Source organism: Semicossyphus pulcher, unplaced genomic scaffold (assembly GCF_022749685.1).
Source record: "Semicossyphus pulcher isolate SPU_LCO1_2020_fin unplaced genomic scaffold, fSemPul1.0.p SCAF_15, whole genome shotgun sequence".
In the NCBI taxonomy this organism is placed as follows: domain Eukaryota; kingdom Metazoa; phylum Chordata; class Actinopteri; order Labriformes; family Labridae; genus Semicossyphus; species Semicossyphus pulcher.
In genome coordinates, this window is record NW_027211659.1 from 6,824,520 (window position 1) to 7,112,877 (window position 288,358).

General features: G+C 41.6%; 6 protein-coding genes across 15 annotated transcripts in view; 4 read left to right on the forward strand and 2 right to left on the reverse strand.

Moving 5' to 3' along the window:
- The window catches only part of LOC138592872 (G-protein coupled receptor 183), a 5,233-nt gene extending 3,295 nt beyond the window's left edge, over positions 1-1,938 (forward strand). Inside the window, 2 exon segments of the mRNA XM_069663764.1 lie at positions 1,181-1,695; positions 1,774-1,938. Of these exon segments, the coding sequence (XP_069519865.1) occupies positions 1,181-1,695; positions 1,774-1,938 (680 nt within the window).
- Positions 1,939-9,501: 7,563 nt separating this feature from the next.
- On the forward strand, positions 9,502-14,116 carry gpr183a (G protein-coupled receptor 183a). The gene is made up of 2 exons (XM_069662561.1): positions 9,502-9,618; positions 11,252-14,116. Exon 2 carries the CDS (start codon positions 11,274-11,276, stop codon positions 12,405-12,407), a length of 1,134 nt encoding a protein of 377 aa, XP_069518662.1. The 5' UTR covers positions 9,502-9,618; positions 11,252-11,273; the 3' UTR covers positions 12,408-14,116.
- A 6,504-nt stretch (positions 14,117-20,620) lies between these two features.
- Positions 20,621-23,170, forward strand: gpr18 (G protein-coupled receptor 18). Its single transcript, XM_069663633.1, has 3 exons — positions 20,621-20,695; positions 21,408-21,453; positions 21,721-23,170. Exon 3 carries the CDS (start codon positions 21,734-21,736, stop codon positions 22,742-22,744), a length of 1,011 nt encoding a protein of 336 aa, XP_069519734.1. The 5' UTR covers positions 20,621-20,695; positions 21,408-21,453; positions 21,721-21,733; the 3' UTR covers positions 22,745-23,170.
- A 16,554-nt stretch (positions 23,171-39,724) lies between these two features.
- On the reverse strand, positions 39,725-155,923 carry dachd (dachshund d). Of its 8 annotated transcripts, none has more exons than XM_069663005.1 (12): positions 155,147-155,923; positions 97,959-98,074; positions 94,917-94,997; positions 88,029-88,181; positions 72,593-72,766; positions 72,343-72,486; positions 72,056-72,187; positions 53,507-53,652; positions 48,964-49,111; positions 48,172-48,315; positions 45,103-45,171; positions 39,725-41,248 (listed from the first exon to the last, which is right to left on the reverse strand). In XM_069663005.1, the coding sequence occupies exons 1-12, from the start codon at positions 155,695-155,697 to the stop codon at positions 41,211-41,213; spliced, it is 1,896 nt and encodes a 631-aa protein (XP_069519106.1). In that variant the 5' UTR covers positions 155,698-155,923; the 3' UTR covers positions 39,725-41,210. The 8 variants fall into 8 exon arrangements, with proteins under 8 accessions (XP_069519106.1, XP_069519104.1, XP_069519103.1 ...); XM_069663003.1 differs by having other exon boundaries at positions 48,157-48,315; XM_069663002.1 differs by having other exon boundaries at positions 72,307-72,486.
- A 42,296-nt stretch (positions 155,924-198,219) lies between these two features.
- On the forward strand, positions 198,220-204,951 carry klf5b (Kruppel like factor 5b). 2 transcript variants are annotated; one of them, XM_069663269.1, is made up of 4 exons: positions 198,220-198,444; positions 201,238-202,144; positions 202,246-202,305; positions 202,641-204,951. In XM_069663269.1, exons 2-4 carry the CDS (start codon positions 201,250-201,252, stop codon positions 202,817-202,819), a joined length of 1,134 nt encoding a protein of 377 aa, XP_069519370.1. In that variant the 5' UTR covers positions 198,220-198,444; positions 201,238-201,249; the 3' UTR covers positions 202,820-204,951. The 2 variants fall into 2 exon arrangements, with proteins under 2 accessions (XP_069519370.1, XP_069519369.1); XM_069663268.1 differs by lacking the exon at positions 198,220-198,444 and adding an exon at positions 199,388-199,552.
- A 2,835-nt stretch (positions 204,952-207,786) lies between these two features.
- On the reverse strand, positions 207,787-263,824 carry klf12b (Kruppel like factor 12b). 2 transcript variants are annotated; one of them, XM_069662752.1, is made up of 7 exons: positions 263,569-263,824; positions 242,494-242,576; positions 230,270-230,813; positions 226,196-226,258; positions 224,733-224,868; positions 213,079-213,236; positions 207,787-212,753 (listed from the first exon to the last, which is right to left on the reverse strand). In XM_069662752.1, the coding sequence occupies exons 2-7, from the start codon at positions 242,557-242,559 to the stop codon at positions 212,572-212,574; spliced, it is 1,149 nt and encodes a 382-aa protein (XP_069518853.1). In that variant the 5' UTR covers positions 242,560-242,576; positions 263,569-263,824; the 3' UTR covers positions 207,787-212,571. The 2 variants fall into 2 exon arrangements, with proteins under 2 accessions (XP_069518853.1, XP_069518854.1); XM_069662753.1 differs by lacking the exon at positions 226,196-226,258.
- Between the last annotated feature and the right edge of the window lie 24,534 nt (positions 263,825-288,358).

Genomic DNA, 288,358 nt, shown 5'->3' on the forward strand with positions numbered 1-288,358 from the left:
GTATAAACTGGATTGCACATCGCAACATGCTCTTACTCCCAACTCATCAAATACGGCAGTTTGGTCTGCAGCCCCAAGCCTCAAAATATGCCGATCTAGTTACCACTTCAGTGTCAGTTTGGCACGTTAGGGTCAGAGGTCAAGTTGCTTATAATAACTATGTTATGTCCGGTAAGACTTTCAAAATAAAGCAGGTCAAGTTAGCAATAATAAATAAGCAACAGTGGGTTACATTTTCAAAATACAGACTGCAAACAAATGTAAAGTAGCAAAATGGGTGCTTAGTGCTTAATTCCGATTTATTGCTCAGATCCGATTTTTTTCTTTGGCTTTTCACATTATTTTTAAAATGTGGCTAATATCAGATTGCAGTGCGAACTGCACAAGGTCCTGCACTGACCCGCATGTGCAAAAGAACAATAACAAAGACTACGCGCAGCACGCTGTCGTACCTATACAAACATGAGTGCCATAGAAGTCCTGGAAGCATTGCATGTATAAATTGATGTGTCGTGGAAGCCAGCGAACTCGACAGCAGATGATAACGAGGACGAGGATGCAGCGAAAGAGAGGCAACTTTTTAATTACGGGTTTTTGTGGAGCACAGAACGGTCCTTACAGTTTGACTCCAGCTGGCGCAGGATGGTGACGAATGTCGATCGAGAGTGACGTAAAAGTCGCATGAATTCCGATATGATAGTTCAGGCTCAGGTCGCGTTGCAAAAAATCAGACCTGTTTCTGACTTTGGACCACATGTGAAAGTAGCCCAAATCAGATTTGAAAAGATCAGAAGCCATATGATTTGTGCGGTTCACACTGTCATGAAAAAAAACCAGACCTGAGTCACATATGATTTGGGCCACATTTGCCTGCAGTCTGAACGTAGTCTAAGGCGCCGAATTGATGTATTTAACGAACGTATTTTAACATGTTTTTACATGACTAGTGTGCTAAACCTAATTCGTCTATATTAAAGTCCCATGTTTGTGCTTTGTGTGTTGGTCAGGGCAATGGAGGGTCTTTATACATTGTGACATGGCTTCTACACCACATAAAAACATTTAGCTAGAGGACAAAATGCTAGAGGGTGATCTATAGCGTCATGTTTTGAGGCGCCTGACAAATCTGCTGTGTCTGGCGAGTCAGAATAGGCTGTAATATTCTTTATATTTCCACCAGGTATTGGCTTCATGACCTGTATCAGTCTGGACCGCTACCTCGCCATGGTGCATCCACACCGGCTGCAGTGTTTGAGGAGCATCAAAGTGGTCCGCAGGGTCTGCTGCCTGGTCTGGGCTCTGGTCTTCCTGCAGATAGCTCCTCTGATGTTCCGCAGCATGCTGCACGAGCATCAGGGAAAACAAACCTGCATGGAGTACTTCAACTTCGACGGCTCCCGCTTCACCCCTTATCTCCTCCTCCTGGCCTGTACCATCTCCTTCTGCTGCCCGCTCGCCGTCATCATGGGCTGCTACGCCAAGATCAACCTGAAGCTGAGAACCACAGCCAAGCAGAACTCTGTGACGGGTCGATCAAGGAGGAATCACAGGGCCAACACCATTATTCTCCTCATCCTCCTCACCTTTATCATATGCTTCAGCCCTTACCACCTCAACGTTATGCAGTTTATGACCAGAAAGATACACCACCAGCCAACCTGCGAGGAACTGAGGGCCTTCAAGGTGTCTTTACAGGTAGGAACTGTGCTTGTTCTCTGAATTTCAAACATTCCCCATCAAATTTCCTCTCCATAATCCACCTCCTCCCTGCAGATTACAGTCTCACTTATGAACTTCAACTGCTGCTTGGACCCAGTCATCTACTTCTTTGCCATCAAGACCTACAAGAAAAGGGTGTTGAGTTTGTTCAAGGACTATCTTTATACTTCCGGTGCCTCTTCCAAAGTGACAGCTGAGAACAGCAGCAGCAACACCTGAGAGAAACCGCAGCTGAGCTTACAGCAACTTCCAAGCAGCGTCACAGAGAAGATACAGTTTACTCTGGGTAAACTCAAAGAGGCCTGTTTCAGTCTCTCATGTTGATGGTCTGTTTGAAAATTAAGTCTGTCCTTTAAATAATGAGCTGTGCATGTACATATATTTGTTATGTTATGTTATACAGGACAGATCAGATTTGCTCACTTCCAGCACAATGGCATTTTAAAAATACAGTATAAAATATATTCCTCCATGTCTATTTTCTTCTCATATGATGGTGTATCTTATTGCCTTTGTTTATACTCATTTCCTTTATTTCAACATATGTCTCTTAGGAAAGAGTAGTGCCATACAGTCGTGTCAAAAGTCGTAGGCTGTCATTTGATTGACTTTGCATGTGTGTAGGGTGAACAAAATGTCATAACCTATAAAAGCTCGGTAAAAGTTTCTGTAAAAAACAATGTGGTTATTACTGCAGTAGCTTTCACTTCCTTTGTGGAGAGAAACACGTGTACACCTGAAAAATGGGGCATCATTTTGAAGCAAGTATAAATGTTGTAAATTAGTCTGCAATGTGTGCTCTCCTATGTCCAAAAACAATACTGTTACTGTCTTAGGAATAAAATGTTCTATAACATATATGACCAAAAAAAGAGAACATGTCACCGCACCTCTTTCACACCCACATCTGAGTTGTGTGTGTAAAACATAGATAAACACGATCACCACTTCCTCACCCACCTTTCCTGCTCTCCCCCTCACGGGCCTCATTCCTGCTGGGTCCCACATCTTGTGCTGTGTGTGGGTGTCTTACATATGAAAGCAGGTGCACGATGCCGGTTTATAGTGCAGAGTGCCATATCTAAATTTAACCTTAGACACCTCCCGGGTTTTAGGTAGAGCTGCTCTATGTTTTTTTTATAATGAAAGTAATGTGTACAAATTGATTTCGTTGTCAAGACACAGAAAAGACAAACGACCAAATGTCGACAAATGTGCCCTGCATAACCAGTAGGGGTGGGAAACCCTGGGTAACTCACAATACAATACAGTACGTGATAGGATACGTGATACGTGGCCCCAGTAACAATAATATCAGGATACAGCAATTCTGCTAATTGATATCTTGCAAGACAATCATATAATGATACATCACAATATCTGATTAACTTCTTCAGCCAATATTTTCCATTCATGTGACCCTCATTCATGTCATAAGCGCCACAGAGAGGAGTCAGGAAGTGGTGACACGGTGAGACAAAATCACAGGGAAATCAGTCTAGAGCGATTAAGAACGATATTTAACACCAGTCTATTTCACGAGTCAGGACCACAATATATTTTCCCTTATCGATACTTCTAATAATTCTAATAACTCGTATGTGAAAAATATCCGTATCCTCTGATATGAACGTGAATCACACAAAGGATTCATCGGGTGCATCCTTCAAAGGCCAACGTATCCCGAGATTCATTGCGCGCCAATTCAAACAAGATGGCGGACTCTTAAGTGGCCAAGGAAAACACTTTTTAATGTAAACGTTTTTGGTTTCAACTATATCGAAGACCCAAACAGTAAAATCCTCCGTAGACCAGACCGTCTCATTTCAGTTCGGATTTAGTGGTCTACGCAGGCTATGAATGGCGCATCATCCGTAGACGGCCTCCTTCGAAGACTACAGCCCCTGGATTCAGACGGAGCTAATGAGTATCTGCTTGAAATAAGATCTGGTAGAGATATAGATCAAGGGGTACCAGAAAAGAGTTGATTCTTTATTTTTAATTGCAGGACACTGCAACAAACAGGTGTAGATTATACCAATACATGAATCATGGCTTTAGAATCTGGCAGTGCTTCAAATGGGCACTTAAAAATATGTGTCTTTTCCGTTCTACTTGAACCAAACTTGATTACATGCTTGCAGAAAGTACGTGCTTTTGAACAAGAAAAACAGGATTATCTGGAGGGACAGAGATGTAAGTCATGGAATCGTCTGCATAAAGATGTAGAATGAATGGTCATGAAAGCAAAGTGGAAACATTTAATAGAAAACAAACATTTGAAGGGAGAAAAACAACAATGGAAGTACCCCCAGATAGAAACATAGTGACAGTTAGATTAGTTTTCAACAATACCATCTCAGTTTTCTTTCTTGTAAATGTTTGCCACCTGAAACGCTCCAAACTGTTTGTTTTGGGCATTTCCCTCTCCAACTTCAAAGAGTATTAACACAAGATTTGACTAAACAGGGAAGTTTGGATAGAGAGGTTTGATAAGGACATCTGTGAAGGCAAAGGGCATGTAAGCAGAGGAGAGTGAGCCGTTCTGAGGCACTGAAAGGAACAAAAACAAGATAAGGGACCTAATCAGTAAAATAACTGTAAGATTTGAGTCAAAACAATAACTTGACTAGCTGAAAACGTTAAAAGTCAACTTCCAATCTGGGGCATTCGTCATTTATGGTAATTCATTACCCTTTTCATGTGGTATAAAATGAGCTCTTGGTTGACCTTCATACTAGTTTAAATAGAATTTTTTGGCAATATGTCTTGAACACTGGCTTATAATCATTTTGCAAAGTTGACGGTTAACATTCACCTTCATTTCTGGCTCTTTAATTTTCCAATATGTTCATCAGCTAACTGAATGGGTCCGCTGTTTGGTATCGCAGGTAGCATACAGCAACGTCTTAGATTTTTTTCCATCAGGCTATTCCAGTATCTACCTGTTTTCTGCTGCCTGTCAATCGAATAATCCGTGAGTCTTTCTGCGTACTTCTTGTGGCTGGTATTACTGTCACTAGTAGTGTTATAAGAGCACAATGTATTTTGTTTCAAACCCCTGTGTAATCCGGCCTTGCCTTTTGGTATCAGTCAATTTTGTTGTTGATAATCACTTAAAGTTGCATGCTGGATTACAACATTTGCACTTCCTCACTCTGGAAGGTGACAGTTTGTTGCCTCTCACTATGTAATGCACGACCAACTCCTTTTTCTTTCTCACATTCTGCTGCTTTCTGGTCTTTTTATTGCCCCCCCTCTTACAATTCTGTGCTCCCCACATGACCTCCAATTAGAAGTTGTCATAGAACGCTTAAGGCAGAAATAAAGTGAAATAAAATATACCTGATATTTTCTTTAAATGTATGAACACAGAAATGTGAAGAGGTTTGTTGCATTTCATTGTTGTCCAGCAGAGGGAAGCGTAGTCCTGCCAAAACCCTTCCTGTGGGCCAGCTGGGTGCACAGACACCACTCATGTTGTAAGCAGAGTCATTTTATGTTTTAACATAAAGTAGGTCTGCTATTACTAAGCAAAACAGTACTGATCTTTGTGTTTTGGGGTTAGGGTTAGGGATGGATTCAGGCTTACCTCATCCCAGGCTGGGAATTGGGTGCACTGGCCTGGGGCTGTGCTGAGGGTTGGTCCCCTCCAATTGGATGTAACTAGAACTAGAGTTAGGGGTAGATCAGGGTTAGGTCTGGCGTTTGAGCAGATAAGGGTTAGAGGGGAGTTAGGGTGTAGCTTTAGGACTAGAGTTACGGCTAAAGTTAGAGTAAGGTTGGGGTGAGGGAGGTTTTAATATTAGACGTATATTCTAATGCATGACTTGGATTCTATATTTTCTGATTCAGTTAGTTGTAGTTAGAGCCTGATAAGAGTAACAGAACCCCTTCCAGCTTGTAGCTTTTGTCTACAACTCTGTTTTTTCTAAATAAGTCTCACGCATCAGGACATTGCCGCCATCCTGTGACTCATTAAAGTTACAACACAAGCCATAGTGCAGTGGAAACAGGTGCAATACCGCTTATGTTGAACCTCAACAGTTGCAGGGCTCCTGACAATAGAGAGTTGTTTGTTGTAAGAAGAAGTTCCTGATTTTAAACGAAAGTGACGTAAAATGTTATGTACATCTTTCGCTATGTGGTATTCTTCCTGGTAAAAAATGTTCAGGGTTTTTTTTGTTTTTTTTTAAATGATCAGTGATTTGACAACCCACCAGTTTTAAATGTTTTGGGGCTGTATAAAAAGGACTACCTAGCTGTATTTTACACAATTAATCAGTTAATTGGTGAGAATTATTGTCCATATCTGCAGCTTAAAAGACTGAAAGTAAAAAGGAAGTCAAATAAAGTGAGAAAAAGTAAATGGAAAGTATTTTGTTTCCATGAATGTTTAGTTGGTGATTCATTGTCACTTAATTTCATATTCAAATACAATCAATAATCATCATCAGTTAGCAGTCTGAGGTAAATTTTGTTACCCAACCAGTGTTTCGTTTTTCTGATGAAGTAAGAACAGGCGGTTTCCTGTTAAAACTGTTGCAATCTTATCTCAACCATGTGTTGAGTGACAGCAGAGAGGCCTGTTGTCTACACTTTTTTTCATCACCATATAGTTATTTTTTTCAACGGTACACAGAACCAATTTTTTTTTTATAATGCACCATATCACGAAAGCTCTGCTGAGATTTATTTTCTGTATCATACAGTGGTCAAACTGGTAGTAATTGTAACTGCTATTAAAACTATAGCTATAAAAGCAAACTACGGGATTAGGGATGTACTAAAAGCAGTCAGACACTTCTGAAGCGGTCCTTATTTCAGGTCAACAAACCGCCTGTATAACCTTATGGCAAGCAACACGTAAACAAGAGCATCAGTTAAAGTCTGCGGTAGACTCACAAAGTTCATCCCAGGCAGATAACATCATGGTTCAACAGATGCAACTCAAGAGGATGTCCTTCAGAAGTTTCTAACTCTTTACTTCCTTTATTTTGGGCAGGATGCACAGAAACCTGATAAGCACTGAAAGATACCCATTTCTCAATTTCTGCAGAACTTTTTTTTAAAATTTTCTCTCCATGACATAATAATCGGCTCATATCTCCTTTAAAAATTGTGCTAAAAGTAAAAAAAATTGTAAAGATTTTGTAGTGACTATTCTTTGGCGCCCAGCCCCTTGTCTATGAATAGCCGTGGTAGAGTACCATGCCTGCTGTCTGTCAGCGCTGGGTGTGATCTGGCTGTCTGAGGCCGGGTGAGTCAGACCCACAAGGCCAGGCTACGAGGAAGTTAAACTGCTTCCTCTGCCGCGCTGCCGGACTTGTTTTGAACAAAGGAGGGTAGTGGTCAATAAAAAGCAGAATGTCATTTTTACACATATTTTATTTGTACTCAACAGCTTCACTGAAAAGTTTCTTGAGTTGTTGTTTTATCTCGATGGCAGCTGAAATCAAATGAGCACTTACATTTTCTCTGTTTAGTGTAGTAAGAAGAAGAGAATAGAAAACAGAATTTGTGGGAAACAATATCTGCAGTTAAATCTTATTCCATCACCTGTGTGGCACAAAGGTGCATACACCCTAGCTGAAAGTGCAGCGGAGCAAGACGTACCCAAAAGAGCGGGAGTGATTCAGAGGTGTGAAAACCACAGGGTATCTTAGGTGAAGCTGAGCAACAACTGATTATGTAATTATGCAAAACCGGTTTAACACATACTTACACTTACTTTCAAACTTTTCTATATATTTTTTATATTTATATCTTTAATGTCTTTATTTACAGAGAGGACAGTGAATAGTGTTGGAAACAGGGGGTGAGAGAGTGGGGGATGACACGCTACAAAGGGCCAGGGGTGGGAATCATGCCCATGCAGGACCACCGCATCGAGTACCATCACCCCCGCACATGGGCTGCCGAGTTAACTGATGTGTTAAGCCACCGCCCTTGTTGTCTATTTCTTTTATGCTAATTAGTTCTATTACTTTAATTTAACTTGTATAAAACAAATAAGATGTAAGAAAGAAAGTTTAACGGCCTAGTATTTTGACGAAAACATTTCTCTGGAATAAAACTTAAAAAAATTGCAATAAAGTTTTTGATAAAACATGAAACATTTGTCGGAATAATTTGGAAAAAGCAGATCTGTTTCTAAATCATGTTTTTGTGTAGGACTGCACAGTGGTACAGTGGTTAGTGCTGTTGACTCACAGCTAGAAGATTCCTAGTTCGGACATGGGGGCCTTTCTGTGTGGAGTTTGCATTTTCTGCCCGTGCATGCGTGGGTTCCCTCCGGGTACTCCAGCTTCCTCCCACAGTCCAAAGACATGCTGGTTAGGCTCATTGGTGACACTAAAACCGCTTTCCCACTGGTCAAAAAACCCGCTAACACTGCTTTTTTGCTTAATGGGAAAGGCTACAATTGGCATTCAGACTCGGGTCAAATGACTCTGCAGTAGACCTGGGTAATTTTCACTGTTTACTAACGCATTTGTGACATCAGATGGTGACGCAGCAGAAAAGAGACCGAAAGCCCAATGACAGCTGGGATAGGCTCTCGCCCATTGACAGCTGGGATAGGCTCTCGCCCGATGACAGCTGGGATAGGCTCTCGCCCAATGACAGCTGGGATAGGTTCTCGCCCATTGACAGCTGGGATAGGCTCTCGCCCAATGACAGCTGGGATAGGCTCTCACCCCCCGTGACCCTGAACAGGATAAGCGTTATAGATCATGGATGGATGTTAGGATGACCTGGGAATAACAAAACTGGTTTTACTTTAATCATTTAAAGAATTTTGTTTTTCTAAATGAAAACAATCTCCTCATTTTCAAAACGCATCTGGTCACTTTCATGGTCACTTCCTTGTGACACTTCTCTGTGTAATATAAAGGCTCTACCACATCTTACACATGAAATGGTCTCTGATCTCTCCCTGAAAACATGTCTCTATAAGCATGCTGCTTAAACCGTTGCCCACAGTGTGTTTGTGTGCAAAGGCTTTTTGACTCTGTGGCATCAGTGCCCTCTCACCGCAGAAAGTCATTGTGGATTCTGAGCATTAAAAGTCTACAATGAAACATTGCTGACACATCTATGAAACTAAGTGCTTGAAAGCAGAAGGTCATTTATTGTATATCACTCTATAGAAATCATTATTATGTATCAAAATGAGTCAGAGGTGTCACTCTACTTCTCTGAAAGTCATTCTGAGCATCTAAACAGAAAGGTCCTTACGGGGCAATGGGGAACTTCCTTATTACTTATTTGTATAATCTAAAGGGAACTTGATCACAGACTAACAAGGTCTCTGAATAAGGAATGATAGACAATTGTGATGTCATTTTTGTGCAAAAAAAGGGACAACTAACACAAAGCCAGGTTTCAGAAGAACAACTCTGGATGGTGTCATGTGTGCAGCTGAAGCCACATCCTCCCTAGAGAACTCACATGGCATCTACCGTGCCGTACGAAACCTCAGAGTGTCTTTCCCAAAATATGTCACAGATGGCTAAAACCCACACAGCTCACAAAAGGGCAGTGAAATATTACAGACGTCAGTTTGGTGTCACAAGACTTTGTTTTGGCGTAATCGGCCTTTCAGAAGTGTGTTATACAAGATAGAAGAGATACAGGTTAAGCAAAAGTAAGAGAGAGAGAGAGAGAGAGAGACACGCGCACACACCGGCAGAGAAAGAGAGAGAGAGCTACAACAGGATATTTTGTCACTATGGTTACCAGCAGCCGATACGGATCTTGATTTCTGAGTGTCATGCTGTTCTCAGTCAGGGCAGTGTGGTTGTGCCGCCAAGACTGAACTTACAACTGAGATCAGCTTTGTACAAGAAGTCTGATGTCTTCTCTTTGAACCTCAAGAAAACATCTTCCATACGTGCGGTAAGTCTCCTTTCCAAACTTTATTTCTTCATGGGTTATGTATATGTGACTGTTAAAGTTTGCGGCATAGTTAGAGTTATGTTGTGGAAAATGTGTTAAAATCTGTCATATATCTGCTACATGTAAACGCCTGAAACTCTATCTTGTCAATTCAAATTTGATCTAAACTTTTAGGCATTTTAAAATGAGCAAATATCACACCTTTACAAACTTTATCCTCAATAGTTTGCGTAATGCATCTTGGATTTATAAAGCTTTGGTCTTCTATTAGGGAATTTCAGAGTCAAAATACACATTTTTTTCAAAGTTATAGCACTCAAAATGAGAAATAAAAGGAACAAAGTAGAGTTTTTAGTTTCTTAATTTCGAGAAATTTGCATTAAAACTTCATTCTGATAAAAAAAAAACAAAAAAAACAAAGTGTGTGTTACATGTTTGCCCTAAATTCCCCGTCATTTGTGTTAATAGGCCAGGAAACTAAATTCTCTTCTGTGCTGGAGGAGATGGCCATCATAGTTGCAGGGTGGTGTAATTTGGGCTCAACAATGCAACTTTCCAACGGTCAACCATGGCAGAGCCCCCCTAGGGGACTAACTTCCTCATACACAAGCTCGTCTCTTAACACAAATTTTTTTTTTGCAGTGCAAGTGTGAGTGTGCTGCAGCTGCGTTCAGAATCACAGTTAAGCTGCGTTATTGTTCACAGACTTCCTTCATGTCACTTTTAGCAGTAAACAGCATGAAAAAAACACGGCAGCTATGTCCTGTGAGTCATAGTGTGAGATATTAGTGGCTGAATGGGCTCCGCAGGATCTCTCCAACTCCTTTGTGTTATTTTTACATGTAAGCTTGTTGTAAATGCACTCAGATTTACCGAAATTATGTTTGTTGTTGTTAAGTTAAAATAATAACTATATCTTTATATGTCAAACTACACAAGCAAAAGTTAACAATGTATTAGCCCAGTGATAAGCGAAAGCAGTAGAAAGGTTTTAAAGCCTCAAAGCATATCACATGGGACTGTTTGTGTCTTGAACTTTACTTTCACCTCTTGTTGTTTAAGAAAAGGGAAAGTGATCGGGCAAAGCCTTGGACAGTGTGTAACTGAGGCAAAAGTCAGGGTGGAGTTTGGCCTTTTGCTGGAGTTTGCTTGAAAAGTACCACAAGATGGCACCACACACCGACCAAACGACTGCTATATTATTTCAGAGGACAGACTGCCTCTGATCATGAGGCAATTTAGACTCCGTATACGCACATTTGAAGGGTCAAACAGGTCAAATTGAAGTCATAGATTTATTCTTGTCCAAGTCTTGTTCATCTTTTTCCAACTCTGGATTATTGCTATCTCTGAATATTGTTGTTTTCTGTAATGAAACTTCCACCACGACCTATGGCAAACACTGTGACTGCTCTTACTTCCCTTTCTAAGCAATGCCTCATGTTTGTAAACCCTGCATGTGCTCTCCCACGTGCCAGGTTGTACTTTCAAGAGTTTCATTTCAGCATAGACATGGACTCGACACATTTGATTTTGCTTCCCCTTTACATATGAATCATTGGAGAAAGAAATAAAGAAAAGAAAATCCCCATGGCTAACCAACATTTTAACACGTTATCCTTTGTTTTTGCAGTTTTTGCCTCCTAAATATCAAGATGAGTTCTACCACTTTACCTACGGTCTCCATCCTAACGTCCACCAAGAATACCTCTGAAAACCCGTCCTGTGACACCCTGTACGACCACCGGAACTATGCCAAGATATTATTGCCTCTTTTCTACTGCCTTGTTTTTGTCATTGGACTTCTCGGCAACTCCCTCGCCCTCCACGTCATCCGTCCCAATCTGAAGAAGATGAACTCTACCACCTTATACTCTCTCAACCTGGTCATCTCGGACATCCTCTTCACCTTCTCTCTGCCATTGAGGATTGTGTACTACGCTCTGGGTTTCCACTGGCCTCTGGGCGAGGCGTTCTGCAAGATCTCTGGACTCATCTTCTACATCAACACCTATGCGGGGGTCAATTTCATGACCTGCCTCAGCGTGGACCGTTTCATAGCTGTGGTTCTTCCTCTGCGTTACGCCCGATTCAGGAAAGTCAGTAACGTTCGCTACATTTGCGTCGCTGTGTGGCTGCTGGTGCTGGGGCAGACTCTTCCTCTTCTGAGCAGCCCTATGACCAACGAGGAACCTGATGGCTACATCACCTGTATGGAATACCCCAACTTTGAGAAGGTTGACAACATCGCCCCCATTCTGATCGGTGCCGTCTTTCTCGGTTTTATAATCCCTGTGGTGACCATCCTTGTGTGTTACTCCGTCTTGTGCTCCAAACTCCGCCTCACAGCCAAGAACAACCATTTGACAGAAAAGTCTGGCCGGAGCCGCAAAGCCATTGGAGTGATCTGCTGCGTATCTCTGGTGTTTGTCATCTGCTACAGCCCCTATCACATTGACATCCTGCAGTACATGATCCGCAAGCTGGTGTATGAAACTGACTGCGCCGAACTCACTGCCTTTCAGGTGTCGCTGCACATCACCGTGTGTCTGATGAACCTCAACTCCTGTTTAGACCCTTTCATCTACTTCTTTGCCTGTAAAGGTTACAAGAGAAAACTTCTGAGGCTTCTGAGGCTTCAGGTCAGCATGTCTTTCTCCAGCGTTGCGAGGACGTCACCCGAAGGCTCGTCCAAGGACTTTATTGATGGCAACAAGATCCAACTCAACAGTTCCACTGTAGGTACAACTGAGAGACTCATGGATAGGAGATCAAGGCTGCAGGAGTGAATAAGAGGACTGAGGCAGCAAGAGGACAGAATCTTTTGAGCATGGCTATTTAGATCAAGACCAGATAACTGATGTGACTCACTCTTGGCATCAGGGACTTCATGCAGCTACTCCGCATCTGAATCTGCAGAAATTCCACTGTTTTGGATCAGATTAGCGGACACAAGGGAGGGATTTTAAAAAAGCATCAACAGAATGACTTCCTGTGCTTACATATTTTCTTGTGGATATTGGGGAATTCCTCAGGAAAGCAGAGATTAATGCAGCTTAGGGGGAAAAAAGGTGGAAACTTTTGATCAAACGATCAAATGCCTGCTTCCAATAGACGGAGTGCCGCTGAGGTAGAGCATGCTGGAAGACAGTTGAATGAAACATCAATCAAATTAAAAGCTTAATATCGGCATCTAAGCCTCAGAATGACCTCGTATCTGATCCCATCCTAACAATGCTTAATTTGTGAACTGAGATGTTCAAGTACATGAGTGTGATTTCAAAATGGAATCAAAGTCACAATCTTACCTCAAGTTTCAGTTCAGCACACAGATGTAATATCTCAGGAAAACTGGACAAACTGTATTTTTATTATTTCAACTGCCTTCAAGATTAATGAACGTAGATTAGTTAGAAAAGCAATACATGATTGTCTGCTGTAACATACGATGACAAAAGTCATTTTAACTGTCATAGTTATTTACAATAATGCCATGAGTGTGTCCTTGGGATATAGAGATCCTGTTGCGTGCATTTCATTCCTCATGAAACACTTGAAGAGCCGAACTTTAAGTATTTTTTAAATCTAGCATTTTGTACATTACCAGCTTGCATTCTTCTTCTTTTTGTCTTTTGCAGCACAAAATGTCGTCTTATCGCCACCTTTTGAGCAGTCCTATAGTATGACACCACTGGTAGGATTATGTATTGCAAAACTCCACTATGGAAATTTCATAACTTTCCAAGTGCTACCAAAACATTTACTTTTGGTTTCAATCAAGACAACTTCATGCATATGAAAGTCAGTCCAGATTCCAAATGTGCTTGATTTGTAACTGTGTTCTATGTGGACATATGTCTTAATGTTGGAGATTTGTTATTCTGATTCCATGTGTGTGATATGCATACAGAAATGAAAATATGTACAGAATGTTAAAATGTTAAGAGGCTCACTTTTTTAATAAAAAATGTAGAGAAAGATATAAAAGGAGTTACGCGTCGTCCACTGCATTAAAACCGTATACAGTATTGATATAACAAGCAGCAGTGTTGTTGACTGTGATTCAATCCTCTTCTCTTCACCTCAAAACCCTCTAAGCTCATAACAAACTCTTGTCGAATGTCGAATAATTTCAGTTTATAACCACAGACTCACACTTTCTGTTTCTATTATGACATTTACCAGTATATTTGTTATATAAACTCCCCTTGGAACTCCCCTGCAAAAATTTCTACAATTCCCAGAATTGACTGAGGAGGCCTTGTAATGAGGTTAGAAGGGCCAGTACTGACTTGATGACAAAAGGAGTTCCTCAGGGATCCATTGAGGGGCCTGTGGTGTTCATCTCACGTCAATTGATTCTACTGTCATCAATGAAGGAGCCACCAAGAATTTAATTGATGTTTATTGTAACATGGCAACATGCTCTAGTTAGAAAATAATATAGCTTACATTTACAACTTTTAAAATACTTATAACTGGTCAAATGTTTATATAAATGGTGAAAAATGCAACAAAAGTAAAGACTAAGTTGATTGACAAACCCTTGCTTATTGATGTCTGTTAATCTATTAATTGTATGTGTAAGTAAAGTTATTTCTAAAATATTACAAGCAACTACAATACGCCATGTTCAGGATTACATGCAGGTTATGGCAAATAACTGTGGTTTTATTTTTGTTACGGTTAGGCAAATAAAAGAATTGGCTTGGGGTTGGTGAAAGCATGTGGTTGTGGTTATGGTGTTGTAAAATAAGTTTAGAGAGGGCCATTGCTTCTGCTCTAATCATTTTAACTTTAAAAGTAATTGGACAGTGTCCATTAGTTGAGGTAGGGATGCCAAAGTGTTAAATCCCACTTGGTTGGGGTGAATGATATTTGGTAATTCCCAATGCAGGCATATGGCTAAGATTTTGTTCAGAATTTTACTATCAAGATATGGCGAGCTAATTGGTCTAAGGTTAGAGGGGTCTGCTGCATCTCTATAAGCTTCATTAAAAGTTGGGGCCATATATCCGATATTAAACATAAACCTTTTGCAATATTGGGGCAAGAATATATGAACCTGATTATACTCCTCTTAGAGTCAGTAATAATTCGGGGATTTTTCATTTTTCATTGATGAAAACTTCCGTTCCTTTCTTTAGCTTCTGTTGTAGGTGACTCCAGCGCTGTGAGGACCACTGTTGGTACAAGTGGGAGCCTCACAGATAGGAGATCACACCTGCATGAGTAAATAAGAGATTAAGACTTGTACAAGATAAGGGAACCTTTTACACATGGCTACTTAAATAAAGACCAGATAAATATTGTGACTCCCTCTTGGCATCAGGGACTTCTTGCTGCTACTCAGCATATGAACCTGGAGAAATTCAGCTGTTTTGGAACAGATTAGTGGACACGAGGGGGGGATTTAAAAAGGGCATCAACAGAATGTCTTCCTGTGCTTACATATTTTTTTATGGATATTGGGGAATTACTCAGGAAAGCAGAGATTAATGCGCCCAAGGAAAGATTATCCTTTTCATAAAGCATGCTTATCTCCAAAAGAACGAGCACAGATAGGTTAGACTGTGTTGGAAATGGATGGTCAACAGACAGAGAACTGAGAGCAACGACCTGATCAATCACCTCACATTGGATCGAATCCACACAGTGCTACTTGTTGACAACGACAATGACAAACTCAACACTTAATCAGAACACTGAATGGAATAGGTACTGTTTACTAAAAAAAACAAAATACATTCTGGGCCTGTTGGAAGAAGATTGAGAGGTCAGATGTTTTTCTACTGTCTCACCCAGGACTGAAACAGCAGTTACCATCACCGTGGCAACCTTTGATTGCAGTCGGGATCAGACAGGTGTTTGAGGCAAGCTAATCAGTGCAGTTTGAAACACAAACACACATACAGGACAGCTATTCTCACCATTTTTAGAGCATTTTTCAAGGCCTATTTACCCACACATTAATACAGCTATGTAGCTAAGCTTCCAGTTTAGACTACCTTCTGCATATTTAGTCCATTTCCTTTAATAATACTCCTTCAACTGCTTCTTCAAAGATAAAACACACCAATTCACATTAGCATCAGCTATTCAACAAACCTTGAAATATTCCAAATCTTTCACACATTTCTGATATTATTCATTTTTTTAGGCAGCAGTACAGCATTAGCAGGTTAGTGTTTCAGCATGCAGCATTCACATCACTTTAGATATTTTAGAACTTAGAAGTTCACTATATGTTTCAGATGCAGAAAAGTACAGATAACACTGTTAAATATAAGATGCTCTTTTTATAGTTTCATAGTTTTCATAAATGGAGCGACGCCTGCAAGCTGGTTCAGCTCAACTCGAGCTGCACTGATTTCATGCTCGACATGCGTGATTTTTCACAGTCACATGACAAACACTTCCTCCAAAATATGGTGGTCTATTCAAGCTGCAACATTTCCGGTCTCTGCCTCTTCTCTGTCATTGCCACCGCTGGCCTGCACCAGCACTGCGCTCACACTTTCAGCCCCACCACCACCACCACCCCAGCATCAACCTGCAGGCTCGGCTGTATCAACTTTATTGAAGGGGGTTATTAGGACAACATTTTTGCCTTACGAGGAATTAAACATTAAGAAGTTACTTTTTCATGAACACCTGTGCACTTAATGATATTGATGCTATTGATGATGACATCGAGGATGCAGCTTGGATTTTCATGATAATGATGACTACACTAATCTTTTTGATGTTGCTGATGATGATTATTATTATTAAAAAAAACAAAAAAAAAATGCCCTATACACTGCCTGTTGGCACCAGTGTCCGCTCGCACTTGAAGCTGTTTTTTGGCACTTACATTGTTCCCTCCTGTGTTGATCGTTGCTTGTGTTGTAGTAACTCTCAGATGTACGTCACCTTGGACAAAAGCGTCTGCTAAATGAAATTGTAACATTGTAAAGGCAGTTTGTGTAAGTTGTAAGACGACTGTTGAAACATGTTTTCCCTCAGATCTGAATTTTGAGGAAGTGGTTCATAGACATCACAGCCGCCTCCCATATGCTCTTACATTAGGTTCCTACTTTGCCTAAAGGTCATTACAACAATCATACTCCAACCAGCATTCATTATAATAAGGTTTTTTAGTTTGTCTGAGGGACAAAATAGCAGCGGACAATCAGTTATTTTTCATCAACCACTGAGTGAAAGAATAACAAGCAAAACAGAAACATTTATCTCAACCATGAATCATGTAGCGCCACACCCAGAACACCTCAACCTCACCTCGACGCCTCATCAACAGATGGTACAAGGCACAGGTGAAGATGCAGCCGAGCAAGACAAATCACACAAGAAAAGTTCGAGCAAAGTTCATTCCACCCTGTTGACGGTAAAGCTAATCAACCAACAATGCCACTGCCAAGGTTTGAGCAAAACCACAGAGAAAAACATGTTGCAAAGAATCAGTGCTTCCTGCTTACAGTGAAACGTAACACCAGAAGCTAATAATTTCTTCCTGATGCTTTTTTACATTTATATCTTATGACTGGAGAGTTATTGAACAAAAAAGTAGATAAAGTATAAAGTATTGCATGAACTGTTGATGCTGCATTTAGGGAACCAATGCAGCAAAAGTAGTCTATTAATCTGCATTTGTATTGATAATTGATTAAAGCTACAGTGAGGAGTTTTTCACTGGTTATGAAACAGATATCAACAGATATCTCTGCATGGCCTACAAAATCAAACCAGACCATCAGCGACAAGATTGATTATTTCGATATAGTTATTTTTAATGCCTGAAACTGCTGTCGGAGGGTAGGTGACAGACGAAGCGGTTGACTGCACGCTGCCTTTGTTTACATTTTCCAGACAAGACATTAAAAGTGAGTGATACATGTGACTGTTACAGAGAGCAGGATGAGGTTTTCTGTTTAAAACCACCACTGAAGCACGTACAGGACAAAATCAGCTAGAGATTACATGTACGGCTTTGTCCGCAGGGGGCGCCAAAATCAATACAAATCGCACGGGAGCTTTAATCATTTGGACAAAACAAGATTTTAAAGACTTCCCTTGGCTTATATGGTGAGAAACATTCGACATTTTGGTGACCAAATGATTAACTGATAAAACAACAAATAATCAGCAGATGAATCAATTTCTCTGACTGCTTCACAAACAGATACCAACACCACCATATCATCGCTAAAGTAGCGCGTAACTATAGTGTGTGAAATCATCGGAAATATTTCCACAAACACACTCTTAAACCTTTGATCTCTTTCTGTTTCTTGCAACATTAACGCAATAAACACACTTACTTTTCATGGTAATTAAGCAAAACACACCGCAGGGTGTCATCAGATGTTTATTTGCACCTGCACCTTGTCATATGCTTTATTTCACACTTTTACATATTTTCATTTTATGTTTCGGAATCATGTCCCTTGCCGATAGTCTCGCGACTTTTATTCCAATGAGCTGTATTTCACACATATAATTGCCATCTGCTTTATCGCTCCCTTTGTTTCCATCAGCTGATTACGTGGGGGATTAGAGGAAAGTGAAGGAAGAAACATCAGAACTTTAATGTACACGTCTGAAACATGACAGCTTCAGATGTGTTAATCAGTCTGGTGATTTATTAAGTTAATGTATCTGCTGTTATGACTTGAATAACTCTTTAAGGCAGCTTCCACCAAAAACACGTGATGTTATTGCTAACTAACTTGGGCCTTCACCATGCAGTGTGCAGTGTGCAGTGTGACACTGGAGGTGTGTATTCACACTTCTGTGTGCTTGCCTCACATCTGAGTTTAAGGTGTTTACATACTGTACCAGCTCTTGTAACATCACAAGTTCTATGGAAACCAGTTGTGGTTTACTGGGCAGCGTACCGATGATTGATATTGAAAGTAGAAGTCTCCAGTGCACCAACACTGAGAACAGGTTTTTCAGTAAACCAGCGTCCATATACGTAATGAATGATTGATCTATGATATATTTTCATAGATGCTGAAAAGATTTAATTCAGTAAATACATATTTTTTTTGTGGAAGGGCCACTTAAGAAAAGAAAATGTATATTTGTATATTCATTGAAATATGTCTCAATGGGGCGCTGGTTTAGCTCAGTGGATGGAGCAGGCTCCCCGTATACAGAGGCTACAGTCCACAGCGCAGGATCGTCTTTCGCCCTCTGCCCTTTGCTAAACTTATATAGCGCTTTTCCAGTCTTGTGACCACTCAAAGCTTCTTTTACTTTCACATTCACCCATTCACACACACACATAAAGTGCCTAACTGTCAATCAGTTATCACAGCGGCTATGCCAGGCAATTGGGGGTTCAGGGTCTTGCCCAAGGACACTTAGACATGTCGTCTGAGGGAGCTGAGGATCGAACCACTAACCTTCCGATTGAAAGACGACCGACTCTACCACTGAGCCACAGCAACCGCTCCCTTTTGCTGCGCGTAACCACTCACACTCTTCCTTCAGTATATCTCTCTTCAACTGTCCTGTCAAAACAGGCAAAAAAAATGCGCCAAATGATACATAGAAACAGAACAATGAGATCATCAGAAACTATTTTTTTTGTGTATTTTAAAAGGGTTAACCAACTTTAAAAACACTGACTGTTTTTCTTTTGAAGCTTCAGGGTTACACATAAAACACATTATATTTTGTCTATACAAGAAAGACTGTTTCTATTTGTTAAACTATTTGTAGTGACTGTTTTGAGCCACTAGAGGGCAGTGTAAAACAGGGTAAAGAGATGATGGTTACGGAAGTTAAACTGGCTTTTCACAGACAATGTCTGCCAGATCTATCTGCATTGAGTTTCACTTCATCTTATTTCTACACACACGTGTTTCTTTTACAAACTTAACAGGTATTATACATTATTGGATACAGGGATTAAAAGGAAGTACAAAAAGACAGAGCCTAATGTTGTCTTTATACCTGTAAGTATAAATCATTTTATATAGGTAAAGACCCAAGATTTATTACAGAGTAGGAGACTTGCAAAGGCAACCACATGACAAGTATGAAAGAGAGGGAAACATCACACAGACTGTTGTCATAACAACATATTGCAATGAGCACAAAGTACCATCTGGTATGAGATTTTTTTTTTTTAAGAGACATCGAGAGGACAAGCCGATAGATAATTATTTCCCGGGATTCAGAATTAGACTGAATGAGCATCTTTCATGTAAACGCTGTTATATAAAGTATTGTGATGAGCATGAAAAAAAAAGCTCAGCCTTAAAGGGGTGAGAAAGCACGAAGATGGTATAAGCCGTGGGAAAGTGTGATTTACTGTCTTTTTCATAAGGTCTATAATGGGAACGAAAAGCACCAGTTATGAGATCAGGGGAAGAAGTTTTGATTGCACAATGTTCTGTGAGCCAAACGTCCTAATTCATAGTTGTTAGCAGCTCACACGCACATTAATCACACACATTAATCTGTATTCAGTCCAGGTCCAGACTGACCTTGAGCTCTTCACCTGAGCTATGCGCTCTGCATCCATTAAGTGGACGTGGTGTAAAACCATCTCACGGCATCAGCGTGAAGTGTCTATTACCACCGTCTTATTTCCTGTTTATATGGCAACTGCCTCAACATCCTGTTTTTAATTACTTCTCTCCAGCAGCAGATGCTTCTCACAGCAACCTGCTGTGGATTACTCCCCTGAGAACTAATGTGCTGTGACAGACCCCACTTTTCCAATCAATAACTCGCCCTAAATCTGCCATCTCTCTGCCTGCCAAACACACTCCCACTTCTAATGGCACATCATTTTCTTTAAGGGGGTGTAATTGCAGACTGTGGAAAGCTGTAGCCCTTTGTGTTCCAACTACGTAGATACTGTAAAGGAATCTGAAAGTGCAGCACACAGGAAGTGATGGGGGGGCTTTACACAGTGCTCAGTCTCGCCACCGTTTCCATCACATTACCCTTTGAGAAAGCATTCACTTCCCTGTTTTGGCTGAGTGCTCAGATAAATCGCTTGCGCTGCTTCATAAAGCTGTTTGCGCGAGGTTGTCGAGATGTTTGTGTGACTTCTGTGGTAAGTGCTCTCTTTTATCGTTCAGGTAAGGATACCTGATCTGATTGACCTTTAACGTAGAGGAGAGAAAGTAGTTCTGGTGGGTGTTTTTATAAAACTGTTTGGGCGACACGTTTAGGAGAAAGTGATTTAAATAACTCAACTTATGTCTGTTTTATTCTGAAACTTTTGTTTTTAATTTTTTTTAATTGTTAAATGACCACCTGTAATCCCCATTAAACACAATATACAGGTTAGAAAGTTCAGCAGACATAAAGGAAGTCACATGATTTCGTATCAACACTCAGCTGCAGACACAAATCTCACTTCAACATTGTTTAACCTAACCACAAATGTCACAGCTCCGTCGTCTTTCTACATTGTTGTGCGTGTGTATTTCATTCTTAATAACTGTTTGCTTGTTTATGTAAATCTCTAATTATGGCTCAAAACATTTACACAGACATGTTTTGTTTCTCTTCCTCTGACTTTCACAGTGCAGCTGCACAGATTTTATAAATATCCATTTAAATTAACATGCAGCAGCTTCTGCAAATTACAGCACACAGATGCAGCAGGGACATATTTAGAAGCAGCTTCCGGCTTATGAAACTTCAATGATCGACTTTTTCTTTCTCTCAAACACACAACTTTTTGCTTCTTCATTATTATCACAGCGATATTCAACACTGTTTCATGGAGTTTAATCCTGTTTCATTCTTGTGTTCTTTAGATTTCTTGTGGATTTAAAAGGGATTTCTTTTGCATCATGATCAAAAGTAAGTCGCCTTAGTTGTCTTGCTCAGACAAAACTGCAATCAGTAATCACATACTCAACTTTTTTTTGTACTACCTTTGTAGCTGATAGTAAATTACAGGACTAGTCGTCATAGAATTGATCCATTTCATACAAATTTTTTTCCAAAGTGACAACAAATATGGCAGAAATATCCCTTTTCCTTGTTAACTTTCAATGGGCAACAAAGGATAAAAACATAATAAAAGTAGTTGTTTCTTGTAAATTAAAACTAATATCTCGCTTTAAGTTTCAGGAGGAATATGGATCTAAACAGCTCCAACATGTCTGTAGACTTAAGTTCTAAACCAGAGCAGGGCCCGGTGGAGTACCGCATAGCAGGCCTGGTCTTCTACTGCTTCGTCTTCATCATCGGAGTCATCGTCAATCTCATTGCTTTATGGGTGTTTGCCCTCACCACCAAGAAGAGGAACTCTGTCACCGTATACATGATAAACGTGGCGGTGGTGGACCTGACCTTCATCATGCTGCTTCCCTTCAGGATGGTTTACCACCACCAGGACTACTGGCCGTTCGGGGATATGTTCTGCAGGATCATGGGAGCGCTCACCATATTCTACCCCTGCATGGCTCTGTGGCTGTTCGCTCTCATCAGCGCTGACCGCTACATGGCCATCGTCCAGCCGAAGCACGGCAAAGAGCTGAGAAACGTCCCCAAGGCTGTGGTGGGGAGTTTGGGGGTGTGGCTTATGACTCTTGGCAGCACTGTGCCCCTGCTTTTCTCTCAGGAAGACCCCGATCGTGTCTCCAACTACACCACCTGCATCAAAATGCAAGACATCATCTACATGCGCCATGATAACATCGTCAACTTTGTGCGACTCATTTTCTTCTTCCTGGTTCCCATTTGTATTATGATCGGCTGCTATATTGTCATTGTGGATAATCTGATCCACGGCAGAACCTCTAAGCTTAAACCCAAAGTGAAGCAGAAGTCTATTCGAATCATAATCACGCTGATTATCCAGGTGCTGGTGTGTTTTGTGCCGTTCCACGTGTGTTTGGTGCTGCGTTTGCTGGGGGAAGGCATAGATGGCGGGTTTAGCACATGGGCGGTCTTCACCACATTCCTGATGAACCTGAGCACGGTGTTGGACATCATTCTGTACTACATCGTCTCCAAACAGTTCCAAGACAGGGTGATCAGCGTGATTCTGTACAGGAACTACCTGCGGAGCGTGAGACGGAAGAGCAGGCACACACATACGGGAAGCATCCGATCACTGAGCAACATGACCAGCGCGATGATATGAAACAACCATCAAACTTTCATACTTTGCACACTTTGTAACACTGAACGCATCACTGTGCACCGGGCTTATTATCAAAAGGATCAAAACTTGCAATTAATTTCAGAGGTGTAATTTACACTCACAGTATGGGAGTGCTGCTGTTGTGGCAAAAACATCTGTGTTCAGAGCTGATTGACTCACCCAGGAGACTTGAGATGTTTTCTGTGCATCTTTGCTCTGGCAGACAAAGCACGAGTAACTGTGGCTCAGGTGTAACACACGCAGGCGAAAATGAAGCTCATAATCATTAAAAATATAGCCCACAGTATCTCAGTGTTTGCTTTGTAATTATGTAGAAAACTCTTCTCAGAGACGTCAACCACCAACTAACAACAGACAACTCTCCGCGGGGGGGAAACCTACAGGAAACAATAGTGGGCTTTTAACAACTTTTATGCCTTCGCTTCTGCAAAACCTCAACGTTGCAGCAAGACTAACCAACAACAGTGAATGATGGTGACAATGACCTGTTTTCGACTGGTGTCACTTCACTTTCCACAGCCACTAGATACAGGACATCATTACACAGTATAAGGAGGTTCAGTGAAGCTATATTAAAAGCTCCACAAACAACCAAAGACTTCACATTGGAGCAAGTTTAACTACAGCAAAGCTAACAGGGGTTACCTGAAGCAGTTAAAACTACTTTGTAAAAAAAAGGATCAAATTTATAATGCACAAGTAATACTAGGTAAATGGAAGGAAAAATGCTAGCAAACATTATATGCCAGCATAAAATGTCACTCAACTGAGTTTAATACAAATAGTATACGATTTGTTACACAAAACCCCAAAAAAGTGAAATATCAAACTATTAATGGCAAAGCGTGACAAATGTCACCTTTGTTTCTGTGTACAATCACACACCAGCCTTCAGAAACTTTATTTCCAGTGGGGGGAGAGAGCAATGTCACTAAGCTGCTATTTCCACTGATGACACACTCAGGGTGGGAAGCTCAAATGCTGTGATAATATCATACTGTTGTGATCCAGGTTTAAATTCATGTAAAATAAAGGTAATCTCACAGATTGTTGTTTAGCCATTTTCTAGCTAACATTAAAGTAAGCTAGGAGCTAGCTGAACAACAAGCAACTGTTAAAGTTAGCTAGGAGTTAGCTGAACAACAAGCAACTGTTAAAGTCAGCTAGGAATTAGCTGAACAACAACCTAACGTTAAAGTTAGCTAGGAAATGGCTGAATGTTTCTGTGTGATAGTGTTATAAAATATGATAGGAAGGGCCATATATTAAGTTGAAAGACATAATTGCTACAATTTGACAACAGCTAATGTTAGTGTTCAAGTTCCGAGCTAATATGACCGTGCACTAGGAGATTGCTGACTGCAAACATCAGTTTGATAATACATACACAAGGAAAGACTTTAATTCTAAGCTAACAGTGAACACGGCGCGCGTGAAGCCAACGGTAAGCGATAAACGACTTCAGTCAGACTTCCTTTTACGCGTGCTGCATTGTTTATATAATAAGAAAAATTTTTTCTTATGATTTACCTTTAATTAACGGGTCTTACCTTTGCCGAAATTTCAACATCATGATGCAGATTAGTAAAAATGGAGCTCTGTGAGGTCTGTCCTCAAGAGGAGAAGAAAAAAACGTTTGAAATGGTCGTTTGTTGAATGGAGGTCTGATCGATCACATCTGATGCATTCGAGGAAGTCGGGAAATCTGAACGCTAGACGGCTTTCATGACACAGCGTCGGGGAATTTATCTCAAGTTGAATTTTAAATCTAAAACGGTTTGTTAGCTGTTGTAGCTGTTATAATGCAGATGTCTGTTTAGATTAATAGGAAGCTGAATCATGGTCAGATCGCCGCTGATAGGAGACGGGATGTCATTATGGCGCACTACGTTCTGGCGCCTGCTTTTGCTCTCCACACTGACTGTTTTTCCTGCATATGCTGCAGCCTGCTGATGGTAGTGACAGTCATAGTGGTAGTGGTAGTAGAAACGGAAACCAGAACACTTACCGTCCCGGAAATCCACATCCCTGCCTACAGATTCTACATTTCTGTCTGTTTCTACAATACAGATTTCTACTGCATGTAGAATCTGTAAATAGAGATTAGCCAGAAAGTGGTAGAATGCTAACATTTTCCGCTCTATGGTAGCTCATGAGTTATCAAATGAGCTGTTTGAACTTGAAATTTGACCTGATGCCCTCTGGATTTTCACTGTGTATTGTCTTTTCAGTTGCTAGTCAATCTCAGTGAAATGATAGCAGTTTGCCAGATTCCCTACCTTAGTATGACTGTAAACGTGGAACACAGCAGTATGGAACTAAAACCGCAATTTAGCTACAGTGTCTTTTATGTCTAGCAGGATTAATTAGCTATCCAGGTAACCTCTACAATGCAACAACCTCTTTTTAAACATTTTGTAATAAATGGCAATGATCAGTACTCATGACTAATGCATTGTTTGAGCATGTCTTGATGAAGTAAGAAGTGGCGGGGCTTGCCAAAGGGGTTCAATTACAGTATGATGGCAACTGTGAAAAAATCGGAACAAATCATTCCTGTTTTTATTGTCCAAAATAAATTGTAGTTTCAGTAGTTAACTACATAAAAAAATGGCAAACAAAGCCAGCTCCTGATTTAATGTGCTGAAACTGCTAGTGTAATTACATGTAGTTCATTACTCCCCAACACTGAACACAAGCAGCCTATAGGTGCTGTACACATATTGACCAGGTGATGGCAGCATGGCACAGCTAGATCATATCTACCTGCCAGATCAAGACCAACAGTGCTGTCTTTGCTCTTAGAGTGGATTGTGGTAGATTTTTCTAAGTTCTTCATACTTTTCTGCCTTTTCTTTTTATTATATATAAACCGGCTTTTAAAAGTGAATCTTTTTTGTTTTTGTTCTGTGTGAACCCTCCTGCACAATCACGGAAAACTTGTTAACTACATTCGTAACGGTTTCCTCGACATGAATCCGACTGAAGAGTGTTTGTGGAGCAATGTGAATCGTATTGATTGGATGTTAAATGATTCAGTCACTTAAAGTGCATTTACTGTAACATCCTCGAGAGATGTCAGCGAGGCTGTTCACTAGATTTAAAGCAACCTTAGTCCTGAAAGAGAGAACCCTTTCTGCACAAGGGATGCTTTAGTGTCAGGCCTCAAACACCACAGTGCAAAGTCTTGCAATTTATCCTCGATGTATTCCTCTAATGACAGACAAGTGAGTGTGACTATTCTGACTGTTTAATTTAAATCAAGTAAATGTCTCAGATTTAAATGTGACGGCTCTGAAAGGTGACCTGCACTTAAGCTAAGAATTGGATTGGTGTTGCGAAAATAATCGAGTTAATGTGTCAGTGGAACCAACACGGTCTTAACTGAATTAGACAATGAGTCAGTGTGGCTGAGTAACTATGTAGTGTCTCGTGCAATTAGACAGTCAGGGCACTCTGGGGTGTAACCACATGTACAGTAGAAATGCTCTCAATTGTTATATCAATTGCAAACAACTAAATAAACAGTGTGTGATGAGACTGTTGGGTTGATAATACTTTATTGTCAAACATGGCATGGCATTACAATCTCAGAACACAATATTCAAAGCACTTTAATGTACATTCAAACTGAGACTTAGCTTTATATTTAACTATAGGTTTGACTAGTGTGCAAAAGAGCGCTTCAGGCCGACCTTATTAAAACGTGGAATCCTGTTTGATGGTAGTAAATATTCACTATTCATATCCTAAGCTTGGGGTCAGGATGTGTTTCATCCGAGGCTGATTCATAGTGTTTCTATGGTTGGCCTACAATCTATGAACAGATTTTAATTTTGTAGAGCAGTTTTGACTTAAAAGACGTGAACAGGCACTTGTACCAATTGGTGTTTCAGAAGTGTAGGAAACTCAAATTCAGTGTGATCTTGCCAGGTTGGTGAGTGACTGATCATTACATGCAAAAAAAAATGTAAAAGAAGGTACCTCCTTGATTTTCGTCCTCTGTTTTTGAAGTATTAACTGATAACAAAGCACTTTAAATTAAGATTAATACACACATTTTCAGGTAATTTATTAGTTTTATAGGATAATTTCATAAGTAAACGCTCTTTGAGAAATCAGTGAATAACAGTGATAAAAAGGATAAACTGCACTCGGAGTCCATATGGTTCTTGGTTGGTTAATACGGCGACCAAAGGTCAAGAAGTTTCCAGACTGTTGGATATAGACGGGCTAGATTTACACTGTGTTTAATAAGAGGAGGCAGACTACAAGATTTCCATCTCTCATGGAATTCTGGGAACTGCAGTTCATCACATGATGATAGGTTTATTGGCCGGCAGACTACAAGTGGATTTATAACCGAGAGGTCAAAGGTCGAATGAAACATCAGAGGGTCGTCTATCTGTCCCACCTGTTAGACATCAAAGACAAACCAGCCACGCTGCTCACAGCAACTGGCATTTAAAACAATTAAGTTTCCTGTCAAGTCCCTGTGATGAATTATCCGGAAGCTTTACCCGCTGTAATTCTAAATCTTCCCAACAAGTGCCTTTGTTGTAGAGAAATTAATGAAAACAAGATTGTCTTTCATAGGAGCTGATCTAACAGCGCGACAGCCAGCTGCTCTTCTTTGGGAATAAAAACAGTCAGCATTAAACACAGCTCACACAAAATACTTTTTTTTCTCCTACCACTCGTGTGGAAAACAAATCAGGCGGCAAGCGCAGTGGCCATCTGTTTTGTTATTTGATATGTGTGAATACATGTTGTAATGACTTTGTTTGTGAATCACTCTGCGCGGCAGAACACACGAGAGCTCTCGAAGTGCTGGAGTGTTCAAAGCTAATCATATAATTGGACACAATAGTCAATGACAAATGGAGACGCTTGGAGCCAGCCAGCTGGGGAAGTGAATATGTAATCATTGTAAAATCATATCATTTTTGCATATTTGAAGACAGCTTAATGGAGTTTGCGTGTCAGCACACTATCAAATGATGATCAGAGACAGTGTTGCTGTATTTGTTTTTTCTAAGTACTGCTTTGTTGGACGGTTTCTCTTTATTGTGATTAAAAGTGTTTCTGAAGAGTTTGTCTTTTATGGTCATTGATGTTGAAAGTTAAACAAATTTGTGAAGAATCACCCCTCTGAATATAAAAAAGGATACAAGGCAAAGCAGAAAACGGCCTACAGCAGTGATTCCCAGCAACTGCGTGTACTTCAGGGGTACTTTAGCAGACGCAAAGAGGTTTGTGGAAAGATAGAGGAGAGGCTCAACGAGTAAAAAAACTATATAAATTGCTTTTAAAAAATGTATGTGTACATACTGAGTCAGCTTTAACACCTGAATGTTATGTGTTGCCAAAGCTAATGCTAACAAAAGTTAGCTAGCGAGTAGAGTCCAAACAGCTATTTATCCTTAACTTAACGGATTAAATTAATGAAATATATATTGAAACGTATTCAAAGTTCAAATTTTTTAGGCAAGGTAAAGGAATTACTTACTAATTACTAACTTAAAGTAGATATTTAAAAATAATGACTAGTTGGTAAAAATGGTTAGCTAAAAGAAACGTTAACAGATAAACGGTTGAAGTATTTAGATAGACCTGTCAATGGTTGATAGCTTAAAAGTACTGGATGAATAGTTGATAAAGATACTGTAGCATTTTCACCATTTGTTTTCACCAACTTTCAACCTGTAGTTTTAGCTAAGAGTAGTGGATAAATAGTGTTAGCTAAAAGTCAGCGATTAGTTAGCTAAAAGTCGCGGATCAACGGCTAAAATGGTTAGCTTAAAATGGATTCACGATTTAAGCTAGTAGTAATAAAATAATGGATTAAATAGTCGGCTGACAGTATGGATCAATGGTTGAACTGGTTAACTTGAAGTAATAAATCAATAAAAGAGATAACAGTATGGATTAATGGTTGAAATAATTAGCTAAATGTAACGGGATAATGGATCACAAAGTTAGCTACTTTCCAGCTAATGCCACTAAAAGTGAAGTGGTAGGAATGCAAAATTGCCCAAACAAACATTAACAGATATATTTAAAAAAGAGTGAACCAATAATCTTTAATATATTAAATAGTGTTAGATGACATTTACCAAGTAGATGGGTGGTTTCAGTGCAGGGCTGCTTGAGTTAGGGACTGTTTTGTATACCAGACTGCAAAAAAGTCACATGTTAAAAAATACTTTTATACATCAATAATTCTTTAGCCACTGTAATAATAAAATCACATAATGTAGCACAAACTGTAGGCCTGAATATATGTATAACAGCGACTCAGAAACACCGCTGAATCCATTTTTGCTGCGTTTCAAACAACAGCATAAACAAAACATGTTGCCGTTTGGTTTGGAGCACCGTTTCCTACACTTTTACTATACCATTAGCCTTCATATTGTTCCCATTAGAGAGCAGGAGGACATGAAAGAGAGCCCATAATGTTATATAGATACTGTACACACATCCAGCCTTCGCCTGGGCCTCTCGGTCTACTGTACGGCATTAGCAACAAGCAGCTGCCTGCATTTACATCATTTAGCGTTTCTCTCAGGGCACTTTAATACACTGAACCTCTCCCCTGGTAAACTTTACAATAGGATGTTGAAGGATACTTCTGGACCGCCATAGGAAATGAGAGGCACATGTGCGTGGATGTAGCGGCGCAACAGTGGGTTCCCCCCTGTGATGCTGAGCTAGAGGGCTGCACAATAAGACTAATGGATTCCTTTTGTGGACAAAACTGGGTTAAGCACACGAGCTATTGTTCTTATCTGTGTGAGATGTACAATGATATCTTATGTGTGAGGTATTTTCCTCTTCGTGCACATACAGTATTTAGCCAAGGATGGCTTCGCAGAGGTAATCTTTTCCTTGGGCAATCGCAATCTACTCCCGCATTGTCTTTCGTCTCCATTAAAAGGAGATAATCTACTGCAAGAGTTTCAAATGCTGCTAAACTGACTCCAATTGACCCTGCAGTTAGCCAAGAGAAAGGAGAAGGAGAGGAAATGTATGGCCTTGATTACAGCTGTGTGTCTATTTTAGCAGATTGTTCTGTTGCTGATTCACACACACAGACAGCCACCATTAGCACGTATAAATAATGTAAGGCCCTCATCTCTCTCTCTCTCTCTGTGCGTTTTTTTTTTTCCAACTCTCTACTCAGCTAAGTGCCTGCGTTGAAACCTTGGCCTCCTCCTTGTCGGGTCCTCCATAGATTAGGATGAGATTTATTTTAAGTCTGTAAAGCGGCATGTTCTTGACAAGTGTTCCTGCTCAATGCATGTGGGAATGTTTTTAATTGTATCATGTGAAGTGGAATAGGAGCTCCGGTGGGGACTGTGTCAGGTTGTGTTAATATTTAATCCGGGTCTCACTTCAGTTTCCTCATGATCCACGGGTATCGCAAGAGCCGAGCGAGAAAGCAACATTACAAGCCGGATAAAGAGACACGAGTAAAAGGTATTGTAGCTGCAGGATGCTGTCTCGCTCAGGATGTAGTGTTGTGAAGACACTATTATGTGTCTCTGTCTCCTTCTGCCTGGGCTATTGTGCAGTGTGCCCTGATATTATGGCAGCTCATGCTAATGCACTCATTTCAGCTGATGTGCATCTAAAGAGAGCTGACTGACAAATTTAATGTAAAAGCAGGTAGAGAGGAAGAGTTGTGTGTGTGTGTGTGGGAACGAAGGCACAGGGAGGGAAGGAGGGAGGGAGGGAGGCCTTTCACTTCCTCTGTGTGCACATCACGTCTCCTCTCCCTGAGCTCAATTACAGGATTGATACTCAGAGAGGAAACTTCATCATGTCGTACAGATGTCTTCACCGGGAGGAAGTGGGAGACGACGCATGTTGTCATTTAACGTGACATGGTCTGCGTTTATTCAAAACAAACAAAATGAGAAACAGTTGGACAAAAGATTTCATTATAAGCTAATAACAAATATAGAAAAGCAGCAAAGAGCGAGCGGGACAGACACGCTGAAGTGGAGGTCGGCCGTGCCTGTTGGAGAGTTTAACAGTTCGTCTGAGTGAATTAATCTAACACAATAACTTGTACACAATAATACTCTCTCAGTGAGCCATTCAGCTCCATCATAGTAAACATTTTTTACAACCCAGACAGCTCTATAAAGCGCTTTAGGCATCATTGGGCACAACCGTCATTAGTCAGTGCCTGTGTGTAAATGTGAATAAAAGCCACAGTGTTGGTGATGCTGCGCAGACACAAGCCCGTATCTATTTTACACTGTTTCATTTCAAACGTGACACAAGCGGAGAACACACTCCACAACAATGGCCGTGTTTTGCTTTAATTTGATTAGGTTTTGTCTCAGCGAATGCCAAGTCCTGTTTTGCCTCAAGAACATATCTCTTAATCACGTTCCATCCAGGCTGTGTCTTTCATCTAAATCTCACAGCCGTGGCTCACACCCAACTTTATTTCGCTGAAAGGTAGAGGAAGAAAAAAAAAAAAGGCAGGCACACACACACACATATTTAAACACACACACGCAGCAGCATGCGTGCACACATCCAACAAGGGGGAATAGAATGACAAAAGCCTAGCTCTCATCTCTGTCACATGAAGTGATGTTTTGTGTTTAGCTGTGTGCAACTGAGGTGTGCGTGTGAGTGTGTGTGTGTCTGCGGGGCTCAGATCCATGTTGTTTGGTTTGCTTCTCCATTAAGAGAGCTGTAAAGGAGAGGGAACAGATGGCTGCTGGCCCGCTCTGTCCTGCATCCTCTCACAACTGCCACACTTCCTGTGCGTCCATTAATCTTCCCTCACTACTCCTGCAGCACAACTTTATTAAAACAACTCAGGAGAGAGCGAACAACAAGCCCGCGCAGCTGTCAGGAGCACAAGACAGAACCATTCGTCCACAGAAGAACGGCCTCGGATTTCTAGACGCATCTGTAAAACAGCTCGAGTAGAAGCTGGCCGGCTTTGAAGGCGGCTCTGCAAAGCGCTCGCTGCAGTCGAGACACAATAAATGCTCATTAGAACGCAGCTGGAGCGGCTGTTGTTGCAGAGTTCACCGGCACAGTTTGTCAAACTTAAACATGTGAGGCCCGAGCTCACTGCCTGGGACGGACTACTGTTTCCTCCTGCTGTGAGGGCATGTGGGAAACGCTGCGTAATAATAAGACTATATAAATAAGTGGACGCAGCAATCCGTGACGTCACACAGTGGTTTGTGAACATCACTTTTGAAGCATCAAGTTCATCAGGATTTTGTTTTTTCAGAACCAGAAGTGACCATATTTGGACAAAAGGATGGATGCCCATTGTTAGGGGTAGAGTTATAGGCTGCTCCTGGTAGCCACGCCCGTGAGAATAACCGGCTTTATCGTCTGTTTTACTCTAAATGGGACCATGATTCACAAAAAGGACATCGTGCTGAAACTTGAAACTAGCAATTGAGACCCGAAACTCAATATGGAAATCTTTACTGAGATAATGATTCAATGTAAAAGTAGGGTAATTTCCCTTCTGGTGTCATACGATCAAAACTATGTTTTCCACAAGTGGTGTCGCCTCCTGCTGGCCATGAGACAGAATGCAGGTTTAAGCGACATCTGCAATGGCTCTATTTTTTAAAAACCAAGACACTAACTCCACTTCTTTTTTTTTTTTTTTAAACAATATGTTTATTTCCTTTTAACAACATAGTTATAAGACATATCCTATACATAATATATACCTTACACAAACTTTATATCAACAGCGTAAATAATAGGCATAGAAAGGACAAAACAACAAATAAGAATAATAATAACGACAAAAACATAAAAACTTGAAATGAAGATGAAGAAACAGACAAATAGACAGACAAAAAATAAATCAAATTAAATTAAAAACCAAAAAAAAATAAAATAAAATAAAATAAAAAAATAAAAATTTTGGGGCAGGGACAACAATTTCCCAGACAACGCACATAATCACACCACTAGAGGTACTTTAAAAAACGGACCACAGACGATCACTGGCAGAATGGATCTGTTCCAGTTATTCATTTTTAAATGTAAATTTATTTGCTTATTGTTCATTGTTTATCAAAAATTCAAAATCTTTGCCATATCTGGGGGAGAGCAAAGGGAATGAAAAGTCAATGATCATGTGCAGTCCCCCACAGCTGTTGGCCAGATCTCTCATGGATTCATAGTGACATCCCTTTGTAGCAGACCTGACACACTAACATTCCCCAGTAGATGGGTGAAAGGGCCCCAAATTTTTTCAAAGATTTCACCTTTCCTTTTCAGGATATAAGTTATCTTCTCCATAGCGTAACAATGACTCATTTCTCTAAGCCACTGGCCCACCTGTGGCCTTTGAGTATTCTTCCAGGATAAGGCAATTGAACGTTTTGCTTGGAGTAAACACATATTCATAAGAATTAGTTTATTTCTTGAAATGACTAGGGTGGGAGGATATAACCCTAAAATAAACATTTTAGGATCAAGGGGTAGCTTTACAGCTAACATTTTATGTATTATTTGTGAGATCTCACACCAAAAAGTTGCAATCTCTTTGCAATCCCACATGCAGTATAATATATACACGCATAAAGTGTGCCTTTAAACTGTTCGCATTTAACACAAATATCTGGAATATTATTATTGAACTGATGTAATTTGGCAGGAGTTAAGTAGTAGAGTTAGAAACCAACATATCATACAACACTGAAATACGCCCTTTGCTATGACAATTCCCAGAGATCAAACGTTCCATTTCAGAAAGAGGTGGAGGAGTTAATAACTGATTACGGGCTTCTTACCTGCAAATATTTGAAAAAGTGGTTATTCAAAAGATCATATTTAGTGCGTAGCTGTTCAAATGACATCAAATTTTCGTCTTGAAACATATCTCCTATTTTAGTAAGACCTTTTGTGGCCCAAAGACGAAAGCCATGGTCCGCTTTACCTGGTTTAAATTGGTCATTACCCCAAATTGGACTAAAATGGGATATTGAGGAGTTTTCTCCAAGGAGATCTCTAACATTGTACCAAACATTGATCATATTCAACACAAATGGGTTGGTTGTTTGTTCCCTAAGCTTTTTAATACTTGCAGAGTACATGTATGCGTTAAGTGTTAGTTTAGGTGTAAGTGAAGATGATTCGATGTCTACCCATGCTGGGGCTGACTTTGAAGAGAAGTAATACATTATAGTGCGCAACTGCGCGGAACTCCACTTCTTTTAAGTTTTTATTATTATATATATTATGGCCAGATCACAAAAATGATCTCATGATAGTTTACATATAGAGCAAGTTTAGAACGTACACTTTGTTAGCGTTTCTTACTCTGGCACCACCGCTTACTGATGCTAGGTTACGAAAGTTGTCTGGCAGCACTTCCGCTTACCTCGGTGGTGACCATTACGTCTGTTTTAAATTGCTCTGTATGCTGAATATCAAGGAAATGCTGGTTGTATGCTGGTTATTCAAGGAAATTTTACAAAGAAAACATAAAAACGATGAAAGGAATCGTGTCCTGGCATTAGCAGCCCTCCACCTGGACATCCTACCTCCTATGCTGTTTTCGTGTCTGACTTCCTGCTTGGACGCAGCCTCCGTCAGAAATAGACTCGACGCACATTTTTAGCGGAGCAGAGCGGAGAGATGCTCCTGAGACGCGTTGGAGTTGGAAAGTGGCACGTGCTGTGGAAACACGAGCATTGACTAGAGTGATCAACTCCGGAGGTCGAGGCGCACACGGAACACAGCGGACACGGATCCTTTGGGGTAGAGCAGTTAGCTTCTCCTCCGCCATTGAGAAAGTCGGTATCGGAATACCCGCCCTTTTTTGATTTCGATTGGTGGTTGAGGGAGAAGTGACATTGACAAGCGCTGCAGTGTTCCAAATGTTGAACTATCTTTAACTGAAAAAACAGCTGATGCAGAGGGTGTTTTTGCCCTCAGGACACTGAGCGCTGAAAACGCTGAACTGCACTTGTTTTGTACAGAAAGGGGTGCCAACGCAAAAAAACGCTGCTAGTGGACACAGGCCCTTAATCCACCAGTGAGTGAGAACTTGGCAAAAAAGTAAAAACTTCCTTTTAAGAGGCAGAAAGCTCGAGCAGAACCAGACTGATTGGTGGACAGACATCTGCTGAGACTGGCTTTTACATGTTTCTTACATTTGATTGTCTTTTTTCAACAATTATTAAAATGATTCCCTTGGCTTTTAAATGTGGACCAGTTGGAGGGAAAACAGAATAACTTCCATTCAAGATGGCGTAAAGTGAGAGACAAATTAAGGCCCAAATTTGTCGCTGTGCCCGATTGTGCTCACAGGAGGAAATATGCGACTATTTAGGAGCACGTGTACGTGTAGCGCGCCGTCATGACAAACATTCTGGGAACATGGCTCTATTTGGCCGTGCGCTCTGTGTCCGTAGCAGTCAGCGGGTAAATTGAAAAATCAATTCCAATTTAAATTATTGGAATAAAGAACTCCAGGAGCCGGAGATGTAAAAAAAAAAAAAGAAAAGCTCTCTTCTTCTACAGCCCCTTTAATTGGAAAGTCATTTCTTCAGGGTATTCTAATGGTTCTGAGGGAAGATTGCAAAATAAAGTTGATGAGCTGGAGGGGGGGGTTAATAGCGCGCGCTTGTGTTTGTGTGTGTTCGACTGACCCTGTGTGTTTTCTTTGCTCTGCCACGGCGGCGTTCAGCCTTCCCCTCCCTTATGACAGAGGCACCAAATGAAGACTAATCCAGCGAGCTCACACGCACTCAGACACACACTCCCTCTCACGCCTGTGGTCACTCGTCTCATCCATCTGCTATCAGGGGGAGTGTCGGAGGCTCCTGGGTCAAACTAAATTAACCATCCCTCGCTCACAATTGTAAAAATGTAATTGACTTAATGTAAGCAACCCTGGTGATTTGGAAAGTCTGGCTGTGAGTAATTTAGTGAAAGCTTGCAGACGCCACTTTAGACTGAATTGTCTTCAAAGTCTAATATTGCTTCTGGCAGACATAATTGTAATCGTAACTTTATACTTCTGAAGGTATGGATGTGAGGAACTACTTTAAGCTAATTATATTTACTCATTTAACATGAGCAATTAATCAATAACATCTGATAAGGGTAGCATGTTTTAGCTTATTATATACAGGCATCTCTTCAGCAAACAACAATTTACCAAGCCTTTATGTTAGCAACTAGCTGCTTAGCATAGCATTGAGCAGCTAAATAAAAATTTGTAAACTGCTGTACTTAAAGGGCCGGTGCGCAGGATCTTTAGTGCTGAGGTTGTAGATTACAACAGACGGTCTCCCATCACCCTCCCCTTCAAAGCGTGTTTTGTCCGTTCTAGGCTACTGTAGAACGTGGACATGCGAAATGGTAACGTCCATGAAAGAAGAGTGGCTCCTTCAGCTTATTCTAAGGCAATTAAACAAAACACTCATTATATTCAAGTGATGATTATACACTCATAAAAACAACAGATCCACCTAAACCTTGAATTGATAATCTCTAAGATTTTCATGTAAATAAATGTCTGTTAAGTCTCTGTCTATCGCCGAATGAGGTAACACAATGGTGATTGAGCCTATGGCCCACTGATGAAAGCCTTTGCATTTGCAGTATTACAGACTGGCTGTCTGTGGCGACTTTCGTGGAAAAAATCACAAGCGGCGCCCAGTTAGTGACGCGTTTTCCATCAGCCAGCAGTGGTTGGTCTGCCAGAGAGGGTAGGCGGAGCTAAGCGGCCGCTTTTCCGCTCTCTGCAAGTGTTGCGAGTAAACAGTAATCTACTATGGCTGAACAAACAAAGAAAAGATGGATGACTACAGATACAACTTCAAACATAAGTGAAAATCCAAAGAAAAAGAAACAAACTCGACGCTCAGATGAAGGCAAACAGTCTAAAAAGGAAAGCGACCGTCAGCCAGGAAAATCAAGAGTTACAACCGGAGCCAACCGTGGACGTCACACATGCAACACTGTCTGGATATCTGGGAAGTGTGCTCCCGTTTATCGCCACAGGTGCCGCCAAAGAGAACGAAACTGAAATCTTCGAGATTACAACTTTAAATAAGGGTTCTTTAAGTTTACATAGCGGTCCGAAACATGACTATAAATGGCAACTGTATGAAAATGTTATAATACTGTATGTCGTTGAAATTTGTATACAGCTGGTTTTGTAGCTGTAAGAGATTGTCCAGTGTGGCAGAGAAATCCATCTGAAAGAGAGAAAGAAGTAGGATTTTATGCTTTACCCTCAAATGGAAACAAATTGTAGTAGAATCTGAATTTGTCGGATGTTTTTAAACACAATCATTAGAGAATAAAACCACATTTCTAACGAGCATCATCAAAGACACTTATCTCCATCCTGTTAAACCCTCTCACTTCCTTAAGATCGAGTGTAAGAATTAAAGAGATCTATTTTGCTAGTATGTGTAAGAAATCCGTCTTGTATTCTACCAACAAAGAAATACTTCATCCACTCTCGTGTAAATCACTCCACCTTTCTTTGGCTCCCTCTCATGCCAACCTGTCCCGAGACCTTTCCCTGCCGCCGTGTTGACATTAAAGAAACACTGTGCCGAGACATTTCCATTCAAGAAACTTGTTGACGTAGTTATCAGACATCAAAGAGCCGCGTGTCATTCTGAAAAGGCCTTATGAGAGTAATGGAGATGTTAAAGGGCGTGTTGGCCCCAAATATCACAAAAGGATGACAGGATATGAGCAACTGAACGACTGAAAGAGGAGAACATGATAGGAAGAAAAAAAAACAGATTCTCTGGAGAGAGAAAGGGGGAAGCGCTCGGCTCCATTTCCGCCAAAGAAGCGCAGAGTTAAAAGGTGGACCCTGTACAAATGAAACTCAATTTCACGCCACATTATCCCTCCCTGTTCTCTTTCCTGGCTTTCATTTTCATTAAGACCAGAGACAATCATAAATTAATAATTACTGCCGAATGTCTAAGCGCAGGCCGCGGTCCGGGCCCTCCCCTCGCCTCTGTGCTCTTCCATGTTCACGCTTGCAAAATGTTAATTTAGGTAATGTGGCCTGGCCCTTGTCAGATAAAACTGTTTTGTAGTTTCGCTAATACATAATGGTCTATCTGATTAGGTGACATTAGTCCTATCTTTCAGACGATCAGCCTGTACCTTCCTAATGTCTCTCCGCAGACTCGGGGCACCGCTGAGACATGCAATATGACTGCGCTCGCTAAATGGCCTTCGCCATGGACGTGATGACGAGCCAGGAATTAGCTCGGCCCGGGCCAGCAGCGCGGTTGACATTACGCTGAACACAACTTCTCTCCTTCCTTGTGAAACTTTTTCTTTTATTTTTAGGATGTAAAATGTGTCAGGTTAGGCTGGTCAAGCAAAAAGACACACAACAAGAAATTGTGCAACGTGACGTTAAACAAAAAGGCGGGATGAAGCGGAATGATCCCGTCTGGATGATGTCTTCATGAGCGCGTCTCCACGTCAAGCCGAGGAAACACAACTCGCAGCTCGCACGGCTCTGAAAAATGCAATCAGCATATTCTCCCACACCACAGTGAAGCGAAATGTAACAACACAGCTTTAATGCACATTTGGTATTTAAAGTCTCCGTGCCTCTTGGTCATATTTGTACTGAATTGAATTTATTACAAAATGTGCAGTGGTATGAAACATGTAGCTGCAGGGCCTCTTCTCTCACACGCAGGAAAAAAGGCATCAGATAGAGAAATAAACAGAATATCTGAGTAATAGACGAGCGTCTCACGAGCTCATTGGAGGCTAGCCGAGTGGATCTTTCACTGCGGTGGAGACGCGAGTGGACGATTGAGTCATTAAAAGGATAAAGTGGACGTGGCGTCAGGTTTTCTCTGCCTCCGCTGCGAGTTTAAGTTCGGAGAGCCGCTGCGACAGCCTGAACTCGACGAGGAGCATGGCTGCATGATTGATCGCCCCGTTGTGTGTCATATTGTTCTTTCAAGGTTGATTGAAACTTTAACCTCATTTTTTTTAAAAAGTAGAAAAGCTTGAAATATTTTCAGGCCTTGAGTTTTTACAATGCAGCATTGAATTATGCAGCAATCAGTCAATTATTCATCCGGGTGGCTGTGTTACGGCCACGCTTTAAAAAGCATGCAGAAAGGGAGCGGGCGCGAGCGGGCCGAGCATGCTGTGTCAACACATTTCACTCAGAATTGCTTACTGGAGAGATTTGTCTCTCAATGTCGATTTCATTCCTCTCTTTAATGCGTTTTAAGAGCCGTACCTGTTACTGTTGTTCTGCAGCGATCCCTGCGGATAACTAAAACAAATAATGTCACTCAGGAACAGTCAGCATGCATTATCATTGAAATCAAACACAAAGAAACACGCATGAAGTGCCATAAAAACTGACACTTTTACAAAACAGAATAATTCCCTAACAGCCCCCCCTGGAAGCTCGAGTGTTACCTAAGTGTTTGATATTATGATGCATGACCCCGCAGCACGTACGGCTGGTTAAAGGAGCGCTGTTTATTTTATGGCGATATATTGTGAATTAGCGTCTTACACTTGAAAGTAAACAGGAAATAATTTATTTACAGTGAGCTTGGTCACACCCTCATTTACATAGTTTATCTAGGATTAGCCTGCGCATTGGAAAACACACACATGCAAGTCAGAGGGTTCACACACACTCGAGAAGAAGAGAGGAAAATGCAGGCATTACTCTCGTTTAAATGCACGTTTTTTTAAATGGTGGCTGTTTATCTTTCTACATCACAGTGTACCTGCAGTGTTTTCACGTCACAGAAAGGAGAAGGCAGAAAAAAAGCAGCTTTTGAATCCAGAAAATGTGTTCCTGTTTGTGCGTCTTTAACCTTGAGAAAACAAGCACGACAAAGAGACGCGTTCAAAACCTCACACGACACGTTTTGTTTTTTTTATCATCAACATGTTAACTTTATTTGAATTTGAAGTACAATGAAGAGATGATTCGAGAAGCTATATAAGTTATCAGTGACAACAGACCTAGACACTCCATTGAGAACAAAAAGAACAAACACATTGTGAACATGGGACACTCCTCCCTCTCCTCCTCCTCCTCCTCCTGATTGTAACACATAAGGTCTAAACTGTTTTGCAGTTAAAGGACTGACATCAGCTTATGTCTAGAGAATATACACAGGTGTTTCAGCACCGAAAGTCTTTAGGGAAAGTAAGAGAGAAATTATAACTTAGTATGAGTTTATTTTGTTTTCTTCTTCTCATCAGGATTTCATGAAACACTCGAAGGAGAACAGAAACGTTTGGGATCAAATGGCATTCCAAAAAGTTGTGTCATGACTGATTGTTCCTCAAGCCGACACGTCACCTTTATTATCAGGATATTTTTCTTCTTACAAAAGCATCGAGAGGTGCTGATTTGAGCGTGTGTGTGTGTGTGTGTGTACGTGTGTGTGTGTCATGACAAAAAATGTACAGTAAATTCCAAGAAATATTACCTCTGTTACAAAGATTACAGTACTATTGACAGCAAAAGTCTTCATTTTGAAAGTGAAATGTTTGATAGGTATGTTTTCAAAAATCCGGGCTTGAGTGAGTCAACCCTAGTATTTGTTCAGCACAATATAGGATTTATTAAATATCATAATTCCAGGACAAACATTTACATGCCTGCATGCTTTCTCACCAAAAAAATGGCAGCTATAGGAAAGAATGATGGCTCAGAAATAGAAGGAAACAGAACTGTAGGTTTATATAAATGGTGGTATTGTTTGCCTAATAGCTCTACTGCATACACAATACCTCTTAACGTTATATACACATACCTCATCGATCCGCTCGGGCTCGATAGAGGGACTTTTTCCTATCATTATCATCAGATCTCATATATACACAAATGGTAAAAAGGAAACTTGATTGTATCTTCTAATTTAGAAAACATGAAAATCAAACATCAGTCGTCTCTTTTTCAACACGAGGATCACTTCTTTTTTATTTTTATTTTTTTTTAAATCACCTCCGCGTGTCGTTTTTTTAAGCTTCTCAGAATTCAATTTGAAATACAAAAACAAAAAAAACTTCAGTCGAATTTCTTTTTCGAAGCTTTTCTCGCTGGCTGAGTTACAGTATAAAAATCTTCAGTGCTGTGAATTTATGACCAACCGTGTACCACGGGTACGTTTTTACTGTGCTCAATATGTTTATCCTTCACGTTGGCCGAACCGCTACGTCAAAGCCTGCTTCATCAAACTGTGAGAAAAACACTTCTTACTCTACATTCAGACACCTCCTCCAGCACTTCCATTGAACTCCTCCTACAAGCAGCTTGACTCCTCTCTTCTCTCTACACCAGCCTGGACGAGGGCTCTGGAGAATCTTCATGGGATTTTTTTTCTTTTCGTTCTTTTTTGTTTTTTCTTTCTGAAATTTTTATTTCCTCCAGCTCCTCGCGGCCGTATCAGTACATCACGGTGGTTTTCAGGAACAGTCTTCCATCTGCAACAGAGGACACACAGGAGCCCAGAATTAGCCACCAGCTAACATCCTGCTGACGCAAATGCACTATTCAGGATGTGATTGTTGATGAAACGTAACTTCAAAAATGTTGCCCCGCGGCGTTTTCGATTTTAGCTGCGTTGCTGTGGATTCACACACCGATTTGAGGGTGAGATTAAATTAGCAACCACGACGAATACGATTAAATATCCTGTGTGTTGTGTGACTTTATTGCAGCTTTTTTTGGTGTCAAATAGAAAGAAAACAACCTGAATATGTTTCCCTTTACATTTCAGATCATAAACAGAACATTAGTCAGAGCATACAAACATAATTACACTCTTACATGCATATTTTATTAGCAGTGAAGCCCACCCTGTAAAAGCAGCCATGATGACACCACTCCAGGCATCACAACCGCACTCCGCATGTGTTTAAGACATCTCTACTGATCCGCTTGTTTGCACACAATACCTCACCGGTGGTGTAAAACGCTCTCTAAGTGACATTTCCTGCATGGAAATAGTGTTTATTGAAAACGGCAGACATTCCTCTGCTCCGTTATCTCCAGACACCTCCAACCTAACGAGCTTTGTCCATTTCCAGCGAAACACACTCTTGTCTGAGTGTCCGCCTGAGCGAGCAGCGCCGCACCGACGCTGAGCTGGTAAAAGCATCTGTTAGGCACAGCTCAGGAGCGCGTTTGACGTTTATTACCTCCGCCGTCCCCTCCGCCGGAGAATGCTACAGTAATGCCTTTAAGAAGCGCACTTCTCTATGAAGGCGCGCTTAAATTATTCAACGTTCGAAGAGGAATGCACACAAAAGACGTTTAGCGGCGCAAGTTGTTGGACATGACACAAGGCGCGCAGGACATAAGAGGCGACGCTTGACTCCTGTTGTACAGAGGGATGCAGAATACACCTGGTTACAGCGTCTGAGAGGGCTCTTACTCCTGCTGGGGAGCACACGGGTTCTTTTTTATAATAAAGACGACACTTTTTAAACTCTCAGTGGTAAAATAAGGAAATCTGTGCTTATGATATTATGAATATTTTATCAATTAGTCCTTTTGCGCCTTTTTAGCCGGTGTTTTATGTGTTGTGGTGAAGATCAGGGACAACAAAGGCTCGTTTTTTGTGTGTCTGTGTGTGTGTGTGTGTGTGTATACAGTATGTGTATGTTGGTGGTGTGAGGGGGGGTTGGATGGTGTACAAACACACAGGCTAATTACCCAGCACTGCCGTAGGTCTCAAAGGCATTGCACTCTGGCTGCCTGTGTTCAAGCAACAACCAGCGAGTTCTGTGTAAAAGTCATTACAGCATGAACGCAGCGCTACGAAGAAACAGAAAGCACAGGAGGAGGAGGAGGAGGAGGAGAGGGAGGAGGGGGCGCTAAGAGTGTGGGCCGGGATACACAACTTCATATGAGAGGGAACATCACACGTGCGTCTACCTGTCACAGCCCGAGCGGTTTATAGGGGTGTTAATGGAAACGTCGTCGATTTGATTATTTGACGGATGATGACATTTAGCGCGGCGCCTCGTCGGAGGTTAAACATCGCAGCATTCTACTCGTAATAGTGGAAATTATCATAAAAGACAGGGCATGAATGAAAAGGAGTTAACTGATTCAATTTTGGGCGCAAATGTTGAAACATCTGCTTTACATACGCAACGAGAGGAAGCGGTGACGTCTTGACACATTGTTTTATGAACGAGCGGCTCATTAAAATATGTTAAAACTTTAGTATTTTTATATTCAAATCAAGATGAAAAGTTCATTAAAGAGAATAAATATTTCATTAGATGCTAAATAAAACAAAGGGAATTTTTGGCTTCTCTCAGCACAAAATTCCTTTGAAAGATTAATTAATACATGTAAATTATGCAAATTATGCCCATGCAAATATTTTATGAAGACAATTAAGGGATCCATTAATTACAGTCTTTTTTGCTTCAGTGACATTCATTCATTTAATTTTAATTTCACTTTAACTGTTTTGATGTTTAATCTTGCAACAAAGAACTTTATCTCTGCGCACAGGGTCGTGTAAACTTGCCGAACACATCGAGTGGGAAGCGGCGGGGAACCGGGGGAAGATACCGGGGGAAGATATTCGCACGTGCACCGTTGCCAGGCAGTAACTGGCGAGGTACAGTCCCAGTAGCTTTTCGCCTGCCTGTGAAAAGAGCCGCGCTCCCTCTTGGACCCGATTCAAAACACTGTAAAAGCAATTAATAAACACAGACTGTGTTAATATCGCAGAATTAGAGAAGTGTGACAAAAGACAAATAGAAATAATTAGTTCTCTAAAATTATGCCCTCATTATTTTTCCCCCCCCTCTCTCTCTCTCTCTCTCTCCCTCTCTCTGTCTCTCTCTGCGTTCGCTCCATTCCCTTAGTTTGGAGTCGAGAACGTACCCACACATTTCTCTCGGCTTTCATGCGAGTGATAGGCTTGTTTTTTCTCCCTTCTGCTTGTGTAATTTATCAACATCATTTTTTGCCATTTGAGGTTAATTATACAGCGAGGCTCGCGGAGTCGAGCGGAGGAGACATGGGTGGCAGACAAATGCTTCTCTAATTGAACAGAAGCACAAAATGCAGCCTGTTATTCGGCTTCCTCCTTTTCGTTCTGCTCTTCAAGGCGACGATCAGACTGATTGAGAGATGGCAAAAAAAGCTGCATCATCCTGTTTCTATCAGAGATGTAAAGATATTTAAGCGGGACAAATGGCTGCTGTAAATGTAAAGCTTGAGCACATTTAATTTCACTACAGAAGCTCCAGCTCCTCATGTGAGTGTAAAGTAGCTAAATATACTAATTTGGTATGAAATAGGGGGCTATAATTACACTGTATCAGGAGTTATCTTTGTGTTTAAATGATGACATATGGATTTCCTTTTTTGGGACATCAAACCGCCTCAGATCCCCGCAGTGACTGAATGTCATTTAATTACAGAGGAGTCATCATTCCTCTTTCTTTTCTTCACACTCCTTCACAAAAAAACATCAGCTCAAGTCGACTAATCAAACATTAAAGAGTTAAAGAGCCCCGACTCGTTCTCAAAGATGAATATTTCCACCACTTTTCACAGCAAATTACACGGAGCATTTTCCCGCGGATAAATTGGGACCTCTCCCCGCTGATAAGGGCGGGCTGCGAGCGGACGCGGGCCGAGGCGCATTAAAAAAGGAAGACGTTTCGAGTAATAATGAGGATATTCAACCTCTGCAAGGTGTCTTGTATCTGGGTAAACACAGATAGCAGACAGTCTACAGAGGTTATCGCCGGTGCGCCCTTCCCCAAACACATACTGCACCCCCTAGGCTAACAAACAAACAAACCATTAAAAATGTACAAGGCTTATTCATAAAAAGGATTGATTTGCCCCGTTTATTGCTATCAAAGGGGGGATTCCACTGCTTTTTGTGGTTTTATGACTCATTAATGCTTCCTGAGCTGTAAACAAACCACCTCTTTTATTCTAGCTTAGCTTTTTCCACTTTTTTATCTACTGAATTTCGTCCCGACAAAGATCTGTTTCCTGAACGCATCGCAGCCACTAAAAGTCAAGGAAAAGAACAATATTATTTCTACAGAAAACCAATGATCTTGACCTAGTGCTGTGGCCCAGATGGTGAGCTGTATGCCTGAACAGCAGGCACAGAAACACTAATGTTCATAAACTGAAGCCGTGTGTGTGTGTGTGCACGTGTGTGTGTGAGGGAGAGCAAAAGAGGAAGCAAAGAGGAGGGAGGCGAGGGGGGAGAGAGAGGGAGAAAGAGAGCAAGAGTGAGAGCAAGAGAAAGAGAGAGAGATTTATTGTCTCATCTGAGCCCCTGTACCTTGTATTGTCCTTTCAGCATCTGTTCTTCCACTGCTGCGGTCACTCTCCATCTCAGGGGTCAGAGAGTCTGAGAGAAGAGAGGGATCACCGCCGTTAAACATCCCTGACATCCACCTATCACAATGCCACTTTCACAGCATCGTTCATTCAAAACAAGAGAGGCTCAGCCTTCCAGCGGGATCACCGCCGCACAAAAAACTCAATGTCTGTGTTCGGATGAATCGTGCTTCTCGTGATTTAACTTTGAAATAAACAGCGATTTAAAGTGACCCTGTATTCAAACGTAGCTTAAATAACAGTACAGAGGTGCTAACATTTCACTGCTACTTAATATAACTGTAATATAGTGATTTTGTGTGTCTAATAACCCTGTGTTGTATACCTGCGTTGGCAGACCTCGCCAATGAACCCATCATCAAACAATCGCTCCAAACGCACGTTTGATTTGACAGATTTTATGCAGGAAAAAAAAGAAAAAAAGATCTGCTTTCCTCCCTCACACATTAAAATTTTCTGACACACCGGCCGGTTATAACTCTGTCAGTAAATCAGGTTTTATGAGCTCATCATGTTTTGTATGCAGATTCAGAACCCGGGCGACAGCAGTCACTCCGCTCCGATCAAAGTAAGACACAGTAAGTGTGTCGGAGTCTTGAATCTATGAGGTTAGTTAGTAAATGTGCTGTAAATATGCATCACATGCTTTAACCCTGCGTTAGATATTAAGATGTTTTAATGTGTGCACATTAGCTTTAATTAAATCTGCAACGATTCGGATTATTTAAGCCATTTTTCAAGGAGACAGATCAATAACTCTCTCGATCCAGCTGCTAATAGAGCTCCGGAAAAAACACAACCAACATGTGTTTTTGTCTGGATCTACTTTTTATAGGTTTGTTTTATTGTAAACAACATTTCTGCTACTTCTGACTCAAATATTCTCATTTATTTGCAGAAAAAGACGACTTGTTTGGATAAAAAGATGCAAAAAAGATGCTTTTCAGAGCTCGAATAATGCAAAGAAATCAAGTTCATGTCTGAACAACAGGATACTAATGTTTTAACTCCGAACTTGGTTTTTAATTACAGCTTTCATGCATCTTTGACGGTCACAAGCCAAGTCACCCAACAGCAATGTGACAGACTGACATCTTCCTCTCGATCACATTCAGGAGGTTTTCAGTGGGGTTCAGATCTGGATTGCTCTGGCCATGATGTGTGGAGAGAGATGCTGATTTAAGGAACATTTGGAGTGATTTTTTTCCAGAGCTGTGTGTCAGGATTTTGCTATTTTTGTTATGATTTTAAACAGAACATTTTTGGGGTTTGGACTGTTTGTTGGACAAAACGAGGCATGCGAACGAGCTGACTTGGACTTGGAGGATTTAGAGGAACTGTAATGACCTTTGTAATGAGATTATGAGACTTTTTAAAGACTAAATGATCAAACAAAAGCGCAATTCAAAGACTATGTGAAAAATATTAAACAAGAAAAAACCCTGTGAGACTTTCATGCAGGGCATTTCAATGTTTATGTATTTGGCATCCTGATATTAGCTAGAGGGAAAACCAGAACTAGACACTGGCTGCCTCCTGAGCCTTCACAGTTGAGGACTGGGTGGATATAGTCAATGAAAATATACTTTATGGAAAAAATTACCTTAACAAAAAGTTTTCTGAGTTATGGTTAACATGGGTCTCATACGCAGGTCAGTGACGGACACATTCTTTGAATTGACAAATCAACAGATGCTTTAGTGTTTTGGGTGCCTTACTTTTTAATTATTTAAATCACTGCTTTACTGTCTAACGATTTGGCATATGTGTGTGTGCATGTATATATAAGGACCTGTATCCGTAAGAGTGGATATATGTCATGCACATATATTTCACTTTTTCTCTTTTATTTATCTTTGCTCTTTTTTGAGCTTCAGCTTTGAAATGTAGAAAACTTATTGAACTGTCTCCCAACATGTTGTACATTTTTGTAACCACACACCCCTCTTAAGGAATCTACATAGTCATCGAGCATTTAAGATGCATATTGAAAATAAAAAAAAGAGAAAACCGGGGACATTGAGATGGAAAGAGTCTTTAGAAACAATCTATTTGCAGCAAAGCACGACTCATCGCAGACCCTTGAAGCTCTCTGTAACTGTTTCTCTGTAAAATGTTCTCAACTATTCTCTTAATGAAGAATTAAAGGTTATATAATTACAAAAATTATAACCTGTTGTAGTCTTGGTGCACAGGGTGAAACACTTGAAAAATGATAAAGGTGTTTATTCTGGGTTTGTACCAACCAGTGCAGCACTCACAGATAGGGGATCAGAGTAAGTAAAGTGCTTGATAACTCTCGCCTGGAAAAGTGTGAACAGGCCGAGTATTGGTCAGTGGCTTAAGGAAATGTCGACTTGCCTTACAATGGAAAAGATAACACGTATGATTAAGGGTAAACACTACACTTTCCAAGAGGCTTGGGGACCATTGTTGGACTTAATTGAGCGGAGTGATGTAGTTGAAAAACTAGCTAACGAGGGGAACTCTGGGTAATCTGTTATATTTGTGTACATGTGGGATAACTGATTGGCTTGTGGCACTTCTATTAGATCAGACCACCGTTAAAGGGTAATTTTGTTGTTTCATACTGATCTCTGATGTTTTGTTTCAGATTTATATATATATATTTTATTTGATTTATTTATGTATTTTTTATGTGGTTTTCTTCTTTTCTTTTTCTGTTGTTTTTTTCATGTAATTTCTAAAAAAAAAAGTAAATTCATAAAAAAAATTAAAAAGGTTTTAACAGCTAAAAAGTTGCATTTTAAATAATACACATTTTTCACATTATTCTACTATAAATGTAAACCTCATTATAAGACAGTCGTAAAAATGAGTTATTTTAGACTACAATCATCTGCGACTTCTAACTTTTCTCTCCTGAAAAATCCGGCTTTAACATTTTGAATCAACACTAACAACAACATCTAACCACAGACGTCTGAAACGTGCGACAGTGTTGGAAGTGAAATGTGAAATCAAAGCGTCTCACGGTGGAGGGTCTGACCGTTGAGTGAACGCATGCTGTCAGAGGGCGACGGCTGCTTCAGGGTCTGCTCGGCCTGCTCTCTCCTCTTGGATTCGTACTCCAGAGCTTCTTGGAGTTTCCTCTTGGCCTTCTTCTCCTTCTTCAGGCGCTTCTGAACGATTGCTGAGATGGGGGGAAGGAAGACCACAGCGGCAATAAATGAGCTACGGGGGGCGAAATTAGCCGAGCCTTATTTTAGACTCGAATCTGATAATTGTGGCGACTGCGTTCGAGCAGGACGAGATAATAACCTAATTTTTAAAAGCCATAATAGAAAAAAGAGGAATCAATTAAAGCTAAATATTTTATAATATATGAAGATCTTCCTTCATAAAAGAAAATACTGGCTGCGACTTAACAAACTGCTAGAGGGAATTAAAGCAAATTGAAAAATTTATTGGGTTATTTTTCATGAATTTCTCTCATTAAACATAAACGACACAGTTAGCATATGAAGCTAATGCATTTAACATGAGACTCAGAGTGAGTTTGTCTAAGTTAATGCGTATCACCAATTATGTTAAGCGACTAAGAGCAGATAAAACGGCGCTAAGCAGATCATTGTCTGCGCAGCCGAGGAGACACGCTCGCTAATGTCAGCGTTTCAATAGGAAACATTAAACATACATGCAGAACTGTGTACGCACACTCAGGAGCCATCACGTCGACATGAGCGCAGGCCTGTTAAGTCAGAACGGCTGCAGGAGTACACACGTTCACGCATGCCCACACACACTGACAGGGAGGCAGGTACGAGTCGACAGGCTGTACCTCTGTTCTTCTGCTCCATGGCGAGCTGCTTCTCCAGAGTCTCCCTCAGCTCCCTCTCTCTGAACAGCTCCATCTTCAGCTCCGTCTTCTCCAGCTGCACCTGCTTCTCCTGAGCCCGCGCGTTGTCGATGGCCACTTTGAGCAGGCCCTGTAAAACACACACACACACACATGAATATATACACTACAGAAAGGTAGAGCGGGGGGATGTGAGGAGAGAGTGATGTGGGCTATTTGAGGGCTTCACCATGAAGTGACAGCAAAGCAAACCACAGTGAAAGTATGTCACAGGCAGCACTTCTCTGAGCTGCCCACAGTCGTGAAGCGGAGCACGAAGCCTTAAAAGCTGACTGATGCTACATGACTGCTTTCAGGTGTATCACCACCTTTAGTGCTGCTTTTATCTGTGAAGATGTCGCTCTCTTTTAGCTGCTCCACAGCGCTGGAAAGAACCAGAAACATGGGTCGAGCAGAGGATTTTTAATAACTGTTTTCAAATAATGAATAATATAAACTGGTGTGGGAGAGCTTTGAATGTCTGACCCATGGACTGAATAAAAAGATGGATGACGTGGCAGCTCCCTAAAAGTGAAGCCACAACATGTCGAGCGCCCCCTGCTGACTGGCTGCAGTATAGGTCATAAAGCCCGCCTCCTCCCTGTTAACAGATGGGACATGAGTCAAACTATAAAATCAAAATACACGTCAAAAACATTGTTCTCAAACATGGTTTCTGTCATTATAGTTAGTTCTTATCATGCTGACAAGTTTACTTTTAATTAGTTATTTGATGCTGTAAAAAGGATGATTGACAGCTCTGTTGGCTCCTGCAGCCGATCTGTTCCTGATTAGCAGAGTAGAGAAGGAACGGCGAGAGGAGACGTAACTAAAACAATCACTACAGTCATTGAAGTTCCCATATTTGTGAACGTCTGCTTCAGACCAACACAAGAAGCTGTTTTGCTGTTAAACATGGCGGCGTGCGGGATCTTTACTGTGTTTTTCAGTGGCTCCAAATGACGTCACCATCGCAAGATGGCAGCGCCTATCACAGGGGCTGTTTTGGCTTTAATTTCATACAATGAGAGCAGATGGAGACACGTTGTCCATCTATATATACAGTCACTGGTCTGACCTCTTTTGGTTGGAGATGTGAAATACAAGTGTGAATAGACTTTACGCGGAACAAGGTTGAAGGAGAAATAACAGTAAAGTTGCTCCGATATCGATGCTAGTATCGGTATCAGCCTCTGATTATATTTTAAATGTATCGGTGAGTGTGTAATACCAAAAAAAGATTAGCTACTTAGACAATAAAAGCTAGCAGAGAGTGTGATGTTAGCTAAAGCTAGAAAAATGTCAGAAATCTGAGCTTTTCCACCATATTATGTTTATATATATATTTTATATTATCGTTTTGTCCTCTTTTATGGCTTTATTAGAGAGAGAGGACAGTGGATGGTGTCGGAAACAGGGGAAGAGAGAGTGGCAAAGGGCCGAGGGCGGGGGTCGAGCCTGGGGCACCACATCGTGGACCACAGCCTCTGTATATTGGACGAGCACCGAGCTAAACCGGTGGCCGAGTAATGTATATTTCCTAATCACACTAGTATCAGAGGCGTATTCGTTACTGGCCCTCGTGCAGAGAAGTTCTGGTGTCTTTTGTGTTTCATTGCCTTTACTGGTTTCTATCTCTCCTGTTGCTTTTACAGCTTTTATTTCTTTTTGCATTATTTCCTTTCTTTTATCTCTTTTAGGTATTTTATTTTATTTACTCTTTCTACTTCTTCCTGCTTTGTCCCCTTGGTCTTGGTTGTGTGGGTTCTCCTGCTGCCTATTGGGTTTTGTGCTTTGCTTGTGAGTTGCTGGTTTTGTGATCTGCTTGTTCTCTGCTATACTTTGTTTGCTTGGCTGTCAAAGCACTTTGTAAACTCTTGTTTTTAAAGGTGCTATATAAAATAAAGTTATTATAGAACATTTAGAACGTAAACTAACTTTACGTCTCTGCTCCACAGCTTCCGCCGCTCCCTCTCGATGTAACTCCACCACCTCTTGCCTGCTTCTGTTGCAAATCTGATTCTAACTCTGATCTGATTTTTAAAAGCTTTGTTAGGCTACTTCCAATTCTAGCGAAAGAGTCAGTCTGTATAGTTAAGATGCTGACCTTCCCTAGAGAGTCCTCTGACACATGCACATCTGTATGTTTCTTGTTCTCCTTCTCTTCCATCTCCTCCTGTTTAACTCCACGTCTGAGAGTTGTAGCTGGAACGGTTTAAAGCTACAGTATTAGTCCCTGCAGCTCATTTTAAAGCTCCATCAGCACAGCAGGAATGAATAATATGAATGACAAGTATCTCATCATGTATCAATTACATTACCGCCGTTGCAAATATACTCCTGACACTTGCGAATTGAAACATCTTAAAGCTGTACAGTACCGCGGCCGTTTTCATCACAATTATTCCCCATCCACACGCAATTATACCAAATGCACTGGGCTATATCTTACTAATTGTTGATTCTTCTGACCCCAATTTATTCTAAGTTGCTTTATCTTAATTTTCTGCTTGGTTTCATTTTGTTGATTTGTATATAAATATTCAAGGCGAGGATCATTATCAAAGATGACTTAGTGGAGTGTTGGGAGAGTGCGGCGGCTTTACTTGTGGCTTTTCTAATTACCGCGCGGAGCCAAAGGAGACGCAGGACTCTGACGCCGTCGGTACGAGTGCAATGAGAAGGGCAGCGGTGTGCACACATCATTACACTCAGACAGAAGGCAAATACATTCATCTTTCTGACTGAGGGCGTTTGAGCTGAAGTCTAAATGGCACTCGGAGTGGATGGGTATTGTTAAGGTATGCAGATTCACAAATGAGAGTATCCTAATGTCCGTGTTAAGTACAGAGGAAGGAGGATGTGGATGATGTGAGTTTCCATCACGACCATAAACATAATTCAGCATGAGAAGGCTTCAACTGAGGATAACACAACATCATCTAATGAACAAAACATTGAGATGCACTTTTTTTCTATCGTGGAGGAAGCATGTCAACTTCCTCGATTGTTGATGACAACATAGATTGTTTCAAAATGCCTTATATGGGCGTGTTCAGGTCTGCAGCTGCTTTGGTGATGATGTGGTAAGTTGAGGGAACTGGTATGACTTGGCTAAGTTTGAGTTTGTCTTGCTATTTCTGGATAGTGTTTTCCAAAGTTGCAGCTTATTGAACCTTGAGTTCAGTCATGCACTCACCCGCCATGTTATTTGGTACACCTTCCTAGTACCGGGTTGGACCCCCTTTCGCCCTCAGAACTTCCTTAATTCTGCCAAATTCTGACCCTACCGTCCGAATGCCGCAGCAGAAATCGAGACTCATCATACCAGGCAACGTTTTTCCAATCTTCTATTGTCCAACTTTGGTGAGCCCGTGCAAATTGTTGCCGTCTGAGTTTTTGCACCAACAACCATGCCACGTTGAAGGTCACTTAAACACCTATTCTTCCCCATTGTGATGCTCGGTTTGAACGTCAGCAGATCGACAATGTCTACATGCCTAAATGCTGCCATGTGATTGGCTGATTAGATATTTGCATTAACGAGCAGTTGAACAGGTGTACCTAATAAAGTGGCCAGTGAGCGTATTTATCAAAGATGCCAAGATCTTGGATAAACTTTTACGTACTTCTTGGGCGTGTTTTGGAAAGACTGCAGTGATAGTTAGAATAAAGGACAGTTCACTGTTGTGTTGTCTGTGGTCGGAGATGTACACAGGTGTCTGTTAAACAAATAGCGTGTAAGCCCAATCTGATCTGATCCAACACTTCAGAAAACAAGATATCTCTTAAAGCCATGGTTCTAAACTGGTGGGTCAGGACCCAAAAGTGGGTCGCACACCGGTTTTTATGGGTCGCAGATGAAAAGTCGAGGCTGCACTTTTATTTTGAAGGACATGGGTTTCCTATGACGTGTGTGCAGCAGTACTGTAGTTGATTCACACTCCATGTATCCACTGATTGGGTCGTCCCAGTTACATTTACATTCTTAAAACTTGATGAGCTCGACAGTAGTTGCATTTGTGTTGCACTTTTTCAGTTTATTTCTGTTAAAAAAACGGCTGCTAATTGAATGAATTGTAGAGGGAATATTTTCCTCTGATGCTCTGCCCCCTGCTGGTCATTTTGGTTGACTATTACACCCATGTGTTTTATGATGTTGACACACTGTGATGTTTTTTTCCATCTCACGTCCAAACTGCACCTTTTTTCATTAAATACATTTGAATGGTTGAAAAATTTGGGTCGCGATTTGTTGTTTGTTATGTAGCAACTTCATATAGAATCTATAATGTTCCCTATTAGCGCCACCAAGCGGTAGCTTTAACACAGACACTGTGGCTGCACGGAGGATCATCTTCTTGGTCCATAACAAACACTTGTGGCATCAGAATGGTTATAACATTTGCCCTGATTACACACAGATTTTAAACATAGCTGCTTAAAACAGCAACATTTTATGAAGTTATAATTCAGTGGACAATACCTGTATGTTGGTGAGGAGAGTCTCTATTGACGACAAGCCGTCTGGGAAGAGAAATGGTGAGGGGAAGCCAGGCGGCAGAGCCTGTCCAGCCAATGACAACCTCTCGTAGCTGTCTCTTGCTGTCGGGTTGCACATTGAGTTATCCTCTGCAAAGACAAAATAACAACAGTGAAAATATATTAATTACTCAAAGAATGCTGTTTTTAAAGTAGTTAAGTTTCTGACACAGTATTGATCCCCCCCTTCCCTCTTAGAAGCAGACTGTCTGATCCCTTTGAGCTTCCTTTGTATTTCTTCCTGAGTACAGGGTTACACAGAATCAACCAGGACATAAATCCAGCTTCCACCATTTAAAAGATGTCATGTGGATCCTAAAAATCAGAAGCAGGCCCGCAGTTCGACCCCAGCGGCTCGGGCTTCCTTTGTGTACGCACGCACGGGTGCCTGTCAAACCGAAGATGACATCATCCTCCATTCATCACCGGCGGAGGGGTAGGGCCCTGCCATCTGCTGTCCAGCCTCTCCTCCGGGCCTCAGAGGAGGAAAGAGGAGCAGAGGAGGGAGGGAGGGAAAGCAGGAGGCAGACCGGCAGACACAGATCCAGCCTGGTCAAACTAAAACAGTATGTCACACTCGGCCGTTTGTTGCCCCATCAGATCTGACACATGTTTTTGTCCGGCGAGCCAGAGATTTTAAGTGCGAGCATCTTGCAGAGAGACAGTTTATTAAAAAAACTAACAAAAAAAAGCCACCGCAGGAATTCTGCCCCATCAGCTGTTTAATTTAATGATAAAAAGTTTTATTTGTAATGTGGAACCCTGGCTGTGTCGAGCACGGCACCTCTCTGCTCTCATCCACTATTCATATCTGTTTATGTGGCAGGCTGAATCTTGTACAAACAGCGAGTGGAGCCGAAACAGCCCTGCCTCTCTCTCTCTCCCTCCCATCAATATTCACCAACGCGAGCCAAGTGCTGGGAACAGCTGGTCTTACATTAATTAGTTTAAAGTATTTATTTCACCCATCCTCAGAGCAGATTGAGCAAAAACATTGGAGATTATTTCAAGCATCTGCAAATGCCCTGGAAACATCTCGGCGCCAAAAGTCGAGTGCGCGGATTCACAGTTTAGGTTTGTAATTTGGAGGAGCTTTTTTTTTACGTCGGAGAGGGGGAAGATGGTGAAATATGCACCGCTGGTCCGTGGAGAGAGTAAACAACCTTTCTCCCTTTTCAGATGGAGTTCACTCCTGTTGATTAATTAGAATGGATGGTTGCCTAATGGATTAAAATTTGTTTATAATTTGACTTCATAAAAATAATGAATTGCCTACTTTTAAGAAGGCACTCCTGCGCTAATTTGTTTTGTTCGGCGCGGTCCTGCCTGCGTTCTGAGGTGGGCGTCTGGGTGGAGATGTAAAACGCACTCTCCTTACACAGTGGCACAACATGAAAGTCCCATTTTATCTCAATAAAATAACTAATCAAAGATCAAAAGCATTACAGTTGGCTCCAGCTCAGGTTGATATAGATGTATTGCATGTGTTATACGCCCGCATCACCCACCTCCAATAAAATCACCATAACAACTAGAGACGTTAGTAGACCTCGGGGAAAGGTCTGCTGTTGTAGCTTTGTAATTGATTTGTACTGTAGGCACTTTGTCCCTTATTTAGTGTTGGCATTAATCATAAATCATTGCTTTAACAAACTCCGGCTTCCCACTCAGCAGGCCTCCCCTCCAACACAATGTTGGATCACACGGAATATTTGATGGCTTTGTTGCAGGGGAAACAACCTGTCATGCTCTGGGAAAAGCAAACAGCGTGTTGTGTTCGACAGACTCCAACTACCGTACAGCACCCCCTGTCAGATAACATTTCCACCAGGAGCTGCGCATAAACGCCGCCATTTAAAAGGAAGAAATTGGAAGCTAATAAGTGGCTAATTCAATCAATATAATCAAAAGTGGCTTAATGAAACTCAAATGTAAATTGCAGCCGAACATGATCTAGATCTGTGCGTTCTGTGCTTCTAATGTTATCGCCCCCCTCCCTCCCTCTGATTTCTGGCTGCAAACGCTGGCATGTGTTTGCATGTTTATTTCTCACCATCGCTCCAGAATCATTGACTTCAACTTAATTACAGCGACAGGCGTTGGAGTGATGGGGGCCGGTGGAATGGAGTACTCTGTTTCCAGGTGATATTTCTCCACTAGCAAGGCTGCCAACAGCAGCTGTGACAGCCTCTTGTGCTTACCGTACGCTAAAGGTACAGTTAAGGCCCCCCCCGCCTATGAAATACTGTGTGGAAAAACACTCGCGGGTCACCCCTGTCACAAATAACATTTCATGCACAACTGTTTCGGCGGATAATAGGAGCCACAAATAAAAATGGGGCGCTGTAAATACAATGCATTCTGAATGAAATGCCATAATTTAAAACAACGCCCCCCCCCTTCTCCTCTTCCACTCTCCGTCCTCCTCCTCCACCCTGCTCTCAATAGCTGCAGAGGGAGTCCTTGACAGTGTGCTAGCAATGATGAATCACCTATCCAGTTAATTTTCTCACTCCTCATGTGTTGTGCTGCTAAAACAGGGACCCAGGAATTGACTTGACAAACTATGAATGTAAAAAATATCACTTGGAGGGATCTGGGCTTATCTCCAATTTACATGTTATTAGATTTGTGTTGCGAGCGGCACTTGGACCTAGCAAAGCTGAGGCAAAAAAAAAAAAAAGATGGGGCACATGATAACCAGAGATAAAACATGTCTAAAACCCACTTGAAAGCCCTTTGAAATATTTGATGGAAAGTCGCAGGGATGTGGAGAGAAGCTGGAGAGGAAAGTGGCCTGATTTAAAATGTGACAGACACACATTGCAATCTGCGGTAAATCTAGAAGAAACCTTGGGAAATTTAGCTGCAATCTCTGGATAAATAGCTGTAATTGACCTTGGGAGTTGAAAATGTGCCATATGTTTCTGGTTCCTGTGTTTGAAACTGGGTCCCTCAGGACATTTCAGCTGAGTCCTCACACGGAGGCGGCTCGAGCGAGGGGAGGAGAGGAAGATACGGAAAAGACGCACAAAGACGGGGAGAGAGAAAAGAGGAGAATGCCAGGAATGAGAGATAGATGGTTGAAGACAGAAGATGGATGGATGGATAGATAGGTGAGGCTGAGTCCGAGGAAGAGGAGGCTGGGGTAGAATGTGCAGAGAATGAGAGAGTGACAGAGAGGAAGAGAGATAGGAGAGAGGGAAGGGGGGGGAAGTGAGAGGCAGAGCAGAGGTACATTTGGCCGGCCAGTCAGTGTGATATATTGACAGGTGAAGCCTTTGTCCTTGCAAACCTGTGTTCCTCCCAGCAGGAGAAGTGAATGCTAAACCTGGAGGTTGTCAGCACAGGCAAACACAAAGCAAAGGAACTGCTTTTCACTGCACAATTACATTTGATCTGACCTGCCAGGGCTGCGGAGAAAGCAGCCTCCTTCAAATGGAGTAGTTATGACCTCTCGGACGGCCATTAGCAGCCGACACAGCATTATTCCACCTGCACTTAAAGCGCTGGATTTGGAAAAATCTTGTCAAGGGAAATATCTGTCTTCTGGTACACATGCGCTGCTGCAGAGCTGGGCAGAAAAAAAAGTAGCTGCATGCAATTTGAGCACTTTAAAAAAACATGAGCTTATCTTGCAAATGATGTCTGCACTCTGGAGGGTCTTTGAGGCGAAATAAATTCAGCTTTATCTGTGAGATAGTTTTAAACTGCTACTACAGGATGTCACAGGCTCACTTAATAACTGTGGATATTATTTTATGTCTCCAGATTTCTGCATGCTTGTAAATACAGGTTTGAAGTGTTTACAAAGGACATGTACACCGAAAAATTGTACACGATAGAACATAATCCAACTCCTGGAGGTTTTGACCCTCCTTTAATGCCTGTGGAAAATTGGCTTGAAATCGTATGAATGCAGGTACCATATCAAAGTTGAGAGTCTTTTAAAGCATCTGCTACAATCTGAGTGAAAACAAGCGGTTATAAATGTTAGAAAACCTTCAGAAACAGCTAATTTTCCTGCTTGGACAATTTCTCAAGAAGACCGTGTGGGCGTGGCAGATCACTTTTTGATTGACACTCAGCGTTGTGCAGCTGCATCCCAGCTAGCAGGGAACGTTCCCATAACATTGGCTAACATCACCTATAGGTTCTAATTACGTCTGAGAGAAAACGTTTTAATCAAATATTCAAAGAACGTTTTAAGGATGTTTATCATGTCAAATAAAGTTCTTGTAACGTTAAAACTTAAACTAAGACGTAACGTTTTAACTGCAACATTCTGAAGATGTTTTCAGGATGTTACTGAGGCCTGGGATGTCAGAACGCCTTTTATAAAACATATGCTCAATGTTACACAAAAACAAAGACACTTACAGCAACATTCTGAGGATCTTTTCAGGATGTTAGTACGGCCTGATCTATCAGAACGTGATTTATAAAACGTTTCTGAAATGTGATTTGTTAACAAAAGAACGTTCTCACTGCAACTTTCTGAAAATGTTTTCAGAGAACGTTTAAAGAAACATTTGGGAACCAAATAAAAACGTCCCGCTCAAAACATTACGTTTTTAGAACTAAAAATTTCCAGCTGGGTGCGCCTCTACTTGTTTTCAGAGCTCTGAAAGCCAAACTTAATGACAGCTCTGTAGCGTTACTTTAAAACACATTATCAGACGGGCGCCGGTTCAGCTCAGCGGTTAAATCGGCGGCCGTATACAGAGGCTATAGTCCTCGATGCGGCGGCGCTGGGTTCAACTCCCGCCCTCAGCCCTTTGCCGCGTGTCGTCCCCACTCTCTCTTCCCCCATTTCCGCCACTGTCCACTGTTCTCTCTCCAAAATAAAGGCATAAACTGTGACTGAACTCTGAACTCTGTACGGCGATGCTCAAGACTTGTGCTCAAAACGGTCGCCTCTAAACTCCTGCAGCCCAAAATATTCAACCGTGGTCGACACTCAAAAAGCTGAACAGCAGCCTTATTACTACTTTATGGTTTGCTGAAATAATTCATAACTTTTCTAACAAAGGTCAAAGAGAAACAGCCAACACAAACCAAATATCAGAACAAATCTCAGAAAGTTGACAATTTTTTTAGTATTTCTAGAATCTTTTAGATGCTGACTTTTATGTACGTGTAAATCACAGAGTTAAAAGGCTACCGCCAGTTTCTGTTTTCATGTGGCTTTAAAGTAAGCTAGAACCTGCAGGAAACAGTTAGATTGTGTGTGACTCTTGTTATGTTTGGTTTGTTAAGTTACTTAGACACGTCAAATTAAAACCTCATATAAGAATTAAAATGACAGTATTTCAAATTTGGATTAAAACTACTTTGCAATACTTTTAAGATGCTGACTCTTATGTACATAAGACCCTGAATTACACGATTAAGAACCTGTGTCCACTAACGTGTGCCCACGACCTCAATTTCAGAGAGCTTCTCACCGCTGCTTACTGTTGCTAGGCTACAAAAGCTGTCGCTCTGTTTGCATAATATTTTATTCAAGGACATTTTACATAGAAAACATAAAAACTAAGGAAGGGGTCGTGTCCTGACGTTAGCAGCAGCTCTACAGCTGGAAATTGCACCCTTGAAAAAAAACGAATTAGCTTCTCCACCCTTAACGTTGCTGACAAGTTGATATCTGAAGTCCCGCCCCTTCTTGATTTTGATTGGTCGGTGAGGGGAGAAGCGGCACGAGCGCGGCAACTGAGAGCGCTAAAAGCCGTTAGTGGACACAGGCCCTTAAAGGATATTGTGGCTTTGGGTTAACAGTAGCTTTAAAGTGAGCATAAGCCTGAAGGAAACACATTGTGATTGGTTCAAGGAGGTAATCATCATAATAAATGTGTGAGTGTAACCACGTCCACATCCATAACTCCTCGTTCAACGTTCAAATTGGGATTAAACTCATTTCCAATACTTTTTAGATGCTTACTCTTTTGTACATGAGACCCTAAATGATTCGAAGAGCATTGTGGGTTTGAGTTAACAGTGGCGTCAAAGTATCTAAAGACACGCAGGAAATCCACAGAGATTGTGAGTGACGATCAAAGACTTCAGAATCTCTGACATATGTTGTGCATGTGTGTGTGTGTGTGTGTAAGGTTCTGTACACTCTGTGAAGAAAGAGAAAACACACGCAGACGCACGCAAACAAAACACCCTCAGACACGTACACACTCATTACACACACGCACGTCGCACACACTAATGTGCCCTCATCACATTTAAGCTAATTTCCTTTTCATCACGGAGAGAGGAAAATGAGTGTTTGCCCCATCCCTGCTGGGGGACAAAGTCAAGAGCCCCGGTCGGTTTGGGCTAGATTAACAGGTAACATTTGGCTCCCACTCTCTTATCACAGCATGAAAATCAAACCGCGTGTTTTCCTCTATCGCTCTCTCTTTCTCCCCGCCCTAATGTTCCCTTCACTTAGAGATGAAATCGCTTGCTGCACAAACCCATTTGGAGAGAGGAGAGAAGGTGAGCGGGATAATCAGGCTGGCCACTGGGCCGTGTTTCCTAAATGCTCTCCAAAACATTACTGTGCACAGGCATAAAATTAGCGCCGGGACCTTAAAATGTTGACATTTAGCATGACTTTTTGGAGAGTGACACCCTCATATTTTCTTGTAGGATATCATTAAATTTCAACTGCCCTATGGCTGTGCCTTTCCATTAATAACCAATTCAGTGTGTCACTTCTCCCTCTCTCTGCCTCCCTCTCTTGCCACCTTTTTAAAGTAATGAGTCCATTGCTTTGCCTTAATAAATTGAATCGTATTCTCAAGGCCATATGAAGATAGAGCCACAGATGGACAGGCTGCATGGAGGAAATAACCATAAATCCTTTACTGTCAGGGAGGCGGTGTGAGGTGACAAAAGGAGACAATCGCGTTGCTCAATTGGGATCACAGCGAGATGCGGGAGACGCAGTGAAAGGTTGATTCTCTCTGTCTTTTTCCATGGCAGGAAAAAGACAGTTTTTTTAATGCTTTTGTCGTGCAGAAAACACACGCGAATGATTAAATCTAACACCGTAATCTACTGACATATTGTGCATAATATTCTGCAATGTACGTAATGTGTATTACTGCAACAACAGGGAGAATTATGAGCTACAAATGGCGCTTTTGGAGCTTAGATTGCAATCCTACGGCGACAACAATTCACATTGATTTCATCATTTGTTTAACTGTTAGCTGGAAAAAGAGGGAGAGGGAAAAAACAAGCATGAGAGAGGGAGGGGAGGAGGAATGGAAACAGAGAGAGAGAGGGAGAGAGAGCAAGAGGCAGGGGAGCAGAATCCGTGTTGACTTCCATTCAGGAGGAAGATATCTTGTCTTTTTATGCGGCCCATGTCATATTTATTGCATAAAGGTCAGAGTGTTCATTTGTTCAAAGTCAGCGTTTTCCCTCTCTCCTCTCCTCCATGTAATAAATGCAGGGGCTATGTCATTATCGGACCTCTGAGGATTACAGGCTTGGCTGACTGTGATGACTGCATAAAAGCATACAGGACTTTTGTTTCTGCCAGCGCACACCTTCAAATGAGCTCTTAAAGGGAAACAGTAGTGGAGACAAAATGGCATTTTGTAGAGAGGCGACGGCGGTTAGAGCGCTGGAAACAGAAACGGGGGGGCGAGGTGAGTAAATGTTAAGAGATTTCGCCGCTGAATCTGTGACCTTAAGTTTTTTAGTTAAACAGGAGGGCGAGGCTCGAGTTGGAGGAGCAAGAAATAAACCTGTGGCTCAGAGGAGCAAATTACAGCCAGGCAGGCTTGAATAGATTTCCGTAATTCACCGATCGACTATGAGCCCAAAGTGTCAGGGAGACAATACTGGAGGAAGGACATTATAGTGAGGCACTTTGAAGGTGTTTAGATTGTCTTTGCATATTGACCTCCGTTGACCGGGTCCATTTATTGACAGAAGAATCCCAGAGATTAAATTGGCCTAAACTATTGATCGGGTATTTTGCCTGAATCATTCCCATTTCAGAGGGGGATCATTGGTACTGTATACCCCACTAATCTCTCTGACCCGCTAATCATCAAGCCATTTATTTCTCCCTCTTTGTTTAGTCCTTCTTTGTTTAGCATTTATTAATTCATTAGAGCAACTTCTCATGCAGCTTAACTTAGACAGTGACTGGGGAGTCCTGTTTGTCCCCGATAGCAATGTGCATTCCAGTAAAATATGCCACCGGAATATGCACCCGACATCACAATACACATGCCAATTACATATTGATAATTAAGCATTCAAACAAACAAACAGAGAGGAAATCCCCCGTAATCACCAGGTTTTAATGGAACAAGTATTAGCTTGGTGTGGTTGGCCAGATAGCCTGCTGCTAGATCAGAGCTGCGCTGGGTTTGGGAGGGGGGAAGGAGGGTGTGTGTGTGTGTGTGTGTGTGTGTGTGTGTGTGTGTGCGGGGCGGGGTGGGGGGGTTAGTAGACACATTGGTGTCATTGCCTGGCATTGCAATCCTACAGGGAGAGGCGGTGCCGTTCTGTTGCTGCCGAACGAGCGTCGACGCCGCCTGGCACTAATCCAGACTGGATATACTGAGCTGCTTTTAAATGAAGATGAAAGAACAAAAGAGGAAACGGGAAATGTAAACTTTAAAAGGCCAGGCTTAGGAGCACTTGCTCTGCTGTAGGAGCTCAGAAAAAACGGATGCAAATCCATTAGCAGTCCTGGTTTCACAGTTATAAAAATACTTAAGGGGTTTTAATAGGAGCGACGTGTTAAACGTGTGGAAATCTGTTTTGATAACATTATTCATAACACTGGCTTTGCGCTGTGTGAATTAATAACACTTCATTTACAGACGGAAGAAAGCTGGCATGGTATTTCCAGTTAAAGAGATTAATTTTTAAACACCTAATTGACAGGCTGGGGTTAGGCAGGATAAGCAACAGACTATAAGGCTGCAGCTGCAAAGTCAAGGTGACTGGAATACTCAGAGAAAGGCTTTCAAAACGCAGAATAGAGCGCAGAGAGGGAGGGAGTGAAGAGAATTAGTCCTCAAGCACTTTTCCCTCCGCCCCCTATTCTTCCTCTCTTTATTAGGAATGATTTACTTTCTCAGTGAAAGGATATAAAAGCTCAAGTATAGCGGCGTAATTATCGCAGAGTGAAAATTTAAAGGTTTGACTCACAATGTCCTCAAGTCGGCGAGCAGACTGCCAGACGATAAGAGCGACTGTGTTCAACACTCGCCGCGCAATCGGCGGTGTTTTATGGGCTTTGCCAAGGCAGAGCACACAAACAGCACTCGGCTCTGCAAGTCTGTAAACATGATGGACTGTGGCAAACTACTAGGGCCTGGTGTTTACCTTGGCAGAGCCTGGCCCTGGCATGTCGGCTGCATCACTTAATTACTGTTTACATGTAAATATTAAATTATACAAACAGCCCTGCAGAATGTCTGGAAAAAGTACAGAAATACATACTCAGGGTCAACCTTATCTGTCTGCAACAGTTGCAGCAGCTGAGAATTGTTTTGAATCGCAAATTTCCTGCATTGTACATAATCTTCATAATTGTTTAATGCTGTTGTCCAAGGGCATCCGGGTAAATATGTTCCCATAATCTGCATAACAGCAGATGCTCAGATATGTAAAACGCACCTTGTGTTCTCAGAGAGGGGAAGAAAAAAACAAAACGAAGGCTATTGTTCAAAAAGAGTTTTATCAGGATAAAGACTGTGATCATTACTGTCTCCAGTCAAGTCTGATAGATGATTGCTTTGATTACAGACCTGCTTTCCTGACAGTCCACAGCAGCATATATAAGAGAGCACCGGTGCCTACTGTGCATCTCTGGTATGGCTGAGTAAAGCACTTGTTCATTTGCAGTGAAGGGTAACATGAAACAGGCCTCAGCCTTCTGATGGACAGGGAGATTTCACCTTCGCCAGTGAATGATAATGCATTATTAAATTTGCCTCTCTGCTCACTAGATACACTTAGCTGACCACAGCATATTTATCTCCCCATCCGAGGCTCACGTCTTGGCAGGAGAAAGCATTCTGTCACTTTTGAGGCATTTCAAAGATTAAAAAGAACCTCTCTCTTTTCAACGTCCCTAAAAGCATCCCCCCTTTTCAGTGAAATGTGATTAGCAGGAGATGGTGTCACGCAATGGAACATTCATGAGGGGGAGAACAAATATCCAAATGAACTCCCGTGTCCTCGAGGAATAGCCCCCTCTCTGCACCATCAGCAATCTCTCTCACCCGGGCTGGGGGGAAATTTGATTGATCCTCTATTGAATTATTTTTTTGCACTCTTTCATTTCAACAGGACGCACTGACAAGTTGTTTGATCATAAAGCATTATTGTCTGCCAAGTCACATTTCAGGGTTGTGATGGCTAATGATCTTGCCTCCTGACTTAGGGAAAGTCAGGTAGTCAGCATGTGTTTGAAGCTCGCAACGCCAAGGACATCGGGAGGACTGAACAAAACACTGTGCATTAAAGTCAGGAAGATGAAGAGAAGGAGCTTACACCGAGCATATCCAACTTTTAATGATACTGTACGGAGATACCATCAATGTCAGTGAAATATTTACACCGCAAAAAGAGCACAAAACTGAGGCGGAAAACTTTACGCCTGACCCAAAGTCCCTCGACTTCCTTTTTATCATTGCAAATGCTTATGCAAAGAAGCAGCAGAACAAAGACTACAAAGGCTGGAAATCACTTTTTTTTGTCTTTTTCATCTTTTTTTTACTCTCTACATGAGCCCATCAGCGTCCACAGGTCCTTGCCCAAAGCTGCTGCATGTAATAGAGTGTGACACTGGTACCACTTCATCATTCAGACAGTAAACTGGGGCTGCAGATTGTGCAGCCTTAAGCACATCAACTGGACATGTAGAGAGCCTCCTGACAAAGAAAAGGCGTGGCAAGTAGAGTTGCTCCGATACCGACCACCGATACTGCCTACAATGTGGTATAGTATAGCGTATAGCAAGTTTTTGAGGTGAACCATAAGAAAAAACACGCCGGCACTTGGGAGTTATTGGGATCAGCCAATATCACAGGCTAGAGTTGTTCTAACAACAATACCAGTATTGGCATTGGAACCAGTATCAGTATTGGCCTCCAACATTGCCTAAAATGCAGTATCAGATATCGCACAGTTTGCCAGTGGATCCCATACCATAACTTGGTGGCCCACCAGAAAAAATTTACCTTTTTGAGGTGAACCATCATGTGACTTTCAGAAATAACACTCGACTACTAGGGAGTACAAAGGATCAGCCAATATTATAGACTAGAGTTCTTCCAATACCAATCAGGCAATATTATACACTAGAGTTGTTCCGATACAGATACCAGTATTGGCGTTGGAACCAGTATCGCTATTGGCCTCCAATACTACCTAAAATCGGAAATCATTGAGTTTGCCAGTTGATCCCATACTTGTACCTTTTTCGAGGTGAACCATCATGTGAATTTAAGAAATAACACTCCAGTACCAGCCAATATTACAGGCCGGAGTTCTTTCAATACCGATCAGCCAATATTATAGGCTAGAGTTCTTCCATTACTGATACTGATACCAATACCGGTATCAGTCTCGGCATTGGAACCAGTATTGGTATTGGCCTCTGATACTGTCTAAAATGCTGTATCTGGTATCTGCAAGTATGGCAATCAATGAACCGATACCACACCATAACTTCGTAGCTCACCACAAAAAGGTATCTTTTTCAGGTAATTAATCATGTGACTATAACAAATCAGAATTATCTGCTGCTAGCAGAGAGTGTGATGCTAATCATAAAGTCAGCATTCACTGTTTTACATGAAATTTTGTATCGGGGGCGTACTTAGTATTGGCCAATACTCAAGTCTAGTGTTGTTGCAATACCGATATCAGTATCGATATCAGTATCGGCCTCTGATTCTGCCTACAAGGTAATATCGGGTATATATTCCATAACCTATTAGCCCCCAAAATCAACTGGTTTCTGTTGAAATTATCGTTTGACAATAACAAACAACAAAAGTGAAGTGCTAGCAGTGAGTGTAACATTTGTCAAAGCTAGCAAAATGACAGCCTCTGTGTTTTTTCCACCAATATTATGTGTTTTTCTTAAATGTACTAATATCGAATGGGTTCTTAGTATCGGCCAATACTCAAATCTAGGTATCGGATTTGGTATCGGGAAGTAAAAAAGTCTGTTGTGGTGGTCCCACTGTTGCTGGAGGTATGAAAGGATGCACCTCTACGTGACATAACACACCACAAGCATCCATTTGTGCAGGGGAGAACATTACTGTATGAGTGCATCTCCTGCTATGTCAACAAGGATACATAACATTTAACAAGTGGGAAGTGCCGATATCAGATTACCTTTGAATCACACACTTTTTAACAGAATCAGTTTACATAGTGTGTTAGAGTCTCCTGTCAGGCGTTTTAGCTCAGAATAAAAGAGTTTAACGGCAGAGGGGGGGGCTGAGGAAAAGTGGAGAAATTTGTTGTTGGCAAAATGCTGAAACCGCCACATGGTATTTACAGAAACCTCCTATACTTCCACGTACATACATATGGCTTGAGTTTCAAACACCTTTTTCCCCGAGGAAATAAAATGATGTCAATTGTTTGATGTCCAAAGTGAGTTTACAGCCAAAGGCTTCCGTACCTTTCAAACTTCCCCTTGTTTGTCAGCTACCTGCTGTTTCACGAGACAGAGGCTTGTCGGAAGCTTTCGCCACAGACTTTCTGTTTGAAGCAATTCAATTAGTCTCATGTGAGATAACACTTTGCTTTCTACTAGCCCCTTTTTTCTCACACAACATCTAATCTGCCACTTTTTTTCTTCTTGGGCGAAATTTGGACAAAAAATAATCAAGTTCAAACGAAAAAACGGAGTTGCCATCTGGTTACTGTGCACTCGGTGACACAACTTTGGAAACAGGCCTTTTTATTGACAACAAACAGCCTTTGTCCTTCATCAGCAGAGATGACATGAAAAAGATGAGACGTGTTCATAGGATATGAGTGATGTGACATTATAGTGGCTGTCTCTGAGGTGTCTGGCTATTTAAATCGCCTCCCTGAGAGCCGGGGCACTGCATCCTTCCTCTGCGCCCGCTGTGCTCTCTTCTAAGAGTGCATTGCAAGAGATTAATTTAATGCTCTGCCAGGATCATAAAGATCAAACAAGTGGAGAGATATCATTAAACCATTGGAATGTTATCTCATTTATCTAAACAAACTGATGCGATGAACAAGCCTAATTAAAAAGCTCACCATAAACAAAGCTTCGGATGGAGGGGCCTCTCCCCCCTGTAACAATGGAACGCATTTATTTTATTAATCTAATGCATCATTTATCATATCATTACAGTTCAATATATCTATCATTAATTTTATTCCCTTCACTTAAAGCTTTTATTGGAATTACTTTGGTTATTAGTTGGTTCTAATGTATTGGTTACCTCTGAATCTGGCTGCTACAATCTCTCTTATCTCGCTGCATAAACCTGTGCATGTTATTCAAATTGCCTCATTTATTATGATAGCTTCCTCATGTAAATTGTGCTGACTGCTCGCCCTTGCACAGTCCTCATTAGACTAATGAAAACCTTCAAACGAAAAAACTAAACAACCTGCCAAATAAAGGTCTGGGGTTATTATGAAAATTACAACTGTGGGAGCCGGGAGAAGCTCTCTTCATTAATTCATGCTCAGCAAATTGGTAACTAATTTAGTTGCACTCCTCTGCATTAATGGGTTATTTTATAAAAATGTTTTCCGCAGCCCGAGACCTCTGGTGCACACGCTGGAGAGCCCAGAATCCTAATCAAGTCCAGTGACATATTAGGAATTGACAATCTCAAAGATAATACGGCGTGTTTGCGCGGAGATGTGTGTGTGGGTCAACTAGCGAGAATTGGTGTGGATTGCTCGGTCATTTGCTTTCTCCTCTAATATTGCGGAGGAATTACAGTCCATTTGTGTTGATCGTGTGTGCATGGAGGAGGCACTTCAGCTGAGAAGTTAGATGTCTGCTACTGAGGAAACAGTTGATTTAGCGTGTGGATACTTGGATAAACCTCCTGCTTTGTGTGTTTGTGCTGCTCTGTTTGCACCACTCTCTTTTTGTCACACATACAAATACACCCACCCCTACCCCTCCTCCCCCTTTGCACACACATACACAGACAGTTAGACAGTTTGTGACCCATAAATTCAACTCATGATCCCGCTAATTATTACTATTCACTGCTTCACACCCTGTGAGTGAAGGTCTAACACTGATCTTCACGTCAGCCTGGCCAACAGGGAACGTACAGCCCAATGATTTCCACAGTGGTTTTAATATCATTATCAGCCTCACCCCACCCCGTCTCACCCTGTCTCACCCACTGCAGCGCGGCACGGCCCCCCCCTCTGCTCTGCTCAAAACCAACAGAGAATACTGAAATCTATTATTTGCTTCATTTTGTATTTAATCCGCCACGCTTAGTAGATTTCTATCTTTTTTTTTCTTCTCTCCGAGCTCAGCAAGATGATAATGGAATAATGTCAGCAATTAATAATAACAACATTTAGTGTGGACAATGTGACTGAGGTTTAACATTTCTCAGATTTTTCTTTAGTTAATGTCAGGAAAGAGCACACATGAGCAAACATAAAGCTCGAAGCAAAGAGCTCATTATCTCTTGAGCTGCTTATTTTATATCTTAATGGTTTTTTAATTAATTATTAAGTTGTTTGATCAAAAAAATGTCAGAAAATTAAAAAAAAACAAAAAAAAATGTTTACTAGAACTTAAATGTCTTGTTTTGTCCACAACCAAAAGATGTTTATTTTCAGCTATTTTACTCCTCTATGACAATAAACTCATCACATTCAAGAAGCTAGAAAAATTATCTCTCAAACCTACTAATCCATCAGAATAGTTGGCAATTAATTATTTTTTTTACATTTTCTTTTTCATCTAAAAAGTAGGCTGCATCCTACTGTCTAATACGGGACTACTGTCCCCTAATTTCCCCCCGGGGAGAAATAAAGTCTTTCTGATTCTGATATACCGGTGCGACCAATATACCTGTATAAAAAGCAGAGACAGGTATGTTATTGTGTTACAGTATTTTATCCAGATGATGGCGCTATCCCGGTTGTTAAGTGGTGACGTCACATCTCAGCATTAAACTGTTTCCTGGTCCCAGCTGCTACAACATCTCCTTTGTACAATATGCTGCCGTGCTGTTTTTCCACGCTGCTTTAAGCGAGGAAAACGAACTTAATTGTTGCTAATGCTTCGTCACGGACATGCACCGTCATGACTGCACTGCAGCTGCCACCCAACAATAAACGTTACCGTAGGCTGCCAGCTACTGCTAGCTACAGCACCGGTAGCTAGCAGGATTTACTTAACAATTGATTGCAGCAGACTTATAATTTCTCATATTTTTGTATAAATATCAGTGTGTGGCGCTGGTTTGGCTCAGTTGGTAGAGCAGGCGCCCCGTGTACAGAGGCTACAGTCCTCGACGCACTGATCGCAGGTTCGACTCTCGGTCTGCTGATCACTTGCACCCACTCTCTTCTCCCCACACTTCCTCTCTCTCATGAGCTGTCCTATCTAACAAAGGTAGAAGTAAAAAACTTAATCTTAAGCCTCCTGTGAGGAACTTTCCGTTCGTGTTGATTGTGGCGCCCCCTGTGGACAAAGCCGTATCTGCTATCTCTTTGCCGATTTTGTCCTGTACATGTTTAAGTGGTGGGTTTTAACAATAAATCTCATCCTGCTTTCTTTAACAGTCATATGTATCACTCACTTTACATGTCTGCCCTGGAAAATGTAAACAAAGGCAGCGTGCAGCTAATCGCTTCGTCTGACACCTACCCCCCCCGCCACCAGTTTCAGGCATTAAAAATAACTAAATAGAAATAATTAGGGATGCACGATATCGTCGGCACGTTATCGGTATCGGCCGATATTATTAACCGATAAAATAATGGGCTGCTGCACACTTGATTAAATGCCCGACCTCGGCGCAACGTCAATGCAGCATGAGAGAGTTAGAAGCCAAAATGTCCGTGGTGTGGAAGTTTTTCAAAGTGTCCGAAATAGACAGCAAAACTGCTATTTGCAATGACTGCTCAGCTTCGGTGATGCGAGGAGGAGCCAAGGCAAAGTCTTTCAACACTACAAGCTTGATTAACCATCTCAAGACCCGTCACCCCGACCATTTTAACAAATGTACTGTACGCTAATTCCAATACAGAAGAGAGTTGATGATCTCTGTAATTAGGTGTGCGGGAAAAATATATCGGTATCGGTATCGGTAATCGGCTAAATGAGTTGTAAAATATCGGCATATCCGATATCGGCAAAAAATCCAATATCGTGCATCCCTAGAAATAATCAGTCTTGTTGCTGATGGTTTGGTTTGCTTTCGTAGCTCATATAGTGTCATCAGAATGAATTTCAGTCTGTCTCTTAATCAGCAAAAAATTCCTCACAGGAGCTTTAAAGCAAAAAGCCAAATCTTTGTGATGTGCTAACATTCATTAGTCATATTTAATGTCTTTTTTAGATCACTTCAGAGAACTTTGAATTTTTTCTTTTCTTTCCAAAACATCTTTTTTCTCTTCCTGTTAACAGGAGATCTGAACCATTCCACAACTGTTTACTGTAAGTGCAATAAGGACTCTTCTATTACAGCAGCAACCTGACTGCATGGGAATGTAAAACTCAATGATAGCTGCAATCTGAGCCTTTCAAGTGGAGGTATTTTTGAAATGTAATAATGAATTGAAAGCGAGAGGAATGCAGATGGTGACTGCAAACCTGTCAAAACTTACATATTTGTATTATGAACATTCAAGGCCGGAAAGTTTATGGAAATCTTAAGTGTTTCTTTCGGTGATGGAAAGTTTTCTGCTATGTCGACGGTTTCTTCTTTTCGTCAGTGATAAAATTCCACTCGAACTGGCACGAAAAAAGGTTTTATATGGTTCTATGTTGATTACACTTTAAGGCACAGGTAGCAACAACAGTGTGAGAATTCTATTTAGCCTGTGGTAGCTTATTTAGTGACTTCTGAAGACTCAGGGGGAATCTACACAGGCAACGTATTTAAAGCGTACTTTGACACGCGTGTGCTGGGACAGAACCGCTCTAATGTTATTCAGTGCTGCAATTGCCACCAGCCACGTATGCTGCGCGGGAGGCGGGCGTGATACGCGAGTCATTTTCTGCTGCTCGGTCCGTTTTGCGTGTCACGTCTATTTTTCCCCGCCGCTGTGCGTCAGTGAAGCATAGAAAGCCATTGATGTTCTGTAAATACATGCACACAACCTGAGGAATCAATGTTAAACGATGTGATCTCTTCATTTTGACCAACTTCAGTTTCCTATTGAAGTTATTGATAGGCTAGATGAGCAGGTAAGATTGATTTGAAAGAGCAGTGAATACATACATTTCCTCATCATCTGGGTGCCAATCCTATTCATTCATTCTCATTTGATTCTACATCCAACATAAATACAGAATTTATGCACAATTAAAGAAATAAGACAGTTTCAAAGTTGTCTGCTTCTACTGTTTCCGGCAGACTGCACACTTTTTGGTGTCACTGCCACCTTTCTTTATGGCCAGGAATTGCAACTACTAGGGATGCATGATATCATCGGCAAGTTATCGGTATCTGCAGATTATGGCTTGATAATGACATTTCGGCATCAGCAGATATGTCACTTTTCTGCCGATATTTTCCGCCGATAAAACGGCGCTTTAATTCTGCCTAAATACTCGATGATTCCCTAAAAAAGCTTGACATAATGCTACGCCATTAACTCGGCGCGAGTGTGCGCATTCACTGTGTGTGCAGAGTTTTCAACAATATACAAATAAAGACTTAAAAGTCACAGAAACTCAAGCCAATGAAAAGAAGTTACTTTCACAACTCTTAGCTAGCTAACAGTTAGCTCACCTTCTCGTCATTTTACCGGACTTAACTTCAAACACGCCGCAAATACACTCACAGCAAAAGCCGACGCTAGCAGAGTGTAACATAAACATCAATGCAAAACTGACATACTTAAATATCGGCATATCGGATATTGGCAAAAACAATATTGTGCATTCCTAGCAACTACCATTGGATGACTTTGAGACTCATCTTTGCTGTAGTGGCAGCCGGTGCAAAATAAATGCTGTTGTGACGCTTGCGTGTCGCGCACATTCGCCTGACGCTACAGTGTCGGTGTAGTTACCAAATTGCTCAGCTCTCCATAAAGTGTTGAGCCATCACTTTGTTATAAGAAGGAGTCACAATTCATATTTTAGGCTCCGAGAACAGAGCCTGTCCAGTAGAGCACAAATAACACCTGTCATTTTTATACATTGTGAACAGAAGGAACTACAAGCTGCATTATACATCCTCCGCTTAAAATGTTCTATTTTCTGTAGGTGTGTTATGTAGACTACAACTTCTTGTCTCACCTTTGTCAGTGTGCATCCTCTTTGCTTCATGGCTCATGTCGTGGGCCAGGTCTCCCTCTTTAGGCCCAGGTGGGATGTTGGGGGACAGGCCGAGCAGGGCATGGTTCATGGACAGGCCATTGTGGTGTGCCGCTGGTGAGAGGATGACAAAACAACAGGAACATTACCAAGAGACATATATTTAAATTGGTGTTTTTTTTGTGTAATTTACAAATACAGTCTTCACTGCACTTTAAGCTTTGTTTCTTCACCATTTAACCGTGTTGCCAGGTTATAAGGAGACGTACGTATCCTGTCTGAGGAGCTTTCTGTGTGGGCCGGGGAGCTGGACACACTGCTGCTGCGGTGGGACGATGGGTGACTGCCTGGCCTCCTGTGATCTTCTAAGGAAGGAGCAGGGGAGGGACTGTCCGGCACACGTTCCTGCAACCCCAACAGCAACACAGACACACACCCAAAATAAATATCCAGTATGGGCGGAAACATCACAGCACAGGGTGGAGGAAGTTATGTCACACCATTCTGCTTTAAAACTCACCTTTATAACAGAGGTGACCATTCTGGAGGGCAGGCTCTGGCCCTGTGCGGCGGCGGCCATGTTTGCGATGGTGCTGAGGTGGTTCATCTGGCTCATGGCCATGGTGACAGAGGCAGGGGGCAGGCTGACTGGGATCAGGGGGTGTGGCATCATCATGAAGGGGAGTTCCAGGCCTGAGACACATGAAGAGGTCGTTGGTTACTCAATGATGCGTATTACGAGTGAGATACTCACAGGGGAAACTTCTGGAAGCTCTGGCTGAAAAACTCAAAACCTGCTGCAGTTAATTCAGCAATCAGCTTATTCCCACCACTGAGATCGCCTTTAAAATCTGCGTCCAATAACACTAAAGCTTTACGCTGCCGTCCATTAGGAGGAAAATGGAATAATTCGAATTAATCGCTTCTCGGGTATCTTTCCATGTTAACATAATACGCATAAATGTTTTACAGCACACGTTAATAATAGATACTACTGCAATAATAATAAAGAAAAGGGGCATGATAACTATATACACAGTCATTCAAAGACCAAAGTTTACACAGCTATAAAGATGCATCAATTATTCCATGATGAATAAAAAGGGCACATTATGGAAATTGTCTCAATATTTACATATAAAAAATACCTCTGTAAAAACAAAGGCAATCTTGAAAGCCATTACCCAAATGACTAGTTAAATGTGCTAATGACAAACAAGTACCATCAGACCACAGCATGGCAATGACTTTAGGCTAATTATAGCAGCCTATATTCCAGAGCAGAGAGAAGAAGAGTAAAGTCACTTTCAGCTCGCACAATAATGGGATTTTCATTCCTTCCCCTTTCATATGCACACAAATTATTCCATTACAACATCAGAGATATCTTACAAATGTTGTAAATTATTCAATTGCTGTCTGGCAATAGGAGCCTAATTGGGGAAATTGAACCATTAGTAGTCCGAAAATGTAAAGAATGTCTAATAAAGATACCATAGGGGGTTCGCAGTTAGTCAAACTGTGGCCCTGTGCTGCGCTTCTGAATGGCTTAATGAAAACAAGCCAACTTTCAAAGGACATGAGCGCAGACAGAAGGTCAAAGCTAGGTGTCTGTACCCCCCTCCTCTCTCTTCTCCCAACCACGGCCGCCCCCCTCCCGCTCTCTCCTCCCTCCACCCTCTCCTCCGTGGGGACTTTGAACTGGCAGGATCAAAAGTGACTGGGAACAGTTTGGTCTCATTCCTCCGCCACTCAGATGCTTTTCCTCAAAATGCTTTAAAGAAAACCTCATAGACACTATTGGATCTGATTGAGCCTCTCTGTTGATTTTTCGCTGCTTTTTTTTTTTTTTTTTCTCCTCTCTTTTTCTTGGCAGGCCGGTTCAAGGTAAGAAAAAAAGAAAAGAAAAAAAGCCGCGTGAAAGAAAGAGGGAGAAAAAAGATACTGCACTACAGAAAGCTGATCCACAAAACAACTCCACTCTTCTTTTCCTGACAAAACATCAGTAGCCAAAGGGCAAGGAGATCTGCATGGCGAAGCCTCTAAAGAGAAGGACACTGGTTGAAAATGAAAGGACATGAGAAGTACTCCTCTCTGTCATTCCCCTCCTTCTGAAAAAAGAAGCATGGATTTCCATAAGAAAGATGGCATGCAGTTTCTCAGTGGCGAGTATTCCCAAACAATATAAAGCAGGGGAGATTAAAGAAAAGCGGAAGCCAAGCAGCACCTTGTATCAGCGCCTCGGCTGTAGCTCAGACTGAATCAATTACCACTCAGCAGGCTAAGCTCAATTAAAAAACACCACAGAGGGCCTGATTGCGGGGGTACTTACTGTAGGACAACATGGAGAGGTTTAGGCTACCTATCAGCCTTTCAAGGCCACTCAAGGGCCACAGTGAAGAGACTTATTCTGCCTTTGAGGTGGATACATTACACCCATTCAATCAAACGCAGCTACACGCATAAAGACGCACGGACACGCCAAATCAATAAGCTGTGAAGAAAAGGTGTAGGATCACTTTAAAGAAAAAATACTTGATGTTTCTTGGACGTCGGCGATGTGCCCGTACCTGACAGACAGCGCCGTGGGGAAACACTGGCCCTCTGTTCGCCGTAAGGGGTATTAGTCTCGCTTTCAGTGCCTGTCCAGCCCCTTTCATGTCACCCCATCCTAAAGCAGTGTTTCTCCCATAAAGGCCCATTCAGACCACTGTAGGGGAATGTGCCACCGACCAACGAGGGTCCACCAAATCCCTTTATTTGCTGCTGAAAGGAGCCAGGTGAGGAGGGATATTCAAGGAATCTTTTGCCAAAAAGTTAAGTGTTTTCATCCCTTCTCCTCTGCTAGATTTATTCCGGCTAAATAAAAGAAGCGCAGATTACATTTTTCAACTTTGTAATAATAACAAACACTTATTTTCGTGCTTTCATTCTGCTAAAACAAACTCGGCAAGCATTACCGAGAGTCATTAATCACCTGGATATTGTGTGTATATTCCGTCGGGCAAAGCGTTAGAAACATATTTGTCAGTTTGTGTTTATCTCCGATACAGAAGTTCAGACCTGATGAGAGGTGAATTCCCACAAGCCCCCCCCCCTGCCTCCCCCCCTCTCCTGAAGGGCATAAACAATGCATTTGGAGTAATTTACCTGAAGTAAGCCTGAGGGACCGGCAAAGGTGAACTCCTATTTACCATCATTAAAACTACAAATCACTTAATACCAATATAAACAGCTCAGCTATTATGTCGTGCAGTGCCTGGGAGTTCACGCATGGATAAGCAAAGATCTGAATCGCGGAGGATGAATTGAACGAATTAAAACAGCCCTCGGTAACAACATGATTAAAAAGCTGTTACATCAGAATCAAAAGCGCGCGGGCTGACGATGGGTCGGATACTTAAAAGAATCACGGGGAGAAAAAAAAAAAGATTGAATGTTTTAAAATGATTAAAAAGAGAGCAGTAATTTATTTAGATGACAGAAATGATAACCTGCAGTGATTTGTGCAGCAGTTAATCTTCATCTAAACAGGACTTGAGCCTTTTTCTGGACGTCTGAGCCTACAGAGGAGCATAAGAAAAAAAGGAGCTAAGCTTTTGTCATTGAGAATGGTATAGAGGTAGCAGCCTGCGCCTTACCCTTAACTCTGTTGTGGACAGATTTCCCCTGACAAAAATTAAACTAGCTCCTACTTGGCACTTTATTATCTCTTCAACTGAATGATTTATTGTTTGTGGAGCGAAAGAACCAAAGAGAGGGGGAAGATTACATTTCCAGCCAAAGCTCAGGCCTGATCTCGTTTTTTACTCCCTCTGTCCAGGAAAAAAGCTCCCGACAAACAATAATGTCAGCTGTAATTGATCGGAGGTCGCCGGCTGGGCCTGCAGTAAAAGCGCACTATTTAAGCGACAATCGGCCCCGCGCTCTTCAGACGCTGGCTAATGAAGCTGTCTGTCTGGGCTATTTACCTTCTCTTAAATGGAAGGGGAGAGATGTACTGTAAGAGACAGGGCTGGAGAGGATCTGCCTCTCGTTCCCGTGAAATAGGACCTGCACATGCCTCAGGAATGTATAATTGGTTGGCGCGGCCAAAGCTGGGGATCCGGTGCTAATTAAATGACTTGTTTAAAGCCTATCTGTCTTTGTTTGGGAGGCTCTGGGCTTCAGAACAATGCATTGTAAATGCTGTTGTCAAACAAACATTCCTGCTTATCCTTTGATTTGAATTGAACAAGACAAAGGGCTGATTTGCTCGGGCGCTAAGCCTTTGGTTTTCATGGTGTTGAGATATTTTTCCCTCTTCTGATCTGTCAGACTGAACAGGACCATTCCAGTCAGGCAGCTAAATGAACTGACTCACTGCACATACGCATATGCAGCCCGCCGCCGCCGCCGCCGCCACCGCCGCAAAAACAATCTCAGTTTTCCTCCTAATTGCACTTGTAAAATGCCCCCATGTCGTGTATGTATTCCTCCAACAAAGGTGAGGCGGCGGTGCACACACATGGAGAGTCTTTGTTGTGGTCGTATCGAGGATTTGCACACCGGTCCCAAAAGGAAATGAATGGCTCATGACAAAGTGTCTGTCACGCGGCGAGACATTTAGAGGTCTCTCTGTAGCGCTAATCAGCTATTCATCTTTACTACAACTCTTAATCTCCTCCAGAATCCAAGATGGAGGGAGCCCTATAGCCATTAGATCAAACATAAGACACAGCCTCCATAAATATGCTGCCTGGCATCGTGGTGCCACTTTAAAAAAAAACACGCGCATGCTAACATATGCACTAAAACGCAACTCGCGTACATACACACACGCGCGCGCAAACAAGAAGAAACAGACACACACACAGATGGCAGGTTCAGTCAAGGCTGGTGAGTCCTGTTTCTCATTAAAATGGGGGGAGAGAGGAAGGTATTGAGCTTTGATGTAGCCACCCACAGCCCCTCAGTGTCATTGAATGAAACTTTGAAGCCTTTTGTGTTTACGCAGTTAATGTTGATAATAAAGCAAACATCTTGCCTTTGTTAAATACCTGCTGTACACACACACACACACAAGAAAACAGACACATAAAAAGGATGCATGCGCGGTAACAAGGAGATGTAAACATGAAAACACACAATGATGCAGTATAGATAATTGTGTTTAAGTACGCACACACGGAGACATAAAAACACATGCAGACAGTATCCTTTACATTCCAGGAGCCGTGATGATTGGACACATTTCAAGGTAACAATAAAATCTGTTTATCATGCGGGGATAAAGAGACACACTCTCCAGTGATTCAGGTGGGCAAAGATTTCCTGCCAAGATGCCGAATGTAAGAAGAACGCATGATAAGAAAACATTTCTGGTTTGATGAGGTAACATAATTGCTTTCCTTACCCAAACCACTGGAGTGAAACATGTGGTAGGGATTATCAAGGAGACAGACAGAGGTGTTTGTCCTTTAAGTGTATGAAAATCTAAAGCAGGCAACTTTTTTTTATAGGATAATTTAAATCCTCGCCTCTAATGGCACGCATTCCTTCTGAAAATTGAAAGATCAATCATGTCTGTGGCAGATCTGCTGCGAGAAAAAAAAACTTCTTCCTATCTTTGAGGAGAAAATGCTAAACACGTTTTTTCGCCGTGGCCCCACCCGGCGCTCGCCCCCTGTTTTAGCTGTCTATTTGTCTCTATGCTGAAAATGTTAACGAACAGGGCAATAATCAAGCCATATGCTTGCATGTGGCAAATCTCATTACAGTAAATGACCTTTACCAACCAATGCCAACATCCTAGTGCTGGGTAACACAGAGTGGATAGAGTAAGGGGGGGGGGGACACAATGGTGGGTTTAGCTAACACAATCATGCACATGGGCTGGGGGTGGCCAGGACAGCAAGGCCCTTCAGGACGCATTAGCAAACACTGTTTTTTCCGCGTCTCTAATTTGGGTCGGAACCAGGCTCACTTTACATTTGTCACACATCACTCCTGATAAATACGCAACATCAGAGCGCGAGCACCAACATCTGATCGCTGACAACGAGCCGTGGCACAGGAAAGTGCTGCGAGCAGAAGAGGAGAGCAGAAGGAGAGGAGAGATATTACCAGCAGCTGTTACTACTGCGGGTGCAATATATTCAAGCCCAATCAATAAAGCTCGTACAGACAGTGACACCCAAGCAGACAGAGGAATCATTTTCATCTGATACTTAGCAAAGGCTCCCCTTTTAAAAAGATTGCTTTCAGTCAATGACAACCAGTTGTCATTTGACTAAGGCTCCTGAAATGAAATATATTGACGAGCGTTATCAATCACGGCCCACTCTGCCGTCATATCACTTTGGTGGAGCGGGGTAGGGGGGTGGGTGGGGGGGATCGGTTTGCATGTGGTCATCAGATCATCTGTTTTAATTACAAAATTAGCATCACTACCTCCTGGGCTCTCACTTCCTCCATTACAATCACCTCATGAGGGAAAATCAGTAATGCAGTGTAGAGTTTACAGCTCTGCTAATGAGTTCAAGGTGAACTGACTGTAACGTGTGAATTTAACAGCACTGCAGTGTAAAAATCTGAATTACATTTAATATTCAGATCAAATTAAAAATGACATGTTTTCATTCATTCATTCAAACCTGAATAAAAGCCTTAAATATCAGTGGTTTCTCTTATTGGCATGAAACGAGACAGAGAAATGCACCATTAAAACTACTTTACAATACACAGAGAGAACACGTGCAAGCTGATTTAATGTGATCTTGATAATGTGTCACAAATAATTTTACCTGTTTGAGTCACGAAAAACTAAAGGAGCATTTTTCAAGTTTTGAATAAATCTGCTGACTTGAAGCTACAGTTGTTCCAATACCGATACCAGGACCAGTATCGATACTGGTATCGGTATCAGTATCGAAACAACTGTAGCTTCAAGTCAGTATCAGTAACAGCTGCCGATACTGCCCAGGATACAGTATTGGTGAGGATACTCATTGCACTGATCCAATACATGACCAATTCGCCTCACACAAAATGAACAGGTTTCAGGTAAACTATTGCTTGATGAGTGTCAGTAATATTTTTTTAACTGACTAGTATCGGAGAGGTGCTCACATGGAGTCAAATGATGGTCAAAAATATTTTGAGCTCGCAAAATAATGTTTCACAGCCGGCTGCTGTATTTCATGTTTTGTGTGGAAAAAACTTGAAGATGCCTTTACAAGTTTGTGACTTTGTAAATTAGTTAGGTGTGGAAATATTTTGTGTTCACAGAAACGATTTGAACTGTAGAACTGTAAAAACTATTTGTGAAATCTCAAAGTTTAAAAAATCGTGGCACACACTTTAAGCTCATAAAGTCTGAGTTACAGACACACACATTTCCTTTCTGCATGTGCGAACCTGAAGTTACAAGCTACGAGATACAAGCACCAATCTTGACCGTTTCTTTACGCCTCAGCTAACCAGCCATGATTGGACAGTTTAGCCTCCTCTGATTGGATGGTCAGTGGACAACGTGGAAGCGAGCTGATTGGCTGGCTACAAATCTACATCTGCAAAAGTTATTTATAAAATCACAGACTTGAATGTGTGAGGACACATGCTCATTTCTTTTCACATGCACACAAAACGTGAAATACAACTGCAGGCTGTGAAATTATTTAATTATTTTGCGAGCTCATCATCTTATTGACCTTTATTTGACTGCATATTCTCCGTATTGCCCAATACTCAAGTATACGTATTGGAATTGGCATTGGGAAAAGAAGGTACCGGAACATCTCTACCTAAAGCGTTAGAGAGCTAGTAGAATGTTTGGTCCAGTCCAGACTAAATGTCCAGTAAGATATCTACAGATGAAAGGTCTGTGCCAGAACAGAGCAGGTTATTTCAATTATTTTGTTGGATTGAGTATTTTTTTTCCCACTTCTAAACACAATTGATCAAAAAGCACCTTCCTCTGTTTGTTCCCCGTGTGAAGGACATGCTAAGATTGTGAAATTCCTTAACATTGTTTGAACTTGCTCGCTCTCTCCCTCTTTATCTCGGTCCCAGAGGAGAGGCGGTGTGATGGTGAAGATGTCTGGGCTCAGTATGGCTGATAGCTCTATTCGGATGAGGGTTCCCATATCATAATTGAGAAGAAACACCTTTTGGGTTCGGGCTAAGAGAGCGCGCTTTCGTGTGAGAGAAACAACTATTTCTGCCTCTGATTCCGCCGCTGATTGCGGCAGTTTTTACAGCGTAATCATTTTGTTGTCATCACTGTTATTGTGTCGCAGTGATATTATTGCGCCGTGCTAATGTTTCCTCTTAGAAATAATCACAGGGAAATGAGAGCACATGTTACTCAGGCTCTGATGCTGCACCGTCTTAGCCGCGTGTGTGCAAACTGCTCCACATTCTGTGCAATTACCCGCCGTGCATATTTCGCATTACTCCAACCTGCGAAAGCTCGTCATCACTGAAAGGTTGAATGTCATTTATTACACGTATCACATTTACACCAAGTGACATTGTCTTTTCAAATTGTGTTGATCTCTTCACTTTCAAAGGTCAGCCCCTTCCCTGGCTAAATTCAACCTGACAGAGAATAGTGAGGAGGGGACAGCCCAACGCATGCATCACCCCCGCATCAAAGCACTCCAAATTAATCCATCCAATTAATGAAGAATGAGGCCTAATGTTGATGAGGGATGACAACTCGACTGGTCAGTTGTTTTTTTATAGCTCTGCTCCTGCTATTGTGAACTAACCACATGAGACAATCAAACAAATATTTCCGTGACACGAGGTTTGTCTGGCGTGTCGCCTCTCTGTGTCTGCTCCTCTCTCTATAGCTCTGCTGCCACTCAAAAGATGATAGAACTTGATATGGATCATTACGGAAATAATGTTTAATCAATTCCCCCCCTGTTATTGTAATCTATTTCTGCAGTTGTCTGCGTTTGTGTATTTTGTAGCTACATCTGTGTGCTGCACAATTTCCCAATCATGCATATTCAAGTCTTAACGCCGATGCTTAACAGGCGACGCAACCGGAATTAGAACGAGGACATTAGACTTCATTAAAAAGAGAAATGATTATCAGGTTTATCTTTTGAAATGTCTATTAAAATGTGTGTGTCGTTCTTCACTTATCTGTCACCTGGCTCCCATGAGCCTGGCAGACTAATAGAGAGATGGTGAGGGCCAAAGCCCAAGAGAGAGACAGAGACCCATCAAGCTCTCTACTCAGGCTGGAAGGCTGTCTGTCTGCTCTGCCACTCTCTGTCTCGCGGTGTGTCTCGCTCAGCTACTCCTCCTTTTTCCTCCCACACTCGCGGCTTAAAGGGACTCTATTTTGTCCGGCCTTGTTATCGGAATAAAGAAACACAAAACAAACCGAGTTGTAATTGCATAAATCAGACGAAACAATAATCCACGGCGGAGAGAGAGGTGTTGTGATATGTTCGCGAAATGAATTCCATTCAGCCTATGGCTACAATCTCGTCTCTCTCAAGAGCTTCGGCTGACAAAGGCTCCCACAAGAGAGCTAGAGAGGAAGATGGATGAAGTTGCCCCTAGACACTCATATCAGGTCAGTATGTGCTTTATCCCCTAATGGTTAAGGTTAGGATTGAGTAGGGGGTGATACTAGATCTGAGCCTGAGGGCCATTGTTCTGTCTAGAGGAGCAGGAAGTAGCCACCATCCTCCATCATGGCCCACATTTAGCTTTTCACTGGGCCACCAGCGCTAGTGCAGCTAGCAGGTTGGAGCGCGCAGCTAGCTAGTTGGATGTGTCCTTCCACCCAGAGAGCTTTATTATTAGAAAGGACATAAACAGACTAATTAAATCGCAGCAGTGGAGCTGGGCTGACAGCTGGCGCAGAGAGTGTGACCAAACAGATCCCTATCAAAGTGCAGGAGCAGAGTCTCTGTATGTGTGCAGCCTGACTGTCGGCTGACACGCATGCCTGTGTGTTCTTTAACCGCACATACGTGTGTGGCTGTTAATTTCACCCATTTCAGACTTGTGTTTATTCTATAATTGATGACTATCAATTTTCCACTCTAATTTCATTCACACACACTGTCATCTTAATGTCTTATTTATCTGTGCAGCGCAGAGCACATTGACTCGCTGATATGATCCAAAATGGTACAAATGCTATCCAGCAGAGCAGTAAACACTCCAGTAATTAGTGCATGGTCTCCAGGCTGACTCCACTCAGCTCTGCAGCATGGCCAAGCACGGACCCCATATAGAGAGGAGCCTAGTTATGCATTGATCTTAGAAAATTAAGGCTAACTGCCCCAGATTGCAGCGTCTTGATGTACCTTCTGGATGAGCAATGTTCTATACTTGTATTGTTTGTAGAGTAAACAGGGTGATTTGGACTCGCTGTGCTTTAGAATGAATACATCCTGAATAATTAATGGCGCCCCCTTAAAGCGTTGTTATCTGTGTGACCGCAAACGTAAAACCACTGATGATGAGAAAATATGGTTTTAACAAGTCAATAATGGTGAGTGCAACAAGAACGGCCTAATCAATGAGGCTGCAACGTTTGCAAACAAGGACTTGAATTATAACGCCGATAATTGATCCCTTCCATTTTTTCCCCTCTCCTTCGCGTGATGTCATTGTTTATCGATTGCTTCCTGCCAGTGAGGGATGATGGGAAGTTTCAGAGTTTGTTTTTGCTATGACTTTTGCCCCCCTCCTCTCCCTCCTCTCCCCCCTCCACCTTTCCCTTCTTTTTCTCCCCCCTCCCTCTCTCCGCCACCCCCCTTCTCCATTTGAAATTTGCAAGCTGTAGCACCAGCTTAACCAAAAAGGATTAAGTCCCATACCCAACTGAGAACACAGATAATGCTCAGTAATTGGTAAAAAATGAAGATGAATGGGACAGCTAGATAAGGACCAATTAGCTGCTGGGAGTGTACAGCTGTGGTCTCCTCACAGAGCGCTCTCAGGGGCCAAGGCCCCCTCTTTCGCTCTCACGCGAGCACGCACGCACGCACACACACACACACACACACAAGCGTAGACACACACACACGCAAACATACAAGCAGGAGGGTGGGGCTTGCAGAAATTAGCCTGATGACCCTGGGAAGAGAGAATGATGCTTCCTCATCATCTCACCCAGAACCTCTTTCTCTCTCAGCTCTCAGTCAGGCAACACTCCAGGTACCTGTCACCATCCGTCCAGCCTCGGCCTAGCATGTGGCTCCGCGCTCCCTGTTGGGCGCAGGCGGCCTGGACTGAAGCCACAGATGTGAGACAAAGGGCTTCCCGGGTTTGGAAGTCCTGCTGTAGGATGTAACTGCTTATACAGCTTAGATGTGGTCTTACAAGTTTAAGACGGATACAGAACGTTGAGTAAAATCAGACAGGAAGCAGCGACTGTTGTGTCTTCTCCTTTAAGTGCGGCGAGCTGTTTGGTCGGCATGTCGTGGCATCATCTGGCTGATGACAGTGGAATTCCCATATCTAATTACAAACAGGATTTCGGCTCCATTAGATTTGTGTGGTGAAGAGTCAGATGAGTGGCAGGGCAGCACCCAGTGGCCAAAGAGAGACAAGAGAGCGGAAGACAAGGAAGTAAGTGAGAAAACAAGAGGACAAGGGTGAACGCAGCCTCGTCCTTTTTCGTCAGGTCGGAGAAAAAAAACACTTTATTTTTTCTTCTGCGGCTGAAAAAAAAGCAATTCCTTCTCTTGAAATTGGCAGGTGTTTGTTAGTGGGCAGCTGACAATATTTTCTCTCCCAGTAATGAAGGTTGTGGTTGGGGTCAATGCACTGGGAGGGAACGGCGGGCTGTTTATCCCCCTCAAGGCCCAGCGCCACACGTGTTTTGCTTGGTCTGTGATCTGTAATTGTGGCATTTCCTGAGAGGCGCAGGAACAATCCACATTGTGCTTTGAGAGAGCTGCCTCTGACCGACTAAAGAGTGCAGAGCCAAATAAAGACACCCCCCCCTCCTGCCATTCTATCTCCCTTTGCATTTTATCCTCATATACTCCTATTTCTCCTTCTTCTCTCACTCAGGATCTCCGGTTATTTTGGAGTTGAAGCGGCCTTTTTCTCCCTCTTTTAATTAATAACATTGATGCAAACAGGAAGGTCTAATTGCGATGAATATTTAATGCGAGGGAGAAATATTAGCCTGTTCAATTTACATCAACACAAAGACGGCGACGGGCAATCCAACTCTACAAACAGAACAGAGTGTCCTTCACTGGCTGCCTCCGCTGCGCTCCGCTTTAAGCGCTTCACAAAGATCTGCTTCAGACAAACACTGAGATGAGGCACCTGTATTTTAGCTTAAGGAGGATTCTTTTCAATGGGTTTATGTAGTAGCTCTCTCTCATTAAATGGATCTGTGTCCTCAGTGGTATTATCAGAGACGGGTTCATTATCATATCAATTCCTATCAGGGTTTGGTAACACGATTTGTGCAGGCAAACACATCCGTTTGTCGAGTCTTAGTTTAAGCAGCACGAGTATAAAACTTTCAGCTCCTCGGAGCAGCTGTGGTCTTGAGTGTCTTAAAAACAGCATGAAGTCATTCCCCGTGAGTGAGTCCAGTCCTAACAAAGCTACAGCCGAATACAGTTCCCCCTCCTGCCCACTCTCTGCTAAATCAGTCAAGTGATTTGTTAGTTTGGATTGCCATTGAGAGCTGGACATATTAGGCATTCACAGGCCAAAATAGTTTTTGAAAACAGGCCAGATTTAGACCCTTCTGGAATGTTAAACAATTCACGCTTCCTTGTAAGTCGCTTCATATTTTTGTGAAATTACAAAATGCTTTTATTAAAAATAAACATGTGAGCTGAAGCCCGGGGCTAGATGAATAAGCCGGCGCGCTGCTAGCTGTGTTTCATGGCCCCGCCGTGCCGAGCAGGCCATATTTCTCCTGCGTATTATCAGGATGACTCCTGCTGGCCACCCTGTCACAGGAGAGTGCTTGATATAAACAAGAGATTGCTGCGACACCCGGTAATCAATATTAGGATGGTTTCAGTACCAAACATCATTTGTCTCTGCGACCATTCCTTTGACCAAACGAAGCATTAATTCAAATCATAAATCTGAGCTGATTTAAATCCGAGGAGAGTGAGGGAGAGAGAGAGGCCCCTGTCTGACTGCCTGCCCCTAATGATTTATTTTCTACATTTCTGCGAGCGAGAGATTTGTCCATACTCACTGACAGGTCACCTTCAAACGCCAGTGGCAGACTGTTCATCACCATGCAGACGAGCATCTCATCGCTGCGAGTAAATATTAAAGGAAAAGAATCCAATTGATTGTGGATGGGGCCGAGAGGCGTCACTGCCATATATTTCACTCAGAGAGCTAATGCTGTGGCCCGTGCACCCACACCTAGAGCTGCTCCCCCCTGCCAGAATTATGATTCTAGCGGGAGCCTGTGTGGCTGGCTGTGGGCTCAAGGTTACAATTTAAATTGTAAAAAGATAAAACAGTTTCTTATTAGCTCCATTGCCATAGCCTTGCTGTTGGTACTCACATTTATCTTTATTTCCGTGACCTCGTCGGCTCGTATTCTTCTCTTTTTTACATACTCCATTCTCTGGGAGTGATGACCTCACACTTTATGCATTTTGCATTGTTAAATCTGCTTAGAAACACATCCTGTTTTCATCTCGCGCACCATAAGCTCCGCGGTGTCAAGTATTACTGATGAAATGTATTCAGGAGTCGAGCCGTTTATTACAGGGAGTGAATCAAAACCTCCATTTAGCAAGCAAAGCTACAGGGATTACATTTGGTTTATAATTTGGAGCGGGCTCATGAAGCCGCACTAACATACATTATCTTTCTCTTTAATACACTAAGTGGTTCTGTGTGATATTGCGAAAATCCTTCTGCATTTTAGGGCTAATAATTAATTGAAATGGCACATGGTGAAAAACCAATGCTCTCACAGCAATTCAATTAGACCTTGTTAAAAGCTGATAGCTTTGGGAGACTGTGCTCACTGTTTCACTTAGCTATTATACATGTTTTTTTTTTTACTTTCAACACACAAAAGTGTTGCTCTTCAAGAGAAAACAAGACTTACCTCTGCAAAGTGAAAATGTGAAGTTAGTGAAAACTGAACAAAAACACAGGAAACAGCAGAATAATGGAGACAGGCATGCAAGTCTTTGGTTTAAGGCAAGCTGTATGTATCTGGCAAAGAGGTTTATGGTCCTGTGTGCTTATCAAGACTTTAGTAGAACACAGGATAGGATTAGAATTCAGGGAATGGGTTAAAACAGCTCAATGCTGCTCAATAAGGCAAAAATCCTAATCACGACTAATTGTTAATATTGCGATAAACTTTCTTAACCATGTTCAGTTGGCCCGAGCTAAACTAAACTGCTGCATTTGCATGGATTCAGGTAGAGGGTGGACAGCAAACAAGATCAAAAGAGGGAGAAGTCGTTCCCATCCGCAGGGTAACTCACGATAATATCACCATACAGCGATTCTGTGATAACTGATATATTGCAAGACAATCTGATAATGACACACCAAGATATCTGACTAACTTCTTCGGCCAGTTAATTTCCGTTCATGTCATAAGCGCCACCACGAGGAGTCATGAAGTTGTGACGCGGTGAATCAGAATCGAAGGGAAATCTGTTTAGAGCGCCGTATATTTGTACATTAAAATATCGATATTTGCTGCCAGCCTATTGCATGAGTCAGGATGACGATATATTGCCGTATCGATATTTTGTCCCACCCCTAGTTATCGATCTGCACTGAAGGAAGTTAATAATTTTGCAGTCCTACAATTGCATCGGACTTTGTTTTCCCTGTTGCGTCCAGCAGGAGTTGTCCAGCTGACATCCGCCTGAATCCATGTGAATACAGCCAGCTTTGAGGGAGCACTGCGCTACAAAGGAAAAGGGAACGCTCGATTTATTACACAAAAGAGTGGAACAATAATCGTTGGTGGGAAGCCAAAAAGTTATAACTGAAAATACAATTTGATTAATTGTAGTAATGGGCATTTTTTGAGAACTCTTTGACGGCTGCAGAAATCTCTCTGCATTTTTCTCCGGTTCCGCATTTTACATCACCACACCAGTTTTACTGGCACTAATGCTTTCTTCTTCTTTTGTTATTTAATGGCGGTTAGCAAACAACTTTCAGATGCGCTACAGCCACCGTCTGGCGATAGTACTGCATTATGACCAAGTGCCAGTAACAACAATGGAAAGAATATATTTTTAAGATGAGATAATAGTCGCTTAAACCCATCCTTAATTAATTGCTCAGCCCTAGCCAATTTATAATACACTAATATTTAGCTTTATAACTATCAAACCATGAAAGATAGAAGCTATTGTGTTCATAAAGGACATACCCCTTTCAGACTAAAGTGATCGTTCAGATTTTTTTTTTTTCTTCAAACAAGTTTCATGAACTCTTTGCCAAAGTTGGCACATTAAACATTTGCATGATTCTTGATAAAAACAGATATTTATCAGTTTAATAATACACTCTTACATTTTTATAAATTGTTGCCAATTTCTTGTAAGAAGCCAAAAAAACAAACAAAAAAAACCTGCCTTGAACCTTCACACAAAAATGTAGCCGACAGGCACGTTTACCTCGAGTGTTCTGCTCATAGATGAAACAAAAACTTGTTATAAATAAGAAGTTGGGACTTGAAATTCATCACACTACACTTACACTTGTACAAACCCCTTATTTCTGTTCATATATTAAATCTAAATGTTGTGTATAAACATTCTTTGCTTGTTTGCATGTTGAGAGGGAGAATCGAGGGATGTGTTGATCAGTAAGTAAGTCTACATCTGTTTGTCTGTCCGTGTGTCGGCACAGGCACTCAGAACTGTTTGCAGGAAGCATTTGTCATCTCCTCATGTGAGTACAAATGTGTTTGTGTTTACGACAGTGTGTGTGTGTGTGTGAAGGGCATCCTCACCGACGGTGGAGCTCAGGTCTCCATTCTCTCCGTCAGCCCCATGGTGGTTGGCGTTGCTGTGGTAGCCGCTCATCGCCTCCAGCTTGATCTTCTTGACCTTCATGGCCTCTGCGATGGCTGCGTTGGCAGCTGCTGCCGCCGCTGCTGTCAGGCCTGGAGAGAGGAGGCAGAGGAGACAGAGCTGCTTACAGAGCCGCTACATGTCTGCTGGGGCTGAGCCACTGCACCTGCAAAACCTTTCACAAACCTGCCCCGGCAAGTGAAAAAAACAAAGGAAAAGGACTTCTGAAATAATAAAACAATGAATAATTTTATACACTATGGGGAATAAGCGCCTGTGAGATCACAGCTTGGTTTTTCATCTTCTGACAGGGGATATCTGCACAGCAGGTTATCATGCTGATGGGATGGATCCCTGTGTGTGTGGCGGCATATGATTTTTATGAATGTTTCCCCGACTCCGATATTCCTCGCCTATATGTTGATGTATTTGTACCTTGATGGGAACAGATGCAGTCAAGATAATAGTGCATGATGCAAGCATTTTGTGTGTACAACTTATGATACACACAGTAAGTGTATATATAAAAGAGGTATGGTGATACAGTGTGACACAGGAGGGTTCAGGGAGAGAAAAGGTTCAAAATGTCAACAAATAGAGACACAAAACTGTCTTTAACAATCTCTACATCGAGTGTATTTCGATGATACTTTCTAATGTACTCAACAGATCTAATCACCCTGAATAATACCTGACATCGGTATTCAAATACCTTCACTGCTATATACTGTAGGGTGTCTCATAATAACGGGACTCTTCTGAGAGTCAAGGCCAGTCATCAAGCAGAATAAAAAACTATACACCATGTACCAAGGATTGAAGTAATTTTTTCTTCTTTGACACTTGTAAATGGATTTTGAGTGTATTCAATAGTTAGAGGGCCATGTGTGAAAATTAAATAAAGAATATGCTCCATTATAAATGTGAAGGAATTTATTCACTTCAATATTATTTCTATTACTTTCAGAAAAAAACACAAACATTCTCAGGACCTTTAAGGGAGGAAATTACCAAGGCAGACACCCTGTTGAGCGTATGGCCATCAAAGAATTCCAATGAGTAATAACATTGAGGTTTTAAGATGTTAAAAGACTTTTTAACAGCTGATAAAATGTGACAAAGATTTTTTTAATTACAGGAAAAAAACATTTAGGCTGCACACAAAATTGTATTTTTTTCATGGCAGACTCAATGTTATCAAAACAGCAATACAACAATTCTAAGACTTTTTTACAGCCGATATTCAAAGACTTAGCAGCCGATATTTAAAGACTTAACAGACAATATTTAAAGACTTAGCAGCCGATATTTAAAGACTTAGCAGCCGATATTCAAAGACTTAACAGCCGATATTTAAAGACTTAACAGCCGATATTAAAGACTTAGCAGCCGATATTTAAAGACTTAACAGCCGATATTAAAGACTTAGCAGATGATATTTAAAGACTTAGCAGCCGATATTAAAGACTTAGCAGCCGATATTTAAAGACTTAACAGACGATATTCAAAGACTTAACAGCCGATATTCAAAGACTTAGCAGCCGATATTTAAAGACTTAACAGACGATATTTAAAGACTTAGCAGCCGATAATTAAAGACTTAGCAGCCGATATTAAAGACTTAGCAGCCGATATTTAAAGACTTCACAGACGATATTCAAAGACTTAACAGCCGATATTCAAAGGCTTAACTGCCGATATTTAAAGACTTAACAGCCGATATTTAAAGACTTAGCAGCCGATATTAAAGACTTAGCAGCCGATATTTAAAGACTTAAGCCGATATTTAAAGACTTAACAGCCGATATTTAAAGACTTAAGCCGATATTAGAAGACTTTTTAACCGCTGATATTTAAAGACTTAACAGCCCAAGTTAAAAGATTTAACAGCCGATATCAGACTTCAAAACAGCCCAATTTAAAAGACTTTTTAACAGCCAATATTTAAAGCATTAACAGCCGATATTAGAAGACATAAGCCGATATTTAAAGACTTAAGCCGATATTCAAAGACTTAACAGCAGATATTAGAAGACATTTTAACAGCTGATAACAAAAGACTTTACAGCCGATAAAACATGACAAACTATTTTAAATTTACAGAAAAGTAACCACAGAAATGTTCGTACTTTTGTACCTTGAAAGTCTTTTGGACTCCGATATATGGACTGCAAAAAATAATCATACCGTCTCATAGCAGCTTGAATCTTACAAAAGAGCAATTCTAACTTGTCTTCAGTATGCTGATCACTTGAGAAATTCTGACAACATGCTAAATATCTTTGACCATTTCACATGGATCCTCCTCAGGCCCGGGGCAGATGTTTTCATAAACGGACTACTGACATCACATTTTAAATCATTCACATTTCCTCGGCCATCTCTGAATTTATACTGGAATAGCAGTATTTGACATGGTCTTCCACCTTGATCAAAATGGACTTGATATGATTAATACAGTGAGGTTATAGACATACATATGCTGAGCACACTGCAGAGATCATAAAGCATTGGTTTGTCATTGTGGTATTTGCAGGGTTCGGGTGTATTGAACGTGACTGAAATCTTTATTCATGAGGCCGGTCTCAAACAGCAGGGACAGATAGCGCTAAAGCTCCTCTAGGCCTGACGTGTCTCAGGAGAGTCCTACGAGTCCTCTCGCCAACCCCGGCAACAAAATCAAAGATGCACGGCAGGAAAAAAGATATGCACCTATTAGTGGAATCACTCATATCAACAGTACGGTATATCACCTGCCCTTTAAAGAGGCTGCTTACACTGTGTGAGCAGGTTTGCCTTACGTTTGACGCAGAACAAGGCAACGTCTGCGTTTATCATCACTAAGCTGTCACGTCTCCGTGATGGGACTCAAGAGCAGCTATTAGCCATGCATCTGAGAGGAGACACGAGTACAAGGAGAGGTAGAAATCGAACATGTGGCTCTAATAGATACATGCGAGCATGCGCACACACAGGAGGCACAAACACACACCGACAAACACGCACACAGGAGCATACCGGTGTGAGCACCCGCTCCCTCTCATCCCCCCAGCTGATAGGCAGATGGCGAGAGTCACTCTGAGCCACTGACATGGAGGTGCATATAATTTAAAGCCTTGTTTGCATCTTAAAATACATCAGTACCATATTGACGTACAGTATACATCATGTCTGCGAGGGCCCCTCTCGTTTGCAATGGGCCCGGCTTGCTGTTCAATACGCATAGGCAGAGCAGGGGGAGAGAAAAAAAGAGCCATTGCCTCATAAGAAGGTGATACTTCTCCACATAATGAATGTGGCCTCTGCCCAGTCTGAAGGTCAGCCTTCATTTGTGTATAATGGGCAAGAGTCAACTGTTTTCCAAATGAGACGTATGCAGAACAGACTGCCGAGTAAATATTGAAATCACCTCTGGGCTGTTTGTGTGATAAATTCCCCCCACAAATCAGGTGCCGCTCAAAGGAGTGCCGCAGTGGTGCCTTCTGATGCTCTCTAACTTTGGCTATGAAACACTGTGGTTTATAGCACTGCAGACTGCGTGTCCTCGCTGTTTCTTTTTCTAAAGGAAGCAGGATTATACTGTAAGAACGACTAAATAGAATGCAAAAAGATTAAATTAAAGCATCTAGAAGAAAGGAGAGGTTTAGATAAAATGTGTAGTGAGTAAACAGATGGAATAATCACTTCTTCATTTTTCATTCATCATTCTGCTCCAACCTCCACCCCTGTCTTTGATTAAGTGACACACTCCCTAAATCGAAATCTTTGTTCTGATAATTGTTTCATCTCAGCGGATCAATTGTCATATCCACATAACACACACCTCCACACAGTGGATTTAATAAGGAAGCCAGGGAGGTGCTGCTGGTGCCCAGCAACAAGTCTATTAAGCCACTAGAAGTCTAAACGTCAACAAGACCAATCCCACTCAGTGCTAATCTGCATTCATTACTATGCAAACAAAACAATCCTGCCTCTTATATTCTTTCAAAGTCACCTTTAGATTCACACACTTTCCTCATATAGACGGCGCACGTCTGGTTGCGAGTCGCAATCCTCCCGAGCAGAAAACAAACAGCGCATCCCGGCCGCATGTAGAGAGCCACACCAGTCAGACAAGAGAAAAGGGAACATTTTAACAAATAGAGAATAGCATGGCACTGTCACATGGGGAGCACAAAACAGCAAATAACAGAGACAAGGTCTGATGGTAGCCCTTGGAGCAGCTGTCATATTAAATAATAATGAAGGATCTATTAATATGCAAAGGAAGCAGCAGCCGACTGGCTTAACGCTGTCATGCCTCTGCATATTGTCAGGATCTTCATCATTAATTAACATGCTAGCTGCCCCATACCTGCGCCAATGTCAGAACATTCTTACAACAAACACCCCAATGCCTGTGCCCTCCGCAACTAACTCGTATAATTAAATTAAAATCAGATTAACTTCACATCAGTACACAAAAGACTGACTTTTACGACTTTCTCTAGCAGGGATTATATAAAAAAGGACAAATAGCTAAAGCTTATCTGCCGTGTTTCTGTTGCATCTCTGTTAGGGCCTGCACCATGGGCAACAATGAAAACACACTTTATTTATCGGGCGAGCGGGATAAGTAGGGAAGAGACGCTCCATGTCAATGAGCATGGCCGCCTAATTTTATGCATGGACTGGTGGCAGCACAGCGATGACAAACTGGGGTTGGGAACAACGCGACTCTTAGGTACACTGCGCCACTTGAACTGTGCTATCCACATCATGACAAATTTAGTATCAATTACACAGCGCGCTAACCTTATGACAAGCAGCGGACTGGAAGAGGAGGGGCAGAGACACAAAGAAGTGACACTAAATTACCTGGTGCATACTGGATCTATTTTAGAGCAGCTTGAAGTGGCACCAGATTAGATGATCCACTCCAGAAGCTGACGTGCTAATTGTACATCAAAGGGACATAAATATTACAATACGTCTCCACCTGCAGTACTGAAAGAAGCAGCTCTCTGGAATCCACACACATGCTCGTACAGCGAGCCTGTGGAGCATTAGAAAATACTGTTTTATCAGTAAAGTAGAGGATGCACCCCGGCTGGATGTAGGTGACATTCATTTCTCTAATGGTAAATGCAGTACTCTTGCGTTATTCAAAAGGTTGAAGCCATATCCAGGACATAAATGAATTATATTGAAGCTGCTGCTTAAGTAGTGGCCAGAGTGTGAGTGGAGGCCCTCTCCACTTTAAAGGAGATGTCATCTCAGTGTGGTGTCAGTCCACAGCAAATAATCCGATTTGGGGGCCAATCTGCCTGTAATGCATCAGCAACTGGAAAAGCTCCAGCGCAACCCCCCCCCGCCCCCCTCTACACCCACCCCGAGGGCATGAACGCAAGCATGCACGCATTCAGACACTCACACTTACACACGTGTGCTTTCACACACATATGAGGGTATTTCGTTAAATGGAAAGCTAAGCATATTAAGATGTCCTTTTCTAAATGGAAGCAGTGTCAAGGGCAAAGATACATATGTTAACAATGTGTTTCACCGAGGCCTCTCTGGTCTGCTTAGAGAGTGAAGAAGACATCTCTCCACTGTGGAGAATACGGGCATTGATTTGAATCTAATATGATTTAAGTCTTTGTCTAATGTGTATGTCTCATATTATTGTATGAAGAAATGAAAGCAGATGTAAAACTAGGATTACGTAGAGTCAGGAACGCCACATTGTTTCTGCCATGCAGCCTTCTGAGTCTACGAGATGAGACGATTGTAAAGAACTTCCTGTATTTGTTATTACGGGTGTAAATCACAAGTTTAATCAAGGTACAATATAAGTATCAATATCAGTTCTTTGGCATGGTTCGTTACCATGGCAACAACAATCAAATATGTAATTTTTGTGTTTATTATTTGTCTGTTTATTTTTTTTAATGTAAACTAGTGTGTTTTTTATTAATTAATTTAATGATTTTTAAAGTAGGGGTGTAAATAATCACAAGTTTTATAACAACAATTATCCAACATTTGCTGATATCACAATACGATTTTGATTAGATTCATTTAAAGACCAGCTCCAGTCATGTTCCAAGACAAATAAAATGCTCTGCTTGAAATAATAAATCGTGTCCGATATGTTTTTTTTCTGCTTAATATGTTTAATCACCTTGTAAAAATCCTCCCAAGGCATCTCCTCCTTCTCCCTCATTAAAAATTCCCCACTCTGCATAGTCCCCGCCCACAATGCGAATTTCCAACCGCCCCCTCCGTCGCGAAAACAAAACAAGTCTCTGCCATCATTTAGTGGCAACTTGTTCAACTTAGCTAGCTTGAAATGTCGTAATTAGTAGCAGTAACGTTAACGTTAGTAGTCAGTAGTGAGTTTGCAAAAATGACGATGACGGTTACAGCTGACTCGCACATCGCCAAAGTGGTTGCCATAGGTTACACATAATGATCTGCACAGCGTCACCCCGTCCATTAACGGGATCGGCTCCTTAGGTTTGTGACGTCTCAAACCTGCCAATCTGAAAACATGTTATTCAGCCTGTCCTTTGTACACTGCAGTTTAAAAGCATGGCAATGACTGCTTATGTCGTCCCTCATATGTCTTGTAGCACATGAAAAACACCACATGAGAGATGTTCACAAGGTTAAACACTTGATTTTCACTGAAGGGGGTCTTTAAGACAATTTTAACTCAAGTCTTCCAGACATTATAATAGAAAACAATCTATTCTTTTAAATATAGAGCAAATTATATATCAAATATTTAAATCAGTCGGCCAGCGTAAGCTAAAAATGACAATATGGATCAATGTGTTCACCTTGCATCAATGACATTGAATTGAATCCAGTTTTGAGCTCCAGTTTTGAGCTCCAGTTATCCAGTCCTGAGTGATAAGTAGCTGAAGAAGAAGAAGCACAGTACATTACATTTGCAGACACAACATGTTACTGTGATCAAAACATTTCATGGGAGGTTTCGTCTTCCTCCGCAGTCAAAATTAAACAGTGCAGTGGCTTTTCGGTGGCGTCTTGGAGCCCGGGCGAAGCCTCAGGAAAAGCCCACATTCTGTGTGTGTGTGTGCTCAGGCGCCAACTCATCTGCAAAATGATCTAATGTGACATGACGTGATAGTGTAACTATTTAAGACAGTCTCTCAATGCCGGGTTTTAATCATCAATCAGTGAATTTGGACATGACAGGGAGATCAATTAGTCGCCTACTTAGATGCTAACTTACGTGTGGTCAATTATACTTAATTATTAATCTGTCAAAATCTGTAACTTCTCTGACGTTTAATGCTTAATGCTGTAATCAAAAACAATAAACGGTTTAATAAGACGACAGAAATTGAAGGAAAAGTTCCGTCTCTGCACTGTTAGGAAGCTTAAGGCAGTTATGAGAAGACCAAAAAACCTCAATTACTTTATCTCTGCCCCCTGAATACCCCGACTAAATGTCAAGATCATAGAGTCCCTCTGGGCTTAAAGGGGATGATATCAAAAGGCTTTTCTGTTGCTTTATGTTCCACTAAATAACACGGCTCTTTCTCATCATTGTCCTCGTCTGTGTTCACTGCGGCCTTTAAGTTCGCCTTCTATACCACGCCGCAGATAGCCACTGACCTCACCCTATTCCCAGAGTTCAAAGCAGTAGCCTGTGAGCCTCCATTGTACTGAATCACAAGGATGGTCATATCTGTGTGTAATACGGAATATCAAACGCAGCACGGACGATGCTCTGCTGCCGGCTGGAGAAAGACATACAGAAAGAAATATAAACTGAAGCATGAACGTTATTGTTTATGAAAAGCTGCCTTACTTTTGTTTGTTGGATGAAAGAATTGAATCTCATTGTTTTGTTCTTATATAACTTGTAGTATGAGGGTTGCCTGTTACACAAAAAGGGTAGGTATAATAAGATAAAGCCTCAGCCTACACCTCTTCCTGTTCATTTAAACCATCACTGTTTGTATTCATGTGTAACTCACATGTGTTTTTTTTTGGAGGAGGGGGGTTAATTCAGACAAATGTTAACTACTACTGTACTACTACAGAGATAATTGTAACACTGTTAAAATTATTGTGCTCTGAAGATAGTTTAGTTTTTTGCTTCTTTCTTGTATTAGTAAACTTTGTTTTGTTATCTTTTATAAGTTAAACTTCGTAGTGGAATGGGTTGCTTGAAAGTATATGTCATATAAAAAACGGAATGTTGAAAAAGAGCTATGTTAAAAAAAAAAAAAAAAAAAAGGAGCTATGTTTAAAAAAAGAAAAAAAAGGAGCTATGTTTAAAAAAAAGGGAAAAAAAGAGCCTAGTATTTTTGTTTCTTTTTTTCACTTAATTTACCGTAAAATTTGGTGTACAAGATGCACTTTTTAATACGTGGGCTGTGTCCTTTATACTGGTGCAACCAATATACCAGTATAAAATGCAGAGAGGGCTATTTTATTGTGTTACGGTGTTTTACCCAGACAATGTAATCTAGCTAAAGCTTCGTCACAGACATGCGTTGTCATGATCGCCAGTGCAGCCGCCATCAACGCTCACAACAATCAACGTCACCGTAGGCTGAGCTCGACTACCGCACCGGTAGCTAGCAGGATTGCAAACTTGACATGGTGGAAACAGATGGTAGGCTGTAATTTGTATGTGTTTTAAATAAGAATATATGAAATAGTGTTGACATAACTTGCATACATGTTTTTATTTTTTTCGCTCTGGGACACTCCCCAAAACAGACTGCGTCTTCTATTCCAGTGCGACTTATTACGGTAATCCCTCAGTGTCTTTTATTTGCAAATTATAGTGACCTTCTTTGAGTTATTTCGAAGAGGGGAAATTGTTAATACAGACAGAAATATACTAATATGTCTTAAAAGATAATTCCAAGTCAGTTGAAATTGTTGTGCACTTTAACAGCTGGTTTACCACTGAAATACTTCAGTTAATAGTTTTACAGTTAATAGTTTTGTACAGAGACTTGTCTATTAAAATTGTTGTGCACTATCACAATATTATCATAGAAAACCAGCTATGGTGCTCTTATCTTTGTTAAATGCTACAGTTGTAGTTGGACAGTTAACAGTGTTGTACAAAGATGATTGCAAGTCTGTTGAAATTGCTGTGCACTGTAACAGCGAGTTTACCACTGGAAAACCAGCTGTGGTGTTTTATCTCTTTGTAAAATACAGTAAATAGTTGGTTTAATGTGTACTGTACACTGAGTGAGCACTCAAAGAGCTGCATTCAACTGTACAATATCATTAAAGACATATCAAGAAGGAGAGCAAAATATGCAAATGAGAGCACTTACAGCCACCAACATCAAAGCCGCCACAATGAAGCAGGCCACAAATAGAACAAAAGCATTAGTCGCAATAAGACTTGGCCCGGGGGCTAAGTTAGGGCACAAACGGTTGTTGTTGATTCTTGTGGCGATAAGCTTGCTTTAGCATCACCACTGCCTATGTACATATACCAGTGGAGTGGATTTAATCGCACTAATTAGAATGCACTCAAGGCAAAATGCAACATCTACTGGAATAATCTGAGAGAAAAGATCTCCACTCCAATTTATTCTCCCCCCGCCCGGCCCCCGCTTGTGTTTCCGGGGGGTTGAGCAGAGGATCTGTTTTTGGTAAACGAGTGAGCGGCTGGTGTCTGGTGGTTGGGTGCATGTGTCACTTTGGACTGGTTGCCATTTCGAGGACGAGCTGCGGGGAGGCCAGTGGTGGGAGAGGATGTGTATGTGTGTGACAGAAAGAGAGAGAGAGAGGGGAAAAAAAAAAAAGAGCCAGACAGAGCAGATTAGAGCCTTAGCAACAATGACAGAGTGCTACAGACGGAGATTTAACCGTACCTGTGGGTGGCATCATGCCAGGGGACATGAGGCCGGGGACCGAGTGGGGCATGATGTGGGGGTTCTCGGGTGATGTCACGCTCTGGGTCCTCTTCGGGGGCCGGCCGGGTCTGGAGCTAAAACACCAAGAAGAGAAGGAGAAGAGGAGGAGGAAGTGGGTGAGAGATTGGCAGAAAGAGGAGGGGGCTGTGTGGGTGGAGGTGGTGGTGGCGGGGGGGTGTTAACATTTGGAGCACTCCAGAATGCAATTCCATTGCAAATAGCTAACATGGACTGTAAATAAATTTCTTTTCAAGGACAGTTGCTTTCTGCAGCTCAACATAATAGACTTCCATAACTAATTAGATTACACGGTGAATTCATTTCCTTTATTGAAGATCAACCACTTTTTGATGCATAATTCATAACCCGTACCTCGTTACCTGTTCCTCCGTATTAATATCCCCACACTATTTGAATTGCCTCGTTTGCATATGCTAAAATCCAGAGCGCGGCCCTCGGCCTGGAAATTACATGTTAACTTGTTATAATTATTGCAGTCAGGCCACTATTGATTTATGAGACTTTTAAAAACCAAATATGTGTAGTTCTGGTAATGAATGATATTTTAAGGTTCTTCAGGAAATTAAAAGGCAATGGCTGCCTTAGGAAATGTTCTGCTTGCTTGATTTAATGCATGCCTTAGCTGGAAGGTGGTGTGACAGAGTGATTCAGACCTGTTGGACGGTTCTGATGGGGGAGTTTTATTACACCAAACGAGGGGCACAGATCCAGCCGTGATAAATGACTGTGCCACCTCACTGTGGAGGAGAAAAAGGGCCTCTGAAGCAGATACACCCCTGACTTTCCACACATCTCACTCATTCGCTTATTAATACAGCTTCCAGTTGCAATCAATACCTACTTTGCTGGCTTATAGTTACAAACAAAAGCCTACGGGGTGAGAAAAATAAATGCAATGAGCTTATAATGAGGGGGCCACGATCTTATATAGGTGTGCTCTTTATGAACAAGGAGCAGGATGTCTCAGCAGAAGATGAATTATGGTGACTTGACACAGGTGACATATTGGCTTCATACATTATTTCTCGTACAATAGTCCATTTAGAAGCTTAAACAGGATACTAAGTTCTCTTTAATATGAACTGAGTTTAATCCATCTTTAAAACACCAAAGGGTTTCCGCTGCGTGCTGTAACTACGGGAGGAAACAGGAAAAACTATCGTAAATTATACGGCATGTTGGCAGAGATCGTGTCCTGTACCTTTAAGACGGGGTTCGAGGTTCATCTTTATTCTGTTTATGAGATTTGAAGAGGTTTGCTTCTACAGTGTTGTCACTTCCAAGTTTTGTCTGTGTAGTCTTTAGTTTTTCACAACAAATATTACTAAATAGGTCTTTAATATATGTGGAAGTAAGATACACGACTGTGGTTACAGGAATCGTCAAAATGTAACTTATTTTTTTATGTATTTATGATTTGTTGGATAATTTGTTGGTAGGCAAACTTATGTCTGAGTCCGATGAATTATAAAAAGGGGGTTTCAAATCACAAGTTTCCTAACAATGCATTATTGTATTGATTCTTTGGACAACAATACAATAGGTAAGGGATAATGTATAGTGGGTAGCGGGTAATGGAACCCCGACAGCAACCCGCTCACTATACATTATCCCACTTATTAAACGGCTATTTACGTAACAAATCAATCACTTGACACTAAATATTGATTTAGAAATTATTTTAGTAACTTAAAAATGATTATATTACTGTTTTAATTTTGTAGATCTCTCTGTTATACCCTTCAGTTTTTGCATCGTTTAACCTTTATTGCTTTCTCTCCGCTGTTTTCGTCTATTTTTTCCCTCTGCAAACAGACCGACGTCAAATTTAACTGACTTATTTCAGCGGATTGATATCATTAGAGTTAGTCCTACAGATTCTGCGATAAGAGCCGCATCCCTAGCAACGGTTTGTTCTTCATAGCAACGGTCTATTATAGAGAAATAGCAGACCTCGGAATGTCGTAATTAACCAATCAGAATCAAGTATTTAACACAGCCGTGTAATAATTGGTGACATTGTGAAGTCTGGCACAATATAATATGGATTCTATTTGATGCAATTCAGGTTCCTGCAATCTATATGAGATGATATCATGAGGCCGTTTGGTATGGTTACAATTCTATCAACTCACATAATACACGGAAATGAAGAAAAAAAAAACTTTTTAATGTAAAGAAATATATCGTATTGGTCCGCCGATATATCGGTCGACTTTTCTTAAAAGTATTATGCTGTTTCACTTTTTAAGACATAATTTTACAGTGTTGGATGTCCATTCTAAGTGTAGGTGAAGTTTCAAATCTGTAGGTAAAATTCTCAGCTAATTCTGAAGCTTGCTGTGAATGGCAAGTTTTTCTACACGCTGCACTTTGTGACGTCACAAAGTGCAGCATAAGCAGCCTTCGTAGAGCAGGCCAATCAGAAGAAAGTGGGCTTGTAGGGACAGGGTTTCTTAAAGAGACAGAGCTGACTGAGTCGTGTCAGGCAGAGGCTGTATGAGGGCCTGCACAGAGCACCAGTTTGAGAAAAAATAGTTTTTTTGAGTTTTTTTAAAACTGTAAATTATGCTAAGCTACTCCACAGGTATCACAGGGTGAAATATGAAGCTTGAAATTACCATGATACCCCCCCTTTAAAGATGATGACATGGATTGATATTTTTACATAGTATCAAAGATATTGAATCCTTCATTATTGGGTCTATAATCGATCCATATAGATGTAGTTACACTCCTGTATCAATGTGATTACTGACTAATAGGGTTAATAAAAAAGTTTACAAGCTACTTAGAACAAACAAAGGTTTCAAATTAAATGAGTCTAGTTTTTCAAACATTGATGGCTCATTCTGGATTTTATCACCCAGTACAGTATATGAGGCTGTTTGTGTTACAGTACATTTCACTACATTTCCCAAAGGCAGTATCCACAGAGTGATGCAGTGTTTGTGTTCAGACACCACACAGCCTTAGTAGTTGGATTTATTCAGCCGTGTCTTGTGAGGTTTATTTACCTCAGTCCTGCTAATAGAGTGCACTCGCTCTATCTGTCTCAATGTGCTGACTCTCTCATATACAGGCTCCCGAGGTTTTAGGGACTAAAAGCAGACCTTCACCCAACTGTGTCCCTTTGGAAGGGAAAACACAGAAGTGATAGAAAGAAGCAGCGAGAGGGAGGACGAGTGACAGAAAGTGAGAAGAGGGCAGTGAGAGAAAAAGAAAAGAGAGAGACGAGCAGAAAGAGAAACGAGTGCTCGCTCGACCTGGGAACGTCTGGAAATGTAATTCCTATTTCTATAGAAGCACCTCTTTGATCTTATGAGAGGGAGAGATCGCACACAGTTTTGCTGTCATCACTTTCACTTGTACTCGGGCTGAATTATTTATGAAAGACCTCAATAGAGGGTATGTGATGGGTAAAAGGCTTTTTACCAACAATACTAAAAGCAAAAAGGGCCTCAAATGGACAAAAAAAATGTCACATCAACCTTAGATCATGTCAAAGGATGTGAACCCAGGTACAAAGACCCAGTTAAGTTAAGGTAATGTTTAGATAGGCTGCTGGAGAACACGACTGTGTGTTTATAGGGATAGTATTTCGGCTTTACTCTCTGCACACTGTAACACTGGCCGGCCATGAAAGCAATACACCAACAGAACAGGAGCCATGAGCCGGGGAACCTCTGAAAAACAGGAAGGCCTTTCAGAGGTGTTGGAGGTTAGGTGTCTGAATTTAAAGAAACAGCACACACTCTTTTATAAAAGGTGTACTACGGTTGTTTTCCTCTTTTATTTAGTTTTAAAATTCATGTAGTTGAAGTGGAAGATTTCAGTTTTGTTTTCTTTTGGTGGCACCTCATGGTGATAAACTGGCGTAATTGCAGGAGTGCACTTCCTGCAGATCCAGACGTCCTCGCCCTCGCTGACGGCCGCTTTCCTTTTTAGACTGTTTGCCTTCATCTGAGCGTCGATTTGTATCTTTTTCTTTGGATTTTCACTTATTTTTGAAGTTGTATCTGTAGTCATCCATCTTTTCTTTGTTTGTTCAGCCTTAGTAGATTACTGGAGACCGGAAAAGCAGTCGCTTAGCTCCGCCTACCCTCTCTGGCAGACCAACCACTGCTGGCTGACGGAAAACGCGTCACTAACTAGGCTCAATCACCATTGTGTTACCTCATTCGGCGATAGATAGTGACTTAACAGACATTTATTTAAATAAAAATCTTCCACATTATATCTTTAACTGTAATATTTCTTAACTAGATGTGATTCAGTTCCTCGTGATGCTCCAGCTGCAGCATGCATGCTAACAAGACTGCAGATCTGCATTGGTCGGAGCCATCCAGGCTAACACACTGGGTCCAGAGAGGAGCTCAACCTGGCCTCAAACAAAAGAGCCAGGCTATTTATCAAGCAGCAGATGCTGATTCCCTAAATAGCCTGGCACAGAAAACTGCTCCAAACTAGGCCATTATTGCAAAAAAAAAAAGCACAACTGGATTTATGATTGGAATTTTAGGTTCTTCTCGGCTGTTGTCTTTTCTAATCTTTCTCGCCTTCTTTTCATTTTGAAATGTTTCCGAAAATAAGAGGCTCTGGGTTTAAAATTGGACTTATTTGGACAATATTATTCTTGTATTGGAGGTCAAACATGGAAGAGTTTTATTCCCTGCTTTGTTTATATTTATACTAAAGATACTCTGGGTTTTCATATCTCTGGCTTTAATTAAGGAAACAAAATCAGCCCCACCAGCTTTGGGCCGGGGCCACAAATATGTTACACATCTATTCTCTCTCTCTTCTTGTTTGGCTACCATGGTGAAAAGAAAATAGTGGTGAACTTTCCCTGAACCAGACTTCCTTTAATGGCCCGGCCGTGTGTTGACCCAGCAGAGTCGGCTGGAACATGATACTATCCAACACACTACGCTGCGCAGGCAATCAGATTACACGGGGCCCAACAATACACTCCACACGAGTCCAATTTCAGCGCTACAATGCAATAAAAGCACAATAATTAAATTCACGTTCTCACCCCGTTTACAGGAAGCCAACACGAGGTGATAGGTATAATAAGAGGTATAATATCGCATCAGATATCAGGACGCTTTTTGATCTCATTGCAAAATTCTGACATCTCCCTATCAGACTCTTTTCTGTCGACGGAAGCAGTGACTGAGATCTTATTACCCAGAACGCCGTTAATGCAGTGATTATGATCTGTTATAAATCAATTGAAACCACAAATGTAATGTTTAGCCCCAGCCAGCGCACTCCCTCAGTGGATTTAGTTACACACAGAAATCGTCTGCTCCTCCCATCTTCGGATATCTTTAGGAATTCAACCTGATTATGTCAATAGTGAGTCCAGTTTGCAGAGAGAGAGAGCGCAATATTGTTTCCTGGTGTTTATGATTGAGCCATTAACCTTTTATCTCCGTCTTTTGTTTGACGTTTCTAAAAGGTAAGGATGGAGATATTTATTCCATTTCCGCTCGGTCGGCCAAAACAAGCGAGTGAATCATTCCGTCTGGGGCTTGTGTAAACAAAAGGCCTCTCCAGGTCTCTGCCAATCAGACCTTATAAAATATTAACCCAATGTCATTGCCCTTTTAAAATCTCTCACCTAGAATTCCCTAATTGTTCCTTTTCTTTATCTCTCCACTGCAGAGAGTAAATAAATTAACAAAATAGCTTTTATCGCCCTGAGTAACCTTTTAACTGAAGGATTATCTGGGGTTTATTTTTCATTTCTCTCACAGCGATAGCGGAGCATGCCCCATTGATTGGTTTGCCGGGGTGGTGACCAGCCATGAAAACAAGGTCTTATTGATAAAACAAAGCAGCTTCTTACCTTCTAAGTGCCAGGTCAGGCAGAAATCCAGAGGCCTCAGACCATCAGGGGCCTGAATATGCTGACTTTCTGCTTTTTTTTATTATTATTTGGGTCAATCAAACAGTTTAACAATATGCGCGCAGCTCCCCTGAGAGGTTAACTGTGTTTGTTGAAAGACAGGGATAACATGGCCGAGGTGTATTACTACCAATTTAAATTCCCCACAGATCAGATAAGAGGGTTTGCTGAGGCGAAAGGATGAAATGTTTGACTTTAATTCTTTGAATTACTTATTTTTGAGACAAGCTCTGTTGTTTGTTTTCCATGCTTTGAAGAAAAAAGCAGCTGTGTGACTGACATGCAAGTTCTAGGATAACAATCAAACTCAAAGGCTTCAGAAATGAAAATAAATACTCATTGCTTCTGTGGATTTGCAGTACTAACATTTACGTCTCTTTAATTATTAGCTGATTTGAATGTGATATACGAGTTCTGCAGTTCCCAGCACAATAATGTTAGCAAACAGAAGCACAGATAACACAGATCCCCGCCCATGCAAAGTGACAGAGCAGGAACTAAGAAGTGATTTATTACTCATCTACATGTTTCTACTTTAGGGTGGTCTCTTTTTTAATACTTCCTTAATGGGGACATATTTTAGTTATGCAATCAATTTTCTCTTACTCTAACGTGTTTTTGATTCACGTTGGTAAAGTTTGTTTCATTTAAAAAATTGTATACATACATTTATTTCATTATTCTACCTCTCCTTCCTCCTGAAAAGTCGTTTTGCCATTCAAAGGTTACACCTTAGCCACGATTGGCTGACGGTATTTGGAGTGACAGTGCAGTGCGGCCACTCCGCCACATGGGGGAGGGGCTATGCGGTCAAAGTTGAACACATGAAAACATGGCTGCTCTAAGATCGGTTATTCAGCCTTATACGTACAAGCCAGGAGGTATCGGAATGGCTGAGATCTTAACAACTTGACTACAAGCTACAGCAAGAAGGCAGCCTGAGGTGAATTACGGTGAATGACGATTGGTCGATTTCAGCGAGAGCAAGGTCCTACGTAGAAACCTGCAGCTGTTCTGAACGGCCCATTTCAGAGGCGACCTTTTTCAACATGAAATTTTGGAAAAACACGGAATTATGCAGTTTTCACCTTTTTCACTGTGAACAATAAACACCCCAAAAAAACCCATGAAGAACATGAGAATATCCATTCAAAAAATATTGCTCCTTTAAATATCTGACATTAGTTAAAAACTATTCGGCAAATATTTCATAAGTGAAACTGAATATTTAGATTTATTTCTAAAGAGAAAAGGCTTTTATTTTGGTGATTTAACACCTAAATGTGCAGATGTGCTTTTATGTATCTCTTATTCGTTGGTCTGCATTAAAAAACAAGTAAATCAGGGATGTCAACTTGTGTTGGAGAATAAAAAATAAGAAAATAACAGACATTTTTACGCCTTTTCTGAAATTTTATAGATCAAACAATTAGTAATTATTATTAAAAAATAAGTTGTGGGGCTGTTTTAGCTCAGCGGGTAGAGCAGGCGCCTCGACGCAGCCTTTGCTGCATGTCATTCCCCTCCTCTCTCCTCCCAATACTTCCTCTCTCCTCAGCTGTCCCGTCAATGAAGGTGAAAAAAAGTCCAAAACATAATCTTAAAAATAAATTGTCTATTTAATGTCTAATGAAAATACTTATTACACAACAGAAACATGAAATAAACGCCACAGTAATTTGACAAAACAAACCCTGTGAGAATGACAGGTATATCTGTTGCCTTCAACCAAACGGGGGGAAAAAAAGATGATTTATATTTCCTGCTGACCTTGGCAGTCTATTGGTTGTGATGATCATAATCTCGGAGTCACAGTGTGATACATGGGAATGTATTCACTCATCCATCTTTTTCATGCAACCATCTATCCTCACCCTCATCTTGTATCTGTATTTGCATTGAACCTATTCTTGGATTATCTCAATCAGCTTCCCCTTGCACCTGTCAAACACCGCCTCGCACAGGTAGCCACACGGCGCTTATCTGATCTAGATAGCTGGATTACAGCGAGTTTGTGAGTGCGGGGAGAGAGAGGGGGGAAAAAACACACACTTTTATTTATTAGGGGTAGGAACAGCTGCATCCGCCTGCAAACTGTGAACCTTTGTTACGGAACAATATATCACAGATCAAATGGTGTGAAATCAAAGGCGGGAGAGAGTTAGCATCAATCCCACTAAAACCCCTTTTAAAGTGCTGTCTGTGCTCTGATCCCTGTGTGGACTAATGTGCAGGGTTGAGATCAGTAGTAGTTGGGAGAGTGGGTGCCTTCCTGGTGCCTTTGTCTGGGCTCAGGCCTGATTAGAACCATGCTGGGTGAGACCATCACAGAGACGGACGTGGAGCCAGTCACTGTCCTCAAGCCGGGGAGTCATGACACCAAGAGCCGGGCTTGCAGGAGGAGAGCAGCGCTGCAGCGCGGCTACAAAGAGCTAACTCGTGTAATCACATCCTATTAGAGCTGTTTGAAGGCGCTCAGCTGTGAAATAGTATCTAAAAAAGATCTGAAACACGATAAATTGCTGATTATTCCCATGCATCATTAATGTTAAAAGCTGATTTCATAATTGTGTTTCACATAACTACAGAGTCCAAGATTGTTTAGTATCACATCAACAGCCTGTGATAATGAGTAAGCAGACTTCCTACATCACGGGAACTGATGAGGAACGCCTAATTGGTTGACTTTTCCATGCCTAATGGATGATTCTCTTAATTAAAAAGATACTGTACCAAATGTTAGAAATCAGATAGCGCTTAAAGTAAATGCAGTTAATCAAATGTATGAGAACGAGCAGTTCCAGGAAAGCCTAAATGAGATTGGTAGATATGATTTTGCTCCAATATTTATTAATTGCAAGTGCCTTTGGTTAGCAAAACAGAACAGGTCTTATCTTCAAACTGCGAGGAAATTTCATCTAACCGCTCGCACTGATCTCTCTTTTTCATGAACTGCGATGCATATGAAACAAGTCTTCAAAACAAGGCTTTAAAAACTTACCCAGTCAGGGTGCCTTTGAGGATATTTAATTAAAATCTAATCCTGCATTCATTAAGGCTCACATAAATTAAGCTGTCATTCATAAGATTTATGGATTCTCATTTGCATATTGCATACAATTCATCAATTACTCAAGTATGAAAGGAGCGCATTTCCCTTGGAGCTGCCTGCTAGCCTGCCAACATTTGAAATGAGAGAAAGAGCACGACTGTCAGGCATTCACTGCAAACTTTTCCGCACAATGTCTGTGCGCTGATTAATCTCATTTTCTAGGCATCCCTTACAAGATTGTACACAGTCCAGCTGCACTTTTCAATTATTTCTCCTGTCCTCTCAACTAACTCTGAAAGCAGGACGGGCTAAATGTGGACTGGGGGCTACTTTAGTCTTTATGTATATAACATGTCTTTTTGCCAGGGTAATCATAAATTAGAGAGAGGGGTTTTAGAGATCCTAATGGAAGGGAAATGTAGTAATTTTATTGCAAATCCCATCAGGCAAATATTCTGCATGCTATAATAGCATATTTCCTGTCACATTTAGAGAGGAATACATCCAGCAGGCATTCTGACAGAGGGAGAAAGAGCGAGATAAAGATAGAGGGGGAGGGTTGGAGGGGGAAAAGAGAGAGAGGGAGACTTGCAGGGAGAAAACAAAAGAGAGAGAGGGGGAGAATCTTAGTGCTAAACACATAAAAACTCCCTTTTTGGACGTGAGGCTATGGGAAACACAGTATGGAGTAAGTGCTTAAAGCAAGCGGAGCGTGAACGCATCTAAGATAAAAGGTCAGGCAAAAACAAACAGACCACTCGCGAGGACGAATGGAATTAATTGACTCATTAATATGCATGGCTAATAAAGCTCAAAATCCTAAAACAAAAATCATTGTCAACCATTCCCTTTTAATGGCTCTTATTTTCAGCTTGAGAAGAGCTAGTCTACAGGGTGTATCAATCTTAGGAGGGGTGGAGTTCCTCCTGCAAACAGGCTCGGGGTAACCTCGGTGTTGTCTGCTCATGTCCTCCCCAGCAGACAAAGGCAGAGTTGTTCTGGTGGAGGGATTAATTGAGAATTAATCCCAGTTTCTGGCAGTGGAACAGACCGGCAGTTAGAAGTGAAAGTCATCCTGAAGGGTAGTTAATTGGTTCCCCATAGCAAAAAGCTTTGGAGAACAGAAATCAAGCTGCATTTTCATTAATCCTCCCCATTGTTTTGTGAAATTGTTGTGGAGAGTGACTTCAGATGGAGTCAATAGTTAAGGCTTTTAATTTGCTTTTAATTCTGCCAGTGGGGTGACAATTAACAAACCCCAAAGAACAATAGCTGCGAAAATTATGCGTTCGATTGACTCTAAACGACTCTGAAATCAAAAACCGATAAGCAATTAATACACTGTACTCTACAAATGGTAAGTACCTCCAACATGCTTGATGCGCTCCATCTCGTTCTGCCTCTCCCTCCAGCCCTCTCTCTCTCTCTCTCTCTCTCTCTCTCCCCCTCTATCACTCCCTCACCACTCAAGCTTTTGAACTTTGGGAATAGCACCACCGGATTGTCGGATGTGATTAATTTCAGGTCTAAATGGACACAACAGACAGAAAGGGGTGATGTAATCATAACACGAGGAGACACAGTGACTAACGGCAGAGGTGGAGGAGGAAGAAAAAAAAGCAGAGGGAAGGAGCAGAAGAGGCTCACAAACACGCCGAGTTCAAGCTAAACAGGAAGACGGCGGTGATTAGCATTAATTGCACTGAGGATTGGAATCCTGTGTGAAACATTAAACAAAAATTATCTACTGTTTATCCACTTTTTTTCCCCTGCTTTTCTTTTTTTCAATAATTAATGAAAAGTAAATACTTGGAGGAGTCCAAAAATGATCTAGGGAGGAAAAGAAATGTTTACATAATCAGGAGAAATGTTCTCTCTCTCTCTGTATACATGGAAAGGTTAGGGCTGGAGCCTGTTTCTCACTGTTTCCCCATCACAAGTAACAGTGTCTGTTCCCCCGAGTGCAGGCTGCTGGGAGAGTGTTTGCATATTTAGATACAAGCAGCCCTGTTTATGCAGCTCCACTCTCTGCTGCTCGAGTTCACTCCAACGCAAGCCCTGATCAATTTGGCCAGCTGTGCTTTAAATGCTGTTTACAACAATAACATCGCGGCTAACAGAGCAGAGCCTAGCGTGAGAGAGAGAGAGAGACAGAGAGAGAGAGAGAACTTCAGAGGGAGCCCCCAGCCTGCGCATTCCCAGACGAGCATTTGTACTGAGTTAAAGACGAATCAAAGTCCGACTCCTCTGCGAGACACGGAAGAATTGGATTCCGTCTGTGCTCGTCTCTCTGATCCTCCCGGAAGAATCCCTCACTACAAGCAAAGACAGGAAATAACAGGAACTCAAACTGGAGTCCCACCCTGAAGTGGGCCAAATTGAAGGTGGCACGTACCAGTTACAAGCTTTATTTCCTGACGAGTGACTGGCATGGAGAGCAAAACATAACGTCAGGGGAAGTGAAATTCCCACGTACGTAGAAAGTGCTTTCGACAGGCTGCAGAGAGTTTCACAAATAACTCTGTTTGGGGCGAGACGCTGCGTTCCTTTAAACGTCTTTTAAGAGCTTTATAAGAGATAGAGAAAAAAAACTCCATTTAAGCCTCGCAGCAGAGCAAATAGGCCTGCTCAGCAGATAGCAGAGAAGCTGCTGGTGTCCTCTCGCTTGATGATATAATTCTTAATGTACAGCCTGACTAGACATAAATCTTACCCGAGCGTCACCTCACCTGAATCCTCTCTTCTCTCTCTCTCCAATGATGAATTGTTTGCTACATCTCGCAGACTAAAACCCTTCAACCTCTTCAAACCCGGGTTTCTAATAACGCGTAGGTGTTGGGGAGAGGTGACAGCATGATGAATATCACAACAGACAGCTCCAATATGGGACAATTTTACCAGATCGATATCTCACTGCAATATCAGAGAAAAGGAGCTGATATTAGTCTACACAGTGTATTACAGATGGGGTACATTTCTTCTCCCTGCACTCCCAGTGAACCTAGGCTATATTTCATCCGTGTCGCCGATGGTTTACACACTCACAAATGCTCTGGAAACTAATCATAGCGTGGTAGCCACGAACAGATGCATCTGCTTAAAATGCTCCGTATGTGTGACGCGCCCGTAACCCCCTTGTTCGACGCGGCGACGGACTTGCAAATAAACTGTGAATCACATTAGAGGATGTTACAGACCGTTATATGTGGTGAGAACAAATGTTTTGTCACGTTCTAATGGAGAGATCACAGGTCTCATGTGGGAGGAGGAGCTTTGTGAGAAAAGATGAGGGCGAAAAGGGGTTATCACGTTTGGAAAAAGAATTATTGAAACTACATAATGAGGCTGAAAACAGTTAAAGTGCATTTGTGTAAAAGGCTGAAACAAAGGTAATAATTAAGGGTGTGAATCTTTCAATATCTCACAGTTCGATTCGATTCACAATCAATGCTGTATTTGTTACAAAGAGGTGCTTATGTCAGGATTCACTCCAGTCTGCTGTGTGCTAAGAAAACTGCACTGGCAAATTATTATATGACATTAAAGTAAAATGTGTTCAAGATGCTGCAGCTTTTATGTTTGACACAATGAGGTGAATACACAGATGTAAACCGCAGACTAAAGGCAATGTATTTTTGATTAACTTGCTGAAGTAAAACATTATTTTGTACTCGACTTCAACTGTAACATGTTAAGAAAAACAAGTTCAAGTTTTGCAAAATAAGAAATACCTGAACTCAAATAAGGCTAGCTACCTCTGTATTTCTCACAATCTTGCCATTTAAAATAATATCTTCACACAAATAACACTGTAAAACTCCGTTTTCGTGCGTCATGCCGCGTTTGAGACTCAAGCTGCCAGGCGTACGAGATGTAGTGAGCGGTGAACGTCACCAATGACTGGGCGGCTCGAGAGGTCCGCGCATCGCAGGTAAAAAGCTATTTTGCGGGCATCGGTCAAGGCTTTTCCCCCGTACATTACCGACGACGCCGAGAGCTAGCTGACGTTAGCGGCGCGACTGACTAGCCAGGACCGACACACTCGCTGCTGGACAACGGAAGCCGGAAAGGGTTCACGGCTAGAAATTAAGAATTGCGATTGTGACATGAATCGATTTTTTTCAGTGCCCCTAGTAAAAAGGCAGGATGATTCATCTGGATGTCTGTAATAATAATTGTTAGGGATGCACGATATTGGATTTTTTGCCGATATCCGATATGCCGATATTTTCAAACCATTTTTGCCGATTTCGATACCGATATATTAGGCACGTGTTTTTTTCCACGTAACTGCAGAGAACATCGAGTCTCCCCTGTGGTGGAATTGATATCATGCCTTCTCTTAGTGTAGTGGCCCACTGGCAGATGCAGGAATAACATAATACAGTGCTTTTTAAAATGTTCACTGGGCAAGATAAGAAAAGTACTTATTTATTTTTATATGCCATATTTATTTGTATGTAACATTTTCTTTTCTTAGGGAATTATACAGCATTTAGGCAGAATTAAAGCGTTGTTTTATCGGCGGAAAATATCGGCAGAAAATATCCGATAATCCAACACCGGTAATTTTCAAGCCCAAATCTGCCGACACCGATATCGTGCTGATAATATCGTGCCTCCATAGTAAGTGTAGATGATTTGTGGGTTTAAAATCAAAGATATCACCTCCGATACACCAAAATCATAAAAGGTCCAAAATTTGAAAAGGACCTGAAAAAGAAAAAGCTGTCAAAAACAAAGGAATGGACGGTAAAAAATTATCTACAAATTTGCTACAAATGCTGAAATACTGATTTATGTGTTTGGTTTGTTAACTTTTCTGCTTAAAGCATCTTTAAATAGTTTTTAAAAAGCTCCATATAAGCAGTGTTTTCTAATCAAAAGGTGCATAAATGTCTGTGCGTCATTAGAGGTCTGAGTTTAATTTGCAGTAAATTACGGTTCAGGGGATTCATCACAGTACAAACATTTGTTGAGCCGTAGATGAATAAATCAATCACACACACTCTCTGACAAATTAACTGACACGATTCTCTTTGTCGAGCTCCGTGCCGAACAGCGTGGTCAAGTAACGTGTGCCTGCAGAAATAGGATGAGACACCTTTTACTTCCCTGGGAGACGGATGCATACAGGGAGAGAGAGAGAGGGAGGGAGAGAGAGAGGGAGGAGGAATGACAGAGAGACAGAAGGAGAGAGTGCAGACGCTGCTAACGCTTAATATCTTCCCTCTCCAGGGGGCCGCGGCTGAGGGCCCCTCTGCTGTCAGCTGCAATAGGACCAGCCTTTTTGTGAGTGCCCGAGCTTCCTTAAGGGCTATTAATGGAACACAGATTCCCTTGTGCGGAGAACTTGTCAGTGTTTCATTAGAGACTGATAAACATATAATACATAAGTGTCAAACAGTGTGTGTGCAGACGGCGGGAGGGGAGCAGGATTTTGGGATAGCCGCACAACAGTCATTCCCATGCTCTGCGCTGACAGTATTAATGATTGCACAAAGAGGGAGGAGTGCGGGGGGACGCAGGGCGACCTGTGGAGCATGCTGCTGGCATCACAGAGAGGAAATCTTTAACTGGGGTGCAGCTTGGCAAACATTAAATTGTATTAAAGTCTTGAACGGTGATCTGAGTAAAGAAAAGTAATCTTGGGTCGATATCTAGCCAAGATAAGATAAGCTGGCATTTCTCTGTTGTTCTCTTCTACGCCCAAAAGTAGAAGAAAAAGAAATACATCATATTCAATTAAAGTTCTTTTTTCACCACTACTGAACAAATCAGCCCACAGCTGGGACTCTGGGTCTAGTTCACAAAGTCCTTTTGATCATTTCGTGGCTGAGAGAGAGAGCTTGGAGTCCCATGGAGTATGGGACCAAGCTGATCTTATTATGATAATTGGGATACATCAACTTCAGATAGCACTAATGGAGTGAGATTTCAGTGATCAAGAGCGCACATTCGACTGTAGAAGCAAGTTCACTTTCTGTAGAAGGAGTTATTATGCAATGTTTCGGGTTGTGTGTTCCCAGTAGGCTGCTGCCGAGACCGCCAGCACGAGCCAGAGTGTGCTTTTAGCTTTGCCGCTGGAAGCGATGCTACAGCGTGAAGAGAAGCGTTACCGTGGTGAAGTTACATCTATTTCCCCATGAGTGAGTAATTGGTTACCGTGACCGTTAATCAGTTAATCTTCTCTTTTTACCCCCTCTCTTCAACGGAGAAATATCAGAGGTTCAATAATTAAAAACGTGTCAGGTGAAAGTCCAACGTGCTTCCTCACACTGTATGTTCTCACATTCCCTGCTTTGTTCATCTTATTAACCTCCTCTCCGCTCGCCGCGCCTTTAAATGAAATCTTTAGCCCCTTACATGTGAAATTAAAACTGCCCTCCCTTGAGCGCTTTTAATTATTCTTCTTCAGGAGAAACTTCCACTTCCACTTTTGTCAGGGCGGCCTTCTTTTCTTCCCAGTCGCCCTTTCCCTCACTCCCACTCGCTGCCCAGGCCCTGTCATGCTTCACTCCTCCCTCCAACCCCCTTTTTTCTTCCTTCTCTTTCTCTTCTTCTGCAGGTCTGTTTAATTCTCACCTTGCTCTGCCCTTGTCATCAAGCCGTTGAAGCACAAAGCCAGGAGCAAGGGAGTGTTTACTCATTTCCCCACTACATTACCCCTCCTATTAATCACTGCATGGAAACTTCTGGACACTGAAACATCTCTGCAGTCGCTGCCCCGGCTGCCCCCCTTTGCTAACAGGGCGCACTTTAAATAACCACTCTGAGCGTGATCCTGTTTTACCTTAAAGTTAAAGTCTCGAACAATCCGAGTAAACCCCCTCAAGCCAAATCCGTCTTTATATTAAAGGGTTCATGTGTCAAATATTTGAATATCTGCTTCCTTAAACGTCTCAAACGATGCCTTTGTGGACACGAGACATAATGATGGCTCTTTGTAAACACAAAGTTGAAGCAAACATGATTTGGTTGACATTGAAATGCATGATACATTATGTGCACACAGGACGGGCAGAGGTTAGTGTCTCTAATTAATCAAATTTAATTGCATGGAAATTGTATTTTAAATGCAGATGAGGGGGAAAAAAGCTGTTTTGGAGGAGAAGAACGCACCCTCTTGTTACCCGTCGCTTGTTCTATTTGCTGAGATCAGAGAGGAGAAACATTAACAGTTTGTTAAAGTGAGCTACACAGAAACACTTGATGTTTTCCGTTAGGTCTTTCGGGAAAAACAAGGGGAATAAAAGCAGTTTGATTCAGAGCCCTACATGTCCACGCTGCCCTGCGAACAAGCCAAAGCTGCTGCTAAAGGATTCTTATGAAATTCAATTAACACACCAACAGCTTTCCTTTTCTCTCCTGCCCTAATTCCCACATTCCCGCTGAAATGACTGCATTCCCGGCGATTATGCTAACCGCTTGGAGTGCACCATAAATTCACAGGTCTGGGAAAGGCTGTAACGAGAGCTCCTTAAATATGGGAAGGAGACGTTTGAGAAGATGGATCGCCGTGGGCTAGCGCTCCACCGGCAGTGGGCAGGGGGAACTTGTTTGTGAAACACATGCTACTGGCTGCTATACTGCCTCTAATGAGGCTATGGACATAAGCAACATTATCATTAATGATTGAACCCCTCCTTTTTCCGGCCTTTTCTGTGTGGTTTTTTTTTTTTCTGCCACAGCCCCCTGTCCTTTCGCAATTACTGTTTTACTGGATAGCCCAGGGCGGCCGGCAGCATGTGTGTCGGCTATATATCAGAGAAAGAAAGAACCCAAAATATTTGAAATGCAAATAAATGAGTAATGTAAATAGTTTTGAGAGAGTTTACCCAGCGAACAATGGCCCCTTATGAGACACAAGTGCGACAGAGGGAGAGAGAACAGGACTGCTGGTGTGGGGATCGGAGCGGTGGGGGTTGGAGGGATGATCCAACACAATGTGGCCCTTCTCCTAAAGCAACTTGTTATCAGGCGCTACGCAGAGCCCCCCATTCAATCTGCATTTAAATACATTTCAGTCCACTCTCTCATTTGCATTCATTTCTCCCATTATATTTTGAAAATGGCCAAATGTCTAGCCAGCACAATGTGGGAGCCTATCACCGGCCAGGGGAAGCCCACACCTGATGCCAATTTAGCCCGCTTGGATCTATTCATCGCCATGGCCTGATCTGACAACTCCGGCTCTTCCCCATCCAGGAGACTTTTCAATTGGATCTGCTTGTGGTGACAAAATTGTTTTGCTCATTGAGTTTTTCTTTCTTCTTCTGTTTGCCCCCCCTCCACCTCCCGGCCCCCCTCCACCCCCTTTCCGTCTCGCTCTCCCTCTCTCTCATCGTCACTCCCTCCGTCTGCGAGTCTGGGTGTCTATTTGCGAGCCATGGGAAAAGGAGAGGCAAATGATTCTCAGTGGCTTCTGATTTCCACTATTTGTTCAGCATTAGGCCCACTTATCTCTGAAAGAAAAAGCAACATGTGGAGAGAAAGTGACAGGCAGAAACTCAGCCTCACTAACAGGCCTATTGTGTGCTGAAGATCTGCATTCAAACATGAGGGGCCCTCTAACTCTTTCTCTCCCGCGCTCTCTCCCTCGCTCGCTATAAAACGCGCACATACTTGTGCATAGACCTCTGTCGCAGTCAATTACTGCTGCTAATCTGCGCTGCAACGGAGAGTAAATATTTCATTACTTTTTCAAATAAACAGTTGGTCTGAGCCCATGAAGTGTCATCTACGCTGTGAAAGGAGCGGTGACGTTCACATTCAATTACGCCATAAAACCGCCCAGCTTCTGAAGTGGACTTTTTTGTTGCTGAGAGCACACTACTTAAAATCATTAGAGTTGGTTGCAACATCTTGAGATGAAAAGCCGAGTGGAGAGCTCACCATTTACACTACAGCACCTTTTCTTCGGCCCGAAAAACATTCAGCGAGCGCCGCCGCCGCCGCCCGCCTCCCCTTCCTCTTCTTCTCTTTCCTCGCCTCAAAGAGAAGTTCATCAGAGTTGCTGTCGAGGCAAGCAACACTGTTTTCTCCGCGACATACTAACTAAGTAGTGTTGTGTGAGATTAGCAGATGAAATAATGCAAGGAGCGGGGAGGGCAGGAGGGGAGGAGGGGGCTGGCGGGGGGTTGACAGAGAGATCCCAGAGTCTACTGCTCATTAATCACTGCAACGTCTTTGACCTTTCATTTGCCAAGGGCGCAAAGAGAGGAGGAGGAGGGTGGCCGCTGCTGCTAACGCTGCCCAGGAAAGAAGGCTGGAGAAGGAGCTGGAAAAAGATGACCAAAGAGTCTGTTTGGTGGAAGAGACGCGCTGAAGGTCCGGAGAAGACGCCACAACACATTCTTAATGAAGAGTGAAATTAATCAGCTTCACGGGCTGTTAGATGAATCAGGCGTTTCCCGGCCCCTAGGTGGTATCAGCTGCTCTGCTCGGCTCGCCAGGCCTGATAAAGACCGATAGGCCCCTTGCCCATTTACACATGTTATTAAAAGAATTACAAAGATGTCTGCCCCGGCTCCCTCCCTTCACACCAGTCTGGGCTTTGGGAACCGGGTGCTGGAAATGGCAGGGGGGTGTGACATTAGCGCGAGGCGTATTTTTAGCGTCTGGATGCTCAGCTCTTGGTTACCAGGTGGGGTGGGCTCACTGAAGGCAGCCGAGCAGCGGTGAGAAAAACTTGACACACTCCAGCTCATGAGGAGAAGTGTGTATCTGTATGTGTGTGTGTTACAGCGACAGATAGAGGTGTGCGGGGCTGCGAAAGCTGGATTGTGACCCTGCTTTCCACACTCGTGTTGATTGATATGTAGAGCGATGCCTGTTATACATCATTACATCTCTATTGTCTATCTTGGAAACACACTCCTGTAATTAGATAATGAAGTCTCAATGTTGCACAACGAGAGCGCTATAAAAAGTACTCCGGTCTAAATAATTAAGCTACAAATAAGCACGAGGGAAAATAAATGCTAATGCGGGCTAATCAAGTGAAAATAACGACACTTGCAGAATCAATACACGGGAAATGAGTGATGGAAGCGCGGTTTACTTCAGCTTCAAATATGGTGGCCAGTTATTAAAATACATTTACGCTTATTTTTAACCCTAATTGATGTTCAAGGTTAATCTAATCAGACCAATTGTACCTCTGAAGAGCCTGCTCCAATTTAATTGGCTATTTTTATTGCCTCAGCGAGATTTTAATTGAAACCAAAGGGGATCTAACAACAACTGTGACATGTTGATGTCTGGGGGATAGTTATAAATATGTGACAAAATATGTGCATTATTAATGTGATTTCTTAATGCATTATTGTAATGCGTCCCCAGAAAGACAGAGATATTACTTTACGCAACGTGGAGGAGGAGGAGGAGGAGGAAGAAGGGGGGGCAGAGGAATCATTTCATCCTGAATATGTCAACAAAATAATACAGAGACGTTTTTCCTCTGACTGCAGGCAAATCAAGATTTAAATCATTAACATGCAAAAAGAAGAATTTCTCATAAGGAAAGCTAGAGGTTACACGCGGTGCAGAGGCACAAATCCGCTCTATAATGTACACCCTGAGACCGGCTTTAGTGGTACAATTGTTTTTTCTACGTGTTAACTCAGCTGTCAGCAAATTCAAAGCTTTTTTTTTTTTTCTTAAAGATGATACGATTCAAGAATAGTGTTACCATCTACAGAGGAAAAGCGATGAGAGCATAAAAAAAAAGTGTCATTGATTCAAAAGGAGAGATTACATTGTGTCTGACACAGGCGTGAACATTAGCATGAGCCTCCTGGATCAAATTCTGCTCGGCAGCAGTAGCCATTGATGATATCGATCAGAATCACGGCTACTATGAGCACACTTGGACCTCGAGTTCCTCTCCTCGAAGAGATGTGGGGGAAATTCTCTCTTCTATCTGTGTGAATGTCCCTTCATTTTTCCCCCCCGTTTGGCAGAACTGCGATATCAGAGGTAAAAGGCTTATTAATTGCACGCCTGCTTCCTGCTGACAGATCCACTGAGAATTCAGAGGCACGGAGGATTCAACGCTGGTGGAGTGTTGTTATTTGTCCTCTAAGGGATGACAGTTACCAGAGCTTTAAATATCAGACCTATTTCCAGACCTGAAATGACAGAGGTTAAGATAAAGATAGAGGCAAACAGGCAAACAAAGAGGAAAAATGTGGGAGGGGACAGATTTTTTATTTTAGCTCTGCAATCAATTTTCTTTTCTTACATATTTTAATTTAATTATTTGAGCCTCTCCTTCCTCCTGAAACGAACAAGCCATTTTGCCATTCAAAGGTCAGACCTTAGCCACAATTGGCTGACAGTGTTTGGAGTGACCACATAGCCCCTCCCCTATACTGCACTGTCACTTCAAAGTTGTAGAAAACATGGCTGCTGTAGGATCGGTTATTCGGCCTTATATGTACGAGCCAGAATCGCCAGGAACGGTAAGTTGAAATCTTGACTACTGCGGCCTTCGAAAAAAGGCGGTCCACGGAGGATGCTCTAGGGCGCTCTAGCTAGCTAGCATAACTAACGTTGAGTAAGTTAACCAATTATTTTAAAGATAATTTGTTTCAATGGTCTTTCGTTTTCTTAAACACTTGTAACGCTAGCTATTTGATTGAGTTGAAAACAAAAACGTTTCCATTTTAAAGCGTATTCCTCAGCCGCGTAAGAGTCCGCCATTTTGTTTGAATTGGTGCACGATGCATCTCGGGATACGTACGGCCTTCACAGGCTGCATCCGCTGGATTGGGACACAGCTAGCGACTTGTCTTACTCACACTGTGGGCGGTTCGGCTAACTTGGTTACAAGCTCGTGCAAGAAGGCCAATGTGAATGACGGTGAATGATGATTTCAGCGAAAGCAAGTAACGACGTAGAAACCTGCAGTTGTTCTGAACGGCCCATTTCAGAGGCGACCTTTTTACAAATGTGATTCTGGAAAAACACAGAATTATGCAGTTTCCACTGTGAACAATAACCACCCCAAAAATGTGAAACCCATGCTTAATATGAGAATATCCATTTAAAAGATACTGCCCCTTTAACATCGTTGCATTACTGTGTCCTCTGTGGATGAAGAGTGAGCACAACCGGGCCCATAGTCTCACAGAAAGAGTGGAAAGCACCACCTACTCAAGCCTGACATCTGTATAAAAACAAAAATAATCTGCTGTCAGCAGAATGTTCAATGACTCCTATCACCCGGGTGCTGATAAAGACTCTGGCCGCTGTAAGGATTGGGCTGTTATGCGAGGGGCTCAGTGGATCGGAATGCATGCTAATTGCCATCAGAAATATGTGGTGAGCCTTACAATTTCTGGCATTGCTCCGCACCTTGGCGAAGGACATGCCAGAAGGGTTCTAGCAAAACAAAGATTAATGAACAGTGTTGAATCGCTGTAATGCCATGTCAACAGCACCATACATTTCATTACAGAGGTCACCAGTGCCTCTGTGTTAATGCCATGCGAGAATTTTTCACAGCACAAGTCTTAGTCTCTGCAACAAGCTGAAAGCAGGAGATAAACATTTTACTTGTTGGATGATATTATACTGCTGATGTGATTATACGGGGCCCATTTGCAGTGGCCAAATGCACATTCGCTCAGCCAAAGGTATAAAAAAAAAAGGGCGTTGAAATGGAAAAGTTCACAGCACACGCACAGGAAAATATATTCAACGTGTCAGTATAATCCAGTGTGTCAGTAAAACCTGATGCTCTAAACAGGAGCAAACCTCCCCTTTTAAATAATTGATATTTTCTGATTAAATGTGGCAGTTTGGAGATAATGAATTCTTTATAGTGTGCCTTGAGCAACTCAACAGCTTTGCCCTGCATGACAGCTTTATGGGGCGTCTTTTTTGCCCAAATTTTGAAAGTTTAACCTATGTAGATCAATGTGCTTCCTTAAAAGAGTTTAATAAATTAAAGTGCAGGGGGCTTTTTTTTTCCTCAGCGAGCAGAAAAAGCTGATGAGACAGGTTTAGTTTAATCTCAGGCAATAGAAGTCATTAACCATTCTCCCAGGAATTAAAATATAGCTTGCCCTTTTCTTCTCTCACTTATCATTAGCATCACTTTAATCTCCCCGCGTTTCACACTGCTATTTTAATCATTACTTACTGCCTTTTGACAACTGAAGAACATGGCTTCGCCCCGCTCAGGCAATATCCTGATTTTAGCTGACAAAATGTAGGACATCATTTAAAAATATCTAAATTTCCTCTTCCTTTTTTATTCTTCTAACTTCCACTCGTCAGACCCCTGAATGTCTGTCTATTTATATCAAAGAAAGCACAAAAGACGAGAGGAGATTGAGTGGACGACATTCAGAATGTAATTTGAGTTAGCTGCAAGGGTAAGAAAAATGTATAATACAGTTTATTTATGTCCATCACGGTGTTTTAATGGATGGTGGATTGCATGTAGCGCTCTATGTGGGTCACGCAGGGTGTTGGGGGTATATTTGTCTGCCCTTGAATCAATGAACATTTACAACAGAAAGCTCATATCTCCAGAGCAGAATATAAATAAAGTATTATGGCCAGTCTCTCAATGACAATGACAGATGTAGGGCAAGCAATTTCTTCAACTTTTGTTTCTTTATTGTTACTGGTAACAGTAAAATCGAACAATAGGAGTGGATCTGGAGCATGATTAATTTGGATATGGTGACAAAAAAAGAGGTACAATAGCCCACAGCTGATTGTATTATATCTCCAAATTTGGTATTGTGTGAAATTTGTAGTTTGGGGATTTCGTGATCCGAATTCAGCACGCTTTTGAACCAAATAATCCCTCAACAGAGCTGCTGTTTTTTAAAGAATATACCGTACAATCTGGAATAAGAGACGCAGTCTGTTTTTCAGGGTATCCCAGAAAGATTTTTTTTTTCTTTTCTATTTATTAATAATAACGTGTATACAAGTTATTTCAACACTATTTCAATTTATTTTCAGCCTAGCATCTGTTTTCGCCATGTCGAGTTAGCAATCCTGCTAGCTACCTGTGTTGTAGCTAGCGGTAGCTGGCAGCCCTACGGCAACGTTGGCGATCCTGACGGTGCATGTCCGTGGCGAAGCGTTAGCAACAATCAAGTTAGTTTTCCTCGCGCAAAACAGCAAGGAAAACACAAAACAGCACTGCTGCATATTGTAAATAGGAGACGTTGTAGCGGCTTGGACCTGGAAACAGTTTAATGCAGAGGTGTGACGTCACCACTTAAAGGTATAATCTCAAAGTTAAAGTAAATAAATGTCTGTTAAGTCGCAATCTATCGCCGAATGAGGTAAGACAATGGTGACTGAGCCTATGGTCCACTGATGAAAGCCTTTGCAGTATATAGTATTATTATGGACTGGGTGTCTGTGGCGAAATGTGTGGAATAAATCACAAGCGGCGCCCAGTTAGTGATGCGTTTTTCCATCACCCAGCAGTGGTTGGTCTGCCAGAGAGGGTAGGCGGAGCTAAGCGGCTGCTTTTCCGGTCTCTGCAAGTTTTGCGAGTAAACAGTAATCTACTATGGCTGAACAGACAAAGAAAATATGACTACAGAACTTGAAAATCCAAAGAAAAAGAAACAAATTTGACGCTCAGATGAAGGCAAACATCTGGTTAAACTTGGAAGTTTTCTCCCGCAATTACTCTTTATCGCCAAAGGTGCCGCCATAGAGAGCGCAACTGGAATCTTCGAGATTGAGTCTTTAACAACCGGATAGCGCCATCACAATAACAGACCTCTCTCTGCATTTTATACTGGTATATTGGTTGCACCAGTAGAAAGGACGCAGACTACTTTTTAGATGCAAAAAGTATTAAAAATGCGTCTAATACACTAAAATACACCATTATGTGAAAGTACAGAGAACCCACATAATTCCCACCATTCAGAGAAAGTTAAACAGCTGCATGTTAAAGCATTCAAACAGACATATTTCTGCGTCATTACATTTCAATTCACTGATTCAACATTAATCCATTTAAGCTAGTGTAGTTCTCCCCTCAAACACATGAAATTGAACTAATCTGCTTTCCCCTCAGTGACTCAGTACTTCACTGCCTTTTCTAAAACTGTGCCAAGATTAAAGGCATTACCAAAGAACAGAAACCTCCAGTCCTTTAGATTAGTGTTCAATTACTTAATCCTTTAATAGAATTCGAGTTTTGTCAGAAACAACAAAGTACCTCAAATGCACATTATTACTGCTGCTGAAGGCAACAAGCAGATTAAGTATAACTGTTACAGGAAGGTTAACTCTTCAGATTCTGCGCGCGTGTTTTACAAGAGGGGAACTAATATAACGATCATTTAGTGAAGCATATGGATGGCATATTGTTGTAATGAGCCACATAGGCTTGTAACACGAATACTGTATCTAAGAACGCTGCTCTTTGAGGGGAATAAAAGCCGTTGTTTTCTTTCCCTTGTCTTTGGGTGCACGTGAACATGAAACCTGCACCCTCCCTCCTTTCCTCTCTTCAAACCCCTGCGCCCCCCCCTCCCTCGCCTTTCTCCTGCCTCAATTTAAAAATCAACACTGAACTTGTTCTGTAAACGGTCGGGAGCAGTTTGCGAACATTTCAACAATAAAATCCCCTCCTCTTACATCAAAAAGAGGCTCGATTCATTTTCTGATCTCCATCCAAGTTCAAAGGCTAAGTTAAAGTGATACTTCAAAGAGGCGAGTAATCAAAGACATGCAGCTGTTAAAACAATCTTTTGTTAGTTCATTGTCTTCAAAACCAAACTCTTCACAAAAAAAATCCCCAAATGAGGGGAAGCAGAATCAAATAAGTTACATTCAATCATTCTGAGTGGGAGGCTTTGGTGTCATGCTAGAATAAATGCAGCGCTAAAGATTTACTACTATTTACAGCAGCTGAGGCAGTACAATAAGGCTGGTATCCTGCCGCAGGAAAAACTACCATGGTCCTCTTAAATATGCCAAGGGCTCGAGGCAGTGTAAAATATGCCCCAGACAAAAGTGAGGCATTTTGACAAATTAAGCGCCTAGTTATGAAGGTTGCGTTGTTATATTTGATGTTGTATCCTTGCCTCTCTGCAAGGCTCTGTGTGAGCAGTATAATGTCCTATCAGTCTTTCCTCTTTGGCCTGCTGCTGACTGTGTCGTTTGATTTCCTCCACAAGGGCAAGTTGCGACTGTATTAACAAGTCCCTATCACTACTTGATGCCATTGAAATTTTAATGTCAGACCATCCGAAAAGAGGTAAGGGGGGAGAGAAGAGGAGCTTTGCCAGTCCACTGGCCTGGCTTAATTTTTTAATATGCGTTAGCACCTCGCCTTAATCCGACTCTAATGTACATCGTCAGGGGTTACTGTTGAGATAGAGAAAGGGGCTGTCAATCAAAGCTTGGTCAAATTATACCCAGACTCCATTAGATTTAAAAAAGAGCGATGAGGTCTAGCGTGAGTCAATCAAATCATTTAAGGATGGCTGTTACGGTTATTACGTTCCACTTGTTATGGAACCTGCTCTTACCTTTATTACCATCTCTGGCAAGTGAAAGTGAACGATCACTGAGTTGCACCTGTTGTTTTCGTGTTCAAATGTTATTGTGAATTTGCCTGGAACTCTGCTTAATATTTTCCCTCATGCAGAAAAACAGACACGGTGCACTTGCAAGCCATCTGTCTCTTATGAACACTCGCAGAACGCAATATAAATATCATATCACACAATGACTGGTTTTATCACTCGTTTCATTCAGTTCTTGTTCAGGTAGTGGCTTATTTAAAAAATCATTAAAGTTCTGTGTAGGACAATATGGAAGATGTTTGAACCTCGTAAATAAACTGAGGAGTAATAATGAGTTGAAAAACATGAAAGTATGAAAAGATTTAAAGATTAAGTATAAGTTCTGTAAGGTGTGCTTTTATTTTGGTAGTGTAAAGAATTCTAACCTGCACATCAGACGATTTAATAAAGACTTTGAAAACATGGAAATATGACGGAAAAATATATCATAGGATAAGGTTATGATGTAGTTAGGTGTACCTTTATTTTGGTAGTGGAAAGAATACAACCTTGCACATTGCAGGATATATAATAACTACTTTAAAACACAAATATATAAGGTGAAAAGACATTAGGATTAGGTTTAAGTTAAGTTAGGTGTACTTTTATTTTGGTAGTGTAAAGAATACCACCTTTTACAACACAGGATATACTGTAATTACTTTGAAAACATAGAAATATAAAAGGGTTTATTAGGCTTTTATTTTGAAAGTGTAAAGAATACTAACCTATATATCAGAGGATGTAAAATACTGACTTTACAAGCATTGAAATATGGAGTGAAAATATACAAGAGGATTAGGTTTAGATGTACTTAGGTGGACTTTATTTTGGTAGTGTAAAGACTGCTAACCTTTACATCAGAGGATGTAAAATAGTGACTTTAAAAACATGTAAATATGAAATGAAAAGATATTAGGATTAGGTATAAGTTCAGTTAGGTGTACTTTTATTTTGGTAGTGTAAAGAATATTGTACAACACAGGATATATACTGTATATAGTACGTATTTACTTTGAAAACATAGAAATATAAAGGAAAAAAATATATTAGCATTAGGTAGAAGTTTAGTTAGGTGTACTTTTATTTTGGTAGTGTAAAGACTGACCTTTACATCAGAGGATGTTCATGATGACTTTTATTAAAGAAATAAATAGGATTAGGATTAGATGAACTTAGTTGTGCTTTTATTTTGGTAGTGTAAAGACTACTAACCTTTGCATCAGAGGATATAATAATGACTTTAAAAACAGAAGTATGGAGTGAAAACATACAAGAGGATTAGGTTTGGATGTATTTATGTGGACTATACTTTGGTAGTGTAAGGGCTACTAATTTTTACATCAGAGGATGTAAAATAATGACTTGCAGAAATATGAATTGAAAATAGTATTAGAAATAGATGTAGTTAGTTATGCTTTTATTTTGATAGTGTAAAAATACTAACCTGTACATGAGAGGATCCAAACAGGAACAGAGCAGGACGCCACATGGGGAAAAAAAAGAGAAAACAACCAAGAGGAAAAGTTAGTCCAGTGATAAAAGAAACCTACTTTTCCAAGAGTAAAACTTAATAACTGTATTAACTTAATGAACGAGAGGAGCCATAATGTGTTTCATCTCATGAATAAAGACTTTCACATTGTGTTTCTGCTTTTTGGGCATAACTCCTTGGATGAGAGTAATTGCCAAATAAGACAAAGCACATGCATCTGTTCGCCGAGGCGTCCACAAATTTTTTGGAGGGAAAATCTGTAAGTGAGTAACAGACCGACTGACAATATGCGAGAATAGTGTTGTGAAACATTTTCATTTGGACTGTTTGTAAACATGTCATGAGCCGTTTAAGTGCCAGGCAGCTTTAACAGCCACATTTCCAACAAACAGAAAAGGAAGGGAAAGACAAATTGCCAAAAATGACATTATCATTTCCGTATATGTCACAAGGCAAGTAGATCTATGTCAACCATTGAAAGGGAAGTGTGTGAACCTGCCTGTGAGTGTCTTTGTGTGTGTGTGTAAGAGAGTGAGTCTGTGTGTGTCTGACCTGCTCCATCTGGAGGATTGGAGCACTCGGGGGCTGTCACACAATAGGGAGACGAAAGCCCGCTGAAGGATAACAAATGACTTCATGGCAAAACAGCCATTGAAATTCTTTCAGTATGTGGCATTAAAAACAACTGAACAAATAGAGATAAGAAGGTGGGTAGGATTTGAAATGAGATTTTTTTTTCTCCCTTCCTCTCTCCCTCAGCTTAAAAGCTAAACAAAACAAATGGAGCTTATTACTGCAGATTACCTTACACTGGACAGATTCACCGCATGAGGCCTAGTGTAAACAATGTCTTTCTCTCCGTGTACTAACTATGTGCCATTTATAACAGTGAGCAATCATATCCACAGTGCCCATAGATAAAGCAAAATATATCCTGGCCGGCAGTTTAAAAATATAATTGTTTAAGAGGCTGTTTCCATGTGGGTTACCATAGCAAACACTGATAAACCAATTAGAGTCTGTTTTATTAATGCTTATATTACCTCTGCATAAACAGCGGCTGCCAAAGAAGACTGACTGAGCGAAGGGAAAAGCTGAGCTCGCCATCGTTCTCGGTGTCACTCAGGAGGTGTCAGGACATGTTGTCATCATAACCAAGACCATAACACTCATCTCTATTTCCATTTACTAATACATTTACTACATTATATGTACTGTAGTTTCCTTTCGACTACATTCACAATTACTTCCTGTCTATATGTAGTAGTGTGATGTTGTTGCCCTATATTATAAGGGCATTGTACAGTGTTAAATAAATAGCACAGACTTTTATTTTGAAGGTGCCGTGCTAACATTTGGGCTAGCAGGTTTTCTCTTTTTGTAGACATGTTAATTAATATGTTTTGTATTGATATAATGTTATAGTTAGACACATTAAATAAATTGCACCGACTTTTATTTTGAAGGTGCCTGGCTTAAATCTGGGCTAGCAGGTTTTCCCTTTTGTTGATATTCTATTATACATGTTTTAATGGTATTAAATACACATATACTACTGTATGATTAATGTTAAGGTTAGACTTGTTCCTCTAGAGGAAAAGGTTGGGAGTTATGGACGAAGTATAGCAAGTATCCTTTTGACTACATGAACAATTACTTTACATGTGTCTTTATGTAGTAGCGTGATGTCGCTGCACTATATTATGAGGGCTTTGTTCAGATACAGTGTTAAAAAGATTGCACAGACTTTTATTTTGAAGGTGCTGTGCATTTGGGCTAGCAGTTTTTCCTTTTTTGTTGACATTTTATTAACATGTTTTAATGAATGGTTTTATATTGATATAATGTTAAGGTTAGACACATTAAATAGATAGCACAGACTTTTATTTTGAAGGTGCTGGGCTAACATTTCGGCTAGCAGGCTTTCCCTTTTTGTTGACATGTTATTAACATGTTTTAATGAATGTTTTTAAACAAATTGAGATTAATATGATTAAGGTTAGACTTGTTCCTTTAGAGTAAACGGTTGGGAGTTATGGAATTTGTATGGCAAGTTTCCTTTTGACTACATTAACAATAACTTGAGGGCACTTAACAGAGTGTTAAATAGATCGCACAGACTTTTATTTTGAAGATTTGAGGCTAACATTTCAGCTAGCAGGAATACAAATACAGTATATTGTGATTAATGTTAAGGTTAGACATGTTCCTTTGGAGGAACATGTTGGGAAGTATGGCAATCTAATATTTAGCATATTTGCTGCACTTCCTTTGGCTTTACGTTCTCTTTTTTTATAAGAAGGCGCATAAACAATGTATACTAAAAGAAAGCATGTGAATGTTTCGTTTCATCACAAATACACTTGCTGGTGGTTGGAGAATAAATGGCTAAAAAGAAAGCCTGGAGAAGTGCGTCTGTACCCTTTTTAACAACACAAAACAAAACCTCTAGTCAGGTGTTTCTAAACTAAGCTATTGCAGACGGAGAGGACATAACAAGAAGAGCGCTGGTCAAATGTTACATGAGCGATAACTGGAAAAATTATTTCAATGAATGTAACAGTTTCCTTATCGGTCCACATAGACCTAATGCTTTCATCTGTGGGCATTTTTGTCTCTTCCCTTGAGCAGAAAGTCAGAGTGTCTGTTTAAGTCGCAGGTTTCATCAATACACCATCTTTTCCACCTCAACCAAACGTGAAAATATTTTTGATATTTAGATTTTCATTCTTTTTTTGTGACATAAGCGCTCATAGAATCTGCTTTATGACTGATATAAAGCACCACGATCTTTTCCTTTTACACTCTCTTACGGAAAAAGCTGTTCTCTACATTGGGAGTAAATGGGCAAAGGAGTGGCGTTTAAAGGCAGCATGATTCACGTTAGGTACAGGGGGCAACAAACACACAGCCATTGCCCAGAAACAACCTGCTCGAAATTTATCATGCGACCTAGTCGGCCTAACAATCAGGCGTTAAAGAGAACAAAAGCCCATTCCAAATAAATTCCCACTGTATTTGTGCTGGGATTTGATTTACTGGCCTGTGGGGAGGCACCATTTGGTAGCACAAGAAGAGGCGGGGAGAGGTAGGTGGTGTCTGAGAGGAGAGTGTGTGTGTGTACGTATGTCTGCGAGTGTGTGCGTGTTTGTGTGTATGTGTGTGAGGGGGCTGGGCACCAGGGGACGGTGGGTAGGGGGGGGTGCTCATGTGCCAGAAGTGTTTATTGTGTCATGGTGATTTATTGAGTGAGCTTCATTTCACTGAATGTTCTCAGATATTTATTTCCCTAAAGGCCCCACAAAGATATGAACAGGCCTGCATCCACATATGTCATCATTGCCCATTTTACAGCGTCAGGAGATTTCTCTCAAACTAAGAGGGGGAAGAAAGAGAGAGAGGGAGAGAAACAGCTAGTGGCGATCAGGGCACCTCTCCATCAAAGCCCTGTAAACAATGGTACCTCAGCAACACGGAAATGGCATTTTGGAATATGGCTGATGACTTCTCAGCGTTCATCCCTCCTCCTCTCCGCACTCTCTCCTGCCAAATACATACTTACAGAGCATACATAATTTAAATCAAGACTTTGAAGGTCTACTCAGCAAGACTGGAACAAGAACTACTTGAAGTTTTCATACCATTACAGTTTGAGGCTCCTTAAGTAGAACTTCTGTTTTCACTAAAGACTTGGAACGCTTTAATATCTTTAAAGGATGAAGGACAAAGCTGCAATCAAGAATATGCAGTCCAAGGATCCTTGGACATTATGGATTAAGAAGTTGGATGTATTATTTTAGACATTTATGGAGCCAGATAGATAACAGTCCTTTTTATTCTGCACATTTTGCAAATGATGGTCTATTTAAATAATCAGTAAAGCAGCATTTCAGAATCGTTTTTTGGTGCCTAACAGTAAACAGACAGAATAAGACATAGTACGCAGGTCAAAAGAACTACTGTCCAGAATCTTAAATAGAATTAACAATAAAGACATTAAAGGATATAATATATAATATTTAAATAGTTTTAATATGAATTTTAAAACTAAAATAGAAACACTTTGTAAAAAGGAAAGAATAAAAATTGCTTCTCCAAATATCTGAATTTCAATTATTTTTATTTTATAGGGACGATGCTATTAAACATAGTTCCAATACAGAATATTAAAGTGGTAATCTCGTAGATCTCAGTTTCGTTCTCTTTGGCAGCACCTGTGGTGTTAAACAGTAATTGCAGGAGCACACTTCCGCATGTGTGACGTCCACGGTCGGCTCCGGTTGTAACTCTTGATTTTCCTCGCTGACGGTCGCTTTCCTTTTTAGACTGTTTGCCTTCACCTGAGCGTCCAATTTGTTTCTTTTTCTTTGGATTTTCACTTATTTTTGAAGTTGTATCTGTAGTCATCCATCTTTTCTTTGTTTGTTCAGCCATAGTAGATTACTATTTACTCGCAACACTGCAAACGCGCCACTAACTGGGCACCGCCTGGGATTTTTTGATAGCTAATTATTTCTGGTTGTTTTTTCCAGATCTCAAGTTATTTATCTTGTTATCTCAAGATAACAGAAGTTTGTTTTCTCGTGATTACGGGATAATTTTCTGGCCATCTAGAAAACAAAACAGGCTGGTCACTGTGATATTACAGACGGCGACATGCCATGCTGCCATTGCTCACACTAATGAGGTAAGTTTAGCCTGTTTCTATGTTTGTTTGTACTTTTGCAAATCTCGAGATACGAGTTATGATCATCGACGTTATGGTGGTGCAGCGTTGTTATCTCGAGATAACGAGATATATAATTTGAAAACTGATGTGTTGAACAGAGTTTATATAAACTGAAAAAAGAAGCTGTGTTTTCCAAGTGAGATTGATTAAAATAGAAAAACTAAAATATTTGGTAGTAGCAGTAGGTCATATGTTAGGTCTAAATTAAACATATAATGGCTTTAATATCCCATTGGTTAAGAAAAGGTAAATCAAAAGCCTCTTTTCATAACAGTGTTTAAAATGTTGACAGGTGTTTTTTTGTTTCCTAAATGCTCTTTTACCTGACTTTTTTCTCTCCAAAAGGCCAAGGAGTGTTATGGCAAAAGTCCTATCTGCTTGATTCTTATTCTGTGGGGGTAGAGAGTGGGTGAGGCAGCCAGATGGTAGGAGTCTTTGATTCTCCAGATGGCTGTTCTGTGTGGTGCTCAGTGACACTGGGCAGGCTCATTGACATGCTGCCTCCCTCCCCTCCATCTCTTCGCCTCCTCTTCCTTCACCTCCTCCTCCAACACAGTCACTGTTACGAAGATGGATACCAGCCCCCTGGCCTCTCGCTGCAGATCTCGAGATGGGATGGGATGGGACTTTCCACTTAGCCCACCAAAGAAAATGTCAATGTTTGGGATCATATTGATGACACCCATTTGCCACTGTCAAATCTACCTAAATTGTCGATGGGAGGTGACTGTTATTGCAACTCGGATGATTTGAGGGATGAACAGGCGCTGATCTTAGGTCAGCTGCAGGATGTCTGCAGGGTAAGGTTTGTATAGGGGGAAAAGAACAACTCTTAGTTCTGGACATCTTCAGTCTCACGTAGCAGGATGTCAAAGAACATATGTCTAGCCTTATTGTTTGGTACATTCTGAGAGATCAGCTTGGTGTGATTAAGGGATGCACGATATCATCGGCATGTTATCAGTATCTGCAAATTATGGAATGAAAATTACAAATCGGCATCAGCAGATATGTCATTTTTCTGCAGATATTTTTCAGTCGATAAAACAACGCTTTAATTCGGCCTAAATGCTCGATGATTCCCTAAAAAAGCTTGACGTAATGTTACGACATTAACTTGGCACGAGTGTGTGCGCGCACTTCCTGTGCAAAGTTATCAACAATATTCAATTGCAGACTACAAAGTCACAGAAACTCGAGCCAATGAATAGAAGTCAAACAACTTTCACAACTCTTAACAAGCTAACAGTTAGCTCACATTCTCATCATTTTACTGGACTTAACATCAAGTACGCCGAAAATACACTCACAGCCAAAGCCGACGCAACAGAGTGTACCATAAACCTCTGTGCAAAACTATCTTACATGTTCATGGATTCACACGCGATAAAAAGAGTCTGTCAGCGATCACTGATGTCTCCATAGTAGGTGCAGTAAACAAGTCCGGGCATGTCTCCCTCACTGGCATATTTCGGGGGGATGCTGCATTCAGATGCGCTCAGAAACGGGAGTGATCAGATATGTGACCTTTGGTACAACGCCTCTTCTGTCCAGCGTGCAAGATGTATGGTAAGTTTTTGGCTACTATAGTAAGAGTAGGCATGATATCAATGCCACTACTGGGGAGACATGATGTTCTCTGCAGTTAGGTGGAAAAAAATATGTGGCCAATATATCGGTAACAAAATTGGCAATCAGCAAAAAAGGTTAGAAAATATCGGCAAATTAGATATCGGCAAAATATATATATAGTGTGATTATTAAGTACATTTTTTGAAGTGTAGCTGCTTAATAAACTTTGAGTTTTACGTGAAAGTACAACACAGACTATCACATTATTATACGTTTTTTTGTCTGTGTATAAATTATCATATCAGGCGCTGACTGCTGACATGGAGAAAATTGTCGTCTTGACCCTTATCATTATTTTTATGAAGGGAAAAAACACACCCGAGCCATATTCACTGCTGGAAATGAATCCACATTCATGCACATCTAAATTAGCCAGTTAAGAAAATCTTGGCCTAATTTGAATTGGACCAGCTCAGACGGTGTTTCTGCAGATCAGCCAAGCTCTGGCATTAAACGCTCCCTGCTTTTATTCCCTGACCCCTGGTGCACCTCTCCTTTTGGGGTCATATCATCATTACCATAGTGCAAGCTCAGAGACTGTGTTTCTGTGTGCCTTAATTAATGTGTGTTTATAGGGGGCCACAGGAGTGAGTGCACTTAATGAAACATTGCTACGGTAGCCTCCGGGGTCCAGAAGAGACAGCTTCTCTATTGTGCTGCTGATTCTTACAGGCTGTAAACACTTAATTGATCTGAGGAGCATATTTCAGTGCGCATTCTAGGGAAATCCTTTCCGAATTGGGAGCGTTCATGATTACTTTTTAACGTCTCTTTAAGGAGGTTGGAAAAAAAACATCATCACTGTCTGGTGTCTGTTTATTTGTGCAAAGCAAGGGTTAATTAGTGATAAGTGCACACAATTGGATGGCACAACAAAAAGAGAGATACAGTAAATAAAGATGTGTGTTTATGAGGATAGCACTGGAAATGATCTCTTATTGTTGTGATGTCACGTCTGGGAGTCTGAAGGGAAAGCGTCGGCGCTTTGAAAAGGCTCGCAGGTCTTTCTCCTGTGGTTGGATTGCTTTCCTCCTAGCAAAGAGTGATCCCCCTGTGTGTGTGTGTGCGTGTCCGCGTTCTAGTGCGCGCGTGTGCACTGGGGCCGATGACAGGGGCCATGGCCTCCACACCCGGGGGACCGCCAATGAGAAAGAAGCATTTCCTCTAACATTCCACGGGTCACAAAAACAATTTGCCCAGAGAAAAGTGGCTAAACAGCCGCAATGCTACTCAGTGGTGCTAAGGGGGGGGTGAAATCGAACTGTTACTCTTGCAAAAAAAACAATGTGTAATACTGTACAATTAAGCAGAGAAAACATGACAGCATTTAAAAATATTACTCTGCTAGTGCTACACTGTTTAATTAATAAGTTTTGCTGCGTGTGTTCTGGAAACTGTTCTGCATTGGAAGAAACAAATTCATTTTTCACGCCTGAATCGCTTTGTGATTACTGTTAATCGAGGACACAGAATGATTCCCTCCTTCATTACCCTCTACACATAGCATGTCTGCTGCAGAAAAATGTACAGACGTGTCTCTGAAGTGCCGGAAATTCTTACTCTAAATATGCCCACTTCAGTCGGATTTATGATCTAAATATAAACACGAAGCTCACACATGATTATCTGGTGTCCTTTCATCAGCGCAGAGCCTGGACCCCCGGAGAACTTCATGATGACATAACATCAGGTCAAGTGAAACCAGTAGGAGATACGCCAAGCTAAGCCCACCACAAATAAGGCAGAGATAGAGACGCACAGCTTTGGACACACGCTTTCTCTTCCCTCCTCACAGCCCCCACCTGGGCCGACTTCTGGGACAGGTAGAGAGAACAGAGCGGACATTCCTCAAAATACACCCGATCTAGGACAAGTGAAAAACAGACAATGACAAGTGTGCTGCAGCAGCGTTACTAAGGCAGTAATCTGAGGAGAGAGAGAAAAAACATAAATAACCTTTGTCAAATGACCGTGAGGCTCTCCCATGATAAAGTGCCGTGTTTGTGCGACACAGTGCTTTTAGGGAAACAGCACAGCTTGGCTTATCCTCCTCGCTCATCCAGATAAAAGTTGGCGAGAGCGTGAAGTGGAGTTCTCTCGCTGGCTGGCTAAGTATGAAAATGTGTTTAGCGGCAGTCTTAAGAGGAGTTGATTGGGGAGGGGGGAGGAGGAGGAGGGTGTTGGAGGATTCTCCCTGAACACAGTGCTTTTCCCTGGGAGAGTGAGGCCAGGTAGTTAATAGGGGTCAGAGCCAGGGCTGAAGTGTAAATTGGCAGGGGTGCATCAATTAGAGGGTGGCAGAGGCTAGGATAAGGAGAGGAGAGAGGAGCTAGATGGAGCAGGAGACAAGCATATAATCTTTATCACCGCTGTGAGATGCTGCAGGAGGTCCGTGCAAAGAGGAGGAAAGAAGCGCTAAAATGTTGCACAAATTAATGAGACAAAGCAGCAGATTTTTAGTCGTGTGCAGAATGAGATTTGAGTAATCAGTGCGTTGCAAAGAGTCAAGCTCAGCATGTCGGACTGAATACATTCTGCTTAGATGTATCACGCGTCTTCTCTGAAGAAATACAAATAGGCTTTGTCTACTTCTCGAGTGTTTCCATGTGCATGAAAAGGATAGAAGCAGCGACCCTCCCTTAGAGACAGAAGAAGCACTTCAGCATATGTAGAACCACACAAAAACCCAGGAGGAAAACTCAAGTAGGCTCTTTTTCTCTTCTGCAAAGCAACTGTCCGTCTGCGTGCACACATACATACATTTATACGTGTGCGTGCCCTCATCTAACATGTCCTTGTGTTCATGTGCAGGAGTTATTCAAAAGGAGAGATATTTGATTATATTGTGTTCACCTATCCAAGTGATCCACATGATTTGAACATTGAGCATTGGAGCAGACGGCCACTGCGGAGCTTACATTTGCAATCTTATACCGTTTAAGTGTATATTGGAAAAAAGACAATCTCGCTTATTGAACACATTCACCCTGGAGGGCAAACTGCTACGGTAATGAACACCACACTCTCAGAGAATTACAGTGTCCTTTATCCTGCTGTAGTGGAGGATGAAAAGGGATCTGGCCGGCACGTACACGGCACGCAGACGCACACACGCAGACGCGCGTGCACGCTCGCACAGGACGATAAAGAGAGGAAAAGTAGAGGAGCGGGAAGGAGAGCAAACACGCATTTCAAGACCCCATAAACCTGTAAACAAAATCTGTGGAGCAGATAAATTATAAACGCCACAATGCAATTAAAGCCAAATTCAATTTGAGCACACACTGTCCATCTGTCACGGTGAAACAAAAGCCGAGAACCTCCATTATTACCAAATCCCTGCTCCCGTTAATTTGCTTGCTGGGAGATTTTTAGTTTCTAGGAGCGGGGCCGTTCTTAAATGCCAGGGTTGCTCACTCGGAGCTGCGTCCTCTGAAAACAGCCTCCAGATGCTCCCAATCAGACTTCATCAAAGTGCCACCTCTTTTTCTCCAATAAGAGTATTTTTCTTTTTTTCTCCCTCTGATCTTAATGAGGTTTTTTGTTCGACAACAATGCAGCAAAACAAGGGGACCTCTGGAGAGTGGCGCCATAATCTGCATTTTCCGCCGTCTGTAAATGTTGCAACGAAAATTATCAATAAAAAACAGAGAGAAAATAGAAATATCAAAGTAGGATTTTGTATCGGAGCGTGCTTTTCAAACAAGTCCTTTTGATCACGTAAGAGTCTTACAGAGGATGTCTACAAGCCCCTCTAACAGGTGAGAAAATAACAGCTGATACAGTCACAGTGTGCATCTAAGATCTTTAGTCAAGCTCTGGTGAATCATTGTGTATGCTTCCTTAGTCTTGGTGAAATAGAAGCGCTCCTCTTCCTAATCCTGTTTGGCCACTTTAGAATGGGAGATAGAGATCTGTGCCCCAGAATCTGAGAGTGGGGTTCAAGGCACCGAGCTTTCGCTGCTTTAAGCCAGCGGGAGAAAGAGAGGGGGGAAAAAAAACTATCATCTTCAAAGGTGGAAGAGTGTGTCAATTTAAAATCAGAAATGTATCTGGCATCTTTATGCTTCTTAAACTACAATACATCTCGGCTGATTAAAGCACATCAAAGAGCGCTCATTCATTCCTCAGAGCAATGAGGGGAGATTTTAATTGCAAAATGTTAAACCTCACAATTAAAGGCTTTGTGCTGCTCAGAACTAACCCAAACACAACCATTAAGGACAGCATACAAATTAGCCTCGGCGCGAATTAGACTCAGGGACAAGGATGGTACTGAGAAGTGCGCCGCGCAAATGATAATCTTCCATCAGAACCATCTAGAGGCACCATCCACGCTATTAGAGGCTGCAGATAGAGCAGGAGATGAGCTTTTCATGAGCTTCACTGAGGGGCAAACCTGCTAACGAGGGCGCAAAATCTCTTCATCTTTTTCTTAGACAAACACACTTTAAAAGGTGGCCGTAAATACACACGTCAACCGAAAAGTGTAAACGAACTAGGGCAGCATGCAGAAATCGCATTACTTTTCTTCTATATTGATCAATAATGATATTTATCACAATATATAATTAGATAAAGCTGCCTGTTTGAGGATTATTATGATAATGAGGCCTGAAGAAACCAGATGCTTCATTAGTTAAACTTAAGAATACAGTTAATCAACATGCGCTTAAGTTGTCCATCACACATTTCTAAGGCTGTGTTTTAGTAGTGAAGATAATTAAAACAGGTAAAAACGCTGAATAAAGCAATTTCATGTTGAAATTCAGTTTCTCTTCAAGGCTTTGATAGACACCGGATGTCCAGGGGTGGCTGTGAGCTGAGATGCTGCTAACGTTAGCTTAGCCATTTAGAGGTTTGTTCAGAGGTTTGTCTTAAGCAGAATTATTCAGAGAGGTTTCCTAAAACCCGAAACATACACAACTAGTGATTAAACCCAGTAAAAGCATTAAAGAGGGGGTGTTATGCTGTTTCACATTTTAAGACATGTATATATTATGTTACAATGTTGGCTGTCCAGGCTAAACGTGGGTGAAGTTTCAAATCCGTAGGTAAAAGTATGTTGGAGTAATCCCCAGGCTTCTCAGCTCAGTCTGCTGTGAGGCTGCACTTTGTGACATCACAAAGTGCAGCCTCGGTAGGCTTCGGAGAGCTGGCCAATCAGAGGAAAGTTGGCCTGTAGGGGCGGGGTTTTTTAAAGGGACAGAGCTGACTGAGGCGTTTCAGAGCACCAGTGTGAGAAAAATGAGTTTTTACAACTGTATATTATGCTAAGCTACTGAAATATGAACCTTGAAATTAGCATAATATCCCCCTTTAAGTGACAGAGTTTCAGGTTAAAATCTGTGTGCTTCCCAGGCTCTTTGGTAGACACCATATGTCCGGTAAGGGGGCTGCCAGCTGAGCTGCCTCTAACAAACATATAATTGTCATCATGTTACCAAATTTAATCTATTTCCTATTTTTTTAAAGATGTCGGGAGTTTACTTTCACCGTTGCTTTGTGGCCCTCAGTTCATCTAATGTTTTTTCTCGTTATCAGAAGATATCTATTTTCTTCATTGGCAGCTCAAACCATGTTTTGCAGAGAGAAGTTGGCTCGTTTTCAGGCGTGTCCTTCACGTGTAAGCAAGTGATAGGCTGCAAGTGATAGGCTGTCTGAAGTTTATCCTCGTTATCCACACAGATTTTATCGCGACCCCTTATCAAAATGGTTTTATCGCCCAGCCCTAATATAGATATTTAAATAATCTGCAGACATGAATGCGTGCATGCAAACAAGTGCGTACACACACACCGACACACACACGTACACCATTGAGGTGTCAGAAAAGGCTGTGCCTGCCATGATAAGAGGCTGACAATGATACTGTACAGCTATTAGGCCTGAAATAGCCTGCCAATACAAACAGTTGTCAGGCCAGGCCATTGTCAGGTTCTGGATTTACAGTGAAGCTGGAAGAATTTAGTCAACTGCACTTTTGTCAGTGGTTTCCGGAACATACTTAACAACATTGTTTTCCGTCAAAATACCAGAGCAATAATGAAGAAAAATAAACACATTGAAAAGGTGTGACAGTGTGGGTGAATAGATAAATCGTGCACACACACACACACACACACACACACATACACGCCTCCTTGTAACAAGCACAGAGCCCCCTTTTACAACCCCTCAGAGTAACAACCGTGTCTAATTAAAATTCACATTTCAACCAAAAAGGGAAAACAAGCCATCTTTGAACAATCCCGTCCGTCCTCGCCCTGGTCATGAATTTCAGATAAACACTGTGATACAGCGAGAGGAGTGCCACATTAATTAAAAGCCTTGATAGACACGGCTTCCATCTAACAGACCTATCAGGAATTAAATTTGTATCAGCGGCAGAAAGAGCAGTTGAGGGGTCCCTCAGGGGGATTAATGAAACAGACTTTCATAGAGGAGTCATCAGAGCCCCGGACTGAGGGGAGGAGGCAGGGAAGAAAGGGCCAGCAGCAGGATGTCATGTGTGGGACCGTCGCGTCACTGACCTCTCATTTCATACTTTAATAAAGTCGCACCCAGGTGTCCTTGATGCCTTCCAGTCGCCCGGGGCTCTGGGAAAAAAGCTAAACAGGAGGCAGCCATAACATAATTCTGAATGCTCACCCCCTCCCCTTCGTGTGTTCCCTCTGTGGTGTTATGTTATACATCCATGGGCATGCACACACAAGCACAAATGTATGTTGCAGACACTCGATATGCTTTGTGTTACCTTGATTGTACAGCCCCTTTATCAAGATGAAACTGCGCTTTGGTTGAGAAATACGCAGCTATTTCCACATTGATGCATTTAAGTAATTCGAGTATTCAGCTTGTGCAATGAGAAGGAGCAGTGTTACATCAATTCTGCAGAAAAGGACTCAAATTCAGTTGAAGCGGTGCAGCCTTTTGCTGTTTGTGTCACTGCGGCCTCATGATTTACTATCATGTGCAGTTGGTAACAGGAAATTGGAACAGCAGTGACTTGCTTTTGAATTGTGGTCGAGACAGTTTTCTGTTGAAAACAGAAGCAGATTATCTCGATGAGGAGGCAGCAGATTTAGAGATGTACAGTATGCAATATGTTATCACAACACAGTCAGCCCAGACAGCTGCTATCTGTCATAAACTCTGCTGGCTATTGTTGGCCACACTACACACAGCAACATGTGACCTAATCTAGATGAGCAGCCACTGAGCAAATACAGAGTGGAATGGTGTCATTTTTAATAAAGCTGTTTTATGGACTCCAGTCAACAGAGCCAGAGGAACAGGCTGAAACTTCCTTGTGCAAATGATACGGCAGCAGGAGTTTCATAACTTCCTCTGCTCAGACAAGCCTGTGGCAAGTCTCCGAACAGAGCACAGAGCAGGAAAAAAAAAGAAATAACCTCAGCCTTATCAAGATTTCACAGAGACATTTCTTTAATTAGTTTTAATATTTCTTGTTTAGATAATGTCAGCCAATTGACAATTGGGTCCCAAACGGAACAGGAGGGGAACTCTGCACTTCTCTGATACAGAGAAAATAGCTGATTAAAGAGATTGCTTACTTCGTTTGATTTTAATTCATTCGCATATTTTGGACAGGACTCAAATACCTTTGCATGCACAAACTCTCAGTTCAGATCTTATCGCTGATGTCTGAATGGTATCACACTTTAGTATTTGTTGAATTCGCGAGTAAATTGTTGGGAAAAAGAAAGCTATCTGCGCAACATTAATTGTGCAAACACACTCGCAACAGCCCCGTGCTCTCCCAGTGTTACGTGCTCTATTTGCTGCCTGGAAGGCGATGTGGACGTGAAGAGCCCTCGCTGGTGACGGCGGGGTGATGGAAAAATAATTAGCGTTGCTGAGGAAAAGTTTCCTCTCGCCCGAGCTCTCAGACAAACACGCCGGGCCTCAACCCCAAAACAATGTTGATCAAAGCACGTAAACATCTGGAGCAATGAGACTCCTGCCTTCGGAACAAAGATATCTATTTATATTTTTCCAAGATCGCCACCAAAGATAACCAGGCTGTGTGCATGAGGGAGCACTTAGAATACCAAAGGTTTTAGCGTGTGATACTGTAGCCTACCTGCATATCCCCCCACCTGTATCTGCTCTCATCTTTGTTTTTCACAATCCTCACTCCCACATTAACACATTCTCAGGCTTTTGTACTCATGTCGCCTCTCCCTAACCACCTATCTTTGTCTCCCCCCTCTCCCTTCTCTCCTGCACACACCTTTTCTCTTCACCGGGCAGCAGGTGTTGAGTGGTTGTGTTTACTCCCCCCCGCCTCCTTCATACCCTTCCCTCTCTCTCTTTCCCTTTCTCCCTCTGTCTCTCTCTCTCTCTCTCTGGCAGCTGGTAAGAGGAGGGAGGACGCTATAACAGCTGCACATGAGGGCGGGTGGAAAAAAAAAAAAAAGCGCACAAGGCAAACAGCTCCAATCCCCTCAGGGTTGTCAACTCCAATCCCCCCAACCTCTGGCGTTTTTTAACCAGGCAAACAGAGGGAAAACTGTTGCAGTCGAACGACATCAGGGTCCCCGTTCCATTAGCCCTACCTGGTGATCTCAGCCACACTCGCGCTCCCAGAGGGTTGCCTGAGCCGAGCGGTCTAGTAGCCTGCATGAGAAGTATCCACTTAAATCCACTTACTACCATTTAATTATTTCGAGTTTGAAAAACATGTCACTTCCAAATGGAAATTTAGCTGGAGGTACTTACATCTGTTGGAGAAAAACACAAAACAACGGACACCATCAGGGTGCTTTTTTTTTTCCTCTACTCTTTTTTTTTCCAGCCCTCTCAGAGTCTGAGCTGCCTGTGTGTGTGTGTGTGTGTGTGTGTGTGTGTGTGTGTGTGTCGTTTTCACAAACAGCATCAAAATACATGAGATCAGCTCTCGGGCTTTGTTTGGCCCTGGCAAGGTTAGGCCAGCCTCATTCCAAATTTCCTGAGGGGGGAACAGAGAGAAAAACGATTCCATGCAGATAAATCACTCGCACAGATCAAAAGACAAATCAGTGGCAAAGACAAAAGATGCTGACTTGCAGAGAACAATGGAGACAGAGAGACGTAGGTATCAGAGGAGCCGGCCCTAAGATCCCCGGCTCCGCTCAATCAAACCTGCTAACCAGGGTTTGCATACTAGGTCAAACAAACTCTCGCGTCTGCAGGAGAGAAAGTGTGTTTAAGCTGATCTTGTTGAGCACTACAAGTAGGATCGAGTTTCTGGCTTTGGAATCTCATCCTCTAGGTTTGATTTACCCTCGAAAGTTGGATACGTCCCGGTTAGGAGGGAGAGAGAAAGAGAGTAGGGCTGGGTATCGATAAGGATTTCTCAGTTCGATTCCGATTCCATTTGATATCGATTTGTTTAGGGGTTGATCAAAATGTTTAATGTTTACAATAAGGATTGACCCCATCATGTACTTCTTATTTACATTACAAACACACAGCAGTCAACACAATATTAACATTTTTATGAATTAGACAACTAAAGAACTTTTTTTTCCAGTTTCAGATTTTTAGTCTGGCTCGTGGTTTTGATCAAACGAACTGGGGTTCAACCTGTGCGAGATTTGGCCACGAGATCTCAACGTGTGAAGAACAAAACCACACGAGATTAAGAGTTATGGTGAAAGGCAGACTGGATAACAATACACCGAAAATACACTCGCGACCAAAGCCGACGCTAACGGAGAACTAACTTACATATTCATGGACGCACACGCGATAAAAAGAGTCCATTGGCAATCACTGATGTCTCCGTAGTAGGTGCAGTAAACAAGTCCGGGCATGTCTCCCTCACTGGCTAATTCTAGGGGGATGCGCTGAGTCGTGCTGCGTTCAGGAGCGCTCAGAAACGTGAGTGATCAGACACGTTTTTATATTCTTTTAAAGATTGATCTCTGGATTATTAATCGATATTTGGTCTTTCAAATGAGAATCGGAAAAACGTATTTGTGGAACCCAGCCCTAAAAGAGAGGGGGTAAACTATTTGATATAGAGCATCTGTGTGTGTGTGTGTGTGGGTTGTTGTGCACACGCACATCTGTGTGCTTTGATGTATGCGTTCAGCCGGGCTTTCTCCACTTCTGCATCTAAGACAAGAAGTCCTGTCCCGTGCAGCCCTTCACGCATCACAGCCCCCAGTCTTCTATTAACTTCTTCAACACGAGCAATAAATAAATATATGGAATCCACAACTCTTTATCATCCCGTCATCGCTTTAGAGAAATCGAGGTGTCACAGAGAAAAGAGCCCTTTGGGAAGTAACGTGTAGGAGACAAGACCCAGCAGCGCCCCTCGCCAATATTACCTTTTGATCAAACTGCTTCACAGATATGAGAGGAAGCAACACATCACTTTTACAGCTCTGTTCTCGCTTTAAAAAACAACCCTCACAAAGGGAAGGGTCATATGAAAAGCACCTTGTGATTTAGCTTTAAAGCATATTTTATAATGTAGAAGGACCAAATTATATTCAGAAAAACACAGTTCAGCATGCACGGCTGACAGTCGTTATTTGATCCCCCTCCTCTGAGATCCATGTATGATAACACATCAATTTAGATTAAGGTGATATGAAAGAGAAATGTAAAGTAGGCTTCAAAGGGGGAGGAGCTGATGCATTTGAGATGAATAAAATGATATTAAAATTAACATGTTGAGCTTCGGCACAGTCACAATTGACCTGTGAAGTGTGCTTAACAAGGAAATATGTGAAAACTGAAGCGCTGGGTCCAGACGGGCTGTAATAGCCGGCCCATAAAATCTGCTGAACTCGCCGAAAGAATGTCACACGTGTCTTGACATCGGGCTTTATTCAAATATCAGGGGGGATAAAGAGCCCGATAAGGTCAAAGGATTTACCTTAATAGATTTGGAAGGGCCCCCATTTCAGGTGTCAGACGGGAAAGAGGGAGAAGCTTTAAAATATAAGCGCTAAACCGAGCTGGGTCGCGCCCCCCGATGAAACACACTCCACTCGCTATCTCCAGTCCAAACAAGTGTGATTTGATAGCGCTGTTCTGGCCTGGAACAGAGGGAAAAAACAAGCCCAGTGCCACAACAAAGACAGGAAATTCAGCATAGATTCCTACTTCTCTCTTTTCTCCTGCCTCTCTATACCTAACAATGCTGGTAATGGAGAGAGAACAGTGCCCGGGGCTGGCAGAGACACCTGCGACATATTTTCTACCCCCCCCCCCCCCCTTCTCCCGCCAACACCCCCGCCTCCCCCCCCCGTCCACCCTCCCCGCTCTTCCCACCCCCTCGACATTAAAGTCCTTCACAGAAATCAGAATTTAATAAATCACCCCAGAGCCTGACAGAGTTTATCTCCGGGGGTCGCCTCCACTGTGCAGAGACTCACAGACAGACAAAGCCCGGCCCGATAAGATGTGAAATTAAATACAGTTAGCAGTTTGAGACAAAGGAGGGAGAGTGTCACAGCGAGCTTTGTACGGCGTAAACGGCTGGCTGCTGGTGCGCGCACACACACACACAAACGCCACGGAGACAGCGGGGTGATTCATTTCAGGTTTCCTCTCACATTTAGCCTCATTTGCATCATCCACTGTCAACATATCGCCTCTCCCAGATATGTTCAAGAGCTTTCATTAGACGTCCAGGGGATGACATCCTTTTTACCCAGATGCACCATTATTAATCACTAGCTCTACTCCTATGTGGACTCATCTCCATCACGGATCAAGCGCTATCTGCCCGTGTTTCCTTTCATTCAGCAGACATCCCTGACATCAGCCATCACTGCAGCTAAAGGAGACTTATGGGAGTGTGTTGGGGCTCAGACGACCTTATGAATGCGGTACATAAGCATTTAGCACTGAGCGGATATAAATGTGAGGATTTGTTCGACACTGGTAGGATCTGTCAGAGCAGCCCCGCGCGCATACTGTACAGCATACCAACATGTGGGCTCTGTAGAACAATTAGCGGAACATGCAATATGAAATCTCTGCCTGGTGTTATAAAGAAGCATGATTGCAATGCTTTCATACGAGTATACAATTATATTCTTTCAATTAGCTGCAGCCTCCAATTCACATCAGGATATGGCCGACCTCAGCTGTTCAAAGCTGATTTTTCCCCTGCTCGGTAGTTAAGAGAAAGCGCAGTCAGGTTTCCAGGAAGAAGCGGTGCTGGTTGTTTAATAGGCTTAGCCCGGTCTTTGGACCTGACCTTTCCCTTTTAACAATACTGAGGCCGACGGGCTCGGGCCTGCTCTGGGAACACAATGACCCGTGGGTGAAGCCTAATCTTCTCCAACTCCATTCTCTCTGCTGACCAGACGGCCTTCGTCCACAGCCTCTCTGTTGCTCCAACTGATGTCTTCCTGCTGAGACAACAGTGCCAAGGAACTGTCAACAGGCCCGGCACAGCAGGGGCCCCGACTGGGCCTCTTACCCGGAGCCCTTCAAGGGTCCGCAGGCACCGACACTCGGCGCTCAAAAGTGCGATTGTCGCTTGGCAGAATGTGGAGAATGACAGGAATGCTGGGTGCCATCATGGACCCTGATAACGTCCTACATCTAAGAGCATGATTAGCCGTCTCTGCAGTCAGCCCGTCTATGGGTGTGATTGAAAAAATGGGCTGCTGGGTATTGTAGGCCTGTCATTACATTGCAGCAGCTTGTCATTTTGAACAACCTGAACCTGAACCTCCCACTTCACGGGTATAACCGTCAACTATAAATCATGTGGCGGTAGCTACATTAATGCAAAATATGGCTATTAAATGTGTAAATTGAGGCTCTAAGACTTCAGAGTGAAGTGAGGACAGCTCAGGAACTTAACATTAACAAAGCTTTTAACATAGCTATTAAAAAAGAAACCAGCAGATCTTACAGCCACACATTCGAGGCAACTTAAGCTTTACCAATCTTCAGCTTCAACTTCTGTAATCTTGCATTGTGAAAGGCTTTGATGACATGAATTGAAGTAATATTACCCAATATAACATGCAATAACAGGAAACACAAACAGCACGCCTGAGTGAAATGTTTCTAATTGAGTTTTTCTGAAACCGAAACCAGCATCAGAGATGCCTCCGATACGGCCTAAAATGCGGTATCGGGTATCGACCAGTGCGTCAGACATATCTCCTGATAAGCTCCCAACAAGGACATGTTTCCTCCTCTACAAACATAATAATATATATTTTAGTAACTACAGTTTTAGAGCAGCAAAGAAGAACTGATTCAGTTCAAATTATCATTTGACCATTGCAAACAACTACAGTGTGGCGCTAGTGGACTGTCAAACGTTATTCAAGGTGTATCAGTATTTAAAGTTGTAATCTTGAAGATCTCAGTTTGGTTCTCTTTGGCGACACCTGTGGCGATAAACTGTAAATGCGGGAGCACACTTCCCAGATATCCAGACAGTGTTGCATGTGTGACGTCCACGGTTGGCTCCGGTTGTAACTCTTGATTTTCTTTGCTGATGGTCGCTTTCCTTTTTAGACTGAATTTGTTTCTTTTTTTCTCCACTTATTTTTGAAGTCCATCCAATCCATCTTTTCTTTGTTTGTTCAGCCATAGTAGATTACTGTTTACTCGCAACACTTGCAGAGACCGGAAAAGCAGCCGCTTAGCTCCGCCTACCCTCTCTGACAGACCAACCACTGCTGGCTGATGGAAAACGTGTCACTAACTGGGCGCCGCTTGTGATTTTTTTCCCGCAAAAGTCGCCACAGACACCCAGTCCGTAATACTGCAAATGCAAAGGCTTTCATCAGTGGGCCACAGGCTCAATCACCATTGTGTTACCTCATCTGGCGATAGATAGTGACTAAACAGACATTTAATTACATGAAAATCTTTGAGATAATACTTGAAAAGGTTGTATTCTTCCAATTTATAGTTTTGATAATTAAATACATAAACAAAAAAAATAATGCCGTTCAAAAGGTGTTTTGTCACAACATTTTTTAAAAGACACCAGGAGTTAGCCTGCCGCTAACGTTACATTAACTTGTTTCTAGGTGCTCAGCTTGTTTTAAAGTGTGGATTCCTTCATACAGCTGTTAAAAAAACTATTAAAAAAGTGTAGTTTCTGTTACACATAAGTAGTATAGGGGTACTCGGTATTGGCTTAACCCCAAGTCTCGATAAGTGAATCAGTACCAGGAAGGAAAAAACGGTATCGTCACATCTCTAGTTTCTATTATACCTCATTGGCAGTGCTGTAAACGCATGTGTACACGCAAACACACACAGACACATTCAAGAGCCAAGTCCCAGATGACTATGAATGCCCTCATACAAAGCCCATTGCTGCAGCAAGAGCATATCAGATAAAGGAGGAAGTAAAGAAATGCCTCAGAACACAAATGTACCCACTGCTGCATTACTTTTTTAAGTGTTTGATCTGCGCGCGAGCTGACAAGGCAGTTCATTCTTTCCCAAATATTTTCTGGTTTTATTTCTTCTTATGTTCAAATGATGTGCTGTGAAAGGTTGCTCTTTCTTCTCTCCGTGCAAGTAAACTACACAAAGACGTGTTTGATCTCTGAAATCCGATCTGTATTTCTAGCATTGTCTCCAGTTCCTACTGTGGCATCTTAAAGGTCAGGAGTGAAAGGCCATTTGATAACTACAGAAAGACCTTTTGGCTTTATTACACTGCCTTTCATCTCCTTTCCTGCAGAGGTTAAAACAAAGCATTGCATCCTTTGAAAAAGAAAGGATAAAATGGATCGCTTTGGAGCCTCGAGCCCTTTTTTGTGTCACTGGGGGAAGTCTGGCATCCAGTGTACAAGGAAAAAAAAACTCTAGAGGGGTGTGTTTCTGAGAGTCTTCTCAGGCACAATTAGCATATGTCCTCTCAACCTTCTATCAAACCTCTCAATGAGACCCTGAAATCCTATTGAGATATTATTACCACTCAAACAGGGCATTAGACAAAACATCTAACGCTCCTACAGGTGCACACGTCCAAAAACACACACACACACACGCACACACAATCACAGCTCAATGACACCCACTTCCCACTGAATATTCCTTTCTTTTTAATGGTAACCTTGGGAGATGAAGCTGCACCGGCGCAACACTTAACAGCCACTAGTCTGAGAAAAATGTTTTTGATATGCTTGTGTCATTTAATCATCCACATTCTGCCGAGGCTGTGCAGGACAATTTTGCAGGATATTAACTCCCAACTAAACCCTGGCTTGTATCATTTGTGGGGCCAGTCAAGCAGGAGTCCCAGGAGGTGCAGAGACTTCCTCCTCACAGTCGTAGTAATCTAAGCTTGAGTGGGCACACACACACACACGCAGACACACACACACTTGGCTAATAGACAGGTAGAATGAACCATAAAGGAATAAAGGAATCAGGAAATGTTAAAGCCTTTTACTGACAGTCACAACAGTAAAAGGATGAGTGTGTTTGTGATTTGGATGATCAGGTAACAACAATAATACAGCCTGTAATACAGTACAGGAAGTAGTTAGAGAATAAGGCTAACTGTGGTGGAGATATATATATATATTCACAGGCGGGGAAATTACTTCCTTTTCTTTTTATTTCCACGCCAAAGTTAGAGATTGAAGAGCATTCGTAAAAACGTCACTTTAACGTGATCCATTTGGACAGCTCACATTGCTTAATGGGGTAGGAAATTCATTTTTTCTGCTGTGGAAAAGACACGCAGGAAGACGTGATTCTATGCAAAATATATGAAGCCATTACGAGAAAAATGCATGAGTTTCAATAGTTGGAGAGGAGGGGGGGGGGAAAGTATTTCACTGCACGGAGGCTATCCCTATTCTTTAACCGGGGGGAGCGTCGCACACACACATACACACAGACGCACACAATGCAAAAGACAGCAAAGGCAACTGATGAAAACCATTTTTGTTCCATCACAAAGAACTAGGTCACCCTCTCATAATTGTCAATCATGCAATAAATCTCTCTGTGGCACAAATGAATACGGCATTGGAAATGAGACAAAGCTTATTGGCATGCTATGTCAGCTTGACTCAATTCATCCTTTTCACACAAGACCATTCATATGTGAAGTTGTGCGAGGGTGTCTCTCACACTCTCTCTCACACACACACACACACACACTCACTGAGCATCTCAGAAAACACACTCACCCGCTCATAATGTGGAAGTTTCAGAGGGTTAATGTATGTGGACAAACCACATTATTCCCCATACAGAACATGTCTCAGTGTATTTTCTGCGCTAGTGTGGAGTTACGAGGAGCGTGCACAAGGAGCGCACGGCGTTAGCACATGCATGGAAGGAGTTTAAAGTGATTCCTACAAGTTATTTCAAGCGTTAGATTTTAAGTCGAAGCAAGAAGAAGCCTGACTTTTCTGCTAACCTAACAGCATACCATGTGTACAGTGCTCCGTTTCCCGCTATCTGATTGGCCGGCATGCATTGCCTTGACACAGCACTACAGCTCCATCCGCGCAGGTTCGTGTCACGTCTCCGAGGACCCGACTGTCACTCTTTAAGAGGAGGGTAATAATAGCCGGGCGCCACAGCAAGTGGTGGCACAGGCGATTTTAAAGAAACATCAGGGAGACGGTGACATTTGAGTCTACGAGGAGAGAAACCCAAGCGCTGCAACCAATAAAGACTCCCACCAATATTCTCACTAGGCTTGGAGGGGGGTGGGGGGAGACAAGAGAAGCAGGAAGAGAGAGAGATGTCAGTGTTAGATGAAAATGTGTTGACCTGGTGATATTGATACCACCGCTCATAACCTCTACAGGTGTGCAGCGCCGTCAGGAAGCCGCTCGGGGTGTGGCTATCTCCGTGGATAACAGCCAGAATTGCCGACATTATCATTTTACAGTGCAACGGACGAGCTCAGAGAGGAAGTTTTTTTTTTTAACATGAATTTAAAGAAACACAAGCGCCGAATAAGGTTTGTTCATATGAGCTGCTAAAACAGCACGATGTTCTCTGACAGCGAGGGCAGCAGAACTTCTTCTTGATTTTCTAATTTAAGAGAAATTCCGATGACATTGACCCCGAGATTAATGACTGCTTTATTAATGAGCAGATTTAGCGAGGTTATCCTGGAGGTTTTTTTTTCCTTCCATCATTTGAGAGACAGATCTGGAACAATCTGCTGATCCATGTCCAGCGCTGTCGCTCGAACCGAACGTATAGATGTGACCTATAAATGTACTATTAAAGAACATGTTGAAGTGGCCTGCGCAGAGAGGAAATTAAATATGAATCACTCACATTTCCGGCCTGAAAACAGTTTACTCAGCTGGTTTAGTTTACTCTCAATTTAAATCATTTATTTACTTTTAAAATAGTTTTGTTCACAGACCTGAATTGAGCACCAGAATCTCAGAGCAGGTTAGCGTCTGGCCCGCTGCCTCCACAGGAACTCATTTTAAGCACGTTGTTAGTTATAATTCAATGCAACAAATTGACTGCATAAAGTGTTTCTGGTGTCTAAGTGAATTCAGACTTCACATAAATAGCTGTGGGGCCGTTTTCTTAGTTTTTCATCGCAAGGCATCGACTGAGCAGATGCTTTGAACCACCATAGAATGTGCTGCTAGTCTCAAGTGTCATTAGCTTCAGGGCTTTTCCAGCTAGCGCCAGGTAAAGATTAGATAACAATCAGCCCTTTAATAGATACTGTTGGAGGCACTGGAGCCGTTCCTGTGCCGCGCCGTTCATCTGAAGCTAACAACAGAAGAAGAGAGAGTGGAAACCGATGTCATTTCCTCCCTGATTTTCGTCTCTGTGATGTGCCGCTGAGCCCCGGCGAGGAACACAGCTGTTGTTAAATTACATGTTAACTGTTGGCTCGAACTAGTGTCAGTGTTCAGAGTGTCTGTCTGTCTGTGTGAGTCTGGGCAGGTCCGACTGAAATGTGATATGACAGAATTGTAGAAAAAAGGAATATGAAGCAATATGTTGAAGATTTTCAGAATAAAACTGATAGATTTGATTATTTTGGCATTGAATATTTGTCTTTGCGTGCATCTGCTCTGCAAACACATCAAAGCTACTTCTTAATAATGTCAAATTACACAGGATGCTATTTTAATTGCATGATAGTGGACGTGTTTTTCGAGTTTTTTCCTACCCTTTAGTAAAATGAGAAGAGAAGTTGTGGTATCATAACATGATGTGCATCGCTTCAGCGGGCTCCAAAAGTACAAAGGGCTTTTTGTTGGATGACATTCCTCTCTTAATATACTTCAATTATAAGGAGGAGTTTTTTTGTATCGAGCGGAGAGCTCCGAAAACATCGACACTGGAGGAATAACATCTGCATGTTTACTCAGGAGAAGATTCATCCCTGATAGCCTCCCTGAAAATGAAGAAGTGGGGGGGGGGGGGGGGGGGGGGGTAGAAAAAAACAAGTGGAGGAAATTTGTGGAATCCCATCTGAGATTGCTTCCCTGATGGATTCCTTTTCCTGTCAGCTCAGACGAGAAATGAAGCCGGGGAAAATTAACTCCTGATACAGTTACGCTGAATTAGACAGAGAGAGGAGAAAAAAACCTACACACTTTTTAAGGATTCCAGCCTTGTCATTTTCAATTTTCTGCTCTTTGGACATGCTTGTATTCAGATTCCCCAACATCTATTCGCCATATCAATCCTAATTAGACAATCTGGGCCCACGAAGGATGGGAGCCGAGTTATTTGCATAATTTAATCATAAATACTCAGTGATACATATTTCCAAATGCATTTGTACAATTATCTTTTCATCCTTGGGGCAAAAGTATTAATATGATTAGGCAATAATTCTTTAAAAAAGGGGGGAAAATAGGAAACCAGCAAGTGTGCACTCTTTTTTAAACTCCAGCTTTGGGCTATATGAAAAATTAATTAATTTCTGAGGAAAATCAATTTCTCTATGTGACCATATTAGACAGAGCCAGGCAAGGGCCTGCATTCCTCCTCCAATCAGGAAATCTCATCTGCTCCCTCTAACTTCTGTCAGTAGCGTTTAACATCCTGGTCGGAGCGTCAGTGACTTCAGCCACGCTCCCTAAATGTGCTGTAATGTGAAGGAGCCGTGAGTAAAGACAAGCAGGGGAGCTGCGAGTGGAGGGGAGAGGAGGACGGAGGATCAGAGTGACCCAAAATCTATCGCTGGCGTGTCAGGCAATCAGTCTCGAGTGTGAAATCATCAGGTGAAATCACTGTTAACAAATCTGCTGAGAAGTCATACTGACAGATAGATATCAAACAGCGTATGTCTATTGTCAGTAAAAATCAAAGCTAGTGGCTCTTTAAAGTAAAAATAGGGCATTTTAACGTGGAGAGACACGATGTCAACGTGTGATAGAAACCATTTCATTTGCTGGAAGAATTAATTAGTAATTCAATTGCTGCTGCGGAGCCAGTAAAGGCATGCAAATAAGATAGGAGCTTGGACAACTAATGCATCCAACAGGCAAATTAACAATACGGGCCTCTTTGCCATGCAAATAGCCTCTAAATCCACAAATGACATTAGACAGTGTCAAACAAAGCCTCTTTAACAAGTAAAATCTGGTTCCTGCAGTCTTGGCTCGGCTTCGCTATATAAAGAATGAAGAAATTAATGTTACTTTTTTCTTCTCAGCTTATCTGAGGATTTTTTTTCCCTTAAAAAATGTTTTAATTTGCGCTTGTTCCAGCTGAACGAGTGTCAAGTCAATAAAGCAATTCTGATTTTCAAGGAGACTATTTGTTTGCATAAAAACACCTTGCCGCCATCTGCCAACTGCACAGTTGACTTGAGCACATGTACTGTACCTAATCAAATTTAGCAGAGCCCCACTGAAGGATTAAAAACTGGAAAAAAAAAGAACTAAAAATGCTTTTTTTCCCCTAAGATAAAGAAACAACACACAATATGAGAGCCAATTTGACTTTCAAGAAAGTACTTGAATAGATTTGGATTTTAAACAGCTTTGTATACTACTCTCTTCCCTCTCTCTCTCCCTCTCTCTAATCAGGCATCTGTCACTCTGTTTTTGAAGTTATTATCGCCCAAGCTCCCTCTTGGATGTGGTTGCTGGGTGACGGGTATCTTAGCACCCACTCTGACTGGGAATGATTTGAATGGAATCCAGAAATCTCCCCTGAGTACCTGTAAACACATCCGTGCCTTGTAGAAAACAAATATATTATAAGAGAGCTCAGCGGAGGAAGAGGAGGGAGAGAGACAAGCTGGCACCCTCGGTGGCAGCTCACACTGAGCGCTAAACAAAACAATTACCGTCATTTGCAAATATGTGTGTTTAGGCATAAACACTCTTGAAATGGGGAACAAGAGAGGTGATAGCTCTCATAGCACTCTCTGTCACATCAGTATCAATTAAATATCTGTTAAAGAAAAAGTCGTTTGGCTGCGACCTGTCACTCGGAACATTTCAGAGGCAGGTCTGTTTGACTGAAGCGAGCCGGGGAAAATCTATTTAAGAAGGGCATGTAAGTGAAAAGCCGTCCCATTCCCAGTGGTGGGACATTGTCTGGGGCGTGTGGTTAACCTTCAAGGGTAGACAATGATTGTCAATTAACTGCTGCATTTCTGCGCCCCAGCATCGGATAGCCTGCCTCCACAAAGCAGACCAATGAGAGATATGCGATATCTCCGCACCGCCCCCCCCCCCCCTCCTCCTGTGTTATAATAACCTTTCAGAGAGTTCAAGTGTCACACAGCAATAAGAACCTTTTCCATCCCACCACGGGGAAAATGAAAAGGAAAACAAGTAGCTGGAACAGAGGGCTCCTGGAGGGCTCCTGGAGGGCCAGAGTCATAATGTAGGGGGAGATTACTGAACCTGGATCAGTCTGGGAGCAAAGAGCCAACACTGCTAATCTGGCACGAGAGTCCTTAAGAAAATGAAGGGGTCAGGAATGACGATATTTCTAGTATCTTTAAAGAACAGTAATTACTTAAATACAGTGTGGCTTATTAGGAAAAGTACAGGTAGTTCAAACACCGACTTTCCATTGAGGATTCTTCCTTTTTTAATCCATCAAACATTTAAAAAATCAAAAAAATTCCTGCTCTACATTCCTGCCCGACACCGTTTTCCGTATTCAAAAAGTGTTCTGCTAAAGTAAGCATAGTAGGGAACAATTTGGTTGGAGCTTGTTTGTGTCCACATCAAAACTAAAGCAGCGGGACGTAGCGGTGCTCTGTGATGCTATTCACATTCACACTGTGTGCAAAATGAGAGTAGTGTTGTTTTAACACAATAGACCGTGGGAGGGAAAAAAACAGCATGTGAAATAGTAAGAGCCATTGTACAGGAGTATTATTCACTTCATTGTTAGCCCTCTGCCACTGTATAAAAAGAGTAGTGACATTGTAGTAATAGGGCGAGATGAAAAGCTAAAGTATCTCAGGCAGCAGGCTGTTGTTGTGTAACCTGAGCGGGGTTAAACCGGTGAACTCAGATACTTTTTAGCTGACAGTAAGTCGCTGCAAAACGGGAGTTAGACTTTGGAGAGAGGGGGGAACTCGTTTTCACCTACAGGGCCGACCTGCGTCCCCTTTACTCACACTGATCATTTTGTCAGCAGCAATGCAACGACAGGCGGTGTAAAGCACACATCCCTGCAAATAAAATCAACTCTTTCTAAGTAACAGAAGCCTTTTATCCAGCGGATGCCTCCCCGTTCCATGATGTAATTCTCCAAATGGGGCAGGCAGGCGGGCAGGCCGGGTCTGAGTGATTGATTTCAGCCCAGCACCGGGAGTACCTGGCTGCTTTCAGAGACAATTACAGTCCTGTCCATGTGCCCGTAATAGCCCAGCACTTTAGCGTCATTAAAGCGACGCGAGGCACTGCATTATCCTTTAACCCCATCGCTGGCCATCCCCCCATTGACAACCCGGAGAGTTCAACCACATACTTTGTCACCTGAAGCCCCACGCCAGGCTTGAGAGGAGGATCACCACACGGTATGTCTTTCTCCACAGACAGAGAGAGAGAGAGAAAGGAGGAGGGGGGGGTCTGCTCCCTTGATGCTTTATGTAAATGATGCTTAAGCACCAAAGTGCACAGGTGAGTTGTTGAGACAATTGCAGCAGCGATGGAAATGTATGGAGCTGGAGCATATTTATAAGCTCCAAATAATGTATACAGATCAGAGAGGCTGACTTTTTTTAAGGACAGAATGAAAAGAAAATTTAAGGGTGTGTTTTTATTGATAGAAAAATTATAACGCCAAAGATTTTAATAAATAAACTACATGAGAAAAAAGCCGAAGAATTAAAAGTTTCATTGTTATAATATCCGTCTGTATGCTCCTTAAAAGGATGTGTAACTTATTTGATTTTGCATTTTGCACTTTGCAGGTAAACCAACACTTTCATAGTCAAACTGCATCCAAATTTCATACATTTGGATCCTAATGGTGCATAAAATAAACATGATTTATTTCTACTATTTGCACAAAAACTTCTACCTATATGTGTGTTTTTACTTGCAGTGATTTTGAATTAACTTTAATCTCACACTATAATTTTTTTTATGCTTTAAAAAACCTGAGATACCCGAGTGCTTCTAAGTGTTTATTGCTATTCCCCACTGATGTGAGCCTTTCCATCATATTTGCATTTCCAGCTCATTTCTGGGTAGCAGATCAATATGGAATCAATCATAGTGACAGGTAAGATGGTAAATTTGACCAAGCTGAACCATCCTGTGAGACTGAGCGATACATCAAAGCTAGGAGCAACAGGACAGCAAAAAAATGACTTTTAATCAAATATTGATCCCCACTTAAATCACTCCATATTAAAACATATAAAGCTTGAAATATTTGCTGTGGTAAGATGTGTAAATGGATTAATTTCCGCATGTTTAGCTTTTCGTCTCGCTCTCTTTTTATATTAATTTATTGTTTAATATAAATGTAGGATGTTTGGTTCTTCTCTCTAAGTGTGTGTGACAATTATCCACAGCGTTTAGAGTGTGGGAAAGAAACTACCTTCACACACTCTTTTTCTTCAGGAGCCTTGAGTGAACTGTAGCCTCCTTTAAAAATGTATCTGCTGTCAGAACTAATTAAACAATTAATACAAAATGTATTCCATGTCACGTCATTATGATAATCTGGGTTTGTCTTGTTTACATTTAAAAATCAAAGTTAGCATGATTGAAATTGTGTTACCCCTGTGGCAAGGGCGTAAAACAAGCCCTACTTTTATAAAGGAGTCGTTTAAAATTAAAGTTGAGCTCAAAGTTTCCGCAAATTAAAATAATTTCAAAGTGAAGTTTGGCTCATTAAAGATGACTCCGTGCTCTTGTTCCTGACTTTTTCTTTGCAGTGACACCTGAAGTTTATTGTGAAACTGAGCCCAAGTGTAGTCTACATTATCGATTCATTTGTTCTGAGGCAGACAGGCTATCCATCATGGCACAGCTTTGCCCTGCACGTGTTAAAAACTTTCACTGAACTTTTTCTCTGATGTTGCGCGCCGGCCTCTCCCCGTCCTGCACACAACCACGAGCAGACAACTCGGATGTTTGGGTGCAGTTTAAAACACACGCTCAACGTTTCTTTTCTCACACGTAAGACAACCGTTTTTTAATTCGGCTGACAAGTTAATCACACCGCTTGAACCACTTGTTTCATAAAGGAAAAATGTCTCCCCCTTCCTTGCACCCGCGCCTTTACGCACGGCTCTCCGTAAAGACATTTAAACCCGCACAGAAATAGCCACTAACCTCGCGTTGGTGCAGTCGTTGTACAGTGTCTCGAAGTCTTTTCTGGAGATGAGTTTGCAGCGGTTCACCCCGGGTTGGATGGCGCCGAGACCTCTGAGGATGCGGACCTGCTCCACATTGCACACCACCGGCGTGATCTCCAGCCGCTTCAGCTTGGTGTAGACGGTGTGCAGTCCGCCGACCAGGTGCTTCAGGAACAGGTCGAAAGCCTGAGGAAGGCAGATGAGCTCGCAGCCGTCCACGGTGAAAGAGGCCACTTTGGCACCGCGTAACTCGACCATCTTGCACTCGTTGTTTTGCGGTATGTTTTCAACAGGCGACGGGGTCGAGTACACGGGTTTGCCGGGGGGAAGAGCCGCGGACGGGATGCCCGGGCTGCCGGTGGCGAGGAGCTCTGATCTGAACAGGTTCTGTCCGGGTCCGGATGGGGGGGCCAGGGATGGAGACGGTGATGAAGTTGTCGACGGCGGAGACGTGGTCGCGGAGGGAGTCGAGATCGGAGGCGGTTGAACCAGTGGAGTTGGTGGGATCAGAGCAGCCGGTACGGCCATGGTCACCTACAGGAGGGGAAGAGAGTAGCCGAAGTTCAAAGTATAAAACCCAGCCTGCCGAGACACCCCTAAATGAAAGAATCCACCGGAGTTTAGCTCCTCAGATAAGTTGGGAAGTAGAAAGAGCAGCCGAAAAAAGGCGTGCAGAGTGAGGGTTTTTTTGGGGGGGCTGAGCGGCGGGACAATGATCAAAGATAGGAGGAGGAATGACAGGAGGAAAATGAGCTGAAAAGTGCAGCTCCGCTCTGTGGATGAGTTGTTGTTGTCACACGGTACAGAGAGGGAGGAGCTAGGGGACAGTGGAAGCCTTTGAAGAGCAGATAACTGGGCTCGGGCTACCTCTTAAATGTTTCAGCTCTGTTAAAACGATGCATTAAGAGCTTTACATTTATGTCAGATAAAACTAATGTACAAATGTGCATGTGTTTTATTTCTAAGGTCAAAAAACACTCACTTACTATAGGTGAATTTAAGTTTCCTGTTATATCTGCTTCTAATTACACCTCACCTGCTATCCAACAGAATGCAACCCCTGTGCTTCACAGTAACCGTATTGAAAGTTGATCACTCTAACCACCATAATAAAACCTTTTAGGGCACTTTGTGTTTAATTAAACGGTTTAAAAGTAATTAGCAAACTTGTTTTTCTTCTTTCGTCCAGGTGTTCATACTTTCAGGCTTTTTAACTTGAATTCTGAAGTCATAACTGTTTGTATTTTCTCTCTGAGTCACTGCTGAAAGTACACCATATCTGCGAGACAGGAAAATATGTCTCCTTTAATTAGTCCTGTTATGATTGTGTTTATACAGCTATAGTGGCTCGAGCTGTTCCTATGAAGTGACAGCACGACAGAATGTGAGGAAATTGATGTTTTGCATGCAAACTGTTACATTATTTACATTTAATACGCTGCGTTTTTACAGTTTATAAATGTACACATGCTACTCTTAATCAAGTTTGACTGCAGTCGCCAACATAAGTTACATCATCCTACAAATAAGTAGAAATTTTCCACTTATTGTCTAATTTAAGTTCAATTTTCATGTTAACGTTTATGTAAAAATTACATGAAAATATGTGTTTATACTATGTTAAAACCCTCTTTACTTTGCGGGTGTCTTTCACAGTAATCCAGTGTCAACTTCAGCCACTGTACACACACACACACACGCACTGCGACGCCTCCACACAGAACAGCAGCTTGTTCAGGGCTTGTACTGTTTTATGATGCAAAGCACTGAAGCAAGCTTTACCAAGCCAGAACATGAACTCTGAAACTTTCTCTCAGTCTCAGACAGAGCAGGAAGGAGGGATAAAGGCGGAGAGGGATGAAGTGCAGCGCTGAAGCAGAGGTTAGGGTCGAGTTCATGTAGAGTTAAACACATGTAGTCAACATGAGGAATCACTGTACCGTTCTTCTGACCAACGCAATCAGTTGGTGTAAGGCAGACAGACAATCCATTAATAGATTGCTCCCTATTAATATTAGGATTCATTTTTGTTAGATTGGATGAGAAAAAGTACTCAACTTTTATGTGTTATTCAAGTTATGGCAGGAAACCAATACTGGACTCATTTGCAGGATGCTTGGTTTTTAGTTTTGCAGAAATTAAAGTGATAAATAAAAGAGTTTTCAGTTAGCACAACTGTAAGCATTTTTAGCCTCCGTTCACCAAAAACACAGCAGTTTTTAAAGACACTTGTTAAAGTTTAAGCAACAACTTTTGCAGAGTTTTACTTTTGCTTTGCACAGCTTTTTAAAATTGTTAATTTGCCACTAGATGCAGGGCCGTTCGTCAGGGGGGAAAAAGGGAAAAGCTTTCTGGGACCAATGTTCATCCTAACTATAAGCAATGATAATATCTTTAATTAAAACCTAAATACTCTCCCTTACTCAATAAAACAACAAAAGAAGTATTATTTTATTGTTGCTTTAGTAAAATGTAGCCTGTTTATAGAATGTAAACACTCTCTCCTAAAGTTGGCACGATTGACACAATGTCAAAACGTCCAAACTGAATCGCAGTCGGGGCACACATGACCTTAATTGGGTTGCTATTTGAAGGAATCCTTGACATAACAAAAGTGGCGCATAAAAGGGGAGATACCAAAAAGAGAGAAGAAGAAGAGAGAGCTGGCGAGGGCTGTGACCTAAACAATAACGAAGTTAAGACTTTTCTCATTTTACAACAAAACTAGACTTTGAACTTGCGGCTTCTTCTGTGGATAATAATGAAGAGGTGTCTGTACATGAGACCTACATGTGTGTGTAATGTGGGGTCATGTTTAAAGAGAAGGCGGATGAGTTTGTATGAATAAGTCAGATTTGGGATGGGCCTGTTCTCGCCATATCTATGGGCGGGCCTGACTAGATGTATTTATATTAGCTGGATTTTGGAGAGTACATCACTAAGCATGTGTTCCCATTAATAGACGGAGTGTTCTGCACATCAGGAAGAGTATTGCTTACCACAGTCTGTATTCCCTTTAATATTCGGAGTATTCCTGATGTCCGGTTGTGTCGGATCAGCTGTAAGATAAGCAGCATGCCTTTTCAAAAATTATCATTCAGGGAAAGAGGTAGCTTGTAGTGTAAAATCAATAGCTGCTTAAAATTCATTGCCAGGCAATCCATTTGCCCTTTATGTTGCTAACCTTTCACTTAAATATGCACCATATTAAGATTTCATTATATACAATGAATGTCACAACAGTTTGCACACTTTTTCTCCGGTTTGCACGGGTTAACGGCAAATCATTGCGCTTGTAATGTCTGAAAAATGACTTTCATTAACATTGTGCAGGAAAAAAGGAAAATATATGAGCCTGAGGAGCCTAATAGGTATTAAAAAGGCACCACAGGATATGCATGATGTTTTAGATACGAAGGCTTTTCAGCAGGCTGGGTGGGCTGCATGTGTCTGACCCCAGTTATGAAAACACAGCATAGCACAAAAATAAAGTCTGTATGCTGCTGCTGCTGCGCGTTACACCACAATACTGTGTTGATATAATTCAGCGCAAACGCAAAATCATCACTGGATGTGTATGGGAACGTATCTTGCGAGGAAGCAGCGTTTTACCTGTGAGAGAAATCTGTCAAAGTGGAGCGATGGATGAAATTGTTCTGGAAAAAGTAAAGTGATTGAAGTTTCCAGCGTGACTTAAGTAAGAAAACAGTTGAGAGAGTTTTCCTCAAAGTACACAGAAGTACAGTACATGTGGATGAGATTGCGGTAAACAAATGACTGTGTCAAAATGTAATCACCCTGCGTGATGTATTGCATCAGGAAAGTGTTTCAAAATGTATGGATACGCGACAGGACTTGTGTATGATCAATGACACAGTATATTGTTTGATGTAATAATTTATTCACCCCATAAAGCTTTGATAAAACAATGTTGAAAAGCAATTTAAATTGAATTCATTTAAATGTCAATTCTCATGGTTAGGATTTTTCTATAATTGGCTATTTAATTAAAATAATTTTCATAGTCATTAATACAGCCGGCAACTTGTAGCGCCCTGACGTGTTTTAATTACATGGTATTAACAAAATTGATATGCTTTAGAAAGCACGGTGAATAAGAAATAATTAGACCAATCATACATCATCCTCTTATGGACATTAAGTGTATCACAATATAATTGATGAAGTTAAAAAACAAGAGAGATAAATAACTTTAATTGAAGCGAGTTGGTGTACAGAGCTTGGAACAAAGAATCATACTCACGATGTATTATATTTCAGAGGCAATTCATTATCTGTAACATCACTTAGCTGTGTGTGCCCGGCACTCTCCCCTAACCTATGATTACATGACATTTGAAAGCACTGATACTGTGTAGTCTTTTAAAATGTCCTTTTACCTCGTCTGCATAAATCTTCAAACTGCTTTTCCGCATGGGCGAGTAAGACGAAGGGGGGGGTGGGATGCAGCTTGAGACATAAGAATCATTTAGATGCTCGGAATAAAGCACTTATTGATCATGAATATTTGTTTCTGCAAGGTTACACTGCCTTGACCCCATCTATCCTTAGACGCTGTCCAACACAAACATGCCACTGGGGGTAAAGGGGGGATGTCAGGGGGCGCGCGCTGATGGTGGAGGGTGGATGCAACTCTGGCCACATCAATTTCTTTAGAGTTAAAACATGCAGGACTTCTCTCATAACTTGTTGTGTGCTTTGTGGCAGTTTCAGTAATGTTCCACACAGAACCATACACCAACAACACGTTACAGGAACACCCCACAACAAGACTAAACTAGAGAAGAAAAGATTGCTCAATTTTTCTACAACAAATTCATCTTAAACTATTTTGAAAATCAGTTATTAATTAAAGAATATCTTAAGAAAAACTTTCAGATTCCAGCATCAGAATCAGAGAATACACTGTGTTTTTTATCATTGCAAGAAAGGTGGTATGGTTAACATGCAGCTGACTAATCACACTATTTACAGCAAGTAAGAGCATGTTATAATTAAGGCACAAACATAACAATAACTTCTGAATTAGGGGCGGGACAAAATATCGATGTCGCAAAATATCAGTATTGCAATATATCGGCAGCTGTGGCTCAGTGGTAGAGTCGTCGTCTCTCAATCGAAAGGTTGGGGGTTCGATCCCTGACTTCTACAGACACTGAACCCCATAGCCATCGGGTATGAATGCATAGATCATAAACTATCAGATGTACGTCGCTTTGGACAAAAGCGTCTGCTAAATGAAATTGTAACATTGTATGTAGTCAGACCAAGTGGTCCGATACAATAATCGATAGGTTGGCCCCAAATATCCGTACCTTAATTTTAAACAATACGGCACTCTAAACAGATCTCCCTCACACTTAGAGTCACCGCATCATTGTTTTATCGCAATTTGTGTCTTCTTCGGTTAATCAGACATCGTGATGTATCGTTATATGATTGTCTTGCAATATATCAGTTATCGTAGAATCGCTGTATCGTGATATTATCGTTATCGCGTATCGTACCGTGAGTCGCCCTGCTATTTTGAATCAACCTTATTTGGGCCTGCCGTAGTAAATCAAGGGTCAGTCACTCTTGAGTGCAAAACTGAGGATTAAAACATACAGAGCAAACTCTCCCGTTCTCTCCGAAGTCTCTACATTTCATAGTAATTAACTTAAAAGTAGGTGTCAAACTATTAAATTGACTCTTAATGGGTTTGGGACTGTTAAATAACACTTAAATATTTGAAAACACCTCTGGGAACTCTTTGTGTGGATTTAAGAACATGTGGTGATATTTCACAGGTCAAACAATCACAATTACAAGACTACTCAATGATCAGTATCGTCATATATGTTGTAGCCCTACTATAAAACTACATTTCTGCTTCGTGGTTGTTCCTTATGTTTAAGCTGCCAGCTACTTCTCGATCAAAGAGAAGAAGCTCCTGGAAATGAAGTCCACGTCATTTGTATCTTTGAGGCTCTCAACTTAAGAAAAGATTTACAGTTTCTTTAAGAGCAGCAGTTTTATAGAATCACATAATGTAGGTCCGGTACCTTGTCAGACAGACACTGCTAAACAGCTAAACAGACGCTGCAAATATGGGTGCTGTATACACAGTCTTGAACCTTTTAATACAAGTGTTCCAGGCAGGACTTGGATTCAGCCGGGCTAATAGTCTGCTCCTTCACACAAAGTATGCACAATAACAGCTTCCTGGTAATGTAACTGCTCAAAAGAGGAGCAAATGAAGCTCACTTTATTTTCAAAGAGCCAGCCTCACCCACAGTCCCACAATTAGAGCAGTCACGGCCCACATCCTACAGCACTTCATTTGATGCCACGCGGCGTCCAATATAGTCGGGGTGCGAGAAACAGAGAGATTTGTGGATATCTAAATTGCTAAAGCAGAAACCTGTATAAACAGCGGTAATTACCGGGCCATTGACAGTCTCTCAGTGTTGTGCTCATTCTGCCACAGCCGCAGTGATTAAAATGAATCCTCATCGACTTCTCCATTAAAGCGCTGGCAGGAGCGATCCCGTGACCTTTCCCCATTGATTGAACATAACAATCACAATTCAATTGTAATGCAAAGAGAACATTTGTTATAATGTACACGAGATGCATGAGCCATTTCCTGGGAGCGGGGAAGGGTAATCAATGGAGTGACTCTTGGCGTGATGCAAGGAGAATGAGGCTGTGTTTGCGGGCCCTAATTCATACAGCCTGCAGTGTATGATGGAAGGCAATGATATGCATGTAAACACTCTGATTTCTCTCTGCTCATCGTTCAGTAGGATAACAACAAATCCTGATTTCTGTATCCATATGCACTCACAGCCAGCGCTGAGTGGCAGCGATGTGCATGTGCACACAGCCTGACACACTTCTGATTCAATCGGAGATCAAAGTTTGATTCATGTTTCGCGTCACGTGGTGATATCTCTTTCAAATTACCTTTCAGAGAACAGCAACTGCCATCTTTCAAGAGGAGTGACTTAATGTAACATATTACTTCAGAGACTTCAGGCTCTTGCCATTGCACTCGTAGAATTACAAAGCGGAGGACTGAGAGCAAACATAAACATATATACTACTGGAGCAATGTAAAATGCAGCTATAGTGTATGTTGTCGAGATGGTAAAGCAAGGACAAGCTTGTAAAAGCGTAATTACTAATGATTAGCTAAACTCAAGCGAGCAAAACCGCAACCGGCACAATCGGCGTGCCACAGAAAAGAAAAGCATGATAGGCATAACAACCCATCGCTGCTCAATCCCTCTTTAAAAGCTGCACTCGATCATGTCTTTCAAAAAGTGCCTTATGAAGAGTGTATGCGAATGATGTCCTTAAGGGATTTCTTTTTAGAATCAGGAGATTATAGTTTACACGGACATTAAACAGATTAAACCAGCCAGCTCTCTAAAGGCAGTTTATCTAATGGAGAAAATGTGGTATGCTAATTGAGAAATTCCGATGGTAAAATTATATTTAAACCCCTCTCTCTCTCTCTCTCTCTCTCTCGCTCTCTCTCTCCTTCCCTCTCTCTCTCTCTGCTGGAGGATTTCAGTTTGGCTTGATGAAATCAAATGGCTAATCACAGCCATAAGCTGTGAGACGTTAGCTGAGTGAAACAGTGTTTGCCATGCTAAAAGGTAATTGTCTCGGAAAACTTCATCGATGACAGATTCAATTCCATTTAGTAAATGTTTAATAAATGCTGTACAAACAGGCGGCCCTATCTCGCTGTGCTTAGAAAACAAAGGGAAACTTTAATTGCTTTAATCATCCCTTTGCTTTGACGCTGTTACTGGCCTTAAAAATAGCAGTTAACAGAAACTGTCCTGCTGAGGAAATTGAACCACATTTGGAGTATGATCCGTAATTAAGATAGGGGCATCCCGAGCAGCCGGGTCCGGGCGAACTGTTGTGACTAGGAAAAACATTCCCAAGTCATACAAAGCTATTCAATTAACAGAAGGACCCAAGGAAAACAACCTCCCTATTATGTATCACTTACTTTAATCAGATTGAAAGCGATTGTATCCCTTTTTTGAAAATCCCTTAACACAAACACGTTAATTAACAGATAGGAGGGTGGAAAGATGTATTTTTCATTAGTGGGTGAAATAATGTTCCCCTTTAACATCAAGGAAAATCTACTGCTTACTGCAGTTAAACCAGTCAGCGGTGTAAATTCCCTGCCAGCATTTTTATTTAAAACCTCATTAATGTGTTTCAAGCCAGCATAGCTGTAGCTTTAATCTGCACTAAAAGGAAATAATGCGTTTCCTGCTTTATTTACCAGCCTTACTTAACAAGTGTTCCTGTACAATTAGAATTGTTAATAGATCTGGAAACAAAAGGACTTTGAAGGTGGGAAAGTGCTGACATTATTTCACAGGGGAAAAACACTCTTGAGAAAAAAGATCTGCTGTAAATGTAGTTTCCTGGAACACAGGCGCACTGCAATGTTGGTCTCTCTCATTAGAAATGCCATGCACAGGACATAAATCAAGGCCCGTAAAACATTTCATTGCCACAGCACACTAAATTACACACTTGCTGGTTTGCCACACTGATTGTGTTTAAACATTGTAATTTTACTTTATTCCCATTAAATCTATGCAGAGTTTTACAATCCATAAACAGAGTATCTGTAATAAAAGTTAATAAATGTCAGGATTTGCATTTGGAAAAAAACAGCCAGCTTCATTTTTGCAAATATCAATCTATGAACCTTTCAACGTTTCGTCAAACAAAATGCTAATTGTACCTTTAGGAATTTAGAGACAAGTGACAAGAAATGAGATGCAATGTCCTTTAGAATCAGGGAATCAGCTAAACTGGAATACATTAAGAGAGGCCAAAGCAAAGAGGAGGAGGAGGAAAGACAATGAAAGGATATTTTTTCATGTAATTATTTCTAATCCTACAAAGTTGTCTGTATTGCTCATATGTTTTTACAGCAGGTTTGCCATTTGACCCAGATTGTTTTCTTGTGAACTACTGTCTTCTTCTCATTCTTTTGCTCTCTGTCTTGTTATTGAATAATATTGATATAAGATACATGGACTTATTCATCGCACGCTGTAGATGAGATATGGGAAAAAAACATATTATAGTGATTAGGATGGAAAATAACACTCGTGTCAAGTCTACTTTATGAAGTAAGGTAAAAGCAAATCCTAATTCTCATTTCCCAGCAAATAGCTACACATCGCGATACGATACACATCCCGATACGATACACATCGCGATACGATACACATCGCGATACGATACACATCCCACTACGATACATATCCTGATACGATACACATCCGGATACGATACACATCCCGCTACGATACACATCGCGATACGATACACATCCCGATACGATACACATCCCGATACAAAACATATCCCGATACGATACATATCCCGATACAATAAACATCCCGCTACGATACATATCCCGATACGATACACATCCCGATACAATACATATCCCGATACGATACATATCCCGATACGATACACATCCCCATACAATACACATCCCGATACAATACATATCCCGATACGATACATATCCCGATACGATACACATCCCCATACAATACACATCCCGATACAATACATATCCCGATACGATACATATCCCGATACAATAAACATCCCGATGCCATACACATCCCGATACGATACACATCCCGCTACGATACATATCCCGATACGATACACATCCCGCTACGATACATATCCCGATACAATACACATTCCAATACGATACATATCACGATGCGATACACATCCAGATACGATACACATCCCGCTACGATACATATCCCGCTAAGATACACATCCCGATACGATACACATCACGATGCGATATGTATCCCGATACAATACACATCCCGCTACGATACATATCACGATGCAATACACATCCCAGTACGATACATATCCCGATACTATACATATCCCGCTACGATACACATCGCGATACGATACATATCCCACTACGATACACATCCCGATACGATACATATCACAATGCGATACATATCCAGATACGATACACATCCCCATACGATAAATATCCCAATACGATACGTATCGCGATATGTATGGTATCACGATATGTATCGATACACATCCCCATACGATACATATCCAGATACGATACACATCCCGATACGATACACATCGCGATACAATACAGGGGTTACGATTCAATATATTTTCATATCTAACAATATTGTAGGCAAAGTAATGCATTGTGCTCCTTAAGACATGCCTGTTTCATAGACCTGTGTTTTATGTCTATACTAGCAATATGTGCTAATCAGATTACACTGTAAGGTTGGAGTAAAAGGGTTAAATAGCTAACAACAGATTTTAACACTACTATCTGCACATCACAAAATTTTACCACTAAGTATTTGCAGGTTAACTATGAATTAAAAATCAATACAATGTTTTTGAGAATAGATACAGTTAAAAAAACATATTGTGATTCCCAACTGTATCTGTATTTTCTCATAGCCTGTGGAGCCAACTGATTGGGAATATTTTTTTGCATGTAAGGTAAAATAGAGCTGTTACTAGATTTGATTTTATATCTATCACAAGAGACGGAGGTTGAATATCTGTGAATCTTCATTACATTGTTCTTTAAGACTTATTAGAGTAAACAATGGAAAAAACTATTTAATGAGGATCTATTTGGCCAGTTCCCAGTTAGTTAAAGTTCAGTATCAGGACTTTATTTAATCCATAATGTGGGATTATCATGTCATTCATATGAACACTGAATAAGTCCAGTGTTTTGTGAATTAAGCCAAAAAAAAGAAGCCGCTCACCAATCCAACAGCATCAACAGGCTGCAACAATGGAAGAAACCTTTGATCTACAACCATTATAAATGTGTCGCATTGCTCATGTTTATATCTAGTTATCATGATCACCGTATGATACTGATATTATGGTGCATGATATGATACTAAAATTTTATACTATGAGTTAGTGCAGGAAGTCATTTTTCACTTTAGTATCCAAGCTGTAATACATCACAAAGTCTTGGCAGGGCAGCACCATGCTCTATAATACCTCTCAGTTTGCAGTAGGTCACTATGCTCTGCTGACTTAATAAACTATGCATCCAACAACAATGATTATTCATGTCATTCTTCAAAGGTCCTTGAGAGGATCTCGATGCAGCAGCGATTCAACCTTTCGTATTAATTCAAGCTTGGCTAAGATTGTACCATCTGGGCCCTTGTACTTCGTGATTAATGCCAAAGAGTTGATTCATATGTGCAATTGGAGTTTAATAAACAAGGATTTCAGAGTTAAATGGCACATACAAATGCTGGGGATGAACTCATTCATAGTATCTAATTTGTGTTCTTGGTAATAAAGCCAGCTCATAATTGCTCACTACAATCATCTCCCAGAAACACAAATATGGGGATTTTGTGATTAACATAATGTGCTTCTTCCAGAGAGGAAATAATCCGACAAATTCTAAGATGCCTTCAGACATATGTACATAAGATTTGGTCCAAATTAACTTACTACTGAAACAGCATGATTAACACTGGCACAAAATATAATTACTGTTAATCATTGTACAGATTAAGCTCGACAAACTTTTCCCTTTTAAAACAATATTGTTTGTATTAGACATCATGGCTTTGCAAACAAAGTTAACTCTGTAATTCTTCTCTCGCCAACATTCACTCTTGGTCTGTTTCAATGTCACAGTACTTGCTGCAGACATCATAAAGGAAGGCGTTAGGGCTGCTGATGGTATCCCAATCAGACAGAGAGGCACCACTCAACAGTGACCTCTACAGGAACGCAGAACACATCAAATGCAATCTAGTTTAGACTAGAATGATAGTGTTACATGTCTCTGCATATGGCATGGATGTTTTAAGGCTGTGGAAAAGCACTAAAAAGATACATTAAGCCTTTGATTTAACAGATTAAAGGTTTTTGTTATTGATATGGTATTAGATTTTATTCTAAATTCACCCAACATAAGTCTTAAAGTTTTTTTTAAGAGACGTTTTGACTGTATATGTAATATAACAATTACACCTTATGTAACTTAGGGTCCCTTTGGTTCAGGCTTAACAAGGAGCAACTGGGATTCATGGGAGAAACATTGATGACTTTCTCGTAATGGTAGCCTAAATTAAAAAATGCAAAACCACATATGAAACACAGAAAATATCATCTAAATTTAGCGTTAAATTTTACTTGTAAATACTGTACTGTTGGTGTTCTAGTTTAACAATAAGATACCGATCAACACAAAGATGCCAAGAGAGAGATGTTTAGGTTTAATGCAAACAGGTGAAGCCGCTGCATATCAACAAGTAATGCCCTCACACACCCCAGGCCCTCTGCTTTTGCCAGAAGACAAAGAACAGTGCAGAGCAGTGTCTTTTAGTGGGGCAGAGGAGGAACGGGAGAGTGCCAAACCCTGCAGACCACAGCCAAGTGCAGGATCACGGAGGAGGAATGAATGATGCTTAGATAAGGGGCAAAGTAAAGAGGGCAGACCAAACAGGAAAACTAAGAAGGGAGAATGTGCGGGGCGTTGCCTGCCTGTGCAGGAAAATGAGCTGATAGGAATACGTTGCTTTCTTTTTTGTTTTCGTGTTGTATAATGTTGCATGGTGGGATTTAAAGAAGCTTTGTGCATACACAATCCGTGCAAAAGTACAACTGAGACTTGGGACAGTGCAAGCTTCTTTGGAAGCAATCGCTAAAATTATTTTTGGACATCATAAGTGAATCCAAAAGTTGGAGATCAGGTCTGTGTAAGAGCTAAAAGAAAACTTTTATCAGGAAATCCTGGACCCAAGGCACCGCCAGAATCTAATCCTTCGCTCTTTGGTCCATCTGCCCACCAAATTTTGCACAAATCTGTGGAGGTTTAAAAATAACTTGTCGACAGAGAGGAAGAAGTAAGGCACTAACTCGGTGGAAACATGTTACTTAATTTTAACATTATTCCTGCAGTGCAATGCATATGCAAGAGATCTGTGAATACTTCCATTAAAAATAAATCGCTGAAGAGCAACACATTGAATAACACTTGAAAGTGTGATATATGAAAGTACAATTACTGTAGTCACTGCACAGTCGCAGACCTTAAAAGGCATAATTAGTTATTTAGAACAGGGCCAGGGTAGAAAAAAGAACGGGGGGTAATCTGCCTCTTTTCCCACACAAGGGACCAGGAGAACACAGGCTATGTTGTACCCCCCTTTCCTTTTTTACCCCAGTTCTCCTTTATGTATTCAAATTCACTTCAGCAGCATAAAATTCTCCCAAGAGACAGCATTGTCCTCCTGCTTGTCCCTCGGGCTTCCCATCTCTCGCTAACATCTCTTCACTCCCCACAATTTAGCCCAGCACCTCGCAGACAGACTTTTTCCACAGCACCCTCTTTTCTCAATAGTTCACTGCGATTTCATGAAAATTAATTAAAAAGCTTTTAAAAGCCGCCGATGAACGCACAGAATGTTTAAAGGCTTTGTGCAAATTATTCGAGTTTTCACTGTTTTTTTTTTGTAGGACAGTGTGAAACAAATGCAGTGAATAGCCTTTCACTGGTTTTACCCCCTGAATAATAACCTCTGTTGTGTTATTATGTGTGAAAATAAAAGGGTACACACATTTTTCCCTCTCTCTCTCCCTCGTTGCATTCAGCAAACGCAGAATGGCAAATTTTACACTGATGGCTGGGTTGCAATTGCAGTTACAAATGTACGAACACTATACTTTCATAATAACGCGGTCCAAATGCTTCAAAAGGCGCGTAGGTCTGCTCTAGTGAACTTGAATATGTGGTCCTTGGTGCATAAAGTAAGCATAAGGCCAACTCTATAGCAATGAGGCTTTGCTGAATGAAATGAAAAGCCTAAGGCATTAGAGTTAATACATTAACACAGTGGAGGACTAACAGACAAAAATACTAAGGAGTGGAATAGATCAAGTGATAGAGAACAGCACCGAAATAATAATCACTCCGCCGTATATTTCCACAAGCCTCTCACGTTGAAGTCTTAAAGTGTAGCTGTGTAATGTTTAAGAATATAAAAACGGCAGTGTTGGCATATTTCTCTGATAACATGAACGGTTTCGCCTCTAACCACATAAAAATCATCACATAAACGACTTTTGTGCGACTGATTCCAAAAGTATCAGCATATTATCATATCTATTCACTGCTAGCATGATGCAAATAGGCTCAACGGCATGCTCGCCTCTACAAAACTCTCCCACCGGGTTCTAATAAAACAGTACAATTTCCCACTCTCCGTTCTCCCTCTGAAACGTAGCAGTCTGCGGCCCTGTGATCTGCGACAGACAAAATGAGACGCAGCAGCTACAACAGAACTGAGACACAGTCAGTATTCCCCGCGCTCCTTGAATAGATAATGCTTTCCCTTCACATTCCTTTATTCTTTCAAAAAGAATGCATCAGAGGCCAAATATTAATTCTTCTCGTCATATGGAGGAGCTACGCAAGTGGCATACTAGGATGGGCTTTTGAATGATTAAGGGAACACATAAAGGGTTTCTTGTGGCGCTTTGAACTTTCTGCAGAGTTCTGAGAACTCTCCACTTATTCCCCACTCTGCAGGAGACTTGATGTTAAAAGACAACATTAATGAAAGCTCTGTAACAGGTAGAGACAGAGGGATTAATGCAATCTAAACACAGCAAGGGGCTCAGAACTGGCTCCGGCTAGCAGGTGAATGGGGATCCACTTTTCCTCACTTTTCCTCTGTCCTCCCACCATGAATCTCCTTTAAAGAAATGCCAATAGATCTGATTGCCTGATTCTCTATTCCCTCCCTGCCCCCCCTCCCTCACTTCCTCCCCGGGCCCATGAAGATGCACGTGTGGGGGGGAATCACTTCAAGGAATGACATTGACTGGGGATGTGCTGACTTGCACCACTGTTTGTCTTTTGATGTGAGAGATCAAATCAATGTACGCGGCGTTCTCCGAGCAATGTGCAGCCAGATTAGCATTAGCCCGAAGGTGCCTGCTTGCCCTCAATCATTAGCGTTTACGTCTGACTCTCCAAATAATCAGGATTTACTCAGTGCTGGTGTGGCGCTGCATTGATAGGTGCAAAAGCAGCCTAACATTAAAGATGGAGGGTAATGTAAGGCTGTCATAATGAGACTAACACCTTCATAAGCCATAGACGCTTCCTGACACTGACATTTGTTATTGGTGTGAGCCGCGTTATTTGTCACTGGTCTGGTGTGCAATGGTGCCTTCACATGGAAAATACCACGATGAGATCTCCTGAGTGCTTAAGTCAGATGGATCGAATGCTCTTGAACACTGATAAAGGTTGATTTCAGGTTGTGCCAACATTGTTGTGGGCAAACTAATGCAGAATAATTGTCATATTTTGTCCTGTCAAAATCCAGAACGATGATACCTTTAATGCTCTAAAGTTTGACTTTGCATCACAAGCAAGAAAGCTGCACATTATATCATATTTGAGTTTATCTTGATTTATGTTTTCATATACTTTCTGACAAATATATATCATAGCTGTTATACCTTTAAGACTCTTATGATTGACTTTGCATCACAAGCAAGAAACTGTGGCGACCAATATATTATCCTGTCTGACCAATATATTCTAAATACTTAATGTTAAAAACAAGCAGTAATATCTAAAACAGTCTGAAGTTTGAATCTGCATCACAAGAAATCAACACTTTTTATCAATATTTTAGTGTATTTTGATTTATATTTATATACTTTCGGACAAATACATATCCTAACCCTTCTGCCAAAACCCACAACGATGATATCTTTAAAACTCCAACATTTGACTTTGCATCACAAGCAAGAAAGCTGCACATTATATCCATATTTGAGTTTATCTTGAGTTATGTTTTCGTATACTTTAAATAAACAAATAAATATCCTAGTTGTCCTGTCAAAACCCAGGAACTTTTGGAACGTTTGACTTTGCATCAAAAGCAAGAAACTGTACATTTTAACACTCTCTGACCAATATATTGTAAATACTTTCTGTTAAAGAAAGACAAACAAAGATATCTTAAATGTTCTTAAGTTTGACCTTGTAGCCACAAGCAAGAAATCAGCACATTTTATCAATATTTTAGTGTATTTTGGTTTATATTTTTATATACTTTCTGACAAATACATACATACATGTCCTTTTCAAAACCTAGAACAATAATATCTTTAACGTCCTGAAGTTTGACTTTGCATCACATGCGAGAAATCTGTACGTTTTAACTATATGTGAGTATATTTTGGTTTATATTTTATATACATTTTCTCTCAAATATATTGTATATACTTTGTGCCAAAACCAAAACAAAGATATCTCATACGGTCTTAAGTTTGACTTTGCTCTACAAGCAAGAAATCAGCACATTTTATCTAAAGGTAGGTGTATTTTGATTTATATTTCTATATATTTTCTGTCAAATATATACAAATATGTATCCTAATTGTCCTGTCCAAACAGAGAATAAAGATATATTTTATGCTTTCAAGATTGACTTGCATCACAAGAAAGAATTTTCATCAATAAAATATAAATAAATAATACTATGTAAGTGTGTTTTCATTTATATTTTATATGCTTTCTGATAAATACATTTTATGTACTTCCTGTCAAAACTTAAAACCATGGTATCTGGAACTGTCTTTAGTTTGACTTTGCATCACAAGCAAGAAATCAGCATGTCTAATCAATATTTGAGTGTACTGTGATTTATATTTGTATATTCTTTCTGATAAATATACATCCTAATGTCCCTTTGGAACTCCGAGACAGTGATATATTTAGTGCTCTAAAGTTGGACTTTGCATCACAAGTGAAAAATTGGCTCATTTTTATCAAGCTTTGGCTGTACTTTGATTGATATTTTCATATACTTTACATATCCTAACCCTTCTGTCAGTGTTAAAACTAAGCACTCGTGCAATTATTGTGTAAAGAAACTATTAAGGGAGCAACTTTGAGATTAAGTGGGCATAAGGATCTTAGCAGTGCATTTCTGCCACATTTGAATTCATACTGTTTGCCTGTAACTTCATGCTAATGATCAAAGTTGAGGGGGGGAATCTCCTGAGTGCGAGTTATGAAGATGAGATGAGGAGAGAGAGGGAGAGAGAAACTGCTTTGCTGCCCTGCTTTGAACACTTTTACACTTTCCAACAAGCTTTGTTTTTTAATTGGCTGAAATTAATCTTAGGGATGTAGATGCCTGATTTGCATTCATTAAAACCCAACCAAAAGAAGTCATGCTTAATTCCAATCAAATTTGCTTAATTATGCATGGCGAGATATTCCCAAATGAGCAGTGGATTTTTGTTGGACCTTTTTTTTTTGTTTCCTATAGCAAATAAAATGTAATGAAGCTGTCTTTTTGTGTTTTACTGAATGTTGAGGAGCACATGAGGAGCACCTTGAGCCCAGGCTGAAAACAATATTACTGCTAAAGTAATTATAAGAATCTGCATTTTTCATTGTTAATTGTGGATGTCAGCATCATTAATTTTAATTTACGGCAGGCAATAAAATTAAGAATACTTTGTGCTGATGTTTTAAATCATGCCTGTGAAGGGGACACATAATGCAACTTAAATCTCAAGTAGATATTGATTGGGGTGGATGGTCTTTTCTATGAATCTTAAATAGGCAGACGCTGGGAATCTGCTTGAGACTTCACTTTTACGAGTTAACTCCGGCACCAGATATCACGAGTGCAATACAATTAAAGAAGTGTCAGTTTATGCACACACGCACGTCTGCGCGTGCACGGACACACTTAATCAGCACACTGCATAACAACAGGGTGATTTTGAAGCAGATAACAGTCATAAAGGAGCAAATGCAACATAATCTAACTGTAGCCAACTTCTTCCTGATTTATAAGAATATGCAAACATATCTAAATAAAATAAGCTAAAATCTTATTAAGATCTTTTGACTGTTGTATTAATTAGCTTGTCTGACATTGTAGGGTTGTTTGTGCAGACGGACTGAAAGCAGGATGGAGGAGTTTGAGGTGTACTTCTGTACAGTACTCGGTCTGTGGGGGATGACATTATGTGTTTCTGCTCCAACACTTGATTTATAGCTTCATTTGGACCGCGTTTGTACGAAACACATCCTGCTGCTGGAAGGAGCTTTAGTGCATTGTAGTCTGAAAACAAAGGAAGAATAAAATTGATCTTTCTGGACACACACAAAATCAATGAATGGCTATTTCCTGTTCCATGGCATGTTAGTCCAACTGACTTGCTCAATCCTTGAACTTTCCCCGTGTCCTCCCTGCCAGAGAGGAAAGGTCTGCAGAGTTCAGTGCAAACTTAAGATGATGTCATGTCGGATCCTTTGGATCAGAGAATTTGTTCTTTCACTCTGCCTTGACCCTTAAAAAGGAGACACACAAAGGGCCCCGGGTTCATATCTATGCTATTGTTTGCTCGCGTGCTTATTAGAGCTGACAATGTTTAATGTTTTCTCAGTGTCCTGTTTTTCATATATTTTCATGCCCATGTAAAGAACTTTGAATTGCCTTGTGTCAGAAAGGTGCTATATAAATAAACCTGCCTAGCTTTGCCCCGTGTTTTAAATTTGTCTTCTGTTGACTTTTGTGGTCACGCTTGTTCTATAAAATAATATTGAGGTAACTATTACAGCCATAGGGAATAAAAGCAAAACAAAACCATCCCCATAAATATACGTTATGAAATATGTGGAAAGGTTTGGTTGAATTCCATCTTCTATTCATCCAGAGGATGTGTCTGTACCTGTTGTACAATGCATTCTGTTCTCTAACAAGGTGATTGTGTTTCCAACACAAAAAGACTCTACAGTGATGTTCAATTGTTCTCTTTCAGGCTGGCTGTTCGCCAGCGGCTCCTTCATGACACATGGAGCTGCTCCACTATCAGCTCCCTTCTCCTCTTCCTGTCTGCTTTCCTGGCGGTGACTGAGGCAAGTCACTCTAATGCAACAATGATGGTGATTTCACTCTGCTTATCGAAGCGAGTAAGTACTTAAGCAGCTGCTTGTACTTTGATCCAATTTACTTCCTGAATGTGTGCTTCCTCATGCACAGTAAACAGGCCTGCCTAAGTTGTCATTAGTTCAAAGCCAAAGCAAATAGTTCACGTGATTATTGTTTGCTTAATTTTTTGGTCTGCTTTGAACAGTAGCTCTGTTAACACAAGTCAGTTAACTTTAGTGACAGGCTTCTCTCAATATGGGGCCTATTCCACGTATCAATTTGTACTTTATGGCAATGGCTGTAATTCAATACTGCCGGCGGCGCTCTGGAGGTTGAATGCAAAAGCCATAAGTTGAATACCGCAACCTTTAACATCATTGTGTGCTTGAGTCATCCCCAAGGACAGGACAGATAAAAGATGATCAGTAAGAAAATTGATAGCACTGATTTAATAAACATCCTCCGAATGATCTCTGTGACCTGCAGGCAGCGCGGCAGTCACTCGTACTTCGCCCTGGTTAAAGAATCAAGTGAGATGATTCATTTGAGTGACTGAGGTAGTTGAGTTTGATGGATCATTCCTAAAAGCATCATTGCTAATCTTCAGCTCCTCTTTTTTAGGTTATTCACAGATCAGTGAGTTTTCCGGCTAATCCTGGACCTGACGCTGCTCTTGTCTGTGTACATGGTATTCATCATGCGCTGACAGCGAGAGTCCTTCAGACGACAAATAACCTTCAGAGAGGGGAGGCAGGCAAGCAGTAGGTGTGCAGTTATTTTGGATACATTTCACAGTGGAGTAGGAAAGCTGCATGGGGAGATGTATGGTGTCCTTGTTGGGTGCGGAGAGATGGACCCCTCTCCGTTTCCAAGCATAATCATTCTGAGCCTCAGCCATGCCTTCGACAACTCAATCAGACAGCCCTCTACCTGTAAAGTGGCTGGGTTGATTTGATTGCCATTTTTATTGGATCCCGGTCACATAAATCAAACCAATGGGGACGGCTGTACAGACGTGACCACTCGTCATTCGCTAGTAGCCTTGGAAACATTGTTTCGGGGGCCGCGTGGCTGTCATCGGAGGTAAATCAGGGGTCTGAAGTTTCTCTCCTCCAACACAGGAGCATGGAGTTAAATCATCTTGAAAATTGATGTCGCTGTGCCCAAGTGTTTTCACCTATCCCTTAGATAGAGTCCCATCAACTGGTGACAATGTCAGCACTTTTACCCTTCTCTCAAAAAAACGATGCTTCCTGTCCTCAGGGCCTTGGAGGCCTGTTGTGGCCGATAAGAGCGGCTGAGGTTTTTGACCTTTTGGATTACAGATTTTTGTCTGTTTCTTTAAAAAGTCGTAAAATATTTCTCCAAAAACTGGAACTTTAAAGTTTAACTGGTAAAGAGCGTAAAAAGATTTCCAAGAGGAGAAACTGGCTGCAACTTTAGGAACGATGCAAATTTAAAAACACAAACAAAACTCTGAAACAAATACAATTGAAACTAGCTGCATCTGAAAACATAGGCTGCTAAAAGCTTACACAAGTACATTAACAGCAGACCAACTTCAAAAACATAAAAGGAGCAACACCAAAAACACACACACTTCAAAAACTAAAGCAACCAAACACCCTGCATATCCAGTCATCACAGTGCTGCAGGCCTGTAGGGGGCTTGATATAAGGGGTTTATATCACAAGGTTCATTACGATGTGATATTGTATCTACTTTATGATATTTGTTTATAACACAAATTCAATTTGATTCAGGGGGATGCAAATGATATGAGATGATATCAAATAGGGGCGGGAATCGCAGGGCAACTTACGATACGCTCGTGACGCGATATGTGGCCCACGATAACGATAATAGCACTATACAGCAATTCTGCGCTAATTGATAGATCGCAGGACAATCTTCAACTTATTTTTCGGCCAATTAATTTCCGTTCACGTTACCCTCATTCACGTCAAAAGCGCCACCCCGAGGAGTAATGGAGTAGTGACGCGGTCAGGACGACAATATATTGCTGCATCGTTATTTTGTCCCTCTCTTAATATCAAATGCACACAAGTGGAGGAGACCTGAATAGTCACACAAACATGCCATTATATTTCAAAATAAAACTCAATCATAAAGATGATAAAACGATGATATTGGAACGGTCATCAGTAAATCATTATATCATTTGCAATAAACATTTACTTGGAAATTCGTTGACACTTCCTGATTTATATGTCGCGCCAAATGCAATCAGAACGACTACATCAGATGATTAGTTCCTCTTTTTTGTGAGAGTAATTCATCCTGTAAAATAAAGTAGGCCTCCAGACCCTGTCTTTGAAACTTAATCCATTGTTCATCGCTAAGCACTGTCTGGTGAGCTTTTTGATTCAGTGTGAGCTGATTAAGTCTATCATGTCCACCAGCGCTTACAGTGGGAACATATTAGATTAAATACAGGTAGCTAATTTCCTCCTCTGCATGGGTGAGTGGGAGTATGAATGAAAGTGATGTAAAATTAATTTAGACCTCTAAAATTTTGATCACGCCGAGGCTATTTTGGTTCTCATGATGACAAGTAATAGGAGGTTGTTGCTTTCTCACCTCACAATATTACAACGTTTGCCTATAGGGCTTTCAGGATCAATTTCATTCAGCATAAATATCACTTGATCTGTAAAACAAATTAGAAATAATAAAAGCAATAAAAATGCACACAAGCTCTATTGAGATGTCCCTTCTAGCCATGTGTCAAGACTGAAGACATTAATGATACACGGAGGAGAGAAAATTACCATCTAGGATACGTCCGAACCAGTAAACTGGTAAACAAGCTGGCCGTTAGGAGTGGGGATGATTTGAATCAACAAGGGTGAACAGATATGGATACTCGGCGCATTAGTGTTAATAGGAATAGATTATGGAGGGATTTCGTGGAGTGACCTTCAGTGCACTAATTGAAATAGTATTCCGAGTCAGCAGTGGAGTAATCAACTTAAACACAGAATCATAAATCATCATGAATAGCGCTGTCACAACCAAGCCATTAGCCTCGTGTTTTTTCCCCAGCAACCTCATGAAAATATCTGCCACACCGATCCGTAGGTTAATAGGAACAGAAATGGCATTTAGAGTCTATTTGGATCAAATGTACTGTGAGCTTGAAAGTAGAACTTTGCTAATTTGCAGGTAATGTGAATTGATGTAGTAAGGGTTGAAGATAGTTCAGGCAACGAGTCGACGCAATAACTCGCTGGAGCCCGGTGGAGGCTCGATCATAGCCCTGCTTTGTGACAAGTCGTCTCCCTGCAGGCCGAGTAGTGGGTAGATATGTTATCAGGCTTCTGTAAGGTAATCATGTTTGCGTGGTGTGACCTTTGTCTTTTGTTATTAATTACGGCCGACATAAGCGTCATAAACTGTGGGACCTTAGTGCTACATTGCTCTCTCTAGGAATGTGCAGGGAGACTTTAATATTGCATATTCACAACAGTACTACTCTCCTTATTAGGTCTAATCTTCATAATGCAAGTTTATTTACTTAGTATCACTTAATGCCACATTTATAAGTATCAGCACAGAGTGCTTTGTCAAAGTTTACAACATCTATATTAATATCAACAAGTGCTCTGGCAGTAAATAGCTTTTTAATTGCAACTAAAGTGAACGAATTAGATTCTAAACAGTCGGTTAGTGTCAGTAAAATGTCTTTCACACAACAATACCCCGCAAACTTGTCAGAAATGCTGATAAGAGGGCCGATCCTGAGCGCTTACACGGCATTAATCAAATAGCAGGTCTAATTAAAAGCGCTTTAAACAAAGCTTTTTTTCTAAATGTTGCTCAGGTATGGCAATAATTTTTGATCAGCCAAGCCTGGAAGACAAATAATTAGAACTGCCACAGCGGCCTGATGAGTGATGTCAGCATCTCCGAGTGACCTTCCCCTGCTAATTAATTTTCATTCCAGGGAAAAAAGACCCCGTTGTTGCACATTATTAATTGAGTTCATGAAAAGATGCACCTGATTAATTTTTGTTGATAATACTTGTCATTCTGGCCGCCGTTCGTAATCATTTTATGGGTTTTCATCTTAGTGTTTTTCAAAGTTGATCTAAGTCATCTTTACTGGAGATTAATTTGTCCAAAGTAGAGCTGCCCTGTCCCAACAGACAGCAGAGCCTCAGTCTGTCTCACTTAGAAGCCTGCTGAACACATGCTTTCTCTTTATCAGCATTTGTTTATCCTTATTTACCCTCCCTAACGTATTTATAGTGGGCAGCACGGTGAGAGTATGTGAGAATAATTAACCATACCAATTAATGATTAACTTTTACTACCAAACCATGCTATGAATGTATTAAACTGCCACTGCTACACTAAATTAGAGTAAAATAGCTTCGTAAAACAAAGTAACGGCATCAAAAACCTTTAAACCACAATCCAGTAGGCCTATAACAGGATCTTTAACGTGTCTCATGTATTAAAGTGCATGAGTGTATGCACAGCAGAAGAGATGACAGGAAAAACTAGTTCCTTGAGTGTTATTGCTGAAACAATATGTATCTTATTAATACAGGCTAAATGATTGTATTTTACACACTTCCCTCAGTCTTGTGGAAAGATAATGAGGTATTACCATGCTTCTTGTGGGTTAATATGTCTCTAAAGTCTCTTATCACTTTAAAGATTTTAACTGAGACAAAGTTTTAGATTTCTCTGTATTAAAATAGTTTTGTATAAACAATAGAAAATGAGAATCCATTCACAAACATGAGGTGTAGTTGTTTATAATACTATGGTACTGGACTTCACAACTAGACAACACAGCATACTTAGGAATCCCTCGTTCAAAGTGCATTGCAAGATGATTTTGCATTGTGCCGGGACCATGTTTAACGTTACCGGTAAGAACAACTTGCATCCTTTATGCTTTGCCAGCACAGTGGCCTCATTTTGCCGGTAATATGAGTTTACCATGTGAAACTGATGTGCCGGTGAGGTCTGCGCAGCTTTTTCCTACAAGCTGGCCTCAGCTCCTGCCTCAACTGTTGTTGGATGTACTTTGTATTCTTAAGGAAACCTGACAGTCTAGGTTTGAACCATAGACAAAGTTTGACTGGTTTTACTCGTTATTTCATGTATTGTACTGTATTATAGTCACGTATTCTGTGTTATGTTTGTATGTATGGCTGCTGATTGTTTGTCAGAAACTTTGTTAATGTGCTGCTGCCTGTCTTGGCTAGGAGACTCTTGACAAAGAGATTTTTAATCTCAAGGGCTTTTTCCGGGTGAAACAAAGGTTAAATAAAAATAAATTAAAAATGGACGACGTGACAGTGCCCTTAAAGTGAAGCCAAAACGTTACGAGCGCCCCCTGCTGACTAACTGCAGTATAGGTCACAAGTGTTTGTTTTTCTGACGAGTTTAGTTTTAATTAGTTATGTGATGGTGTAAAAAGGATGATTGACAGCTCTATTGACAAATACGGCTCCTGAACCCGATCCGTTCCAGATTAGCAGAGTACAGGATGATCGGCGAGAGGAGACGTAACTAAAACAATCACTACAGTCTTTGACGTTTTCTTATCTGTGAACGTCTGCTTCAGACCAACACAAGAAGCTGTTCTGTTGTTAAATAAGCAGGCGTGCGGGATCCATGCGTTTTTTTCGGTAAGTTAAGTGCGTGTTTTGGTTAGCGGAAGTGGCTACGGCGGCTCCACCCGCTGATCTCTACTGCACAACTCTGGCGTCCCCATTGTAAGATGGCAGCACTCGTCACAGGGCTGTTTTGGCATCAGTGTCGTACAATGAGAGCAGATGGAGACACGTCATCCATTTAATTTAATTTCCCGAATAAAGCATAAACTCGACTATACTGGCACTGTTGCGTTGTAGAGTTTAAAACTATGAACTTATTTTATCTGTAAGAGTCTTACCTTGACTGGAGGTCTGCTTGTCACATCATTTCAGGGATCAAAGCAGCTTGCCAATATTCTTGAGCCAGGAGGAGTGGACGAAATACTGCAGCCACTTCACTCAGATAATCCCAAACACTGCAAACTTAAAGAATATTGTCCCGTGAGGTTCATACTATTATCCATACCACACACAACCGTAATACACATACACTTAGTGTTCATTTTTCATTTACTTTTCATAAATCCACTCATCCGAACATTTTAAAACATCCACCATTACAAGTCCACAGAGTGTACAGAGAAATACGACAGAGTCACATAACACTTACAAACATGTCCATCATGAGCGGACAGTAAGACACGAGGGGGAAAAACTTTTCTTCAGTAAAATGAAAAACGCAATCCTGAGACGAGTGAATAAAGGACACTGGGTAAAACAACAGTAGCACTGAATGCCCATGAGCATGTCAATATTTAGTTTCTGACCATGGTCTGACATTGAGTTCGTCCCTTACCTGCCACTCTGACAGGTCACTGAACATTTTCTTCTGGCCTCTCTGTCTGAAAGCCTTGACTATTCTTAACTTAACTTAATTGCTTTTTAAATGTAATATTTATTTATACAATCTGTGATTGTTGCAGGTGACCTGGAATTTTTACCTTCAAAACTTTATGTCTCTTGCAGACATGGGCAGAAGACAAAATTTACGTCATACAGAGCCTGACAGCCACATGGATGTGGACTTTGTCATCTGATCTTAAGCTAACTGAAAGTCCTTTGATTCAATGTTACATTTATTACTTGATAAAACATAATGTCAATTAAGCTGTTTATTCTAGTCCAATGAATAGTATTAAAATTACTGCCCATAAAACACTGGAATGGCACTTTAAAATTACTTTAATGATAGAAGACAGTAGTAAAATTACCACTGCACTTTACCATTAAAGTCATGGTTGCTAAGTTGATATCCCTGTAATATGGTGATGATTGTTACTCTCAATAACTTTCATGTTGACAACGTTTTACTGCACCCCAAAATCCGTTACTTTCCCCACAACAAAGGAGTACATGAGATTTTCTGAAGGAGTTGACGTTGAGGAATCGTCACCTCCGCAGTGAAAATATAATCACCCAATAAAGCATCATGAGCCATAAAGGTGAATCAACACCTCTCTAAAAAACTCTTAACAAAAATCCCTTTCACCGAGTTAGGATTTATGGCAGGGCTCCTGTGCGGGGTGGCATTAGATGGTAGAGGGGGTATGCGTTCTGGTCACTGACTGTAAAATATTTGGACTGTAAATCGATGCATTTCAATTTGGCTAATGTTTTATCACATGGTCTTTGCTTCTTATCATACTGACTGAACTCCCAGCAGAGGAATAAGCTGCCCTGTTCCCTAACATTAGTGTGATGCTGTCTTTCTGATCTGTGATGATCAGGAATATACAGTGAATCACATATTATACATTATCTACATACCAGGATGTTATAAACTTGTGACATGGCAGGTCCTCCATTCGCAGTTTGCTTTCTTCAGTTGGTGTTGCAGTCATCACAGATGATTTATTTTTACCAAACCAAAAGTGGAAGAGTCGGTCTTTGCAGATTAAAACATAGGCCATCACCTGATAAAACAATATCACATAGGTTTAAGATATTCAACCCCTTGCATTACTCAAGTTTAAAAACATAATAAAATGTAAGTGTGGAATCAACGTACCCTTGCCTAATAAATTATAAACTAAAGGTGGTGGTACACCTATATACACTTTTACATCAACATCAACAAGCAACATGATGAGAGACAGGGCAACAGGCCTATCTCTCTGTACTCCTCCGTTCCAGTCACAACTACGGCGTTGCCATAGCAACTTGTAGTATGTCCGCAATTTAAGCTAGCTCAAACGATCTCACACAAATCTGCTCACGGACAAATTTCATGCCAATAAACCATCTCAAATGTGTTTTTAGTTTGTATTCAATTATTTTTTACCCGACAGATGTTCTCCACATATTCACTTACCAGAGTAATGTTTTATCCACAAAAGTTCCTTCTCCTCGGTCCACTGCGCTTGGATGGCCGCCATTGTTCAGAAATGTCCAGAGAGATCACATGATTGGAGCATTTCTGATGTAATTCTGTATCTTGACTCATAGACTGTATAAAATCTTGACCATAAGAGGTCGCTGCTGATCTGACATTTCCAAATCAGAGGAGGTTGACCTTTTTCAATATCAAAGTGTACAGTCAACATGTAAACGTTGACCACCTTCAACATACACTAACTTTTCAATTGCTTTAGCTACACGTTAATATTTACTGTTTTAAGCTTACTCTATGTGAGCTAACATAAGCTAAAAACAGTCCCTTTGTATTTTGGTTGGAGGTGTACTGGCCGAACTTTTATACGATTTTCTAAGTTAATTGTTTGTAAACTAACACAGGCTGAGGTTTTTAAGCTAGCTGGCGTTTGTTGCTACCATAAACAAGGATGGATAACCGCGATATTCTTACCGGACCCGCAAACGCGTATCCTCTTGCGCATCTCCCGGAAGTGCTTGAGCGCGTGATGACTGCAGGTGCTGCCCAGAGCGGATGTACCGCGTTTCTGACGACTCCTGATTGAAAAGTGTGGTGGTGGTGGTGGTGGTGGTCAGCAGGACGTTAAACGCCACAGTGGAGGAGAAGGTCTGGAGCTCAAATTAAAGGTTAGCAAACTTACTGTAACATCAATTACCTGGTGCAGCAACTTGTGTGTCATTTGGTATATTTTGTACTCCGAGAATTTGGTTTTTATCATGAAGATGTACAAATGTATGCATTGTATTATTGTAGGCCACATATGACAAACAGCAGACTAATTGGATGCATTTAATGTAAATTACTTAAAGAGAAATCACCACCAGTACACTATATGGACTAAACCATACATTAAAATTGAAGTAAATATTGACCTAAATTGTCTATTGACAAAATACTGTAGTACCATTAAACAGTTACACCATGACCTGTACCTTTAGCAGTGCCATGGCCCATTATTTAGAGGGAACCATGGCCAATATTATGATATATTACTTGTATCACAACATAGCCCACAATGGTGTATGAAATTGCCATCCACCTCTTACAGTAGTCTTATCATGACACCTTTTATAAGTGCTGACAGACAGAAATGACAGAAAATTGTTTTATGTAGTTATAGATTACTTGATATTTACAGCTGAGAGTGCAGGCGAAAAAATTTTATCTTGTGAATTACTTGACAATCAGTAGTATGAGCAATATTTACACACAGAGCAATTATTAACCCCACATGTTGCAAAGATTAACAACTTGCCTATATCTTTTCCAAGCTGTAAACCTCAGAGCTTAAACCCAGTGCGTACCTAAAGTCATATAGGGGTAGACTAAAAACACTACAGCTTAAGTGAGTGTACCTTAAGGGTATAAGGGATCACTAGTCTTAATTCCTAAGAATGTATGAAACAAAACAGTTGTACAGTAAAGGTTGTGTTGCATTATCCATGTTTAGATGTTATGAGGAGCGTATTTTAAGTTATTGAGGTGTCATGACTTAATTTGTCGTTTTACTTCTTTGCATTCTTTTTTTTACCTTTAGACTCCTGAAACATAAAACCTCAACAATGCATTGTAGAGTTTTTTTTTTCATCGTCTTGTTCTTAATGGAAAATACCTATACAGGCACAAAAGCCTGCCATTGTATGATAAGCTACAAATGTAGAGAGGTGTCTGAAAATCCATTTAGAATTAATAATACCCGAACCATTCCGGTTAATGAAAAAGTGTAATTTATCTGAAGAGGCTCGGAGTCGTCTTTGAAATGCGAGATGTCACTGAGCTGGTATAAATGCAGGCTTTAATGGATACATTGACAGTGCTGCGGTATTGTTCTTCACCATAGAAAATGATGTGAATGGCTTTGCTTGTCATTGTTGTGAAACTATTAATAGATCTGTAATTACGGTCGGCAAATTGTTGATTTTTTTCCTTCCTCTGTGGTATTTGATATGCTCAGCACAATGCGGAGATGAATTAGGACTAATAAACAGGTCTCATGATTCTGTCTCTAATTGGAGGATCATTATATCTCTTCCAGAGAGATGCCCACAGCTAAAGCCTTTAACAGCACTATTTCAAACAGGACACAAAGGCCTTAATGAATACTCCAGTGACTTCGCACCATCTCTCACAAAGGGAGGCACATATTCTGTTTTTATCTTACACATAGTTTCCTGTAATTGTTGGATTGAGGTGCAAGATCAGCCGTGCTTCCCTTGGAAATCACAATAATTAGACGGAGGTTGTATTTAGGTTAAAGAGCTAAAGGATCATTTGAAGATGTGGTCGCAACTTTAGCTTGGAGTGGCATCATACTTTATTATCTTTAGGGTGGAATATTTCTAAAACAATAGCTTGTATTGCTCTGGAGTAATTTGAAATGTTTTACAATGTCTTTACATGCATACTTATCTGTTCCCATTACAGCACAATAACGAAAATAAGGAGAGCAAATGTAATGCATGCTCAGGGAACGTGTTGAAATCTCTGGGTGCCATTTGCTCCCATCAGTGTAGCTGATAGAGTCATTAGAGAGCTGCAGCAGCTCGGCTCCGGGGTCTCTCTCCTGTAAATGGCCCTGTTGGATGGGTGAACAACCTCCGCATGGCTCCGTGGCCTCACAGCACTTCACTAAAGCTAATAGGTCACAGCCGCGGAGCTGGGTGACAAAAGCACGAGTGTTAACAATGGATAATGTGGGAATGGATTGCAGTTATCTAGTGCTTTCTCTTCCTCGCAATTCAAAGTGTTTGACTTTGAATTTCAAGTGTTAAATCAGATTGTTTTTCCTCCGACTGCAGTGACAGCAAGGTTCAGGAGTTCTTACTGTACATTTCACGTTTGACCTCCATGCTAATGGAGTAGCCTCTTCTTTATCTATTAGTGGCTAACGTGATCACCCCTGCACGGCTGGAAAACCAAAAGTGCTGAAATCGTCTAAATGATGAGCTGAAGGATCTGTGGGTTTTTGCATATCACACCTCGTCCGTGGCTTTAAGAAAAAGGGTGAAAGAGGTCAGCTCAATATGCATATAATTTGGGGTTACATTCGAAGTTTGGGTTTTAAGCTTCTTGATGAAAGACAGCTATGAATAAATGTAATCTTTTCCCTCACATTTGGTCATTTGCTGAGGGCTGGGAAAAAAGTCTTTGTGTGCGCTTTTACTATTAATGTTTCTTATTACAGTTCCTTTCGGCTCGTTGTCCTTCGGAAACCCCCTCAATGATCGACCAATGTCACTTATTTCAGAATTTATTTACAGATGCTGTCACTGATTCGACTTTTCCAATAACATGTCAGAATATTGTTATATTTGCACTTTATATTCTTATTTGTTTATATGCTTTGTTATTGTACACGGAGCAATGCAGGGGCAACAGCATGGCTGGCTGTAAACCTTACAGGCTAAGGCTTAATCCAAAAGGCAACTGGACTTGGTTGAAGTTCTTTCTTTCTTTCAGTCTGCATTGCTCACAAGGTTTTCAATAGGAGCCAAATTACCTATAGAGGTCTCCTTTCCTTTAAGCAAACCCATCGATTAAACACACAAAAAAATGAATAAAGCAGAGGCGCCGGTTTAGCTCAGCGGTTAAATCGTGCGTCCCATACAGAGGCTACATTTCTTGATGCGGCAGCCCGGGTTCAACTTCCACTCTCTGCCCTTTACCGCATTTCATTCCCAACTCTCTCCCCCTATTTCCAACACGAACAAATAATTGAAATTTGATAGAAATCGCTGTATGGGCTACTGTAGTTTTCAAATCACAGGAGGCGCAATTGTTTTTAAAAGTGAAATGTGTGTTAAAATACCATTTTAATTTAAATATTGTGTTGCAGAGATTATTTAGCCTTCACATCATACACAGACGTAAGTATCAAATATCTTTGCTTGTTACGGATCCCTGTAAAAATCACACCATAATCATTCATTCATAATTTTCAGTGACAATGAGAATAATGATGTAAAAATTTGCATTCCCTTTAATATTGCAAATCATATCGAAATCGCAATATAAGTCAAAATAATCACAGTTTTTTCAAAATTGTTCAGCCCTACTATCCACTGCCTTCTCTCAATAAATGCATAAAAGGCCAAAAAAAATGAATAAAGCATCATGTTAGAAATGAGTGCTGCTTTTCTTCATTAGAGGACAAAAGGTCAGCTAGCAGAGCTGCTATTACCTTGTTTCACGGTGCTCAGCTTGTTCTTCGGTTAGGGTTCCTTCAAGTATTCATCGTTTACAAAGTTTCTAGAAGGATCTAATTTTCTGCTGAGGTCTCTACCTCTCAGAAACAATTGATCACTAGGTATTTTAGACTGGTAAAGAGACAAATGGTCAAAAAAACAAGCAGTTTATGGTTAAAAATCAGCGTCTCTACGGAGCTCTTTGGAGGCTAATCCCTTTGTTGCTAACTTTAGCTTACTAGCAGACTTAAATCCTTCATCATGTTAATTGATATTGTTAAAAAAAAAAACCCGAAGAAAGTAGTCCACTGGAGATGTTTTTAAGTGCATATTAAAATAGGTTTATTCAGAAACTGCGTATTGATCAGCTAAATCTGACTGGACTGTAAGAACACTCAGTCCGGCACAGCCCCACCACCTTGTTCATGCCCTCGGCCTCGTCTTGGATGAATGTATAGGAAAAGTTTAGGCCACACTGGAGGAGGAACTTATTTGTTGAGCAAGGGAAAATACATCGAGACGAGGGCAGACTGTCAAAGGACTGAACGCCATTCATCTGCTAACCTGTTCAAGGTGTGCCTGGTTGATGTCCTCCTCCTTTGGTGGGGAACATATGTCCACAGCAGCTGTGCCACCGTGAATAGGCAGTGATTGTGTGCTAGCTAACTGCATTCCTGGGAGCCAGGCCAAGTCTGAGCGGAGTGAGCTGTCCCATTTTTTGATACAGCGTCTCCGGCATTCCACCTGATTTAAATGTCTGGTTTTACACAGATCTCGAGGATATTCATACTCCGGCCGAAATAGCATCCGACTTCCAGGATATAATTTTTTTTTAGGCCAAAGATTCGGAAGGTGATACAGAGACATATTTCAGATGAAGTGCTCCAAAGCGTGTGACTTAAACAGGTGCTTTACTGTATGTTTCCAGTCGGTGACACAGTTTTGAACAGCTTCAGTGCAGGTTCTGGTGGTGTGACTCTCGTTGTAATGAATGATGGAAAGCTGATACGGGCTAGACTGTCCTGTCAGGAGAAGCTATTTCTGTTTGGAAAGAGTCAAAGCAGAAGACAGAGACGACTGCAGCAGTAATGTATTTATATTTTGATCATTTTTCAGAAAGTATACTTAAGCAGGTTATCGTTTTAGTTGTTTCTATACTGGGATCCTTGTTAAAAAAGCCACCGACACTAACTAAAATGCGGTATCGGGTTTTGGCGAGTACAGTCAATGCACCGATCCTGCACAATCATTTATTAAAATAATTATATATATCATTTGTTCTGCAATTATATAATATAAGGTGCCACTAGCAACTACTATTTTAGAGTGGCACAGAAGAACTGATTTCAGGTAATTTATTTAATTTATGTTTGCAGTTAACCGCTGCCACAGCTCTCTGCCGGAGTATGTTTTGTTTATTTATCTACAGCGCATCCCCACAGACGGTAAAACATCATCGACATGAGTGAACACAGCATGAGCGGTAGTAACGCAAGTTTATTATCACTATTAAGTTCGTATCCTTATTTGCTGAAATGAAATCCGTGGTGACGGGTTGGTTGTTGTTGTCATTGTTGCAGCAGCTAAACTAGCATGTCTGCACTGATTAGATGCACAGTGGGTTGAAACAGCGGTGCTCAGACAGCCAGGTTTCTTTAGCTGATTGCTGTGATTTTTAAAACAACTTTGTTAAGTTTCGCACAATGTTTTGTTCTGTACGGAAAGACGAAGTGTGTCCCTGGGACGTATGGATAGTGAGGTTACTGCGTCCCTTTTGATTTGAATGCAGCAGAGATGCTAGCAACATCAATGGGTATATTTAGAAATAAGATGAGCGGTGATGACGGTCACTGGGTCCACCCCGGGGTTGGTGTCACATAACTGTAACTATTGTGGTCATGCGGTTACCGTCATCACAGCCCTCAAGCAACAGTGTGAGCAGAGGGTATAAGGTTAGTCTTAGCAAGCAAAATGTCAGCAATCAGTGTTTTACTTTTTAAAGTACCTTCTGTATCGTGACGTATTTCCGAGTGAAACAGGACGTGCAGGCGGGACATGATTTGATCGTTGAGAAGTGGGCGTAGACAGACGTTCTCCACAGCGCAGTAGCTAGCTAACTGACCGAGCGTTCTTGGTGCTCTGCGGCTAAATGTTGCAGATTGATTGGTTGAAATTGTTTGGGGCTAACTTACGTAAGCATGCGTGAAATTTTGTTTTACCGGAAGAAAAAATGATCGGATTTTGATACAAGAATACGAAGAAATGGATTTTCTGTATTTTTTTGGCCTATATTGTCAAATAGATGCACAATATTACCGGGGATGTGATCTAAAAGGATTAAAATTACATTTTTCATTTCACCTCGACTTTAAGGGTGTATTTTTTTTAATTTAAAGTCAAAGTAATTCAAACAGTTAAGAAACATAAAATAAAGCAGTTTAATGTTAAAAAACCAAGTTTCTCTGACACTCTTTTTCAGACACAAGATGTCAGGAGGCAAAGCCAAGCTGTTGATAATGTTAGCTTGTTTTTAGGTTAGGGTTTACAGTTGTAGTTATCGCACTGGTAATTGGAGTGGTACTAGGTATCGGCCAATACTCCAGTCTAGATTTCTGAAGCAGTACCAGAAAGGAAAAATTGTCAGAACATCTCTAGTTATCACTTAATACAGTGTGTGACAAAGATAGTACCCGACTGTATTTATAACTCTTACATGACCTCGAGTGATTGCATGAAATAATAAGACTGGTGATGTTGACAACATCATCTTTGGACTCAAACATCATCCCGTCCCCGACAATAAACCCAAACACCTGTAATTGTTATCAGACACTCGCACAGGAAGCCGGGAGCTGTAAAGGTAATCTAAATGTAAACATTAAAGACGGAGGCGAAATGGAAATCTCATTTCTGCGTGGGCTGATGTCTGACCACAAACAAACAATAGACATCTGCAATATTTCTCTGCTCCGTCCTATCGCGGACCTCCATCCCGTGAGGAACAAGGTCAACAGAAGAGCCGTGAATGGGACGGCGATCCCAAAATAACAATCCCGAACACCAACAACCCCCCCTTTAAACAACACAATCACACAATCAAAGCTCGACTGCCTTTCCCTCATTGTTTAATTTCTGCTGGCTATCTTAGATATCTCTGCGGCTGTTCTTATCTTTGACCTTCAGCTTGTTGCTTTGTCGTCGCTCCCCCCACCACCACCACCTCCACCCGCCCCATACCTGCTCCCACCCCCCACGCCAGTGTGCTGCGACCTTCAGAGGGGTGTCATTACTCCCTGACCCATTTGACGATCCCCTCATGTGGAATGTGCATATGCCGAATCGCTGCGGATCGGCACAGTATGGGGTGAGGTGAAGTACTTACAGAAATATGACTTGACACGCTTTATCAAATGGGGAAAGATGAAGACGAAACAGCTGCTGGTGCTGTCGTAAGCAATCTGGCCGTGATTGAATAAAAGTGTCAGGAAAAGGGCCGCTTGATGGTCTTTTGTTCTCCCCCATCCAGCTTGATGTTAGTTTGAGCTGTCAGGAGGGAATCACAGCTGGGTGATTTATCAATACTTGGAGTGACCTTGCAGCCACACTGCTGTGTGTACGTATGCGTGTGTGTGTGTGTGCGAGAGAGAGGCGGCGTGTGCGTCCGCGCGGCTCGTATCTGTGTGTGGCTCTCGCGGATTAAAAAGACACAAAGTGGAATATTTTCAAAATAGTTGGCACACGCAGACAAAGACTTGGCTTGACTTGGAACAAAACTCTCTCTTCTTCTCTTAGACACAGTAAGTGGATTGTTCTGCCAACACGATAAGGGTATTTTTCTCAACATCAGAGCACTCAAAGTACCACCAGCAAATGTTTGGAAGAAGTGTTTCTCTTTTAACTATCACTCCGTTTGAACACATTTTTCCCCCGAAATCTTTTTACTATTTTTTCCTAACCTGTCCGCGCCGTCTCGTCACCTCACTTCTACTTTCTTTGAGATGTACTTGGACAGCCTGTTTTTCGCAGCAGCCATTGACTGTCTCTGTTGTGATTAAGCAGATGTTTTATTGCAGACTGGAACAGTCATTACTGCCATAAACCCATCTGTGGAATTGCTTTTTATGCAAATTTACAAAGCATCTGCATAAATAAAGTTCTAATTAATACCTTTCTGCAAACCTCTGCGCTCTTTGATTCCTAAGTGTTCTTAATTGTGTACAAGCAGGTAGAAATCAATGCGCACAACATGAGAGGGTTTTGTTCTCCGCGTACAACTCTTTTAGGAGAACTGTGAATGAATAAATAAATGTTTGGCAACACATTTATAGATTTCAGAAAGCACACTGTCAGCTGGTGCTTAAAGATATACCCTATATTTACACGTAATTAGATTCTGACAACCCAACATGCTTAATTATTGACAAATCTGTGATTAAGAATGAGCTTAAAGCGATTCCAATCAAGGATAACATTTGTGTAAAGTTGCAGCGAGTAGCATTTTTAGCTCCCGTTGTGGGTTACAAGGGAAATAAAACCAAATGTGCTGCTACCGGTTGATTGGGAACTACTGAAGAGTAAAGTTTCCCTGAGAACATTAAGGCTGCTTTATAGATCCCTTTGTTGTGAGGGTGCCAATGGAAGCTCATTAATTTCCCCAGGTTTTTAATGGGGGAGTGTTGAACATGTGGCAAGAGTTGTCTTGGTGGGACCCTTATGAGTTGCACCTCTGCTGTTGAACGGATGCCATGCTTTTTAATTGTGAAGGTGTCCCTTTGCGGAGTAATCAAGCGAGTTTTATTGTTCTGAAATTCTACAAACCTATTTATTTAAGACGTCTGCTGGAGGATTTATATTAGAATTTTTTTGACTTTTATTATTCTATATAAAGTCGGGCAGTATTTTTCTTCCTGTAAACTGACAAATGTTTCCCGTTTTAAATGTAAAATACATGAATCCATTTTCTGCTTACATTCCCCTGCCAGACCAATTAAAACACTCATGTGCCAAATGCAGCTGTTTAATGACCTCACACCTGCCCTAAACCAATAGTGAAAAATGAGTAAATAAAATGTAAAATTTATAATAATTTTTAAAAAAGCAGTTAAGCATACAGGGTTAATGTTGGTTATCAGGGCACTATTGTTGTCTCTTGTCTATAAGTGTTGTGTTTTCTAAATAATGTATATATATATTAATACTTTGTAATATATGTTTGTATCTATAGGCCTGTATATAGTAGTTTTAGTTTTTAGTATCTAAGTGTCTGTGTTACCTTGTCTAACCTGTCCTTGTTTTAAGTGTAGTATGTCAATTTGTGTGTCTGTACATTGACAGTCAAATTCCTCATATGTATATGTGCCCACATACTTGGCCAATAAAACTGACTCTAATTGTGATTCTGACTGATAAAAATGAAGAAAAATCTGCACAGACCAAAACAGGAAATGAGTGTAACTGAATACACAGTATGTTAAAAGCATTATCTGTTTTAAAATTTAAACAGTCTGCAAACATTCTAAGTTTATGGATGTTTACGTTGTTTCATTATCATCTTTTTTTATAAGTAGGCTCATTCTTATTATGGAAATACTTATTTTATTATAAAGTTTTAACTCACAGTGTTAAAGCAAACTGAATTTAAGGAAACTAAAACAGAAGTAAAAAGATTTCAATAAATGCAACATTGTGTCTAGTGAAGTGACAACCTACTTTTAAGATATGTGCCTGGTTAAGATAAGATAGAACTTTATTAATCCCGAAGGATAGGGATGCACGATATTATCGGCATGTTGTCGGTTTCTGCAGATTTGGCATCGGCGGTCATTTTTCCACCGATATTTTCCGCCGATAAAACAACCCTTTAATTCTGCCTGAATGCTCAATGATTCCCTAAAAGAAAGAAAAGAAAATGTAAATATGACATTTTGTACATAACCTAAGTTTAAGTAGTTTTCTTGTATTGCCCAGTGAATGTGTACATTTTAAAAAGCACTGTATTATGTTATTTCTGGGCCACTACAATAAGAGTAGGCATGATACCAATTCCACTAGGGGAAGACTTGATGAAAAAACATGTGCCTAATATATCGGTATTGAAATGGGCAATCGGCAAGAAGGGTTGGAAAATATCGGCATATCCGATATCGGCAAAAAATCCAATATCGTGCATGATGCGTCCCCACCGAAGGAAATGATTGCTCCAAAAAATGCAGTACAAATTAGAGCAATACAAAAAACAATATAAGTGAACATATAAAGTGTGTTGGTTAATGCAAAAGAGACAGTGCCTAAGAGAATAACAATATGTGTAAACGTAAATGTCAGGCTCCTTTGCACCCTACTTTTCTCAGTGTGGTCTCTAAATTAGTAACACAATAGAATCAGCTCTAATTAATATGATCTCTGTGTCATTAAAGAAAAACAAAGTTAGTGTAGTTTGTGTCTTCGTGTGTGCCAAAGTACCAAACTAAAAGCCATTTAAAGTGAACTGTTACTTCCATTATCTCTGAAATCACAGGAACAAAAGGAATATTTGTGAATAAAGAAAGACTTTGTTTAATGATTAAAGGAGGCGTCTGAGCCAAGAGTGGGGAGGGGGGAGGGGCTGCAGTCACAGAGGTCAGGCTTCAAAAAGTTTGTTGGGATGAAGGCAGGTGTTTTTTTTTCTGCATTTAACTTTTATTTTGAAAGGGATTAAGGAGCGGCACGGGTTCCAAAGCAGAATGGAAGTCCCAGTTGGCTGCGCTTCTTAATGTAACTTTAAACAAGAGATCATTTAAAGTTGATTCACTAGGTGGCAGTGTCACTTTTTAAACACATTAGTGACACTGTTGTACCTCATGCTGTCAGCTACTGTACGTGATTGAACACTGGATTAGAAGCACTTACAATAAGACGTTATATTAAAGGTTACAGCATCCGTACATAGGAGCTGGCTGTGTTCACTTTTTTAGACTTGGTGAAAGCTCGGTGGTAAAAAGTGCAAACTGCTGTCATCAACATGGCAGTGCACAGCCAGGACTCCTCACACAGCACATAACACAACACAGGTTCTGCCACTGCGTCTCTCTCTCATCAGCTCGTGAGATCTAGCAACTTTTAGCATAATGAATTTAGCAGGGAAGCCTTCTCTACACAGTCCATCAGGCCTGCCATCTCCGAGATTAAATTATGTCTGTAGGCATTAAAGCTTTGATGCTGTATTTGGGCGGCATGCACGCATCCATTTGCAAAATTCTATATAACAAAATTAAAAACATGGACACCTATGGAAAATGGCTTGGCACTAGCACTTAAACGCAACCACTCCAAACAGTCTGCTGACTAATGCATTTCTAATCATTTCTGTGATCAATGTTAGCTACTGTGCAATAAGATTAATCAGCCATATGCAAAGCTGGGATCACCTTGAACATGGCAGGAAGAAAGGAAAAAGGAGATAAAAGGAGTGAAAGAAAGCGTCTTTGCTCTTATGTATGATAAGCACACTATACAGACAGAAAGCACACCTGCATTATTCACGTTTTTCATGCTGTTGGTTTTGTGTGTGCGCGTGTGTGTTGGAGCGGCATTACGCCGGCGTTTCGCTCCCCTCAGCTGTGCTTTGGCATCTGTGCACGGCCATCTCACTGCTGAATAGCTGCCTGATTATTCCAAATCTAAGGGAATATTCAAACAAGGCCGATAATGCATTCTTCCATATGATTCTCCAGAGCTGGGACAGCTGTTCAGCAGCTTTCAATGCCATGTTCAGAAAGGGGACAGATTTCTCCGCTCAATTAATAAGGCCCCATTAAAAATCAGCGAGAAGTTAGACAAATGAAGCAGAGATTTAGTTTGTCTTAGCACGGAGGCTTGAAAATAACAATCTCATACGGCTGAGGAATCGCTACACTTTAACCGAAATGAATGTTTAACTTCATAATCAATGGCCAAACAGGATTACGGTGGCCGTGTACCGTCGGCTCATGCTTCTGTGAGCACACAAAGCCCGCACTATTTGAGGAGTGTCGTTTACACTTCTGGACAATAACTGTCAGTAAGTTTGTCACGAATATAGCTGTCCATTTCTAACAGATTACAACCCGGTCAATTCCACAAACCTGTCCTACAAAATGATAAAACTTTAATGACAAGAATTTGTCAGCTGCATCAGACGGGAGGAATTACAGCAGATCAGTGTCTCTTTGTTCGCGTCTCTCCGGCCACACTCGCTGCTGCCGCTGCTGTGCCGGAGCCTTGTAAAGTTTCAACTGGCAGATGAATTCTTTCAGTCTGGCTTTTTTCCCCCCCTCGTCTCTGCAGAACAACGAGGAGGTTGTCTGTCCAAGGGCACACCTGTAAGGTGCAGACCCTCGACAGGCTTACCCCAGTGGCCTCTCCTGCTGTACTCAAAAGGCAATTATTCCTCCCAGAAGATAGAGCACTGTCAACTTCAAACACGGGACATTCTTCAGGCAGATTAGACTAAAATTATGTTTTATTATTCGGGCCCTGAAGAATGAATTGGACTCTATTTGGTCGTCTTTTGCGGTGAAATCTAAGACAGTTTAAATGGCAGAGGTATGTTTGGAGTCGGGGTAATACTCTGGTGTCTTTATGAAAGGGCAACAGAGAGGATCAGATTAGAAGGCGAACAGCGAGAGTCTTTCAGAGCGGCTGTGCTATCATCCCTGTCTTCTTGTCCGAGCCTGTAGAGAGGTTAAATTAAATGGCTGTAATAAATGTTTTGGTCTTGCTGATGTGGTATGGCCGGCTATCAAAGGAAAACAGTGTGGAGAAACGGCATGGTGGAAGATCAGAGAGGAACAAATGGAGGGTGGGAGAACTATGTCAGCACATTACCAACATTAGAAACGGACTTGTTTTCACTTAAACCTCAATTATAAAGCTGGCTCCAGAAACAATTATATTGATGAATGCTTTCTAAGTTACTGTAATTAAATTATTCCGTTTAATTAACGAATTATATTGAATTTCTCCCCAGAGGACGGCATTAGCCTCATCTGCTGTTTTACAAACAGGAGTGCTCTAATGTTGTGTGCTATGGAAATGATTACTAATGCCTAATGAAACTGTGTCACATCAGATAAATGCTGTACAGAGTCAACAAGCCCGCGCTTGTAACACAGCCAAACTTGAGACGAAATAATAAAGCCAAAGAAGAAATTATTGATTGTTTTATTTTTCAAGGGCAGGCTTTGTAGAGCTGACATGAAATAAATTATCATTCTGAGTGCCTGCTGGAGGTTTTAAAGAGGATATGGAGAGTCAAATGAAAATATTAATACGCAAGCTTTTTAAGATAATTACAACTGAATCTATACACAAGTCAAGAGTTTAAAGATTATTAAAAAACATAGAAATTAACTTGTTGGTGTCATTAAAACACATCCAAATAAAAGATAGCGAAACGTGTGTGTTGATTAAATTAAAGTGTCTATTAAATGCGTAAAAAGCATCCTGTTACTTTGTCCTTTCACTGGCTATAAGAGGTAATTATACACAGTATAAATTCAAATGCATGGTGTTGCTTTGATGGTTCAGCAGTACAAAGCTGGAGTACGTAAAAGCACAAGTGAAGTTTCACTGCAGCTGACCATTGCCCTCTGGTGGCAGCGCCAAGCAACTGCTGTGCAATACACTAAATATAGACCTTTAATATTTGTAAGTTGTGTCACATTTAATGTAATAACATCGAAGATTATTAACAGGCAACGACATGCAAAAAAAATGATACACAGTAGTCATTTAAATTAACACCACCAAAGAGTTAATCGCTTCTTTGAAGTTATGTCACCCTTTCAAAATAAAAGAACCCCACAGTGTGCTTACAGTAGCCCTGTGCTGCCATGTGCTTATTGTCCGATCCCCTCTTGGCTTGGCCATATTAGTCCATGTGAGACGAGAGAGGAGTTGTGATGCTGTAAGCACATACCGTGCATTCCCTCTCCTCCGCTGTGCAGTTGTTGGGCATATTGTGAGGTTTTAATGCGGGGGATATGGAGGAGGGCTCGGCTCACATTCGCTGCACAGGAAGAGCCAAGAATGACAGTTGCTCCTCTTGGAGCCGAGACATCCCCGGATTTAAATTGCACTCTGAAAGGTCAGCACATGACAGGCAATCAGTCAGATCCTAATTGGTTGATCAGCAGACATTTAAATATGTTTCACATTATTTTTTTACTGCATCATGAAAAATATGAACATGTCAGCTTTTTTATTTGGCACTAATTTTTGTCTCGTGCCTAAAAATATCATCACATAATTAGAATAATTTAAGTAGAGGGAATTCAAATATCTAATAAAGCAATAGTACGGATCAGAATTAGAATCAGTAGTAGATTTACACATGCAAGGACGAGGTACACGTACAAGGTGTTGCTGTTTTTGGAGCATGACAGGAAACTTAGGAAAAGATACAAGTCAAACACCAGAGCTCCTACTGTCGAGGATACTTAAGTAGAGTTAAATAAGCATTATAAACATAGAACAATATTATATTTATTTATTTATTTATTTAAAATTGACCATGTGACGATGCATTGTACCAGTGTTAGCTTAAAGCTAATTTTCATCCAAGTCACAATTAAAACATCACCAAGTTCCAAGACTACAACACAAGACACAATGCAGAATGACACAGCAGTACGTTACAAACACACACACACACACACACACACTCTCTTATACCCGCACTATCTCTCCCAACCACACGCATACCAGCAACAAAAACATGTTGGTCAAGTTAAAAGATCCGTGGTTACAGAGTTGAGTAGAATAGAAATGTGAGTAATAGCTTTTATTCACCAAGCTTTTCAAAATAAAACGCATCACAGCACTAACAGAAGGTTAAAAACAATAAGCATAGGGAATAAATTGTTAAAAGATTGTTATCAGAACAAACATTTATTCATTGCTTATTTGTATAGGGACGAGTATGAAAATCAACGCTGCAGCATCCATAGCTGATTTGCGATGCCCATCAAGAGATGTGCCACATAAAACTCAACAGCAAATACACGAGAGGCCATGCAAAACACACAATAAATGTATACAATTACAACAAAAATATATTTTTTCATTTACAATACAGACTTGAATAAAGAGCAAACATACAAGCTATAAAACCGAAGACAAGGCAAGTTTATTTATAGAGCACCGTTCATACACAAAGCAATTCAAAGTGCTTTACAGTTAAAAACAGAGCATTAGGACACAAAGCAAAAAAACTGATTAAAAGAAATATATATATATATTAAAATATAAGTTCAAGTTAGGTCAGAGTACTACAACAGTATTTGCTTACTTCCCCAAGGACGCTTTCTGACACGTAAAGTATTAGAAACTCCTTTTTAAGTTTTGACTCGTCAGTAAAACAAACACAGTGAGTTCAGAGAAGGCTAGGGATTAATGATTCTCTGTCGGGACGTTTACAGACTCCTGTCTCTTAAGGTCTCAAATAAAGACCACTGGTTAAATATGATTTTACACTGCATAAAAGTAAAGTATTAATATTTGTTGTTTGTTTCACATCCGACCTTAACTAACCTCAGTGATACTCGTGTTCAGTCAAGCCTACAGTTTGAGCAGTTACAACATTTTAACAACAGCACAGAAACCGCCTGAAGACAAACACTGAGGGAGTGGCTGTAAATGTCACATTTAAAAGCAAAAATCCTTTTACACACACACTGATTTTTTTTCCTTGTAATAATGAGCCTAGTCCACATCCCTGCCAACACCGTGGCATACCTGTGTTTCCAGTTCCAGCTTGTTGCAGTGGCATTGTCACTGATGTGGTTTAATACTTGCTACACCTGTGTGAGAAAAAAAACGGAACCCCGTCAAAGCAGTTGTGTTTCTTTAAGCTGAGGTTTAAAGCTGAGACACTGAGTGCGAGCGTGCTGGAGGTGGGATTACTGACTCCTTTTTATTGCTGAGCCAGAAATCTGGAGTTTATCCAAGGATGTAAAGAACAAAAGAGGAAGATAAAAACATCATATGTCAAAGTTCCCACAAGGTCACAACAAAAGGTACGTAAAGCATAGAAAGAAGTACTTAAATGCAGCATATGCAGTTTAGTTTAAAAGTCAAAGTTACAACAACTGCAGGCGGGTTTAATACAGAACATTATTGCAGCATGTCGCACAATGTGTCGGAGTGAAATGTTGAGCTATTTTGATGGAAACATCCACCGCCAGCGTACAGTATATGTGCGCAGGCTTCACTGCCGGCTCAGGAATGTTGGCATCAAGTATGCAGTCCTGACAGACAGCTGCACTGCAGTCAGTGGCGTTTTTAACATGCCAGACCAGGACCCAAGCGTGCTGGAGGCTCTGAAGAAAATCAGAAAGTGCTCTATGCAAATTTGATTCACTTTGGTGAGAGATGTCAAATCATCAGTGGGAAAGTGTCCGTAGAGGTCTCAGAGGTCAAATATGACCGTTTGAATCAAATCTGTCAAAAGGTGCATTTAGGTGAAGTTTTTTCTTCCATCTTTAAGTCATTTGAACTTTTTAGAAAATTCCCCTTTCAAAATAATCCTGAGAAATACTGATTGTCCTTTCCCTTAAACCACCTGATAGACTTTATTCTGAAATCTGAATAAACTCCTCATTTATGGACACTTCTCCCTCATCTTCCTCAATTGCCTCTTCATCCCCACTTGTTAAGTTTCATTTCCACACTCCATTTCCATTTCACCGAAACATTCTACAACACACGGCATTCATTGCATTAGGTGTATCCCTTCCCGATCGCCTGCTTGTCCTGTTTATTTTGCACATGTTCAGCCCCGCCCTGCAGACGCGCTGATATCACGCAGTTGCGTAATTTGACAAGCCAGCGCAAAATAGGCGGAATGAACGTTTGACAGCTGGCTCCTTGCTCGTATAGATCATTCCGAAACTAAATAATACATATGCTTTATTTATATTTGAAAGATTGCACATAGTTAAAGAGAGTATCTCTGCGTTTATGGCCGCCGCCGTGAGGAATAATAATGTTTGGGTCGCTCCGGGGCAGGACGCGCAGTTTCTCCATAAAACAGCCGACGGTGTGAGAGGTGAAGATCATGGACAAGTGCTGTGTAACACGAGGGATGTTGTCCCGGGAAGTTCCTCTTTTCAGGATTATAATATGGTAGGAGATTGCATTTTTCTCTTTTGAGATCTGCCTCAGAGCATCACTGTTTACTGATGCCTGCTGGTTTGACGTATAAGACTGAATGTTGCTGATCAAAGCAAAACTGCCTGTTTTTTATTTAAAGATGCAGGAGGCCTGAGTGTTTGTTTGTGATAATTAACAGTTTGTGTCCGTGAAACACGTGACTGAAATTCGCTTTGGATGTGTGTGTTGATGCTGACATTCAGGCTGAATCACGCGCAGCAGGGCACGCATGGCTGGGATGTGAAACGTTGCACCCGCTCCAGAAACTTGTGAGGAAGATGCATAGCGCTGCAGAGCAACTGGATGTTCTAATTTCAGACATGTATTTCCAAACAGCTTAGGCTGTTTCAGGAGGGCGTCTGCTGCTTGTAACGACAGAGGGAGGGGGGTGAGGTGTGGGGGGTCTTTGATGTGCCAGTGTGGGTACATAAGTGCAGGCCCCAAATGCATCCCTAAATTAATTCATACCAGTTAGTTAGTTATATTTTTTTAAGGCTGCAGCAGTTGAGAGTGGTGGCTTTAATGTTAGAACAGCAGTAGCAACGAAATGGGACATTCAGGGTCAATGATAAATTCTGGATTTCTTCTATATTTTTTGTTTTAGAATATCAGTATCAAAGGACAAATGTTCCAATACCATTTATTCCTCCCGGTATAAACTCAGAAACTTAGACTCCAGTATTGACCGATGTCAGTGTGATTTAAATGTATACATTCTCAGCCCTTTTTAATGGCTGTATACTACCCTTTATGAATTTGAAATGATTCCTATCATTGTAGTATGACCTGGAATCCTAACCAAAAAACCCAGAAACAAGCTAGGCTAATGTTAGCGGCAGCTCCGCTAATACCCCTTCCGGATCCCCTTGGTTTATGAAAATGTACGGGATGAACACTTCTTTTTTTACACGAAACTTATAATTACCCTAACAATAAATCTAAAAATACAGCCTTAACATGTGTGATGGGAAAACACTAAAGCTGAGCATCCTTCGAGGGCGCATTTGAAGGCCGATTGCGACAGCGCATCGACGCCTGTCACAATTAACAGGCTCTTTCAAATGCAAATGCGTCCTCCTTTTCCCAGACCACGAAGGATCCATCGAGTGCATCCTTCGTGGCCATATTCAAATGAGATGCGCGGACTCTTTAAGGAATACACTTTTAAATGTAAAAGTTTTTGGTTTCTACTTAATCGAATAGCTAGCGTTACACGTAAAAAAATTATGTGTTATGTGACCTTAGTTATGCTAGCTAGTTAGCCTGCTAGCTACCTGTTGGTAGGCAACAGGATAGGGTAACGGCAGGAACAGCTGGTGACGCAAACAGGAAATCGTCCGTAGACCAGACCGTCTCATTTCAGTTTGGCTTCAGTCTACTCAGGCTATGAGCGGTGCATCCTCTGTAGATCGCCTCCTTCGAAGGCTGCAGCCTCTGGATTGGGACACAGCTTATAACTAACTTTTTGCTGGCTTTGACAAACGTTTCACTCTTTGCTAGCGTCACATGAAAAGTTTCTATACTGGTTACAATATACGGAAAAAAAAACTAACTGCCTGAACAATAATTTGACGATTGTGTTTTTGTAAAACAACTGCATTTCAGATTAACAGACACAGTTTGACCATGGCTGACCTGATCATTTCCTTCTCTTTCAGGGTAAATCAGAGATGGACAGCTACTTCGCTTCACACCAACAGGACATAGCAAATTCCAAAATATTGTGCAGAGACAGCTCCCTGACGTTAGAGCCGCCATTCACCGAGGACTTCGCCTCCCCTTACAGCGTCAACATGAGCCTGCTCCTCCCCGACGTCACTTACCTGCACCCTGGTCTTTGCAGGACTATGAGACAGATCAAAACAGAGCCTTCATCCCACCTGATACACTCCACCTGTGAGGGCAGCGGTGTGCCACCAACACTCCCAGATTACCCGGGTGTTTATAACGCAGCCAACAATGCTAGCGGCAACTTCTACATCAAACAGGAAGTGCCAGATTTTCAGGATGTTCCCCTGTTTCAGCTTTTGAACTCTGACTTGGAGCAGCTCGTTCATGGGTCGCAGCTGAGCTCCATCCCAATGGCGCCATTAAGTCTACCTGTTGGGAACGTCCATGTAGGCCAAGTGCAGAATTCAGCCAAAAGCACTCCCCAGAATTTCCCATTTCATCGACATGCAAGCCATCAGCAAAGGCCAACCTATCTGCCACCTTCTCCTCCGAACTCTGAGCCCTCAAGTCCAGACCGGGGGAAGGAGCTCCTTCACAATCTGTCCCCCCCTCCTTCCTATGAAGCCAGCATCGCCTCCAAGTTAACTTTCCAGACCCACAATCCCATCAGTGCAGGACAGACTTCTAGTGTAGCTCCAATCCAAAGCTCCAACCAGAGTTCCAATGCTGGATTAGGTCCGGTGCCAGTCCAGCGTTCAACCCTAACACCAGTTCAGACGACGCTGGGTGTTGGACCGCTGTCCCCGGTGTTGGCCCAGTCGGCTTCAGGAAAATTCAATCGAAGGAATAATCCTGATCTGGAGAGACGGCGGATTCACCACTGCGATGTCCCAGGTGAGTCTTCTGTTCATTCTGCACAGCAACTTTAAGAGAAGGACATTTCTCTATCTTTAGACAATATCAAATTGATCTAAATGAGCTTTCTTTTTCTTTAGGGTGCAAGAAAGTATACACCAAGTCTTCTCATTTAAAAGCCCATCTACGGACACACACAGGTAAAATGTTTTCGAGTTGCATTTCTTATTTTGGGGTGAAAGTTGCGATGTTGCCAGGCAGAAAAATGCACTTGGCATGCAGATGCATTCTCGCGGCTGACAGACCTGGAACACATCACACTGCTGTCAAATCACATAAACCCCTGCAGCTCTCATAAAGGCGGCAGTGGAAAAGACATGCTGTGATTTATGAGGCGTGTTTTTAAAAAGTATCGGCTCAATCATCGTCAAAATGTATCTGGAGATTTGTGGAAATATTCCACATTTCTAAGTTTTGTTATTATTGATGTAAATATATCCTAATGTTCTCTTTCCTTTTGATTTGTCTGCTGAAGGAGAGAAGCCGTACCAGTGCTCCTGGGAGGGGTGTGAGTGGCGTTTCGCCCGGTCTGACGAGCTGACTCGCCATTTCAGGAAACACACCGGGGCGAAGCCTTTCCAGTGCAGTGTGTGTAACCGCTGCTTCTCCCGATCTGATCACCTGGCACTGCACATGAAGAGACACCAGAGCTAGACAACCACTCCTGCAAATCAAATTTTTTTAAACTAGTAAATATGGACAAAGAACTAGCACTTGAATATCAGCAAACATTTAAAACTGAGGTTTATTCCACTCATTTCCAAGTGGAGACATTCTGAGCAGTGCTGTCCCACAAGTTATTTTATTGTACAAAGATCAAACATTACTGTTGCCTTATTTCATTTCCACACATTGGCTATAAAATTGGGGGAAATTCGATATTTGACGTATTTGCCAAATGTAGTAATAAAATCTTTTAAGGGTTTAAATTTTATTTGATTTTGTAGCACTGCAAACTAACAAACTCCAAATATCAATATTGATTTTCAAGTTCTGATTGTACAGATCACGACGACAGTGTGCCATGGTGTGGGCATTTATTTAATTAACTTATATAGCAAACTGCCATACTGTAAGTGCAGATATAGTATCTGGAAGGTCAGAGAAAGTGTTGTTTTAGCCAGCAGGTCAGGGGATAATAGGGTTTGTGTGTTTTTATATAGAAAGTAACAGCAGTCAGTCAAGTTGAACAAGTTATGTAACGTAAAATTCGGAATATTAGTCGCACAGGAATATAAGATGCAGTCTGATTTTCTATAGCTATTTATTAATAAAAACTTGTATACAAGTTATTTCAACACTATATCAATTTATTTTTATTTGAACACATTCAAAACACACACAAATTACAGCCTACCATCTGATTTCGTCATGTCGAGTTTGCAGTCCTGCTAGCTACGGTAACGTTGATTGTTTTGAAGATGGTGGCTGCACTATCGGTCATGATGGCGCATTTTCATAACGAAGCTTTAGCTAGATTATTGCGCCATCGTGTGTGTAAAATACCGGAACACCATAAAATACCTCTCTCTGCATTTTATTCTGGTATATTGGTCGCACCGGTATAAAGGACGCAGCCCACTTTTTAGATTAAAAAAATGTATGACAGGTGCGTCTTATACACCGAATTTTACGGTATTTAGAAAGAAAGCACGTCTTTAATACTGCCAGATTTATGGATAATAAAAGGAAGATTATTCGGACAGCACTATAAATGTTCTGTATCTATCTATGCCCCTTAACTGTATTATAGATATGGTCATTAGAGGAAGTGTTGGTGTCTTTCAAGCAGGTGCAGAAATAGATCAAACGGTGCATTTTTGTTTGTTTTATGTCAGGACTTCTTTGAACTTGACATGATTTTATTTAACTATTTAAAAAAGGTTTAACTTATTTTGATTGGCTGATGTGTAGTCCCATGTCAACTCCAGCCGCACAGCAATATCTCAACTTGCAATAAGGACAGTGTGATAGAAACGCTCATACAACATTTACAACACATTTGTGTGCGTGACATTTCAGCAGCAGGTCAGAGTTCTTTTGGAAGCTGTTATAACGAAGAAATTCACACTCTCAAATTTGTTTTGGTTACAAATTATGCGTGCGAACGTTAGGTGTCTCATAACAGGATTGTAGCATTTCAAAGTGATGTCTGTGAGCCTGAGATTTTTTTTTTTAGACTGAGCACCTGCCAGTCTGAACATCTGTGGAAGCTTTTGGTTCCTTTGACGACTATCCAAACACCTTTTGAAGTGCCTTTAAATGCTTTTTTTTTTTTTGATTAATGAAAAACAAAGTTCTTTTATCAGGTACTCTTCTCTGCCAAAATGGTTCTGTGTATTGGCTGTCCCTCCTTATTTCCACAATATAGCAATCTCTATTTATGACCAAGTTTCTTTATAAATTGAGTCAGGTTGAACAAAATTGATTTTTTTAAGTCTCTATAATTTTTTAAGATGTATATATTTTGTATCTGCTGTTATTGATACATCCATTGATTGCTTTTTGGATGTTTAAAGATTTCAAACTTTTTTTAAATTGCAGATTTTTATTTTTATTAGTCTAAGTTACGATTAAATGATTAATATTGTTACAGTCCGCTCTGTCATCTCCCTATAGCAGTGGATAGAGTATGGAGTATGTGCGGTTGAATTACTGCAATACTTTTAAAACATATAGACAAACACAAATGTTTTTGACATGAAAGGCGTTACCATATTTCGTTGTAGCTTCCTTACATGAAGATGTAGCCTGAATTGATCAAATGTGCTATGAAGCCATGTGACCCTCACAGTGCAAATAAAGTTTTGTGTTGAATATTTTGTCTTGAATGTTTGATCTTTTAAAACTTTTTTAGACACCTAACATTTGTTTTTTTCTAGATTATTTAGGTGTGTTTCCATATATTTCGTATTTTTTTGGTTGTACATTTATTCATAAACTATGGCTTGTTGTTTAAGGTCAACTCAGATGGTATTGACGTGGAAGTTGACAATGAGGATACAAAAAATAGATACTTTGGTCATAGTATGTTGCATTTTGTAAACATGTCTTCTTTAAAGTCCCTAAACTTTTTTTTTTTTTTTTTACGAAGATGCAAAGTTGAAATGCTTTTTAAAAATCGATTTAAAAGTGTTCTGATTATAAGAAACATCCACTTGTAAAGAGGAAACGACAATATTTTTTAAACTTCTAAAGATGTAGTTTTTATTACTCTAAATTTACAACTCTTCCTAAAACATTCTTCTTCCTTCACATCTCTTAGCGTTAGTCTTTTCTGTTAAAGTTGTTTTTCTTTTACAGAGCAGCAACTCATAATTTGGCCTCAGTATCTACTTATTATTAAAGAGCACACCCTTTTTACACTTCTTCTTATTGACAATTAAATCTGATCCGAGAAAACAAGATTACGCCCCCTTTTGTTTGTTTAACTCTTGTAAAGTGTTCTTGACATTAGTCATAGCATAGGTATTGACAAAAGGTGCCAGGAAAATCTGTACCAACCCCAGAAGTTGTCTGAGCTTGTCCTGAGTTATAATAGCACTCCTATTTGCTTACAAATGCACTTTACACTCTGCTGGTACAGTATAGCCTACACTGTGTGGCCTCTCGTGTGTGATAAATCACACGTGTGATGTAGCCTAGTACACACCGAAAAAGCTTAGTGGATTGGGAATTGAGACCTTGTTATTGTAATCATCTGAATCCTTTGCTGGCTGACAGAAACATTCATCCAGATCCAGTTATTATAGCGCAGCGTACAGGATGTACTGGGCGTTTTCTTTTAAGTGCAACCTGTTCTCAGAAACTGTACTCACTACATGCTGTGCTAAAACACAGCAGGACTTAAAATACCACTCTCTGTGGGTGCTAGATAATAACAAAGCATTATGATGTTACACAGAGATGTTTTACTTGGATGTTTAAATAGGCTATGTAAGGGAGGTTTTAAGGTACCAGTCTTTTTTAATATATAGCCAACTGTATGTTGAGTGCAAGCGTAACAAGCTAAAAGATAATACACTCACAGTGTGAGAAAAAGCATCAAAGACCCATGGTCTGATTTTTTGTTTTTGTGAAGGTTATAAAATTATACATTAATGAGGACTAATTCATACCATAAAATTATAACTGTTAAAACCCATTATATGCCCAAGCAGGGTTAGAAGGATATAGACTTGTTTATTTTACCATGCTCAGTCTGTGTTGTTTTATTTTACCACCGTAGTTGATTGGTAATCTGCAAAGTGGACTGATTCCCCTGAGATCGATTGCTTCTGTCTTGATCCACGTACCTCTCGAAATCGCGGTATTTTTTCGACTACATCTTGTGGCTGAGGAAACACTATTTCTCACAGATCTTAAGGTATGTTGTGGATTATTATTGCTGTAATATCTTGTAAACCTGTAAAGAGTGTGAGGAGAGTGTTTAGGTAACATATTGAGTTAGTTCAAGTTAACTTTTGCACAGATTTTAGGAAAGAATGTGTGTTAGCGAGCAGAGCCCCTGCTCAGTCACAGAGGAAACCCCGTAGCTAGCTAGGGTTCAGTGAATTTAAAGGGGCAGTATCTTTTAAATGGATATTATCATATTTTGCATGGGTTTCACATTTTTGGGTGTTCATTGTTCACAGTGAAAAAGTGAAAACTATATAATTCCGTGTTTTTCCAGAATTACATTTTTAAAAAGGTAGCCTATGAAATGGGCCGTTCAGAACAGCCGCAGGTTTCTACGTAGAACATGGCTTTTGCTGAAATCGACCAATCGTCGTTCTCCGTCTTTCACTTCAGGCTGCCTTCTTACACTAGCTTGTAGTGAAGATTTCAACTTACCATTCCAATACCGCCTGGCGATTCTGGCTCGTGTATAAGGCTGAATAACCAATCCTAGAGCAGCCATGTTTTCTACAACTTTGGAATGACGGCCGCTCCCCCATGTGGGTTTGCACACGTGAGGGAGGGGCCATGCGGTCCCTCCAAATACTGTCAGCCAGTCGTGGCTAAGTTGTAACCTTTGAATGGCAAAACGGCTCGTTTGTTTCAGGAGGAAGGAGAGGCTCCGAAAAAATATATAAATTCTAAAATATGTATACAATTTTTAAAACGAAACAAACGTTAACAACGTGAATCAAAAACATGTTAGAGTAAGATTGCATAGCTAAAATATGTCCCCTTTAAGCTTCTTAACTGTGCTTAACAGTAGAGAAAATTAGGTATATTTTCAAGTAAATTATGTATACATTTGTAACTGGAATAAGGTGTTCACCTCTCTACCTTCCTGTACATTTGGAAATTGTTATATGTTTGTGAAAATAATTATAGTTGACCCTGAGGAAACTTCATCCTCGATTATTTCTCCCCAATTGTCAAGGGCATAACATAAGCAGGTGAATCAATGGTTGTCCAAGTTTTCCTCTCTTGTCGTAGATGTCAGATGTAGTCTGCGTACAACTTTCTGTACTGTACCACTACCGATCATTTAAAATGGTTTCCCTAATACCAAGATAAGGTTTCTGAATGCCAGAGAATGCGAGTTACAGTGCTCAGATGTCCAAGCGACATCCAAACCACATACCACCCGTCTCAGTCAGAGATAGCAACTAGCTCCAAATACCAGCGTGTTACATACAAAATGCAACTTTATTAACCTTCATGCCTCCATTCATATTGATATACATGTATATGTTTGAACTTATTTTAATTTCACAGCTCCATCCATATGAAAAATACAGAGAAAAAGGCAAAAACACTGACTGGATACTTAAACAACTCTTGAAGAAAAAAGAAAAAGTGTAACAGAAAAAAAAAAAAAAGGACAACTGTTCTTGAATTTTTGAAAAATATCATGATTAAAAATTTCTTTTACAGATGTGGAATTCCATGAGCAGAATCTCCCTTTTGAAGCGATGCTGAGCAATATCACAATTTTTTTCTTTCTTTTTTTTTTTTTTTTTTAACCGGTAAGAATGAAAAGATCTGAATATATTTACACTACACTCACTTTACATAAATACAGGAACAACGATTACTGTACGTAATATCAGCAAACTCGAAACATAGGCATTGGCTTCACTACTTAAATTTTTCAAAAACCAGGAAATCAAAAGCAGATGTTAACACAGAAAGTAAAAATAGATATTGAACCAAGAGAGAAGTGTAAGATCAGAATTCACCAACAAGGCGTCACTCTACAAACACAGGACTTTTCTTTATCCCTGTGTGTTAGATTCCTCATTATCTTCCATTGAATCATGTTGGATTCATGTGATGAAGCTGAAACACCGAGAGGCCTGTGTAACTCAGTTTGTTCCCCTCAGAGGAAGTGACTTATTGCAAGCAAAGTAATAACGTGAGCTATAAAACAGCCTGTGAAAGTGTTGTGGGAGGATGCTGCGTTTGACACAATGGCGTAAGGCTCAGTGCTAAAAAAAAAAAAAAAGAAAGATAAACGTTAGAGGTCCGACTTGCATAATGTTGTCTGTGCTTATTTCCAAAAAAAAAATCCAAAAAAAATCATGGTTTCCCATTTGAAATTTATTAATTTGAGCACACATGTTGAAATCTAAACTCTGCGCGGAGCAGCGGATATTACAAGTTTGCAATATGAGGCACTATTCATTATTATTATTGCATAACTTTGACCCTGGTTACCGTTACAAAATTATGCTTTAAAATGAGGAAAGAGATGCTGAAGGGGGAATATAACACACCCTGTCCTGCGGAGACACCGTATTCAAGTCTCTTGAATTTAGCAAAAAGTGGCGCATTAAGGCATGCAACGTCATACACTGAATACGAGAGTTCACGTGTTGTTTGATATGTGCTTGATCGAGAGAATTTCTGGTCTGTTATAGCAAAATAGCAACACAGGGAAATCGAGTACCTTATTACGGTCGTTGTATATAAATAATTTGATTCTAGCAAACACTGGTTCAGCCTAGGGAATAAAAATGATTTGATCATGAACTTCTTTAACCACAAACCAAAGAAAGCAAACTGTTCTATAACCTCACATGATGATAATTTACATGATGAAACACCGTTAGCCCCATTTCACTGTATATCAAATTAGATAAATTACAGTCTCTGAAAAAAGACTTTACATGTATAAATGTATCTCCTGCATCTACTAATCAAAAGCCCTATTTTTCCAATGTATATACAGGCTGTAGAACTTTGTAATAAGTTTTTATCTTCACTATCACATATATTACAACATTTCAAAAGATCCTTTGTACAGAAGAAAAAGAGTTATATGCAGTGATGAAGTGCCCCTCAATAATAAAATGTTCTCATACATTATATGGAGGATAAAATAGGAGGATTATTTGTTTATAAATTGACATCTGAAATAAAATAATTTGAAAATCATACTAAGAAAACAAACAAGGTGCTGATATGCTTTTTTTTTTGCCAAAATGATAATACAAGTGGGAATAATGACGTGTGTGCAAACAATATACATAAATAATGATAATACACATTACCATTCTCCGTTACATCAAAGGGCTGTCGCAGACAATGTGTGGATGTCAGGGATGGGCGATACCACACTTTTTATAATTCGATACTTTTTGTTACGATTTTAACGATCCCGATCGTTTCTTAAGTGTTTATGTGATTTCTCAAAATAATTGACTTTTGTATTTTATTTAAAGATCATTAGACTGAAAGGCAAATCACATGTGACCTTCTGGCCATTAATGACACTTATTACAAAACAAATATGAGCACAATTAAATCAAAATGTTTGTGCTCATAAGTGTAAAAAAAAAATTTGACTTTTATTCGGATTACCCTCATATAACGTCAGATTTAAATGTAATTGTGACGATGATGTTGGCTGAAAACGGTATGAAGTGATGCAGCTACCCACGTTTTTTTGAAATATGATCTCCCAGCTGGAAATGTTTTGTTCTGAGAACGATGTTCTGGTAATGTTTTGAGCGGGAAGTTTTGTATATGGTTCCCAGAATGTTCCTTTTAATAGAAGGAGAACGTTCTTTTGTTAACATATCACATTTCAGGAACGTTTTATAAATCACGTTCTGATAGTTCAGGCCGTACTAACATCCTGAAAGGATCCTCAGAATGTTGCAGTAAGCACCTTTGTTTTTATGTAACGTTGAGCAAATGTTTATAAAAGGCGTTCTGACATCCCAGGCCTCAAAAACATCCTGAAAATATCTTCAGAATGTTGCAGTTAAAACGTTTTTGTTTTAACGTTACAAGAACTTTATTTGACATGATAAACATCCTTATAACGTTCTTTGAATATTAGATTAAAACGTTTTCTTTCAGACGTAATTAGAACCTGTAGGTGATGTTAGCCAATGTTATGGGAACGTTCCCTGCTAGCTGGGATTATTATCAATAATTGCTTGTGAGTATCAAAGTATCGATAACACAGAATCGATCCGCCCATCCCTCGTGGATGTAAAGAAATGACTTCCTGGATCGGGCTGCTTAACTGAAAAGGAGGATTTTCAAAATAAAAGTCTAAGTGTGGTTTTCAAGGTGCTATTTTCAAAGCGGTTTCTTTTTACTGGCTTCGGTCCAATAAATGCATTTAGCAGCACTTTAAAATAATATGAGTTGGCCTGATACTCTTGAGTTTATATCTCACACTGCACGAAGAGTGTAGATAAAATGTCTGTTATTATGACTGTAAAAATACACTTTTTAAATTTAATTTAACTTCCTAATTAAGGTTAAGTAATGCACTCCGAGAGATACGACTGCCAATAAATGCATTTGAAGTCTCATTTTGATGTATATGTATATGCATGTAATTCCTCCATTTTTCAGCAACTTTCCAAGCCAAGCCTAAAGTTTTAATCTACACATATAGCTGGTCTGAGGTGAAAACATTTCAAGTGACTGTTTTTGAGACAAAAAGAAAATAAAGTGTAACCTGCTAACTGAGACGCATCAGATTTCGTTAGAGCTACAAACCAATCAAAACAGGGAGACGTGTTAAAAACTCCTCCAACATATTGACATCAGCAAACAGAACAAAGAGGAGGCTGTCGCTCCTTCTCATCACTTTGTTCCGTACGTATTGCTCTTCTGTATTGTACTCCAGGTAACACACTGTATCCCTGTAACACTGCGACGATGTCAGTTTCAGCTTATGGTCTGTGCAAAACAAAACAAAAAACCACAACGCAAGCTCCTTCCACTGCTGAGGAAAGCTGATAAAAACAGATCGGGACAGGATGAAAGCATGAGTCTGTAAGGTGCCTGTATTTTTTCACATAACTGGAAATCTCCTCTGATTGTTTCAAAGTTCACTGTACATGAGGGGTTGTATTTTTCTGAGTCAAACATAAGCAATAAGCAGGCATTAAAAAAAAAAAAAAATCAATAAACAAAACGTCATACTGAAAGTATATTTATCCTTTAAGATTGCACTTTACTGATTGCTAATCACAGCACAAAATCCACCAAAGATTTTTTTTTTTGAAGAAAATGCTTCCAAGAGGCTCAACATAAAGAAACGCACTGATGAAATGTGGTGCTGTCCGGCCCTGTTGGCGGCTTATAAATGTTATGTTTCTTTGCTGGTGTGATGATATAAGTGTCCAGTTTTCATTGAGATGGCGGATGTGTTTGTGATATGATCCATTTAGGTTGCGAGTGTCTTTTATTGTTTACTGGAAATGATAAAAGGTGAAAGTCCAGCCCTCTTTTTGCTTCTATATGGCATGCCTCGGCTCCAGCAGTCAAAGGAAACCATCCGTGGTGAAATGGCGCCCTCTGCTGGTCACATATCAGACTCGCAGGGAGGCACGGCGCAACAACACTGCCTGTAACTCCGACAAGGCCTGAATCCTTTCCCGTGATCCAGTCCAGGCCTAACGTCTGTCTGCTCACGCGACACATCCGTTCCTTGTAATAATGCGGTCTTTCACATTATGAGTGCTCTGAAAAGCAGCCGTCTGAATGAAAAGAAAGATACCAAAAAAGAGACAGCTGCGATTGCATTATATATATATTTTTTGTCCGAATAAAGAGTGCGAGTTCATCTTAAAAATCAAAGTGAAACATTTACAAACAGTGCTGTAAAAGACAGTTCCCTATTAAACTCCAAACTATGACAATAACAGATCCTGCCGTCTTTTCCTTCCAGCCCAAAGAGGATCCAGAAGTGACCCTGTTTTGTGCTCCACGAGCCCTGTGCACGTCTCCATCTACTCCTCACGACGGATGAGAGTGTGTATGTGTGTGTGTGTGTTTGTGTGTAAGAGCGTGTGCGCGTCCAGGCCAGCTGAAAAACATTCACAGGGAGATCCCGCTCCCCCGGCTGCCTGTGTGTGTGTGTGTGTGTGTGTGTGTCTGTTCCATTGATCTCTCTCTCTCTCTCGCGCGCTCTCTCTGTGTAACGATCTCTCTCTCCGTCTGATTCACACCAGCATGTGTCTCCGCCGGTGCAGGGCCAAGTGGTCGGATCTGGAGAAGCTGCGGTCACAGTCTGCACACTTGAAGGGCTTCACCCCCGTGTGTTTTCTGTAATGCCTCGTCAGCTCGTCGGAGCGGGCGAACTTCCACGTGCAGCCGTCCCAGGTGCATTTGTATGGCTTTTCCCCTGGAGAGCACGACAGGGAACACGGTCAGAAGATCGACTTTACACATTCACTTTCTATAAGTCCGATTAGGTTCACATATTGGATTATAAGAATTTCCTCTTTCATTTAATTTTTTTTTGCTCTTTAAACCTTTGAAAGCTCACAAAAAGTTGTGCATCAATATTTTTTTTAAAAAGCAGCCTAAGTCCGATAAAAATAAATGCTTCCTTCATGTTCACTCTGATGGTTGGGACAGTTTAAGCAAGTGTAAAAAGTCCTCTGATAGATTTATATGTTGAATAAAAAAAAAAATCAAGTATCAGTAATTGAATTCTCTGTACTGACCTGTATGCGTCCTCCGGTGTGCTTTTAAATGGGAGCTCTTGGTGTACACCTTATTGCAGCCCTCGAAGTCACATCTGTGGATTCTTCTCTTTTTGGAATCTGGAGACTCTGACCTCCGGGGGCGCCGTATGCTGTCAATACTGAACGGGGACATGGAACTGCAAAGGAAGCAACAGAAAGCGATGTAAGATGAGCCAAGCAGGTTTGCAGTATGTTGTATATTCATACTGAAACAGATACAAAATAAGTATACTCAAAACAGCCCGTATGCATATATTGTTATTTAAAGAAATGAAGGGAGAGAGAGAGGGGACGGCATGCAGCTGAGGGCCGAGGAGAGGAGTCAGGCCTGGGGCCGCTGTGTCAAGGGCTGAGCCTCTATACATGGGGTATGCACTTTAACCTCTGTGCTAAACCACTGACAGCCGGGGTCAGCCCTACAAATGGGTCGGTATGTGACTGACTGACTGACTGACTGAGTGGAGGTACTTTCACAGACAGAGAGAGAGAGTTGCGAAATCACAATGGCCGATCATGGAGCATATTGAACCTCCACTGACGCGACTCTCTGTCTATACGGCTCTGGATACTTTGTTCGGGGAGTAGGCGGGGCTGCTCTTCAGCTGTCCTCACCTACGTCAGCAGCGTGCACCTGCTTTCAAACACGTCATCAGCCTCATAAAGACAGTCCTTTTTGCCCACAAAAGCACACATTGACCTGATGAGGTCAGTTACACACTAGGTTTTGACCTAGTCTTGTTGAAGTTGATTTTTGAAGGTGCTGTTCTTGTTCAGGGCCTCATGGTGATTCAGCGGTTAGCGCTGTGTGCCTTTCTGTGTGCATGTTCTACCCGTGAATGCGTGGGCTCCCTCCCACAGTCCGAAGGCATGCTTGTTAGGTTCATTGGGGACTCTTAAATTGCCCGCAGGTGCGAGTGTGAGCGTGTAAGGTTGTCTGTCTCTGTGTGTCAGCCCTGTGATTGACTGCTGATCATTTCAGGGTGTAACCCCACCTCTCACCCATTGACAGCTGGGATAGGCTCCAGCACCCCCGGCAACCCTGAACAGGATAAGCGGCGTAGATAATGGATCGATGGATGGGTGATTTATGTGTGGCAACCTGTGCATGCGACTCGAAGATTTGTACAGTCTTTCGTTGCAGCTGATGTCAAATATTTTGCACAAGCTTTAGATAAAAGAATAAAGGAAAGAACAGATAAATACACTCAAATAAAAAATCATAAAAATGAGCCTGTTATTGACTGGCGATAATTCCGGGGTGTACCCCACCTCTCGCCCAATGACAGCTGGGATTGACAGCTGGGATGGATGGATCTTCTTGTTTATTGCAATGCATAAAAGACACTGAGAAGCAACACACTACTACAAAATATAACCGTAAAAACAATTAAAGTTTGGTTGGCTGTCATTTTAAAATTGCTGCTTCGGAAAACAAATTCCTTTAAAGCATATTGTCGCATTTTTGTGACAGCTTTCTGTTCTTTTTATTGCAAGGGATATGGTTCATTTATCACATTAGTGTTAATAGTAATATAATGTAAATGTCTGTATGTAATGTGCAATAATATCTTAATACAGGCTGGAATAGCATTTGGTACGATGTACAAATGTAGCGTCCAAGAAGCCATCTGTATACAGCCATACATTTTATCTGTATGTGTGTGCGTGCGTGCGTGCGTGCGTGCGTGCGTGCGTGCGGGCGGGCGTGCATGCGTGCGTGCGTAATGTTAAATTGTTATAGTCTTGCAGCAAATGTCATTGTACATTTTGCAACAACAAAAAAGGCAGGTTTTTATCTTCTGATCTGTTTACAAAGAAACTTTTGCATAAGAGTATTTCGGATGTGAGATTAACTGTTGTGCTGAGCTGCATGTTGGCAAGGAAGAAAAGTGTGTGTGAAGAGTTTTTAACACATGAACTTTTGAAGTGTGGAGAAAAGCATTTGAAAGTAAATTAGTTCTTTTAAATTCAAAACAAAATACTTTAATTTCCTGTATACTTAGTTTAAAAAAGTGCACTGTAAAGATCGTGCATGTAAGGTGGTAAAACAGCAGTTTGGCCAGCAGGTGGCAGTGCAGCACTGCTGTACTGATACACAGAGGAAGCGGATGAGTTGGTAAGAATGCCTGTATTCTCATCGCTCCTGTACTTTCATCAATCAAAGCAGTTATATTCATCAATGCTGTTCAATGAGGTTAATGACTGCTTCAATATTTATGTCATCAATGAATGTTGGCATGATTTCCTCTATAATATCTAATCAATATCACTTTTGATTACATAATTAATCACCTCTAACGGAGACGGCCAGCAGCAAAGTGTGTGTTTTTTCATGTGAGACTGGGAAGTGTTTCAGTAAGTGTTTTAATGTAGTATCACATCTCTGGTAAATGTAAATGTGCCCAAGCGTCACTTCTCTGAATATAATGCACACACACACACTTACAGAAACACACACACACACACAAAAAGAGATCCAGGCAGGAACTAAAAGAGGGCAGGGTTGTTGTGGTAAATGGTCATGTCTGGTTCATGGTTCATGTCTCACCAGAGATAGTCGACTGACAAACAGCGAGCACCTTTCACGCAGCGATAATCACATGACTGCTGCACGCACACACACACACACACACACACACACACACACACACACAAACAACAAATGGACAAGAAAGCAAGAGATACAGTAGAGACAGAAAACAAGAACATCTCTGTTTACTAGAGGGGAGGAGTAATATCTGTGGGATATATTTAACCGTGGTGGAGCAGAGCTGCTTTTCAGTCAGGTCTCAGAGTCTCTGCTGTGGAGATTGAGAAACAGGTAAGAGGACGGGGGGGAGGAGAGGGGAGGTGGGGGGTGGGGGGGGACGGAACAGCTTTAGTCGTGTTAGAGGGATTTGAAAGAGAAGCAGGGGCTGCCAGACGGGCCCTTCAGTGAACCTTCTCCACGCACGGCCCACTTCCTGTCTCTGTGTGTGAAGCAGCATTTGTCAGACGCATGTATACGCACGCACTCGAGATACATACACGCAAATAAACAGAAATACATTTAAAAAAACACACAAACATGAGAATCACCTGTTGATTTTGGCTCATTGCCAATGTGAAGCTGGACAGGAAGTGAGCACACGGGTCAGATATGAAGTGAACTACAACTCCCCTCTCCTCTCTCTCTCTCGCTTCCTCCCTCTACAGTGTCTAAAACAAGACGCCTAAACGCAACATTTATAGACAGAAGTGTACTCATAAAACTGAAGGAAACAATGTAGAAAAGCATCTAGAATCTGTGTGTGTGTGTGTGTGTGTGTGTGTGTGTGTGTGTGTGTTTGACAGTAGGGAGAGGGGAGGCAGGATTTACAGTGGAAACACTCTGAGCTCAGACGTTCAGCAGATGAGGCGGATATTTACACTCTGACTTCATCCCCGAAGTGACTCTGTGAGTATGATATAATTTAGGAACGTCTGAGTACAACAGCTCTGAAAACAAAGACCCAGTGACGACTCATTACTCATCACAAATTAATTCATCCAATGCGCAGCAACTGCTTCTCGGCTGCAGCGGAGATTCTGTCGACATCGCCGCTCCGTTTTAAGAGCCTGCAGATATGTGTCTCAAAAATGTTACAACTTGATTAGTGACCTTCAGTCCTTACAGACGTTATAAGTGCCCACGAAAGTAACAAAGGTAACTTTAGCTTCAGCTCAAAATCCACCAACAAACCCATTTCCCACCTAAATTTAGCATGTTGACGCGGGTTTTTCAGACCCGGGAAGGCCCACTAATAAATGCGTATTGTCTCTGTTCCTGTTGCCAGTTGAGTATCTGTCGGTATCCTGTCAGTCTCTTTTCTGCTGCGTCACCGTCTGACGTCACAAATGCGCCCGGAACAGGGTTAGTAAACAGTGAAGATGTTACGGTGGTTTGGTCTTTATTGTATCTATTACTCATTCAGTCTGTTTATCAAACTCGGCGCCGACAAATTTGGAACGATGTTTGAGCCGACAGAGCACAGCATCGCGGCGGAAAGGGGGCGGAGATTAGCGTGTCGACGCAAGTTTTGTGTTCCCCTCAATGTCGATCAGAGCCGAGACGATAATTACCCGGGTCTACCGCAGTGTCATTTGACCCGGCTCTGAATGCCCCACTAAGCAAAAAAGGCAGGTGTTAGCGGGGTTTTTTTACCAGTGGGAAAGCAGCTATAGAGACTGACAACCTTTCACCTTCACATTCACACCTATTGTAATTTAGAGTCACAAATGAACCTAATGATCTTTGGATTGTGGGAGGAAGCCAGGGTACCCCGAGGGAGCTCACGCATGCAAGAGGAGAACATGCAAACTCCACACAGAAAGGCCCCCTACGTCCGAACCGGGATTCGAACCTTCTAACTGTGTGGCCACAGCGCTAACCACCGCACCTCCGTGCAGCCTAGCTATGTTTCACTAGTTTCAGCTGAAACAGGACCCTGCCTCCTAAAGGGCGCTGAGTGACATGCAAGCATTTATTCATTTACCCTCTGATGCTGTTAAAGTGGCAACTGTGGTTATTTCATCCAGAAGATTATAAAAGGTGATTTTCCAAACAATAATCTAACACCCAAAAACTACTAACTTCTACTGGTACAACTTGTTTGTTTATACTGGGCTGTTGTACATAAAGGACATAAACCAAATATCGGTGGTCATCATTGTTCGTCGCCTTTAAGATACTCCAGGTCACCAACGTTACAGTGTGTACTGATGATGACGTTGTAATGTTAAAATAATAATTCATCAATTACAAGATATTTTTAGTGAATAAAAAAATATCTGAGCTTCTCATCTTTTAGCTGCAGCTGAAGCTTTTTTTTCCTTCTCTGTGGGTTGAGAGAATTTCACCACTACTGGTCCCCTGGAAGAGGCTACTAGCTGAGCAGAGCTGCTATTTATATCACCAGGCTCACTGTATGTGTAAATGCTGTGTGTAAATACAAAGCAAACAGCAGTGTGTGGCTGACTCTTGTTCAACTTGTGAGTTTAAAACTGTGAAATCAGCAACTACAGACTGTTCACTAAATGTATTCTCATGACTTAAAAATACCAGATACGATGTTATCACGATGCTTTACTGACATTAAGATATTTTTACTGAATATTGTTTATTTATCGCAATAAATTCTAATTAATTACACATTTTAAATTGCAAATAATGTGCACAACAAAAACACAACATTTTTCGGTCTGTAGATTTAAAGTAATGATCTCAAAGATTTTCATTTAAATAAATGTCTGTTAAGTCTCTATCTATCGCTGAATGAGGTAACACAATGGTGATTGAGCCTATGGCCCACTGATGAAAGCCTTTGCATTCGCAGTATTACAGACTGGGTGTCTGTGGCGACTTTCACGGAAAGAATCAGAAGCGGCGCCCAGTTAGTGACGCGTTTTCCATCAGCCAGCAGTGGTTGGTCTGCCAGAGAGGGTAGGCGGAGCTAAGCGGCTGCTTTTCCGGTCTCTGCAAGTGTTCCAAGTAAACAGTAATCTACTATGGCTGAACAAACAAAGAAAAGATGGATGACTACAGATACAACTTCAACAATAAGTGAAAATCCAAAGAAAAAGAAACAAACTCGACGCTCAGATGAAGCAAACAGTCTGAAAAGGAAAGCGACCGTCAGCCAGGAAAATCAAGAGTTACAACCGGAGCCAACCGTGGACGTCACACATGCGACACTGTCTGGATATCTGGGAAGTGTGCTCCGGCAGTTACAGTTTTTTGCCATAGGTGCCGCCAAAGAGAAAGAAACTGAGCAATATTAGAATCAAAAGCAAACTGACTAATAGTGTTATAAAAACCTGCTGACCTCACAAAAAAAATACAGAGCACCATATAGTGGACTCAAAAAGCAAATGTTTCACTTCCCTTATTTTAGTTCGTTCATATATTACAGTGATCTTTTTTTTAAAATCCGCGCGACGATACAATATTGCCCTTCAAAATATCACGATATTATGCTGTGCTGATTTTTTCCACCAACCTCAAATTACCAAGACCAAAAATACCAAGGAGAAGTTTGTGTTTTTATTTTGTTTTTTAATTATTAAGACATAAATTGTGGCAAAATCAACAAACACAAATTGTAAAATGGATGTATTTATTCCTATACACACTTCTCTGGCTGCATGTCTCATAGCTATTTTGTGTGAATCAATTTGTTGTATTTCCTCATGTGAGCCCAGGGGCCAAAACTCACACTGCCTTGAACTCTGTGTGTCACCACGGCAACATTTCTGTGTGTGAATGTGTGTGTTTGTGCCTCCGAAAGGGGAGAGAGCGGAGCAGAGGGAGAAATAGGAAGTACAGCCGAGAACCATTTCAAACAAAGCTGACCTCTGTTTAGCTTCTTTGTTTCCTCTTTTTTTTTTTTTACCCCTCTTTATCCACGACGGAGATGAAAAGAAGCAGCGAGGGAGAGTGTGTGTGTGTGAGTGTGTGTGTCACCTGTAACCTGTTTCCCACAATGCAAACATATTGTTGCAACTTGTCAAAGGAAACAAAGTCGTAACAATGAGCGGTTTTAACACAGAAACAAAGCGCTGTTTGGTCCTGAAACAGACCTACAGCAATGCTGGATTTATCAGGAAAACAGGAAAGGAAGTGTGTGTTTGTGTGTGTTTGTGTGTGTTTGTGTGTGTGCGTTGGAAGACTGCCCACTGGGCATTCCTGTACCTGTCTGAGGATACTAACCCCCCTGCCCTCCCTCCACCTGCTCTGCTCCGTGGCCCCTAGGTCTTTGGGGACCAGCCAGACTTCAGCAGAGACAACCCATCCTACACAAGCCCCTAAACCTCAACACACACACACACACACACCTTCTCTTTCTCTCTCTGTAACTGTCTTCCCCTCTTCCACTCGTGCTCTCCCACAATAGCCGATCCGCCCGTCCCCAGGGAGATGCATGAATATGGAGGAGGCTGCCCAAGAAGCACATGACACACACACACACACACTCGCACTCTCACTCCCTCTTTCACTCATTTATTTATATATGGATACCTGGATTGGAAGCTGCAGGCACTCCCATCCTCCGCCCTAACACTCCTCTCCTCTGATGCTCTCTGGATGGCTGCTTGTGTAAATGTGGATACTGAATTACATAAAGCCGTTCTTTCCACACTCGCAGCGCGCACATTTTTCTACTGATACATTTCAAAGAAGTGCTGTCGGCTTCTGTCGTATGTGTCGTGTCAATACAGAACTCGCACTCTTCCTCTATGTGGCCAGAAAACCCGGCGTGTAACTGAAGAAGGCTGCAGACTGCTTTGTTTTTCACAGGCAAACATGCAAGTGTGTGTTCCTGTTGACAATGGCTGACCTCCTTCTGGAACCAGCTGTTCTGTCCACTGTGCAGAAACACGTGCGTGCATACAGTGCAAACACACACACACACACAGGAGGATTAATACTTTCAGACGTGCACACACACTTTTCACACACAGGAGCAGAGATCTCCACACAGCACAGTCTGCACTTTGCACACAGAGGAGAGAGTGTGTGGGCAGGCCCTGGCAGGGCACTGCTCAGGCCTGGCTGGTGATTTCTCTCCGTAGTGAAAGCTCGGCCTGTGAAAGGTTGGGTCCTGCCAACCTCTGTTCTCCTCTGTTCTCCTCTGACCACCCGGTGCCCACGTGTGGCACTCAGGGGCACGCCTGTCCCTTTCAATAACCTGCACGGAAACCTGAGTCCTCCAGTGAGCCTCTGCTCGTGTATGTGTGTGTGTGTGTGTGGAAGAAAGAGAGAGGGAGAGTGTGGAACATGACAACCTCTACTTGTAGCACAGAATAAGAGAACAAGTTTCTACCACAATGTGTTGTAAACATAGACTGTATGAAAGAAGCGGAAGTAGTTTGTGAACTGCTGTTTGGAGGCCTGGATTTTGGCATTTTTGCCGTCGCCATCTTGGATTCTTGAGCCAGAAGTGACCACATTTGGATTAGTGTACATGCATTAAGATTATGCTGCAATAATTAATCAATCAAAAGAAAATTAATCACCAGATATTTTTGTAATTAAAGGGCCAGTTCGCCGATTTTCAACCTCAGTCCTATCATGCTCTTATGGGGAGCTAATGCCATTATGGTAGGGAAAAAAAGCAATTTTGCTCTGTGCCTTTGGAGGACGCTACGCGCTTCTCCAATGGGCCCTGGAAAACCTCCGCCAGATGACGCGTTTTACATAGACTGGTGGAGGGCGCATGCTAAACTACACTTCCTCAATCTAGGACGCCCGCTTCCGTCATGTCTCGTTCAAAATAGTCAGGTTTGAAATGTAGACTGCAGACCCGAAGAGTGTTTTAGTTACTCTGACCCATTGCCTGTAGTATTTCACTCCAGCTTCTCTCGCTGGGCCGTTCCTTTCAGAGGGAGGGGCGCAATGCACGCTGGGTGTTGTAGGAATGTAGAATGAGCGAAACCACAAGCTGTTTGTACATCTTTCTCCACAGCTATGGCGCCACTTTCAAATATTATTGCGTCTATCGATTACGGAGAACACCAGCTTTGACTGACAGTGGCTTTTTCCAGGGGCGAACTGCTCCTTTAATGAATTGTTGTGGTGATGGGTGAAGGATGTTAACATTTGCGGGTTCTAGTTTCTTGAATGTCAGGATTTGCTGCTTTTTGTAATTTTGTAAATGTGGATGTTGAACTTATTTGACAAATAAAGGAATTTCAAGATGTCACTGTTGGCTCTGAGAAATTAAGTTTCTTTTTTTTTACTTTTTTTTTTGTAAATATTATTTTTATTTAATTTTTTGCGTTTATTTATAGGACAGCTAAAGAGAGACAGGAAATGTAGGGAGGAGAGAGTGAGGGATGACATGCACCAAACGATCGGCAGACTGGGAGTCAAGTCTGCGATCAATGTGTCTATATGTAAACATATATATATCTACTAACTGAGCTAAACCAGCACCCCCATTTTTTAAAACTTTGTGACATTTAATAAACAATTAATTATAAAATAATAAGCAGATTTGTCGATTTCAAAATTAAATCTTTGTTGCAGCCCTTATTGCTTCGTCTACATCTTGGTCAAAAGGTCGCTCTGGAAGCTACTTGTCAATCACAGGCAGCCACGCCCTTAAAATGTACCCTGCTTCATCGTCAAGTTAAATCTCAATAGTTCCCATAGTTCACAAAATGAGCAGCCTGCTGCAATGAAGTCATTAGGAAAATGTTTACAAAGGTAATAAATCAAGTGAGAAGTGGGTCATTATCTCATCTCATCTATTCTGAGTTGTTTTTGCAACCAGTAGAGTCGCCCCCTGCTGGCCGTGAGAAAGAATGCAGCTTTTAAGGCTTCATGTCTGAAACCAACAGGCTACATCCACTTCTTTTAAGCAGTCTCTGGTTGCACACGGTTGAGTTTTATTACTGTAGATGCTCACACAGCAGGCAGTGCACAAACAAACAATACAATAACTAGTACACAACATCAGCCCTTTAAGCTGAATCATTACCACCAAAACACTGCCAGTTGGGGCTCGGCTACCGTCAGCCTCAGCCTTGTTAACGCTGCTACATCATTAGCAGGATTCTTACAGAGTCCTGGAATACTTTCCTCGCAGTCTAAAAGTCCTGTGGGTATTAAGTCGAGTCTGGCCCGGCTGCTGGTTCTGACTGCTCTGGGTTTATGTGAAGCAGAGGGAGTAGGGCAGGGCAGAGCCAAGTGTTTCTCTGCGTCTGATTTCCTGTTTCTGATCAGGAGACTGGAAGCTGCCGTCCACTGGAGAGAGGAGACTTTTCATTCAACACAGATGGACTGGCACCACAGGAGCTGTGATGTCTGTAGGCCGAACAGGGCATAAAGTATGTCTGAGCCATATGCAGCCGGGCATATAGATTCACGCCCACGCAGATGCATCCAATGTGGAAGTGCAGCTACAAAGGCACACATAAAGTGCACAACGCAACACGAGGTTTGTATGTAAATGACGCTCTCATCCAGGGTGACTAACAAAGAGCAGTGTCGGGGTAAACATTAGAAACATCTGTACTCTGAACTCTGAAGAGCTGTGATTTTTCAACTTAACGTGCGGAGTAGCTTTCTCGTTTTTACAGTTTAGACAAACTTTTTAAAACTTTCAGGTTTGATTTTAAAAACTCTAAATTCCTCCTCAAATTCTCTAAATAAACATCATCATCCCTTCTTAAGATGAGAAATATCTTTAGAGCAAAAAGCTCCCTGGCAGACTGGAACTACATACCTTGCAGAGGACTAAATTTTCAAAATAAAAGCCCCTAATAGAGATCTACATATACCTCATATACATGGGGTGGGAACCATGTGAGGTGCAGCATAAGGGTGACGTGTTGCGACTGTGGAACAGATTGATCAACATGCCGAATAACAGACTAACTAAGCACATCTTCTTCTGGGATCTCTCAAAAAACTGTCCTTGGCCGAGGGAGCATTCAAAAATATTTGACAAAGCAGGCCTCCAATACATATTTACAGAAACAAATGATCTACAATTCTACATAGAAATGTAGAATCTGTAGGAAGGGAAGTGGATTTGAAGTGTTCTGGTTTCTTTTTGTACTACGCTTGTAGTCTGAGTAATATTGACCAATCACGTATCAGCAGGCTGCGGCGTATGCAGGAAAAACAGTCCCTGAGGAGAGCGAAAGCAGGCGGAACGTAATGCGCCGTAATGACATCCCACCAGCGGCTATCTGACGATGATTTAGCTTTTTATTAATCTCTATAAACAGACATCTGCATGCTAACAGCTAACAATCTGCTCTAGATCTAAAATTCATATTGAGATAAATTCCCTGACGCAGTGTCACAAAAGCCGTTTTCCTGACTTCCTCGAATGCATCAGAAATGATCGATCCGACCTCCGTTCAACAAGCGGGCATTTAAAAAGTTGTTTTCTCCTCTTGAGGACAGACCTGACAAAGCTTAATTTTAACTTTATACTAATCTGCATCATGATGTTGAAATTTCGACAAAGGTACGACTCTCTTTCTGTAAACAATGCAGCACGCGGAAAAGGAAGTCGTTAACTGCTGGGTACATGCCCAGGCATGTTCACCATCGTCCCAAGAGGCTATATCGTCATCAGACTATAGCCGATGGGATCCGAGATTGCCCTGAACCTAACCCGAGCACAGAGGTCTGTCCTAGCCCAGCAGACATGTGGTATCCTGTGGAAACGCCTCACTTCCAAACTATTCCCTCGTGTCGAAAATTAGAAACGTTTTTTGTTGCCTTTGTGTCACAATTTCAGATTTCCCCTTTTTAGCAAAACGTCTGCAAAATATATATACATATATATATATATATGTACAGTAGCTAAATTAAAAATGTAACTGCTATTTGGGTGTGTGATATTTTGAGGAAGAGTTGGTAAAGAAAAATATGTAAGAATACTATAATGGTGATACAAAAAACACCAAAAACACCAATAAAACAAAATTTCACAGCAGCCAACAGTAACGGGTGTAAAGCACAAGACCAAACATCCCGAATATCTCCCTGTGACTTTACAGAACAGAAATAACAGCTAAGACAGAGATTGTTTTTAGATCTGTGAGGGCCAGCAGAGGAGAAAAAGTCACACATGGGCACAGATCATGATACTCACTCTTGTACGGCGCGGGCTATAGACAGCGCGGTGGAGCCGGTCTCGTTAACACTGTCCAAGGTCACGTTTGGCAGGTCGTCGTCATCGCTGTCACTCTTGATCTGCCTCGGTGAGAGGCCGTTGTGGTCTAAATGTGCTGCGGGGACACACAGAGGAGTCAGTGGGTTAAAATAAATGTTAAAAGTATGTGTGCATGCATGATTCAGTTCTCTGGTTCCTTACATGTGCAACTGACAGAGAGTCATATTCACAATAATGACAAACTTCCACACAAAAAGCCTGCAGACAACACAAGTCTGAATCCATCTCGCTGCTGGACCCTTTTCACAGAACATCCTGATAATTAGCCAGCTAGCTTCATCCCTGTCTTTGATTCCTCTCTTTTTGCACAGTAACCGGAAAAAAAAAAGAGTCAAACATTTGACTGGCCGGCGAGATATCAACCCCGACCCTCTGAGCCAATGAGCGCCGGGCTTTTTCTATCTCTGGAGCTACATGACAGAGTTACATCTTTCCCACAAGTTGTGACAACTTCTCCCCTGGACAACTCATTGGATATATTGCCAGAGCCCGCAGCCATTCTGTCATCTCCGTCTCGACGGACACAGGCGGCGTACATCCTGGAGAACTCAAGAGATGGATGTTAAGAAAATAAGAGAGTCGCTGTCAAAATAAAGTTGATGGAAATCCTCTGGGTTAAACACTAATTGACTTATAGAGGATTTTAGAGGAAGAAAACACAGCTCGGAGGCTGCGCGGGGAAGATGTTACAATAATATTTCTTGTTCGGAAGATGTAATCATGAGAAAAATATATATTGTGATACATTGTCCACCGGGTTCTGTAAGCCTGCTGCTTTCATGAGCTATCAGGATTTCACCTCCTCTGCCCTCTCAGCCGAGACCGTGGCCATAATGGCCCATAATAAGGGTCTACAGTTAGGAGCAGACATGCTGTTATTACTGAGGGGGACATAGAAATGCTGTAACTCCGCTGTAGCTTGTGCGTTTAAAGGTTTCTAAGTGTTGTCGTGGACTACAGAAGAAGTGCAGAGTGGTCACCAGGCTGCCTCCCCCCGGTGGAAAACCTGTAATTAGTTAGAAATGCATCGTTGTGTCGGAGAGGGGAGTGTGGGGGGGGAGTATTTTCGAGCGAGGGGACACAAAGGAGGAGTGGAGGAGAGGTGGGCAGAGCACCGGCTTTCTTTCTTTCTTTCTCTCCTGTTGTTTCCAGTCAAGCCCTGTTTCCATGGCAACCTGCTGCCGGAGACAGGGAGACAGCAGTGAAAGGAAGAGGGTACCCGCCCTCTCTTAAAGAGGATGGCCAACCTGTGCGTGTGTGCGTGTGTGTGTGTGCGTGTGCTCGTGTTTCTGTATCAATGTTGAAGGTTTTAGTATGACTGAGAGTTGCATCATTGAAAATGCTTGTTTGGTTTGGATGAAGCCAAATAAGGTAAATCTAACCTGATATCCAGGGAGTTGGCTTTAATAAGTAACTCCCCTGATGTCGCTCACAAAAGGTGACACCTGAAATGTAAAATCAAAGATAATATGAGACCTACAACTTGTATTATATCCAAACAAAGATATTATATGTCATTGTTTTGATTGATTCATAATCTGCACTCTCCATTGCCTTGCTGTCTATTCTCTCCTGTCTTCAAGTGTTGTTGTTGTTGTGTTATTTAAAGAATGTAAATATATATTAATACTTTTTTATATATATTTATATCTATAGGCCTGTACCATAGACTTTATAAAAAGATGAGCGACATGACAGCTCCCTATAAGTGAAGCCAAACCCTCTCTATCGCCCCCTGCTGACTGGCTGCAGTATAGGTCATAAAGCCCGCCTCCTCCATGTTATCAGATGGGACATGAGTCAAACTATAAAATCAGAATACACGCCAAATACATGTTCCTCAAACATGGTTTCTGTCATTATAGTTAGTTCTTATCATGCTGATTTATGTCAGTGTTCATATTTATGATAAGTTTACTTTTAATTAGTTATTTTATGCTGTAAAAAGGATGATTGACAGCTCTGTTGACAAATCCAGCTCCTGCAGCCGATCTGTTCCGGTGGAGGATCGGCGAGAGGAGACGTAACTAAAACAATCACTACAGTCATTCAAGTTTCATATCTGTGAACGTCTGCTTCATACCAACACAAGAAGCTGTTCTGCTGTTAAACAGGCGTACGAGATCCTTGCTGGTTTTTTTCGGTAATTTAAGTGAGTGTTTTGGTGAGCGGAAGTGGCTCCACCCGCCAATCTCTACTGCGTAACTCTGGCTACAAATGACATCATCGTCGCAAGATGGCATCGCCCGTCACGAGGGGGCTATTTTGGCTTCAATTTTGTACAATAAGAGCAGATGGAGACGCGTCGTGCATCTGTGTGTACAGTCATTGGCCTGCACACAGTCGTTTAAGTGTGTAGTGTGTGGAACGTGTCCTTGTTTTAAGCGAAGTATGTCTATTTGTGTCTGTACATTGAGAGCAATGTAACTGGAGTCACATGCACACACACTTGGCCAATTAAACTAGTTCAGAATCTGATTTCCCTTTGACTGTGGGAATTTAAATTCAAATGTTCTCAATAGGTCATATTAAGTGCAATAAACATCCAAACGTTGTGTTTGTCCTCTGGTTGCTAGCTCATTAAAAGTGACTGTATCGCCACACCCAGCATCCGACACTCAGTCACCCTGTTCCCTTTGTGCTCGGTGCCTTCAGAGCTGGGCAGAGGCAGCCGAGATTGGACTGTGTGTGTATATATGTGCGTGCATGTGTTTGCAGAAGTGCCACCCATCTTCAATATCCATCCACACCCTCTTATGCAACTCTTGTTTTTTTTCTGTCCTTTCCTTTCCTCCCCTTAGCATTTAAAACGCCCATCTCTGAGGGGACCACCACACCCATGCAGCCGAGTGTCCGTCTGAGCTTTAATCACACATATCTGTTTGTTTGTACACACAGCGCATGCAGGACTGTGAGTTACAGTGTGTCCCGTCCGTCCTGCAGGGATTCACAACCTCTCCTAAAACCAACAGCTGCCTCGTGTACGCCTCAGACTTGGGACAGAAACACCTTCTGTAGACCCGCTCCCAGCGGCTGGCAGTAAAAAAACCACACCCAGAGAGAAAACCAATAACACAGCGTAAGCCAGGCCGGCGAGGTCTAATGCTGAAACCGCCTCGCATGTTTACTTCTCGTCAGAAAGAAAAGGTAACGCCCGGTGTGGCCCTGGTTACCCGCGCCAGAGGCTATTTAAGACAGCCGAGTGAAATCTCTGTCAGTTAAAGACTGGAGAGCCTTTCAACCTGCAAACCTCATCTTCACTCTGAGGAGGGAACATTATCGCCTGAGGGGCCGACTCCAAAAGATCGCGCACACACACACACACACAGAGTCGGCTCTCACAGAGTTGTGTCTGCAAGTTCTTTGACTAAAGACAGTAGGGCATCTGGGCAGACAAATATAGCATCATAAACAGCTTGTCATTGGGAGATCTCGAGCTACATCACAAAAGTATTACAAGTATTTCTCCACTGACTGATGCCAGCATGTTCCTGTCTTTGTAATACATCGTTCCTTTGACCCAGAAACAGCCTAATCATGTATCTACTGCTTTTAGTTCCATTTCTGAAAAGGTTTATAAATAATGTTTGATTATTTTGGGAGCCTTTAAAGCATCGCTAAAAAAGAAAAATGAAGTATGCTGTTATGGTTGAAAACTGCTAATTGATTTATAAGAATATGCCTCTATAAAGCCGGCTCATGTTTCTAAGTAAAACTAATGCGATCAGGCAGCAGCACAAGGTCTGCATCAGTTGGCACGAGGAGAACATGCAAACTCCACACAGAAAGGGCCACTACGTCCGAGCTGGGATTTCAACCAGGAATCTTCTTGCTGTGCGGCAACAGAGCGTAACACTGCACCACTGTGCAGCCTATATTTTTATTCATCCATTGTTACTTCGATATATGAAGAGGGCGGCTGTGGCTCAGTGGTAGAGCCTGTCGTCTTTCAATCGGAAGGTTGGTGGTTCGATCCCCAGCTCCCTCATGTCTAAGTGTCTTTGGGCGAGACACTGAAACCCAAATTGCTCCCGGTGAATGGTGCCAACGGTGAATGTGATGACTAATTGACAGTTGGGCACTTTAGCAAGCAGCCTCTGCCATTAATATGTGAATGTGACATGTTGTGTAAAAGCAGCTTTGAGTGGTCGCAAGACTAGATAAACACTAAGTCATTTTGACTTCATGCATTATAGACAGTAGTGTCTTTAGTGTTATTTTCCTGCTCTTGATGATGCATGTAATCATTACCTAGTAAAAAGTATCTAGAGGTGGTTTTTACAAAGCAAAGTTTTAGCTTTGACTTAAAAGCAAGGTGAAAATTGCCCTCCAAACATCTTTTTCAAGTGAGGCAGCTGAGAAAGGAATACTTTCAATGTGATTTCAATTTAGTGTGCTGGTTTATTACAATATGTCGGCATGTTATTGCTTACTAAAACAAATATTGCTCCCTAAAAAAGCTTGCTTCCTTGCATTTTAGCACATTTTGTGGTATATATGTGTTTAATACTTTTGCCGATTTTCAACCTCAGTCCTATCAGGCTATTATGGGGAGCTAATGCCATTAAGGTAGGAAAAAAATGCAATTTTGCTCTGTGCCTTTGGAGGACGCTAACCGCTTCTCCACTGGGCCCTGGAAAACCTCCACCGGGGGGGGGGGGGGGGGGGGGGTCTACGTAAAACGCATCATCTGGCGGAGGCCAGGGATCGGCTAAACTACACTTCCTCAATCTAGGACGCCCGCCTCCAATGTCATGTCTCGTTCAAAATCGTCAGGTCGAAATGTAAACTGCAGAACCAAAGATTTATTAGACGATCCACCGGTATATTCTCGTCGTATTTCGGAATCTGAGCCGTTGCCTGCAGCGAAACGGGAGTATTTCACTCCAGCGTCTCTCGCTGGGTCATTCCTTTCAAAGGGAGGGGTGCAATGCACGCTGGGTGTTGTAGGAATGTAGAATGGGTGAAACGCCGAGCTGCTTCTCCACAGCTATAACGGCAAGTTATAAGATTAGTAATGTTTTAGGAAGTTATTGTGTTGTTATTGTCCTCAGATACAAGGAGGAAAAAATGAGTTCTTCTTTTTCAAATGAAATAATTCATATGATTTAATTCAACCTCTGCAATATCTGCAGGTTATTTATCTGAGAAGCTTTCACGATGTTTATTTGTACCCTTTCTGCAGCTATTGCATTACCTACCTTTACATGATCCATTTATTCTTAGGTTTTACAATGAGTTTGGAAATGATATGCACATATCTTGTAAACAGGCAGAATGACTGCTTTGGCTGTTCTGGTAGTGACAGTACTCCAGTAGTTTAAGAGTTAAATAACTGCTGGAACACCTTCTCCTACATTTCTAACTGTAAATGACGAAAAAAGCTTGAGTAGTAATCCCACGAGAACCCAGTCAGCCGTATGAATATGGAGTAAACTCATCGAGCGTGTCCTCACCTTTGCCCTGGCTTTTGACCTCGTCCAGCAGAGGTAGCATGATGGCGTTGTTGAGGCTGGAGGGGGATCGAACGGCCGTGGTGTACATGAGGGGCAGTGACTGTACCACAACCGGGATGCGATGAACATGGCTGGCCAGCTTCCCTGCTCCCTGCAGGCTCAGAGGGCTGGACGGAGGCGGCGGCACAGAGTGCAGGATGTGCAAATAGGGCTGACCTCTGACCCCGGATCCAGGGGCGACCAGAGGGCCCGGCGTGAGCACCGACGCGGCTGAGGTGATGACTGACGGAGAGGAGGAGGAGGAGGATGACGACGATAATGAAGACGGGGAGAAGGCGGATCTGAGGGGGGAAGATGATGAGGTGGTGGTGGGGGTGGTGGATGAAGAAGAGGGGCGGGGCTTGTTGATTGACAGGTCGACTGGCTCGGTCTGTGTGTGGAAGTGCAGGTCGTGAGCGAGCAGGTCTTCTGGAGGTTCTGGTTTCACTCTGCTGAGGAAGAAGGGGACGCCGTCCATCGCAGAATAAGGGCGCACTTTGGGTGACTGTGGGAGAGGAAAAGAGAGACATGAGTGTTACGTTTTCATCCACTGACTCATTTTTGAAGCTTTAAAATGTGACAGACTGAAATTCATTAATTAAGTCTAACTACATTTTGCAGCTTCATTCATATTTGCAGAGTGATTCAAGTTCAAGCTTTTTATGTAGTTAACTCCTATAACTACAAACTATTTCGGGCCATTAAAAGAAGGAAACATTGAATTTAATTATTTTTTTCATTACCATTTTACTTACAAAAACTAGATATGAATAAAACAATAATATAACATTTCTTTTGTCGCTGTAAAAAGCTGAGATGGAAACGTTTTGTTTCGGGCAGGTTTGGATTTCAGGTGTTTTCCAGGAAGTTAGATTGTCAGCTCTCAATTTTCATTTGGCTCTAATATTGTAAAGTTTAGAATCAAGATTTGTCACATTAATTGATTATCGCTATTTGTTAAAAGTTGTTGTTAGCCATCTCACTTGGTGCAGTACTCCCACCTGGACTAGAGGCAGGTGTCTGACTGATGGACATAACATTCCTTCTGTTTTCCCATAACAACTATGTACTTATTGTTTTGGTTTGGTTTAGGTAGCGTATGGCCTGTGGGTTGGGCAGTCTTTTAATTGAGAGGGGACAGGGGATAGTGTCAGAAGCAAGGGAAGAGAGAGAGGGGATGACACACCGAGGGTGGGAGTCCTGGGGGCAGCTGCATTGAGGACTGTAGCCTTGGTACATGGGACGCGCAATTTAACCACTGAGCTAAACCGCTGCCCCAGGTGGCCAGTTTTTCTTAAATGCAATTAACTTTTTCATTTTTTGTATTTCATTTTAATATAATTTTGTTTCACATGATGAAAATGCTCTCAATGTCATTAAAAAAATTAAAATAAAAGTAGCTTTAACTGTGTTTTCTAAATAGCTTTAGTAAAACAGACTAGATTTCTCCATTAAGTAGCTTTGTTGTGGTTCAGCTTCTTCCTGTGTGAAGTAATTTGTACTTTTCACATTACAAGTTACAAAGTGCTTCACAAAGACAGCAAAAGAAAACAGAGAGGTCATAAAATCATCAAGTTTTAAAAGAAAATAGATCAATACTGTTCAGGTAAAAAATAGGACATAAATATTTTAATTTAAATATTAAAAAATAGGAAATAAATAGAATATAAATATTTTAATTTTACTGTAACAAAATTGAAGATAAATATTTTAATTTGAATATAAAACAATAGGAAATAAATAGAATATAAATATTTTAATTTAAATATTAAAAAATATGGAAATAAATAAGAAATAAATATTTTAATTTAAATATTAAAAAAAAGGAAATAAATAAGAAACAAATATTTTAATTTAAATATAAAAAAGGAAAAAAAATAGGAAATAAATATTTCAATTTAAATATTTAAATATATTATCTAAAAAGCACTTTTCAAACCCAAGTTCCAAAGTCCGTCATAAGGGCAGCAAAATAAAACAGACAGGTCATAAAATCCTAGAGTTTTAAAAGAAAATAGATATCAATACTGTTTAGGCATAAAAATAGGAAATAGATATTTTTAAAGACCTAAAGTACAATTAAAAGAACATTTAAAAATATAACTGAATTCAGGAAAGGCTCTCTAGTAAAGGATGTTTTAAGAATCCAAATAGCTTCACCCTCACTGACTGTAACACACAACATGTAAGTACATTAACTGACATGTTAATGAACTCAGGTCAAGGACAGATGTTTTTGTGCGGTCATTCAGCTCCACACACGAAAAATACTGCATGAAAAATAAATAAAAAAGAAGAAATCAGTTTTTTTCCTCAGGTTCATTCAAGCACTCAACTCCTCCTGAGTTAGCATGATGTCATCCACTGATGAAGCGCAGGAGTAAAGATAGAGTCTCTCACAACCGCCCTCTTCCACCGTATCCTTCCTCTCTTTCTTTCCTCTCTTGGCGTGGGCTGCTGTCTCTCTCTCTCTCTCTCTCTCTCTCTCTCTCTCTCTTTCTCTCTCTATCTTTTCCTGCTGTTTTCCATCACTCCCACAGAAAACGTCGCTCTCCTGGCTCCCCTCGTATCTCTCCTAAATCTCCTTTGTGACGGTGGAAAAACATCATATGGGCTCAATTTCCTGACTGTCTCTCTCTCTCTCTCTCTCTCTCTCTCTCTCTCTGTCTGTCTCTGGGCGATGGGCCTCCTAAGGCCAACGCTGGTGGCTCAGTGTATCCTTCAACGCTGCTTTCACTTAACACCAAGCAGACTGTAACACAAGCGCTCCATCTGTCTGCGCCAGTTTCGGGAACCTGTTTACTTGGAAAAGATAATGAGGAACATACATCGTAGAAAAATGACACTTGGGACACTATTAGCCAATTCTTGCCCCCGAATCCCAAACTTTAGACCTCCTTAGATATCCTTTTTTTTTGTTTTAAAGTCATAAGAGCCTTTTTAAACGTGATGAAGCACATCTAGACTCACTATTCGATGTGGGAGGGGTACTAGAGTGTGTGGTGAGCAGTGTTGATCCTCACAGTGGAGCCTTTCAGAGGCTGAGTCACAGTTAGGGCCATCAGGGAGTCAGCACATCCAGGATTTTTTACTAATCGTGCAGGAAAAACCTCATGAAAGTAAAGGAAAAAACTTGAACTCGCAGCTGCAGCCCTAAAACTGTGGATTTTCATCCTCGCTTTTGTTTTTTTTGAGACTCACATTTCTTTCCGCTTATGTAACGCTGGCTACGAGAGGATCTGCGGTGAATTACGGATTTCTCTAGTAGCCTATTTTTACTCCAGACTTGTGTACCGGCCTACAGGAAATGTTACGACCCCATGAATCAAAAAAGTGATTCTCCCCCGTGTGACTCCGCCTCCGTTTGAAAACAAACCCCATGAAATATGCCCTCTGGTGACCTCTGATGACCTCCGGGCCTCGGTGGGGTTCAGCTCAGGGTCGGTGATGTTGGGTCAAGGTTCACAGCACATTACGGTCTGCTTCACCCTTCAAACCACCCACCATGCATTTTTAGTATGTTTTTAGACACCTTTATGTACTAATTACATCTTTTTTTAAATATCATGAGAATATAAAAAGCCTCAGGTATCACAAAGCTTTGGTGAAAGACGGGATAGGATGATTGTTTTTGTTGTTTTTAGTGCGGTTCAGTCGGAGACACTTCCCTCAAGGAATTCACCATTTATAGCAAATACTTCTAAAGTTATATTTGGCAGAAAAAAGACTTTGAGGGATTCTGCTGGGAGAACTAACTCCCCACTTAATAAAGACATACATGCATAATGGCAAAGACAACAATACGGAAAGATTCGACACAAGAGGAGGAAGCTCCTGCAGAGAACGACGTTACTATGAGGGTCCAGGTGTCTCTTTTAACTGGAGCTTGTAGCCACACAGCTAATTAATGAGCCGCTGATTAATAAAAGAATGAAAGATACAAGGTCTTCTTTTAGAATGGCTCTGATTTAATTAACTCAAATTCTGAGCTATGATGTTGTTTTGTCCACTCATGAAGCTAACGTGTCCCTGGGGTGGAAGTTAGAGCTCAGATGGGCGGCGTCTCATGTAAACACAGTCATATGACAGCAGTGACACACAGTTTACAGACAAAGAATTATTTGTGCGCACTCTTATCGCTCAAAAATGTATAGCTGCAGATTTCCTTTCAGTTAATAAGTCACTGTTGACCCTGTTTGTTAGCAGAGTTAGTAATACTTTGCTTTAAGTCCCCCTATAAAGCATTAATTAGGAGTAAAAGCTTCTGTTGCAATTGTTCTAATACAATCCTTCATTGTTATGATCCTTATTGAGAGTGACATTATAAGCTGCTTTAACGATGTTCTTGCTTCTCCAAGAGTAAAAGACATTTGATGATGTCGAATGTGTCTCAAACATAGACTGTATAAAAAGATGGATGACATGACAGCTCCCTACAAGTGAAGCCAAAACATTTTGAGGGCCCCCTGCTGACTGGCTGCAGTGTAGGTCATAAAGCCCGCCTCTTCCATGTTAACAGATGGGACATGAGTCAAACTATATAATTAAAATACACACCAAATACACTTTTCTGTCATTATAGTTAGTTCTTATCATGCTGATTTACATCCAAGTGTTCATTTTTAATTAGTTATTTAATGCTGTTGAAATTATGATCAACAGCTCTGTTGACAAATACAGCTCCTGCGGCCGATCAGTTCCGGATTAGCAGAGTAGAGAAGGAACGGTGAGAGGAGACCAAACACAAACAATCACTACAGTCATTGAAGTTTCCATATCTGTGAACGTTAACCTCAGACCAATACAAAGAAGCTGTTCTGCTGTTAAACACACCGGCGTGCGGGATCCTTGCTGTATTTTGGTAAGTGTGTGTTTTGGTTAGCAGAAGTGGCTACGGCAACGCCACCTGCCGATGTCTACTGCGCAGTCTCTGGCTCCAAATGACGTCACCATCGCAAGATGGCAGCACAAGCCGTCAAATGTCCATAAGTTATGCAGTGTTTATCTGTGATTTGATTTTACACATTGCGAAGGTAGCACAGGAGGACTCCAAAGTTAGCTACACAAGCTAGCTAACCTCAGCCAATGGTCTTACCCGACAGAGTTGTCACGTTAGATCCTTTAAATTAGCTGCCATCAAACGTTGGTGAAGCAATATAGTTTCTGACTCAAAATTCCCTTCTGATAAATTCACTGTAATCTTTATCTGTGATTTGATTTATCACAGTGCAAAGGTTAGCAAAGCAACCCTAGCTAACATTAGCTAACTTTAGCTGCTGGTCATGTCGAATAGAGGTGTCAATTTATATTTAAAAATGTAGCTACCATTCAAATATGAAGAAAAAAATGTGATATTAAATCAAATAGAAACTGGGAAAAGTGTGTTTCATAGATAGATAAGTAGGTAGGCAGGCAGGCAGGTAGGCAGCAGGCAGGCAGGTAGGTAGGCAGCAGGCACGCAGGTAGGTAGGTAGGTGTACTGTTGATTCCAGACTGTATTAGACTGACTGTTAGAAACTTATTTAGCTGCAAAGTAAAAACTAATATATTAACTTTTTATTAGTAATTTATTCTGTTGCTATTTTTTAAATGTAAGCAACTTAATCTTCTCTAAATGTTGGATTGCGTTAACATGTTGAGATTTGTCTCTTGCTTCAACAAGAACATTGGTTTGTCTTCCTTATACTACACTTTAATCAATCAATGGTACATTCTTCTATTTAAGGCCATAACACATGAACTGCCTTCTTTTTTATCTTCTCTTCTCTCCTGAAACTTTTAGTAGCTGCAACATTCAGAATGTCATTCCTCAAACCGGCTCTGTCTTTGGTAAAAATGTTGCTCCCTGAATTATTTTATGAACATAGACTGAAAAGAAAACAGGATCATGGATTATTTGACCAGTGAATGCACTTGCAATTTTGCTAAACACTGATTAGTTTTGGTTGTAGTTCTTGAAGAAAAAAAGTGAGCAAGGAGTGCTCTGAGGTGGAAGCAAAGTAAAGAAGAAGATGCTGTTTAGTGAGGAGGCCCGCAGGATCAAATTATTGTTTGTGTAAGTCTGTTGTTCTTGGTGTTTCTTCCATGTGAAATGATGCTACTGTCTTGGTCAGGACTCCAACAGTAATATTCATGGTGAAACAAAGGTTAAGCAAAACAATTAAAGCATTGTTTTACTATGAGAACGCATTATCCCACGGGTCTCCACTTATGGGAGCCCACAGGAGGTCTTATAGTTATTAACATACACTAAAAACTAAATAAATTAACAATATGCTAAATAGGGAGACTTCAAAAATAGTGTTTCCTCAGAGTCTAGCATCTCGTTATAAAAGATCCTCGTTATGTATCTGCCTTCTAACAGCAGCATTTATCTGTTGCTGCTCCACAACTCTTCCTTGAGAAACGCGTCAAAAGAAATGTCCATGAGTTGATAACATGTATGTTTGGGATGTCAAACGTCCTCTGTGCTTCTCTTGCATCAACCTCTGCATCGACTCTCTGTAGCCTTTCTTGACAGACCCCGAGGCTACCATCCAGCTGCCTCTGCACGTGCTCTCTCTCTCTGTTTGCATGTCCTGTATAGGATGCGAGTGTCACGGACTGCCTCCAGCTATATGGCCTAAAGGCTTTGAAGTCATTAGACCCATTGAGACTGATCTCAGTGTTCTGGAAATGGTGTTTTTCTGTCTTCCAATGTGTCAGGTTGGATATGAAAGTTATGCAGTTCGTTCTGCAGCCGGAAGGAGAGACTTTAAAAAACTGAACCAAAATGTAATCTGAATTCTGTTCAGGATATTTTAATGATTTACAAAACAGATTTGTTGTTCCAGTCCTTAATGCTGAGCCATGTTTCAAGCTGTTGATGCAAGGAAACACACACTTCATCATGCAAGTATATTGTGAATGAAAGCCTAAATATTGCATGTACTGTTTTTCTGAATAACGTAGAATAATGTGTAGAAGGAAGCAGCAGAAAGGAAATGCAAAAGATATATGCAATGTAGTGTAAACATCATGTACTTGGTCCAGCAGGGATTTATTTTCTGTTTTGGAACAACTATTTAAAGGCTCCTAAATTAGCTTAATGTTACATTGTTTTTTTAAAAGGATATCCTCAAATATAGATATAAATTTATCCATAAAAAAATCTATATGAGTATTAGTTTTAGTCTGCATATGTTTGCAGATAAACATAACAATTGGCAAAGCAAAAGGCCTAATGTAAATGTTACATCTGGATACTCAGGCTAGCTGCTACAAACATTGTTAGCATTGTGATAGACAGCATCTGTATCCTTTAACTGTGAATAATGTGTGAAATTAAATACTCCTAGAAATTGTTTGTATGAAAGCAGCTGATAAGAAATAAGACGTGTCTGGTTGCTTAAAGTAAGTTGAACTTTTGCTGAACACTAGCAGCCATGATGTAAACAAAGTAATAGCAAATTGAATTGCCACGGTTGTCTTACAGCTTGTCTCACAGATGTTATCCTTAGGTGACCAGACTGAAATAAATTGAGGTTAATTTCCTTAAGTTATGCAGTGTTTATCTGTGATTTGATTTTACACATTGTGAAGGTAGCACTGGAGGACTTCAAAGTTAGCAAACCTACCCAAGCTAGCTAACCTTAGCCTGATAGTCGCATGATAGAGTTGTCACGTTAGATCCTTTATTTTAGGCCATTCAGAAAATATAGTTTTTGACTCAAATTAAAATTCCCTTCTGATAAATTCACTGTAATCTTTATATGTGATGCGATTTAACACGGTGCAAAGGTAGCACAAGTTAGCAAACTGATCCTAGCTAACAATAGCTAACTTTAGCCAGTGGTCATATCCAATAGTGAATCTAAATTTTAGCTACTATTCAAATGCGAAGAAAAAAATGTGATATTTGAATCAAATTAAAGTTCATCTTACTTTATTTTGAGTCTCTATGACATGCGTATCCTGTTAGTACATCAGTAAACTAGCTAAATGTTGTGAGGCTATTTTTGCTAACATTGAACGGAGAAAACAAAGCTAGCTGTGCTGAACGGTTAATCATCAATCCAAAACAACTAACAAGTATCGTGAGGAAGTATTTTGGACTCCATAGACAGATGGAGAAATAGCTAAGGGTATGGCCGTTTCCTAGCATAAATTAATGTAATGTAAGCTAAGCATTCAAGTTTCCCTTCTAGTTGTAGTTTCAGAGAAATATGTTGAAATTACTCTGAACAAATTATGTGGTACACTGGATTTGTGTTTCTTTTGGAAAATTTGACAATCAAGAATCTTGTGGCAAAGCATCGGAGTGAACTGGAAAGAAATTGAGTTTTGTTTTTCTGATGAATGCCAGTTTTCAACTGTGTAACAAAGAAGGTGCTATCTCTTTGTTCAAAAGTGTTAGGATTACTTTTCATTGTAGCTTCTCTGTTTGTGGGAGGAATATAGTCAGTTACTGACAACCTGGTAAAAGCCCAATCCTGTGTGGCTTCTCTGTAAACACACCTGTGATTAAAGGTCAAAACAACACTGTGTTTAGTGTTACATAAAAGAGACAAACAGATATTTGCATTTTGTTTCTCAGACACATCTCACCTAGCGAGAATGGAAAACTTAAACCACCTCCACTCTCACTCTGACTGTTACAAACAGCGTACGTAAGCGCTACACCTCCTCACACACTCTGACACACATATAAAGATATGCTCGACCCGCCCGCCTGCCTCTGTCCTCATGCCATTGTCTTTATTAGGGGATACTGGTTAGCAGGGCAGATTTTCCAGCCCCTTGCAGGAGAATTGTCTAACGAGGCGGACCATTTCCAGCAAGCCCTTGGCCCCCCGCCACCCAAATGAAGACCACATTTCTGCAGCAGCCTAAACTGTCTATCTGCCGTCTAAAGGGAAGCACACACTCTGTTATAGGGCAAGATTGAATCTCGAGCACTTCAAAGGCGTGTGGGCTGCAGTGCTCACATCCTGTCTGTGACTGACATCACTGTAAGTATGGAGGATGACTTCAAACAGCAGGTATTAGGTAGCAGCACAGGAGCACAGCTGAGAGCAGGACACCCGGAAAGTAACACCTGCTTCCCCTCTGTCAAGTTTATAAAGACGGATTCAATTCTTATCAATACAAAGCACCAACAATTCAAAAGACTCGAGCTAACCCGATGGGTTATCAGCTGCCGCTTTTTTTCGTCATCCATCATGTGCTAATGCTCTCGCTTTCGACTCAACACAAACTATTCTGCTCTTCTCCCGCAAAGTGCTCCTGTAACATATTAGAGGCCACGTTATTATTGATATGTTATGAATGGGAATCAATAGTAACTGAACACTAATTCATCATGATAACAAATATTAAGTGGCCTGCACCCACTGCTCACACACACAGCTGTGGCAGCAACACAAAGCCCTCGTAACGTAGCAACAGCTTCTCCATAACAAGACCACTTTATTTCGAGGTATGCTGGTCCAGAGAGCACTGATGCTGCTCTGTATGTGGGCCATGCCTGCATGAGGTAACAGGATTATTCCTAACATGAGCAATATATATAATTGCATTGAAAATAATGCTAAAAAATGAGATTTTATTATGCAATGTGGCCTTTTAAGTATATAGGGCTTTAAATCAAAATACAATTTTATATCAATTCTTTGGACAAAAAATATTTTATTTATTTAAATATAAAGAAAAAATCATATCAATCAGCCAATATATCAATCGCTGTATTTTAAAGATACAATAAAGATTGAAGTTTTCACCTTAGACTGTATAAAAAGATGGGCGACATAACAAGTGAAGCCAAACCCTCTCTATCGCCCCCTGCTGACTGGCTGCAGTATAGGTCATAAAGCCCGCCTCCTCCATGTTAACGGATGGGACATGAGTCAAACTATAAAATCAAAATACATGTCAAATACATTTTTCTCAAACATGGTTTCTATCCTGCTGATTTACATCCAAGTGTTTTTCTGACACGTTTAGTTTTAATTAGTTATGACAACTCTGTTGACAAATACGGCAGCCGATCTGTTCCGGATTAGCAGAGTAGAGGAGGAGCGGCGAGAGGAAACGTAACTAACACTAAAACCCCTTTCCCACTGAAAATAGTGAGTTGACGCAGGATTTTTAGACCCGGGAAGACCCGTTAACAAATGCCAATTGTCTCTTTTCCCATTGCCAGTGAAGTACACTCCTTTCAGTCTCTTTTCTGCTTGTCACCGCCTGACGTCACAAATGCGCCCCAAAACTGGGTTACTAAACAGTGAAGATGTTATGGTGGTTAGGTCTTGTATCTGTTACTCATTGAGTCTGTTTAACAAACTCGGCGCTGCCAAATTCGGAATGATGTTCGAGCGCTGCTTGGACGGATATGGGCGGAATTTGTAACCAGAAAGGGAGCAGAGATTAGCGCGTCGACTCTTGTTCCCATCAATGCCGATCGGAGCCGAGGCGATAATTACCCGGGTCTACTGCAGAGTCATTTGACCCGCGTCTGAATGCCGATTGTAACTTTTCCCATTAAGCAAAAAGCCGGATGTTAGCAGGTTTTTTGTCCAGTGGGAAAGCAGCTTAACACTACAGTTATTGAAGTTCCCATATCTGTGAACGTTTGCTTCAGACAACACAAAGAAGCTGTTCTGCTGTTAAACACACAGACGTGAGGGATCTTTTTTCAGTATGTTAAATGTGTGTTTTGATTAGCGGAAAGGGCGGGACATCGTTACCGCGGCTCCACTAGTCGATCTCTTCTGCGCAGTCTCTGGCTCTAAAAACGTCACCAGTTCAAGATGGTAGCAGCCGTCACCCGGGATATTTTGGCTTCGTTTTTGTACAGTGACAGTAGATGGAGACGTGTCGTCCATCTTTACATACAGTCATTGGTTTTCACTTTGAATTAATGATATCGAATCAATATACGTATCAATCTAAAGTTTTCAAATACTTACACATTTTCACAACCTTTTTTACTTCTCACACTTTTCCAAACATAAAGCGAGCGATTAAACTATAGCGGATAGAGTGTGATAAAAAGTCCATAAATACTCGGAGCGATGCTGTTTTGCTGCAGAGGGCATGAGAGTGATTTTGTTGTTGCTTGTGATGATGTCTCTCTCCGCAAATGAAATTTGTTTGCTGACACATTAAGCAGGTCAAGAGCATCGTCAAACTACCTGATGTTACTACCTCGTTGTTTCACTTCCAGTTAGCGATCAGTGCTGCAAACGATAGTGTCTGTTTCCTTCCTGTCTCACACATGGTTAATGTATGTTACATGGTGACTTAATGGGGTTTGTTACAACATTAAGGGGACTTTTGATTTTGGATTCACACGGGTCCTTAAACACAGATTTCCTAGGAGAAGGACCTGTGTTTTTTGGCTCCTCCATTGCCCCCAACCACAACCTAAAGTTGACTTTCTCAGCCTCTCTATGGCGTCACTAGGAGCAGTTTCTAAAGGCACCATATACTTTAGAGTTAGTTGAAAGCCTGGTACCTTGGTCGTCTATATGAGAGGCCCAAGGTACAACAAAAGATTTCCGGTGCAAGTCAAAGTAAACTCACAACTTCTTCTCTGAGATGGTTTCACATTAAAGGGAAGGAAACTACACGGAGGTGACAGAGAGCACTGCGAGAGAAGAGAGGCATGCGTGAGAACAACAGAGGAAGAGATGGAGCTGCGATAGTGTTAGAGGAGAAACAGTGTAGTGGTTGTGGTCTAGTGGTCTGTGTGTGTTTGTGTGCAAAAGACACATTGTGTGCGAGTGAGAAAGAAGGGTATGGGAGGATGAAGGGAAACTGAGGGGCAGGAACAGATAAGATTTAGAGTTTCCCATGTGACCCTCCTCCTCCCCGGAGCAGTGACTACATCTGCTCGATCACCCTCACCCAGCGCGGACTCTCTGCCGGCCCCGGTCGCCTCCCCGAAACTCCCCAGTGCATTCCTGCCCCAGCTGTGGCTCTCCTCCTCCTCCTCCTCCTCCTCCTCCTCTTCCTCTGCTCTTCCTGCTTACTACCATGCTCTCCGACCACTCCTCTTAGCCCCCACACTCACTCACTCCCTCTCCTGCTCCCTCTCTCGCTCACTTGCTCAGGCCTGGGAGTGATTATCGGCCCATTGCCGGGAGGAGGAAAGACTGAAAGGAAAAAAAAAAAAGGAATTGTCTGGAAAACAACTGCTCTCTTACCCCTTGTTCCGATTCCAGGGGCTCGGCTTTGACTCGGACTGCAGGCATTCCGTCAAGCATTAACATCCTGTTTCTTCGGCTGCCTGTGAAGAGATACAGAGGAGGTGTAAGACGGGTGTTTTAGCATGACTAAGCAGGTCCCACACTCGCAGTTATTCACACATGAACATCAACAATGTTGCGCACCCACTGAGAGATAAACACATTTTAAATAGACACAAATTTTATGCCTCAAAAGCAGACAAAAAAGATGCACACAAACTGTGTAAACTCAGTCGGTACACAGCGTGACGCCCTCTTCTCCGTAATAAAGATTTTCAATTGCCTGGTGGGCTGCTGCAGGGCTAATAACACTTCATGACGCCGAATAAAATCCTCTTAAGACTTCAATGGAATAGAAATACTTGCTTTGATATACGGTTTCTCAACAGCAACAGGGAGCGTGACAATGTTTTCTCTCTAAATGCTGCGAGAATTGATACTTGGAAAAGGAAGAGTGGAAAATATTGACATGTTCGACACTTCTGATAATGTAACACTCACACACACACAAACATGACACAGAGCAAAGTCTAGACCTTATTTTTTGTACTAATTAAAGAGACCCAACATTAATCCGCCATGAGCGAACGTTTGGCAACAGTGACGAGGAAAAACTTCCTTTTAACAGGCCGAAACCTCGAGCAGAAGCAAAGTCATCGGTGAACAGCTGTCTGCTGCAAACGGGCTGAGAAAGTGGAGATAGACAGAGAGACAGCAACAAAAATAAAAACAGATAATAGAGACTTAAAGTAGAAAAACTTATGTGTCCATTCTTCCCCTTAATATCTCTGCTAACTGGGCAGCGGTGCCCGGCTCCTCAGCTCCGTCCTGTGGCTTTAAGAGCGATTCTCAGATGGAGCCAATGACAACAATGCATGTTCCGTTATCCTCAGCTGGGGCCGACCTGAGGTAACCTCCCCTCCTTATTATTTTAGCAGCAGTACATGGAGGAATGCAAGCACGGCAAAGAGACTCTAAACATCTCTATTACTCTCCTCCGCTGGCACCAGCAGCAGGATGTGTGGCCCCGAATCCTTGCATTCGCCGCAGCCACCGCCGTGACCGCTCTTGCGCGGAGATGAAAAGCTCAGCCAATCAGGAATGACATACAGCCCTTCTATGCATCCCATCCCATGATCCTCTAACTATGCAGACAATTTCAGATCTAACAGAACATCCCTGGGGCCTCTTAAAAAGGATTTTTTTTTTACTCACCAGAAAATCCACTCAAGATAGTTATCAGAAACATTTCTTTTTACTGAGTCCAATAAAAATATGTGACAAAAAATTAATTTATCGCTCCACTACCTCTTAGATTCTCCAGCAAATAGCCTGATCCCGACTGTGTTTGTGTAGAGAAAGAAGGGAGGATTTACTCTCTCAATCTGCAACAACACCCCCCACCCCCAGATCTCGCCTCTCAGGTCTAAGTCCCTCAGGTACCCTGGCTGTGCTGTGCTGCTATTGTATTGTTGTCCAGGATGTCCTTCGGCTTCAGGTCTTTGGTAGGCCCAGATAGCGTTGCCATAGTAACGGCTGTGCGGGTGGAGCTGCAGCCTCGGTCCAGCCTCGAGCCATGTGATGAGGAGAAGGAGAAGGAGAAGGAGAGGCGAGTGCACCGAGAGGGGCGGAAAAAAGTGAGGTTTGTTTTCCTCAGGATGACCGTCATTCCTGCGCTTATTGAAAAAAGTCATAATTTTCTCATGCGGCAAATTTCACTTTATCAGATGATTCCCATTTTTGATCCACAAAAAGGTTCACCAAATTTAACTCCAGAGAAGAGATCATAAAAATGTCGTTTGTGATGCTTTTATTTTGTTTTTTCTTCACTGCCTTAAGCCTTTGTGGTCTAATTTACTGTTTTAATGAAAGGGGCTTTTATTTTGAAATGACTTTAGTAAGGCAAAACCTCTTTCCAATCACAACAGTAACATCAGCCAGAAGAAACGGTAAAATTAGGTTATTTTCTGCAGTAATATTGAAATGTTTTGATATGATTTGTGGTTAACGTGATTTTCAAAATAAAATAACTCGCTAGGTTTGCTTTAATTAACTCTTTTTTTGTCAGAAGCAGCTCTTATGTTGGTTTTGGGAGTTTTAAAAACGTTCCTTTTTTTTTATTCTTACCAAGGTTCACCTAATTGTAAATAAGAAGAAATAGTTTAATTTACTGTTTTGGAAAAGGGGGCTTTTATTTTGAAATGACTACTGTACAAAAAATTGATGACAAAAGGTTAAATAAGAGGTCAATGAGTGTTTCATGTCTTAGGGTTAAGGTTAGGGTTAGTTTCTACTATTCTACTATTTTATTGTTTAGATATTCTTTGTGTTTTAAATAAGTTTTATACTAAAATAACTCCTGCAAACTGACAGTTCAATTGGGTAAGCCATAGTTCTGCTTTAATCAACCTATTTTTTTGTAAGCAGCTGTTCTGTTGGTGTTGGGATTTTCAAAACGTTCCTTTTTTTATCCCTAAAACTGTAAATAAGAATAAGAAATACTCAAGTTTCTTATTATAGTGAATAGGGCTTTTATTTTGAAACTAGGGTAAGAAAAAGTGAGGAGAAACGGTTAAATAAGAGGTCAAGGAGGGAAGTATTTCATGTTTTAGAAACCCTCCAAGAGGCACAGTGTTAGTTTTGGCAATAATATTGTATTGTTTGGATATTCTTTGTGTTTTAAACTGAAAGTCTCTAAAGTTTAATCGTGGATGCTAGTTATGCTTTAATGAACATTTCTTTCTCTTACTGCGTGTTTTGTAACCAGCTCTGAACCTGGTTTTAAATAAATCTTCAAATCATCAGTTAAAGACTCAAACCATCTTTCAGTGGTAAATGCTACGCTAATCAAAACTGTTTTATGCTAATAAGGAATATGTCTTGCACATTTTCTTGCAGCATCAACCTCTCCCAGCGTGCCCCCAGTCCACTTAATCCAGTGGTTTGTGATCGCCTTCCTAATGAACTGGCCTGCAGCAGCTTGCTCATAGGAAATCAATAGCCAGCGCATACCTCTGCTTGTGACTGTAATGACCAAAGAGCTAACAGCAGCGAGATAAACCTGGGTAATGAGCTAACAGAGGAGGTCACGTTGAAAAGCTTTGACCGAAGTCAACTGTCAGCTGCTGCCATGAAAGGATCACGTCTGCCAGTTAAAGCAAAACCAAAAGATAACAACGTGAACAAAAATTGGGTTTGAAATGAGGAGAATTTGTCCGAGGTAATAAACCAATGTGGATCCAGCGTCTTCTATCACTAAATTTGGTGTGCTGGCGGCGGGCTGAGGCAGCCAGCAGTGTGCTGTCCATCAGCGGTATGAGGCGCCGTGTGTGGGAGATGGAGAGGGGAGGGGGGGTTAGAGGGAAACAGGGTAGATTAAGATCACCTTTCCATTTGCTGCACTCTGAAATGAAATGGCCATCCCAGGTGTGTGGGGGAGTTGGATGGAGAGAGGAGGGCAGTGGAGTGTTGAGGCATCTCATTTCGCTCCCTCCTGGCCGACCAAAATCCCCAGAATGAAAAAAAATATACAGGTAAAGGGAGCAGGTGAAGACTGAGGCCATGCTGAGTGGAATAAAAATGCTGTAAATCTACATATTTCAGTGTCTGATGCTCTCTTCGCTGCTCTGATTGTGCTTATTTGTGCATTTAATGCCTGTTAATGCACTTCCAGGTATGAACTGAAACTCCCACCACACAGCCGCATAGATGACCTCAGGTCTGCTGTCTGAGTGCTGATGGAGGTGATAGGAGTGGAGGGATGAAGTAAAGGCAAAACAAGACTGAATAGACGAGCAGGATCAATTAAAGGTGACAAAGCTTTAGGCCTGCACGATAAGAGGAAAATCTGCGATATGCGAGAGTGTACTTCGGTTTTCTGATGATGAAATAATTGAGCATTTAAGTTAGCATATTAGCTAGCTTTCCTGTGTTTGACATCAATCAAATCAAAAAGATTTTTAAATAGCAGATCTTAAATCCTCTTTACTTTTCTCCTTCATTAGCCAGCATGCTAGCTAACCTCGTAGTCACTAACAAATTACTATCAACTCATCTCTATTTAAAGATTCTATTCTTAATGCTCTGGTTTCCGTTTCTAGTACGCTTGTAGTCCGAGTAATATTGACCGATCTCGTATCAGCAGGCTGCGGCGTATGCAGGAAAAATAGTCTGTGTGGAGAGCAAAAGGAGGCAGAACGTAATGCGGCGTAATGACACCCCGGCTCCCATCAGCGTCATCTGACGGTGATTTACCTTCTTATTAATCTCTATAAACAGACATCTGTATGCTAACAGCTAACACCCTGTTCTAGATCTAAAATTCAACTTGAGATAAATTCCCTTGACGCTGTGTCATGAAAGCTGTTCAGCGTTCAGATTTCCCGACTTCCTCGAATGCATCGGAAATGACTGATCTGACCGCTGTTCAACAAACAAGCATTTTGAACGTTGTTTTCTTCTCCTCTTGGGGACAGAGCTGACAGAGCTTCATTTTTACTTTTTACTAATCTGCATCACGATGTTGAAATTTCGGCAAAGGTAAGACCCGGTAATTAAAGTAAATCCAAAGAAAACAAGTTTATTTTTATGTAAACAATGCAGCACGCGGAAAAGGAAGCCTTGACGGGAAGTCGTTTATCGCTAACCGCTAGCTACATCATTCATATGTTCATCGTTGTCCTGGTATGCTATATCGTAGTTGGACTAAAGCTGATGGGATCCGAGATTGGATATCAACTAATCTGAGGGAAGCTAACGGCTAGCTGGGGCTTCATATGATTGGCCAAATGGTACGAATGCATTGTAATGTAACCAGTTAAATATCAGAAACATCAAATATTAGCATGCTGAATGTGAATGCATGCACTCTGTCTTGTACGACGTGTTTATGGTGCATGTTCATATTGCAATTACAATGAAAACGAGATTTATTGCGCTGCTCTACAAAGCTCTCTAGAGAGCCTTCGACCTTCTGAAACCAAAAGTTGACTCACACACTGATGACATCATCCACTTCCACATATTTGTGCAGATGTCCACACACTCGCTCCGTGTGAATCCAAAGATTCTCAATAAAACATGTACAGTTATCAGTAAGAGCAGGCCTCTAACTCATTCATGATACGCCTCTTTGCTTTATCACGCCTATGCTGTGCATGACTTCATGTTTTAGAGCAAAGACACTTCCTGTTTAATGATGTCTCTGGGTGTTCGGTCACACACAGCAATGAAACACTATATTTATAAAGTGAAAGTTTAGCTTAAACAAACTCGTGAAACCAGATTTAGTATCTGTCTGTGTGCACTGTCTCTCCTGTCTCCCTCATCTTTCTCTCCTCTGCACACAAACACCGCACACCCTGAAACACACTGCAACAGACGGCCCCGCCAAGGCTTCATTCCCATGTCGAGCGCCCAGAGCAACTGGGTGCATCTGTGTCACAAAGGCTGGACCTGCTGCCACGGGCTGGGAGGGGAAGGGAAGTAAAGGGGGTGGGGGCAATGAATTATGGGAGATACATGAGGAAGTGTTAAGGGAAGGTGATAGCAAGAGAAGTGAGTTAGAGAGGGCGGAGGGGGGTTGTTGAAGAGCGAAGAGTTGCTGGCAGGAGCAGCGGTTAGGGAAGCAACCAAGGGGAGTTGAAGAGGTTGAGATGGGGGGGGCGGGAGGAGTCAGAGAAGCGAGAGAGAGAGAGGGTAGAGAGGGGATATGGACCCGAGCCAAGGCCCGGTCGAGCGCAAAGCACACGGTGCAAGAATGCCAACAGACCCCCCCTTCACTCCTCCAGCCTAGTCCTCCACCAAAGAGAGAGAAGAAGAAGAAGAAGGGAGGGAAGAAGACAAAACCGTTAAAAATGTTGCAAATCAGAGAGCAATGATTTCAAAGTAAAGGCTGTATGTGCAGCTACATTAAAAGGACAGAGCTGTAGGTGATGTGACACGAGCATTTCCTGTGTTTTGCCTTTATTGTGTACCGCTAGCCTTTTCGCCCGAGACTCACTTCCCTTTTCTGTGCCCCTGGACACCCCAGTGTGACACATTGGCCTGATAACCAGCCTACAACTGCTCGCTCACCAGCACACTCCTCCGCTTCCTCTCTTTTGAGTCACGCAGTGCAGCAACTTTTAGAAAAAGCTGACTACATTCACAACAGACTCATTAGACAGCTATCGAAGAAAACTAATCTACACTGTGGCTCCTTTAGACTCTAGAAAGTGAAGGTGAAATATATGTTTATGCTGTTTGCTAGCAGCGCAGACACAATACAGCCGCAGCTGAATCACAGCTGATTTTCGATCTCAGTCTGCTTCGTGTTAAGCTGTGTCTGCTCATGACCTCATCTTCTGGCCTCATTCACGTCTTGAGAGCCCATTCACATAGCTCCCTGCAGAGTAACTACTTAAAGAGTTACAGCACCCAGGCAAATATCGGCACTCAGTGTGGTCAAAGGTTCAACAGACCTGAACCTTCAGCCCACGGAGGTCAGAGCTGCCCTACAAAGACAAGAAGCATGTCAAAACCAGACTGACTTTTTGACATTTCTTCACGGTATAAAAGTGTAATGGCATAAAAATGTGTATTTTAAAGAGAAAAACAGCTTGAAGGAGGATTTGTAGGAATTGCAAATCAGAGTAAAGGCCAAATTGCGACCCTTAGCCAGAGTACGGCCACAGCTAGCCTTAGCAGAAGCTAATTTACAGACTTTATTTTACGACAGAGTATTAGAGTCACATTGAGGAAGAAAAAATTCTAGAAAATACAAGAATAAAGTTGTAATTTTAGGCTACGGTTAGCCTGTATCTTATTTTGAAGGGTAAAATCAGAAGAGCAGCCAGCCGCCTGCGCTAAATGACTAAAATCACTTTCAGAGTCCTGATAGTTATGATGCTGACGTCCCGAATGATTTAGTATCTCGTAGTTGTGAAAGCTAAACTAATATATTGATATAGAGCTGTTTGGTGTGCTTGCACATTACTAGGCAGGAGATCTCGTCTGACGTACATGTACGCTATGCTTCAGTGCTATCGGGTGTGTTCAATAAATACAGCTCCGGCTCAAGTTGTGTTAAGCTTCCTGTGCAATCATTTACAAGCATAACTTCACAAGATGTACACTGTGAAGTTATACTTCACACCTTCCTCATTTTAGTACAGGCGGCTGGCTGCTCTTCTTATAATATTGAGGCTAACAAGAGTCTAAAATTACAACTTTATTCGAATAAAATAACTTACTTACTTACTTAATTTAACAAGATTTAGATAAACAAGACCTAGCTGCTTAAAGCTAGCTAACCTAGCTAGGAATTTAAGCTAACCTAGCTTAAATTCCCTTTGGATTGCCAAACTATAGATTGTCCAAAACATAGGATGCGTATGATAACCATCTTTAAAAGGCATTAAATTAAGGTTTTACAACCCGTATACTTGTTTGTCACGTTAGCTAAGTAACCTTCTTAGCTTTAAACCTTTTTAGATTTTACAGTTTCTATCACAGCTTTTCGTGAATGTTAGCCAGCAATATCTAATGTGGAGATACACCTATTCCTGACTAGAAGCAATGCGAACAATGCAGAGCGCAGACGAGCAAACATCAGATTGTTTAAGCTTTCCTAAATGAATGTATCAAAACCCGATAACTGCGTAAGCTAAATTACCTGCAGCTTGCTTGGTGCCAGTTTTGCTAAGTCGTGCATTTCATTTGCAGACGGAGAAATCACAAGAAACTCAGTCTCATCCTCTCAATGTAATGCGTCATTGCTCTTAATATATGTGGGCTATTTTTCTGGGCCCTATCCGCCAGCGTTTCCTTGCACGCTACATGTTATGCAAAGGTGTTACTCTTTAAGAGGAGGATGTGGAAAACCGCTAACTTGAGCTACCACAGTGTTTTCCTCCTCTGCTCGGAGAAAAAACAACTTTACATTTACAAAATGTGTGTTTTTCGAATCTTCTAAATGTGTATGCCAGCATTTTAGTAATGCACCTTACTGCAAATAACAAGTGCTTTCATCTTTCAAAACCAGGTCTCCAATTTGTAACACAAACATTCTGCTTATAATTTGTCTCCAACCTTTAATCCACAGAGCAACAGAAGACACAACAAAACAGTTTTCATAGATTGAGTTGACGTCCTATGATGAGTAAGCGACCTTTATGTATATAACAGGTGGAGTTCCCCTTGAGTGACCTTCTAACCCGGAGAAGCACATAGCAGGTAAACAATGTGCATGCTACTTGTTATGTGTCTGTGTTTAAGCAAGGTGGGGATGTGTGCTCTCCCTCAGACCTCACTCCTGGATGTACTGAGATGGACATAGCCCTTAAAATTTCTAATCATTCCTGGCACTCAGTGAATGGTCTCAGAATTTCCATTTCATAAGCCGTGTTTTCCTTGGCAGGAGTCTTTCGGATGCTTCTGGGACATTTTTGAACGGGGCTCAAGAGAGCAGAGTGCGGCTACCTCTACTTCTCTAACCCCCCGACAAGCACAATGGCAACAAACCACAGTTTATATTCACATGCCTTTGATAGAAAAAAGGGGGGAAAAGTTCCCTTTAGGGTTAAAAACCCCTTAGAGATGCACTCAACTGATGCACTTTACCTCAAAACACCCTGCCCTTTTCCGCCGGGAATAAATCAGTTCCACAGAGAGAAGAACACAGCTTTCTTCATGTACGCGGCTATTATTAGACAGAACACACTTCTCATGTGTTGGATGTTTTCATCTCTGGGACATACAGCCAAACATGGGGAGCTTATCAGGTCACATCAATTTAAACTGAATGTCATCCCCTATCTGTCTGTCTGTCTGATAGTATCCAGGCTTCACTTCACTCGAATTTGATGTGGCGTTCATGAACGTCTGGGCTCCCCGCTGCTCTCAGACATGTAGCCAGCAATTCAAAAAAATATATCGAATGGGTCCGTTTCTTGACGTCACAAAGCCGGCGGCACGATAAACACATAATAAAGTGTAATTTTACTTGAAGAGCCTGTCAACAGCAGCACGATTCATCACTTAATGGGACTGCTTTCCAGGGCTTCTCCAGGGAGGATATTATGGACGAAATGCTCAAAAAATGCAACACGCAGGGAAAAAGATCATTTATAAAACCAAAAACAGAGAGAAAACCTCAAAGATGGACACTTGAACAATATGCACAGGCTGAATAAAGAAGGGAAAGTATTGATTTTTGCGTCAGAAAAGAAATCAAGTTCCATTGTGGTGAAACCCAGCTTTCCGAAAGCCTTTAAAAAAACATGTTTGCCCCAGTTTTATAGATTACAGATCTTTCTCTTCAGGCTTTAAATGCACTTTTTATATAGTTGAAAGAAAGTTATTGAATGACAAAGAATAAGGTGCGTGTAAGGGAAAAGACGCCAGGGTTCAGTAGGTTAGACACGGTATCTGAATGTGGAAATGGGCTCAGCAACAATGTGGGCTGCCAATGTTTTTCCCCTGCACAATGACCTCGTTATGCAAGTTCCTGCACACATCTCATAAAAAACAGTTCCTTCATTTAACAGTATACAGCAATGTAAAGTAAATTCCCTCCACAGCAGAAACAATGACTATAGAGTCAGTGAACTCAACGCCAGGGAGGGGACCAGCTCCATTTATATGGAGTTGCATGTAAATACAGACAAGCACACACACTAAAACAACACATTAGCACACTATAGCAAGGCCCGAGGAAGTTCCCATATTCTGCTGGATTGCCCTTGGGTCCTTGCTATTTCTGCCAGGGGCAGGGGGATCCTGTGTCAGTAATCCTGTCGGGATGAGGGGGATGAGGTCGCCGGATGCAGCTCAAGTCCACTGCCTTTACCAGCACACACACACACACACACACACACACACACATAATTGGTAAGAACAGTTGGCTGAGAGGACACGACACACTGCATCACAACTGTGTCATACAAATGCACAATTGATAACATGTGCTCAAACTGTGGGCGGACAGAGCTTTAAAAGTCTGCCTAAACACACTCCCGGCATTTAAGAGTTAAATGTAAGTTTGTCAGTCATAATACTTAAACCAGATCTGTCTCCTGTGTCTCTTTAACATTCAGGATGTTAGCGTAAAAAGCTCAACACTTAGCATTGCTTTATTGGCCTGTCAAAAATATCTTCTTTTTTTTTTAAGATAAATGGGGAAATCTTTTGTGAATTTATCTTTCTTTTTTCGACTTTATTCGTCTTTACAAAAGCTCCCCACCTCCACCATTACCGCCCCCGCCCCCTTTAAGGTCTTGTGAAACTGTGGGAAATGAAGAAGCTACTTATTCCGAGAGGAAACACTCAAAGCGAAAAAAGAAGAGTCGGTGGCTGTCTGGTTTGTCTGCGTCTCTGTCTGTGTCTGTGTGTCAGACGCACTTCTTATAAACCTGACTTCCTGCAGCCCCTGCTCTGTTCTACAATCTGGCTACCACACACACAAACCTTGTGACCTCTGTCTGCACCCACAATGAACCATATTTATCTTAGATTAAAAAACACACACACTCAACTCTCCGTCTGAATATTGCAGCTCCGCTCATGAAAGAAGAATAAAGATGCCCATTCAACACAAACAGCCACCCACACACACCTACAGTATGCGCGCACACACTCACCGAGAAAAAAAAACACACAAACACACACACTCTTCCACAGAGAGGTAAACAGAAGAGTCTGACATCCTCTTGCATCATGTGCCTCAAATGCAGCAGAGAAACAGCTAAACAAGCTGTGACCGTGACAGCGCTAAAGTGAGGTGGCATTACTCAAGTGAGCGTCGGCTTACAAGTCAAAGCAATTTGTGACACCGTTCGAGACAGTTTATGTACAATTGAAGATCATTTTTGATGTAATCGGGAGAAAGAATAAGTTAAATATTCAGTGCGAGGGCTGCGCTAAAGAATCCACAAACAGACGCCATAAATCAGCGCCTACAGCTGCAGAAACACTACGAGGGCTTCTTGCTTAGACATAATCGACTGACCTCTCAAGAACACCCTTCACACACACACACACATGCACACACACACCTCAGTAAATGCAGTAGGGTCAGTGGCTGTGCATCTAAAATAGCCACTGACACAAAAACCTCACTTGTACCAAAGGAGGGGGAGGAGGAGGAGGGGACGAGCGAACCAGGATCTAAACGTGACAGTGGCGTAATTGGAACAACCTTTCAGGAATAATCTTTGGTTAGCCGGCACAGTATGAGATCAATTTGCAACGTGTGATAAAAAATGTTCAATACGAGATGACAATTTGACGTGCAGAAGATTTACATAACGTGTAAGCATGCTGCCAATGTTGCTGCTTACAACTTATTGTGATTTCTATGGATTGTATTTATTGTCGTTTTGGTTATATTGTTTATTAGTTAATGTGGTTACAGCTAGCACCAAATTGTCCTTTAGGGTAATAAAGTAATCTTGAACTTTGACCTTTGGCTAAAACTCAAAGGCAAAAGTCTTTTTGCTGTTTCACACAGAAGCTATGTTTGTTACGCGCCTTCTCCTCTGAGTCCAGAATAATTCTAAACAACAGAAGTGCTTTTCTTTTTCACCACAGGGTCTTCATCAACCTCTTTTTACCATCGCGCTAGCTTACGTGCAGTCGCCACCAAATTGACACCAACTACTCTGAGCGTAGCTGATGGCTAGCTCGGGCTTCTTTAATCCAAATCATGTGAATGCATGACCCTTACATGCAGGGCTTCATTTATTAGGTCCTGTGCAATCTCCGATCCCATCGGCTATGGTCTGACGACGATATAGCCTCTGGGAATAACGGTGAACATGCCGGGCGTGTAGCCGGGGGTTAGCGAAAACGACTTACAGTCAAGACCTGTGAAACCGTTTTTTCTTGTGGTTTACTTTAATTAACGGGTCTGTCCTCAAGAGAACAAGAGAACTACTTTTAAAATGCTCGTTTGTTGAACAGAGGTCGGATCGATCATTTCCGATGACTTCGAGGAGGTCGGGAAATCTGAACACTGAACGGCTTTCGTGACACAGCGTTGATTTATTGATCTAGAACGGATTGTGAGCTGAACTTGCTGCAGATGTCTGTTTATAGAGATTAATTAGAAACTAAATCAACTTCAGATGACCGCTGATGGGATACGTGATTGGTCAATATTGCTCGGACTACAATCATATGGAAACCAGAACACTTGCCATCCCTGAGATCCACTTCCCTTCTACATTTCTGTGTAGAATCTGTAAATAGAGATTAGGTCCTGTGTGAATGCAATGCACTTGTACACAAAATGCGTTTGTTGTGAATGATTGTATTGCAATATGATGAAAATGCAATTTTTGTGCAGCTTGATTGCCTGTTTTTAATACAGTATTTGCAGTTGTTTTAATTTGCTATTCGTCTACTTTATTCTCCTGTTTCTGCACTTTATTATGAAGCACTTTGAACAGCTCCCCCTTTATGAAAAGTTAATTAAGTGAAATATTGTTATTAGCCTTATAAATGGTGAGGTTTACACACTGCACTGTAGGGCTGTACTGTACTGAATGTGCGCATGAGAGAGAGAGGGAGATGGATGGAGAGAAAGAGGTTAGATCCACTGAATCAATAAAAAATGCACTCGGTGACTCTGTTCTCGTCTCTTATTTACTCCGGGTGCTCAGGTCCGAGGTTGAGGTGACCACGCTGCAGTGCTAAATAATCATCTCAGGCTCACACAGGTGCATCGTGGGCAAAGTCCTGTACATGATTCAAAGAGAAAAATACTGGAATACATATTTCTCACTGATTCTTCGACAGCTGCAATGTAAGGGGGCTAATACAAAACAAAATTTTGCGGACAGTTTGAGTAATATGTTAATAAAACCTCATGAGGACACATTGTGAAAGCACAAACAGTCATCTGCAAAGGTTGCAGCCGCTTCCTATGTTCTGGAGAAGAAGGTCAAAGTGAAACCCTGCTCTCATTTCTTGCCCTAACAGGAAGGTGGGATGCATTAGATTAGCATCCTCACAATAACCTGCATCCTTCCCTCCCACCACCACCACCTCCAACCACCCACATACTCTCTCTCTTTCCCTCCCCTCCCCAAGGGATGACAGTACACTCCTGCCCTAATGGGGGATTCTTTGCTACTGCCTTTTATCCCCCTTAGGCGCTGACAGTGTATGTGCACTTGTGTTACAACATGTATGTCTGAATGTGTGTGTGAGCAATCCCCCTTCCCCCAACATATGCACTGTGTACATACTACTCACAATAGCCTGTCTAACTGAATGCATCACGGCACATGTGCACTCATATGCACTCTGAAAGATCGACCTAGATGTCTTACAATAACTGTACAATGCAAGAAGCAGAGGCACCGATACACTGACTCATCTACAGGGTCTACTGTAAACAAGTGGCACAGAAATAATAGCAGCCCAACACTTTAACACACACTTTTTTTTCCTTTTGCTCGCCACCCTGTGCCCTTTTTTTTTTTTTTTTAAATCACTCGCTATCTCCTGTGACACGCAAAAAGCTCTGTATGCACGCACACACAAACACACACACATGCATTTCACTTAAGAGCTTGCAGAGTCCTTCTGATGCAGCCTACCCTATCTAACCCCACTTTGTGCTGACACAACCAAATCCACCCCAACGCTTTGCACATGGAAACAGACAATAATGGACCAAGAGAAACATTCCAACACACTGACACTTGTTACATCAAATGTGCGCTTGTGCAGTTATTTTCGCTCACGAGTTTTTCCCCTCGGTTTGACCCATTCCAGCTCTCCAACGCCACTCAATAAAAGCCAGCAGCTGTGTTTACCTCTATTACTCATCTACTCACGCCTTCACTTCGATTGTTTTTCCTCTCTTTTTCATCTCATGCGGCGCTGATACCTGGTCGAAGCAGCTAATTGAGAGGAGTTATGGTCCATAGCATGAACCCACAATCGGTGGAGTCCAAAAAGCCTGTGGAATGCCACAGGCACCCCAAATGGTTTCCACATGTTGTTTGCATAATTTCCTCTCCGTCCTAATAGTTGACCTAAAGCACAACTGGAAACGAGGTTCACAGAGATTTGTGCAGCATCCTTACACAGGTCTGCTTAAACCATTTTCATTAAGAATATTTATGCAGTGGCCATTTTCCTCTGACATCCAGTGAGGATGGAAAAGCTCAAAAGCTCAAATGCAGTTTTAATTAGTTGTTGCCTACTGCTGTAATCTAGGCAAGCCACTCTTATTTAAACGTAGGAATCTATCACATTTTTATCACTTGACAACTTCCCGATTGATCAGCATCTGAAAAGGCTAAAAAAATGAAGGACATCGGACTATAAGCAAGGTAAAACAAGACATTTGATACAGCTAATGTCACTCCTTTCTGGCCTTGGCTTAGGCCTTTCCTATCATATCATGTAACACTATCAAACCATAATGTTTGCTTAAGTGGTTAAATGCTAACGTTAGCTGTTGTCTAGTGTTAGCTAATGAGTAAGAAAATATCTTGTTTTACCTTCAAACCAAGAGGTAAGATAGCTAACGACGTCTACTGTAGGTTACAACAGCTAACATTAGCATTCAAGTCAATGTCTTGTATCTCATTGTTAAGGGGCTGACATTACTATAAGCTAGGAATTTCCACCTTTTCTATTGTATCATGTAACACTATAAAACAGTAATGTTAGCTAAGAAGTGGTTAATAGTAATTAGCTGTTGTCTAATGTTAGCTAATGAGCAATTCAATATGTTGTTTTACTTTGAAACCAAAAGGTTAGATAGCTACCGACAACTAGGTTACAACAGCCAACATTAGCATTCATTCAATAGATAGATCCTTTATTGTCATTGCATGTTACACAACAAAACTTTGTTGGAGCAAAACAATGTCTTATCTAACTCACTGTTAACTGGCTAACATTACTATAAGATAGGAATTTACACCTTTACTATTGAATCGCGTAACGCAATGTTAGCTAAGAAGTGGTTGATCATAATTAGCTGTTGTCTAATGTTAGCTAAGCAACTAAATATGTTGTTTAACTTCACAACCAAGATATTTGACAGCTGCCGACAACTATGTTACAACAGCTAGCGTTAGCATTCAACTAATGTCTATCTAACATCACTATTAGCTGGCTAACAATAATATAGCTGGGAATTTACACCTTACCTTTGATATTTAACACTATCTAGTATTTTTTGCTAGAAAGTGTTTAAATGCTTATGTTAGCTGTTGTCTAACGTTAGCGTTGAATTAATGTCTATCTAACATCACTATTAGCTGGCTAACATTACTATAGCTACACTGCTATCGTATCATGTATCACTATCATATCATCGTATCACTATCAAACAGTAATGTTAGCTAGAAAGTGGTTTAAATCTAATGCTAGCTTGTGCCTAATCTTAGCTGTTGAGCTATCTAACAGGTTGTTTTACTTGAAATATAGACCTAAAGCAATGAAGTGACAGCAACTTGTTAGATTCCCTGTTTGTACGATTTGCAAACCTAGGACTCCTGTACCTAGCAGCACAGCATTTGAGCTTCCTGAGCATGATGTTAGAGGAAAATGGCCGGCATATAAATACTGCTAAATTGAGGCTACAGATGCAGCTCCCCAAAAGATTCTATAAAGGGAAACTCTTTCTGTAAAACTGGCTCAAAAATGGGTCCAGAACGCTCAGAAAGTGCTGACTTTGAACGCTCTTCCATCCTCTTTTTCTTGGCTTCCTTCCTTTTTGTCTTCCTCCTGTTCAGCGACCATATTTGGCTAAAGTTAAATACACACTGGGTTGATAGGGGAAACATCACCACAGATAGACAGGCCCTTTCTACCGACATGCCTTTCCATCCTTGCCATGGAAACATGTCGAGCAACCTTAAATCAGAGTCTGGGGGCAAGCTCTGCTAAATGAGTCACTTCCAGTAAGAACTGAGTGTGCTGCTGTAGAGATGGTGTCATTACTAGAAAAAACTTGGATCAATGTGTTTGTAAGGGATCCTAAATTCTGCCTCCCCGAAACCTGTCTATTGTTTGAGAGTTTTCTTTCTATCAGTAGAGAACTTTGATTTGAGAGGCTCCAAGAATCCAACGATTGCAAAAATTGAATATACTGGCATTGACGTTTGACAAGCTGCAATCACCCATGTTATATTGTAGTTCTTTTTGTTTGACTTCACTATTTAGACTATCAACCTCAGAGTCATTGGCTGTTGCACAATACTTTCCGTGCGCTCTCTCTCTCCCCCCCCTTCCTCTCTCTCTCTCTTTCTCTCTCACTCAGTCACAAAACACACTTGCACTAGCACTCCATGTACACCCTCAACTCAATTTTTGGTAAACAAACGTGGGCTGGACTCTGGGGTCAAAGGCCGAATCCACAAGAGGAATAGCAAAGGGAGAGAACATTTTGTCATCTTCTGACATGGTGAAATAACAGCGCGGGGAGATCAGCTCAGAGCTATCACCTTTAACAGCCCTGTCTCCTAGGGATTACATTTAAATCAGCTACTTTGTAGCAGAAAAGACATTTTAAGGGTAAAGTAATTTACTGTTGTCCCTGAAATTATCAGTATGCTAATTGAAATATTTGTTTTCAGCCAAAATAGACAACCTCATAGAGACTACAATGTTTCATGGTTATGGTTCGTACAGAACAACACAGCAGTGACTTGAGACATAACATTTTTTACAAAAATCTAACAGCGACCACAATCTTTTCCAAACCCAAACCAAAAGGCTTTTATTTCATAAACCTCGTCTAAATCTTTATAAAGCCTAAAATAAAAATGAAGCCACTTCAGAATCCACTTGTGGATGCAAACCAAGGACACTAGCGTGACAGTCCTGCTTTTTGTACGCCCAGCATCAACCCAACCGGCCTCTAAAGTCTCCAACACGGCACATACGTCTAGTATTTAATTTAAAAAATAAGGTTCACTTTTGAACGTAGTCCAGGCAGAAAGTACTTGCAATCACAACGTAACTAGGAAATCAATCAATACATTTTTAGACCCAACATTAATCCACCATCAGCAAGTACTTTGCTACAGTGTCAAGGAAAAACGATGGCGAGAACCAGAATGATTGGTAGACAGCCATCTGCCGAGAAAGTAACGTATCCAGTTTAGTTACATTCACATGTAAGTTCTAGGACACAAGGTTGCCTACAAATGCTATGTTTCTTCCAAAAGTAATTACTCACCACCCACCCTTTAGTCATCTTTAAAGTGGGTTCACTGTTTTGTAGTGGTGACCAAATGTTGAGGGAAGAGGATTTTAAGTATTGTACAACCAACGGTCAATAACCCAGCTCTATAAATCATCGTGCATTGCGCTGAAAGACAAAAACAAGAACAATGGCGTAATAAATTGCTCAGAGAGACTGACCCAAGTTGTGTCAGAAACTGTTTTTTTCCATTATGCCGATGAGATCACTACAAAGTCCTCTACAATGATCTCCCTTCAGAGCGGGTAGGAAGAATGATTTCCGACACAACCCAAGAGGAAGTTCAATGCATCTACCAACAAATAACCTGCTATTCAAGAACAAAAAACAGCCCAGTAATGGCAGCTGTTGTGGGTGTTTAACCCTCTCAATCCATGAGCTTTTTTGTCCAGTTGATTTCGTCCGCTTTTGTGTGCGGGTACATCTATCAATAACCAATCTATTTGGGTGCAGTTAGACGCACACATTGCATATATATGCCCTTGACATGTTAGTTAGGGTGTGTGTGTGTGTTGTTGAGAGTTTTTTTCAGGGTCTTTGCAGGTTCCTGTGGCTGAAAATCTGGGTTACACTCAACGCCATCTCTAAGCACATGCCCCACAATGCACCTTGAGCATACCAAACCTCTATAATCTGCCTCACTCCTCTCTGGCCTTGTCTTACAGCTGGGGGACTCCAGCTATAAAGAGCACTGCAGCCTATCTGCAATCAATGACGATACACTCCATAACACCCACCTGGATCAATGGTACAGCAGTCGGTCAATACGGCCACAGTTAACCCAGCTGATTAAGGGTAATACGGGGGAATTTCACATCTCCCTGAATAAGACGGTGAGTGTTCACATTGTCCAATCGCACAGCCACTTCTTCCTGAAAGATTCCATCTGTCAACACGCGGCCAATTTGTGTGTGGTGATCTGTGGCAGACAGATGATGCCTTTAGTGGGGGAATCCTGCCACGCAATTAAATGTGCTGGCCGGAGCGCTGTTGATGGACAGATAGAGTCTATCCGTTGGTGATTGGCTTTTTAATTGAGTCCCCCCCACCTGCACTGATCTCTATCGTAAGCCCCTGGACCGTGTCAGGGGTGGACAGTTGTTAAGCCATCGAAGGAATCAGAGTGACAGTAGAGGCTCGGTGCGGTTATGGGGGAAAACAACAAGGGATGCACCACATCATATAATACACATGTACTTTTTACTTTAACATAAATATCAGAATTTTGCACCAGCTCAAGCTGAAACACCTGGTCAGGTATAAGGAGAGCAAGAACTCAATATTTGTCTCTTTCATACATGCACTGCATTCCTGAAAATGTCCTGCAAACGGCCGTATTTATAATCCCGACTTTACGCAGCCTCTTAGTAAAATGTCCGCAAGAAGTCTGTGTGAGCCCATGTGTAAACGCTACAAGTAATAGGAAGATTCACCGTGAGCGAGTGGGCAGGGTGATGACATTTCAGTCGGTGCGAAACCTAAAGAGCGACGAATAACAGGATGATTAGAAACATCTGAGGTTGAAGAAGAGTGAAAGTGGAGAGATGAGGAGATAAGGGGGCTCCTGGCTGCGAGAGCCGACGCCGAAATTGACTCAGTGACGCTACACTGTCACTTCCGCAGCGTTCTTTTTACGTCATGTCCTACCACGAGATCCCCCGCTCCTCCGTCTGACGGGGAATATCTCCCGCTGTGAGCGACACGTGTAAAAGCGCAACTCTGGAAACTGACAAATTGTCAGGAGTGCATGTGTGAAAGAGGCCCCTGACAGTGGATGTTAAAGGTCCCTAAATCTTCCGAAAGTAGAGATTTACCAAGTCATGTTTGCGCTAAAACCAAAACGAACTTTAACTACAGAAGAACTAAAAAGTGACCAACGATATCCTCGCGTCAGATAAAAAAACGCACATATGTTTTGCTCTAAAGCATGGACAAACAATGCATTCTGTTGTCTAATCTAGCGGGCTTATTGGACTTCATAATTAACAGAATGTAATGTGACAAAAAAAGAATTAATCGAGAAACAATGTGGAAATTGTTGTGCGTACCAGTTGCATCATCATTCCACTTAATTTTAGTTTATACATCGGTAAGTGAACGCAACACCGCTCAGCTCTGATCCAGGCTGTCCTCAGTTTGCTGGTTAGCACAGTCTGTTGCTGCTTCAAGCTGTTATGTTCTCACAGCACAACACTAGCTTATAGTACAAGTACTGTACATACGCCTCACACCTCAGCAGTCGTCTATTTTAGAGTTATCATATAAAGACACTTTGCGGCTTTTGTGTTCTTTAAATACACATTAAATGAGGAAGTGGCATGGTATGCATTATGACTGAGATGACACCAGTCAGAGGAGCTCTACTGCAAGAATCCACCAGATTGTTGTTGCAAAAAATACCCCACAGAGAAGTGATGTGTACTTCACCTTATATCACCCTATTCAGATAACAACTTTCAGTCGGTGGGAAACACCAGCAGAAATGTGAAGGCTGGTTTCGGAGCTTTAAAGTACTTCTTGTTGTACAGCGTCCTCTCTCCATGTGAGGTAATATCAGCCTGCTTATTCATGCAGAAGGCGCCTTTTGTAAATGGATTCAAGCGAGAGTTTAAACGGGCACTAATCTCACCCGCTGAACATCCGTGAGCTGCAGGGGGTCTCATCCACAAACACACATATGACCCAACCTCCTTTTTTTACAAACACACACCCTACCGCCGCCACACAGTTACACTTAAGGCAGGGCCCCTTTGCAACGCGGGGGTAAAGTCACAGAGGTCAGTGCTCAGTTTCCACATCAAACCCAGGAGCAGAGGCCAGAGTCTCATCCCCCCTCCCACTTCTCTCCCTCCCCTCCTCCTCTTCGCCAAACACACCCTCCTCCTCTTCCTCCCCCCCCCTCTGCTGGCTGTACAAATGCCTTTGCTGTCAGCTCTGCCCGGGTCCCCTGTAATTGAAAATAACAGCCAAGGGCCAGCCCCCGGCCACTCTCCCCAACCTGGTGGCTCTCTGCCTCTCTGACAGCCACCCATCAATACCAATGACTATTACCCTGCAAGTGAGAGCGCTGCCGATGACATCCAAGACACCACCCCTGCAACACTCCCACACACACACACACACACACACACACACACACACACCTCCCCCCCCAGTGTCCTTCCTCCGCTACCCGAGCCTCCTAATGTTTAACCCGTTGCTAACAGCCTCTCTGAGCTGCTACAGTAGGCAAACAAGCCTGTCTGTCACACACCACAATACTTCACACAAATTCACACCCACACATACACACACTCTTAAGGCATGCACGAAACTCTGACAAGCTGCAAACTTTTTCAAGTGAGAGTTTGCTGCAGTCTCACTTCACACTCTTTTATCCCCCACAAACATTTCTTCTTCTACAAATTCTGCTCAAGTTGTGTGTTTGGAAGTTGCTTTAAAAGGTAAATAAGTGACACATGACAGCTTTCACGGCTGTAAAGTGGAGATGCTGCCGGTCATAATCACTTTTAATCTCTTGTTATGACAGCTTATGAATCTACATTGGGAAAAGGTGTCTTATGTCCAGCCGGCACCATGCAGGGTCTCTTGTTTCCTCCCCCCTACGCACACACACACACACACACTGACAAGACACCAAACACAATGCCATAGGTGATCAGAGCTGTCATCTGCCCTGACAGAGAAATGACAGCTGAACGAGACGCACTGAACACAAGCACAAAGCCCCAGCAACGTGACAAATGAAGCACACAGCAAGCGAGCCAGCTCAGGAACAGGACGGACACACACACTAAAATAAAAAAAATAAAAGCACAGACCTTGTCAGAAGCTGCAGAGCCGTAGAGACCAGGAGACTGTTTTCCTCTCTGTCTCCTCTCCTCCTCTCCCTCTCCTCTCACTCTGCCTGTATGTATGTGTGTGTGTGTGTTTGTGCATGTGTGTGTGAGTGTGAGTGTAAGAGCTCCCTCCCCTTCTGCCTCTCAGCTGCTCGGCTCAGGCAGTTCTCAGGAAATGAATGGGAGCGCACAGAGAACTGTTGTACTTGCAAATGACTTACCCCGAGTCACATGATCCGCTAAATGTAGGGTGGGCCGGTGGGTGGAGGCTTCATAAGCAAAAGGGAAGACAATATACTCTAAGCTTTAACAGCATGCATCGAATTACACGGGGCCCCTCCGGGGAGGTTTCCGACGCGTCCGCTCTCAGTCAGCCCGCTCTCCCTCTATCCCCCTCCCGGTGCGCAGCGAGGAGCCCCGGGCTGGGGGTGAGCACCGGAGCACCTCCCCGTTTAAAGGGGACGGAGAGGAAGGTGTGCTTGAAGGAGAGGAAGCAGTTCATTATATCAACTCTCTTTCATTTACAACACATTAGTTTAGTCGTGTGATCACTTTTTGATAAAATAAATGATTTAAATTTCGAAGTTCTCGTTTGAACTGTTTTAAATATTTAAAAGTCACTCCCCCCCACACACGTTATTTGTTTTCAGTAGAGCTAATTATTGTTTAATGGATTCATAAGCCAAACAGTGTTGGAAACAATTTTGATCATCGAGTTGTTTTAAAGCAAACTTTTGATTTCCAGGTTTCACAAATATTAGAATTTGATGCATTTCATGGTTATATTGAATTTGTTTCATTTTTAGATTCAAAAAATTGTTTAACCAACAAAAAAAGCGATCTATTGACGTCACTGAAAATTGTGATCGGCTTGTTTTATAGACCAACTTTAATCGATTAATTAAGAAAATCATCGACTGGTTTGTTGATGTTGGTTTTTCTTCATATTTCATAGTTAACATCGATATGTTAAAAAAAGTAAGTGAGTCTCGTTCGTTTTTTACACTTTTGTTTACAAACATCGTGGCTGTAACAAAACTTTATGAACAACATTAACAGATAACAATATATACAATAAATCTAACCTGCTTTTATGTTTTATAGCTTAATAAATCATTTATTTTATCATTTATATTAGGTCTTTTTTGGATAATCTGATGAAGCATTTATAAAATGTCAGAATATTGTTCAAATAGTCCATTAAAGTTGGTATATTCAGCTTTCTATTTGTTTTGACAACAGTCCAAACCCAAAATATGTTCAATTTACTCTTCACAAAAGTTGGAACCAGTAATTTTTCAGCTTCAAAAATGATCAAAACAATATGTTGAACATTAAAATGATTGCATATTATCTTTATGTACTGATAAACAAATCATTAATTGACTATTTATTTCAGCATAAACTGAACAACGTCCAAAATTATCACCACATCTTTGTTTGTATGATTTATACTCCTGTTTTTTTCCTCTCCTCTCGCTTGGACTCTAATCTCTTTCCATACAGTAAAAAGCCACTCTTCCTCCTGCTGTTTAAGTGAGCAGCCTTGAATAGCATGCTGCAACATTTCCCTGTAATGACTGCTTTTAAACCCTCTTCTGTACAGAGCCCGAGCCGCTGCACCCGTGTCAGCGTTCATGCCGGTGTTCTCTGGCTTGATGAAAGGTATCTCTGTGGTGCGATGGGGAGGCTGATGCTGATGCTGCCGAGTCCCCTGGGAGCTCTAATTAAGGTAAAGGAAGCAGGACTCATCTGCATGGCTGATGGAGCTCATAGTGCTCTTTATTATTATGGAGTTGGATGGAGAGAGCCAGAAATGACAGAGAGAGAAAAAGGGATATTTACAGTACAAGAGAGAGCCTGGTCCAACTGCTCCCTTCTTATTATTCATCCTGTTTCACTTCAGATACTGTACGTCTTGTGTTTGCAGTGAATGGAGGATGAAATGCTCGGGTGGAGACAAGAGGATGGAGCAGATTAATAAGGCTGGATAGAGGGTCGGTCGGGTGAATTAAGGAGGGTATTTTTTATGGATGTGTGCATAGGAGGGGCTCCACGTGTCCAATGGGAGGAGGGGTTTGTTGGATGAATGGATGGACCGAATAATGGAGATGGCCTGGGTGTAAAATCTAATGAGATATAAATGCAGACTAGCCTAAAGAAGGGTCAAATGTTGCTTTTAAACCATTTTACCAAATATATTTATTGTGCATCCAGCATTTTATGACGTGCAATGACTTTAAATATCACCATCAACTGATACTGCGCTTGACTGAACTATATTTTAGCTGATTCAAGTGTCTGCAAGAGTTTTGCATCAGTTTCACCCCTGCTGTTATCAAATAGGGGTGAAATAAGGCTGCGATACTATCCTCGGTGAACCTCCAAAATAAGCCTTTTTTTTTGTGTGTGGTTTCCATGACACCTACTACAATACCCGTAAGCACAGACACCTACCAACCAAACACACCAGAAGAGCAGCTCTTAGGATGGAGAAAAAAAACAAACAGAACTGGGCTGGAAGAAAATATAACTGCTGTTGAACACGCAGTGGAATAAATGCACAAAAATACAGTGCAGTGGAGGAACATGGTCGTATTTGTCAAAGAAGCGGCTAATATCTGCAAAATCACACTCCATGTACGGACAAGATTGCACCCTGGAAAATCCTAAATCCAGACATATATCCTCAAATTATATTCGAGGAGCACAGGGGAATGTTTACAGGACTTTAACACCCAACAGGAGCCTGTAGTTTCAACAGATTAGACTACAAACTATGTCATGATATCATCTCATACAAATCAGTAAACATGCTTTCACTTTGTCTTTAAAGATAAGGGCCTGCCAGATCAGTGAAAATGGTATAATTACTTTCTATCTCTCACTGTATGGAACAGGCAGACAATCCAGTGATACAAGATCTGCAACTGTTTATGATATATGAATCTGGTGCTCTCGGAGATACAGTACGTTAAAGAAATCATATGCTAACAGTATCACTTTAAGCATCTTTGACAGATCAGATCTCATATGATGGATATGAGCGCTGTCACCTCACAGCTATGAGTTTCCAGGTTTGAATGCCTGTGCAGACGAAGGGGGCCTTTCTGTGATGAGTTTGCATGTTCTCTCCGTGCATGCACAGGTTCCCTCCGGGTGCAGTCTAAAGACATGCATGTTAGGTTAACCGGTGACTCTAAAATTGCCTTTAGGTGTGATCATGAGCGTGAAAGTTTGTCTGTTTCTATGTGTCGGCTCTGTGATTGACTGGCGGCCAGTCTCAGGGTGTAACCCCGCCTCTCGCCAATGACAGCTGGGATCGGCTCCAGCCCCCTCCCGCGATACTTGACAAGATAAGCGTTATAAATAATGGATGGAAGATGGATATGTGACGGATCCATAAATTGTTAAGTGACAGTTAAAAATACTAACTGCTTTTTTATCTTTAAAAACAAGAAGATGCCTCGAGGGATTTTTCTAACAAACAAAAAAGAGCAGACATAAGAGGAACATGTTAGAATACGAAAGTAACAATCCTTACACATGTGGCAGGAAAGATGCTCAATAAAAACATTGTGACACACGCTGACTAAAAGGTGATGCAATTGAAGTCGGTGACAGTGTACAGTCTGTGCACACTGTGGCCACTGAAGCCGATGCAACCTGTTGTATTGGTTGCAAAACACTTTTAACATTTACTTAATATCTGTACTTCCTTCTCCTTACATTTTCAGAACTGGCTTGTTACTGTATCTTTAATGCATTTATCCTGTTCGCGGGGGGCTGGAGCCTATCCCAGCTGTCATCGGGCGAAAGGCGGGGTACACCCTGGACTGGTCGCCAGTCAATCACGAGGCTGACACACAGAGACAGGCACCTTTTCACGCTCACACCTATTGGCAATTTGGAGTCACTAATGAACCTAACGAGCATGTCTTTGGACTGTGGGAGGAAGCCGGGGAACCCGGAGAGAACCCACGCAGAGCCCCATGGATGAGACAAGAACACCTAAATAACAATTACACTAAATTTGCACTGTACCTTTAATAGTATCTCTTTTAACTTTGACAAATTACATGAATTTCCCTCAATCAATAAAGTATAATAACAATAAAGTATCTGTCCTTCTATAAGACTGTTTCCTTGCGTATCTGTCAGTGCACATAACCACAGACGTCACATGATTAAAACGACGACAGACAAGAAAGGGGAAACTTGACCTTAGAGAAGATGCGTCTGCATGTATGTTTACTTTGCTAAGCCTCGTTTAAAGTTGGAATGATTTAAGTTTAGTCAACAGTCTTGCACAGAAACAACAGGTAGAAACGTCCTTCTAAAGGGCTACTTCTTACTTTTACACTACATATAGTACATTTCAGGGCCTGTACTTTTCGCTCGTACCATCTCTGGATAATCTGGCCTACCTGCTATCCAATCACCTGTTGTTTTAAGCAATCAGTGAATCTACACGATGCTGTAAAATCCCATGAACCCTCAGGGACAATTTAATTTACAGACATACGGTTATTCACCTCATGCGCTCGATTGCATTGATACATGAGAACGGGCCATTACAGATTGATACGACATTACCAATCTCAGAGAGATTCTGATTTGCGTGATGAGAGCGCTGGTTAGTTAATAAGCACTTTGAAGGCTCCATATGTGTGTGTGTGTGTGTGTGTGTGTGTGTGTGTGTGACTGAACACTAATGTTACATCAGCCATCAGGCCCGGTGATGATCCTCATAATGACGTCCTGAGGAGCTCTTTCAGATGAAATCCTCGCTGTGTAACTGCTGCCCCAGGAGTGCTGGCATGTGTCGAAGGAAAGCGGGCGGAGAGAGCGCAAACAGGCGCTTTGAGGAAGGAGGAAGAAGGAGGAGTGTGGACGGAAAAGGGGGGAGGAAGCGGAGAAGAAGAGAGAGGATGGTGGGAGATGGTCTGAGGAACATGGGGGAGGGGTCGGACGCTCCAGGAAAGGCTCCCAGCTTCCTCCTGCTTCCGCCCAGTAGGGTTTATTAAACACCTGAGACACCAATCCCAAAGGCTAACTCTAGCTATAGGTTGCTAATTTATCACCCTAGGGTGAAAGCAGTTCAAAGCCAGCGTGGGTGTCTTGGGTGATCATTTGTGAAGCACGCATAATAAGCAATAAGACATCAAGAAGAGCATTATCATTACACATGTCTGCCTTGCATCATCTGACCCAATCTCGTCAAATTATTGTAACACCATTCATCGTTTAGTCACACACTGCAAAATGTCTACACACTGAGGGGGCGACGCTAGCTCTGTGCAGAGGAAGCTTTATTTGTCTTGTGTGTTGTGAAATGCTGCGAGTGAGCGATGTGATGCTCGCTTCCTGTTGTCTCTGGCTGAACTTTAGACTCTGGACTGAAAGAACAGACGTGCCAGACGAGGAAGTAGGGAGCAGAGGAGCTAAACACAACCTGTTACTGCGCACGAGGGAGGGAGGGAGGGAGTGGGAACAGGGTGAGAAGAAACACTCAAAGAACGCAGGATGTTCTCTTAATTTCTGTTGAGGTAGAGGATATCACTGTAATCGATACGCAACACATTTTTCAGATTTTTCCTTTAAGAAGAGAACACGCTGAAGAGTAAAAGTTAGAGGCAAGCTGCAACCAAGCAACCTGACAGTAGCAAAAACGGCAGTTCCTCGAATGGCCACTTAAGGCTGGCTCCACAGGGGGGGGGTGTATTGGTGAAGGAGGTCAGTGAGGTAGGAGGGGGCAAGATTGTGGAGGGCCTAGTTAGTGGGGAGCCCATGTAGGGTTTTGAAGGACAGGGGTGATGGTGGTCTCTGGTGCGAGAGCGGGTGAGCAAACGGGCGGCTGAGCTTTGGATGTATTGTTTTTTGAGGATTTTGGAGGACGCGCCATATAGGATGCTGTTGCAGTTGTCCAGTCATGAGGTGATGAAGGCGTGAATGAGTGTTTCAGCGGGAGCGAGAGGGAAGGGCGGAGACGGGCAATGTTTTTCAGAAGGAAGAAGGCAGTTTTGGTGATGTGGTTGACATGACGTTCAAAGGAGAGAGATTGTTCAAACATGACACCAAGGTTGCGGGTGGAAGCAGGAACAGTGGAGCCATCAATGCTAACAGATTGTCCATGGAGTCTGTACCATGTCGTAGCTTGTTACCAGTTTTTGTCATTCAATAATTTATGCGGCCTCACAGCTAGAAGGTTCCTGGATAGGTTCCTGGTAGGGACATGTGTGGAGTTTACATGTTCTCTCTGTGCACGTGTTGGTTCCCTCTTGCACATGACCTCCGGCTTCCTCCCACAGTCCAAAGACACGCTCGTTGGGGCAGTTGGTGACTCTTAAATTGCCCGTAGGTGTGAATGTGAGTGTGAAAGGTTGTCTGTGTGTCAGCCGTGTGAACGACTGACAACCTGTCCAGGGTGTACCCCGCCTTTCGGACAGTGACATCCGGGATAGGCTCCAGCAGCCCCCAGCCCTGAACAGGATAAGCGGTATAGATAATGGAGGGATGGTTTATGTGTGGCAACCTGTGCATGCGACTCAATGATTTGTACAGTCCTTGGTTGGAGCAGATTGTCAAATATTTCACATAAGCTTTAGATAAAATAATAAAAGAAAAGTACAGATAAATACACTTCAATAAAAGTCATATAAAAGTGGAGAGATGAGAGCAAAGAATCAACCTGAAGCCTTGGATGAAGAATGGACAAGAATACATTCATCCTGTCAGACAGCCATGGTTTCTATGCGATAAAGTGCTCACCTCTGAGGCTTCTCTTTATCCCCTGCAGTCCCTCTCTGTTCCTGCTGTAAAAGCCCGACACAATAGGGCCTCATACGCCCGCTCTCAGCTTCACAAGTCAAGGTTTTTTTGTCCTCCAGAATGAAATCCTGGAAGTACAATGGTTTGGCCCCAGCCCGGTCGTCTGTCTGCCCGCCTGTCATCCGCACAATCTTCTATCTTTTGACAAAACTTTTTGGGGAATGATGCATGTCAGGACTCTCTCTTTTTGTGACAGCAGGGAGCACAGCAAAGAGAAACTTTTCACCTTTGATAGCAGCATGTGAAAACTGCACAGTGAAGGTCAAACATTCAAGTGATGGAGCAATAAGAGAAGCAGAGTTTAAATGACTTTGGGCAAAAGAGACGACTTCATCAGTACAAGGAAGAATGAATGAAATCAATTGGTGGATGTCCATGCTTCAGACAACTATTTTCTTAAACCTTTATTGCCATAGAAAAACTTACTCTGAGATCTGGCTTTGCCTGAAATTCATGCAATATAGATGGAACCACATTGTGCAAGGATAGAGCATACACACAAAAACCTACAGAGATTTACATGAATCCAATGAGGTACATGATTCCAGACTAAAGGGGTCCATATTTGTAAATACATCCATCTGTCCATTATCCATACCGATCCTGTTCAGGGTCACAGAGGCAAGAGGCGGGGTACACCCTGAACCGATCGCAAGTCAATCACAAGCTGACACACAGATACAGGCACCCTTTCACACTCACACCCATGTGCAATTTAGAGTCACTTATGAACCTAACGAGCATGTCTTTGGACTGTGGGAGGAAGCCGGAGGGAACCTACGCATGCACGGGGAGAACATGCAAACTCCACACAGAAAGGCCCCTCACACCCAAACTGGGATTCGAATGAGGAACCTCCTTCTTGGAGGACAGACTGGCATGCAATAGCCGCCATGTTAATGATTAAACAACCATCGTAGTGTTACATTATAAACACTCAGGATGACAGATATAGATGGTGAATATTTAAAGGTCTAATAAGTAGGGTTTTCCTAGAAAAATTGAATATAGACTTTTACAAATATAATATAATATAAATCATCACTTATGGGCCTCTACACATGTGTGCTGGTGAGTGTGTGTGCAGACCCTTGTGAGGCCCTTCCCTCTGTATCTATTCTGTTGTCTTGCTTTGCACGGGACGTTTTCAGGAGGCGCGCTGTCATGGTTCCCTGAGCCAATCACAGCGTATAGGTGAGTGTGGGAGTGGTTCAAATTAGCAACTGGGCAGGTAGGTGCCTCAAACCGGGTAGGAGTTACCGGGTAAGCTAACTGGCGGTTAGCATGCTAGCGCAATGGTAACCCTGATGCTGTCGGTGTTAGCTCGGCATCGGGGGGTGGGCGTGTTTTCGCACGAGAGAGTGCAAGTGAGCTTCTGGTGACGAAGAGCCCCAGGAGGAGGGGCCCAGTTTGAATGTGTTGTTGACAAAATGCAAGAAAAAAATCCTACTTATTATACCTTTAAAGAATAAGAATACAGCAGGAAGTTGAGTAACTTCAGGTGTTGCGAAATAGATCAGAATCTGAAAGAAACAGAGAACAGTGAGAAAAATGGGTCGTACTTTCTTATACCCCTTTTGACTTAGATTTCCCATGACCTCATCTTCTGTTCATTTAGAACTGGATATCTTTTCTGCATGATTAACAGGAAATTAACTGTATATTGGGTGTATACAACACGCTATACTTGAAAGTTGCACAACTCTAACAGGCCTGAAATTGAATAAATCGAACATAAAGGCTCCCTTCTGTCTTTCACTCTTTCGAAAACACTCACATACTGTATGTTGCGTTTTCTCTCGAGCTGCAGTTAAAGGACGCCATGACGACTTAGACATGGAGGTGGATGCAGCACATAGAAGTCATTCAATACTATGCTCCAAGGTTATCACCGTAATGAACATGGTGAAGAGAGTTAAATGATTGATTCATACATACATTCATGCATCTTTATATTCATGTGCATCTGTCATCAGCTAATAGATTCCAAGTATGCATCAGTGTATGTATGGTCTGTGACATTGGCTGCTTCGTTAAACAGTCAGAATAAGCTGACAGAGATTTCTTTCAAAATAAAACACAATGTTTAAATGTTACACCTTACAGGCCTGATGTATCCACTTTTGACTGAATCTCGCAACAACTTAAAAATGAGCTTAAAGTACAGCAGAAGGCAAGAATACAGTAGAATAATGACAAATAGACAATAAAAAAGGACACAAAATTTGGGATAAAAGAGAGTGACCATGAAATCCAGAAGAAAGGTAACTCAGAGAAATGGAGCGTTAGGACATCTGCTTTGCTCAAGGGGCCTCCTCTGGTCCACTGGCTGTGTGTCCATGCATGTGTGTGTGTGTGTGTGTGTGCGTGTGTTTGTCCAGGCGTTAGTACACCTGCACAGACTGAGTGGGCTGGCTCAGTGGGTTGGCTCAGTGGGCTGGCGTGGAGCTCCATGGATCCCCCTCCAGGCCAGCTCTCTGTCAGGCCCTGCCAAGGTCAGCCTCCTGCCAGGGGGGAGGCGGTGGGCGGGAGGGAGCAGGGGCGGGGGTGGGGAGTGGGACGCTTCGGCATGACCACCGGGGCCTCAGCAGGCTGTGTCTAATAGCAACCGCAAAGCCCTTGCGCACACACACACACTCCGAGAGTGAACTTTAACACCAATACAGACACGCAGAAGTGAAGTCGTAAACAAGCGAACGCTGATAGGGACACATTTGAGTGAGGAGGGGGTGCCTGTAGGTGGAATCTCACATTTTTTACTCTGCAAACAAGATAAGACAAAAGGTAGAAAGAGAAGGAAATAGTTTGGATTAGCTGACAGAGTATCGCTCGCTGCTGGGCTTAAGAGGATGAAAGAGAAGCTGGGAAAGTAACAAGGAGACCTGTGTGTTTTAAAACCGCTCGCTCCGTATTATGTCCATTCCATAGATATCCATTACCCCGATCACCTTACTGTGCGCCTAGACTCAGGGTGGAGCCTGGGACACCGAAGCCATGAAATACCTGAGTCACTCATGTACACACAAGAAGAATACCATGAAAAGGTTGTGACATGAAATCGTCAATGAAAACCAGCGAAGTGAAAACACAACACCTCAACACCTGAGGAATGTTCACCGTGTCATCAGCAAACTTGTAAAGAGTACAGGCATTTTAACTCTCCAATTTTTTTCCCCATACTTCAGGTGTAGCGAGCGGTTATTCTGATAAGCCATGAAGAATATCTGGACCCAGACCCGTGGTTCTCCACTGGTGGGTCGGGACCTAAAAGTGAGTCGCGGAGCTGTTTTCAGTCGGTCGCAGATGTGCGCTTGAAAAAAAGAAAGTTGTGGCAAAAAGTCTTTGCCGTGCTTTTATTTTGAAAGACATGGGTTTGGCAGTTGTAGTGTAGTTTATTCATACCTCCATGTATTCACATGGGGCGGCTGTGGCTCAGTGGTAGAGTCGGTCATCTCTCAATCGGAAGGTTGGGGGTTCGATCCCTGACTGCTACAGTCACATGTCCAAGTGTCCTTGGTCAAGACACTGAACCCCAAATTGCCATTGGGTATGATTTGATTGGAGATTGGCACTTTGCTATCAGTGTGTCAAAGTGTGTATGAATGGGTGAATGTGACATGAAGTGTAAAAGCGCTTTGAGTGGTCATCAGACTAGAAAAGCACTGAAATAAGCGGTGGTAGAACATTTTTTTTCCAAATTTGGGTCACAAGTCGTCGTCAAGGAGGTGGTGGTGGTTCCTGAGGCTAGACCACTTGAGAACCACTGGCCTAGACTTCCTTGTCTGAGTGCTGGTTATTTTATACAGTTCAAGTAGCAACTTGAGATGCAAGGCTTGAAATAAGAGTGGAGAGACAACATCTTTGAGCTGTGCCATTTATGCAGATATAGAGATAAATAAAAAGCTAAATCGCCATCAGACAATAGACACTGGGTTCCAGGTTGAATTACGAGGGTTGCGACACAGTTTTCAAGTAATGCCTGCTGAAACAGGAGTGGTCAATACCACTCAGACTACAAATGAAATTCTGAACCGCTTGGAGACCAAAAACGTTGACCTTCAACAGATTTTGCATCATAAGCAGAATTTGTAAACAGAGATTAACTGCTCCGATGTGCAAATCAGTTTAGGTTGAGTTCTCCACTCGTCTGATTCGTCTTTAACATTGTTTTTCTTGTGCGACATGCAGTCATTGATACGCCAGGGAATTATCTTTCTGTCTATCTGCAGTGGCGATTTGTCCTTGGATCAACTAATAAAAAACTAAACTCAAAATCAAACTTACCACCGACGCACAAAAGAAATAGACACAGGATCCAAATGTGTGAGTAAGAATGGATTTCTTTGGCGTTTATAAGAGCAAACAAACAAACGTCTTCCTCTTTCCTTATCCTGGTTAAAAAAAACATACCCCCTTTATCCATCTCCACCTGCCCATATACAGTGTATACATCACCTGGTGCCCAAACTGCCCACTTATCGAAGGGCTGTACGGTGGTGTAGTGGTTAGCGCTGTCAGCTCACAGCTAGAAGGTCCCTGGTTTGAATCCCAGTTTGGACGAAGTGGGCCTTTTTGTGTGGAGTTTGCATGTTCTCCCCATGCATGCGTCGGTTCCCTCTAGGTACTCTGGCTTCCTCCCACAGTCCAGTTAGGTTCACTGGTGACTCTAAATTGCCCGTACGTGTGATTGTTAGCATGAAAGGTTGTCTGTCTCTGTGTGTCAGCCCTGTGATTGACTGACGATCAGAGTGTAGAGTGACCAGAGACCAGAGTGTACCCCACCTCACGCCCAATGACGGCTGGGATCGGTTCCAGCCCTGCGACCCCAACAGAATAAGTGGTATAGATAACAGATAAATTGATGAATGTTATCGAACTTAATCATACAACTTCCTTGAAGCATAAACATCCCCCATTCAGGGTCGCTGGGGGGGGCCTGAAGCCTATCCCAGCTGTCACTGGGCGATGGGCGGGGCACACCCTGGACTGGTCGCCAGTCAATCACAGGGCTGACACATAGAGACAGACAACCTCTCGCACTCACAGGAGGAAGCCGGAGACCCCGGAGGGAACCCACACATGCACGAGGAGAACATGCAAACTGAGCACAGAAAGGCCGGGGTTTGAACCAGTGACCTTCTAGCTGTGAGGCGACAGCGCTAACCACTGCACCACCTTGCAGCCCAACCATAAACAACAAATGACTAAATGTTGAAATGAACAAATATTACTGAACAATGTGAATAGCAGATCAATAAAGTATCTATCTATCTATCTTTTATCTTCCTATGCATAGGTAGAATTTGGTCCTGATGTTGTGAGGACAACACACAATGATGCAAAAGAAATGATTGATTTCCTTTCAAATGCATTGAGCCTGAAAATGTAAGGAGTAGAAAGTCCAGGTGTTGTTAAATTGTTCAAGGTAAAAGAGAATTACATGCACAAGGAAGGTAAGGATACTTCAAAACAGTAAAGAAGCAATTGTACTTCCACTGTGAATGGTGCAAATATCCATCTTGTGGGTTTCTCTTTGTCGCCTTCGGTTTCAACCTGAAACAGAGTGAGCTGCAGCTGAGAAAAAAACCTCCTCAAACGCCAATAGAGACACCTGAATTGTGCGGCAGTATTGAAGCAATTATCCCCTGCCACTCCTCCACACCCCCCCACTGCTGTCAAGCCTGTCATCAACGCTGGTGTGTGTGTGTGTGTGTGTGTGTGTGGTGTGTGTGTGCGCGTGGAGCGGGGTCTGATCAGCCACCAGAGCCCTCAGTGTTGCTCTTTTGTTGCTCTTTTCCAGCCAGCAGCCCTTTGGTTTTGTGGCGGCGAGACCTCCAACCCACCCACCCATCCACCTCCTTCCTCTCCCTCACCTCCTTCTCTCCCTCCCAGGCGTTGGTTGGAGCGGGAACAGCCAGTGCTCTCCAAACACAAGGACAGAAGCTGCCAGCAGGTAGCCATGGCAACAGCTTCTCTCTCACCCGCCACTTCCCCACTCGGTAAAAAGCGAGTGTGGAAAATCGCAGGGCCCCTCTCTCTCTCTCTCCTCTCTCTGCGCTCTCACACAGCCCAAATTAGACGGGTCACAGTGTTTTTCTGGCACCCGTTTAAATAATCACAGGGATGGATGTGCGCAGAGGGAGAAGGAGGAAGAAAGAGAGGTGAGGCGGGGGCACGCCAAGGAAGCAGAATGGGGGTGTTAATCAAAAAGACGCAGATTACCGCACAACAAATGATTTTTTTTCCACCAGACGTAAGACCGATGTGGGTGGAGACGAGGATGCTTGAGATATTTGCGAGCCGTGGTGCAGAACTTATGTCGCTAATGCCGGTGCAGGAGGGAAGGATCGAGTCGTAATAGTTTCAATTGCTGCTTGAGGATGTGAGCGTCTGGGAGACAAATCAATTCCTTCATCCACAGCTCGCTGTTGAAGTGAAGTCTGAAACATCACAAAGTTCATGGCTGCACTGGCTCCTTGTCAAATTCTTCTTCTCACCTTATAATGCCCTGTTACCCCTCGAGAAAAGGCCTGCTTGTGGTACCTAAAGTCTCTAAGAGTAGTATGGGAGGTAGAGCCCTCATTTATCAGGCCCCTCTCCTTTGGAATCATCTACCAATCAGGGTCGGGGAGGCAGACACCCTCTGTACTTTTAAGAGTTGGCTTAAAGCTCATAGTTAGGAATGGCTCAGGCTTGCCTTGGACTAGCCCCTAGATATTTAGCATATCCAAGATGGTGGACACAGCAACAGAGTCATATGCCAGCCAGAAGCTCCTGAATCTTTTTCAATCTGCAGACATCTTTGCTGTTGTCATCTTGTAAATGATCCTTCTTCTTCAACCTCGAATACTACTCATCATCCTGTTATGTGACGCTCTTCTGGTTTTCACACCGGTCGCATGATATAAACATCATCACCCTCCAACTCGTGGAGTCGCGTATGTTCGTGAGTCTTACCTGCTGCGTTCACACATCGACTCACCCCGATTTCTTGCGGATATTTTACTCAAAGGCTGGCAGGAAAAAGTTTGCAGAAAGTTGTCGCTGTTTGCATTCACATATGCAGCTGACCCGGACGACGTCAGGAAAGCTTCAGGAGTGCAGTGCATGTGTGAAAGGGGCTTCAGACTGCCGGAGGAGGAGACTGTCTCCTCCTCTCCCTCTCTGTCTCTTTATATCTGTACGCATGCATGTTACATTAATGCATGTTACTAACTTTATATCTTCCTTGTAGTTTTTGCACTCCCTCATCTTACAGGTTCCTGGGAATCATTGTTGCAGACTGTCTGCTGCTGTGGACCTGTTAGACTCCAACTGCTACAATTACTATTAGTCATTCTTACATCATCATTATTTGGTTGTTATTGCTAATAATAGACATATTTCAACCATTATTATTGGCACTGTAGCCTTAAGTCTGTATTATGAAGTGTTTTTGTTGCTGTGTGCATGTGCCTGCTCTATTTGTAAAGAGTCCTGAGATAACTTTTGTTATGATCTGGCGTTATATAAATAAATATTCCATTGATTTATTGGTTGATACATGAACTGAGTATCCAGACTTCCAGAAATAAAAGTTCCCACACGTTTTCTGTGTTTCTAAACACTCTCGCTGCAGGCCGATGTAAAGCTTGTGTCCTCCTGAAAGTTTATGCGTCTAAGAAGAGGTGCTGATATTAAGAACAAGAAGTAGTATGATGGAAAACCCAGAGATGTTTTCTTTTCATGAGCGGCTGCCACGGCCCTGCTCCATCTTAATAGCAAGCTGGCTTTTGCAAATAATTCAACCCTGCTTATTTTCTACTTGATTTACTCTGAGCAAGCCTTCCCTCATCAGGCCAGGGTTTTGATATTAAGCCAAAGTAAATCATTTCCCTTTACAGCGATACGTTGAGGCCCGCACCGGCAGCAGAAAGAAAAACTTATGAATACAGCCTAGGGATTACATCACAGCCAAACAATGTCTATTTTTACCCCAGCTCCAGTTTTTCTTACTTCCAGGAATTTCCAAAACAGGAGAAATCTGAAAGATTGAGCAGAGTGCTGCACAAACTCAATTAAACTGCAGATACAAAGGCAGGGTCAAAACAGGGATTAAACATTGTGCAGGGGGGAGTTGTAGTTTAAGGGGGTTTGCAGTCCTTGTAAGGGTTACTATAGATCCAGGTTTTGGTCTCAGATGGTTTGATGCTGAAAAAGCTGCAATACATTAAAGCATACGCTAACATTTCCATGACAAAATCCAACAAGAAATGGAGTAGAATTCAACTGATATTTGCCTTCACTGTCCCTTTTGCTCCTTTATACTAAATAAAATAAAAACAGCAGCAATAGTAAGTTTGCTCTTGAAAGAATCTAACTAGAGAAATGTCAAAGCCACTCCCCCAAATCATGAGTTCATGAGGGCTTTAGGGAGAGGGGAGGTGGGCAGCACAACATTAAACGTATGAAACAACCTTTCGTGGCTATTCTTGTGCAACTAGCTCACAAGCTTTGGCTCGTGCAGGACGCTGCTAATGTACAATGAGTGCTTGTGCAGAGTAGCCAATATTAGCAGGTAGGTAGGTAAGTATTCAGACAGGTGTAGCGCTCCTACACGCTTACAGCCTACCATCTGTTTTCGCCATGTCAAGTTTGCAGTCCTGCTAGCTACCGGTTGAGTAGCAGCCTACGGTAACGTTGGTTGTTGTGAGGGTGGCAACTGCAATAGGGATCATAACGGTTTCATGTCCGTGACGAAGCATTAGCAACAATCAAGTTAGTGTGTTTTCCTCGCTGTTTTGAGTTTTAAAACAGCACTGCGGCATATTGTAAATGGACTACAGATGCAAATTAGCTTAAAGCTATAATCTGGTACGGTACATCAAATGGTGACATTTATGTTTTAACTGTACATGGTCCCTTTTAAATAAAATAGATTTAATTAATTAAATAGTAGACGTTGTAGCGGCTTGGACCCGGAAACAGTTTAATGTGGAGGTGTAACGTCGCCACTTAACAACCAACATCTTTAGCTTGATTATAGCGCCCTCATCTAGGTAAAATACTGTAAGACAATAACATACCTCTCTCTGCACTTTATACGGGTATATTGGTCACACCGGTATATAGGACGCAGCCCACTTTTTAGATGAATAAAATATTTATTAAAAGTGCGTCTTAAACTCGAATTTTAGGGTACTTTAAACTATTACCTTCTCCTCAGTAAGTTACACTTTTTTCCCCCCACATGTTATCCACCAAGTCAAACACTTTCAATAAAGTAGATAGTTTAAAGACTATAAACACACTCAAACCAGGTTAAAAAAAATAAAGAAAGTTTACTTAAAGAAATGTATTTACATAAACACACAGTTTCATTATAACATGCAAAATGTGGGGCCACACTGTAATTTCACCAAATACCTTACAAAATAAGGTGTTGATATGCCTCAATGGATTTCCGGTGTGGCGTTCAAGGTCCCTCGGCGCCGAAGCTTCTCGTGGCAAACAATCCAACAGGTGAACTAGGGGCAGGTGTCCTCTCATCGAGGCAGGAAAACGTTGGGCATTGCAGGATTACTCCAAACACCGTCTGCTTCTCTCCTCCCGTGGTCCGCGTCAGTAACAGTTTCCGGTTTCACCGCTGAATAATAACATCAGCTCTACAAAGTCCCTCTGAGCTCGCGAGGCCGTATGCTAAATGCTAATAGCCGGCTGTCGTGCTAACCAAACGACGCTCCACACACATACACACACTTGGAAGTCCTAACTTTTTTTTTTTTAGTCCTCTTCTGTTTATGTCACACACACACGTCTTCACAGTTCTACAACTTAAGAAAGTCCAACAAAAACCGTAAATCTCAGTAATTAAACATGCTTCACTGTTTACATTAGTCCTGCCGTGAGCCGCACATGCGCACTTCACGCACCTCTCAGAACTGCCTGCGTGATCCCTGCTGATCACCACACTCAATCAAAACAAGGTAAGTTATTATCCATATAACTTTCCATTTATTTTTCCATTCTTTTTCCTTTTGTTAACATTGATCACTTTACATTCCTCAGAAAACTTCGATTAGAAAATATGTATAGAAAATAAAACAAAGCTCTAATAATAAGTAATTTATATTGAACTGAAAATATTATATTTTACTGTAGATTTCCCACTGGGTTACACAGGTAGAGTATACGATGGAGTATTAGGGCCACATTAAGAAAAAAAAATGAGAGGAGGGAGGTTTTTGTGTTGAAATTACAAGATTACACGACTCCTCAACTCCTCCATCAATCAATGTCAGATTAAATTACGCTAGAAAATATAAATGAGTTAAATGTAGCTCCACTTTAACCTGGTACACTTCAAAGAGTTTCGTCACATTAATGTATCAGGCATGATGATACCATGAAATAATATATAGATTTTGTCGAATGCAGTTCTGCAAAGGACACCAACAAAAGTGCATGCAAAATAAATTGCCTGCCCTACCGTTAAGCAATTAAACAATAAAAAAAATAAAAAAAGTGCAGAAATGTGCAACATGTCATTACAAGATTGTTTGCATCAAGTGGACATCAGTTTGCATTCGTAGAGCAGCGACACCACTGACACCACGTTCTAACATCCAGTGAGTGAGCTAATGGAGCCAGTGGATGGAGCTCAAAAAATGTCCAGAGAAATTGCCAGCGATGTGGCACTGCTGCAGAGGGGATGAGATTGTTTTTTCTGTGTGTGTATAGCTTGTGATTTGTCCCTCTGCAAATAAAATGCAACTGTTTAAAACTGCACAGGAATAGAGGCAGGACGACATGTTCTCATCCTGTTTGCTGAAACACGGAGCAAGTTGGGACATCTTCATTGAGAAAAGTGAACTGATATTTGCTTGCTAGCTTGTTTGCATCAGTGTTGGAGTACCTAAGGTGAATGTTGTAAAAGGTTACAGAGGCGGGTTTTGCATTGAAGTCTCTGTATGTGAGGTCGCTGACATGATGTTCAGGTGCTGCCCTGATTCTCTTAGAGGGTTCAAAATCCTGTCTGCTGTTTGTGCATGTGTGTGTGGGTTGCACGTGTGTGGGTGTGAATGTGTGTGCCCTCACAAGCTTGCTTGACTTCCCCACATTGATACCAGATGGCCCTTCCCATCATGGCCAATGGAGGAATTCAGCTGGCAGGACCCCTTCTTGTTCATGGTCAGTGTGCAAGTGTGTGTTAATGTGTGTGTGTGTGTGTGCGTCCCTCCCCATGCCCCTCCTCTCCCACCACACACTGACCTATTTGTATTCTGGGCAGAGCAGATGAGGCTGCAGGCCCGCTGCCCTGCTCCCCTCCAGCCTGTCCCCTCGGGAGGGCATCTGTGGGTCTGCGCTGGGCAGATAGGGCAGCCCCGTCATGGCAGCTCTTTAAAGACCACCTCGCTGGTCCGCAGAGAGGGAATGTGTTTGGATTTGGGTGTGTGGGGGTGCTCTGTGTTGGCCTGCTGAGATGTCCCTCCTTGCATTTCTTTGTTTGTTTCGTGTTCAGAGAGGACAAAGGGAAACACCTTGATCCAGAGTTGTAATGATCCCTTACTATTATCAGGAATCATGATGAGAGTTCATTAAATTTACTGTAACTTCTCCTGCAATGAAGCAAGATATTAAAAAGAACTGATAATTGCCAGCCAGTGGGAGTTGAGAGACATCTCACACTGATTAGTCACTCAGAAGGTGCACGTCTCCGTCCTCTCCGAGACGATGCGTGGTCGGCCCATATGTGTCGTGCGTGTGTGTATTTCAATTCAAAACTTAGACAGGCTCATTTGAAATCACCCAAGCATCCCTGATAGACTCCCATATTTAACCCCCACCTTTTTCTCCACAGCCACTCACCCTACAAACATTATTTGTTGATTTGCAGAAGCACACATGCACCCAGAGGAAGCACGCACACACAAATACAGAGGGTGCCGAGCCATAGAGGAATGCAGAGCGGTATAATCACAGCATCATCAGCTCTGTCCTCCGAGAGAGCGGGCCAATAATGCCCCTCTAATTGAATAACTTATCCACAGCTATTTCCCAGGGGGCCGAGCTGCAAGGCACAGTCGCAGAGAGAGGGGGGCAGATGGCGCAGAAGAGAGCAGATCAGCATCCTCCAAGTCGCACAATGAAAGGTGGAGTTAGACAAACACGCAGAGTCTCTCACAGGCAGCAACTTCTGTGTCCTTTTCATTTCATATTTACAAGATTTGATGAATTAACCAACATAAATTCGCTTAAACAAGAACTACTGTACATACATCTCTCTCTCTGTCTCTATTAGGGCACATAGCTGGGTCTTTGTTTCCCCTTTTTTCTTTCAGTATTGTTGAATCTAGCAGGGAGAACAGGGCTCCTCTCTTATGTGAGGCTGAAAAGCTCCGCTCTATCCCCGAGCCCGAGGCTGAGGATAATTCCCCCTAAGACCTCCCAAATTCTGGCTCCTTGTTCAGACACCCTTGGGCTCACTACAGGGGGTAACTATACATTCTGTTTCCCTTTCTCCCATCAGACAGCCCACCACCGCCCTGGGAGAGAACACACACATGCTGTACATAATACTTCCCTAGTAGGCATCGCTGCGATTCGATCATTACATCCCTGCGATGCTCCGCAGCTATTAGAAGAAAACGTGTCTACAGACTGATGGGAATTTCTTTGACTGATCGTACAGTATTGAAACCTAAGGCCGGGCTCAGACTACAGGAGTTTTGGGCTGATTTATACCTGATTCGCCGCTCTCGACTAACGGTGGAGAAATAGGGTTTTGGCCAGTCATTGGTACCGATGTTGGGCCCAGATACCTGGTTATTTGAGTGGTTTACAATCCAATCGCAAACGTCCTGATTGGCTCACAGATTCATTGAAACTCTCCCGAGAATTTGTAACATGTTTAACAATTAGGATTTAAAACCTGCATGATTATATCAGTACTTTTCTAATCTCTTTAAACAGATTCTGCATGTGAATTGCAAGGACATAAGAAGCGTTAAGGTCTCCGTTTGTTGTCCGAATAGTATCGTCCACCAGTGATTCTGCATGCTTCACTTGTATGCAGGAAAACAGTTAATGTGGAGAGCGAAACCCCACACCCGCCATCTGACGACTATTTAGCGTTTTGTTAAACTGTATAAACAGTGTGCAGCTAGCTTCCTGCCCAGGGACCACAGATGTAAATTAGCTATATAGCTATCTCTAGCCTAACAGTTGTATTGTGCGCAGCCCCTGTCTAACAAACTAAACTAAACTAAACTAGCAATCCAGTTGTAGACATCATCTCTCAAACTTAATTCTTATGTATCGAGTTGTTAGTCGAAATGTAAGCAATGAGCAGCGCGTGAAAAAGGACGTCTGGATCCAGAAATCCTTTATCGCTAATTAGAAAAACTCACTGGCTCCACCAGAGGCTCCAAAAACTCCGGTCCCAGAGGGTATATCGTTGCCACGCGATAGCTGATGGTTTTCGAGGTCGGTACGATAGCCAATGAAAGAAAAGTGTACAAGGAGACGGAGCTACTGACAGTATTTCTGAGCCAGCGTTAGCTAGCATGCTAATGTAACCTGAAAACTAACAGTTAACATCTCACCTCCAGTTCTTGCTGAAGAATAGACAACCTTTGTTGGCGGTGTCTCCCCACTGACCCACTGACTATCATCTGACAACTCTGTGAACGACGGCTAACTTTTCAGGGTTTTTCAGGACTTTTCCGGTGTAGGCAACAGGTACAAGGCCGAGACTTCCTTTTCCTTGCGTTGCATTGCTTACAGTCAGACAAGCAACTTGAGCAGCGAGAATGGAGTTAAGACACGTCTACAGCCAAGTTGTCAGCTGTTCCACTTTAATTGAGATTAATAAAAGCTAAATTGCCGTCAGATGATCATTCGTGGATTCTGGGATTGCATTACGACGATTCACGTTCCACGTCTTTGTTTCCAGGATACGACCAGTGCCAGCAGAAACAAAAGGGGACAACGCTACTCCAGATCGCTTCCGACACCAAAGTGCTGTCACTTGCCAGATGCTCCCACTGGTGCGCACGCTAATCTTAATAATGTCCTGTAGTGAGTGAGTTATTTACATATCTTGTGCACGTTTGAAATTAGCAATAAGAATATCCGTGAAGTTTCTCATTAAGTGTGCAAACAACCAGATTTTGCAATCAGTTAGGATTTTAACTCTTCTGTAGTCTGAGCCCGGACTTACAGTGTGTACATAACAGCTGATTTTCAGTATTAAAAACGCCACCAGCTGACACCTCACGTTTCCACCGTGGCTGAGCAGAGATCTGGAGTCCTTATGAAATTGTTAGCCGGGCTAACTAGCTGAACTCCTCTCTGGTGAGCTGTACCTCATCAGCACGCATGATGTCTACCCAGGTCGATACCTTTATGCCCACAAGCATAGTTGAAGTCAATGGAATTTTTATTAGGAAACAATAATGGGAGGAGGGGGGGGGTACGAGGTGGAGAAAGAGAGAAAGCGAGGTGCAGGGAGAGGTAGTACATTGATTTACCCTTCATAGTTCGTTGCACTACATTTACCCAGCAGAGTGCTCAAATTAGTGCCCTCCAGCTCTCTCCCAATTAGTTTCCACAGAGACGAGGTGTAAAGCCAGTCACTGGCCTCATTACCTCTCCTCTCTCACCCCCTTTCTCTCTCTCTCTCCGAGTAAACCACCCTCCAACTCTCTTTCCCTCTGTTTTTTAGTTTTCCCCTCGCTCTCTCTCCACTTCAGCCTCTCTCATCTCCTCCACTTTTTTCCATTTCAGTCCTCTCCTGCCTTTATTTGTCTCTCTCTCTTTCTCTCTCTCTCTCTGCATGTCTCTCCGTTTCAGCGTTTGTGTATTTCCCTCTGTTTAAAGTGCAGAGCAGACCGAGGAAAGTGCATTCATCTCCAGGAACATGAAGCGCGGCGGGCTGCCAGAGACTCAACTATCCCTGATAAAGAATAGATGATGTTACTCTTTTGTCGCTGTGACTCTGCGGAGCTCTTTAGTTCAGCACAGTCAAGGATACTGTGTGAATCTCCCTGCTGATACAATGGAGACGTGCTTTCAGGACACATCTCGATCATATTAAGACATTCAGTGAGAGATAAACTTATAATAACTATGATTTTTGATTTCTTTTCAACTGCGGAGCCAGTTAATGGTGTTTGTGTCATTCAAGTTAACAGTTTTGTCCATGTTTTGTAACCACAGAGTACTTCTTATACTCAGTATTTCCTCTACTGCTGTGATTTTATATTAGAGTTTAAACATCTATAGATGGCAATCTTCTCATTTTCTGTTCCAAAGTTGGTTTACAAGCCTACAGCAAGCCTCAGACCCTCAGGGATCTATACTTCCCCAAGCACACTGTGTGTCCATTATATTCTAATAATTTGACTAATTGTCAAAAGATAAAAACCAGAGATGTGGACTTGAGACTTGGTGACTTGGACTTGAATCAACTCGAGTCACTGTTTTGATGAACTGCGACTTGACTTGACAAAAAAATAAATGACTTTAGACTCGACTTGGACTTTAGGCACGCCGACTCGGATGACTTGCGTGTGTCATATAATTTGTTTCCGTCTAACTATCAAGTATGTACGCAGCACAAACTGGGAATCATGATTGGACGGCTCAAAAAGCTCCCCGGATGCTTGGATGACTGGCTGTCAGTCCAACTCCTCGCTATGGCAACACGCAACATCAAAGCCCCCAAAGAGATGCCTCATCAGTCGTACTCGTTACCACTCAATACGGTCTCAGACCAGACCATCATCATGGCTGTGTCTGTGTCAAGATAATACAGATACAATTCATTGTCATACTTTTTGAACAGGTTATATAAACTGGCCGATAATATCATTATTAGACGGGCTGCTAACACCTTGTCTTTTCTCTTAATAAAGACCGGATACTGCAGGTTAGAGTGCTGGATCTTGGGTGGAAAAAAAGTGACTTGACTTGCCTTAACTAAGGACTCGACTTGACTTGACATAACCTGTGACTTGACTTGACTTGCCTAAGAGAAAATTAGACACGAGACTTGCTTGAGACTTGGACCAAATGACTTGAGACTTACTTGGGACTTGAGCAAAGATGACTTGGTCACAACACTGATAAAAACCACTAAGGCACAATATCCTCTAACATAATATACAATTTAAGGCAGCTTGTTTTAAAATGTGCTTTAAAAAATGTATTATTACAGTTTATAGTGTTCTCATATGGTGTGTCTTCCCAGCCGCAATATAAAGAGTGTATGGGTTCATCTGGGGAACAATACGGACCCTGCTGTGTCATTCAATAAATCAATTTTTATGTATACAGTGCCATGACACAGCAAGCGTTAGCTCTTAGCACTTTACATACAGAACAGATCTTACCTGTACTTTTTATAATATTATGTGTAGTATATCATGTGCAGGCTGTACCTGATGGGGGCTTAAAGGCAGCTTACACTGCAGTGTGGAGAGCCATGAGGGGCCCACGGCTTACTTTTGCCCTGGAGCCTCCTAACAGCTTAATCCTCCCCTGGTCTGCTCCCCTGAACTGGCTATCGATGTTCATTCAACTTTAAAATGCATGTACTTATAATTAAGCCAGTTAACTTTTAACATTTAGTAGGTTAATATTATTGATTTAGCATCATCTATTACAGAAATCATATCATTAATCTTTTCAGAAGGGCTCAGTATCAGTCTGTACGTCACCACTGAATTATCTCAACTATTGGATGTTATTCAATTGGGCACAGATGCTCACGTTCCCCAGAGGATGAATCCTGATCACGTTCATGGTCCTTTGACATTTCCTCTGGCGACATCACGAGGCTCATATATTTGCGGTTATAAGCGACATGTCTCGTAATCTCATATATTGAATTGCCGTACAGTAAAATTTGGTATTAACATAAAACTTTTCTAACTAACTGAAGTTCTCATCACTCTCAGCAAAACTGTGTTTGTTAGCGCTAATAGCAAATGTTAGCATGATAACCTGCTAAACTTAGATTGTGAACATAATTAATATTATACCTGCTAAGTAGCGTTGTCACTGTGGGTATGCTAGCAAGTTAGCATTTATCCTAGAGTGAAGCCTAAATACGACCTAAAAGAGTAGCTAGCATGACTTTGCCTTATTTTTAAGTTACTACTCAGTCCAAATTAAAGATACAGAGAAAAAGTGTCATATTTCTCCCCCACAAATAGTGCTTGAGAATGCTAACTGTGATTTGACACCTGGATTTGGCCTCCTGTTAGAGCCCGTTGTCTACTGTGACAGGCTCTAATTACACAACCTGATGTTTGATACCTCACAGATTTTGCTCTTCGAAGGAACCATCAGTTTAATATTAATGTCACATATCAAAAGTCGAACAACACACAGAGTCCTTATTTAGTTATATTAGCCGAAAGAAAAGAGTAGCAAAGCCTTAAAATAGATTCAATTTCCTTGTAAACACAACGGGTTGAGAGCTCGTGCTAATATATCCTTGGCCTTGGAACAGACAAATTTTGCCTGCAGAAAAGCAAACACCTCTCCCTCCACAATCGCAACCTCCAGCAATTCCTCCTCCCCTCCCTCCTTCTCCTTCTCCCCCCATGTAGAAACCCAGAGAGAATCTGGGTGAGGTGTCAGGCCAATGTACTGCCTGCAAACAAAAGCCGCCCTGTCCACCCCAGACCCAGATGTTCCTTATTGATCCCCCTGTGGATTTGGCTGAATGTAACCGCTCCAACATTTCTCCGTCTTTCTCTCTCATTGCTCACACTGTGTGCATATGTGTTACTCTCGCCTTGTTTGTATGATTGTGCATGTCCAGTCAAAGCTGGAAGTGCTGTTTCCCCTCTGAAGTTTGCAACAACCAGCAGTTTGGGACTTGTACCCCCCCTTGTTCTCCCCCCCTTTATCTCCCTCTCTCTCCCTCATGTCCGCGATCCTGTCCTCGACA

Bases quoted from the DNA above. Each gene is read 5' to 3' on its own strand.
- gpr183a (XM_069662561.1), top strand. From the start codon at position 11,274: ATGAGTTCTACCACTTTACCTACGGTCTCCATCCTAACGTCCACCAAG.
- gpr18 (XM_069663633.1), top strand. From the start codon at position 21,734: ATGGATCTAAACAGCTCCAACATGTCTGTAGACTTAAGTTCTAAACCA.
- dachd (XM_069663001.1), bottom strand. From the start codon at position 155,697: ATGGCCGTACCGGCTGCTCTGATCCCACCAACTCCACTGGTTCAACCG. The intron at 94,998-97,958 runs GTACGGTTAAAT...CTTCTTCTTCAG, and splicing joins TGGCATGATGCCACCCACAG to CTACTTATCACTCAGGACTG. The intron at 53,653-72,055 runs GTGAGACAAGAA...TTGTCTTTGCAG, and splicing joins GAGGATGCACACTGACAAAG to AGGATAACTCAATGTGCAAC.
- klf5b (XM_069663268.1), top strand. From the start codon at position 199,388: ATGGCCGCCGCCGTGAGGAATAATAATGTTTGGGTCGCTCCGGGGCAG. The intron at 202,145-202,245 runs GTGAGTCTTCTG...CTTTTTCTTTAG, and splicing joins TCACCACTGCGATGTCCCAG to GGTGCAAGAAAGTATACACC. The intron at 202,306-202,640 runs GTAAAATGTTTT...TGTCTGCTGAAG, and splicing joins CCATCTACGGACACACACAG to GAGAGAAGCCGTACCAGTGC.
- klf12b (XM_069662752.1), bottom strand. From the start codon at position 242,559: ATGTTAATGCTTGACGGAATGCCTGCAGTCCGAGTCAAAGCCGAGCCC. The intron at 226,259-230,269 runs GTGAGGACACGC...TTTACATTTCAG, and splicing joins GGTCAAAAGCCAGGGCAAAG to GTGTCACCTTTTGTGAGCGA. The intron at 224,869-226,195 runs GTTAGATTTACC...GTGTCCCCGCAG, and splicing joins GCCAACTCCCTGGATATCAG to CACATTTAGACCACAACGGC.